We start from the raw sequence: 239,685 nt of genomic DNA on the forward strand, positions 1-239,685 counted from the left end.
AAAACGCTTTGAACTGATAGCGTAATCTATCACCCCTTAATAATAATAATAATTGGATGACTTGTATAGACTTATATATGACTTGTATTTTGTGCAAAATCACCTCAAGAGCGCTGTACAAACTTATAATACATTTCTACAGTGATGTATGTTATTACTTATCTATTTATGGGGATGATATACAGTACAATACTTACCTGGTAGGTCACTTGAGATTAACACTTAATTAACATTATCTAATTGTTTATTAGCGAAATTTAGATTCAGGATTTAGGACATAATTGGAACATTGAATATAACTGGACCTTCTCTTAGGAATGGTATATTTAATTTAAGGGTACGACAGCTTAAAAAGGTAAGTTTTTAGTTTAGACCTGAATTCTGTTGGACTTGTTATGGATCTTAGTTCCGCAGGGACTTTATTCCAAGCCTTCGGCCCAGATACTCCGAAAGCGCGATCACCAAACTTAGTATTTGGCTTGCGCTTAGATTCTATCAGTCTGCCTACAGCTGATGATGGTGCTAATCTAAGAGTTGACTGACCAATGTTTTCCGGGACGTATAGTTCAGCGATGTAGGGTGTTGCTATTTCATTGATGGATTTAAACACCATCCAGCACAGTTTGTACTGGATTCTTTCAGAGCACTTGAGCCAGTAAAGATTACGAAGGTGTTCTGAAATGTGCGAATATTTTGAAACCCCGGTTATGAGCCGTGCTGCTGCATTAAACACTGATTGAAGTTTGTCAATTTGATATTTTGGAAGGTTGGCATAAATGCTGTGGCAGTAATCGAGACGTGAGACTACGTAAAAGTTGATAAGTAGTTTTGTTGCTTCTGTAGGAAGGTTTCTTCGGACAGACTTGAGTTGTCTTAGGTGAAAAAAACCGGTGCTTACAGTCCTATTTATTTGACTTTTAAACGAAAAGTCTGAATCTAAATTGACACCGAGAAGTTTGACTGTTGTTTTTGGGATGATATCGCTACCGGAAATAGTAATAGGTGAATCGTCTATGAAATTTTGACGTTTGTTTGTGGCTGCCCACAGAAACTCAGTCTTAGATGGATTGAGCTTCGGCTTGTTTGAAGACATCCAACGAGTTATTGCTTCTAGACATTCAGTTATACGGATCTTGAGACTATTGATTTAATTTGGAGTGCAGTAAAAATAAAATTGCTGATCGTCAGCGTAGTAGTGAGACAAGAGATCAAATGACTCGATTATTTTGGCAACATCATTTGTAAAAAGGATGAAGAGAAGTGGACCCAAAACGGATCCCTGGGGTACCCCTGAAGAAAGTGTTGCGAAGTTGGATAATTTATTTCCAACCCTCACGGCTGGTAAGCGATTAGATAAATAGGATACCAGCCAATTTTTAATGTCGGAATTCAAACCAAATGTTTCCTCTAATCTCCTAATGAGGAATTCATGATCAATCGTGTCAAACGCTGCACTCATGTCTAGGAGTAAGATAAGGGATAACTTACCTGACTCTACGGCAAGAGTTATGTCTGATAGCATACGAAGTAGTCCGGTTTCAATTGAGTGGAACTTTCTGTACGCAGATTGACGTTTTGCGAATAATTTATTTGAATTCAAGTGACTGGTTATTTGTGCGGCATCAATTTTCTCCAGGATTTTTTAAATAAATGGTAAGTTTGAAACGGGTCGATAATTACCTAAGTTATCGGCATCTAGTTGTAATTTTTTTAGTATTGGTGTAACTACAGCTGACTTGAGTGGTTCAAGAAAGTCACCCTTGCTCAGTGATTTATTAAAAACGTGAACTAGGAATGGAGCTAAAACAGTAGAACATTGTTTTAATAACCATGTCGGTAAAGGATCAAGACTGCACTGTTTATTAGGCGAGCTTGAAATAATTTTTATTACTTCTTCCAGCGTTGTGGGTTTGAAGAAAGACATAATTCCTTTAGAATTTAAAGTGAATATTGGCGGAGGGGTGTGAGATGCGGAAGCACGAATGGATTCAATTTTTTCCCGAAAAAAAATTGAGAAGGCTTCCGGGGTAATATCTACTTACGTTGAAACAGTGACTTCAGAAATTACAGTCTTTATTGAGTTCCAAGGACGTCGCGGGTTAGTTCGCTCAGAGTTAATCTTTTCTTTCCAATACTCTGATCTTTTGGAATTTATTTTACTCGGATACTGTTTTTGAGCAAGGATCCACTTGTCTCTTGTAGTTATCAAAGAGTTTTTCCTATAATATATCTAATTTCCGCATAAGTCTCTTCTGGTTTCGACATTCATCGTCAAACCAGCCGTCAAACTTTCGAACTTTCCGTGTTTTTGATGATGTCGGGGCATATTTATTTAACAGACACGAAAGTGTTTTATTATGTCTTGACAAGTTCGGTAGGGGTCTTTGTTTCCCAAAAATTGGGTGTACATAAGAGAGAGGTCTGTAACTCTTCCAGAAAATTACTAAAGCTTAATTTACGCCATTCCCTTGATACAATTGTTCTATATGGTACTTTAGGTGAGTTAAAATCAATATCAGTGCAAACAAGCCGATGGTCTGACAGTCCTATATCACGAATATCTGCTGAAAGCGGTGGATCACTGTTCTTTTCGAATTCTTGAATACTAGTTTAGAAGAACTAAGTGTAAAAACAGACATCACTAACGATTTTAAAGTTAACTCTGTTTCCATTAGACAGTTCCATTTGGTAAACAATAAAATATTATTTTATAATTATAACTAGCTGTACCCCGCCACGCGTTACTGTGGTTCAGTCAGTCTGTGTGTTTAGATCAGAGGTTCCCAAACTTTTTTTGTGTCGTAGACCCCTTGCCATGTTTTTCTGTTTTTGGTAGACCCCCTACTTACCTGATATTGATTTTTTGTAAATTTCTAACTGTAGTGAAGTTTAGTGTTAAAAACTTAAAGTAAAAACACATGTTCAATTTTGTACATTTATTAATTGAATTTAAATTAAAACTACACAAAATAAAATTTTGTATCTGTTATATAAAATAAACGTAACATAAAATAAACTAAGCAATAAGTAAATGTTTTTAGTGGGAAGGATGAACCTGATGCTTTAATAATAAATTATCAACATCTGACGTCAATTTTGTAAGGTTTAATCTTTTCTAAGTCTCCTCGGCTAATGATGTCCAGTCTGTTTCTTTTTTTCGTTAGGAGATTGGTAACAGCGCTGAACCCCCTTTCCACTAAGTATGACGATGGAAAGGAAATTAAACATTTCCTCGCTATATTCCATAATACGGGATAAGTAACGGGTATGTTTTTTTGCAGCCAGAAGTGCTGATATCCGTGCTTAAACTGAACCTTAAGTTCTTCGTTTGTACTTATTTCAGTCAGTTCCTCTTGTTTTATGACATTCGTTTCTTCTATGTCACCATATGGGTTAATTATCCACGGTGGTATTATAATAGTCAAAACATCCTCAAACCTAGTTTCAAAATCTGAATAGAGGGCATTTAAATGTTGAACGTAGGTTGAAACGTCGTCTTCCTGGCAGTTTGTCTGTGACAAATTGGGGAACTGGGAAAATTCGCCCCGTCCAATATTTTGCTTCATTAGTTTAACTCTGGCAAGAAACTCTGATAAGATGGACTTTGTTTTAATCAAATTTAGACTGTCGCCTTGTAACTGCAAATTAACCATATTAAATTTTGTAAACAAATCTGTTAAATAGGCGATGTCTGTTTTCCACTTCATTAAATTGTCTTTTAAAATTTTATCTTTAGTATCCATAAATTCTAAAATAGTCTCAAAAAGTGCAAAAAATCTTGTCAAACATAAGCCTTTCGACAGCCAGCGTACTTCAGTGTGAAGGAGTATTTGATGAAAGTGTTCGTCATTTTCTTCACACAACTGCGCAAATAACCGCGTATTCAACGCGTTGCTTCGGATTCGGTTTACTGCATCAATGACTAATTGAAGAGATTCATGTAATCTAACACTCAAATTTTTAACAACTAAATGTTGTCGATGGATGACACAATATGTTGTAACACCCCTGGCACATTTTGTTTTAAATAGCTTATAAATCCACGATAACGTCCAACCATGGCAGGTGCTCCATCTGTAGCTATTGACATTATATTTGATAAAGGGATTGCTTTTTCAATGAAGTAATCCTTCAAAACATGAAATATTGATTCACCTTTAGTGTCGGTTGTCAAAGTTCTTGCGAAGAACAGTTCTTCGTAGATTTCTTGATTCATAATAAAACGAACATATGCCAATAATAATGCTTCATTACCAGGTAAAGTTGACTCGTCCAGTTGTATAGAGAAATGGGTCGTTTGCAAATAATTACACAAGAACCTTTCAATATCAGAACTCATTTCATCAATACGTCTTTCAACAGTATTGTTGCTTAAGGGAATTCTTTTAATGATATCAGGTGCAGGTTTGTGTAAAACAGTTTTTAAAACCTCTTCAACGGCTGGCCAAATTAACTTCTCTCCGATAGTATGCGGTTTTTCAGATTTTGCTATAAGTAGCGAGATATTGTAAGACGCCCGCAAACCATCATCGTTTCTTTGTGACGTCGAAGCGAACATTCTGTCCAGCGTAGGTCTCTTCTGAAGTTTATCTTTGAGTGTTTGAAAGTATTTCAAATCTTTATCTGTTTTATCAGGGTGACATCTTCTCAAATGATCCTGAAGCTTAGATGGTTTCATAGCGTCATTGCCCAAAACTTTGTTGCATAAAAGGCACATAGGCAATTGTTTGTCCGACAATGATGGAATAAAGCCAAGCTTCAAATAATTAACACTGTACTGTCTACATTTCTTTTTAGATTCGAACATGGCATCAATCATCTGTGTGCAAAATTAATCTATTTAAATAAGACATAAAGTCCAGCAGCTGTATATTAAAAAATCAAAGTCAAATTTAAATTGTATGATCTTAGATTTTATGGCAGGCATAGGCGTACAGCCATTATAAATTAATGTGAGAAGGGGAATGTTATGAATGTTACCTAAGGTCTTGGTATGATGGAACTTTAAGGAAATTTGAAAGTAACATGACAAAAAATGTTAAAATAAAATATTATACAACGAAAAATAATAACAATTTTTTATGCGATTTATCTCTACGTACATTCGACTGTCATGTGTAAAAGTTCACTGATTCCACTTTAGCAATAATACAAAACTTAAATTTTAATAAAGAGAAGTATGTACCTACAGTTCAATATCCATAATCCGAACCTCCGTAATCCGAACGTTCCAGTAATCCGAACTGGCCCACAGTGTAACGACCAATGGACAAAAGTACAATTTTTTTACTTTTTTGTGAAGTTATTTGGTAAGATATATGTATTTATAAAAGAATAATAAATACCTAGCAAGGTCATAAATAAGTAAATATTGACACACATAAATATTTATTTATGTGACCGGCCAAAATATGTAGTTTAATTCCAAAATATATTTTTTTAATATGTTTCCTATATGTAAACATTTAAATTCTATGAAAAAAAAACAAAGAAATGAGAGTGTGTATTGGAAATTCTTCAAAAAACACGCAGCTGTACAGTTTTGGATTTCTTATTTTCTTAATTTATCTTTCAAAGTGGTAACATATTGTGTGTTAATAATAAAATACATACGTAATATGTATGTACAATTATCTTTTCTTAGATTTTTCCGAAAACATTCCATAATCCGAACTTTTCGGTAATTAGTTCGGATTACGGAGATTGCACTGTAATTATAATACCGATTGCTAAAACTTTGAAAAAGAAACTATTGAGGAGTACTCGTATAATTTTGCATTATTTGAATATTAAACTACTAATAACTGAAGTCATGATCGGCGTAATTTATCTATCTTTGCTAAGTACGAGTACAAAACTAAAATTTAATAAAAAATAATGTACTTACTTTTCTCCGGCACTCTCAAACAAAATAACACTGATTCACTATAATTTGTGTGATATAATAATAATTGTGTGTATAATCTACCAGTTTATATTTTTTTAAATATTTTCTTAGCACTTTCCTTTTCAAGATTCAGGAAACGAATAAACGTATTTGTCTCACATTCGTATTTATAGAGTGACGAATTGAACAAGTCAGTGCAAGTTCGCGAAGCTCTGAGACAAAAATTGACAAGAATTTTTACTGCGCGTATGCTTGTAACAAGATGATACTGGTATATCATTATGTGCAGGTTTTTACAAGTTCAAAATGTATTGCAACCACAAAGTGAATGCCTACATCCTACAACTTACACAATTTTATAAACATATATAATTTTTTTTTTACTTCATAGGTACTTTTATAAATAATGTATATGTCTTAATATTATAAGATAGTATAATGTAAGTAAATAGGTACTATCAGTGTATGTTGAGATCCACTATCGTGGACCCCCATTTTCATTTCATGGACCCCCAATTTTTTTTTATTATCGTAGACCCCTTGCAGGTTGTCATAGACCTCTGGGGGTCGATATAGACCACTTTGGGAATCACTGGTTTAGATAGAGAAACAATAGCGCGTGTTGCTTTTACCTGTCACATCAAAAGTTGTAAGTTTGTCAGTATTTACCTGCTGACAAACTACAAATTAGTTTAGTAGGTTTTAAATGTTAAAAAAATGTAATACAATTTTAACCCATCTTTTTTTACAGACCAGTGCGACGATTGTAACGCCAAATACGTCCAATGCCCAGAGCCGTGCCCTCTCACCTGTGTCACCATGAAAAACCACACGTTTGTTCCTTGTCGTAAGAAATGCAAGGATTACGGTTGCGAGTGCATGCCCGGGTTCATAAGGAAGGACGGCTCCGAAAACGCCAAATGCATCGAAGCGAAACATTGCCGTGAGAATTTTAATCGAGATTGTATCCAAATTTATAAAACTTTATTTATTAACAAATTCTAATTGATCCATATATAAGTAATACAACTAAAGGTGGGGAAGAAGATTCTTTATTATAAGGATGTTAAGGGTTAAAGGTTACCAACGCAACCAAGAACCCAACTGTGCTCACTATTGTATACACCGTCTGCATCATAGACAGTCTTGCCCCAAGGTTAGTGTACGAGACAGTTATTCGTCTTGTACAGATACTGTATACAATAGGGTGCTGGACACAACTTGTCACGAAATCAGCCTCAGAGAGCGTGGTGAAAATTGGAGTGAAGCTACGTCAAAGTACAGAGAAGAATTGATTTCTAAATCTGACTTGACACATGAATTTACTACTTAGGAAAAAACTGAATTTATTACGTATTAAAACACTTAGATTTGTCAATTGGAGACTTTTGGTTTTGGTTTTTCAGAAGAGTTGATTCCTTTACAGAGGTGGATGTTGCACTGACTTGACATTGAATTTGGCCCTACTTTTTAGGGCAAACTCGAATTGGGTCTTCCCTGTTGGGAACCTCCTCCTTCATGGGGAGTGAATTCAGTTAGGTATTTTTCCTGCCGGGGAAAATTCAACGATATGGGGCCATACCTTTAAATATTTCAGTTCAACTAACCTAAACCGATGCCCCAAATCTCGTTTATTTATTTTACAATAAAATATACAGTTTTACATATTGGCTGTGATGTTTGACATTTTTGGATTGAACATTTTTTCAAAGTGCAGAAAATACAGTTAGGTGTAAGTTCTCAGGTTATTATTTTAGCGTATAGTCATTTTTTAGTGTTGATATTTATTTCTTCGCCATAAGTATGACCAATTTACCGTAATTTCGTCCGACGTTATCAGAAATGGTAATTTAGAACTCGTAATTATGCGATTTATTTCCACTTGCCTGTAATTGGCTGAAGGTTTCGGCCATTGAAATTACTAATTGCATCCGGTGAACAGTGGAGGGGAGACAACGTAAATACTGCGGTAGTTCCTTGGCGGTGGTCATTTTCTCGTCTGGTGGCTCCGGGTGAAGAGTTAGATGTTTCTTTTGATTTGTTTTAGGTTCTGTTATTACATCAGCATGTAATTAACTTTATTAATTACATGTGTCGTATTGTTTGATAAAGTTAACTTAATTAAAAGATATTTTATGTGTCGGCAACACGGTAACTGAAGATATCGGTGTGTTTTACATATTTCCGAGCGTTATTTCCAACTTTATACGAATTCACACACAGACTGACTGAACGCTTTTACAAATCACTCAGACTTAGTAAAAAAAAATCATACGAGACATAGGACAATACAATGCACCGAGCGACTTGACATTCAGATACACACACAGACTACTCAAACACATCCTCATGGACCATGACCATATCTGGTCCGAACCAGACTCAGACGCGGACGAATAAGCAGCAAGCAGTAGGTATTTCCTAAACTCCCGACTTCCTTCCTAAATATATAATGTTTATATATCTATTTATATAATATTTTATAATGTGTATGTATATGTATATTTATTCTCTATCTTCCCATACTTATGGGAAGATAGAGAATAAACAATAAATATTATATATACTTATATATTAACATAAAAACAGACATACACACCTCAAAATGCAGGACATCATATACCGATGTTACTGAAGGCCGCATATGTTTCAAGTTGACTATCGGCCGCTCCTTCCTGGGTAAGGTTTTTTGCGGTTTCCCTTGCTCCAACAGGCAAATGCGGAAGGATTCCCACAATAGGACGCAGCCGAATTTCCCCCCCGATCCCAACACAACACAAACAGACACATGTGTAGTATATGGCCGCCGTCGGTCGCTGGTTGATGCTGATGCTGGAAAAAACATGCAATTTTAGTAGGGTTTTTAGGTAACAAATTTTTTCCCTACCGAGAAAATACAAGGCCTCTAAGTCTATAAAAGCCAGTTAATATTTGAAACACCCATATGAGGTAAAAATTGTGAGGCGCATATATGACGCCGTTCTATTTGTATAAAGAACATTAACTTTAAATTCAGTAAATTTAAATGATTCACCACTTCATGGAATATAAGAATCAAGAAAATATTGTCAGGTTATTCGTATACCGGGAATATTTGTCTTTCAAAAAAGTAAAAAAAAAAAAAATATATATATATATATATATATATATATATATATATATATACTTTTGCCGTGCGGCGACACCTTGCCGCATAAACTTCTTGTTTGATATGAAAGTAAAATTTTAGTTTTCTTACTCATTCTACAAGCAATTCTTGAATTGCATTATCACTGATTATTAAATTAAATCCCGCATAACGGGCCGGATCGGGAGAATTTGATTGAGAAAGACCCTGTAAGCTCTCTAGCTGGATTCTCTCGACTAATTCATATGTCCGATTCATGCGTCACTTGTGGATCCCAGATTCCTACTCAACCCTCTTACCCTTTTCCTTCACATAACTTCACCTCCTTCCTTTTTCTCAATAATAACATAGAATAATATCGCTTACAACATTCCTTCTGATTCCAGCTGCACCAGTTTGCGGCAATAACGAAGTGTTGAACAACTGCCCCGGCTACTGCATGGAAACGTTTGGAAACGACCATTGTGACCCCTACATGGAGGGTTGGGTTGTGGCCTGCTCACCCCCTCCTGATAACTACCATTGCGAGCCAAACTGCGAGTGCGATGAAGCGTATGTTAGGATCAAACCCTACGACGGGGAATGTGTATCTGCTGATCTCTGTATGTAATCGCTATTAAGTTGTAATTCCATATTAATTGCTATTCCGTATTTAAATTATTGCTATAACAAACTAATGCTAAAACAATTTGAAATATGCTGTTATTCAGGATGTCTCAGGATTTTAATTATCGATTTGTTTTGAGACGATAAGTACATTTTTTATTTCAAATAAGCTCGGGAATCGCGGGTTGAAATCTGTCGGGTACATACGTACTTGCTTCTCCAGAAAATGTACCTGCTCCTACAAGGTAAAACTGCGGGATTACGGTTCTACTTAGGGACTTCAAAATTAACGAATTTTTCGCTGTCATCCGAGTGAACTGAAATCGCAGCTAAAGAAAAAGTCAATAATTTAAGGTTAAGGACAATTACTTATGTTTAACTAGAACCGGAATCACACGTAGTTAACGTAATAGTCATTAATTTAAAGATTAAGGATAATTCCTTAAATTCTGTGAAACAACCTGTCCATCTTAGCAATAGAAATAAAATCATTGCCTTAGCCAAGCATCAGAATAGGAATCACCTTCCCATAAACAACGGAGTTCCCCAGAGATCAATATTAGATCTACTACTAAGCTTAGTGTTTCTCCAATCTATATAAATTATGTAGGTATATATCATAGTATTATGAAATATCTCATCTTGGATGGAGAAATCGTCATCGTGTTTTTCAAATATTTCGAGAGTGGTTAGTTCTCTCCGTATCAACCACTCAGGATCGTTACTCGAAATTTCTTTAACTTTGTTTAGTGACCAGATATGAATAGCTAGGTGTTTCCCAACCATCGTCTACCCCCATCTCTTCCCCCTCCCCCATCCCTTTAGTTTCACAACCTGCACCAAATGGAAATGACATAGTCCAACCGACTTCCGGCAGTTGGGACTTTAGCGAGGTATACACAAGTTGAGAAGTTTGTAAATGTCACTACAAAAACATAATATATTATCTTTTATTTCTTTCCTCAGGTTGTAATGATCCTAATGCAATAGTTCAACACTGTCCAGTGCCATGCCCCAGGACCTGCGATTCCCCTAATGTGTCTGAAGATTGCTATGTTGACTGCCCGCTGAGGCAATGTGTCTGTAAACCCGACTATGTTTTAGGGCCAAACAATAAGTGCATTCTTCTTGAACAGTGTGGTGAGGAACTATTTTTACGAGAATATGAATGAAATAAGGTGTCTTTTTTCTGATATTGATTACTGAAATTTGATATTCGCAATGTCGCTCCAGCCCATTGGTCATTATCCAATCAATGTTTTTGTTTACCTACCTGTTAGTCTTTGAACCTTTATCATAATGATTTTTATAGTTTCCTACGCTTTGACAAAATTGCCTACAATATTCTTATAGTATACGAGCTGAAACCACCAAAACATGGCAGCGCAGATGCTAAACCAATAGCTGTCACAACACTGTCTCTATTCATAAATTAATAAAATTATGTTATAATATGAAGTTAACACACAAAAATATTCTTTATTCTATGAGTTAACATGTTTGCAAAGTTCTAGTGTATTATTTCCTTAAAACAAAAAATTTCAAATCATCAAACATACACGCGACATTTGCAATACCGAATAGTAAAACACATTTACAATCAGTAATACATACCTACGTATTGTGGTCTTTTTATAAATATATGTTAAATATGAAACTAAATAAACATGCAATATTTTCACTAATATAGTTAGGTAAATTAATGAGATATGACAGATGTCAAATAATGTCCGCACGGAGAAAACTTACTAACATAAAATACTAGTAATTTATTTAAAAACTGGTCAAATTATTTGTTTTCTTGTCAAAACAGAGATCCTAACAAAGTATCAGTGAAAAGCGAATGTTTTATGAGGACGGCGGAACACGTGTCCATTCAAATACTGATATTGATATTGCCGCATTCCGTCATGCTATTTATTTTAACATGATAATTTTTCTCCGTGCGCCATGTTAAACTACCAAAATAACGTCCCTTTATCATCTCGAATAGACAAACCGGATGAAAAAAGTACGGTGTAAAACGGGTATTAGGCGCTGGGCAATTCGGACTATAAAGGTGTTTTTAGTACCGGATGACTAATTATTGCTTATAATTATTTGTTACCTACCTACCACGTGTTTTCCGAAATCGCAAAATCGTCAATCACATTCCAGCTTTACTAACTTGATCCGATTTTATAATAAGTGTATAATAATTTGATAGAATGACCAGAGGCGGATTTGCAGTCTTAGCCGCCCTAGGCCCCAGACCATGTAGCCGCCCCTTTCTCAGTACCCATCATAGGTGTGGCGAGGGCGGCTGCGGGGCGTGGGGGCGCGCTGTGTGCTGTGTGTGAACACGCTCTTGCATATCGCTATTTCGTACGTAGAATATTTAGGTACTTAGGAAGAAATTTCTTGTTATCATCTGTGTCTTTTTTGTCACGATTGGCCGCCCCTAATATCTGGCCGCCCTAGGCCCGGGCCTACACAGGCCTAAGGGCAAATCCGCCACTGAGAATGACATTTTTACAGCTTAATGCAGTGTAGTTCTATACAAAGCTTCGAATAAGCAAACACACTCAAGAATATTAAAAAAAAACCCACTTGGTAAACGAGTTTTTGGCAAGCTACCTTATTCAAGCACCACAGAGTTAATAAAGGTATACAAGGCTTCTTTATTGTGACGAATATGAATAGAATTATGTAAATATGTTGAAGAAAAATAAATAAATGCATTCAAAAATTATAAAAAATGTGTTTTTATTTGAATGTTGAGTAGGTATATAAATATGTACTAGAAAGAAGAAATAGGTATATAGGAATGTAGAGGCGGATTTGTTAGCAAACGAAGCATGTGTGAATGGAAACATATATTGTTTCCGGACGCTAGATGCTGAAGATTAGGTACTGCCAAAAGAGAAATTTGAAATGTGAAATTAAACGATAATTTCGTGACTATGTCTAACAATAAAAGAGTATGATATACATAGAAAGCTCCAAAAGGAACCGTTTAACTGAAGTTACTCTGAAAAGTTCGGAAATAATGGTAATAATATTGTGTTTGATAGGATAATTATTAATTATTATAAGTACCTACTAGTCCCACGCAGAGATCGTATGCATGTCGACGATCGTCCTAAAAGCCGTCCATACAAATCTTCCTTCACAATGAAAAAAACAGAAGATACTTGAATGTCGAATAAATATTCCTATAGACATTTCGCGAACATAATGTTTATTTCGAATAAATAATTGTACGTAACCAAATACCCTATAATATGAATAATAGGTCCAACTCCATCGAACTAGTGGCAATCGCTGGCAATATAAACATCGGTAGCCGCTAAAGGCGCTAGTGTATCATATAGACTTATACATTCCTTTCAATGGCGGCAAAATGAATTTATTCTTGGTGGTGGTGTTTTGCGCTTTCTAATTTGAATTTCGATCAATATTAACAAAAACACTTCAGGTCATTTTTAGTAAATCGTTGACGGGTTAGTTGGTAAAATATAATACGAGTTCGTTAAATCCTAGCAAATAAAATTTTCTTGAAAATAATTGAACAAAATGTGTGATTAAATCGCTCAAAATTAAACTCCCTTTCAACTTCAAAATTATCATTTATATACTCATATACTCACTTGTATATAATATTTAATACTATATGTACTATTCTTTCGGTATATCAATTTTGAATCGAATATTTGCATGGAATTTATAATTTATAATAACTTACATACGGAAACCAGACTTATAAAAATATCAGATAGAATAATTAAAATTATTTTATTCATAATTATTAAACCTCTAATTGACAGCCCTTAATTATTAGCATTCATTTATATGAATGTACCTGCCAGACTATGTCGAACCAAAAACACTTTTAATGATAGAACGTCCAAACCCTTGTCCTGCCGGAAGGAGCTTCCGGAAGGACAATTCGACGAGTGTGCGTCCTGCCAGCAGTACGCAATTTTTTGCGGTTTTTGTATGAATATAAGAGGCTGTCCTTCTAGCAGTACTCGACTTTTATGCATGTTAAAAATAGGCAGAGGTGACAAACTTTCTGTATTTTATTTAATAAAATTAGATATGGGCGCTTATTAACATAACAGGGTAGAAAATAAACAAGAAAATGAAAAAAAAAACGAAAGTGAAAATTGTATTTATTTTGAGAAAATTAAAAAAAGGTATAATAAAATAAGACATGGGCGCTTATTAATATAACAGGGTAGAAAATAAACAAGAAAATGAAGAAAAAAAAACGTAAGTGAAAATTGTATTTACTTTGAGAAAATTAAAAAAAGGATTATGCTGGAATTCCATTCGCGATATGGTAGGTGAAGCAGTTTCTTCCTGTCTGTGGAGAGCATAAAACACATCGCGGACCACATGTCTTGCAAAAAAAGCTCGCCTTCTGCTGTTTTTTGTTGACTCTGGAGCAAACTATACATTTGCGTTGAACTCTCTTTCTGTCATCTGATTTTGACAGGGCCTCAAGAATGTGTTCTCCGCTGTGAGCGATGTTCTCGTGTGGTGGCGGCTCATTCTCTTGTAGGTTATCATCGTCATTAATAGTTAGAGCTAATACCAGGTTGGTAGTAAACCACCTGTGAGACACCTGATCATGTTCGGAGCGAAAGAAATTATTAAAAACCAAATACGCATTCGTTTCTATAATGCCCAGAACTGAGGCATATATTCTATGTTCCCATTTTTGTGTGCCCCAAGCTTTCTCCAATGCCAATCCATCCTGCCTAATGTGATTGTGAATATCGATAGCCGCAGCCCCGTCAAAATATTGCTGGACTAATTTAGGCCGATCGACTTCTCGGTAAAATAAATTTCCTTCATCGTCCCACCTTCTTTTGCGTGATGGCAGGCCAGGCAGTGTCGTTTCGCAAGTGGCTACAAATGTATGAATCTTTTTGTCTCTCCAGGCACAGGCAGTGAGCTGCACAGAGTCTTTTTCTGCTGTACTCACAACAGATGCCCCCTTATGCGTAGGACACTGAGCTGCCATCTCAGACACAGGATAGAAACTATGTGCTGTCTTTACCAGTCCAATAAAATACAATCCAACTTTGAATAACTCCACAGCTGTTTTGACTGAAGCAAACCAAGAGTCACCAACTATAACTCTGCCAGAACCATACCATGGCTCTGTCAATCTCAAAGTAGTTGCAGTTCCTGCGCCAAATTCTCTTTGCCATTTCTTCGTACTCATTGCTTCTTTGCCCTCATTAATTTCCATTCTGATCATAATGTTTGTGTCACTATCACACGCTGTTTTTACTTCACAACCGACTCCTTTTGGTTTTCTTTTAATCTTCATAACTGCTGGCATTCCGTTTTTGAAGTACGCACCCCTTCCATACCAGGCGAACATGGATTCATCTACAGTTATTTTTGACCCAGGATGGATGGTATCTTTTAGTTTATCATTCACCATCGTTACTAATGTTCTAGTGTTACGCCATTTATCAGAAAAATCAAGGTCTGAGGATTGTGTGAAGCGCAATGCCATGAGAATGATCTCAAATCTTTGGCGGCTCATACCAAATCTTTGTCCAAAATTTGCAGGGGGATATATTCCATCAGAGGTGGTATTCCAATAGGATCGTCGATCTGGAAGTTCTTGAAGAGTCATAGCATATAATATGCCAAAAACAGTTAATAATTCCTTCTCGTTCAACAGTTTTTGTCTTGCTGGAAACGAATAGTTGGTGCAATGGACTATGTAACTAAGCTTCTCTCTCGGAAATATCATGAAAAATGCATCCTTGATACTTCGTGCGGGCCCCAATGGTACTAGCAAGGTAGCTTTGAAATAGCCTTGTTGTCGTTGATCGACACGTATTGCTTCATGAAAAGTCCAGGTAACACCCTTTGCAACTGTTGTATTTCGAGCAGAATTTACGTTGCTTGTACTTGAATTCGGATGTACTGAAATACTTGTCTCGTCATCTTCGCTCGAAGAAGAAGAACCCGATTCAGACGATGCTGAAAAAAAATCCATTATTAGTGATCAACAGACGCAAAGGGGTGTAGGTACTCAATATATTTAAACTTAAAATTATTTTCCAAATAAATATAAGCAATAATTATTAGCCAGAAACACCCATACAAATTGAAAAAATCTTCCGAGAAGAAATAATAACCGCCGACGCGTCGCGACGGTACTCACACCCTCCTGATTTCCGGTCAGGTGATCGATCCATTGAGCTACGCCGGCCTATCTCCTGTCCCGTCAAATTATTCAATATGTATTAGAAATATTTCGTTCAACAACTATTGCTTATTTTATTATTTCACCTAAGAACAACATACTTTATTATAGTAGGGAAGGCAATTTTACTTGCTAAATTCCCCACTAGATAGCGTCGCGACAAATTATGTCTACATTTTATTGGTGAATACTTAGAATTGTCAAATATTATTATTTTTCGTCGTCGGCAGTTATTATATCTTCTCGGAAGATTTTTTCAATTTGTATGGGTGTTTCTGGCTAATAATTATTGCTTATAATAATTTGTAATCCTTTGTGATATGCATAAAAACCTTGTCTTATAAACATTAATAAAGTTTATCAGTTAAAAAATAATAAAAATATTTTTAATACACACACACCCAGGCACAGACACACAGGCAAGCACGCGCCCACACACACAGACACGCAAATACATACGCATACATACCCATACAAGTCAAACTTAGCAAAGTTAATTTATGTTGTGCCTGTCAAAAAAAAATTGTCAATCACGTAAATAATGGAAACGAACAAGCAACCTCCAAGTACTATTTTTTCTATGGGAATATACTAGGCTTACTATAAACGTAAGCCTATGAATAAAATAAGAAAGTTTGTACTTACAATGTTCTTCATTTGTATTTGCTTCCACTAAATTGTCATTTTCGGTTTCAGCAATTAGAACTCCAACGGGCACGGTTGATATTTTTTTGTCAATTTCCCAATATACCCTTGCATAATTGTTTTCTAACTTTTTTACAGTGCCCCAACAATAACTAATGTCGTAATTATCACCAAAATGTTTGCGACTCCATGTGTTTAGGCCATCATTTTCGTCGAAATACGTGGCTTTGACGCGAACGCGGACCCCACGTCTTATACTCGCCGCCATTTTGGCCAGACTGATCGCAGAAATACGATTCAAAAACTCGCTGAATCAGAAAGAGACGCACTATGCAATGCAGTTAACGGCATCCTGCTAGCAGGCCTACAAAGCCGCATATAAACAAAAAACTTACGTCCTACCGGTAGTACGTAAAGTCCTGCTGGCAGGACGCTGGACGTTCTATCATTAAATGTAACAATAACCTTAATATTAACTACTCTATTTATTCATCAATTCCAAGAATTCATCACTTGCAAACAAACGCTGTCAACTTAAAAAGGGAACTAACTTCATATCGATTTGCTCGTTATTAACTTTTATCATTTCATGTCTTTTTTTTTAATCTTGTCTTTGTTTTTAACACACATATTAATAACTGTATGCATGTACGAACATACTTGATTTATAAATTGTTATTTTTTGTTGTGTTAAAAATAAAAAAATACACCTTCTGTTGGCACTGTTTATGCAGTTAAGGCGGCGATACACATGCCTGTAAAATGGAACAGAAGCTTGCATGCAAGTTGCGTCCTTGCATGCCTGTATTTGCAAGACGTATACACATGCCAGTCACTAGACAGTACGTGTCTCAAATCACTCTGAGACTGAGTAGTCTCAAGCTTTTTGGCAATGGAAAACATTCGAAGTGAATTAAATATCATCGTATTGCAATTGGCAGTACTATGTGTACTGCCAATTGTATTGTAATGTCTACTGGCATGCCCGTACCTGTCGCGACGTTCACACATGCCGGTTTCATAGCCCCCCTCGTCCCCTCCCTCAACTTGCATGCCAGTAAATCAAATGTTGTGCAATCTACTTGCAAGGCACTCTAAGGTACAGGCATGCAAGTTAGCGTATACACATGATAGTAGCTGGCATGTGCAAGGAGCTTGCATGCAAGTGTGCCAGCTACAGGCATGTGTATTCCCGGCTTAAATCATGTAAAATATTTATCATGTAAAATCCCATCGGGGTGTTTAAAATAATAAATAAATAAAATCCCCCAGATCTGGGGATTTCTCCCCAGGCATACAATAAGTGACTGGTGGTCAGTTATGGTCTTTAGATCTTTAAGTAGTATTGGGTATGCAGAATCTTATTTGAAAGATTCCTCCTTTATACATTAACTCCACACAGGAGGCCTATGTCATCTTTGGGGATGCTGTATGGAGGGCATTTTTAGGAGAGGAAGAAGTGAACATGAGTCTTGAAGACTCTCATGTTCATGAGACTCAAGACTCACGAGACTCGGAGTATCTTCCATCGAAATACCGGTAAAAAAGGACAGCATTCGCACCTGACGTCTGTGCTCCAAAGATTTTTTATTAATAGACACTTGGAAGATATTAATACATTGACTCACCATACTAGGTAACTGCCTGTTTCGTGGTGACCAATACATTAGACGTATTTTGAATAAAAGGTAAAGAATTTTGGCCTTACTATTAAACGTGTTTTAAAACCTACACAACTGATAACCAACCCTATTAATTTAATTGAGTAAATGGAAGTTTATCAGCTGCACAAAATCTAAAACACGCCCATTTAGTAAGGGGGGTAAAATATAAACATTAGGAATAGATGTAGTTTTTAATTGACGTTTTAATTTCTATTTTGTTAGGATATCAATCCGTTTGTAAGGCTAGAGAATGATATATATATATAGGGTATCTTAACAAACGGATTTCAATCTTTAGAGCACAGGCGTCAGGTGATAATGCTGTCCCTGTTCTACCGGTATTTCAATGGAAGATGCTCCGAGGTACTAGCGCCATTGATCCCTTCGGCACCGGTGCAAAGTCGGGAAACATGCAAAACGCGCTTCCAACATTTGTACACGGTTTATTAGAATGGGTCTTAATATACTATTTATTATTTTAAAGGAATACATTGTGAAATAACACAAATGTATCTGTTGATATTTACTTGTGCAAGCCGGAATTTGAACCCGATTTCTTACAGATATCAAAAAATATATAACATTCTTACAGTTTAAAAACTAAATAATATATTTTTTTAATGTGAATACCGCACAAGAGTCCCAACTGCTCTCAACCTCTTCTAACCGTCTGGAGCCAGAGATACTATGGCTTTCAATTGGGGTATGTTGTGAGGCTGAAGGAAATATTATATTTTAAATACGAGTTAAGCCATTTCAAGTAACACTTCAATGGTGGTCTTACAACAGGGCGATAATGAGAGTATATTCCAATCCAATTCCAATTAGTCGTTGCGAACTGTTATTTGTACGTTGGCCATCTGCAGTCATGATTGGAAACGATAACAAGTAACCTTTAGATAAAATCTTTATCGATCAATTGTACTAGATAGAATACGAAAGTCGTTCAACAGCTTGGTTCTTGGTTCAACAGCTCGGCCGTAGAACGGATTGTCAGATTACGTGTTTCCCTCTTTCAACATAGGTCTCTTCAATACTCGTGTTCACTCTTTTCTCTCCTAAAAAAATACACTCTACGCAGCATCCCCAAAGGTGACAGGCCCCGAGGGAATTTATTTTTATCTTATGTGCTTATGAAACCCTTTCAAATTCGTAGACATTCACATCATGATAATAATATTACGATCATTACGTTGCTATTTGCAAGTAAATAATAAACATTAGTGAAAACACTGGTTTAGCCCATTTTTTACGAATGCAGTACTTACCTACCGAAATGTTGCCACCCCCCTCCACACACTGATAAAAATATGCCCCTCTCCTGACCTACTGCTCCCGCTGAACTCCGAGCGATTAAATCGATTCTTTTGATGTTTCGATCACGTAAATGTTTCGAACCTGCCCATCACTACTATTGAGTGATTTATTTATTGTGGCACCCCTGTACCCTGTATTCAGAACTGTCATGCCAAAAAGTGAAAGCATATCTGTGGTGAAAACATTCAAAATACATATTTTGTAGTGAACATGATTTACAAAAGCTGTTGGTTTAAGTTTTCAGTGGAACATTAATTTTAAAAAAATAATTTTAATATACCCGCAAATTTGTTGGCAAAATGTAGCCAGATAAGTTCTTCTTTATTCATTAAAAACAACCATTTAATACCGTCATTCGTATAATATTTACATTATCTGAGTACAATTATTATACCATTGGAGGTTGTCATGAATATTTGAATCGATGGATGATTTGAACAACTTTGTTCCTTCGATACTTCACGCCCGAAGTGAAAGAAAGCGGCCTTCAAACTCTTCAAATTTGGTAATAAATTTTATATCCTCGAATCACTTCAGACATTTTAAATTCGTAAAAATACCTTTACCATTTATATTTGTTTCAGAGTATTGACAAGAAAAAGCTGCTTTCGTTGCGAAAAGATGCGTCGAATGTCTCAACTTTGGTATTAATTGCATTTTATTATAGTTACTTTAAATATAATGTTTTGATATCTATTGAAAAACAAATGTTTCGTACTTTCTCCTACCTACATTCATCTATCTTCCTATCTCATAATACTCGGTAAACTTTTAGGATCGCAGGCTACGGTGCGAATATTTGTTTTTGACACTTTGATTTAACTTAACTAGGTAATATAAAAGATAACGGTAAATATTCGGTAAATATTAGGCTCTTCAAAAAAACAACACTTGATTCCAACTTAAATATCTAATGGGTACAACTATTTAAATCAGGGAGGGGTATAAGTATAAACATGTACAAAATAAGATTTTAGGGTGTTAGTTTGGGTTATTTTAATAATTTATATGTATATCCTAACTTTCAAACTTTAACTTTTTAACTTTGATTGAGAAAAAATGGAATTTTAATGCATCTTTTACCATCTCCCACGACAAATACTTATTTCTTGATTGTTATCTTGATATAATTTTTTTGCATATTAAGCGTGCAGCGGAATTTGACAAGTTTATCCTATTTTGAATGAAAAAATTGGAACTTTATTGCACCTTTTATAATTTCCCCTGACATAAATAATTGTTTCTTGAAGTAATTAAGTTGAAAAAAGAGTTATAAATGATTTGCGCTTATTAAAAAGTAAGTGGAGTACAGAAATTGTACCATTTTTTTTTTTATATTATTTTCTTGGGGTTTCAGTTATCATGAAAAGTCATTCTTCATAGTAATCTTCTCTCTAAATAAAAATGTTCATTTCTTCAAAATCTTAAATATCACAAACTTCTTCAATGACATAACGCTGAATTCGAATACGCATGTGTTTTATACCTATATTATACAGATGTCACCTGTGACAGGTAAAAACATGTTTTTTTTAAACAGTCCAATCAGCTGGATTTTTTTTTTAATTTCGCTATCTCTTGGATGTAAAAGTAAAACATTCTATTGTTTCTCTACAGGCACAGGTAGACTGAGCCACAGCAATGCGTAGCGGGGTACATCTAGTTTCCAATATAATAGTAATTTGTCTGTACATATTGCTAAAATAGCGAAGCTGTAGAATTCCGCCTCATGTGCGCAATTTAAAAAAAAACACTTTGTTTCAATGTAATTACTACTAGAAACGACTATTTAAGTTGGGGGAGATGTAAAATATCCACAAAATAGGTTTTTAGGTCGCTAGTTTGGGTTATTTTAATATTTTATGCATATTTCCTAACCTTCATACATAACTTAGACAAAAAATAGAACTTTAATACCTCTTTTACCAACTCCCCTGACATCAATAGTTGTTTCTTGTAGCAATTAAGTTTTTGCATATTAAGCGGTATTCGGCAACTTTATTGCTAAAATTATGATTTTTTCGTCTAACTTAAATTCAACTGCTTAAAAATTATTTTAATGCTTTTATCTTTTTAAATTGGTTTAATTTAAAAAGAAATAAATTGCTATCTGTTTGTCCTTTTTATATAACATTAACTTAGCTTAATCACCATTTGAATGGTAGGAATGCACTCAAATAAATTGCCATCTTAACAATATATAATTATAATTTATGAATAAATAAATTTATCAAAACAAACTCTATTCTGTCATTAATCCAATATTTTAACTCTGTTAACTGAACTTAAAATTAATGTAATGGAATTCTTCATTGTTTTTCAGAGTTCGGTTTCCATCCAGCCAACAAGAGAACCCCTTCAAACATTGCCCAACAACATAATCCATACAAAATGCATAGAAAACTTTAAATTTATTAAAGCTATAAACAACTTAAATGATTACCATACAAAGTTATTGAATAGTGTAGAAAATCCCACTATTCCCATGTCTTCCAAAAAGACAAAATCTGTATCAAAAATTAAAAATACCACGCCAAAACGTTTAGTTAAACCGAAAAACACACTGTTAAATTATTTCAGAACTCCTTCTCAAAGAATAGATTCTCTGGATCCAGAGTTAAAAAACAAAATTGAAGAAATGCAATTGAGGCATGAAGTTAAATCTCAACCATTGAATACAATTCTGCCCATATTCGATTTGTGTGACGACCAAAACTCAGATATGGATGATTCCTTAACCAAAACATCTGATCAAGAAAAATCGGAATTGAAGGAAAATATTCTCAAACCTAGCCAAGAATCTCCGGTAGGTAAAAAAATTTATCCAAATCTACGGAGTAGAAATATTATACCCCAAGTTAAGAAAATTAATGCTGACAAACAGCTTTCTCTAGTTTTTTCGGGATCCAAAGGCAAACCGAAAAAGAAATGTCCATACTACAAAGTCGTCAAAGGTAAAAGTTAATGTTTTATTATAGATAACTCATAAGAATGAAAATTCAGCACCCTTTTAAAAAGTGATATAAAGTCGTGAAAAGTAATGAAACAAAAACTAGGTTAAACAGGTTTGGTTTACATGTTAGTTTTTTTTCATCTCTTTTAACTACTTTATCACGTTTTAAAGGTGTGTTGAGTTTTCATGAAACCAATTCATTCGTACCTGGCAATAATAACAACATTCTGACCTTAATATAATCAATTTGTTATAGATACACCATTTGCAGTTGATGCTTTTTCTTATGGCGAGATTCCTGATATATCTGTATATTTCCTCACACATTTTCACTCTGATCACTATATGGGACTAAACAAGTCATTCAACAAACCCATTTACTGCACTAAAATAACAGGTAAAACCAACCCAACCATATCATCCACTCGTTGAAATCATCCACTAACTTTATTTTGTTTTGTTTCTAACCTTCTTTAACCTTTGGAAACCTTTAAGTGACAAGAATTTTTTCCCGATGACAAACCATTCATGCTCTGTTGGCAATGAAATTTCGCCCTAGCTAGAATTTTTTGATATGCGATTTAAACCTGTATATGCCATGAGAAAGTGCATAAATTTTTTTAACAGAATCGCTTGTACTTGAAACACTGTAGTTATTTTTTGATATCCCTCAAAAATGGTCTGGTTTTCCAAAGGTTAAGTAGATTTTTTTTAACGAAGTCATCAATTACTTTAAACCCAACTAAATAATAAATCTATCATTCTAAGCATAAAGAGCACAAGTCAAAAATGACAACTTTTCAGGAGAGCGATTTCAAATTTATAAACTGTGAGTACTTTTTATTGGGTGATTGAGTAAAAAATGCCTATTTTTAATTGAAATATATATTTGAGATTTTTTATTTTAACACTACGTGGAGATATTGTCCCAGACATTGAAATAATCTAAAATTTTATTTTTTTTGTGAAAAAAATAGTAACAAAGCGTCAATGTTGACACTTTGTTACTATGTTAAATTTAAAATTAATGATATCTCACTGTTCTATTATTATAATGTTTTGTCTCACTCTATGATATGTATTACGAGCACACCCATTGTATTTTAGATTAGTTAAATTTTGAACCCTGAAGACGCTTCTACCAAGCGAAACCGGTCGGTCTTAATAAAATTTACAATAATTCAAGGTTTTTAATCAAAGTGTTTAATTTTTATTTAATATTATGTCAAACCACAATGTGACTGCTTTTTACAAAAATATGATATCATTAATATCACAGTTTATTTGTATGTTCGTCGATATTATGCGTTTCAGGTGATCTCTGTCAGCAGAAATTGTATGTGAAATTGAATATAATAAACATATTGGAAGTTGGCAAGACTGTGGACATATGCGGCATTAAAGTCACAACTGTAGATGCCAATCAGTAAGTATCTCTTTAATATAGTTGTACTCCAAGATTTACCACCTCCTTCCACTCTCTTTACTCTCTAACTTGTCAACTGCTAGACTCTATTTTGTATTACCAAACTTGGATTTCTTGAAGGGAAGAATGTATGTATATAAATATAATGTGTATTGCAATAACCTCATTATTTATTTTTCTTATTCTCAGCAGCCTTTATCATATATATTCATCTTTTAATATTTTCTTCCTTTATTGTGTCGCATGTAAATTTGTTCTAGTGGGGGTTGAGTAGTACCCACTTGGAAATAGAAAGTGCACTCTAAGGATGGGTGGTTTCAGAGAATTTGAACAATTCATCGAATTTCAAAGTTGATTTTCAAGTTCTGTGAAGGTTCTATTCAAGTTCTGTTATTATTTAAGTTTTGTAAAACAACTAGCCAATAATGATATAATAACAGAACATGAATAGAACCTTCACAAATTTCACGGAACCCGAAATCGCCGAAATCGTTTGTTTCATAGAATTTGAACAATTCTATGAAACAAACCATCCTTAAACTACACACTAATAGTGATTTCCATTAGGCTCTATATTATTCTCCTTTTAGAGCCTGAACCTATTTCAGGACGAACCATTTATCTTTCACATTTAATTTTGAGTGAAAATCTAAACCTAAAAATTCTTTCTTTAAACGTTTATAATATTAATGTTGTGTTGTTACAGCTGCCCTGGGTCCGTAATGCTTGTGTTTAGTTTGCCTTGTGGTAGGAATATTTTACACTGCGGCGATTTTAGAGCAACGCCATTGATGGAATCTTACCCCGTATTTTGGAACAAGGAAATTCATACCGTTTATCTTGATACCACGTAAGTTTAAGCTCCCTTGAGGTGACATTTTGCAAAAAATAGCACTGTTGAAACTGGTCAAGTATTACTATGGTTAGGAACATATTGAAGGTCCCAAAGAACAATGTTGGATGTGCAAGTTTGTAGTTTTGCAGTAGAGCTGTTTAAAGTTTAGTTTCTCCATTTTTACTGTTTTTGATAATATATTTCTCCAATTAAATAAATAGGGGTTAATGCAAAATATCAAACAACACTATATTTCTTGATCTCAAAAACAGTAAAAGTGCAGAAACGAAACTTTAAACGGCTTTACTGTAAAACTACAAATTTGCACATCCAACATTGTTCTTCTGGACCTTCAATATTATTATTCTAAAAGCAGTGACGTTACAACAAGACCTAGCAGTTATCATATCACAAGACTTGAAATGGGAATCGCATATCTCTGGGATTGTCAAAACAGCAAATTAAATAACATATTTAATCAGAAAAGCTTTCCTTGACCTAACACCGGTTAAAATATACAAAACATAAGTGTGACCTCTCCTGAAATACGCTTTCCAAATATGCAGTCCATATTTTGCGAAAGATATAGATACATAGTTTTAAATTTTAAAAAGAAAGACAAACATTCCCTGGTTACAAATATCCTGACAATATTTGAAAATGTCCTACTACCACCACAGTGAGCAGAAAGTGTTGCTTGGGTTGTGGTGGAGGACTTTGGAAATTGAACACATTACGCCTGGGTGGGACCCAAACGCGATGTCAACTCAGCCACCGACCGGTCAGTACAGGAAGATTTCATAAAATACCAAGAATTTTGAAAGACCGCCAATATGAAGATAGACTCAAGGAACTAAGATACCAATGTTAAAAGAATCACGAGAAAGGGGTGATTTGATTAAGACTTTCAAAATTTTATCGGGGTATTATATTTACCTTGGCATCCAAGAAATCTTCACCATCAACAAAAACATAAATCTCCGTGGACAGTCAAAATAAATTAATTAAACACCTTTTGCATCCAATCCTAGGAAACTTCCTTGCAAATAGAGTAGTGGATGCATAGAACAAACTTCCACAACATATCATCGATTTTACTAATATAAAAAAACAGCTCGAATGGATTTTTATTTGAAGAGAAAAACGGATTAACCACAGACATAGGAATTAATAGACGAGAAGATAATGGCGAGGGGTAAAATCAACTGTTGAAGAACGAAGGGAGTAAGGCTGACTGTGATTCGTCAATAAATCAATTTGACAGTAAATAGGCATCTCGCATTATAATATCACCATTTAGTTCTTAAAAGTAAAATCTGCTTTTGAATGAATAGACATTTCTACATGGGAGCGCAAATTACTCGCCACGTTATGAACTAATTTGCGAAGTCCAAATTCGGCAAAGTAAGGCAGCTTCTATTTTCAGAGTCGTAGTTAGTTTCAGAGTATTTAGTTAAGACACTTTTACAAATGTCTCATAATTTACTTACCCCAGTAAACAACGATGAGCACACTTGAGAATCGCTACATTGTGATGTGATAGTATATGTTTCTAAAACTGATACATATAATACGGTGTGAATAAGCTTAAAATAAAGTAAAATAATGCTTACTTATGGAATGTAATACGACAATTGGGTTTATTCTCTTTTTCACATCTATTTTTACAAGTTTTCATATCACAAGTCAACATTTTGCCGTGTTATTTCGTAAAATGAACCGATGATGCCTCGACCATAGTTCGCACAAGAATGATGACGTCACATTTTCAAATTTCACTTGAGGCCATATGCGAGCCCAGCCGGCTCAATGGAACCGGTATGGGGAGTGGGGATAATACGCTTTTAATCACTTAGGGCAGGTCTACTAATATTCATATGTCTATGGGATTAACTTATTTTAAATTTGAAAAAACTCAATTACTGTTAAGGGGGGGCTAGGGTTAATTCGCACGAAAAAAGGCATTTTTTTGTAAATTTTTTGTGACAACACAGTTAAAATTTCTTTATTAAATCTAATAGGACAGTAAAGTATGACATTTTAAGAATGTTGTATAAAATTTTCACGGAGAAATATTAAAATACACGGCAATGGCAGCAATTATTCGGACGTGTCTCAAAAAAAAGTAGAATGGCGGTGCCCCTCATAACTCGGTGCTGGGTCATTTGAAATCAAAAAATCAAAGTTCATTCGTTAGATAATAGTTTTTCCCAGGTAACGCTGGGAGGGTTTTTCGAAATTTTAATTTTTCACTTTTTTGGAACACTTTGAAGGGAAAAACGCTATTTTTAGTGAAAAAAATCGGCTAATTTGTTATTGTAAAATAATAATTATTAACAAATTTGAAAAAAACTCTCCAGCGTTACCTCGTAAATTATGTACAAAAATAGTTTTCAAAATTTCAAAAGGATCAGTGCAGTAGTTTTGAAGTTATGACGGTCACCGACTTTTAAAACGTGAGTTGTGGGAAAAACGCTATAAAGTTTTGAACACTAAAAAATCTGGTATTAAACGTTTATAAGCAAATTTTATTGGCTTACCTCACACTGAATCATCAATGCCAGGTCCATAAAGGATGTTGCTATCATCCATGATGTCTAAAGCACCTTTTTGCTCCTGTCTACGACGAATCCTGCCTTCTTTAGTTTGTTTCTCAGCTTCCTGCTCTGCTCGGCTTATACGTATGGTCAGGTAGGGATTAAAATCCGACAGGTATAAAAATACTCGTAACTTCGTCAATTTTGCTCCAATAAACTTGAAATTTGAACACAATATTCTTAACATATTAAGCATTTATTTAAAAAATAAATAAAAAAAATTCAAAAAAAAAAATTTAAAACCCTAGCCTTTACCTTAAGCTTATTGTGAAATTAGATATGAGAGCATCCGCAGAATGCTTCCTGCTCATTATATAATAAGAATAAGAATGGTACTCCCTGCTTGCCTCTGAACAACTTTGAAATCCTTTTGTATTATTTCAGATACTGTAATCCACGCTTTAAATTTCCAACACAGAGTGAAAGCATCAATCAAGCATTGTATATTCTTAAATTCCTAGCCTTTTTAAAAATTTAAAACCTTACCCTTTACCTTAAGCTTATTGTGAAATTAGATATGAGAGCATCCGCAGAATGCTTCCTGCTCATTATATAATAAGAATAAGAATGGTACTCCCTGCTTGCCTCTGAACAACTTTGAAATCCTTTTGTATTATTTCAGATACTGTAATCCACGCTTTAAATTTCCAACACAGAGTGAAAGCATCAATCAAGCATTGTATATTCTTAAACTTAAGCAACAGAAAATGATAGAATCTGGCACTCCATTTTCACAGTTGCTTATTGTATCCGGAACATACACCATTGGTAAGATTCTTTTTATATTTTTAGAGTCGAATTACAATTCTCCGTGTTCATTTAATATGCTCAATTATTACACTTATCACATCATGTCCACAACACGTTACTCTCTCAAACATTTTTCTAACCTCTTTCTTCACTATATGTAGGTATTCATTTTCCCTCCAAGCATAAATAAACCCAAATCTTTGGTTTTTGTTTACAACTTTTATAAATAGAACACATTCAAATATTATGTTAACGAAAGTATTACAAGGGAACCTACCCCAATTTCATTAGGTAGGTACCATATTGTAAAGTCCCCACTTCAGAGGAAAATAGCCATAAATTTAATATTAAAGGAATCTTTTATTTTGATGATTTATGTTGGCTGTCACCATCAGAGGGGTGAGTCTGTGTCTTTTGTGTTAGCTAGCGCAGTTTTAATCAACATTAAATGATTCGCTTGTAACATTCATAACAGACTCACCCCTATGTAAGTTTCATGTGACTGATTTAAAGCTACAGACTCAACCCCCAGGGCAGATATTTTGAATATTTGTAGGTTTATTCAGAGTAATATTAATGTTGCAATATGACTCGACAACTATCAAGACAATTATTTGTTTCTTTTTAGGCAAAGAAAACTTCTTCTTGGGAATTGCAAAAGAACTGAATATAGATGTATGGGCGTCCACGGAAAAGAACCGAATTTTGAAGGTTGCCTTGGGGCAAAGTTTTACAAACAAACCTGCTCAGAGTTGTCAGCTGCACGTTTTACCAATGGGGCAGCTACATTATCGTGTAAACATTGATTATTTATTTACAGGGTGTCCCAAAAAATAGTGTCAAGCGGAAGTCCAGAGGTAGAACACGAAAAAAATCATACTCAAAAACTAAAAAAATCGCAGAACATACCTGGGGGTAATTTGAGTACTAGGGTCTGGACTTCCGCTTGACACTATTTTTTGGGACAACCTGTATATCATTGCACCTTATGACACCTGATGAGTCATTTTATTTTATTTGAAATAATATTGCAAATAAATGTTATTATTTTTATTACTTGTCTGATTTCAATGTGCTTTTTTTTCAGTTTCTCAACGACTATTTGAAGAATATGGGTAATCAATTTACGGAGATTTTGGCATTTAAGCCGACTGGGTGGGTTTCATCAAAAGGGAGTGTTACCCAGCAAGGAAATGTTACTATTCATGGTGAGTTTTTTTAACCTTTTCTTCAGATTGCCCTAAATTTAAAAGTCAACAATATGTGTACATTTTAGGGCCCGTTCCCACTTCCGTTTTCAAATCGGAGGCGGGTCCCGTTTTAAAAACGGATGGCCAATGGCCCTGTTCACACTTCCGTTTTAAAAACGGATGGCCAATGGCCCTGTTCACACTTCCGTTTTAAAAACGGATGGCCAATGGCCCTGTTCACACTTCCGTTTTAAAAACGGACCATACTCTACGAAAAAAAATAATTGTCGATTCAACAAAAACATGTTATTTGCTCATTCTTCAGTAATGGTGCGCAATGGACGACGATGAAGCTCCTGTTGTCATGTTGTACTTATTAAAAAGAAGGAAAAAAGTGAAAAGAAAATTTTGAGTACACCCAATCATAGCCGAATGATTTTCTGTAGGAATTTTCCAAGTGTTAATTGGTGAGTTGAGAAGTGATGAACTAAAGTTCTTAAATTATTTTAGAATAATAATGATTGGATTATTTATATAGCGCCGTTTTCACCATGAAAAATCACCTCAAGGGCGCTTAATGGCTTAAGAGAATGTCTATCACTTCCTTTAACCATCTACTGGAATGAGTTTCAGAGAGCTTAACATATCAAAATACAAAATTGAGAAAGTGCATTTGTTCTGAAGAAAGGCTATCGATATTTTAAAGTAAGAAAACAATAACAACTCAAATATTTTTTATTATGTGTTTATTAAACTAATACGCTCTTCCGTGCATCTCATTAAAGCTTTAAAATTTAAAAAAAGTAAACTTAAAAAAATAAAAATAAAAATTTTGGTATAAAAAACTTGTGTACACCAAGTGTTTTGTTTTTATTTAGTTAAAGATAAAATATTACCATACTCTTTCTTCGACCAGTGGTATTAAATTTTCGGGATTTATTTCCTTATCCATTATTGTAGTTTTGATTTATTTACTTAACAAAATAACCAAATACAAGCACGCAGCGTGCCTGCTTCCTTGCGACTGGGAGCGGGCGGGGAGGGGTCGGGGTGTGGCGGGGACTCTGCCGGAACGACTGGACGACAAGTGTGAACAGCTCCATACAACACTATGAGCGAGCGTGTTCCGACACGATTTGAAAACGGACGCGCTGCGCTGGCGATCCATCCGACAAAAAATGTCGGATCCGTTTTCAAATCGTGTCGGACAAGTGTGAACAGCTCCATACATCCACTACAGCCACTAGGGCATCCGTTTTGAAAACGGGACCCGCCTCCGTTTTTAAAACGGAAGTGGGAACAGGCCCTTAGTAGGAAACATAAAGAGAATTTTACGAATATAATATAGAAGTCTTTCTCTGATGGAAAACTTTTCATTAAAATATATGACACGCAAGTGAACTGAAGGTAGGAAAATTCGTATTCTTATGTAAAAATAATTTACTTTTGATTGTATAATATTGTCTTCCAGAAATGATTTTTAATAAACTCTTTGGGAATAATGTATTGTAAATGTTATTATTTTTTTATATATTATCACTTCAGTAAAATAAGAATAAAAATATTAACTGAAGAGTTGGTGATTTCTGAATGCGAATGAGGTAAAAAGGATGTGCCAAAAGAGTTATGTTGTGTTCCATCTAGCGATGAGTCATTCATGAGCGAGCTGTACAATTTGAGCTAGCTCTTTTTGATGAGCCATATTCGTATGACTCCCAGTAAATCGAACGATAACTCAATTCTTATTATTAATTTTTTTTTAAAGAAAGATAAACCTTCCCGGGTTACGAATAACCCGACAATATTTGAAAATCTCCTACTACAAGCACATTAACCTGAAAATGTTGCTTGTGCTGTGATGAAGGACTTAGCTAGCCGAGGAATCGAACACACTACGGCTGGGTGAGATACAATCGCGATGTCAACTCAGCCATCGACCAGTCATGAATTGAACGGTTACTCTGTTTATCAGGAGATATTTTAGAAAAATAGCCCCATTAAAATTATCGAAGTATTAATTGGAACCAAAAGTCGTACAATTCATACGCTGGGAGTTGGGAGCCATATCGTGGAAGCCGTAACGAGAGAGTCGTACAGCGGGACCTATATTGAGCAAGTAGTATCGGGCGAGTACAGTATTCTTATAAGCTCCGAGCTCGCGGCTCCTGTTCAATTGAGCCTTTGTTTAATTATGTCGACTCTTTGAGCCGTGCGAAAATATTAAGCTGGTACCGTGGCTTCTGCTCTAAATAAACATCGCTAGTTCCATCCTCTGTCAACCTCTGCGGAAAATAGTTGTTAAAAAGTGTTTTTTTTTTTCATTATAGGTATTCCGTACAGCGAGCACTCTAGTTTTTCAGAACTACAGAGGTTTACGAACTTCCTAAAGCCAAAATTAATCATTCCAACAGTTCCTGGAAGTGGGGGCCGCGATGTGTTTCAGGTAAATTGAACAGTAATTATATTATTATCAATTGAATATTTTGTTGAAATTAAATAAATTAAGGTAGGTACCTATCGACCTTCTATTTCAATATTTGCTTCAGTACCTATGTAGAACCATTTTTAGAATATGAAAGTAAACAAATGAGTGTTAATAATTTAAGGTAGAAACACACTGGGTCAACGTACGTTACGTAAGCAACGCATTAGGATACCTGGAATAACTACAATACATACATTTTCTATGGAAATAGATGCTTTAGAAACACACTTGTCACACGCAATGCAAACCCATACTCCATCGCTGCGCCGATCTGTGCTGTCCAGATCGGCATGGGACATGTTAAGATGGAGGGGGTGGCATCACACCTCTAACGAGTTAATTTCACATCTATGAGTGGTTTTATCTATGCATCTACTGTTACGATTGGTATATCTATGGTTGTTCGTTTCAACAGTTGGCTTAGTAAAATAATAAACTAAGTAAATCGTCCTCAAATTCGCTCTGAATCGCAAGACAAGACAAAGCCATGAATTGTGTCATAAAACACATAAACATAACCTAAGAAATAAATTTAAAATCAAATGACGTGCTTGTGCGCCACGTACAGAAAGTAAAGACCACGTGTCACGTGGTCACACGCCTTGCGTGTATAGAACCAGTGTGCAGGTTGAACTGGGAACGTAGTAATGCGTGTATCGTGTACCTCGACCCAGTGTGTTTCTACCTTAATACTTTGACACATATTGTTTGGCAGCACCGTCAAAGATGGCTGGAGGGAATGGACCAAGGTTCGTAGAGAACGTATTTAACAAGGTTAGCTCATCCAGGGGGTTGAGCGGTGATTGGCTAGAAAGTCGTTTCATAGCTAGAAGCCCATTTTCCACTGGGAGATTTGAATTCACTACAATACAAGTGGCGTTAAGCGACTCAGAATGCATTTGCAATGATTTATTTATAATACGTTGGTAATAGTATACATATTACACTAAAACTAATGTTCGGAATAAAAGAAAAAAAATCCCTGTATTATTTTCAGTGTTACTTATGCATTGAAGATGTAGAATCGAGGTTATTTATTAGCGCCTTATACATTATCAATTTGGGAGGCTTATATTTCTTATTGGATAACCAACACATCTGCCATAGGTCATCCCAAGTGATTCGCTACGTTGGTGATTTAGCAGGGGTGCCCGGGTTCATCGGGTGATATGTGTTCAGGATGCGCCTGCCCACCAGCTATGTGGTGTGCCGAATCGGGAGAGGCTGGTTTGGGAAGACCCTTTGACCTCTCCAACTGGTCTCTCCCAACTGGTGACCCATCGTCTTGCGTCGTAGCGGGAGAGATAGATCCTTCGTCCATCGCTCCTGGACACACTGATCGCTAGATTCCTACCCACCTCTCATGCCTTTTTCCTTTGCAGAACTTCCTCTCCTTCATTTCCTTAAAAAGAGCCTCCACAGCATCCCCAAAGATGACGTGAAAATTTTAATTTTAAGGTCTCATTTAGCAAACTATCATGATAAGGATCCAACACGGAAAGTGTTGATAGCAATTGTATTTATATAAATAGTCGCACTTGGTGGTAGATATTCTCAGATAATCATTCGCCTTGGTGAAAGTTTTGGAAGACAACAATTCGGAATCGAAGCATTGATTGAAATGGCTTTAGCGGTATTTGATGACCATGTGTGAATAACCAGGTACTACCCACCCTCCTCTTCCCTATTTCCTACCAAAATAACCCAAACTCTTTTCATCACAGCTAAATAGAATAATAAAATTTATTTATAAAACAGCATAAGTATACAGAAAAGAGCCAAATTTCAACAAGTATTTTTTTTAAAATCAACTTCACACAGGAGGCCCAGAGGAAAATAAATTCCTCTGGGCCTCTTCTCTTTGGGGTTGCTGTGCGGAGGGTGTTTTTGAGGAGATGAGAAGTTGTAGGAGGGAGGAAATTCGAAAATATTTCCACAGCCCAAGAAACGTACCGTTCTCTTGAGATAAATATTCTCAACCAAACCAATAATGTCAAGTCAAGGATTTTGGAGCTCCAGACCAGAGGTGGCTGCCAAATTAAACAGTGGTTAAAAGTATATAATGGTGATGGATTAAAAGTGTATAGTAGTATGTACAAATCAACACAAGTGTGTGTACGCAATTGCTCAAGGTTATGAATGGTTTCGAAAAGGTCGAAAGATTTAGATACCTCGGCAGTATTCTCACGGAGACTCTTGACCCAGATGTAGAGGTTAGGTGCAGAATTGAAGCAGCAAGAACTGCGTTCATTAAAATGAAATCCCTCTTCTGCAATGATAATATCAGCTTAAAACTAAGGCAGAGAATGCTAAAATGTTATGTGTGGTCGGTCTTGTTGTATGGATGTGAAACATGGACCTTGAAAGTAAATACCATGAACAGGTTAGAGGCTTTTGAAATGTGGCTTCACCGGAGAATACTCAAAGTACCATGGACCGACATGATCACCAACACAGAAATTCTCAGGCGGGCTAGAGCAGAGAGAGAACTGCTTAGATTAATAAAAATCAGGAAAATTTCATATCTGGGTCATGTACTTCGAGGGGAGAAGTATCACTTGCTCCAGTTAATTTTGAAAGGCAAGATAGAGGGTCGCAGAGGGCCTGGTAGGAGACAAATGTCTTGGCTGCGAAACATACGAGAGTGGACCGGCATTAGAAGTGTGGAGGAGCTATTCCGGGCAGCGCAAGACAAAGAGACATTTTCAAGAGTGATCGCCAACGTCGGGGGGACCTGATACGGCACATAAAGAAGATGAATGGTTTGAAGTAAAATTTTGAGGTTGTGAATTCTAGTATACCTGAAAACGGGGTGTAGTTAAGGTGAAAATACATAATATTATTATATAGAGTAAATGGTAATAACATCTATTCTAGCCACTCGAATAGTATCAAGAATACCAACATAAGAAAATGTCATCAACAGAAATTATTTTGGCTGTCATCCCATATAATCCCAAGTAACGAAAGCGAATGTTCATTTTACGTAATTAAAAATTACAATGTTAAAATTAAAAATTTCCCAAATGCAGATAGTTGCCTTTTATAGTAAATAAGGTGAATCAAAAGGTTTTATTTAAAAATAATCATATTAAGTGTGGCCAGCAATACCAAATATTTACCCTACATTTTTACTGTTAAAAAATAACATGTACAAACATAAGTGCGACGAAATTAACTTAGATCTAGGTAAAATAGTATCACATATCTATTGAAAAGTGAAAGATCATTCCTTTCGGTCTTCAACTGGTCTTCGAGTGACGTCACGGGCTTGCGAGCGGCCCAATGCATTTTTTTCTGAAAAGTGCCTGTATGAGCCTACCTTGTTACATACATTTTCAACAAGCCTTGGGAATGGACTGCAAAAAATGTTTGTTTTATGAAGTGTCAAAAGTGTTGTCCTTTTTTTAAATTTCTCAGTTGTGTTTTCCTTTTTTTAGAAATATTTCTCCTGCTGGGTAGGAGACGGGGATCCCGAATCACAGAAAAAGGTGTCCGATTATTTTAGTGTTGAAGTAAAATAGATTTAAAAAATCTCTATTTAGTATTAATTCAAATTTATGGAACCAGGAACAAACCAGATCTATCATTTGAATCTCTCTATGATTATATTGTGATAATTATTTAACCAGGGGTGGAGGTTTTCAGGCGCTCGGTTTTGGATTTTCTCCGATCCGCGCTCATTAAAAAAATCATACCTCCAAATATTAATATGGAAACATATAAACTGCTTACTGTGGTTTAAAGCCAATGAATCCAGCTGTATTTCACCGCTTATCCGGTGGTAGGTATTACAAAAATTAAATCATAAAAAATAAATTGGCCAAAAACCGTCAACCTAAATTTAGGAAGGCCTAGAAGCGATGAGACCTAAATATGGGTAGTCATTCGACTGGTTAAGTGTTTGTTAAAATTTTTATAAATATGAAGATTAGTAGATTTATCCCCTGCTATTGAAGTACCTGCGTATTTTAATTGTATCTTTACGTATTTACTGTTATATATACCAGTGTCATGATTTAATTACTAAAAAAAATCTAACATTACAAACAATGACATTATAAAAATACAAGACACGTTATATTCATACTAATCAAACAAAAAATGTCGAAAAGGATAGCGATTCAAAGAATTCGTATGTACGAATGAAATAGCTATGAATGGCCCGCTTCAGTATGTCCTCTGGACCTAGTTCAGTGAAACCTCACGCATTGTCTACTGTTACTATATTAATTCATCTAAGATTACAGAAGCTCTTTTTGCCTCTTCTGGAAAGTGGCTGAATAAGTTGTATGTATTTTCCTTTGTTTACAGCGATATACAGGGTGTCCGGAAACTCGTAGTACAAGCGGGAAACTGGTGAATCTACATCACATTTGAAGTCGATTTTGTAGTATAATTTTTTTTGATTTGAGCTTTCGTTATCGAGTAGATCGAATTAGAAGTTGATTTTTTTTTTTTTTTTTTTTTTAATCAAATTCTTATAAATTATTACTGAAGATCAAAGTACCCAACTAATTAAAACTATTTGAAAGTAAAACAAATGAAGAAACTCGGATTTTAAGCATTATTTTGAAATCACCCTTCATTTAATCCGGTGTAATCATAAAATATTTCTGCTCTGCAGGGTTAAAACATCTGTTGTTCAACCCTAAACACCAGAAAAAACTTTAACCCTAAAATAGCCAAAAAATATTTTTTTTTGGTTTTTTTTTTTTTTTTTGTGAAAATGCTCAAATCAAAAAACTTTATGTTTATTTGGGTTCCCCATGTGGTGTAGATTCTCCAGTTTCCCGCTTGTACTACGAGTTTCCGGACACCGTGTATAATATTCCATTTTTATGCCAATTTTTTTAATATAATCAGAAACAATGTTTTGAAAATTGTGTCAAATTTGGTCCAGCCGCTGATAGCTCCATTGTAACCTCTCACTCTTTCTCATAAACGAATCTTGCAACAGAATATCAGCGATATACTTATTTAAAACCGACGATAATATTAAACTTACTTTTAGATTTATATTTTTTTTATACTGGTTGTGTATTTTATGTTATTTTGTAAAAATTGTATGTAATCGTAAATAATTAGCGAATGTGTGTCTCATCACAAATTTTGTTACCATTTTTTTTATTGTGCATCTATTTTTCAGTAAAACAATAATTTAATTATAATTCAATAATTTTATGTGCCATTGAAAATAATTATAATAAAAATATATTTTATATAAATGTGACTTAATTAATTATGCACAAGAATGTGATTATGTATAACAATTATTAACTTATATATTGTTTCGTTAAAACATACATATTAGATTTTCATTGTTTTATTCCGTTTGGAAATTAGCTCCACCTGCCATCCAATCTTCAATCTCCTGCACACTGCAAATAAGAATAAAACAAAATAAAAAAATAGTCCTACAACATAGCTTGTTATCGATGTAAAGTTTGGCATTTAATAGTAGACAAAAATTGATGATCCTGCGATCGTTTGAAAGGTTTTAAATGGCAACACCAAGATGGCCATAGGAAAATGGATGTAAGTTTTAAACAGTTTTTTACTTTAATCACACATTGTTCAGAAATTAGTGGTACTTTCCGAATCAGGGCCAATCGGGGAGTGGAAACTGGGTCTCGCTTGCGGTCTGACTAACCACCGAGTTCGTTCTCAATGGGACTGAATGAAAAGCAGTTTAGCTGTCTTGGGTACACAATGATGCAAGTTCATAACCTTGAATATTTACATATTTGATTTTAGATCTCCTTTTTTGTCTTTTACATTATCTCTTGCTACTCTTCTATTTTCAGATTGCGGTGTCTATATTATTTAACTAACTATGTAAGTAATTGCAAATAATAAAAAAATAGAGTCTTCACATGTGTGATGACGGAGGAAACCATCTGTTTCCTTATAACGCCATTGGGAAAGTAGTGGGGTCCCCTCCAATGGTACTTATGTACTATGGTTCAGCCGGCGTAATATTGCAAACAAAGGAATGCTGCCCGAGAAGAAAAAAAGGTTGAGTATGGCTGCATTATAGGAATGTACTGTAAAATTCCCAAGATAGGTTTTAGATTAACCAAAGAGTTAAGACATCAGAGTCCACTAGAACCAGCACGGGGAGAACGACATCTTCTGCTAACATTACAAAAGAGACCATTAACCCATCGGCATACCTGCCGCCAAGATTGGGGGGCTGCACTTTTTTGACTAAAACTTTACCCACATACTTTTTCCATATAAAAGAATTAAAAGTGTTTAATTTGGGGAAATATGGGGTGCAATAATGCACAGTAATAATCCTTCTCAAGTATACACAGATGTCACAAATGAAAATTAGTATGCTGATGGGTTAAAAAGCTCGGTTGGGAGATTACTCCACATCCAACTTATTTATTCTCCTCAGATTTACATAAATATATCCACAAAAAAAAAACAATGTTTTATAAATATTATGAATGTCATAAGGGTGTCTTACGTTCTTGGAACGATGGTCATGTTTTCCACACCAGTAGCGGTGATCAGGACATCATCCTCAATACGGACTCCACCAAATCCACGGAAATCGGCCAGCCGCTCCTTGTTGAAGAATATGGCCATCTCTGGGTCTGCTAGAGCCTTATCCAACAGCTGAAGATTAATAGAAAAATATTAGTTAAAATTGTAAATTTAGTAAAAACACAATCTATGATAACATAGATAAAATAAACGAAGGAAGATATAGCATCGAAGCATGTCGATTGTCGCCAAGCGATGACCAAACTGCACAGTCTATCAAAGCGGCGAAACAGCCTAGTTTATTTTATGCCGTTCGGCACACCAGTTGCGGAACACTGCTTTTACAGTACAGCTTGTCAAAAAAATGAAAGGCTGTAGGATCATAACACCTAGATAGTTTAAAGAAAAAAGGTTCTAACTTTATAGTATAATAATATAATAGTCATTATAACACATTGTATGTTATGCAATACAGTATGCTTGTAAAAAGCTCACTGACCGTGTCTATGAAGTAGCACCCCGGTTCCACGGTCAGCACCATGCCAGCCTGCAGCTGGCGCGCCGTGCGGAGGCGGGAAAGAGGGCCAGTGGGCCTCTCTGGGCAGTTGGGCAGGTAGCCGCCCACATCGTGCACGTCCAGTCCTAACAGGTGGCCCAGGCCGTGGGGTTGAAGGATTCCGTGGATGCCAGCCTGGAAAATAATAATAATCATTATTTTCAATTTTCTTCATTTTTCATTCAATCGTAAATACATACGCACAAAGAAAATTATTTCTAAATGTATGTACAATATTCGATCTCATTGGATAATCACATAATCTGCACAGCCAAATTCTACTTACATGCATTTTGCTAATTTAAATGTGTGTTCATTTTTGGATTCGATTATGACAAAAATAAATAAAGTTTACTGTCAAAGAAAAGCATAACTTCATTTTTACATAACTGCATCAGTACAGTCTCAACTTTAATAACGTACCTTGATCATGAGCTCTACATCTCCCTTCAACAGTCCACCGTCTCGGAGATACTCCATCATCACACGGTTAGCCAAAAGATGCATATCGGGCCACATCACTCCCGGTTTAGCCTCCCTGAAAACATAACAATTTTATTTTACAAGCATTTTTTTATGTCATATGGATGGTAGGTATATGGGGGAACTTGTAAAGCCGCGTACTTATCAGTGAGCTGTAATCATTGCAAACACAGTAACCAGGTTCTATTGCGTACGCTATGTCCACACCACTGTAACAGTAATTTCAAACCAGTGTATCCACAGTCTTCGTTTCGAGCTTTAGCTTGTCGGACGAGGTGTCTCTCGCTTAAATAAAAACTCTGCTTCATTCACATTCATATATTTTCTAATACATTCTGACCCTTACCATGACATACATTGGTTTTGCACGCACAATAAAAAAGGAAAAAAACGCAGCAGGCTTGCTGCATGCAAAGACCCTTCCGATTGACATCCAGGAGTGCGCTGCAAACGCTCTTTGATTCGCAGTAAAAACCAACAGCTGTCAGATCACCACGACCAAACTAAGTGTTTGATTGATTTTTAAATGAGTTTCTACTAATCCATTTTTATAAAAACATTCATTTTGGGATGTAGGTGATATTGTTCGCGGTCGCACTTGTCGTTCCTGTCATTTGAGTTGTATTATATTATAATAGCTCCACTTTTAAAGCTTAATTTAACAGAACGTTCTAAAATGTCAGGTATAAAATAATTTATCGCCGTTTCGAGAGATTTTACGTAAAAATGGTAGATGCCGCCTTGGTACCATGAGTGATGCACTTTCAGACATATTATATAAACCAGAGGCGGCTCTAGGGGTCCAAAAGTGGAAGGTTACCTTAATAATCTTAGGTTGTATACCTATATCTTTATCAAAGAGAAAGAAAGGTGATAGTTTGGGGGAAAAATTAACACACTTCTGCCGGGAAAGGTAGTTCTATCCGTTCGGTCGATTAAGGCTGGAAGGTTAGTTCTACCTTTTGCGCCGGCCTCATTTCAATGGCAGAAAAGACGGAATTATTCAATGTTTTTATATGAATATTATATACCAATCTCTTTGTAGTGGTCCCAACTATATGTACATAATTATCGAATCGTAATGCAAGTCTTTTTAAAAATTTATTTTCGTGCCTTTCATTTACATCGGTATTTAAATTCCTGGAATGAGGGTTTTTATGACCTTGAAACCCGATTCGAATCTCTTTCTCCGTTCTACACCAACTCAACTCCTATGTGCAAGCGAGCGAGAGATGTCGGGCGTATGACTAAATACCGATAGGCGAACCGTAATAAACATATTACAAGGTTAATTGAGTTGCATTTCAAATAATATTCGATTTTCGTTTAGTACTTTTATAGCTTGGGTATGTTGAGTTACAATGTAGAAATTTTTATTATTTTCGAAAACATAGCGATTTAAAACAAATTGAAGAAATTCGCACGGGACCTTTATTTTCGCCTGGACTCAGCACAGCGCCAGTGCAAAAATAGCTGGCCGAAATGTGTTAAAAGTGACCAGCTGTATTTATATACAATAGTTTCTAATTTGAACGCTAAATGGCACTGAAACCGGCTATTACGAATATCAAAACTAAATTAATAATCGGGTAGGTTGATAAATGCAGTTTTTTCAAATTAATAATATTGCAGCATATTTTAGGAGGACCAAATGATCCCTATAGAAGAGCCGCCACTGATATAAACATGACATTATATTGAAAATAATACAGAAAATAGTTAGTGCATTAATGGATTGATAAAAATTGATAAAACTAAAAAGACAACCACAAATCATCCCAGATTAACATACTATATAGCGAACTCTCCCTCTTATTTACAAAGAACGCATCTAACAGAAAGAGATGTATCATTATTACATTGTACAAACTTAACACAGACCATGTTTTACGTCAGATTTGGTTCAACCAATCATGGAGCGTTTATACAGTATGGCTAATAAATTATTTTTCAAGAATTATTTATTATTCTAAGAGCAAAAATATAGAAATATATATGCGTATTCAGAATCAGTATTTTTTGGTCTACATGAACATGTTTTGCAAAATATTTTTTATTCAAATTCCTTATTATTCTTAATTGCTTATTATTATTTATTTTAGATCCACTTGTATCTCTTAAAATTCAATGTATTCACATAATCATTGTTTATTTTTAGATTTACTTGTATTTTTTTTAAATTGTTGTATTCAAATAATTACTGTTTATTTTTATCTATTTTCAGACATAATTGTTTTCTTAAAAATAAAAAAATCTATTATACAATTAATATGGGGCGTGTGGGATTGCACCAACCTAACATCTTGGAATAAAAATTATTTTTATTATCAATATTAATGTTGAATTCATGTTAATTAGTCATACACACCTGATAACTGCATCTCTTCCTGCAAGGACAGCATTGTAGATCAGCTTCTGGTCCTCGGTGAACTTTCCGTTGGCGGGGAAAGTGCAAGTTATGTCCGCTGCGTAACCTGCGTAGTTGGCTCCCATGTCGTACAGACTGAAAAATACAAAAGTCTGTATTAGAATCAGTATCTATATACCTACATACAACTACTACTTGTCGATAAAGACAAAGTCTGTATTAGAATCAGTACCTATATATGTACCTACATACAACATACCACTTGTTGTTAAAGACAAAGTCTGTATTAGAATCAGTACCTATATACTTGCATACAACATACTGTTTCTCGATAAAGACAAAGTCTGTATTAGAATCAGTACCTATATATGTACCTTCATAAAATATACTACTTGTCGATAAAGACAAAGTCTGTAATAGAATCAGTATGTACCTATATACTTACATACAACATATTACTTGTCGATAAAGACAAAGTCTGTATTAGAATCAGTACCTAAATACCTACATACAACATACCACTTGTCGATAACGACAAAGAAATTGAAGCATAAATTCATGGTTTCCACTTTGTATCAATTTTTGAGTGTGTTTACTGTAGAAGAGTTTCATCTACTCCCCTAATGATGTTTTTGTAAATTTTACTGTCTTACCAGATAATCTGTTTACTAATATATATATATTTTTTTTTTAAAGTATAGAATCTACCATTAGTCGTTTCCCCAGAACAGCTACTTACAATCAGAGAAATATACAATAAGAAAACATTTTTGTACAGTTTTTTCGTAACCATAAGTATATGCCGGCGAACAAAAGGTTAAGGATAAGGAATTGTCCTTAACCTTAAAATTATTTTTTTTGTATTAGGCAATTCACCCTAAAAAACCTTAAAATTATTAACCCCTTTTACATTAAGGCGAAGCTTAATGCTAAATCACTATTTTGATTAAACTTTATAACGAATTGGTGTATATTATGAATACCAAAAAATATGATTTAGATAAATTGAAGGTTTTTCTATCGTTTTGCTTGAGTGGAATACAAATAAAAAAATTAATTACTCAATAAAAAATAAAAATGTAAACTACTAAATAAAATATTTTTTCTATAGAAATGCATGAACGCGTAAAGGAAACTACTTTTAAAAAATACAGTTTTATAGCTAAGATTATCTGTGACAGTTTCACTTGATTAACTTTTTTTGCTTTCTTATAAAATTATTTACAAAATAAATAAAAACCAGTTTTGTCCTTGAAATCGAACGTTACTAGACTCCGTTTGTCAAGCGATTTTAATGCCTATTACCTATAATGTAAGGTATACCAAGAATATACACATTTTTGGCTTGTAGCTTCCTCTTAACTGCGATTTTAGTTCTCTTGGATGACAGTGATATTAATTTTAAGGTTTAACGACAATTCCTTATCCTTGTAAAACCGGAATCACTCCTCAGGAGTCTTGAAGGGTTGTAGCACCGCTGCTGTATGTATGTATGAATGTGTTATGTCACAAGTTTAATTCCAACCAGATGTCTCCATCCTTGACCTTCCTGGTGTTGGGTGCGGCTGCGTGCCCATAATGCAGCACGGCGGAGTTGTCTCCGGAGCCACAGATGCATGTGTAAGACACGTGGCGGCAGCCCCCCTTCTCGTAGCACCAGTGCAGGAACACGGACTCGCACTGGTACTCGTGGCGCCCTGGACGGGCGTACCTCATCACCTGGGGATTTTAAGGTTATGCGTTACTAAAGTTTTAACCTTATATACGCAACTGTTGAGTATGTGATCCATTATGCAGATGTCGCATATGTGATCTATATACAGGGTGTATCGGCACGTACCCGACAAACTTTAACCAGCTATTCCTTAGCATATTTGGAGTAAAAAATCTTATAGGCACTTTGCTGTCCGGTAACGTTTTTTTTTAATAAAAAAATTATTATTCATATTTTCACCACATGTCACCACTGTTTTATCCTTTGTCAAAGTTTGAAAACCCATCTGGCAATATTTTATTCGAATTCCGTTGAATAATGTACGTGTGTACCTATATTGGCGCGCTTTTACAATCACAACGAAATGGCACGGCACCATTCGTCTCATTTTTAACTATTATTATTTAGTGTGTATGAAAGAGCGAAGACGCTTTTCGACATACTTGCTTATAACAGCTGTTGAACACGAAAAGCAATGCCAATGACAGTGATGGAGTGTGGAAATTTTTAAATTTTTCGTTTTTAATTGAAAAAAAAATGCTACCGGACAGCAAAGTGCCCATAACATTTTTTAATCCAACTGTGCTAAGGAATAGCTGGTTAAAGTTTGTCGGGTTAGTGCCGATACACCCTGTATATGTATTATTTTCAAAGATATAGAGGTTTAATGCAAATTCTAACTAACTAACTAACCATCACGCCGTTTCCCCGCAGTCTTGGTCTTGGCACACATTCCTTTAGTCATTCACCTTCACACATCGTCTCATACATACTTTTCTATTATTCTGACTCTTGACATGGCCCGACTCAAGTATCTGATTCACTTGGTCGTGCCATGTCTTCCTCGGGCGTCCCCTTCTTCTTCTACCACAATACACTATTTTCAGTGTTTTTTTCTAAAAACTAAAGACAAATATTCCTTGGTTACAATAACCTAACAATATTTGAATTCTTCCAACTACCAAGTACCATTTTTATAAGGGGAATATCATGCTTGTGGAATGATAGGAGGAACTAGCAGAGAATCGAACCCACTACACAGGACGAGTTGTTTCGGAGAATTTGAACAATTCATCAAATTTCAACTTTAATTTTAGGGTTCTGTGAAAGTCCTATTCAAGTTCTGTTACTATATCATTGTAGGCTAGTTGCTTGACAAAACTGAAATAAAAACAGAACTTAAAAATGAACGTTGAAATTTGATGAATTGTTCAAATTCTCCGAAACAACCCGTCCTTAGTGAGAATTTTGAATAAAGATAAATTAAATACTATTGCATTTATTGGAAATAAATCCTTCGTTTTATATACTGAATCTGAAAAACAAACGTTGACATCTCGACTTCTGTTGACAGTTTGTCAAACTTTTACATCAGTTAGATAAAGTTAATCTTGTGTACATTTGGGATGCTAGCCTAACGTGACCATACATCCCATTTTTAACAGGATCATTCCATTTTTTGGAACCCTATTCCATTGTCCCGAAGGAATGCAGGCCACTCATAAGACCTTCCGACTCCTAGGCCCCAGAAAAATCAAATTTGTATATCTGTTTAAGAAAGTCTTTTAGCTCTTTAATGGGTCTCTTGGATTCAATGTCTAGAGACAGTATCTGTGACTTTGTCTCGTTTTAAGGCCAAAAAACTGGTCACCTTATGCTAGCCTCGCTATATTTTGACAGCACTATTCATTACCCTTTTCAGCTATTTTTAAACCATTCCTGATGTCAATGTTGACATATTTAAATATTGATTACATTTAATAAAATGTAAATAGAAGAAAATTTCCCAGTCAATGAGGTCTAGAAACTCTTATGATATGTTTGCTGTATGGATTATCAAGTTTTGCGGTAAATTTGATTATATGAGTGCCATCAAGCATTCCATTCTTAACTATTTATTTTTAAACCTAGGTAGAATTGTGAAGCTTTTTATGTTTGTTTTATAAAAATTCTCCTGCCCTAAAATTATTAACAATTAAAATATTAATATTTAAAATCAATATGAACTCTAATTTTGTAACTAATCTTCTTATAAATAAAAATAATGCTAAAGGATAAAATAGAAAATAAAATCATACAATTATCCATCGATTTAGTATTTTTATTATATTCTAGCCGACGTTAATACCAAATTAATATTACATAGTAAAGGAAAGTCAACAATAACATACGAACCTCCTTGTGGGCATCGGAAGAAAGCTTTACCACATAACGCATCACATTTTGTTCATGCTCGCTTTTTATCACTCTCCTGAAATGTGAAATGTACGCAAATGTAACCACAAAAGACGTAAGTAGGTAATTTAAAAATTATGAACACAAAGCTAAATGTTGATAAGAGCGTAGTGTGGCGAACCCATCGTTCAAGGAAAGGAAACATGACCTGCAATGGCCATCCCAAGCCAAAGTGTGAGTTCTCAGGCTCAGTGCTCAGGCCGAATGACACTGGGAAACAGTGCCTCTGAGATACAGGATCGCATCTCGTATTTAGACCTTACCCCAGTACTCGGGGCTCTGCTGGGGTTGACCTTCTATTTCCCTAGATACTTGTGGCACCAAAAATGGACCAATTAAATAACAAAAAAACTAAGGGCTTTTGGGGTATCTAAGGGGAGTGGGGATGAGAGCTGAGGCCACGTCGATGGACTATTTTCTTATGGGGAGTTCAGGGAACCCAAATAAAAAGGAATTTCCAATGGGAAACCCTTATCGCTAAAACGCGAGATCCATATGTGGGAAAACAGGGACCTGGAAATAAACTCAAGGCATGATGTGAAATGGGAGATTGCACAATGGACTCATGGTCTGAATGCTCATCGGAACTACTCGTATACCGTCTCCACTTTAATGATTAATAATAATAATAAATGTTGATTTAATGAAAATTTTCACAGCGAAGGAAACAGAACTTGAAAATTAACTTTGAATTTTGAAGAATTGTTAAAATTCTCTGAAACAACCCATTCTTAGGGGGTATTTCACTATGTCGGGCTAAATATCTGACTAGCTATCCGTTGGCTGGCTTTAAAGATCAGAATAACTCCGTTATTCAACGGCGACCGTTTCACAATTGTTTCGAGCTTCCAGATAGATAACACTCGAAATAGTCTGGCAACATCGCAAAATGTTTGCAGTTAGTCCATCTACTGCCACGGCTGTCATGCGTCACAGTCCGCACACCGCGAAGTGTGCATTTTTTTGGTTATGTTATGTTGATTATCAGGTCATTTTAGATAGATTCGTGTCGAATTAATACATTGTTTCTTATTTTGAACACAATCAAATAATTCAGGATGGATCATACAAGCATTCAAATTGATTCTACAAAATTCGACTCACTTCTCAGCTGTTAAACTCGGAATGTTTTGACGCCATCTTTGATTCGAGGAATAGCGCCTAACGTGAAGTTCGAGCACTGATTAGTCAAATCTAACTTTAACCCGAGCGTTAGCGTTATCCAGATATAGTGAAAACGAAAAAATGACTAATCCGCGGATAAGTGCTTGGTCAGAACATAATCAGAGATAGTGAAATACCCCCTTATACTTGTTGATTTTTTAGGGTTTTTAGTTTATGTTATTATTTCTATTTTCTCTATTGGGTAGTGGTAAACGCATTTGAATTTGAGTTGGAAGGTTGCATGTTCAATTCAAAAACAGGTTGAAGAAGTATTGGCCGTTCAAGTATTACGTAAGCAGATTTATTACAATTATTTACCCCCTCTTCCCCCTTGTCACCAAAAGTAAGCAAAGCTCTTACCCCCCCTCCCATGCTTAGGTAAAAATTGGTACCTGTATGCAATTTTCTGTTAATGTATTCTGTTTTTTAAGCGAGTACCTAAACGTATTAATTATTTGTGCGAATCCCCGAATATGTATTCGGTTTTCAAACATAGACAATGTATGGGTTGCCAATGTGTAAAAAAAAATAACTACTGCTGAGCAGTGCTGACGTAATCACTATCTCGACCCCCCCACCCCCCCATGTCATCAAAAATAAGCAAAGCAAAGACCCCCCCTGCCCCCCTATAGTGCTTACATAATACTTGAACGGCCCCTAAGTATACCTAATATTAAATATTGTGATAGGGATGTATGTTATTATTATTCGGACTTTTTAATATAGGACATAGATATTACAGTTATAGTGTTAACCAAAACAGTCATGCAAAGCTGCTACATGGCAGCTTATCTGCAGCCTGTACTATTTTTCTTAGTTTAAGAAACATAATAAATAATCTCAAATTCAAATAAAACATTAGTGACTTGCTGAAGTTTCAGTTTCGGTCAATAAATGAAAAAGTTTGAAAAAAATAAATAATATTTACAAAATAAACTCTGAACTTTAACAAAACTTTTATTTAACAGTTTATTTTAAAGTAATATTTAAGTTATTCTAGGGGCATATACACATACCCGAGTAAAGCAGAACAAGATCCGACACATCACAAATGTAGGTTTCGGCAAATTTTTAACAAAAACAAAAACGTGGTCGAAATTCGTTTATTGGCTGAAACCGAAATTTCAGTCGAGTCCATTTATAATTTGGTATATATGAAAGAATTCGGTAAATAATTCCTTTTGCTTAGCAATTTTATTGGCAAAGCTTTTATTTTGTTGATAAAAAAGCAGTTATTGAAATAATATTTTAGTTGGAAGAATCTCCTCTTCTCTTATATTAATTTAGCTTATCCTGAACAATATCTACTTTCATGAAAAAAAAAATTAAATTAGAGGTCACTTTGATATATTTAAATTGTACTTACAGCTCTGAAATTATTGGGAAAAGAAGTTCATTATCCACAACAAAGCTGAAATAAAAATAACAATAATATAAGTTGTCAGAAACATATACAACAAAATAAAAATATTTTATTCTAATTGAAATATATTGATGAGAAATGGCCTCATTTTCAAGTGTACAAATTAATGCTGAGAAGCTAAACCGATTTGAGAGGCGGGATTGAGTACCGCCGTCCCGGGAACCATTTATTGATAGGGATAACCAAAATCTCCGCCATAGGTCACACCAATTGGCTCGCTTCGTTTGGTAACTTGGCAGGGGTGCCCAGCAGACGCGGCCCGTGACTGTAATTACCAGCAGTGCATTTCACTTTTAAAATGTACCTAGTCTGTAATTTAGGTGGAGCAAATTAATGAATGGGAACACCTACTGCAATTCATTCTATCTTCTAAGTTATATTTGTAAAATAACTGATTAAATAATACAAAATTATCTCGAAAATAAAGGACACTCAATTCATCGTTGAAAATATAGCGAAACCGTTTGATTTCACCGCGAACGAGTTCCAATGTGTTAATGTTGTTGCGTTAACATTGAACATTAGTATTTCTAAGCGAATCCATTCCAAACGCATTGGATTACACATGATCAAAGTGATGCAAAATTCACTCGCCGTCAAAGCACTTCGATAATGCACGAAATGGGTTATGTATCTGCACTGCTCTAACACGTAATTTGACGTTAAGAGTGTAATCTGTCTCGCTCATGTCACCGTTTCGGCTACTTCGGGCTGTCTCGATACCGCCCGGTGCTGTTTTAGTAGTATGGTAAAAGTTGGTTCTGTGCATATCGGGGTATGCACGACCGCTTGCTCTTGCGCGGGATTTTTTTACTAGAAGATAGCTCAAATAATGACCTGACGGGAATTACGAATTTCTTACATCGATCACTGGGGCACAGATGTCGTTGTAATTTGTTATGTGGAGATTGAAGACAAGCAGTGCAATGCACAAATGCACGTACCGAGGAACCGCCTCTGGTGCCCAGGTTCATAGGGTGAGCTTTGTTTAGGTCTTGGCGGCGGATACGTCCGCTCGCCTATTGTGTGGTGGGCCGTATCGGTAGAGACTGATTGAGGAAGACCTCTCTAGCCGGACTCTCTCGATTCATCTAATTGCACCGCAGTTGTAGGAGTGGATTCATACATCCGTCACTCCTTGACACACTGTCCCCCAGCATCCCCAAAGATGATATAGCCCCTAAGGGAAATTATTTTCCTCAGGGCCTTCTGTATGAAGCTAATGTTAAAAAAAATTGGGAGAGTAACTACAGTAGAAGAAGTGCTGGGAAATAAATAATAAAAATAATGTTTTATTATCTTCCTTTTTTGTAACAAATAGAGATAATGATATCCTCACTGGGATCTCCCGCGCTGAGGATTTAGTTTACATACTATTCAAATTTAGACGTATGGATAATATGAAGTAATCAAAGATATTAGAAGAACGAGATGTGCTATGCGCAGTTCGTACTGAGTTGAATTGTTTTGCCGAGTGTCGCCGGTTTTGTTCACCAATACTACTGCACACCTTCGCTTGCGCTAAGGTATCCGCACTAATACATAGAACAGATTTCTGTGCGTACACGTCCCGATACCGTTCAAAGTACCCTAATTAGGTAGTACTCCGGCTACGGTCCGGCGGCCAACATAGCATATCTCGTTCTTCTAATATCTTTGGAAGTAATTATAAATATACTACATAGTGGTTTTTCTGAAATAATATACATATTATACGTGCTGCTTTTTTGTGCAGTTGAGTGCTTTCAGATCTAGTTAGTAAATAGAGTTATTCAGGGTGTATCGGCACGTACTGGACAAACTTTAACCAGCTTTTCCTTAGCACATTTGGAGTAAAAAATGTTATGGACACTGTCCGGTAACATTTTTTTTCAATTAAAAACAAAAAATTATAAAAAAATCCGCACTCCCTCACTGTCATTGGCATTGTTTCTCGTGTTCAACAGCTGTTATTAGCAAGTGTGTCAAAAAGCGTCTTCGCTCTTTCATACACACTAAATAAAAATGAGACGAATGGTGCCATGACATTTCGTTGTGATTGTAAAAGCGCGCCAATGTAGGTACGTACGTATATTATTCAACGAAACTCGAATAAAATATTGCCAGATGGGTTTTCAAACTGTGACAAAGGATAAAACAGTGGTGACATGTGGTGAAAATATGAATGATAAATTTTTATTAAAAAAAATGGTACCGGACAGCAAAGTGCCCATAACATTTTTTACTCCAAATGTGCTAAGGAATAGCTGGTTAAAGTTTGTCGGGTACGTGCCGATACACCCTGTATAATATAATTACGCACAATGTTTCAATTCCACTCTAGAAATATTTTTTTAATCAATTTTAATATGACTGTTATATGTTAATGGTGTATGAAAAATATGTTAATATTACTGGTAAGTGGCTGAGTTGATATTGCGTCTGGTCCCACCCTGGCATTGTGAGTTCAATTCCTCGGCTGGCTAAGTCCTCCATTACGACATATTTTCCGCTTACTGTGATGGTAGCGGGAGATTTAAAAATATTTCCGGATTATTGGTAACCAGGGAACGTTTGCCTATTTTAAAAAATATATGTTTTTCTGGACTTCGTCGGGTAATGAACCCGCAACCAGGGAATATTGGCGGTTGGGTTATTCTTAGAATTTAAAGAAAAGTTACTTACTCCTCAATGCCTTTAAAGGTAGCTTCCTTTGCAACCAAATCACTGTCAGAGTTGACTCCATTCTGAAAATATTTATATCATTCATTATTTAATAACTTAATGTTGATTAAATTGTCAAATATAGACTTAAACTTCTAAACTGTAAAAAGAAGCTATCTACCAATGTCAGTAACCTTTTTGGAGTTTTCTTCTTCAGGATTTCAGCAATCTGAAAATAACAAATAAAAATACTGATTGGACATATTTCGAAATACGGATATTAATTTTCATATTTAAAAAAAAATCGATACGTAAGTTTCTAGTAGGTTTTTATGAATTTTACTTTATAACTATATTCAAATGTAATAAAAGGAGAAAACCAAATAATTAATGCGTGTAATGTAGCCAAATTAAAACAAATGAGAATGCAATGTTTCGTTGGATTTAATGGTATTTCCCAACAGAAAATTCTGAAAAAAGTGATATTTCAAATAATGGTCTTGACCAATCCGAAAAATCAACCCCAACTCTTGAAAATGCGTCTTTATTATTTCAAGAAAACGTTATTTATGTCTATTTAGTTTTATGTAAAATGGAATGAATTGAAGATGTTATTAAGAAATAATAATACAAATAATCATCTGAAAAAAATATCATTCATAATGATTTAGTACATTCCGAAGTCGCCAGACGGCCAGACCTATGAAACGTCACTTAATATTATGCCGGGCGTTAGGCGGTAGGTACCTACCGAGACCAAGTCGTAGTTTCAGTAGGTACCTTCCCTAGTATGAAGTATAAACATTAGGGTAGGTATCCACTTCTTGAAGCGGGGTAGGGGGAATGTGGGGCAATATCGACCGGCCGCCCTTGGAAAGGGGGGATCGGGGTCCTATTGATCGGGCGCTAACCCACCCACCCCTGGCCGGGGTTTTATATAACTGGCCCGTTACTGTTGAGTGAGGTAAGCTCGGTTCACGGCACGCTTACCCGACATCCCCACCTCCCCAACCCCCGCCGGCGTGGCGGAGAGAAATTATTTACAACCAAGTTCATGAAAGCGCTATTTCCATCACCTGACTACTGGAAATAATATTTAAAATCGATGTTCTTAGACAATAGTTTTATTATAGTGTCTACTAGCTTCCGTGCCTGGTTTAGCCCATTTTTATTTCAAAGATATATTGTACCCTAGTATGATATCGTACAATAATGGGTGATATACATCGATTATTTGTTCGATGGTGATGGGAATCGTTTATTTTGAATTTCGTATAAGTTTTTCTTCAGTACCAGCATTAATAATAATAATAATAATAATAAGAAAAATTTATAGCGCTGTTATTCTGAAAAATCAGCTCAAGCGCGGTCGACAAGTAACGTTTCATAGGCTCTATCTAATTTTATTATTTACAAACAGATATAGACTTACCTGGCAGGCCACGTCAGACATTTTTTTGTTTTTATAAAGCTTTAGCTTGGAGAAGGTACGACTTAACACGCATAGGACACTATATTAAATATATTTGACATTTTACCCCCTATTATTACATTTATTAGAGGATTAGTGGCAAAAGCAGAGTTGATATTTATTTTAATTGTTCAATTTTAGGACCGGACAATTTTAATGAAGTTTAGTACCCGAACTATTCCGTATTTTGTTCTAGTCACATCGTACAATCAAATTCTATGAATGTAATATTGTTTTTATCTCCTACAAATAATACCTACCTACTTAGATCGTGTGAGATTATAGAAGGTTAATCACTATGAAAATAAAAAAAGTTCCTCAATAAAGTCGTCTTGTCGAAATGTTTGATCAAATGCTTCGTACGAGATTTCAGGAGAAAATAACATGAATAAAATAAATAGGCATTTTTTCGCACTTTCGAAATTTTGTTAATAAGGCAGTAAATTCTCGAAGTGTTCATTTTTTTAGATGATTATCGCACAAGAGTCCCTACTACTACCAACCATCTGGAGCCAGTGAGACTATTGAATATTGTGGGGAGGGGAAGGAGATGAAGAAGATGAAGGTGGGAGAGTACCTGGCTACTCAGATTTGGTCACCAAACACTGCTAAAGCCATTTCAAGCAACGTTTCAATTCTGAATGGTGCTCTTACACCAGGGCGATACTGAGAATATCTTCAACTCTAGAACGTGCCGCAAGTATACTTTATATTATTTTAAATGAATAAATTGTGAAACAACACAAATTAATCACATAAAATTTACTTGCGCATGACAAGATTTAAACCCGCGACCTTCGGCTTGCTAGTCGAGAGTCTTACCTCTCATCAGACCTTAAAAGCATTGAAAATACATCGTGCTAGATTTTAAGAAAATAAATTATAAGGAAAAGTGATGTTTCCTTAATAGTTTGAGGGTTTTTAATATCCTCGAACTATCTATCGATTTCAAAGCAATGCAGATGCTTTGTATACACTGACATCTCGTTAGAAGAAATATTAAAAAATGAAAATTCCCTCAATAAGGTACCAAGGCACATTCTCAAACTTTCGACCTTAAAAGCAATGCAAATACTAACACAAAATTTGCGGCGTGTAAAACAAAATTTGAGTAAAAAAACCTGTACTTATTATTTATTTCCACGATTTAAACAAACATCATCTGTGTGTCTGAAATAAGGAAAATGAGTGACTTTCAAAGTTCAAACTATCATTTATTTTTCTGTCATCATTCGTTATTTTCATGTTAAATTCATTTTCCACGTCATAATTTAGACTGGTTAACAACATAATTTTATTAAAAAACTTTCATTGTGATAATAGATAAGCGAACGTCAAAACAATAACAAATTTCTAAATTAGGTATCGTACATTGGGAACACGAGTGTAACGATGATATTTTAGTCGTGGGCTATTTATAAATTACTCTGAGTAAAATGAATATAGCTAATTTATTAATAATCTCTTCAAATTATTGTTAAGGCGATGCACTACGTCGTGTAATATTTTCAATCGAGTCGCTATCAATAACACCCATTACGTAGATGGCGATAAGGTTTAAATTCCCGCTTAACACCATCCGCCTGTTTTGATTTATGCAAGAAAAAAAACATGGCCAAAAAGTGCCTTTCATTTTATGGATGTTCAGGCATAAATATTTATTTTTTTTCCGATAATTTTATAAATAACATAATTTCCCACATTATACAATAAAATCATAACCGAAAATGGGTTCGTAAGTAGGAGATTTTGAACTTTAAAGCAGTTTTCATAGGCCTTATACATTATTTTTTTCTGGCCTTATAAAAAGACTTATCTAAAAAATACTCGATTATTTCAAAGGCCAAGATGTATTCTACTCGCAGTATTTAATTAAAGCATCTGAAACATTTCTAGGCGACCAAATTTTCAAACCAAAAACACATGATTTTGCATTACTACGTAGTGCATCGCCTTAATACGGTTAAAAACGGTATTGCAGACATTACTAATTAATTAACAGGTTTCCTGATACACTTTTAGAAAATGTAATTTAAAAATACGTAACATACTAAAAGAATTATCAGGAAACCTGTCGATTCATTCGTCAAAGGCCTGCAATCCCGATTTTAACTGGATTACCAATAATTCTAAGATATTTTTTATACGTGAAAATTCAGACGGCGTATGTTTGAACTCGCAAAACTAGAAAAGTAGTAGACCGATATCACTGAAAATTACAAAGTTTGTTCTTATTAGTTCCAGGAGTGTTTAGATATTAGTTTGAAAGGTAGAAAAAGTCGGGGACGCCCAAGGAATACTTAACGCAATATCTCTGCGCTGGAATGAGATACGGAGTCGAATTAAAATCGATGTAATGTAGTTTTTTTAACAGCACCATTGTGGTATACAGTAGTGAATGGTGGAAGAAGTCGGAGATGCCTGAGAAAGACATTGACAATAGCGTTTTGAAGTCATGCAGGGTAACTCCGTGGCAACCTCTCTCCATCTCCATGTAAAGTGGTGGTTAGGAATTCCAACGGTTCCCCCATCACTCTAGCGAAGAGAGAGCCGTAAAGCACTTGCCTCGTCCACGTAAAAGACCTCCTCCACGGCGTAGAGCGTCTTGAAGTCCTGCAGGGTTAGCAGGGCGCCCATCCACACGGCGTAGTCAGCCGGAAGGCGGGGTACAAAGAGCGTGGCCGCCCCGGACCCGCCCTGCACTGCCAGGAAGCATCCTGGCTCGCGCACTCCACAGGACCAAGTGAAGAAGGATTCCTGGGGAAACAGAAAAGATATGTTATTAATAATTGATTGTTCATTGCTAATGGACTAATTTTTCACTTGAAGATCGATGATATTTTTTAAAAGAAAGAAAAAAAAACTTCCTGGGCTACGCATAACCTGACGACAATATTTGAAAATCTCCTACTACCATCACAGTAAGCGGACAATGTTTCTCGTGTCGTGATGGAGGATTTAGCTAGCCAAGCAATTGAACTCACGACACCTGAGTGGGAACAGTGGAAACCGGACGCGATGGCAACTCAGCCACTGACCGGTCAATGATATGAGCTGAGTGACTCTAAACACCGTTATTACCATCTCAAGAATTCAGTACTAATGTACAGTACTTATTGTCAAATTTACAGTACTTATTGTCAAATTTACAGTACTTATTGTCAAATTTACAATGCATATTTTCGGATTTATAAATAAGAAATTCCAGTCAATTAAAAAAAATACTGCTGAAAGTTCACCCTCTAACTTAAATACCGGAATTTTTTTTACAAATGTCGATTTCATAGTTAAAATAATATTCAAGGTTTGCATTTTAGGTTGGCCCGCTAAAACGATCAAATTTGACAGGGGTGTGCGTGACGTCATACTTCGGTTTTATCGGTTAACAGTAAGGTCAATCCCTCTCGGTCCATAATTTGTATGCCACAGTGGTAACCCGTGAGCGAGTCTACGCAGCGCAACTTGGCACAAAAAATGACAAAGGGATGCCTACTTGTGTTTAATAATAAATTATTTAATTTTAAATTTAATTCTGGTTATTTGATTTGATTCCAACTTTATTTCACTTGCACATTCCATATCCCTGTAGCACGAAATATAATTTATTTGTACGGGATCCGTCACCTTGACAGCTGACAGCCGCGTGACAACGGCAGCTCCCTTATTGAATTGACCTGACACCATAACATATAATCTGTATAGGCCACGCCCAAAAAAGCTTTGATGCGTATAGCGTGACATTATATTTTCACATTTCATCCATAGGAGTGTTCATTGCGATAGAACGGAACAGAAGAAAGATTTTTTCTTATTGAGACTAATTAATTAACCCTTAAATGCATACTGTTCCAAAACTGCAACATACCGTTCAAACCATCTTTAACTCTTTGGTGTATACTTAATGCATGCCGTTTTAGAATTATCAAGTTCACGGTAATATATTTTATCAAGTGGCATCACCTTTTCTTTCTTTCGCGAATGTCAAATGTCACTTTTTCTTTAACAAAGTGAAGATTCTCGAAAATTGGTTGGAGGTTAGAATTACAGTTTGGTTTTGCTGTTATTATTTTGATTTTCTTAGGTAAGTAGATACAATAATACAATAATTATATGTAATAACTCGTATTTTTCCGGTACACTTATTAGTTTTGAGAATTTTTTTTAGGTTTTTTATTTTTGTTTCATACGTAAATTGTTCATATTAATTTTTATTAAATACATGGTGTTGTAAACCTGCAACAATTTTTTTTTATCAAATATCATTAAAAAATTACAAAAAAATAAAATTCTTTATATTTCCTCGCATATGCATGTAAATATCTACAAAATAATTTTTTTCCAGAAAAATTAATAAATCATGCATTTAATGGTTAAGTATCTGAAAGAAATGTATTTGATAATAAGGCTGGTTACATAATTCAAAATACTAATATCGGTTGCGGGTCTGTCTGTTTGTCTGTTAGGACTACAGTAAATACTTGCGAGTTTTTTTGTAAACTTGAGAAGGAATGCGAATAAGAGCAGACATTTATATTTTGAAACAAACCACCAACGAACTTATTTGACAGAATATAAAAAACATTGCCAGTATAGATTACTAGAAATCGAACCTGCAACCTTCCGATTCAAAGTCAAATGCGTAAACCACTTTAGACCAGGGAGGTCGTCAAGAAATTATATTCGGTACTTACCTACAATTACTAATAATTAACAGCATTTCTAAAAAACGCGGTGTAAATATTACGTGGCGCGTAAGGTCAGAACAGTAAAAACTTGACTTTTTACCATGGCGTTTAATTGGTTAAAACGGTCTTAAACCAGGCTCAAGGCCGGCTTTACCACACCAACGTTTAACGGGCGTGCAAGAATCTAATTAGTAAGATGGCAAGTATAAAGCCGTGGGGTATTACTTTTTAGCTAGTTTTAAGCTGAAAAAAGTGTGTTTAGGCAGCTTTTTGTAATTTTTAGCCTGTTTTCAGATTATAAGTAAATTTCATGTATCACAGCTATCGTAAAGGATTTTATCTGCCATTTAGACCTGGCAGATTCAATTGAAAGCATGTCGCAAATCATTTTAAAGAGGACATCTTTGAAAGTATCTGTGAACACCGATGGTATCGAAAGTTTATCGAATTAGTTTGGATTATCCGCACCCAGTCCCCTCTTACCCCACAAAAGCACAAAGATTCGGTCGCAACTAGGAATTGAACCCAGGACATCAGCCTTGCTGGAGCTTTGCTCTAAAGTAAATGCTCTCTCAGAAGAAAAATATCTCTGTTTCATATTTTTCGTTTGAGAGTTGATGTTATCTTCAATGGTTAAATATTACAATTTCTGGTTTTATTCATTGAGTTATTCCACTATCAAAATATCGAAAAACAAAATGATGCAGTAATATATTTTTTTGATCCGTCTGTATAGAACTACACAAGAAAGGTATCCATAAAATGATTTACTTGTATATTCTTAAAATTACTGCGCCACGTAAAAAACGATTTTTTAAACTAAAATACGTCTATTTTTATTAAAAGGACATTTATTTCGCATATTAACTGCTGTAATGTCATCAAATTTGAGAGAAATGCGTTTATGTCCGCATTTCCATGAATGCCACCAAAAGAAGTGGGTTAATTTACACTTCCAAGATTTTGATTCATTATTGAAAAAAAAAGTGAAATTTAAATACCTAGAATACCTAGATGTATTTAAAAGGGGAATCATTTCATTGGAAACCTTAAAAACGTGAAAGTTAATCAGCTTTTTATTATAACACGTGGTGCTAGTGAAATATGTTTACAGTTTTCTGATACAAATAATAAAATCATATGATTATTTTCCATACAAGTGATTTCATTAAAAATTTTGTTTTTTTCCTCTACGCGTGAAACGTAAATACTCGTAGAACATGGCGGTTTGTGTACAAAACTACTATCTTACTACCTACGTGTTGGTTTTTGGCGACCAAATAACAAACTTTGTTGGCAGAGAATTGTGGTTTGGTGTTTATAATTTCCTGCCATATAATTATGTTTGTGGATAGCATACAACGTTATAATATTGGCGGTAGGAAATACATTCCAATCTAACCGCAGTGGATTTATCCATATTTAAACTCTAGGAGGCATGCTATCGGTATCATACGTCGATAAGATCCGACTCGCACTTGTTTTCTTTATTTATTTGTCACAACATAGGCAATATAACATAGACTAATACATCAATGCAATATAAGCATACTGGTTAGAGGCTAGCACGTTGAACTCACTTTAAACAAAGATGGGGACTAGTTTTGTTTTACATACCTACCTAATTACACAGTACAGGCAGGATGCCAAAGTTAATAAAAGGGCGCGAATGCTTATAATATTAGACAAGTACCTACTGCCCTATGTATCAAATAACAATATAAATAATAAGCTTAGAAATGAGTAAATTAATAATTGGGTAGGTACCTACTTGTACTTTTTGTAGATTTTTCTCTATTTTTTAATGTGTTCCATTTACAAATAGTGCGAAACAAACGCAATGCATGACATGAATTTATTATTGGAGGGAAAACAGTAGTTACGTAGAAAGTTAATTGTGTTGTGGAAATAATGTGATAAGCGTAATTATTGATGTTTATAAACAGGAAAGATATATAATACCTACGTGGAATATAGAATTAATATGTTTATTTAAAGACCAGTGTATTGGTATTGTTTTGTCACGCAATAAAATAATATTATGTAAATACCTATTGATAGTGAACAATGAATGGCTTGTTATCATGATTTCGCTTTCTTTGTGAACAAATTTGAAAGGAAACTGATACACGCGAACTGAAGTGAAGTTTATTGAGAAAGTCCTTCATGACATATATATCGAAGCATGAAATCATTTGGTTTTGAATCGTAATTATTTATATAAATGCATAACTGTGAACTCAATGGAAAAAAGGTAGGACCAATTCATATAATATATTGAACGATTATGACAAAAAATTTCTAATTATTATTATTATTACCTATTTCAATTACGTTTTTGTTGTAGCATGCAAACAGCTTTTTCAGCCATTATTGACCGCACGGCATGAAATTAAAGGAAAATTTTAAATAAAGTGGAATTTTGGAAGGTCACTTAGACATTTCTACGAGCGCCTATGCAAAGGAAATGGAAAACCATACAGTTCTCTTCTCTCATAGAACACACTTCTGGCTTCACCAATATACATACGATTTTTTTCTGCTATTATTAGTAGGTATACGTATTTGATTTACTTGATAGTGCCACGTCTTATATTACTCGTTTGCATAGATGTGTAAAATGTGAAATAGTTTTAAGAAATTATCTCAAACGCAAAATACCTACTTTCAAAATGCATTGAAAACAGAAAATACTTTCTCCGGTCAAACAATGAAAGAGTAAAAAATAACAGACTTCCATTAAAACAATTATTGAATTTTTAAACAATTTTGTCATTTAATAATGTACATCAAAGTAGAACAACTTCTGGAATAAATTTCCTAAGTACGAACTTATTTCGATTCTCCAAACAAATCATAGTCACAGCATTTATTTTGCCAGGGAGCGACTTGAAAGACAAAAATATCTCTCGTAGCGAGAATGAGAACCGACTAATATACATGGCCTATGAAAAAATATATGAGTTGACATTATAGGAAGAATGTTGTAATATGCAATAAAATGGAAAATGCATTGATAAAAGCCTTTAAAACAAAAATGGAGATGGGTGAAAAATAACATTTAAAATGCAGAATGGAAAATACCCATTTTGCATTTCCATTTGAATGAATTTATTTGAAATAAAGCAGATCTCTGTTCTTGTGACATTCCTTTCTCTGTCTAACCGTCCAACCTAATTTTTGAAAAATTTCTTTCTGAAATCTGTGATTAATTTTTTTTCTTTGCTTTGTTGCCTTTTTCATGACCTGACTCAAGTATTAAATTCAATTGATCGCCCTGGTCCCAGTCTTCCTGGGACGTCCCCAACTTACAATAAAATGTTACTCCTTCCTGTCATTATGGACGATCTTCCACCTACTTAATAATAATGTTCACCATGCTTTGTCCATTTGACTCCCGGTCAGGTTATAAGGGGAATCTGCAAAATCAGAGTAGCGAAAACTTTGGTACGCGAATCACTATTTAAATATTTAGATATGTTGGATATTAGATGTAATCGGTGTTGGATAAAAATCGGCCTTCGGCGCATTGCCAATTCTTTTCTAGTATATAAAAACCCCATGAAGGTATAAAATCTTTCAATCTCAACCCTTTACTAATTTTAATTTCAAGTATATTTTTGTATCTAACAACGTAATGTAAAATTTGATCGAAACAATTTTATAGTTCAACGCAAACAAAAGCTTTTGATTTGAAAAAAGAAAAATTATTAAGGCACGTTTTTGCTACCCTGCCACAGACGTTGTCATTTTTTTTTTCCTTTTTCCTACTATTCCCCCGATTGTGATGATTTTTGACTCCTCATTTACTAATTCATCCATCTACGAGTACTTCACACACGTGCCGTTTACTTATTTACGCTACGGCCGTTAATATTCCCATTTTATTTTAGTGATTTGCTAGAGCAAATTGAACCGTAGGTCTGTCCAATACACAAGGGCCGCGCGTCGCATAGTTTTGTGCATTGCTTCTTCACTTACATCGCATTAATATTTCTACTTTATTTTAGGGTATTGTCCCGTCTATAATATATATAGGGCAATAAGTATTTTTAGATAAAGTTTGGGGACCCCTTTCTAATTCACAATACAAAGCACACACGAGGACGGGATGCCCCATACCGAGCTCTGGTACTGAAATACATACTCGGTACGGCTAATATCCTAACACACGCGGCCATGTTTCACTTCAAATATAACCCAACCAACACACTTCGCTGGATACATTCTACGTCATAATGTGTGACTATTGTTTTGTCTGCTGTCTCGCACCTATTCCATACACCGCTGGTATATATTTGACGGCTGGTGCTGGTATAAGGGGGACAACCATAAAATAATAAGAGATGCAGTAAAGGAGTAAGAGGGAGAATCTCCACTCATATTTCACCATCCTCTTGATAGCTTATTTATAGGATACCGTATATTAATAAATAAACAAATAAATACGCGCAATTGGTAGAATATTCGGCTAACTTATCCGAAATATGATTGTAGCTGATAAGCCAATAGTAGTACATTTTAATACTTATAGTCAGTGGAATGTTATTGTTGCCAAATTTAAACGTACTGCCCAGCTGTACTTTTAGGTTAAATAACTGTAGTATTTATTTTGTGGGTTTATATTTTCGATATTCAAGTTCAAATTTATTTTTAATTATTTACTATAAATTAAAGCTGAACATCTCAGCAATAAACATTGTTGATGAAATAAACATTGTTTATAGGTTTGTGTACCGATTTTATGAGTATATCATTTACACAGGAGGGGTTCGATACTGCAAATTTTCAAATTTCTATGTGGGTTATATCAACTAATTCGAGCTAAAAGGTCGTAAGTAACAAATCGCCACTTTTCAGGAGAACGGAAATTATTCAATTCAGGAAAAAAATCGTCTCTTGCTAAGTTGCAATTTGCCACTTACGCCGCCATTACCTTTCGTCTTGGTACAGTCGATAAACACAATAATATCTTATGTACAAGTATATAAAGAACAGTACTGAAGCGAGTGTTTTGGCTAATGAATTATTTTCGCTCGACTAATTATAGTCTGACCGGAAAACTCTATTCGTATGGCGACATTTTGGCAGACGTCATTGGTCATCAGACCTCAGACATAAGCCGCCCGTGTGCTCTTACTTACAACTCCCTAATAGCTGGTAGTCAACATTCATTGTGGACATAAAACTATTGTCAAACTGTTGATTTAAATAGAAACAATACAAGGTCCGACAAACGCATTCATATTATTATGACGACGTTGAGTTAGTTATATTCATGACCTCCGTGCGATAGAGCAATAGGCTCCTTAGCTCTAGAGTCTGGCCAAAGATTTCAGATTGTAGGGGAAGCATAAAATATATGAAATGTAGGTAACCTACTCGTATGTGCAGAGGCGTGCATTCCTAGACACATAGGCTTGACTACAATGCTTACCTTACCGTATGCATATAAAAAAATATGAATACTAAAATATTAATATTATTGCAAAAATCAGTGAACACTTTCAAAAATACGCACGAAGTAGGCATCGATACGAACCGCGCGTGACATACCGACCGCATCACTATAAGGTGTCAAAGGCAGAAACTAAGTATACCAAATGACTTACATATTTATGTACGTCATTTTCAAGTGCTGACTGTACAAAACATGCACTCATTGTGTGTGTGTGTGTCAGCATTCAACGGACGGTTCGTTTACGTTTATTCCGAAAAGGGCCGTGCCTTTGGGTAAAAATATATCGTCATTGCAAAAACGTAGCATCCAGTGCCATCCAAATATAATAGTATACAAAATCATTGGTGCCATTTATGAATATTAGTACAATTCTAACGAGATAATGAGTATTATATTGGCTTTTTTGTCTTAATTTAACTATTTTTAGGGGAAAAACAACGAAAATTTTATATATCCAGTAAATGGATTTTAATTACGCATAAATCAAGCGGTTATTTGGACATTTGACTAGTATCTTTTTTTACATATCAATTAACCTGTCAACCGGGCGGGACGTATACATACGTCAAACGTAAACAGTATCGGGTACGGGTAGGACGTATAAATACGCCCTTGAAATATATGTTGCGCCCTGGAACGAGCGGGACGTATATTTCCGAACATATCACACGGAAATTGAGTTTTTAATTTTTTATATTTTATTTTTCTAAACTCAATGTTTCTCTTTTATCTGTGTGCTTTTATTTATTGTTCTGTAATTATAACCTTTTTTATATTTTTTGTAATCTTTATGATTGTTTGTAAATATTCAATTTTTTTAATTCGATGTTTTCACTTTTTTTGATGCATAAATAAAAAATAAATAAAAATAAAATTAACGTCCACCGGGCGTGACGTATTGATACGTCCTAGTGAAGGAGTTCGCGCCCGTTATATGCTGCGTAATTTGAAACTGAACTCCCCGGCTAACAGGTTAATTAGCTGTTTTTCATACTGCCTACCCTGATTAAAACACAATGCACACCACTGCCTATATAGAATTCACATACAGACTTTACATAAATAAAATAGTATTTCTTCTACCACCTGTCGTCGCGTATATGAATCGTGTCAACGTGTATATGAATCATTATACACGTTGAGAAATTCGTTCTATAAGCGGTAAACTGGTAAATCTACAGCATATAGACAAACAAACCCTTTCTTTACGATTCAACATTCCGATTTTTCTCTCTTATTTCGGCATTTAAGGTTTAAACAAATTTCGGAGCTGGGTCAAATAAGTAAGGGTAAAGTACTGGGTAAGATATTAACCCCTTAGCGAGTTTTTTTTTCAAATTTGAACTAAAAAAATCAGAATTTCGCACTCGATTTCCATCGAAAATTTTGATTCATTAACCATTTTTTTGGCTTTTTATCGTTCAGTTGTGCAGGTTGATTCACTTTTTACGTCCATTGGGATTTTATTAAACATAGAAGATACAAGATAAGTAAATGTTCGTTGGCCGTATTTATTCGTAATTTTTGGATTTATTAGTACGCCTGCGACAGACCACGCTATATTCCCGTGGCTTGGCCTGATTCAGCATATCGCTCGCTATACGCCATTGGGATTGGATATGCTGATATATAGCCATGATATATAGCGCCAAGCGTATAGCGTAATCTGTCAACCCCATAAATCTTGTGTATTGTGTTTGCTCTACTTTTAAAGCCCAGCTACACTACTCGCGAAGTTGATCGAAGTTGACCGAATACGATAGTGTGGGCACGAACTTCACTTCGCTTCGGGCAACTTCGCTTCGCTTCGCCCGATTTCCGATTGTTGTCGGTAAATGCGCCCGAGTCAAAGGACTCGAAGCGTTACTCGCGAAATTGCACGAGTGCATAGACATATGAATATTAGTAGACCTGCCCTAAGTGATTAAAAGCGTATTATCCCCACTCCCCATACCGGTTCCATTGAGCCGGCTGGGCTCGCATATGGCCTCAAGTGAAATTTGAAAACGTGACGTCATCATTCTTGTGCGAACTATGGTCGAGGCATCATCGGTTCATTTTACGAAATAAAACGGCAAAATGTTGACTTGTGATATGAAAACTTGTAAAAATAGATGTGAAAAAGAGAATAAACCCAATTGTCGTATTACATTCCATAAGTAAGCATTATTTTACTTTATTTTAAGCTTATTCACACCGTATTATATGGATCAGTTTTAGAAACATATACTATCACATCACAATGTAGCGATTCTCAAGTGTGCTCATCGTTGTTTACTGGGGTAAGTAAATTATGAGACATTTGTAAAAGTGTCTTAACTAAATACTCTGAAACTAACTAAAACTCTGAAAATAGAAGCTGCCTTACTTTGCCGAATTTGGACTTCGCAAATTAGTTCATAACGTGGCGAGTAATTTGCGCTCCCATGTAGAAATGTCTATTCATTCAAAAGCAGATTTTACTTTTAAGAACTAAATGGTGATATTATAATGCGAGATGCCTATTTACTGTCAGATTGATTTATTGACGAATCACAGTCAGCCTTACTCCCTTCGTTCTTCAACAGTTGATTTTACCCCTCGCCATTATCTTCTCGTCTATTAATTCCTATGTCTGTGCACGAGTGTGTGGGCACGCACTTCGAACTTCGGCTAACTTCGTCGAGGACTTCGTCGAAGCGTCGAAGCGAGTAGTGTAGCTGACACTTTACTGTATACATGGGATCCGACAATAGGTTTTGGCATACAATTTTAAATCATAATATTCATCGAACAGGTAATATATTAACTGACTCATGTAATAATCTTATGTATTTACTTTGTGCATAAATACTTTTGCTTACCAAAAGCTTAGTCATGTAGTTTTGGATGGTTTGAATTGTTTGAATGTAATCCTCATTTGTCTTGCACGAATTTCCCCAAGACAATACAAAATAAATAAAACCTTTATTGACCTACAAATTCCAGGTAGAAAGGGCTGTCAAAATTTTACGACACCTATATATGTTTACTGCTTCAGGAAATTGATATTTTTTAGTTGATTATTTTATTCATAAATATTAAAAACTATTCCCTTTTCTGTAACATATAACACAGGTACCTATCTACTCTTGTTCCGTTTGATAGCATTTTATTTTTACATTTATCACATCTTGACGTTGTAATAGCTATAAATATCGAACAGTGCATAGATAGTTACGTATATTGTTGTTTTTAATTATTTGTTGTTAAGAATTTCGCGCGCCAGTGCTTAAGCCATTACTCCACAGAGGCCGTCAAGCATACAAAAAGGTTACAAACACTAAACCTCTTTTATCTGTAGGACCCCGTACATAATCTGAAGTTTTCACCTAATTCGCAAAGATAAGGTAAAATAACACATACAGATTGTGTTTCGCGTGTTTTAGATATATCGCCGACCATGTTGTTTTTATTTTGTATCAACTAAACACATGAATTATTTGTGAACCTTTGAGCGAGTATTTTGATAATCGAAAACTGTTTCGATTTAATAATGATGCTCGATGGTATGTGTATTGTGTAGAGTAGAGCCTGGAAGTTGGAAGGATCAAGTTCGAACCGAATTAACTTTCCCCTCAAATAACAAGGAGAAAACTTATTGCTTTGAAATACTATTAATTTATTAAGAATTTGTATTATTCGTTTTCCTGTTAAAAATGGGACTGTAGGCCTTTGACGAATGAATTGACAGAGTTTCTAACAAAGTATCAGTTAAAAACGAAGGTTTTATGAGGACGGCGGAACATTTGTTCATACAAATATTGATATTGATATTGACATACTAATATTGTTGCAATTCGTCATGACATTTATTAGGAAAAGAACACATGTTCTCAGTATATTCTGAATGAAGTAATCAATCTATCAAGTATCCAGTAAAATGAAAGGGCGATATGAATTGTATCATAGTGCTCTCACACAAACGAAGTTTGATCACTTTGAAATGTTGATAGGTACTGCATTAATCGCTGATTCTCGGCCCGTTTCAGCTTTTGATCAAATCGTAATCAGCTGGCAAGCATGTAAACTTTCACTATTTTCTGACTAAAATAGACAATTCGGAAATATTTTGATATTTAATTAATCGACGTCTGCAATATTTTCTTGTCAAAACGATGCGACAGCAAAATTTATATTGATTTTTTGTGTCTAACATAACTACGAGGCGGATTTATGATCTAAAAGCAATAATGACATCGAAATAGTGCTGATTTTTATCACAGATACTCGTTGAGGGATCACGTATCGTATCGAATTCGATTATTTTTTATTGTTTATTCCAGATATGAGAAGGGTGGTGCAATCGCACGAGTTCCATACAATGAATGGAATATTAATTTACTTTTTGGTTTTTAAATAGGGGCATAGATAGTTATATCTTGATACAATTCTTATACATGGTGTGGTAAAATAACGGTTTTAAAGGGCTATTAAAAAGAACTGCAAAACTTACGGTAATGGAGTTTATTTAATTTTATTCGGTATATCATGCAGTTTTATGCATCAAGTCGTGAAGATGACATCAGAAAGATGGTGGCCCCTAGCAACAATATTTTGATGAAGGTGATTTCTGAAGTTTTCGGCCGCATTTTGGCACATCTCGACGGGTATAGCAGCGATTACCTCTCGAATTCAATCCTTGAGTTCTTCCAAGATGTGAGGCCGATCATTGAAAACATTTTCCTTCAGGTAGCCCCACAGGAAAAGTCACAAATTGCAGCCGGAAAACCAGCTGGGTTGCGATGAAAGAACGGCCATTTTAAAGAAACGTGCAGACCGCAAAGCACCGGTATTGTCCGGACCAAACCACGGTAACGACTTAAGGCGATGCACTATGTCGTGTAATATTTTAAATTGAGCCACTATCAATAATAACCCTTACGTAGATGGCGATAAGGTTTAAATTCCCGCTTAACACCATCCGCCTGTTTTGATTTATACAAGAAAAAAACATGGCCAAAAAGTGCCTTTTATTTTATTTTGTGGATGTTCAGGCATAAATATTTAATTTTTTTTCGATCATTTTATAAATAACTTAATTTGCCACATTATACAATAAAATCATAACCGAAAATGGGTTCGTAAGTAGGAGATTTTGAACTTTAAAGCAGTTTTCATAGGCCTTATAAATTATTTTTTTTCTGGGCTTATAAAAAGACTTGTGTAAAAAATACTCGATAATTTCAAAGGCCAAGATGTATTATACTCGCGGTATTTATTTAAAGCACCTGAAACATTTCTAGGCGACCAAATTTTCAAACCAAAAACACATGATTTTGCATTACTACGTTGGCATCGCCTTAAAACGGCACGACCCTCCCGACACATTGAGACCCCTCCCAGGTTCCTACCCTCTCCACGCGAGATGTACCGTCCCTTCTACACTGCACTGCAACATCAGTTTTGCTGCACCCTGTACATATATTATTTTTAAAACATTTATTAAATTTAAATCCATCACATATTTTCTTTTTAATTTGTTTATATTTTCTTTTGTAAGTTGCAAAATATGTTTATTGCTACGTACGTCAACAAGTAAAAATAAAAATATTTATCCGAAAAAACTTAAATTGATTATTTAGAAATGGATATCGATTACGCCCATCACTACAGTAAGACTACCTACACCTCTGACGTTCATCGAACAAAGAGAATGTTGTCTTAAAGTACAAAAAAATTGCGATCCGCGACGTGGGCAATTTTTAGCCCAGCTATTTGCAGTGTGTATGTCACAGCGCTGTGGCTGTAGGTATGTCTATATGAATGTAGGTAACGCGAATCGGCAAATACACAACTCTCTAGAATAAATTGGGGCAGTCACGTTGTCATGTGTCACATTGGAGTGCGAAATGCATAACAAATTGTAATCGAAAACAATAACACGTTTTTTTTATAAACTGTTGTTCGAAACACGACGATGAAAACTACCTCCTTCTATGTCAACAAGTAGAAAAACAAATAAGGAATATATTATCAAAATATTAGGCAAACAACTGTTTGTTGTTTACTTGTTTCTGAAGCAGTAATAACTGAAATAAATTAACGTGAAATTTGTACAATTTTTCCTGTTATGAAATTTCCACACGGACTTTGATTATTTGATATTACTTTAACAGTCCAAAAATAAGGTTTATTATTCAATCCAAAGGAAAAAGAGTTGAGGAAGCAGAAACTGCCAACGAAATGTGAGCTCTGACTTTGTAAAATTTGCACAGCTTAACTCTGATCTAGAGTTAACTTTTTAGATCAATAATGCAACTGTTATTAACTGGCAAAGTCATTTCCATAAAGTGATAAAATGTAAAAATATTTTTAACATGCAAAATAAATTTAGTTACTTAAATACAACTGTCGAACCTGTATATATTTTTAATTCCTTATTTAGTCAAAATTTGGTTTTTACTATGTCCCATTTCTACATGCGATGAAAAAAAATTTGATTTCGCAACTAATTTTAAGTGTGTAAGATTAATTTTGTGGTTTCTGAGATAGCTAATAATAATAATATCAAAAAAATTATACAATAATACATTTGCGGAAACTTTGACTAGCCAAGTAGGAATGGATCCTGTTTTAGCCAGTCAAATTGACAAATTTAGTAAATATAATTTCATATTACATTGTTTAATTATGGAACATATTATTTTATAGAAGGAAAAAAGTGTTGAGATTGAATTCCTGTTAGAAGTTTTAGTTAAATATACAATTTTGTACTTATAAGCATAAGCGCAAAAGAAAAAATAATATCTTAAAATATACTAGCTATATAATAACATAATATATCTTTGGAAAACGTTCAAATTTTACGTAAATTTCGACCAAAATCTGGTATAGATTCCGTTAGTTCCATTTAGTGAAACATTTATTTATATTTTTGGGGTTTTATATATTTTTAGGAATAGTTAAAATTATAACCAATCATACATCACTGTGTACAGCTTTTTATTATTTGTACATAACTGAACTGCCCCAGCAACAATCTTTTGTATTTATTAAGTGATAAATTGAAATTTTATTAAGTGTCGGAAATCAGGCGAAACCGGCTATCAAAACTGGTACTTAGATAATAGCCAATATTTTCGTATGTCACCAATGCAATGAGGAATTCAAGACTAATTTATTTGCATTTTTAACCTCTGTCATCGCGTGGTAAGGTCACGGGTTCAAATCCTTACGTACGCACGTAAATTTTATTTGTGTAATTTCACAAATTAATAATTAAAAATAATATATAGCATATTTGCGACACGGCCCAGAGTGGCATGTACTATCAGTATCGCCCTGGTGTAAGACCACCATTCAGAGTTGAAATGTTGCTTGAAATGGCTTTAACCGTGTTTTGTGAATAGATCGAATAGTCAGGTATTTCTCCAACTTCCCCTCGCCACTAACTTCAACCACCAATGCCATAGTCTCACTGGCTTCTGTCGGTTGCGAGCAGTTGGGTTGGTTTTCCTGAGCGGTATTCACATTAAAAAAAAATAAACGAAAAACTTTTAGTTTTGCGGATAAAATTTTCCGTTTCCGGGACGTAAGCTGAAGGTTGCATTTATTTATCACCGAAATAATATTTATTTATTCTTGCTAAGAATTTTATATTAAAATATTAATGTTAAGATATCTATAGAACATGAGATAAATTTCTCATGTTCTATAGATATCTTAACATTAAAATATTAATGTTAAGATATCTATAGAACATGAGATAAATTTCTCATGTTCTATAGATATCTTAACATTAAAATATTAATGTTAAGATATCTATAGAACATGAGATAAATTTCTCATGTTCTATAGATATCTTAACATTAAAATATTAATGTTAAGATATCTATAGAACATGAGATAAATTTCTCATGTTCTATAGATATCTTAACATTAAAATATTAATGTTAAGATATCTATAGAACATGAGATAAATTTCTCATGTTCTATAGATATCTTAACATTAAAATATTAATGTTAAGATATCTATAGAACATGAGATAAATTTCAATAATTTAAATAGAAAATAAACACGTTAGATCGTTTGACTTGCGGAAAGATTAAAAATATTAAAACGTATTTATGTATATTTGATGTCTGCTAACAGGCCTCCGCAAATAACTATGTATAGATATATTAAATATTAAATACCACGCTATTAAAGCATTCAACAGCATTGAAACAAAAATTGAGGAAAATAAAAATAAATTCAAACACAAAATAAAAAAATGGATTAAAGAACAAAAAAGACAATACTACCAAAATTCTATAACATAAAAGAATAAAACATATACACGCAACACAAAAAAATATATAAAACACGCAACACGCACAAACACATAAATCAATATAAATGCCGATTTCCATTCTCTTTTAATATTTTTCTTTTAGTGTGATAATTATATTTTAATTTTTAATCTTTATTTTTAGTTTAAATTTATCTTTATTTTAATGTTGTTTTTTTTTTTAATGTATAAATTCTTATATTATAAAATGGAGGCCTCAGCACGGGTAAACAACCCAGTGAGGCCAACATTACTGAATTAGAATATGAAATATTGTAAAATAATGTATCAACAATAAAAAAATATATATAAAGTTACCTACGCACAGTAAATACCCGGTCTACTTAACATGAGACGCACACACAAGTGGAAAAAAAAGACATTTTACAAGCTTCCAAACAGTTCTGTTAATCTACGGAAAAAAACACACGCGTGTTTATAAATTCTCACTGCAGGTGTTAATTATTTCGTTGGTATAACAAACAATAAAAATAGATTTATGTTTAGTTTCGTCAATCTAAAGTGAGCGAACGTATGGGTTAAGTTAAAATCTGAGGTAAGCATTTTTTTTTTCATTGAGCGTTCGCTCAACTCTATAAATATACTGTAAAAGCAAACTTTATCTGAAATCTGTTTTTTGAAGCAGAAAACACATATGAAATTTGAACAGCTTTTACTGTCAATAATTTATTTTCGCGATGACTTTTCCATCATGTGCAATGGAGAGTTAAAAATAATTGATAAGAATATTTTAACATGACGGCATTAGTCGCAAGGGTTTTGTGATTCGATCTAAATAGCCAGGTAGGCACATAATGTGTCCCAAATTTCCTCTTTCCTAACTTCATCCCCTCGCCACTTACTTTAATCTGACAACATATACCAAATCAGAGATGCCATAGTCCCACTATATCCGGACCGTTGGTACTCTTGTGGGTTGATGACATAAAAAAGTTGTTTAAAAATTGTAAAAATTAATTTTAGTAAAACTAAAAAGTATATTATTACGTCTATCAATTAAATAGTAGATTTGTTCAACTGCGCGAAATTTAGTTAAAAGAAGGCTATAACATACCTCGTAAATGTCCCGAAAGAAACCATTCATCTGTTCTGAATGCAATTACTAATGTTATTCAAATTGACCCTGGTAATAAATTACATCTTTGCGATTCTTTCAAGGATAAAGAAACCATCCTGTCACTTCGAATGCAATCAACAATTTTCTCAAAATTTGTTTTGACAGCATCGCCATTCCATTGTAAGAATATTATGTACTAAATACACAATTTGGCTGTCCTGAAACGGGAATCCTTCCCAGTTGGACAGACAAAGGTTAATTTTAGTTTTGTATTGTTTGTAATTTATTATTTTTTAAATAAAATAAATAAATATTAATGTCGGCTTTTATTATTCTGTTGCATGTGTTCTATTTTATAATTTCTTTAACAATTTTTACATCTTTAATAATGTTCCACTAAATTATTTATAAATGCCAGTGGGTGGGGAGTTTTGTTTTTATACAAATCTACAGTTTTATTACAAATAGAAAAATTTGCACAGTTGGCTTTCAAAATAAGAGGAAGGTCACTGTCTATATGAGATTTAAAAAAAAACCTCTCCTATCCCTTTTACCACCGCTCAAAGCAGAATTTTGATGCTTCGTGATTTACATAATATTGCACACTTCTGTCTACATCGGATTTTGAAAAACTTTGCGTAAAGCCCGGGCACTGCCGGGGACTTAAACTAGTAAATAATACATTATTCTTTCACAATATTAGTTCATTTCAAAATAAATCTATTATCGTAAAAATTTAACACATGCAGCATGTTTCGTGTTATAGTGATTTATTTTTGGGATATTATGCCGTGTTACACTACTTCCTTCTTTAGCCAAAGTTTTGCACCTGCCCTGATGATGGACAATGAAATGTTGTTCGAAACCTTGCCTAAAGAAGGAAGTAGCAAAACACGGCATAATACCCAAAAATTAAATCAATATGATACTTTTGGCCGTGAAAATCTCAAATTATACCTTTTATCGTGTATCCATTATACTTCAAAGGTGCGATATTGTAAATATATGCATAGATAATACACACATGCGAACACATTATAGGAACAGTGTGCAAATTATTAAAACATTATAAGTGTGTGAGTTGCTTAACGTTCACCAACATTAGTTCAGCCTGTCCAAGGACGTCTCGAACCGAGATACAATCTGGCAATTTGTAATGGTACGTATAAATTTGCGAACAGAAACGCGAACCGAAACGCGAGCCGAGTCACGAATTACGGGAAAGCGTTTCGCGCGATTGCTTCGTTGCTTCCCATAAGTTGAGGTTCAGCTGGGCATGCAGTTCGGCTCGCGTATTTATACGTAGCATTATAATCTAATTCGTTATTGCTGTGAGTAAACATTGCAGAAAGTCGACTTGATTCAGCATGACGTGGCCGGTACGAGTGTGGTACTGGTACGGGTATATTGTTATTATGAACGTGAACATGTGGTTGGCCACACGGCGCTGTTGGCCATGTGGCTATGTTTCCATGTGACCACCAGGTACGGATTGCCGGAAAATTTCAGAAGGGCCAAAAAGTGACAAAAATAACTTAATATTTTTTTAATATATTTAATTTTTTTTTCCTAATTATTCTACTACTCCATAAGGTGAGCTCCAGAAGCTCGTGTTTATGGGAGGAGCAAATATTATACAAAATGAAAATAATGCTTATAAGGTGAAGTGTGAACAGTATTCAAAGTCTTATTAAAAAACTACAAACGTAATTCAACAAACAAATTAACATAATTCAACACAGAGGGAATTTAATTCTATCGAGGGAACTGAATATAAAACTTTGAACTATTGCGATTTGAAATAAAACCGACGTTGACCAATGTTCTCTAAATAGTATGAAACAAAGTCGCTATATATATATATATTACTAGCTGACGTGTATCCCATATATATATAAATATATTTTTTTAATTATATTTATTCAATAAAAAAATTACAATGTGTGATATACATATATATTTCACTAGTAATAAGATAAAAGATATTATGATATGATTAATATTTATTATTTTCCAATGTTCTCCCATAATAAGCAATTGCTTGTGTGTATCGGATGAGGTATTATTTGTTTAGTTTCTTAGATTTTGATTTAATATTTTAAATTTTGGTTTTTCATTTATTTATTTACGTTTTTTTATTTCGTTTAGGTTTTCAGTATATTTTTTTAATTGTGTTTTGAATTCTTTGAAACCATCATTTGGTGATCTTATATTTTCTGGCAATTTATTGAAGAAATTTGTTCCTAAGTATTTGTAGTTTTGCTGACCCAAAGTTTTTTTACAAATCGGAATTGGTAACATGTATTTTTGCCTGAGATTTGCTGTGTTTTTGAATGGTACGGTTTTGTTTAGGATATCGTCTTTGTAAACTTGTAAGGTTGCGTGATACAGGAAAAGAGTATTTAATTTTCTGACTTTAAATTCTTTGAAAATGAGTTCAGATGAAGATAAAAATGATTTCTTTAATATTATTTTAATTATTAGTTTATATATAAAAAGCCTGCGAATTTTTGTGCTCGCAAAACTCAAAAATTTCAAAATTTGTTCTTATTAGTGTCAGAATTAGTCAGTGCCAGATCAATACCATACAATTCCGGCCATAAAAAATCATTAATCATCTCTCGATAGCGCAATCCATTCACCGTAACTGTTGCTCCAGCCTCATTTTCGAAAAAGTAAGGTTCAATGCCTCCGTCGGACCATAAACTGAACCAAACAGTCACACGTTGAGGATATAGAGGCTTTTCAACAATAACTCTTGGGTTTTCCGAGCCCCAGATGCGACAATTTTGCTTGTTGACGAAGCCACCGAGGTGGAAATGGGCCTCATCACTCGAGATGATTTGCATTTGATTCACTCAAGTGAATTTTAATAATTTCAATGCGTTGTTGAAGCGTGTATCGTTCCATTTTTATTAACGGCGTAGTTTCTAATTGTCAAATGTCAAAAAATTACAGCAAAAGTAACATGTACCGAAATAGCGGGCTATTCAAAATAACACCTCTTATTGGAAAACTGTGTAGTTTTTTAACAGTAACATTGTGGTATATAGTAGTGAATGGTGAAAGAATTCGGAGACGCCCGAGAAAGACATTAGCAATAGCGAAGAATTCTGAGGGGCCACTAGTTTATTACAAAGACATTTCATATCCTAGACGCAGGCTTATGAAATTCAAGAAAGCATTTAAACCAAAGTAAACAAATAAAAAATAACTTACTTTCAGAATTTCTATTTTTGATACTGACGATTCGTGGCTGAATTCCATTATAATGATATTATGTTGAAATAATTATAAATTGTGTTTCCATTTATGAGCGTTAGGTACCGGTTTCAGAGTATTCGTTCGGTTTCTTTCAATTGTGCAGTCGGTGACATTTTCAATTTCAAATAAACAAATACAAAAGATTATTACTGAGGCAGTTCAGTTATGTATAATTTTTACTATTTCTATGTAAGGGCCCCCAAAAAGGGCGTTAATAAATAATACATAAAACAACACATGTGTTTTTCCTGTAAAACTAATATCGACCATGTACAATCTGTGCAAAATTCATTGGTTAAATTATTAGCTGAAAAAAATGTATACAAAGAAAGGAATAATATTCCATCTCATCATCAGAATCTCAAAATTCTTTCAGTGAGAGCAATTCTGTGATAGAAAATTACATTTCATAAATAACCCCTTATATATATAAACAGGCTAGAACACAATCATAATACTCGTTTTAACTTTAATGAAGGACTTATTGTACCTAAGCAAACAAATAAATATGGACAAAGAACATTAAACTATATGATTCCCAGTTGTTTTAAAATGTTACCTGCTGAAATTAAAAACTGTGCCCAAAACAAACAATTCGTGAACTTACTGAAGACTTGGCTTACTGCAAGAATTAATTTGTATTAGATTACAATGATATATTATTCTAAAGACTTTTAAAATTGTTATTTATGTTTTTCATAATTTTTTTTGGTATATTTTTGTAAAATTTTTAATTTTTGTTTTATACATTTAACACCCAACACAAAAGGTGGGTAATAGAGTATCTAATTACCAAATACACCACTGGCCTTATCAGGTTATGTTAAGACGAATTCTCAATACTACATCGACGTAGTCAATAACCACGTGCCCTCCCAACTACAGAGCAGCAGGACACCACGTTATCAATTTAATAATAATAATATAATGTTTGATATCAGACAGGAAAACGCCATGCGTGATTGTTGCGGATTGCCTTATTATTGACGTCGGACGTGATAAGGGATCGTCAACCTACTGGTCAAGCGCCGCGCAATGCTCGTATTCAATTTATTATATTTTTACCTACCGGAACGCCGTTCCAGTTCATGAAATTCACGCACCGTTCCTGCTTGTGATTTATTAAAAAATACCGCTTTGATACCTACCTAAGTAACAAATATCGTTGCTGAAGAAATAAATATTAAAGTTCAACTGAAAACATAGCCTGCGGCGCAATAATATAGCTGTGTACAACGGCAATAAGAAGCAAATAATACACATTTGACTACCTATCAGATTTAATAAAATGAATGTTAATCCGTGATTAGATTTTTTTTTATATATTTGTAAAAATCAATATTTTCCTAGTTTACTAGCCGGTTTCGCCCAAAATTTGACACTTTAATATCGAAATCTTTCTTTGTATTGAAAAATTGAATAAAAAATTTACTCGCCAAAAACAATAATTTTTTTGAAATATCTTTTAAAACTTAATTTTTTATTGATTTGACAAAGGATTGACCCTTCCTCCTCGGGGACTGGAGTCAACTGTGCTAACAACCTCGCCAAATGCCAATCGGGTAGAACCAACATTTATTTCGTATATTAACTGCTGTAATGTCATCCAATTTCAAAGAAATGCGTATAACATGTCCGCGTATGTGTACGCGATTGCCACAGTTGGTAGAATGCATTGTCATCGACAACAAGTCTATCTGCCAAGTATCAGCTCGATCGGATACCGGGAAGTGGGTTAATTTCCGCTTCCAATTGTTTTATTCAATCTTTCTCGAAAACTAAAGGGAAATTCAAATAGATTTATTTAAAAATACGGGACAAACAATTTGGCACCTTGTAGTTAAAATGATATTTCAAAGCTCTATTGGAAAAGACTTGCTGAAAAGAGAGCTGAAAATAGTCCCGTGGATTTTAAATTCTGTACAGAAAAAACTTTAGCATATACGAGTATATTTCTGCTTTATAGTATTTTTACAGTACCTATAGATATTACTTTATGAAGAGCCCAAACGTATGGCATACTAAAATCCTTGCAGTTCTTTTTTTTTAAAATGATATGTAGGTAAGGGGTAATACCAAAAACGTTGGGATTTCTATCTGTAGCGCCTACTCAGTGGCGGATCCAGGGGGGGGGTCACGGTGGTCATGACCCCCCCCCCCTGGGCTGGGGCCCAGGGGGGGGGGGTCATGACTACCTAGGTCCTGGGCCCATCCAGGACCTAGGTGGACCACTAATTAAAATTGTTAAACATAATGTTTTTATATATTTTTTGTCACAATATAAATTTTATTTAAGTACTTTCAATATTTAATTAATTTAATATAATACTTTGTTTGACGGCAAACGCATTATTCGGGAACGAACGCATCGAAAATTCGAATGTTACCGCGTCACCGCGCACCGCCACCGGCGCGCGCTTCGGCCGCCACCTTTCATATTATTATGACACATTTCGTGTAACCACGTGTGACGCTTGCGCGCGCTTTGTTTCGACTAACGTCTAGCGTCTAGCAAAACCTAACCTCAATCGGAACGACTAAACTTTATTAATAAAGTGTTTACTTTTATTTGTTTACTAAGTTAAAAAAAATAAGTTCCAATATAAGTAATAGTGTTCTTAAAAATTGTTGCTGCAAATTCAATTCATTACAAGAAATGGTAAGTAATCTAATCAGTTTTTTCATTATGCCAGTGTATGTGTGTTTAAACTCAAATGTTATTTGTTAATGTTCTAAGGCTGGGGTTAGACTCGTAAGTTTTTTTCCTGTAAATCGCTCTTGAAGGCGAGTTTGGCCAAATTCCCAATGTAAACGACACCAAAAGTCACTTAACGTAATTTTAGTAAGTTACAGAACTTATTCTTTCGGAAGTTTTTTGACAGGTCTGGACAGGTCTAACGCGCCCGCGCAAATTACCAGCCTTCCTATACTTCCTAAAGCAATTCTTAAGGCGAGACACAACCTCGTTCATCGAGGTTTTGCCCCAGCCCAAGGCTAACATTTTAATTTATTTCGGCGAAATTATAATTGAATTTAAAAAAAATAAAATTATGCCGCACGAGGGATGCAAGTTATTTATATTTTAGATTAATAAAACAATACCTTACAATTAATATATTTTACGTTCAACGATTTTAAAACTTTATAACCCGTGTATAACTATAAAGTTAGCGGACTTAGCGGTAAGTACCAGATTTTATTTTTCTAGATGATGAATTAATAACTTCGGAAGTGGACACATTTTTAATATTTGTAACAAATTCTTCAGAATCAATTAAAATGAAGGCTAAAAGTGTGGATAGATTTTTTTACTAAGATTACGAAAACTTTAGTAATTTTTTTTAGAAATGCATAGTATTATTTTTAATGATAGATTTTGAATGATTTACATGAAAATGTTCCGTCTCCGATTATGTTCCCTTAATTTTGTAAAATTCCACACTGATTATTTTTTTTATACGGCAACACTTTGATATCCGGCGAATTTTTGAATTTGACGTTTAACGTTCACTGGATTTATTGTTTGTTCTCTGCGAACTTAACCACTTGACCTTTGATTTGACTTTTTGCATGAGTAGGTGGTTTGGTTTCTAATCAAGTTTCTTTTTATTAATATATGTAGCTGGGAGCAGTTCCTTGATAATGTCTAATACTGATATTTGTTTGCCGGGTTTGAACCCGCGATCTCCGGATCGCTAGCTGGCAGCCTTTCCCCTCTACCATGGAGGCCGTCGAAATTTTACTTTTTGTTTTAAAATAATATATATTGTATTCGTTTTAATTATGCTCTTTTTGGAATAAATTCAGCATAGGTAGATGCAAGTTATTTATTTTCACCGTTTTTTTTAAGTCTATGTATCCATAAATTGATGTATCTAATGTAGAATATTTTCATTTGAGAAATTTTAGGTTGACGAATATAATGCTTAAATTCAGTATTGGTAGATCAGAGTTAATATTTTATAAGAATATATGTAGCTGTGAGCTGTTCCTTGAAAATGTCTAATACTGAGATTTGTTTGCCGGGGTTCGAACCCGCGATATCTATTGTATTTGTTTTAATTATGCTCTTTTAGGATAAATTCAGAATAGCTAGATGCAAGTTATTTATTTTAACCTTTTTTAAGTGTATGTATCCATAAATTGATGCATCTATTGTAGAATATATTTAAACCTAGCTGTGAGTTGTTCCATCATCATTTCTAATATTGAGATTGGTTTGTTGATTTGTTTCCAAAAAATTTATTTGTAAATAAATTTTACAAAAATTTTAGATGTGGAAATTTGATAAAGTGTATGTAAATTTGATAAAAGTACATATACCTAGTTTTGTAAAAGAACGTATTAGTTACATTTTGTTAATATATATACATAAGGGTGTCCCAGGACATAAGGAAGATTTTTTTTTCATGAATTTAAATATGCATACCCTCTTATTTTATTCCATTTGATCCCAATAACTCATATAATAAATATTATTTTGATTAAACACCGGCAACCCGTGCCGACTTGATGCCAAACATATGGTACAGTTTTAATATGGAAGGATTTTCAACTTTAATTTTTGTCGGATAAATAAAATTTAAAAATGCACAAATGTTCAATTATGTAGTATTTTATATTTGTAAATGGTTTATTGATTAAATTTTTTCTTCATAGTTTGTTTTTTACAGTCAGGATAAATCTTCCGATGTTCCTGAATGCATCGTAACAAAAAATATTTTTGTTCCTCTTCGACCGTGAGATTAAGCCATGAAAATCTTACATTAAATTAACAGTTCTTTCAGCTGTATCATTCACTACCCTCAGCGGCGACACCTTCTTTCTGACTTCTTGATACGAAGCATTATTTGACCACATCGTAGGGAATTCGTTAAGAAAAGTGGCATCTGTTTTCAGACGATCAAACAAATACTTGCTCTTGACTGAAATGAAGTCGTAAATATTTTTCTCTGAAACTATTTGTCACTAAATTATAATATGAACAAAAACCTCAATACAAAACATAATTTAAACTACTTAATAAACTTACCATACAATTTACCATCAAGATCTTCCTTCGATGGGATGTAACGTTTGTCATGGGTTGATAAATTATTATTTTTGATATTTCGAGCATTTTTATTTTAGTTGTTTGATCCACAGCGTCGTCAAACAGCGATAAAATAGATCCTTCATCGGTCAAATACCATAACTGCTTAATGAACAGAAATAAAGCTGCCATTGAGATGTTTTCATCAATTTTTTCTTAAGCCTTCATCGATTTCAAAAAGCACAAGTCCTGGTAAGGTGCTTTAACTGCTATAATACATTGTAACCATGGCTTGACATAGGATGTTACTATGAACAGGCAAACGTATAAAAGTGCCGCCTTATCCTTACCGGTAATTTTAAATTGCGCACAAATTATTGATATTTTCAAGGAATAAAGCGCCTTTGCCATCCATCGAGCACCTGGAGCAGAATCTTAAATTTTCTCGCTGTATCTCCTCCTAAAACTATCACATAGAGCTCTAAAAACTCTCAATAGTCATCTCTAAGTATTTTTGTTGTCAGTGCAGTACGGTAAAAGTCAAGCAAATCATCGGTTTCGGAAGCGGTTAGGTGCAATGTGAGATTTTCTCTGTAGCACTGAATTTTATCGGGATCAACATTTTTACAGTTATCTCGAAACTTTTTGAAGAGTGGTATGTCAGGGCTTGTAGTCACTTGACTGATTTTTACTTCAAACACAGCTTTTAATACCAACTATGGCTATATTTGGTATATATTGACAGTTAAATTCAATTTCCGGATATTGTAGAACAATACTTCAAGAACTTGTTCATTAGATGGCAGTTTAGAACCCGATATTTGGTGTTTTACGACTCCTTTTAAAAATATATTCTTTTTAGAAGTGAGTAAATCTAACAACATCTTGCCTGAACAAGTGATTTTCGTTTACTAACAAAATAGCAAGTTACTACAAGCTCATCAACACGTTTGCTCGCTGGCTTCTTAATGTACAAGTGCTGACATCTTTCGATGCAAGTCGGCACGGGTTGCAGTTGTCCAAAGTAAACGAAATTTTTTTTATAAGCGTTTTGTCATTATTAAAACAAAATTAGAGGGTATGCGTTCAAAAATAACAACTTTAATTTTTTTGGGACACCCTAATATACATATTATATTTAACTTAATCAAGTTTCTTTTTATTAATATTTATATGTACCTATTAATAATTCACTTTCAGAATATTTTTGTTTGGATTGTAAATAAATAAAATCAATTCAAATTTTATAAATATTTACTTTTATTAGCGTTCCCCATAGTTTGAGGATTGTCGATAATATTGACTACGCTGCCGGCTCGGCCGCTGCTGGCAAAATAGAATGGACGGTATTCATCCACCAGGTAACGAGGTATTAACAAGCGTATGGAAGCATCGGCGAACGGAGATCTCGCTGGGCGCTTCTTACGTATTGCAAGCACCGCGTCATGGCAACAATATTTATTTCAAATTACTTGCCTCGTGCAAATCAGGCCAAAATATGACGGTGCAAGGCGCTCGGTTTTAAAATTTATAAAGCACAAGAATCGAAATATTTCCAGCGTTTATATTCCTCTTAAATATGGAAGTACAGTACTTACATTTATTAATAACATTTGCTGCACACGATTGGTCCTAAAGGAGTTCAAATTTTTAATTCATTCGGCCTCACTATTGAGAAGAGCACGCTGGAAGGCATTATTCTACTCTTCGATAGACTGGATAGACACTTCATACCTACAGTGAATATTACAGTGGAACGATTCAAATTCTTTACCAGGAAGCAAAGAAATAACGGTCAACAAGCTGTTATTATTTGTCTATTTTGTCGTGACAAGCAAAGTGTTACAATAATAATGTCGAGTCAAATTCTGCAAATGCAGAATACTACGGATATGGTTGGCGAGTGGAAACGTTTTAAGCAATCATTTCTTTTATATATGATGGCGAATAACTACAACGAGGAAAAGGAAATTCAAAAAGTTGCAAGATTCCTACACACAATACTATGTTGAAGACACACCTGACACCATGTTATATTGTGGTGAAATAAGAACACGATTAATAATTGTAATCTGTACTGTATTGGTTGACAATTGACATTACACGAGCCTACGCCGCCCGGGCTTGCGGAGCAAAAGACAATCTTAATGATATACCTAGTGTTACCATATCCAACAATACCTACTTTTTACTTGTATATATTATTATCAAAATTAAATTATAACTTCTTGTAACTGTAACTGACCGGACCTAAGTCCTCCATCACAACACAAGCAAGCATTTTCGGCTTTCTGTGGTGGTGGTAGGAGTTATTGTTGGGTTATTCGTAACCGTAACCCAGGAATGTTTGTCTTTCTTTAAAAAAAAAAAAAAAACTTGACCACGACTACGTGACCCCCCCCTGGCGCCAAAGCTGGATCCGCCCTTGCGCCTACTCAATTGACGTTTATGGAATTTCCGGCTCAACAATGAAAGGAAACAACGTCAGATGACGAATACACCGTAGGAGAACAACTATTTCATTGATGGCGAGATATCACCATATTTATGAAGTATAAAATTCTACAATTGTAGAATTATTATAAAATATAAACATGTTGTGAGCAGATTACGATGATATTTCAAACTTGATGATGTTGAGTCCAATATTTATGCGAGTCATAGCTGTTGTAAAAAATAATAAAAACACATTAAAAATCTATTATGAATCAGTGGAAGTAAATATGACTCAAACTTTGTGCAATTAATCTAAATATTATATTTTTACATTACTCATTCAGTGAGTAATCACTTTTCAAAGTAGTTTGTAATAGTTTTGGCGCGCCTAGGGTGGTAAAACTGACTATATGGAACAACGCTTCATTCGGCCAGCCTTTAGACTCGTCGGCTTTTTCCGCCCGGCCGCCAAAACTCTGTGCGGTATATTTGCTTTTACTCTCACTAAAATTGGCAATGGATCTATAATGTCGCTATCCGCGTATGTCTATTTATGCGTTTAGTTCTTTTAAGCTAAGCAAAGGATTTTGATAGGGTTTTCAATATCATTTAAAGAATTTCTTCCGAAAAGTTTACACATATAATGCATGCATCTTATATTTATATAAAGTAGAGAAAAGCCGATGTTTATACAAAACTTTACTCCAAATCTTCCCCAAACCCGAACAACGCCGGGTACACGTCAGCTAGTACCTACGTAATATATTTATTTGTGTATATTTTGATAATAATATGAGAATTGTTTTATTATAAAAAATTTAAGGACTTCGCCAGGCGTCCAATGACGGACATTTTTTTATGAAATGAATATTCACATTGATGAATTTTTAGTCAATCATACTATATTTTGACCACTAAACATAGCTAAAGTCTCTCTCCAGGGTGATACAGAGAGTATCTTTCACTCTGGACATTGATGGACCTACTGATATTGGACAAGAAAACTAGATAAAGTTTTGTACACGGTTTACTTCTCAAAACGCACAAATCTATATAAATAAAACTGTAAATGTTCGTTTGTTTAAAATGTTAAACCTCTGAAAGTTCTTCATCGATAGTTATATAGATTTATATTAAATTTTGACACAATTCGCGTATGTATAATACCTATATTATGTAGATGACACCTGCGACAGGTAAAAACATGCTTTAAAAAAACAGCGCCATCTGTAGGACGTAAAATCAATACACGCTATTGTTTTTCTATCTGCACAGACAGACTGAGCCACAGCAACGCGTGGCGTTAAACAGCTAATTAATAAATATCACTTCCTTTCAACTTAATTAAGTACTACAATAAACTTAGTACGAAGTGACGTTGCCGAAAGTTTCCGCTTCAATCTAAATACGCACACATTATTTAAATAACCCAAACTAATTTAGGCGTATATTTAGCAGTAAGCCTTACATTTATAAAAGACCTTTCCACTCCTAGTCCAATGGAATATATTGTTTACTTGCTCGAGAAATATTTCGATAAAATTGATAAATTTCACCAGAAGTAAGTTAAAACTGAGCTTACTTCCTTACACACGGAACGCCCTTTGTGTGAGTGAACCTAATGAGGTGCAAATAAACTCTTTATAATATTATGTTCTAACTTGCACAGACCCATGAAAAATCATAGGATAGTCTGAATTCTCCACAAATCAGTTCCAGTTTTAAAAATGGCAATTAAAATATTTTTGTGTAAAATATTATAGTGTAGGTAGGTACGTACTTTGTGCTTGTCTGAATTCTTCACATAATCAGTCCCAATTTTTGATAATGACACTTAAATTAAAATCAAATTTAAGTTCATTGAACCAGATTAATAATTTCATGCGGGAATAACTAACACACATCACAAACAACTGACATTAATCAATTGGTAAATTAAAATTATTGAAAACCTTGTTATATCATTTTTTTTCGCTCATTCTTAATTCTTATAAGTACAAAATTGTATATTTAACTAAAGCTTCTAACAGGAATTCAATCTCAACACTTTTTTCCTTCTATAAAATAATATGTTCTACAGGTTTTCCAATAAGAGGTGTTATTTTGAATAGCCCGCTACTTCGGTAAATGTTACTTTGAAGCTGTTATTTTTTTACATTTGACAAGTAGAAACTACGCCATTAATAAAAATGAAAAAATTATTAAAATTCACTTGAGTGAATCAAATGCAAATCATCTTGAGTGATGAGGCCCATTTCCACCTCGGTGGCTTCGTCGACAAGTAAAATTATGGCATCTGAGGCTCGGAAAACCCAAGAGTTATTGTTGAAAAGCCTCTCTACCCTCAACGTGTGACTGTTTGGTGCGATTTATGGTCCGGCGGAGTCACTGAACCTTACTTTTTCGAAAATGAGGCTGGAGCAACAGTTACGGTGAATGGATTGCGCTATCGAGAGATGATTAATGATTTTTTATGGTTGGAATTGTATGGTATTGATCTGGACAACGTTTACTTTTAACAAGACGGCGCTACGTGCCACACAAGCAACGAAACCATTGATCTTTTATGATTGAATATCAAAATAACACCTCTCATTGGAAAACCCTGTATAATTAAACAATGTAATATGAAATTATGTTATGAACTAAATTTGTCAATTTGACTGGCCTAAAACAGGATGCATTCCTAGTTGGCTAGTCAAAGTTTCCGCATATGTTTTATTGTATATTTTTTTGTGAAATACATAATTATTATAATTATTAAAATAACATTTTATGATACAATTTTATTCGCCCTAATTGGGTTTTGAACCCGCGACCTCTGGGTCTAGAGCCAGCGTCTAATATCTATGTTTGAAGGCTTGTGGAAGGAACTAAATCGTTCTAAGATGTGACGCCATGATAAATAAGACTGAAAAACAGTAAACAGTGTTCACAATAATGTTATTGACACAGACACTCTCATAGACACTGATAGGCACTCTTTTACAGATGAGATACGACAGGCCGGGAGATGACACTAGTAGTCTATTGGCTATATCCGTCCATCCATGTCCATTCATTCATTCTCGTTTATATCCTGGAACTGAGAAATGGGAACGTACTAATACTTATATAATCATATGTATGTTCTGTACCATCTTAGCTATAGTTGTGCTCTACTCTAAGTATATATTACGTACGTAGTCGCTTAGTCAGTCGCGTAATCAGCATATTTGAGACGAATGTATGGTATATGTTCACACTGTGATTTGTCAACAAGCTAGACAGGGGATTGACCCTATCTTTGAACCTAAGCTATAAAATAAAAATACTAATATCATGACATGACAGGATATCTCAAAAGTCAACGTTATCCTTTGGAGCACTTATAGACCAACTTATGACAGACCAGAGTATATCATAACATGACTTTGGCACAAAGTAATTTTCTGTTTTCGGGATAAAATGAGTGCTTGTACCTACCCTAATGTATGGTAGTGAGGCATGAACCTGGCAGAGGAAGGATGAAAGTAGACTGAATGCTGTAGAAAAGAGATCCCTGAGGCGTATGTGTGGTAAAACCACCTAAAGAAGAAAGGAGTTCAAGGAGGATAGCCGCAAATGTGAATGGTCAATCAAGTGAATCAGATAACTGAGTCGTGTCACTTAAAGAGTCAGAATAATATAAGATTATGTATGAGACGATGTATGAATGTGAATGAGGCAAGTAATATGTGCCAAGACCGAGTTGTTTGGCGGTCCGTCCTCTCTGCCTACCCCTAGTAAGTTGGTTAGTCAGTTTTACGAATTTCGTAAAAATTGACAACTTGGATCAGTTTCTCGAATACCACAGTTACAAACTTCCTTATTCCAAGATTCTTTTTTTTTATTACGTATTACGGCTGAATAGCCCTGCTATTGATCACAGTCCAAAATAAAACTAATAGTGTCTATGCTTTTGGAGAATAAAAAAAACATTTTGCCCGACTCGTGAGTTTATTATTTCTTATTAGTTAAAAATGTACCACTCTAATCTGGCAAGTTTTTTTTAAATGCTCATTTAGTGTAATTTTTAAAATGGTATAACATTTGCGATATTTTACTTTATAAAAATTGATATTACTATTTTAAAAAGAGCTTATTATGAAATAATATAAATAATTAAAAAATAAATAAAACACTTGTCAAATTAAAGTGATGGGTATTTATTTAAAAGTCAACGTTATCCTTCGGAGGACTAACAGGCCAACTCCTGATGGACCAGAATATCATAGCATGACTTACGACTTATTATGATATTCTGGTGCGTCGAGAGATGGCTTATCATCCCTCCAGGGGATAAGATTGACTTATCGGACACCCTGTATAAATAAATTATGCGAGTAAATATAATTAATACAATATGATTTTGTTTTTAGTTGCAAACAAATTGTTTTTTTCATTTAACAATAATATTATAATAATAAATAATAATAACATGGCATTAATATAGCGCAGTTTAATGTCATTTCACTTCAAGTGCGCTTTACTATAACAAACTTAAAAACGGTAATTTAGTATTAGTGGTCATGTTATTGAAATTATTCCTACAGTGTGCCTTACCCAATACAGATCTAATCATAATAATAACATTAAATATACTGTTTATACAAAGTGACGACAAAACTTAGAATAACAATAACAGCAGGACAGGACAAAACAAGAACATTAAAACTAAAACATAATATAAAGCAGGAGGCAGTTTGTACTCAGAAATGAGAATCTTCTGAGCAGACATTTTAAAAAGGTACAATAAGGAGGCAACCGAAACCAAACAATTACCGGAAGTTTTAGAATACGGCTTATTATAAAATATTGAAAAGAAGTTTAGATTTGTGAATGGTAAGATTTTTTTTTTTTAAATTTTGTTTTTAAAGCCCGTTTAAATTCAGCCAAATTCTGGAGATTAGTAAGAGCTGAGGGAAGTCTATTCCAGATGAGCGGGCCTGTTACACGAAAAGAGCCATCATAGTAAACGGATCGATTTGACCTAGAAAGTTCGATTAGACGATTACTAACATCTAGATGTGAAGACCTTAGAGTAAGCTGTCTATTGCTTTAGTTTTTTCGGACACATAGTTCCATTTGTGTTAACAACATAATACAGTTTATATTTACATCAAAGATGCATTGCAGCTAACGAGATTAAACCAAATTGTTTACAAGAAATACATTTTTCCAAATTTCAAATTTTGGAGTAAACACGATCAAGTAGAAAAAAAAACCCAATATAAACATCAATATCCAGCAACATAAACATGAATATGAGTAGCTCTTTCGTATCGTGAAATCCTATGGTTCTGCTTGTTGTGACATCTTTCCGTAGAAACCGCAATATTTCCTGAAGATTATTTATGTCTGAGTTTTTCCCTGGATATTGTGAACAGTGATCCACATCACAGATCACAGGTCGCATAGATTTTCTGTATTCTGTTTTGCGTGGTACAGGAAATGGTGGAAATGAGGTTGAACGATCTGAGAGAGACTTGTGTTTAAATATTTATACAAAACCCAGACAGTTGTGAGGTCAGGGGACAAATCTATAACTAGAAAAGACGAAGCATTCTGACATTGTTCAGTTTTGTTGACAATTTTTTGTTTTTATAAATAATGTAAACAATGTATTAAGATACTTCTCCATATATTATTAATATTATCAAATAATAGTTTATTTCGCTGTTTAATTAATTCCCCGTTCTCTTCTAAAGTCGTTTCTATTGGCAATAGGCATAATCGAAATCGAATCAACCGAATCCACAACACTGGAGTATGTTGATGTTTATAAGAATTTTACTCACGTAAGAAATGGTAACACGGAAAACTTAAAATGATCTTACCACGAAATTCGGTAGGCTTATTATTATTTGTAAAATACATGTACCTAAGTATCTTTTTGATTCAGATCAATTCGTGTTGTCACGATTCGAGGATAAACTAGAAGTTTCTGAAGAGATTCTGGAGATATCTTCATATTACAATTTGTATCGCTTTTGATGAGTAAATTTTGAAAGATAATCTTTCTTATCTATGTATCTTTTTTCTTCCTTTGTGACACATGAGGAATGTCACTGTCGTCTACATGTGTTGAATCTAACAACTCCCATCGTCTTTTCCCACCCTTTAAAGCAGAATTTTGATTATTTAACAATTTTCTACATCTAATTTCGAAAAATTATGCCTAAAACCCGGGTAACGCCGGGACCTCAGCTAGTATATAATATTATGTTAATAAACTAAAATATTTCATCGTTGTTCCTCCACCCATTATTCACGGAAAAAAATAAGTATTGCTGATTTATTAAAATCCTGTTAAAAATGGGACAGTAGGCCGTCTCCTAATAAAATTTTAGTACTTTCCGAATATGTCGAAACACGTGTTCATACACCTACATGAATGTTGAAATTCATCGAATTTCAACGTTCATTTTCGGGTTCTTTAAAGGCCTATTCAAGTTCTGTTTTTGTATCATTATAGGCTAAAGAACTGAAATAATAACAGAACTTGAAAAAATCTTTCAAAGAACTTAAAATTAACTTTGAAATTTGAAGAATTGTTCAAATTCTCTCAAACAAGCCGTTCTAAGTTTTCTCCGTGTAATAACTCACTAATCAATAAAACATCTAAACATAAATATCTGATATCCGTATCCTACCGCTAAGAGGAATATTGTAATATTTTTTCTGTTAAATCCATCACTATCGAGAAAGAGGGAGAAGTAACTACACCAGATATCAGCGGTATGGTTATCCTACGAAAAATAGCTATTAACAGTGGAACAGTACCGTCAGTACCAAGTACCAAGCAATGCAATAAGCACCACGCAAAGGCTGAAGTGCTGGAGCAGGGGCAGCATTCAGTGGGAAAGGAGAGGACACCTGAGGATGTTGACCTTGTGCCTCGTTTCATTACTTCACAGGTCTACGGTCGTTACAGTCCGCAGCTGGTGCGATGCATTCAGTCTGATGAACTTTCCTAATAATAATACAATCAACATCATGGGGGATATGCGTCATACTCGCTTGCACTGCTATTATTGTTGACTGCATCACTGTTTTAGAATTATTCAGTTGTTTGTCGGCGGATATATTGTGAAACTGAAATGTAAACAATAAACATGGACTGAATTGGTTCTTTTCTGGATCTAAGATATCTTTCTATAGACGTATTTCACCAACCTCTTGATAGCTGTACAGAGAAAAATGAGTTTTGCCAATTTATTAAGAATCTCTCCAAATTATTGGCAATCTGGGTAAAAACTGGATTGCAGGACGTACTGATAAACTTTTAAGTCATCGTATATCGAAACACGTGTTCATGCACCTGGGTTTGTCTTGATAATATATAATGATGAAATGCGAAGATGTTAGGATTTTCGTGAATCGTGATATTACATTGGTATTTTGTTAAAAGTTTTTCTGGAAACCTATCAATTCATTCATTGAGGGCCTGAAATCCCGTTTTTAACCGGATTAAGAATAATTTTAAGAGATTCTTAGGACGGATTGTTTCACAGAATTTGAACAATTCATCATTTGAACGTACTCATTTTTCTCCGTGTGTCAGAACACAATTCATAGGATAACGTATAATTTAGATGTATAAATTCAATATTTATAAGTTTAATATACGGTACTCGAACTTATAAATAGTGGCTATACATAATATATTGGATAAGTTAGTAGAGTTTTCCACCTATTTGAGTATTAATTTATTATAATGGATATTTTGACAGCTTATCTAAAGGGTGGTGAAATACCTCCTCAGACTTGCAGATTCTGCAAATAATCATTTCTAAAAATCGTCTTTTACCTATGAATAATTTAACTTTAACTTAAATAAAAAGCAGAAATTTGTCTGTTTATCTGACGCAGCCAAACATTTCTAGCGGCTTCACGAGTTTTTCTATCTGAAACATGAATTATGCTTCAAAGTATCCGCTTACTTATCATTTTTTTAGGATGGGTTGTTTCAAAAATTTTGAACAATTCATCAAATTTCAATGATGATTTTCAAGTTCTGTGAAGGTTCTATTCAAGTTCTGTTATTATATCGTTTCGGACCAGTTATTTAACAAAACTGAAATAATAGCAGAAGTTGAATAAAACCTTCACAGAGCTTGAAAATAACTTTGAAATTTGATGAATTGTTCAAATTCTGTGAAACAAACCGTCCATTGTTGGGCATGCGTGTGGTTCCTTCCGGAGCTACTTGTACCTTCGGGATCAGTTTGCGCCTAAACAGTAAATACCCTATCCCGGCCCTGGATAGATCAAATATCAAATTGCAACTTGCATAATATTGCAATTGTGTCGTGGATTATTATGTCACTGGTCTCAGGCGTAGCTTTTGACGCGGTGACAAATCCAAGTACCTCGTTGAATTGTCTTGTGTAGAACTGTAGAGTTGGGTTGCCTAATGCCCGGCGTGAACCAGCTTAGAGTATTCAGTTTCTATTTTTGTAGAGACATCAGACGGCCGTGGCGTGGCCAGTAGAAAATACACCAGAACTAAATTCTCTGAGGATCATTAGCACTGTCCGCAACAGGGTTGGCACGAGAGTTGCGATTAATTAGGAAGATTGAATTGTGCTGAATTTACGTTATCTTTCCTATAATGCCCTAAACGTAAAATGTCTCAAATTGTGTGGGAAGTGAAATAAAATTAAATGCTTTTAGGACGAACGTTTCAGCTTCTTTTTATTTAAAGTTAAAAGAAATAAACACATTTCATTTTCTTAACTTTATTTCACATAAAAAATAAAAATTTTATATTATTTTTTAGTACCTTACTTATATAAGTACAAGTACACTTTAATTTTGATTATCTCGCTGATCAGCAGACAGTTTTTTCTTAAATATATTCAATATATTTACTAATGTCAAGCTATTGGCAAGGAGATTGTATATGTGGTACACTCTCGTGGCCATGTTTCTTTTACCACTTTCAGTCTTTGCTGAATAGTTTATTACGTTGTCTTGTGTAGTGTTAATGTACTTGTGACGTTTTTTATAAATTTTGTGTTCGTGTGTATAAATCCATTTTGGATTTTGCAGATTAATAGTCATATGTTATATTCTCTCTCATATATTTTGCCCCACCAATGTCGGTTATATTCCACTGTTTATTTTGTGGAATTTCAAAACACAGATTTGACATATTTTCTATTTCTTAAATAATACATCGGTGGTCTACAAATGCAAAAAATACGTGCGCTCAAAACCGATACAAAATATAATGAAGGCCTCAGCACAGGCAAGCCACCCAGTGAGGCCAACATTACTGGAAAACTTAAAATGTAAAAAATAATAAAAAATAAAAAAAATATTTAAAAAAATAATGTGTTCACAGAGAAAAATGTGTATTGCTAATTGATTAAGAATCACTTAATCAGTAAATAATTATAATAATTAAATTATTGTAATCCGGTTGAAAACGAGAAGCCCATTTAACGAACGAATTAACAGGTTTCTTGATAAGCTTTTAGTAAATTTCGAATGTAATATCACGATGTTGGAACACGTGTTCGAACACCGCTCGTTCCCTATTTAAACCAGATTACCAATAATTTGAAGAGATTCTTAATAAATTACCAAAAGTATTTTTTCTCCGTGTGGACGCCATAAAAGCAAAGACAGGTGACCGAATTCGGCACAAACAAAAAGTGCACGAAATTTGGTCATCTGTTATATTCTCTGAATGTAAGCGTAACAAGAATAAACAAAATAATTAATTTCCTTGTAAATCGTATGTATCACATTATCACGAAATGACTTTTCGTATTTGGTTAGTATTATTGGAGTTAAATATAAATTAGCGATATAATTTGGGAATGGCATATGTGCGTGCGACTGAGGGCAGAATAATAATGTAAATATGATTAAGAGGAAGCTACAAACCAAAAATGCGTATATTCTTGGTATAACTTATATCGTGGGTAATAGGCATTAAAATCGCTTGACAAACGAGACTAGAAACGTTCGATTTCAAGGAACAAACAGGTTTTAACTTATTTTGTAAATAATTTTATAAGAAAGCAAAAAAGTTAATCAAGTGAAACTGTCACAGATAATCTTAGCTATAAACTGTATTTTTAATAAATTGTTTCTTTTATGCGTTCATATTTCTATTGAAAAAATATATTTTGTAGTAGTTTGCATTAATATTTTTTATTGAGTAATTTACTTTTTAATTTGTATTCTACTCAAGCGAGGCGATAGGAAAACCTTCAATTTAACTAAAGAATATTTTTTGGTTTTCATAATGTACACCAATTCGTTATAAAGATTAATCAAAATAGTGATTTGGCATTAAGGCGATGCCATACGTAGTAATGCAAATTCACGTGTTTTTGGTTTGAAAATTTGGTCGCCTAGAAATGTTTCAGATGCTTTAATTAAATACTGCGAGTAGAATACATCTTGGCCTTTGAAACAATCGAGTATTTTTTATATAAGTCTTTTTATAAGCCCAGAAAAAAATAATGTATAAGGCCTATGAAAATTGCTTTAAAGTTCAAAATCTCCTACTTACAAACCCATTTTCGGTTATGATTTTATTGTATAATGTGGCAAATTAAGTTATTTATAAAATGATAGAAAAAAAATTACATATTTATGCCTGAACATCCACAAAATAAAATAAAAGGCACTTTTGGGCCATGTTTTTTTCTTGCATAAATCAAAACAGGCGGGTGGTGTTAAGCGGGAATTTAAACCTTATCGCCATCTACCTTAGGGTTGTTATTGATAGCGGCTCAATTTAAAATATTACACGACGTAGTGCATCGCCTTAAGCTTCGCCTTAAGTGAACAACCATATTATTATATTTTGTAAAATATATTTTAACATACTTTGATTCTGGCACTTGGCAACCCTAAAAACAGACTAACTATTTCTCGTCTCATCCACTGTAGTTTCTACGTCACACGGTCCCATGATATCGCTCTTTACAATTATTTATCTGCTTGGTGACGAAGTTAGCTTATAGGCCTTGGAATCTTTACTACGCATGATACAAAGATACCAATGTTTATATTGCTACCTCGAAGTGTGATAAAAAAATTACATCACACCTACTACTATTTATATCAGGTTATCACGTTCATTATTTAATGGAATCGGCGGAAGTTTTGCAGTATTTTACCAATGATTGACGACATCAATATTATTTACACTGAATAAATACAAGATAGAAGAGCCTACAAGATAGATGTACCACTGACTTGGTAACTTTTGGTTCTAGCCTCGAGAGAGCCAATGAAAATACAATATTTAGCACTCGATCTGTCTTTCTCAAAGATATTAGAAGAACGAGATGTGCTATGAGCAGTTCATACTGTGTGGAATTGTTTTGCCGAGTGTCGCCGGTTTTGTTCACCAATACTACTGCACACCTTCGCTTACGCTAAGGTATCCGCACTAATACATAGAACAGATTTCTGTTCGTACACGTCCCGATAGTATTCAAAGTACCCTAATTAGGTAGTACTCCGCCTACGGTCCGGCGGCCAACATAGCATATCTCGTTCTTCTAATATCTTTGGTCTTTCTTATACAATCGTATATAGCCATTCAATTGATTGAAATAAAATTATGATGAAACTAATTTAATTATTTGAAATTTAAGTTAAATAATGATAAGGCTTTAGAATCACGAAACGCCTTCATCGCATTTCTTGGTTATTTACAAAATAACCGGGGTTTTATCGTTCTGTTTATTTATAAGCTGTGCACGGTCAAAAACACATACACCTCTCTGATTATAATATACTTTCGTATGACGCTTCGGAATCAATTATTTTAATATTATGCAACTTTGACGTTGCTTCTTGAATGTTGATGATATTTAGGAATTGGTCAAAGTGAGAAATCAGGCCCCTTGTTTACAGGGTGATTTTGTTTATTTGATGCGATATACTGGATACGGTGACCGGATAACTCATCAAAATGACAATTCAACACACCTGTAAAATGTGATATAAAGTCATGAAAATGATGAAACAAAAACCATGTTAAATGTGTTAAGGCGATGCACTACGTCGTGAAATATTTTAAATTGAGCCGCTATCGATTATAACCCTTACGTAGAAGGCGATTAACACCATCCGCCTGTTTTGATTTATGCAAGAAAAAAACATGGCCAAAAGGTGCCTTTTATTTTATGTTCAGGCATAAATATTTCATTTTTTTTCGATCATTTTACAAATAACTTAATTTGCCACATTATACAATAAAATCATGACCGAAAATGGGTTCGTAAGTAGGAGATTTTGAACTTTAAAGCAGTTTTCATAGGCCTTATACATTATTTTTTTCTGGGCTTATAAAAAAACTATAAAAATACTCGATTATTTCAAAGGCCAAGATGTATTCTACTCGCAGTATTTAATTAAAGCATCTGAAAAATTTCTAGGGAATTAAATTTTCAAACCAAAAACACATGATTTTGCATTACTACGTATGGCATCGCCTTAACTAGGTTAGGTTAACTTGATAGTTTTTTTCATCGCTTTATATCAATTTTAAAACTTAGGCTGAATCGTCATTATGTTTTGTTATCATGGAACCATTGGATACAAGGAAATAAGTAATTACATGTGTCAACATCCTACGCCTCCGTCAGGGAACATCGAACTCACGAACAGAAGGTGGAATGTTTTGTTTATGCTTTTCGTGTTAAGCGGGCCACAGATAACTGCGCACGGAGTCCACGGCCATGATTGACACGAAAGCTATGTGGCTTGATACAGCGATATGGTCACACATTAGCTGAGCTACGCCACGAAAACGTCCATTTTCAGGATGCTTTATCAAATAATAAAATAAAAACAACTCGTTCAAGCACTGGCGACGGTTTGAAGAGTGAGAAAGGCAGGAGCGGTGAACGGTGGGAGAATCGTGGCTGCCGTGAGTGCCGTGGCATTTTCTGCAGCCGTGCGCGTGGCCCTCTATGTGTTGATATGTATGGCAGCTCATAGTGAACGAAGCTAAAGCCACGTGTGAAACGCAGCCGTGTGCAGCTATCTGTGGCCCGCCTTACTGCGGTGCGACCACTAGTTTATCCAGGTTGGAATCATGAGTTAGAAGTTAATTTATTATTATTAGTTTATTCTACCAGTAACTTTCGCTAATTCTAGGAATAATAATTTTTTTTTATATTAACCACAAACAGGAAAATAATTTCCCTCAGGGCCCACGTCATCTTTGGGGATTCTGTGTGGAGGGTATTTTTAAGGAGAGGAAGTTCAGGGAAGGAAAAAAAGTATGAGGGATTGGAAGGAATCTAGGGATCAGTGTATCCAGGAGTGACGTATACATATATCCCTCCCACTACGGCGCAAGGTGATGGGTCGAGAGACCAGTTGGAGAGGTCAAAGGGTCTTCTCAAACCAGCCTCTCCCAGGCGAGGAGTAGGAGTGCCAGCGGGAAGGCGCATCCTGAACATACCTCATCCGATGAACCCGGGCACCCCTGCTAAATCACCAAACGTAGCCAACCACTTGGAGTGATATATGGCAGAGGTGTTGGTTATCCAATAAATGGTTCCCGGGGCGGCGGTACCCAAACCCGCCTCCCATATTGTAAGTAAATGAAATAATTATTCGTATTTATTGTGAATTTTAATTTCAACATTTTGCCATCTCCACTTTGGTTAAATTTATTCGTAACGTTTTCTCAAGGACTTTTTTGCTTGTAAATGTCTTACGTTTTGCATCCTTCAACGTGTATCAAGTGCCAATCACCCTGTATTGATAAATTTAACCACTAATACGCAGAAATATCCTGTTTGATTTAAAAGATTAAATAAATGTTATTTCAAAAATTAATATCAATTTATGATTGAGCCGAAAATCTACCAATAAAATATTACAATAATCCAGATGGAGTCGGATATTAATTGTACGAGTAGTATCTACCGCTGATAGCTGTGTTGTAACCTCTCGCTCTTACTCATAAACGACGACGTATCAGAGTAAGAACTTTCAAAGGAGCTCTCAGCAGCAGCTCCGAATTCTGGCACTCGTGATGAAAACAATAACATTTTTTACTTCCTACATAAATTAGCATCGCTGAAGATTTTTTCATTTGGAATATTAATTATATTATCGTTTGAATAAAGACGTGACTGGTGTTGTTGAACCTTTGCAAATAAATTGTTTTCATAACAATCTTTATACGATAGGTTATGATGTTTTGGTAGGGAGAAAAACAATGAAATTTGTTAATGTTGGTAATGCTAACATTCATATATTATGGCAATGGCATCTGCTTAAATCACCATATTTTTGCAATAAGAAGGTGGAATTATATTCAAAACGGGCACTTGTATTTTTGGCATTGTCATGTTTAAGATACCACAGATATTCTAGCACAGCACAGCACGACACAAGGAATGGTGCTGTTGAATGTTATTTCTGAAACAGTGGATGAATTTAATTCCTCTTTAAATATAGTGTAAGAAGCAGATGATTGTACTGTAATTGGATGAATAATCTGTCGTACAATAAAAAAATAAAATATATTTTTTAAGTGCAACTTATTGATACTCTACGACTATGTTTGGAAAATGTATCAATGTAAACGTGCAAACACGGTCTTGATTTCAAATTAATATATTGTATGAGATCAGGGGATATCATTTTATTCTTGTGCACATGGCTCATCTAACCTATTCTATGTCAATGGATGAAGTGTTTTGGAAAAGTCACATTCGCCAATAAAGCAAATTTGGCATAATTCGACATTTTGGTCGCGTGATTCATAATTATTTGACATTGGATAATTAATATGTTTCGCTTTCAAATTGTTCAAATAACGTTGAAAAGGAATGTCTGTCTGTCTATTGAAATTATGAGAATTTTACAAGGTGTCTGCGACTTGCTATTATTCGGAAGGTCAGGCCCGAAAAGAAATATGGCAGACATCTGAAAAAAGAATAATAATTACGAATCTAATCCGCTTTCGCGTGTTTGTAAACAGTTTTATTACAGCTTGTTTGCTTCTTGTTTAAAATGTTTCTTTGGCAATATTATTCTTATCGCTACCTCTTTTCTGGGGCACAGCAGAAGTGATAGAATAGAGGAAATAATGTACTCTTTTCTGGGGCACTGCAGAAGTGATAGAATAGAGGAAATAATGTACTCTTTTCTGGGACATTGCAGAAGTGATGGAATAGAGGAAACAATATACTCTTTTCTGGGACATTGCAGAAGTGATGGAATAGAGGAAATAATGTACTCTTTTCTGGGACATTGCAGAAGTGATGGAATAGAGGAAATAGTGTACTCTTTTCTGGGGCACTGCAGAAGTGATAGAATAAAGGAAATAATGTACTCTTTTCTGGGGCACTGCAGAAGAGATAGAATAGAGGAAATAATGCACTGTTTTTAGAGGACAGCGCATGAAAAGTCTTTGGCACAGGTTACGTCAATCCAACAATACTCTTATCAACGACTGGATAGAGCTCCCCTTGATGGCCTCTGGAGACAGGAGACCATCAAAAGGAGACCTGAGAATACAAGGAGACCTGTATATTCAGATTATACAAACCTTATTTAACTCCTTCCAGCTGTTTTATGTTCTCAAATATTTAACATGCTTTAATCCCATGGACTTTGCGCAGTTAGAACATCTCGCATGGTTATCAGTTATCACATTCAAATAAATAAAAAAAAACAAGAAAACACGTGTTTTCAGTTAGGTAATTCAAAACACTTCTCTCAAACAACGCAAGATTGATTATACAACTAACCTTGAAAAATATATAATATTAAATAACTACGCTACAGAGTCTGCAGTACATGACATTTTTATATAACTAGTAGTCTTTCTATAGTTCCTTATCTGCCACTAGATATGAAAGCCTTCCCAAAATTTTTTTTACTTAATAATAATTTGGACAAATACATCTATGTATTTGAATTTCAGATTTGTTTTCCTGAATGAAGTGGAATCTTGGAAGTGAAAATTAACCCACTTCCCGCCATCTAATTGAGCTGAAACTCAAAAGATCGACTCGTTGTCGATGGCAATGCATTCTACCAACTTTTGGTGATTTGGTGTTTAACACATACTCACGCAGTCATATACGTATTCCTCTGAAATTGGATGACTTTAAAGAAAAAATTCATAAATGTCGGTGCTAACCAAATTGGGATTTGGCTCAGTTTTTAGCGCGGTTGATTTCAGTCCTTGGAGAGGAAGGTGCAATCCATGGTGAAACCAAAAAAAAAGTATTTTTAAATACATGATAAATAAAAATTACAGTAAAAAAACATTGTCTTTGTGGGTTGATTTTTTATTAGGTGAAACACCACGATTTTCTGGCCTTGGACAGTAAAAACATCAATCGTACTTCATTCTAATTATTTATGGTTTTTGTATTTAATTTGTGGAGCCAAGCGATGGATTCGTGGAAACGTCTAAAAAGTCTGGAAACACTTTTATTACCGAAAAAGTTTTCATTTTTCGTAAACTAATAGTTCTGTGAACAGTAGATCTCGTGTCCAAAAAAGTAATCAAAACAATACCAATATTTCCTGTGAAATCATAAGATTTGTAAGTAGGTACGTAAATACCTAAACACTAAAATATGGACCATATATATTTTAAGAAACATTATTTCAATCTCAAATAAGAATTATTAATAATTTGTCCGATGAAATGTTACCATCTCAATGACAAATATTTCTTTACAAAAACTTTCTTCAGGTAACATAATATATTGATTTTTCTGATTTGGCAGCTAGAAGTAAAAACCACTATCATGCGAACTCTGGCGGGAGAAAAAGGTAATATCCAGCACCAGCCACCACCTTGAAACGGAACTGCAACGTAACATACAAATTTACAGACAGATGAAATGCCAACCGGTCGAGTTAAAACAGGACTTAAAAATTTCAATAAAATCCTATAGTAAGCTTTTTTAAATTTTTTTTTTTTTTAAATTGCCGGAAACCCGGGCGTTTATTGCAATTACATGTTTAATATAAGAAATGTGAAAGTAACCCGCCTCACTAGAAGGTTTCTATCAATATAAAGTTGTTTTAGAGGTGTTTTTCGATATCTGTCTCACTAGGATATACCTGTGTCGAGACAGACGTATTGGATACATAAATGAGTATTATTTGATACATGCATAACTATAACTAAAATATAAATTATGAAGTTGTATACATTTTAAACCGTGAAGACATAATATAAAGTGTAGGTTATCCTACAAGGATAACAATATTACAAATGAATATTTTTCCATAGGGTTATCCTACAGGGATAACAATATTACAAATGCATATGGAAAAGTTAAGATAAAATAGTTAATGAAATAATAAATGGAAGTTAATATAAGCAGTATAACCTAAGATAACAATATTTATTACATTAAATGATAGAGGTCAATTAGCATGCAGTTGGAGTACATTTGGAAAACAGAATAACTTCCATAAGTTTATAAGTAATAAAAAGGACACAAAATAAAATTAAATACATTAATAGATTTTAATTACAACTAAATCACTAGAATTTAGTACCTACTTATCAACATTAAAAATTAACAGAAATACCTAAAGGTGGTGGAAGAAATTATATTTATTTTTTATTTGAAATTATTTTTTCCGCGCTTTGTTTATACCTATTTCCAGTTCGATGAAATCTGGATTTGCTTTATTTTCAAATTTGGAACTGACTGTAGGAAAAAAATCAGAGAAGCGATAAAGTAGGTACCAAAGTTATTTTATTTTAATTGATAATTTTATACTTGAAATGGGCCTTTCTTTTGTTTAAATTTTTAATGAACCGAATTCATTTGAAAGGTTAATTTCTGCTCGTCTCTAAAATTGACTATGTTTGTTTTTGAAAGGCAAATATTATTTCGTAAATTCTACAATTATCCATATTACAATTTTTTTATTTTTTAATCAAATCAAATTCTTTTTTTTTGAGTGACACGCTTTCGAGGGGCAAAAATATCAATACTATCTACGATTAATCGACAACACCTCAAATAAAAGTCACGCTGCATAAAATAATCGTTTTATAGTAAACCCTATGGGTATTTATAAAAAGTAGGTACCTACCTGCCTATAACCCTACTACCTATACACAAACTAAAACAAGCATAGAGAAAACAAGTTGGTGGAATTCTAGCAGCTAGTTAGTTACATAAGCGTAAATCAGTCGAGAAGAAGTGCCGCCTGGAAAGTCGCTGTTCATTAAATCGCACTTAAAACATTATGTATCTGGGACTACTTTCAATAACTTTCATCGGTATTTCGCTTCCGTCTTTGCCAGTGGCGTGTAGAATAGATTTTAACCCCTGGGCAAACTCGTAAACTCAAAACAATTTATAAGCTTAGAAAATAAACCAAAAATATCTTATATCCACTCGAGTGGTTGGTGTCAGTGTGAGCACCTGTCCGGCAATCAGAAGGCTGCGGGTTCAATTCTCGTCGGCAGCATGTATTTTTTCTCGGAAGATTTTTTCAATTTTTTTAGTTGTTTCAAGCTAATATTATTGATTAAAATAATACGTTATCCTTTGTGCTATGCATTTGCCTTTTTATTATGTTACTAACAAATTGGTTTATTAGGTTGTCATACTGAACTCTATCGTACTGTATTATTCATTTCCCTATCATGGGGGCGGATAGACCCTGTTCCTGCATCCAGTCAGGTGACAGTAATCCGGTGCGGCCGTCTCACGAACCACGGGTGCCTCCCCCGGCATCGTGAGCGGGCCTGGGGAATGTTTATGCGAGCCCGGTTCCTTTCCGTCCTGCCTCGGGTGACCTGAGGCTAACTTCCTTCTCTAGGGTCTTTGGGATTATCTCCCCCCCCCATTAACATTTATTCGAGGGTACTCTCGAGAAACCGGCTAAGGGACGCAAGTGCTTGGGCTCGTTGTGGCCAGGCCCATGGCCACGTTCATTATTGCCGGGACTGCCCGGTGATAGTAAGGTAAACTGCCATACTTACACCTGTAAATATTGTTTTCTTTCTTTATTATTTTACTTTAGATGCCAAATCATCGTGCAAAAACATCTCTGATGCGTCCTTATTTTGAGTTAATATTAATATTAACATTATGTCGTACTAACAATCATGTATGCAGGTACATTGGAGGGTCTAGAATCGGTTTAAAAATAAATGTGGCTTCTTTTTACAAAAAATTAGAGTCCGATGTGAGCGGCTAAGGAGGTAAGACAATCAGTTTCCTTAAACAGCCGTTGGGGAAGGAAGTGAGAGGGATGGTTATTTGAATTCAAAATGACCATTTACCTAAATTGTGTTTCAATGTTAAATCGTTAAAAATCGTCAAAAAATTACGTTGTTTTATTTTTATTTGTATCTGTCTTATAATTAATTAAAGTAATTTTATGACCTCCTTATTTTATGCACGTGTATTTTTTATTACAAAAATTGACATATCATTGAAAAGGTTAAGAATTTGACCACAACGTATACGGACATTTTGATTGTAAATAACCTCCCCGTATCACCCACTTCGTTTGATCCATAGCTTACGGGACAATTGTATGTAGATAAATAGTATCTAATAAAATAAAATATATTATTTTTATGCCCATGATTTCATATTCCTGAAAATGAATTAGTAATTTTGGTACTTAAAAATTACTGGTAATAAGTTTTGCAACTGGCAAAAACGCTACACTGTTCAGTTCTACACTTTAGCTTTTCTTACACAAAAATTAATAATAATTTGGATAATTTGTGTCACGTTTTTTTTAAATCACTTAAAGTCTAGACAGGGCATGTAGATGGTAAAAATGACACCGAAACCAAAATTATTGGTTCCAAAAATTGGGTTACGAAAACGTTTATCAAAAATAAAATGCATTATTTCGCAAACAAAATATCACAAGAAGCATTGATTATTATATTTTGTTGGTCTGCAAGGACCAAATTTGTCTCCCAAGATATAATGCTTATAAAACGAAGCAACGGAATCAGATGGGGAGTTATATTGGTTATAAAATTACTCATAGGCGGGACGAATTATTCGACAGAATTTGTCAGACACGCCATATCTAGAGTTGATATATCGATGCGTTGTACATATGATTTACTAGACTCTATTTAAGTATGTACAAACAGATATAGAAAACAAACTTACCTGGCAGATCACTTCAGATAAACACACTTTTATCAGAAAGTTTAAGCTTGGAGAAGAGACGATTTTGCACGCAGAGGACACTGTGTATATTAAAAACAGAATGCATAATTTTATTTAATCCCTTTATAAATATATCTATTTGAATTTCAAATTTATTTTCTTGAATACATGTATGAATGAAATTGATTTTAAAGTGGAAATTAACCTACTTCCGACATCCGATCAAGCTGAAACTCGGCAAATAAACTTACTGTCGATGACGATGCATTCTATCAACTTTTGGTGGCAATCACGCATACACACGCGGACTTGAAATTGGATGACATTACTTCAGTTAATATACGAAATAATAATGTCGTCCTAACCAATTGGGATTTGGCTCAGTTGTTAGCGTGGTTGACTCCAATCACTGAGGAGGAAGGTTCAATCCTAAGTCAAACCATTTTGTTTTAAGTTTTAAATTACGTTTTAAAAGTTCACAGCAGTTAAGAGCCAGTCCCTAGGGAGGAAGACTCAATCCTCAGTATATGTATATATATTTTAAATACATATTTTAATAAAAATAAATGTATTTTAGTAAAAATAAAAAATAAATTAAGTGTTGATTTTTGCTACTGATTTTACGTTTATTAGATGATTAGTGGCAAAGAAGTTTTGATATTTGTTTTAAATATTTATATTTTTATTGAGTTATACGGAATCATCTTGAAAACCTGACCTAACCTAATATAATCCATTCAAAAAGTATAATACCCGTGTACCTATATTTTTCGTTCAATATCTAGAATGAGTTGATGTTCAAGGCTTTGGATTACAGAAATCGGCCTCCTTCGAGGCCAGGGCCTTGGACGTTCGCTAAGCCACTGGTGTATTATCAAAATAATATCCACTAATTAAATATTAAATTAGGAAAAAAAAACACTTGCAAGGGCGCAATTTTTTTTTTCCATAGCAATTTTACACATATTATTAAATAGCTTGAATATATTAACAGCCTTACTAAAAAACGTTGTGTAAATATTACGTGGCGCGTAAGGTCTGAAACTGACCGAAAAGCTTGACCTGTTACTATGGCGTTTGTTTTGTTAAAACGGTCTTAAACCAGGTTCGAGGCTTTGTCACACCGTGTAACAAGCGTGTAAGAATCTATGTTTCAACTAAGAGAATAAAAATATATTTTTGTCTGATAAAATATACACGGTTTTCCAATAAGAGGTGTTATTTTGAATAGCCCGCTATTTCGGTACATGTTACTTTTGAAGCTGTCATTTTTTGACATTTGACAAGTAGAAAATAGGCCAATAATAAAAATGGAACAATACACGCTTCCACAACGCATTGAAATTATTAAAATTCACTTGAGTGAATTGAATGAAAATCATCTTGAGTGATGAGGCCCATTTCCACCTCGGTGGCTTCGTCAATATGTAAAATTGTCGCATCTGGGGCTCGGAAAACCCAAGAGTTATTGTTGAAAAGCCTCTCTATCCTCAACGTGTGACTGTTTGGTGCGGTTTATGGACCTCAATTTTTCGAAAATTAGGCTAGAGCAACAGTTACGGTGAATGGATTGCGCTATCGAGAGATGATTAATGATTTTTTACGGCCGGAATTGGATGGTATTGATCTGGACAACGTTTACATTCAACAAGACGGCGCTACGTGCCACACAAGCAACGAAACCATTGATCTTTTACGATTGAATATCAAAATAACACCTCTTATTGGAAAACCCTGTATTTTATTACTTTATCGATAGTACGGATACAAAAAATCTTTTTTATAAATTCAGCAACAACCTTAACGTTGTTTGTCTTAAAGGTTATACCCATGAATTTACTATATCATTGAGGAAGAAGATAATACTAATAAATCTAAACGAAACATGAAACAGAACAAGACACAGAAAATAAAAAAAGATAACGGCTACAACTAGGAATCGAACCCAGGATCCCTTGCCTTACCGGGACAGGCGTTTTAAACTACTCTACCATTAGGAGCTATTTATTAAAAGTCATATTTGTCTATACCAAATAACAATTATTCAAAATTACAATTTTCGTAATAACATTTTCATTTTCAAACTGAAAGATCTTCATACAAAAAGTGAAATTATGACAAAAAAATATATTTTCAGTTACAATGGCGTATTCTTCAATCTTACCACTCTAGCTTACTGAAAAGTCACTGGTAGGTAGGTACCAGTAGCGACCTGTAAATGTTATTATGGTAGCTTGTCTGAATTATTCTTTACACAATTTAAAAATAACACTTAAATTCAAAAGTTAATAAGAACAACACCTACTGACATTTATTACATTATTTTGAAAATTTCATACTCAAGGAAATTAAACTTATATTATAAACAAAGCAAAGAGAAACAGGAAAGTATGTTTCCTCTTATTTCGGATGGGTACTTTCTACGCTGTCTAATCGTTATGCTTCGCGGACGATTTCTCGATACGCCGATTTGTATTTTAATTGTTGAAAACGGTGTTTACTTTGTTCTGCGGACGACTGATTGAAAGACAATCAAAATAATTATATAAGTTTGTCTTTAATTACAAGAAAAAGTTAAGTAGGTACTAAAAATATAAGAAATATCTCGGAAACCGTAAATGAATGTTTCAACACCGGAAAGAAAATCATCAGATAAAACTTCTCATAAATCATAAATAATGGTAAAGACAATTTTTTATGATTATTCGGTAAGTCAACTAACTGACTTTAAACACAATCAAGCCTTCTGTAAGGCAATAGGCATGGCAACATTGTATTTTTAACAGGTAATAAACAACAAAATAAATCATATTTATGTTTTCAATAACATAAGATTTTTTTTTAAATTATTTTTTTTTGTCATGAAATTGATTTTTTATTGCCTTGTTTATTATAAGTGTATTCCGCGGAAGTAGGTATAATTATGACATTTCACGTAAAAATATGAGTTTTATAATACATCAATGGTTATACAGGGTGAATCTGTCTTATACCGAGGGACGAATCACATTTAGGAAAGTGAATTCTAATCAAAACCTTGTACTGTAGTACCGTCCAGCATAAAATTTGCGCTTCTTTTCCTAAACACGCTTATTAAAAGACATAAATATATATTATTAAAATAAATACTGGAAATTCCAATAATGTCCTGTGCGTGCGAACCGTATCTACATTTCGCTGATAAACAATTAATAGTGTTAATCTCAATTTACCTACCAGGTAAGTATGGCACTGTATATTACTCCATATATATAGTTAGTAATAACATAGATCATTGTAAAAATGTATTATATACACAGCGCCCTTGAGGTGAATTTGCACAAAAACGGCGCTATATAAATCATTAAAATATTGTAATTATTAATAAGGGATGCAGTCGACTTATTTAACCAGTGATTCCCGACATTATTTGGAGTAAAAATGTAAATGAAATTTTGGTCTCCGGTGACTTTTTCAGGTTTTTTTTTTCAAAAACTTTTTTTTTTCACATTCTTCCACATGTGGTCACGGGTAACTACCCAGCCCCCCTAATATGCTCTAGTAGTCCAAATTCCTACTGATTTTATATGTTTTTTGTAGAAAAAAATGTCATAAAAATGTCACGGGATACCAAAATATCATTTACATTTTTTACTCCAAATAATGTCGGAAATCATTGGTTAAAGTAAATCGGGTACGTCCCTTAATGATATAATAAAAGATATTATGATATGAGTATATTCAGATAAAACCAGATGACACTACCTTGTATTTAATCTTAAATGTCACCTATAATAAATATGTGAATTAACTTAAATATACAGTTTCTCCGAAGATGATAACAACTTGAACAAATACCCAGTTGCGAAGAGGCAATCTGCCCCGATATCGGGCAGACCGGGCAGACGGTACGCAGCGGCATAATTTAATTATGATTATATCACCGAGCATCTCGCTAGAATACTCAGGGTCAAGCTGCTAATAGAAATATCTTTATCGATTGTGCAAGATGATGAAATCTACGATCCTAAGCCGTGTTCACACTAAGAGGAAATTCGGCGCGTGGCACGCGCTTCAACCCGGTATGGACGGCAGTGGCGAACGGGCAATGTAAACGTGCATTCTTTAAAACCTGAAAACAATTTAAAAGCTTCTACCACTATCATTTTATATAGAGAAAAATTAGTATGGCTGATTTTTTTAAATCCGCCATTTCCAAACAAACTATTATATTAGTACTAATAAATAGGACGAAATGAAAAAATAACAGAATTTTCATGAACATGTGTTCCGAAATCCCCAGAACATATTCTTGTTTTGTCGATAGTTTTTATTAACCTGCCAATTCATTCGTTTTTAACAGGAATACGAATAATTTCAGATGAAAAAAAATAGTAAAATTTTATATCGGTAAGTTTTTTCCGTTGAAGATGTTGATTGTGCAATGATGTAGCTAGGAGGGGAATCGAACCAACGACGACGGAGTGTAAACCAGACGCATTTGTCAACACAGGTAACACGTACCATACTCGTAAAAGGATTATTTAGAATGATGAAAAATTTCACCAAATAAGAGTGCCTGCCTTAGCTCCAGTTCACAGATTTAGCTCCAAATGAGAAAAATATCATTGTAATATAAGTTTGTATGGTAAATTAACCCCCACTCAAAGTCAAACATGAATACCACTAATCCATGGATTCCGCGGTTGAATACCTGAATAGAACCGCAATGTAAATCATGGGATATAAGCAGAAATTTACTAATATTGAATTTTTTTTCATTCCTGTTGCCATTTGGAACATAAATAATCAAACTTCAAGCTAATCTTTGATCCACGGTAAATATGTTTGTTTGGAGGTAAAAGAATGTGGAATTTTATCATCTTGGCACTCAACTCCACCTCTACTCAAAAAACTTCTTTAAGATCTATTCCTGTATGTATCACAATATTTCATAATTTATTTTTTCGTTTTTTTTTTATTTTTTTTATGGTGAATACCTCACAAGAGTCCCAACTGCTCCCGTCTGGAGCCAGTGAGACTATGGCATCCCCAATTGGGGGATGTTGTGAGGCTGAAGGTAAGTGGGGAAGGGAAAGAGGAAGGTGGGGAAGTACCTGGCTATTCAGATCTAGTCACTAAACACGGCTAAAGCCATTTGGAGCAACGTTTCAATTCTGAATGGTGGTCTTACACCAGGGCGATACTGGTAGTATCTTCCACTCTGGAACGTGCCGCAAATATACCATATATCATTTTAATTAATTAATTGTGAAATAACACAAATTAATCAAATAAAATTTATTTGCGCACGCCGGGTTCGAACCCGCGACCTTCGGAATGGCAGTCCAATGCGTTACCACTGGACTATGCCGGCCGTCGTTACGCTTGCAATCTATTTCTCTCTCATTTTTGCTTTGTGCAAAAACCAACAATCACAATAAGCGAAGCGTGCTGCGGTACTAAAAACAACAGCTTCGTTCACACGTGTAGGAAAGGCAGCAATGCACCTTTATTGACTCCGTGTGAACGAGGCTATAAATGCCATTTCGATGCTAGAAGCATCGGTGCGTGGGGTTAGCACGTGCCTCGAAGTGAAAATACTACACAATTATTTGTACAGAAATACTAAATCGCTAATACAATAAAGTCGGCGTGTGTTTGTAAATAAGATCCTCTGGTCTATAGGATGGTTTCTTAAAAATCTCTGCTCGATAAAATATCTCTATGTGTTAACGTACTAGTAATGGGTGCCAATTTTGGAAAATTAAAAAAAAAACACAGTTCGGGTAAAGAAATGAGCCATTATTTGGGCCACAATTCATTCCTGTATCTATCGTTGTTCTTAAGCCGATGCACTACGTCGTGTAATATTTTAAATTGAGCCGCTATCAATAACAACCCTTACGTAGATGGCGATAAGGTTTAAATTCCCGCTTAACACCATCCGCTTGTTTTGATTTATGCATGAAAAAAACATGGCCAAAAAGTGCCTTTTATTTTGTTTTGTGGATGTTCAGGCATAAATATTTTTTTTTGTACATTTTATAAATAACTTAATTTTGCCACATTATACAATAAAATCATAACCGAAAATGGGTTCGTAAGTAGGAGATTTTGAACTTTAAAGCAGTTTTCATAGGCCTTACACATTATTTTTTTCTGTGCTTATAAAAAGACTTGTCTAAAAAATACTCGATTATTTCAAAGGCCAAGATGTATTCTACTCACAGTATTTAATTAAAGCATCTGAAACATTTCTAGGCGACCAAATTTTCAAACCAAAAACACATGATTTTGCATTACTACGTTTGGCATCGCCTTAACAGAAGTGCTCGATTTGAACACGTTTTAACGTCACTTCTTGACAGTTTAGCAACTATCTTTTGGATAACTCCGGATAACTCATCAAAATGACAATTAAACACACCTATAAAAAGTGTTATAAATTTATGAAAAGTGATGAAACAAAAATTAGTTATGTATAAATATGTAACCTATTTAACCTAGTTTTGTTTCATCCCTTTTAATGACTTTATATCACCTATTAAAGTTGTGTTGAATTGTCATTTTGAGGAGTTATCATGGAACCAGTCACTATATCGCAAAATGGTAAAACTGCCCCCAAGACCTTTTATACTTGCATGTACCTCAAATTTGTAATCTTTCCGTAATATATTAGTGCATAACGCATAGTGAATAAATATTAGTGTTGTAGAGTGGTTAGTATTGAATGACTAAGGACTATGAGTTAATTGTGATCATTCTATAAAAATATCTCGTTCGCGTAGTTAGCTTGTTGGGAAAAAACCCCGAGTGCAATCTGTACGAGGATGTAGCTTGTCAGTTTATACGTTTTATCGTCACAGGAAAACAATACTTTTAATTAAATAAAACGTAATTAAACATGGCTTACATAGTTAAGGATAAATAAGAATAACATTACTGCTTACGAATGGTAATAGAATCTTCAAAGAAAAACGCGACACGAATTAATTGATGCGCTCTAATAAAAAAGTTAGTATGTAGGCAGTGAAGCACTGCTTGACTTTCTAGTGCATTTGTGCAGTAAATTCCCATAAAAAGATAAGAAAATAAAACAAACTTATATGTATTATAATTTTACCACACTTTAAATAGCGCGGTGTTCAAATTCCATTCGCAAAAATCCACCTGTCCCGAGAGCGTGTCCGAAATAGTGTTAAGTACCTCAAACAAGATTCACTACAAATTAAATGTCCTATAGACAAAACGCAAAATGTTCCGCCACCTTACAAAATGTAGTCCCAACACTTTTTCTTTGTATGTATAAATGAGGTGGTCAGGTGGTTGGTGAATTGGCAGTACATTACTACATTTCGTGTATGGGTCATTTTTTACCAGAGCCGTGAGGTGGTTAATATGTTGGCACTACATCACTAGATATCGTGTATGCGACATTTTAGTACCAGAACCGTGAGTTGGTGAAGTGAGTCGTACAACACGGGACCTTATAATATATGGGACATTTGTGGTGCATCTTGAATGAGGGACCTCAAACACTTTATATAAAATATATTACTCTCGTACAGAGATGTGCTTTATTTCAAATAAATCCATTTCAAATGGAAATGCAAAATGCAAAATGGGTATTTTCCATTTTGCATTTTAAATGCTTTTCTAAAAACAATTTTGCATTTTGCATTTTAAATGCTTTTCTCAATGCATTTTCCATTTTAAATGCTTTTTTGCAACATTCTTCCTAGTATCTCCACTCATCTTTTTTTCATAAGCCCCAAATATCAGTCGGTCCTCAACCTCGCTATGAGAGATAATTTACATTTGTCAAGTTGCTCCCTGGTAGGAGCCCTGGCAATTGAGTGATACCATTACAAAAAATACTGAACATGGAGCCATGACGCTGTAATATTAAATGTTACATAGCAATTTCTATGTTTTTACGTTGGCAACATTAGTCCCGCGCAAATTTTTTGTAGTTTCATAATCCGTAATCGTTTTCGTGGTGTTTTTGGATTTACCATCATGTAACATGTTTGTTCTACATTGATGTCCATTATTAAATGACAAAATTGTTTAAATATTCTATAATTATTTTAATTGTTTGACCTGAGAAACCATTTTGCATTTTCAATGCATTTTGAAAATAGGTATTTTGCATTTTGCATTTGAAATGCTTTTCTAAAAACCATTTTGCATTTTGCATTTTCAAATGGAAAAGTTTTGACCCATTTCCATTTTGCATTTCAAATGGTTTTGGTTACCCATTATGCACATCTCTGCTCTCGTAGTACTGTGGAAATATAATAATAAAAATCCTCAGTGGAGTCTATACAGGGGGGAGGGTTGACTGACGGTAAGCGGGGTAGGTGGTAAACGGTGAAGGGAGGGGGTGAGAGAGGCAGAGGCATATTGTGACATTTTACCTCATTTGAGGTGGAACACTCCAACACCTCATTTCAGTATTTGAGTACCTCATACAAACTCATTCTGGTATAGTTTCCTACCCAGTACTAGTCCGATATGAATTTCATCGGTGCGTTATGAATTTAGCTCTACGTTTTTTTAAAACATGGTGTATTAGAACAGAATCCAAATTCAAAACCGGGAAGTCTTGTTATTAAAAGGTACCTTCGTAAGGTTAACGAACTTATTAATCATATTTCGAATGATTAGATACCAATACTATCATGGATTAATCAACAATAATAGGTTTTTTTATAAGCTGAAAGAAAAGATTGAGTTCTATCAACTACAAATCAATTGTCTCTTCGTGAAGGACATCCAGAGTTTATAAACGCAGTGAATAATCAAGTAGACCTTTGGAGAAATAAAAAAGATCAAGGCCGGTAATTTATCACGTGTTAGCAAACGTGAACGATCGAAATGGCTTTTGCAAAAAAAATCACCTTGATTATGTAACTTATACCTAGCTTAGGTAGGTAATTGTTAACGTTATAAAAAATATGCTTCGAAGTGAATGGATAAATCTTTCAATAACATTAAATAGAAGGTGTCATGAAATTTGTAAGGCTTTAACTGTCTGGAATTTCTAGATTAACACAAATATTTTTATCTTAAATGCTTTTAAACTCGTTTTCCAACTCTCTTCTTCCTCTTTCCTTAAAAAACGTTAAACAGCGTTTTCTTAGCTTAGCCTAATGCAATGTTGGCAACCCTGGCTTCCTGTGGGACTGCAGACGTTTATCGAATGAATTGACAGATTTCCTAACAAACGGCGATGTCATCTCCTTTTTAAAATGATTTTAATAAATCAACAATACTTATTTTTATCCGTGCACCAAGGGCGATCTTTATAAAAAAACGACATAAACTTCTTTTAATTGAATCGCAAAATCGCAAACGATGCCATACGTAGTAATGCAAAATCATGTGTTTTTGGTTTTAAAATTTGGCCGCCTAGAAATGTTTCAGATACTTTAATTAAATACTACGAGTAGAATACATCTTGGCCTTTCTAGGTAATCGATTATTTTTTAGATAAGTCTTTTTATAAGCCCAGAAAAAAATAATGTATAAGGCCTATGAAAACTGCTTTAAATTTCAAAATCTCCTACTTACGAACCCATTTTCTGTTATGATTTTATTGTATAATGTGGCAAATTAAGTTATTTATAAAATGTCCAAAAAAAAATTAAATATTTATGCCTGAACATCCACAAAATAAAATAAAAGGCACTTTTTGGCCATTTTTTTTTTCTTGCATATATCAAAACAGGTGGATGGTGTTAAGCGGGAATTTAAACCTTATCGCCATCTACGTAAGGGTTGTTATTGATAGCGGCTCAATTTAAAATATTACACGACGTAGTGCATCGCCTTAAAACGTAGTTATATAAAAATAAACACATTGGATTTAATATTTGAGTCCAGAAGAATCTCATATTATTCATTTGAAAATAACTTAAGCCAGAGATGTCTAAATGCAAACTCTCCCAACATTCCTCAAAATGTCCCACTGTATCCTTGGTTGTGATTTCCGCACGATAATCATAAAAAAGAGTAAAAATGTTTTCAAGATCAAGATCAGCACACATAACAAAATACCGATTCACAACAAGGAATAAAACATTTGCTAAAGAATTTATTTATTATATTATTCTATTCAGGGTGTTAAGGGACGTACTTGACTTACTTTAACCAGTGATTCCTGACATTATTTGGAGAAAGAAATGCAAACAGTCTCCGGTTACTTTTTTTGTTTTTTTATTTTTATTTTGTTTTTCTACAAAAAAACATTAAAAATTAGTAGGAATTGGTTTTTTTTTATTGAAAAAAAAGTCACCGCAGACCTAAATTTCATTTACATTTTTACTCCAAATAATGTCAGGAATCACTGGTTAATGTAAGTCAAGTACGTCCTTTAACACTCTGTATGAGGATACCACTGGTAGCTACGTTATATCATTGTACACTCTTTTTTCTTACGCCATATGAAACGAGGCGTATAAAACCTATTCTGGTATAAATTCGAATAAAACAGAACGGTGACAACCTATGATCTGAGGTAACAACACACAACATGATAAAAAATGGGTTAGGTCAGGTTAGGTTATACATTACATACCTAATCGATTTACAAACAATACAGAACAAAGTTATTAAAAAACTCTTCAATTATAACCCGGACACTCCCACAAAAAAACTATATCAGGAAATGAAACTCTTGAAAATAAGAAAATTTTACGAATACAACATATGCCTCCTAATCTATAAAATCCAAAATGGACTTAAACACACAAACACAACATTCACAAGTACACGAACATTATACTAGGCAACATAACAAATTGTACACAAATACTGTAAGGACTGAAAGTGGCAAAAGAGGCATTGGCCACGAGGGTGTACAAATATGCAATCTCCTTCCAGATAACCTTAAAACGGAGAGTACAAATGTATTTAAAAAAAAAACTTTTTAATCTTAAGTTATCAGAATAAAATTAGAAAACTACTTGTATGTACCTATTTAAGTTAAGAAAGTGAAATGTAAAATTTCTTTTTACATAATAAATAAAATAAATAAATAAAAAGGTTAGTTAAATAAGATTAGTTGAGGTTATGTTAGGTTTGATGTTGTTTATTATGTGTTCTGTTTTGTTACGGAACCGTATAACATTCATGGTGTCTCAGCACCTGCTGGTACCCGAAATACTAACCAGCAATTCTTGAGCATTTTTGGAGTAAAAAATGTAGATGCTGAACGGTAATATATATTTTTTTCAATGTTCAAATATTTAGGTCGCCACTGATCGCATTGCCACTCGTCGCAACGGATCACGTGATATGTGCTCTATCTCCTGTGTATGGTGCTGCTGGAACGAGACGGACTTCAAACCACGTGATGAGCTAGATTGTTCACAGTGGCGACGTGTAATTGATATTGTTTTTAATAGATTTTTTTATGAAATTTGAATTATGGGAGTACTTACTAGTTAATACACTACATTTTTTTCTCATAATACGAATATATATATTCTTCTTCCAAGCTTGTAACAGAAATTGAGTGTTTACAATTGAGCTCTCATTGAAATGAGTATATTCAATAATGATTATGATGAAGAATAGTGTAACAGTCTTACCTGCCGGAACACGTATTCTACGTCAGTATCGTACAGGTGGAGTGAGTCCCCTCCTTGAAGAACTGTGATAGTATCGAAGGGTAAGCTGGTCCCAAGACGTTTCCTGTTGAGGGCAAATAGCTCCAGAGGGACATTAAGCGTTCCTGGTCCCATGGACCACCTGGAGAAGATTAAATAAACAATTAACCCACACAAATACAATTAAATTCCTACTTCAAAATTAAGTATTATAACAGACTGCGTCCATTTACTATTTGTACACTTAGTAACATACACAGTATAAAATTAAGTGATATTACAGACTGCGTCCATTTACTATTTATACACTTAGTCACATAAACAGTATCAAAATTAAGTGATATAACAGACTGCGTCCATTTACCAGTTGTACACTTAGTCACATAAACAGTATCAAAATTAAGTTATATGACAGACTGCGTCCATTTTCCAGTTGTACACTTAGTCACATAAACAGTATCAAAATTAAGTTATATAACAGACTGCGTCCATTTACCAGTTGTACACTTAGTCACATAAACAGTATCAAAATTAAGTTATATAACAGACTGCGTCCATTTACCAGTTGTACACTTAGTCACATAAACAGTATCAAAATTAAGTTATATAACAGACTGCGTCCATTTTCCAGTTGTACACTTAGTCACATAAACAGTATCAAAATTAAGTTATATAACAGACTGCGTCCATTTACCAGTTGTACACTTAGTCACATAAACAGTATCAAAATTAAGTTATATAACAGACTGCGTCCATTTTCCAGTTGTACACTTAGTCACATAAACAGTATCAAAATTAAGTTATATAACAGACTGCGTCCATTTACCAGTTGTACACTTAGTCACATAAACAGTATCAAAATTAAGTTATATAACAGACTGCGTCCATTTTCCAGTTGTACACTTAGTCACATAAACAGTATCAAAATTAAGTTATATAACAGACTGCGTCCATTTACCAGTTGTACACTTAGTCACATAAACAGTATCAAAATTAAGTTATATGACAGACTGCGTCCATTTTCCAGTTGTACACTTAGTCACATAAACAGTATCAAAAATACAATAATGCGATTTCTTTAATATCAAAACCTTTTTCATGAGATCTGCACGCAGAAAACTTACTGATATAAAATACTGTTGATTTATTAAAAATCTGGTCAAATTATTCGTTTTCCTGTTAAAAATGGGACTGCAGGCCAATGACGAATGGATTGAAAGATTTTTAACAAAGTATCAGTCAACAGCGAATGTTTTATGCGGATGGCGGAACACGTGTTCATACAAATACTGATAGTGACACTAAGATACTTATATTGTGGCATGCCGTAGCAACAATTTGACCAGATTTTCAATAAATCAACAGTATTTCATAGCAGTAAGTTTTCTGTACAGCAAATCACGTCTTCGCTCAGCGGCGCACCGCCTTTGCTTCTATCTACACGACATGCAGTTTGGTCGTAGCTCAGCTTCGACTTCTTCTTTCGTCTCTGTTATCTATGAATGGCACACGGAGAAAAATGAGTATTGCTGATTTATTAAAATCCAGTTAAAAACGAGACAGCAAGCCGCTTCCTAATAATATCTTAGTACTTTCATAATATATCGCAACATGTGTTCATACACCTGTGTTTTCTTCAAGTAGTGACAAAGTGCTAATAATCGGAATTTTTATATTCCTGATAAAAAAAATACATATTCAAGGTTTTTAATAAAATTTACCTATTATAAAGTTGGCAAAACAAAATAAAAATACATTCGTAAGTACGAATCGTTCTTTTAAATTAGTAATCTCCAAAAAAATAATCGCTAACAGTGAATGTGCATTTATGTAATTTCGATTGTCCTTCTGGTGAATTCACAGTAGGTACTTCACAGTGCAATTCCAGGAAATAAAATTATTTTTACCATTGTGTTTATTTTGGATTCGCGATGTCCCGTTATCTATTGTGACAATTAGGGTAAGGCTAGGTTAGGACCTGCGTAAAAGGATTACCGGATACTAAATTAAAATAAATGTATTTTCGGTGACTTGTGTCATTCTCAATTTGCATTCGGTAAATCAATGCGAAATTAAACCCCCTACAGATCACTCAATTCGGTAAATCAATGCGCAATTAAACCCCCTACAGATACTCAATTCGTTTGGCCCAACCGTGGTGTATCAACCGTTAAGTGTTGCATACAGATGACCCGATGGTTGGTTCGAAAACAAACAAAAAAAATGCGATCGCTCTAGTAGCATCTTTAACTATTAACACGAAAAGAAAAAGATAAACGTGGGCAAAAAAAAGGCTCATTCAGTTCAATGTAAATTTGCTCCAAACGGTTCACAAGAGCTTCATTCCTGGTACTTTCAGAGGAGGTACATCTTGCTTGTAGTTTCCAACAAGCAAGTTAAATCCTCATAAAGTATAAAAATTCCGCCATAACTCCACGTTTATTAGTCATGCATGGCATTTTATTTATTTTTATTCTTTAAATGTACGCTTTCAGACAACTGAAACTTTCAGACAACGATGGCTCCATACTCCCTAGCCAGACTGAGTAATGTTGGTTCAATGGTTCAATGGTTCAACCATGCTACAGATGTTACTACATGGTTGGACGGTTGGGTAATGAATGGTGGTTGGATGCTCTAGCAGTACAACTACTCAACGTGCCACGCACGCAGTGTCGTTTTTTTTGCGGACATTTTTTTAAATTTTATTTTTTTATGTGTATCCGCACTCAACGAGTCTCCACTGCTCCCAACCGTCTGGAGTCAGTGAGACTATCGAATCCCCAATTGAGGTATGTTCTGAGGATGAAGGTAGTGGGCCACACAACGGCCAAAGCCATTTCAAGCAACGTTTCAATTCTGAATGGTGCTACACCAGGGCGATGCTGAGAGTATCTTTTACTCTGGGACATGCCGCACACATACTACGAACTAATTAATCAAATAAAATTTACTTGCTCACGCCCGGATTTTTTCCAGCTTGACAGTCGAGAGAGAGACTTACCTCTCGACCACACAGACCGACAAAGTCTGACATGGTCTGTTTATGATTTTTGAAAATTTTATAGCATGAAGAAAAACAAAACTGGATCCTGTAAGTAAGGTTGAGGTACTGAAAATAATCTGAAACACGGACATTGTGTTATTTTGGTGATCTTTAACTAACTTGCTATAGTTATTACTTATTACATATTTTCTATATATTGGTTTCCTCGAGAACCCAGGTGGACAAACTATGTTTTAATTTAAAAAGATTTTACTCTTTATTTTAGAGACCGTAAAAATCCATAAAGTATATAAAAATAAATAACTACATAAAAATGTAGGAAAAAAATATAGTAAAAGACAACAGATGTATTACTTTTTGAAAAAAAAAACAACATTAACGATACGCTTTCAAAATCAACCAAAAACCTATCAAAATTTAAATCACTTCAAATAGAGTCATGTTTGACCTACGATTAAGTCCACTTCGGTTGCATACAAATAAAATTAACAATCAAATCACATCACGATAATCCTCAAAAAGTATTTTCAATCATAAAAAATGCTAATTTCATTATATCTTCTGTTTCGTGACGCTGAATTGTTTTAACGCTTTTTCCGCTCCAACCAATAAGGAGGCTAGGATTCAAATTTTACTGGTTTGAATCTGCGCAGTGTTGCTTTGATTTAAATCTAGCTGCCGGCGCCGTAGCGAAAACGTCATCTAATGACAGTTGACCAAAACACCGTACCGATAAAAAAACCGATGTGTCAATTCGAATTTTAGCCGGAGTTATAATTACCTCAATCTTATACGAGTGCCTGTGAATTCCTCTACCATACGAGCGCTACCAAAAGAACCATATCGTCGAACATCACAACCAACTCTTCCGTAAGTCACATTTGCGAATACCTATCTTTTTGGTTCAGCGAACAGAGCGTTAATTTACATAGGCACATACCTGCCTAGATTATAACCATTATAATCTAACCCATGTGTCGATAGTCTACGCGAATATCACACATCTTCAAAATCATCGGTTTTATGGGATGAAAACACCATGCGCCTTCACATCGCATATAATCACATGTCCAACTCAACCACAATGATACAACCGCTCAACCAAATTGAATTATTAATTTGCAGGCAGTACGCAACGTGGAAGTTTATTTCTTTAAACTCTCACACATACGAAACAATGAAAATAAAATGATAACCGGGCCTAGTTTTCATACATACCAGACTGATCGAAATAGGATCTTCTTGGGACCAGTAAACGCGAGACCCCTCAGTATGGAGGTCACACACGAGAGTGGTCGCCCAAACAGGAGCATGATTGTCTCAATTTACGAGTGTAAACCTCGTGGCCGAAAGTCTGCTAACAACACTTCTCGCTATTAATACTATTAATAGTCCAACTGTTTAAAGAACAACATAGGCCCGAGCGGAGATGGACCGTCTACTACGCACCTAACCGATTCAACTAGAGATAATGATGTGCGAAGCAACGCGCAGGAATATAACAGTCTGCAGTTTCGTTTTTAATAAGAATACGAATAATTTAACCAGATTTTTAATAAACTGGCAATATTTAATATTAGTAAGTTTTCTCCGTCTAGTTGGTAAAACTGGTCCTTTTTGTTGTTTATAGCTATAACAGATATCGTAGCAAATAGAGTCAATCAGAGTACCTACATGCACTGAGGATTGATCCCTAGGTAAATACTTTTTTTTAAATAAATACTTTCAACATCACAAACATTACAATTATAATACAGTATAGGTAATAAAATAAACATACTGTAAAACTTTTCTAATAACAGCAATAACCCTCCATGGCAATAACTATTAGAATAAATTTGGAAAATAATTAATTCCAAATGTATACATGCAATATAACGCATTACCTAATTTAGTAACTTAAATTTCTTAAACTTCCAGTAACAAACAAAAAATCTCTATAATTTCTGTATATCTTTCCTAATGTATTTATAAAAATATTAACCGTGCTAGTCTGTCTAGTCTGTTTTAAAATCTATGTACACTCTTCATTGAATTCCCTCTTATATAGTCATATTCTTATGTAAAAAAAAATCCCTTTAATTGTACAATGTTCCCGAAATAAGTTTAATTAAACTCATCGGGAATAATTTTTTTTTTCAACTTTATGTCCGGGTTAAATCTTCCCCAAAGGAAAAACTAAACCCTTCCACACACTTTTCTACTAATAATCATCTAGTCAATCCACATTATGCGAAGGACCAGTTTTACCAACTAGACGGAGAAAACTTACTTATATTAAATATTGCTAGTTTATTAAAAATGTGGTTAAATTATACTGCAAACGTGAAAACGCCTTAACAGCATACCTGCTCTAACGGATATCGCTCTTCTTTGTCTTTCATATTCTAGATGTCTTTCAGTACGTCTGTTTTGAATAGAGACATGTAAATTTCACTTACATTTTTTACACAAAGTAATGTCAGGAATCACTGGTTAAAGCAAGTAAAGTACGTCCCTTAACACCATGAATAATATATGGATAGATTAATAATATACATTTACGTGGGTATATTTTTTAAATGTTAATACACCTATAATAATTATTGTATTTGGCTAATTTATATAGCGCCGTTTTCGTGATAAATCACCTCAATCAAATATGTATGCACATATTGCTTTAAATGCACGTTAGTTCAGTTTTTATTAGGAAAAGTAAAAATCGTATTTATAATTAAATTTTCGATAAATATTAATTTCTAGAAAATTGTTGATAAATTGAGAATTTGCGCATATCTAAAAATGATTTAATCAATTGATAAAATTCATTCAATTTAATCCTGATTTACAATAGTTGGCATCAAATAATATCATTGGTGATGCTAGACGGATTATTCAATGGACAATGAAAAATTATTTAAAACAATCATAAAAATTAAATATGGCAAATAAAGTAGATTGTAATTCATAATAAGAGTTGAGTCATTGCTAAAAAGAAATTAAATTAAATATTAATAACTAGCAGGCCGTTTCTCCGAAGGAAGGGGGAAGTAGAGAGGATAGAACGGCACACAACTTTGTGTCGGCACACACACTCCTTGCATCATTCACATTCATACATTCTGAAATTCTGACTGATTAAAGCGGCCGTTTAAATATTTATATCTGTTACCTACACACAAATTTATTAAATTAAAATAACTTTTTAAAGATTAACGCTTCCATTGTAATATTTAAATTATTCATCTCCTCAAAAAGACCCTCCACACAGCATCCCAAAAGATGATATAGGCCCTGAGGGAAATTATTTTTCATAGAGCCTATACGTGGAGTTAATGTATAAAATAAATAAAGAAGGGCAGTAAGGCACAGAACTTGAACAATTCATAAAATTCAAATATATTCAAGTTCTGTGAATGTTTTATTCAAGTTCCGTGAAACATCCGAATCATAATAGAACAGAGCTAAAATAGAACTTAAACTTGAATTTTATCTTTGAAATTTGATGAATTGTTCAAGTTCTGTGAAACACCCGGCCCTTTGTATTGAAACAATAAATAATAATGCTGTATTCCATATTATAATATTTAGGGTCCACCCTGTTTTCAATAATTAATCTGAATAATTTATGTTAATACCGTGTCTAATATAAATGGTCCTGACACTGAGAATTCCAATGTAACCTCTCTTTCTGTTACATAATGTCGTTTACGACAAAGAGAGAGAGGTTACTATGGAGCTATCAGCGGAATGCCTTTGTCTGACATAAGGTGACACCTGACGCATCCTAAACCCCACCGTTTCGATATCAGAACGATTCGTTATAAAGACAATCAAAATATGATTATTTTGTGAAGTAATAAGCTGATAAGGTCATTTAGCACTTTGCCGGATGCTGATCTCTTGCGATGTTGATAACAAGCTGGTAGCATGATTACTGCAAGCAGGTTTTATTTACAAACGCATCTAGAACAAGCGAAAGATCATTTGCTTATTTTTGATTATTATATCGGCACGTATTGGCCTTCTCAGCTAGTCTGGTTTGTCTCTATTTCACTCGCCTATTCGTGTTGTATTCTATCAGTTGTACATCTTTACCTTGTAACTCGTTACCTTGTGTTATAGTCTCCCAATCTTTGTTCTCAATCAGAGTATATCGCCTTCATACCTCCTTTTTTATTGTTATCTATTCACTTAAAAACCTTTTCACATAATCATATGCTCGTCTTTTTGAATTTTCGCCTTTACTCTTGTCAACCAGTACCCTAAACACTTTTTCAAATAATTATTCACCCGTCTTTTTGGCTTATCACTAAGTCACCTATAATGGATATACACCTCATAACTAACCTCAGGTTTAATTGACGATCAGTATATTTTTGTTACCTAGCTTTACACCGGATTTACACCAGCTTGATACCTTTTTACCTACTAACCAAAAAATCATTTCCCGTGTGCATATATCCGTTTCTTTGTCTTATCACCAAGTCATCTACTAGCTTTAACTAACTTCTACTGCCTATAATATTGGCAATAAACACACTCACCATTTTCATACAAATAATCATCGACCCATATTTTCGCCTTGGCAATTATTTACCTTGTCGTCTTATCAACTTCTGACCTCTGTACCTCATATAGTCGTCTGCCCGTCACCAAGTCATCTATCCGCATTACCACACTTTTCACCTTGGTAGTTTCGCATATGTACACCTTGTCATATTATCATCTGTACGTTTTTATGCCTTGTCATCAATTAGAATTAACAAACTTGTCACTTACCCGTCAACACACCCTTTTGAAAATCGTCAACCGGTCTTTGTGCCTTATCGCTAAGTTACTAGGTACACGCTTTAAGGCGATGCCATACGTAGTAATGCAAAATCATGTGTTTTTGGTTTGAAAATTTGGTCGCCTAGAAATGTTTCAGATGCTTTAATTAAATACTGCGAGTAGAATACATCTTGGCCTTTGAAATAATCGAGTATTTTTTACACAAGTCTTTTTATAAGCCCAGAAAAAAATAATGAATAAGACCTATGAAAACTGCATTAAAGTTCAAAATCTCCTACTTACAAACCCATTTCGGTTATGATTTTATTGTATAATGTGGCAAATTAAGTTATCTATAAAATGATCGAAAAAAAATTAAATATTTATGCCTGAACATCCACAAAATAAAATAAAAGGCACTTTTTGGCCATGTTTTTTTCTTGCATAAATCAAAACAGGCGGATGGTGTTAAGCGGGAATTTAAACCTTATCGCCATCTACGTAAGGGTTGTTATTGATAGCGGCTCAATTTAAAATATTACACGACGTAGTGCATCGCCTTAACAAACTTCTCGTCTTGATAATCGTTGCTTGTCATCAACTCGCCTACAATCATTTTAACATAATCATCTACACGTAATATTGCCTTCTCATCTACCTGGTCAGATTATGGACTTTTCACCTTAAAAGGTTGTCACCATATCACCCAATACCTTTTCCTAACCCTTATCGTAATTGTTTTTTGTATTTTTTGTTACCTATTTCAACATCCGTATTGTTAATTCTTCTTTGTTGTTGCACCCTTCTCCTTGTTTGCCGATTTTCCATAATTCATTTTATACCTCACTTCCTCTTCCCAATTTTCTTCCCCTACCTTCAACTTCACAACCTAGACTCACTGGCTCCAGATAGTTGGGGATAGGCGGGACTATTGTGCGGTATTCACATAAAAAATAAAATAAAAATTACCTGTCTATTTACTTACACTTACCCCCATTTCCTCTATTCGCATAGTAATAGTAAGAGAGATTTAGGAATGATAAAATGTTATTTCACAATTTAATCAATTTTTCTAATCAATGTAATCATTTTTTTCTATTTATTTTCGGCAACAGATAAGCCCTCCATATTGGATTTTTCATTCAGCATACTTACTAGTAAAGTCAGCAAAATAGCGATGTGTTTATTAAATAGTGCGGGCGGCGTGTAAAACCGCCAATTTACAAAATTGTGAGGAGTCTGATGAAAACTGATTTGAAGAAGTTCTTAGGAAGGAGATCGGCAGTTACGCTAATCTGGATACTCGCATTCCAATGATTAAATATTGTTAAAATCTCAAAGGCAGAATTAATAGATAATAAGAAACACATTTAAAGCAAAACCTCCAATCTACAAAATCTTTATTTTTTTTGGAAAGACAATACACTGATTTGGTGAAGCAGGCAAATCAGTTGTCGCACAAATTCTTTAGTTTAATGTTGTTTAAGGACATCGAATATGCAATAAGGAATACATTTCAAGCAAAATCTCCGATCCACAAAATCGTGCTTGTTTGGGAGAGACAAAAAACTGATTTTATAGAAGTTCTTAGTCGGCAGATGTGCGGTTACTCTAATGGCCAAGGGATATCTAATAGGCAATAAGGAACGTATTTCAACCAAAATCTCCAATCTACAAAATCGTACTTGTTCAGGAGAAACAAAAAACTGATTTAGTTAAAAGTTCTTAGCCGGTAGATCTGCTGTTACTCTAATCGCTAAGGGACATCCAATGGGCAATAAGGAACATATTTCAACTAAAATCTCCAATCTATAAAATCGTGCTTGTTCAGGAGAAACAATAAAGCTGATTTAGTTATGTTATTTCAAATCCATAGCTAACAGACGTCCAATAGGCAATAGGGGACGTATTTAACATATTGAGATTAATCCAATAAGGAATACATAAATAAACTCTCATTTTACTCGAAATTGGCGGTTTTGCACACCCACCGACTATATTCTAAAGGGAATCTATATCTTTATTTATATTCGAGTAGCATTATTTATGAATAATACGTGGTATGTGCATTAGGTAAAACATATAAATAATACAGACAGTCATTTAAAGTTATTCTACATATGGGCCTCTAAACCAAAGGCAGCAAAGATTCGACATAGATCCGTAATGGAATTGTTGTGACAATATGACCCACGACACCATTATCTCAAAGTCGTACGCTTATAAGATTAATATTTGTTTATAAAGTTAGTAAAACAAGCTCGATAAAATAATAGTAAAACAACAACTCACTTCGAATTGACTCCAGCGGTAGCGGCCATCTTGCTTAATCTTCAGGCGTTCGAAGTTCAAACGTTCTAATAACTGCGAATTCTGATAGGCACAACAATGAAAATAGAGCGGGAAATGTTGTAGACCTCCGGTGTAGGTACCACTCGATCTTGCCACGAGAGCAGGTCAACTGAACAAAGTCACCGACTGGCAGGTCATGGGCTGCAACAAACGAGAGAAAATAATCAAAATAATATGTAATAATATCGATAACGAGCACTTTTTATCAGTAACCGCAACCCGCAGCGCTATCCATCGGACTCGATATCTTTAAATTATTTTTATAGCCACTGAATACAAGGAGAACGGGACACAACAGACAACATAATCTATAAAAATGATATGTTTAGTTTGTAGAACACTTTGATAACTGAGTTTTATTATTATTAATGACACTAAATAGAGTCAATCAGGGTAAGTGCAATGACAGGGTACAATGGATAATGGATTATCGTATATTTTTAATTATTTTACTTTTTTATTTACTCCTTTTATACGCCCGTGGGGATTTTACATTGGGTACATTGAAATGTTTAGATTTTGTTTACATAAGGTTTATAAGCAATTATTGCAAAAAAAACATTTATTACGTTACGGTTTACAAATGGATTAAATTTAAAAAAAAATAATAATTATAAACTGAATTTTTCAGAAACAATGTCTTGAAGTAAAAAATGTTTAAACATACAATTTGTTACATTAAAGATGTCGATATCATTGGTTCATTTGCTAAACTGTATAGGTGAGGAAGTGGCGACTTCGCTACAAAATTTGTTTGTGAACATATGAATATTTAATACGTAAATTATAATATAGAAATCAAATAAGGTATTCATACACCTTTGGAATAATAAAACTCTAACCACTAACCTCTAACTGGCCAATCTATGATTCATGTAGGCGATACATTACGCTATACGTATCATGCCTTGGCATATTTTAGCGTATCGCTCGCCATCAGAGATGCGCAAAATGGGTACCCATAACCATTTGAAATGCAAAATGGAAATGGGTCAAAACTTTTCCATTTGAAAATGCAAAATGCAAAATGGGTTTTAGAAAAGCATTTCAAATGCAAAATGCAAAATACCTATTTTCAAAATGCATTGAAAATGCAAAATGGTTTCTCAGGTCAAACAATTAAAATAATGATAGAATTTTTAAACAATTTTGTCATTTAATAATGGATATTAATGTAAAACTAACATATTACATGATGGTAAATCCATAAACACCACGACTACAGATTATGAATCCACAAAAACTTTGCGCGGGACTAATGTTGCCAACGTAAAAACATAGAAACTGCTATCTAACATTTAATATTACAGCATCATGGCCCCATGTTCAGTATTTTTTGTAATGGTATCACTCAATTGCCAGGGCTCCTACCAGGGAGCAAGCCAGGGAGGTTGAGGAACGACTGATATTTGGGGCTTATGAAAACAAGATGAGTGGAGATAGTAGGAAGAATGTTGCAAAAAAGCATTTAAAATAGAAAATGCATTGAGAAAAGCATTTAAAATGCAAAATGGAAAATACCCATTTTGCATTTTGCATTTCCATTTGAAATGGATTTATTTGAAATAAAGCACATCTCTGCACTGCCAATGGGAATGTGTGGGGAGCGATATGCTGAAATAGCCAAACCACGCAAATATAGCGCGCTTATAGCGTGGTCTGTCACAGACTTCAATCGGAGATTTGAATTATAAATAGGAATAATTCGGAAATGCAGCTTGAGAATTCTTTCACTAGAATTGAGGGCCGTCAAAGGTGGAATTTAATATTAAAAAAACAATAATAAAAATTAAATAAATGATAAGATATACTCCGTCGTAAGACGTTGTCATAAAAAAGTCAGATACGAAATATAAATAATTATTATAATTTGATGAAAATAAAACACTTTGAAATAATTGGTTTTGAAACATGTCGATTATTTTGACTAAATAGTTGTGGACATAAAGTTTTTTTCATTTTCATTAAATTAAAATGGCAGTACAACGTGAATTTTCGATTATTAAACACGCTATTCTAATGAAATGTAACTGTTACTGTGGTACATAAAAAGAAAGAATATTAATTTAAAAAAATTTAAGTTTCAACTAACACATGCTTAATGCCCCTCTACACGGTTCAACTTTACATTCAACTCAACCAGATTGATAGAACCGCTTAACCAAATTAGTATTATTTAAGTATTAGTTTTCCTTCATCAAATTTGCTTTAGGTTAAACGCAACGCTCGTTGTATTCCACGTGTTCACAGATGGCGTTAATTAATTAATTTTGTTTAAATACGCTTTTGTAAGGTATTGCTTTACAGTATTAAGACAAATTATTTGTTTGCGCCCTCATATACGCAATATGAATATGAATAAATAGTTTTGTTCGTTTAAAGACTTAATTCTTAATCCTTTCTTAAGTGGTACATAAAAAATAGAATATTAATTTAAAAAAATTAAGTTCAGAACCAACACATGCTTAATGCCCCTCTACACGGTTCAACTTTACATTCAACTCAACCAGATTGATTCAACCGCTTAGCCAAATTAGTATTATTTAAGCATTAGTTTTCCTTCATCAACAAATAGAAACCAATACAAACAAAGCTATGTTAACTTTGAAATACTGCTAATGTTATTCATTTCACTAATGTGGCGTTTTAACAAAACTATTGTTACATGAAGAATATATTAACTAATTTGCCTAAGATTTTATCTTGCGACACGTTACTGTTCATCTTTACCTGCATCCGAGGTAGATTCCCTGGTATATGAGTATAACTAACAACTACTTCATTGGAAGAATCAGGTACTTATTCGCAATTATTATGATCACCCGAAGGTTAATTTAAAATCTCGCGCAGCTTCAACCTTGTGCTAGCTTCTCTGCAGGTTCTAATTGAATAAACATTGTAGGCGAAGATGGCCTACTTCCTAAATACTAAATTGGCAATGTTACGTTTTACGTTTCAATAAAATACTACTAGTTAATGCTGTACAAAATTACGTGCAGAATTACTACATATCTGATTATATATTGTCTTTAAAATACGGGGTTCTTTTCAACTTACAAGATTTTCGAAACATTTTGGAAATATGATCATCGAAGAAGAAAAAAATATTAAGAAATCTAAACGAAACATGAAACAGAACAAGTCACAGAAAATAAAAAGATAATGGTAGAAAATGGGAATCGAACCCAGGATCATTGTCATGGGCAGTGGCGGTTTTCTCTAAAGTGCGTTTGTGCGGCGAACCCCCATTAAAAATATGAGAAAATAAAACATCCTTGTTTTATAATAATATAAGCACATTATAGATAGCACGCTATTAAAATTTCGCCTTCAAAACCCGCGCCACCGAAAAATACGATGCCTATTCCAAATTTGTGCGAGTTAAAATCCGCGCCAAACTCTCCATACAAAATAATCTTAGCCGGTACAGACCCTATGACGGTGATATATACAAAATTTGGTCTTTCTTTGCAAAAATAAGACAAATTGTGTGCGCCGAACACGCGTTGTGATATCACGTGACCTCCGAACATTGACGAATGTAACCGAAGAAACCCGAGAACTTCGCGGCCGACGTTTAACCTTTGAACCATAGGGATGCAAGTTAAGTGTTATTTTTTTATGTTATATTATGGTATTTAACTTTGTAGTCATTTTTGTACATATTTTTGTTTTCTTGTTTCTGCATTTCTCCAACCGTTTGCTTATGGCATTTGTAAATCTACTACCTATTTTTAAATTTATTTCGTGCCACCTTTATTTGTTTTTTTGATGTTTTAAAATATCTATTATATATTCTACGAAATTATTCTTCTCTAAAAAACAATAATAATTAGCAACGTACCTACATTGAGTGCTATAAAAACATTAAACAATTTAATTCCTATAAAACTTTTCTCATTATCTAATAATTGTGTCTAGGTAAAGTGATTTAAAAACAATAATATGTAGGTACCCCTCCCACTAACTTTATTTAAGTTGTGTGACTGCTGCCGTATTCGACTATTTGACGAAGGACAACAGTAAGTAAATTTTAATTAGATATGTTTATCTTCTCTTAAATTTCTGAACCCCCTGTTAAAAAAACCACGAACCGCCACTGGTCATGGGACAACGCCTCAATCCATAGATTAGATTTAGATTTTCTGTTTCTACAATTAAGTTCGAACCACGAAATTCTGTCTTTTTAATAATGGCATTATACCTAGCTCTCTCATTAAAAATTTAGGCGTATTAGATCTGTCAAAGAATTGTATAAATGCAAAAATCAGCCATTTTAAATACATGTAGGATTACAAAAGATTTTTTAAATAATTATATTGAGGGATCAGTAGGATTTATAGGTCCTGTTAGGAGTTCTACCGAGCCCAACCCTCTGATATGAAAATATCTGGAGTCGGTGAATTATTTTCCCATTTGATCTCTGGTGAGTTGACGTGTTGTTCTTGTATTGTTTTGTATTTATTATGCTTATATAATGCACTGTATAATGTGGATTGACTAGATGATCATTTGTGGAAAAGTGTGTAGAAGGATTTAGTTGTTTTCCTGTGGGGAAATTTAACCCGGTCATAAAGTCGGAAAAAATAGCTTATTATTTTGAGCGTCTGATTCAAAACTTTGATGAAAGACGACTTAAGTTTTGCGTTAGACCCTTTTACTAAACAGAACTAGATCAAATTTTGCTCATTAGTCTGATCATTGAAAAATCTAATATTACGTTTCAAGAAACCTACAATTACCTCAAAAGGGAAGAAAAACAATATAATAATGATAATAATAAAAAGTGTTTTATTATTTTTTTTTTGCAACAAATATATACAGGGTTTTACATTATCTAATAATTGTGTCTAGGTAAAGTGATTTAAAAACAATAATATGTAGGTACCCCTCCCACTAACTTTATTTAAGTTGTGTGACTGCTGCCGTATTCGACTATTTGACGAAGGACAACAGTAAGTAAATTTTAATTAGATATGTTTATCTTCTCTTAAATTTCTGAACCCCCTGTTAAAAAAACCACGAACCGCCACTGGTCATGGGACAACGCCTCAATCCATAGATTAGATTTAGATTTTCTGTTTCTACAATTAAGTTCGAACCACGAAATTCTGTCTTTTTAATAATGGCATTATACCTAGCTCTCTCATTAAAAATTTAGGCGTATTAGATCTGTCAAAGAATTGTATAAATGCAAAAATCAGCCATTTTAAATACATGTAGGATTACAAAAGATTTTTTAAATAATTATATTGAGGGATCAGTAGGATTTATAGGTCCTGTTAGGAGTTCTACCGAGCCCAACCCTCTGATATGAAAATATCTGGAGTCGGTGAATTATTTTCCCATTTGATCTCTGGTGAGTTGACGTGTTGTTCTTGTATTGTTTTGTATTTATTATGCTTATATAATGCACTGTATAATGTGGATTGACTAGATGATCATTTGTGGAAAAGTGTGTAGAAGGATTTAGTTGTTTTCCTGTGGGGAAATTTAACCCGGTCATAAAGTCGGAAAAAATAGCTTATTATTTTGAGCGTCTGATTCAAAACTTTGATGAAAGACGACTTAAGTTTTGCGTTAGACCCTTTTACTAAACAGAACTAGATCAAATTTTGCTCATTAGTCTGATCATTGAAAAATCTAATATTACGTTTCAAGAAACCTACAATTACCTCAAAAGGGAAGAAAAACAATATAATAATGATAATAATAAAAAGTGTTTTATTATTTTTTTTTTGCAACAAATATATACAGGGTTTTCCAATAAGAGGTGTTATTTTGAATAGCTCGCTTTTTCGGTAGATGTTACTTTTGAAGCTGTCATTTTTTGACATTTGACAAGTAGAAACTACGCCATTAATAAAAATGGAACGATACACGCTTCAAAAACGCATTGAAATAATTAAAATTCACTTGACTGAATCAAATGCAAATCATCTTGAGTGATGAGACCCATTTCCACCTCGGTGGCTTCGTCAACAAGCAAAATTTTCGCATCTGGGGCTCGGAAAACCCAAGAGTTATTGTTGAAACGCCTCTCTATCCTCAACGTGTGACTGTTTGGTGCGGTTTATGGTCCGGCGGAGTCATTGTACCTTACTTTTTCGAAAATGAAGCTGGAGCAACAGTTACGGAGAATGGATTGCGCTATCGTGAGATGATTAATGATTTTTTATGGCCGGAATTGGATGATATTGATTTGGACAACGTTTACTTTCAACAAGACGGCGCTACGTGCCACACAAGCAACGAAACCATTGCTCTTTTACGATTGAACATCAAAATAACACCTCTTATTGGGAAATCCTGTATAATGTTTTCCTCACTTGGATCTCCCGTGCTGGGGAACTCATTTACAAATTATTAAAATTTAGTAGTATTAATAATATAAAGTAATTATAAACAGTTTTGCTTTCTGAAATAATTATGTATGCTTTGTTCAGTTTCAATCTGTATTTGGTGTCAGTATATTATCTATTTCTAATATCCAGCTTTTTATTTGAGATTTAAATGTTAAAATTATGTTGTGAATGTTGAATGAGAGTAGGATTTATTGAAGAGTTTAGTACCATAGTATCGGAATATTTTTTGCCCAAATGTTGTATTTGTAGTTGCTTCTTGGATATGGTTTTGACCCTGAGATCTAGTGTTTCTAATATGTGTGTTAGTTGTTATTTCTTGTACTCTGTATTTATGAATGTAAAAGAGTATTGTTTTAGAATAGAGTTGTTTAAATGATTTGCTGTTAAGTATGTTGAAGATTTCGTCAGTGCTAGTTCTTACAGATACTATATTATATTATATTCACACAGGGTGAAAACTTACTGATATAAAATACTGCTGATTTATCAAAAATCTGGTAATATTTATTTATTTTTATAAGTACAAAACAGGCATAGTGCCCAAAAATTTACATACATGGATGTTTAAATACATAATAATAACAAAATGATAATAACAAAAATAGTAACAAAATGAATAAGCTAAATATGCAGAAGTAAATAACAAATGAGAATGGGTAAAAGGTAAATACAAATATGTTCATAAACGATTTGTTATTATCACACCTGTACTGGTGAGACACTGATTAGGTAGGTACAATGTTGCTTCTCTTTAAATAAAGGGCTTTATCACAATATCAGCTTAATATGATTAAAAGTAATAGGTTTTTTTTAAGTGTTTAAATTGGTCATTAGAAATGTCTATTTCATTATTAGAGCCATGTATAATGTTATAATTTCTCAATGTTCGCGGTACAGGGGAAAAATATCCTGTATTTTTGTGGTAGGCTTTAATATAGAAAATGTCTTTCATCCTTCTAGTTGATTTTCTTGATGGTATATTAATGTTTATTTGGGATAAAATGTTTGGTGTATCAACTGATGCATGTATAATTTTGTGTAGAAGCAGTATGTCAGAGAGTTTACCTCTGACCGTCAGTGAGTGTTGTTTATAGTGCAAAATTCGGTCATTATATGTTCCAAATTGACCAGATAAACCTTCACGATAAGCAATTACACGGGTTAGTTTCCGTTAGTTAGTTTAATATTATTCGTATTCCAGTTAAAAACGGGACTGCGGGCCTTTAACGAATGAATTGACAGATTTACTAACAAACTACCAGTAAAACGCTAGTAAAACGATTTTTTTTCTATAAATCGATTTTTTGTATGAAGATTTTCATGAAATTTCAGTTAAACCAGATTTCCTGAAAATCTTCGTACAAAAAATCAATTTTTCGAAAAAAATAAAAAATAGTTTTCAGCTACAACAACATCAATAACACCATTTTTGTAATATTAGCACTCTAGTAACCCAACAGTCACGAGCCGCCACTGGTTATGAGAACGGCGGAGCACTAATTGTTAAAAATACAAATATTGTGGCATTTAAATATGATTTAAGATTTTCACGGCCAAAAGTATTTTTGTTATTTGTTTTTGGGGTGTTATGCCGTGTTGCGCTAACTCCTTCTTTAGCCACCGTCTCGGACAGCATTGCAGTGTCCATCATCAGGGCAGATGTGTTATTTTAATAATATTAATGCTGTCCAAAACGTTGGCTAAAGAAGGAGTTAGCGCAACACGGCATAACACCCCAAAAATAAATAACAAAAATTGTGGCATTTCGTCATTATATTTATCAGAAAAGAACACCTGAATGAACACGTGAACAGGAGTGCTAATAATAAAATTGTTATTTTAAGGTTAGTGCTAAGTATTTTAGGATGATCCAGAGTCCAATTCATAAATTTGCTATCCATCGTTGGGCAAATAAATAATACAATTCGGACAGATCGAAAGCACAATAGGTATACAATATTAATTATCATTATCATGAAAAATGTTTGACATTGCTATCAAGAAAGATCAAGTACGTGATTCTCACGTCCTATCTAAATGGCCAAAACATTTTTTTTCTATTCAAGGTGACAGATAAACACCGCAAATATTCATAATCATAATATATTTGCGCACACAAAACCATAGCTTTTAGGTCGATGTTTGCAAACCTTATCATTTCGGGATAGTTATAATAAATAATATTTTCAAATTATATATCAAAAAATATTTGAAAATTACTTCTAAAAGGCAATTCTGAATTCGAGTCTCGGTCGAAACCTAATCTTTATTTCTTTTCTGAATGTTTTTGAATAGAATTAAAATTTGAAGAAAAAGATAATACTAATAAATTTAAACGAAACACGAAACAAAACACAGAAAAATAATAGATAACGGTCTCCAAAAATTCCAAAAAAAAGGAACGAAAAAAAAAAGTTGGTTCCCGTAAGACAGAGATCCAGGGTTGGATTCCCAGTTGAGACCGTTATCTTTTTATTTTTCTGTGTCTTGTTCTGTTTCATGGTTCATTTAGATTTAATAGTATTATCTTCATCTTCAATGATATATTACATTGGTGGGTATAATCTTTAAAAGTTGTTACAATGTACTGGTTTTATTCTTACATTTTTGCATTTTTCTAATTTGTAAATATAATTAGTTGATATCATGTGTATACTAGTTGATATCATGGTAAACTAGTTGATATCATTTGTATACTAGTTGATATCATGTGTATACTAGTTGATATCATGGTATACTAGTTGATATCATGTGTATACTAGTTGATATCATGGTATACTAGTTGATATCATGTGTACACTAGTTGATATCACGTGTATACTAGTTGATACCATGTGTACACTATTTGATATCACGTGTATACTAGTTGATATCATGTGTATACTAGTTGATATCATGAACTAGTTGAAGTCTTGTTTTAACTCGACCGTTTGATTTTTACCCTGTATGTTAATTTTTTTAGTGTTTTTTTCCGTTTCAAGGTGGTAGCCGTGTTACATAATACCCTTTTATCCCGCCAGAGTTCGCGTGAGATATTTATTTCCATTTTTATATTTTGAAGGTAAAGTCAATAACATATTTAACAAATTATTAAAGTAGGTAGGTACTACTTGAGTTACTTATTTATTGGAACTTACATTAAATATAAACTAAGCTCTTTAATTTGTATGTCGAAAAAGAGAATCTTCCTAGTTGGACAGTCAAAGTTTCCTCACACATGAAAATAAATTATGCATTAAAAAAATAAATTTAAAAATTATATAAATGAAAGGTTAGTCGATTTTTTATTTTGATTTTGATTGCTTCGTTCCTTTTCCATAGTTCGTGGCTCGGTTCGCAGACATTTTCTCGTGTTTATACCAGCATAAGATGTTATAAATAAAAGATTACAATTCAATTGAATTTTTATTTTAATTTGACATCAACGTTACATATCAATTTCCCTATAAATACGAGTGTATTACTTAATACCACAGGATTAGATGCAAAATACATTCTTGGAAATAATACAATCTAAATATTTTAAATGGTGTGTATTATAAATTATTGTAAGTTAAACATTTATCATTTTATTTGGGACTTATCCGGTAGAGATACGTTTGAAATTGTATATAAATACTTAATAGAGAATTAATAACACTTTTTTTAATATTAGGTACTGCTGTTTCGTTTATCCTTGCATTAATCGGTCTGTCTAAATATCTTATTGTAATAATAATGACATGATTTGGTATTATTAGTATCTACCATTGTGACGACAGTTCTTCATTGTCATTTCGCAATAAACCATGTAGAATTATGGGGCTGACAGATAGATTACGCTAAACGCATCATGGCTTATGTGTGTATGGCAAGCGATATGCTGAAATCGGCCAATCCACAAGAATATAGCACGCTTATAGCGTGGTCCGTCACAGGCTTTATAGAATAATGAACATAATATTGAAATAAATAAAAATTGCGACCATGAGATTATTTAAATTACATTTTGTCTTAATATTCCTGGTTTTTAACAAGATTGCCAATAATTCGAAAAGATTCTGAATAATTTTGCAATACTCAATTTTCTCCGTGTGGGATTTACAGAGTGGGGCAAAAGTAATCACCCTATTTGAAAACGCTATAAATTTTACAAATGGCACCAAATGTCAATTCAATTTTGACATTTGTAAAGTAAACAAACGCAGAATACAGATCAACAAGACATGTGGGGCAAAATTATGCATTGCTTCAGTAGGATATGCATTATTTCTGGCTACACAACAATGAAACAATCACAGTATACAGGATGGGGCGAAAGTAATCACCCTATTGAAAAACGCTATAACTTTTGCAAATAGCGCCAAACGTTAATTTGGTTTTTACATTTGTGAAGTAAATAAACGCAGAATATAAATCGACAAGACATAATCGGTTTACTCCGCAAGAACGCGGAATAACAAGCAGTATCAAAGTTTATCATTAAAAAAAATTACAGCAAAAGAACATCGGGTGATTACTTTTGCCCCACCCTGTAGTAGGAAGACGATGCATCATATCATGATTTCAAAACATGGGGCATAAGTCGATTGGTCAAGGGGTCAGGGGTAGTCAGCGGCGTGAAAAAAATAGTATGTTAGATAAATACCAAATGAGAGTAGTTTAATTTATCTTATATAACAAATAATACAAAGAAATTACAATACTTTTTTTGAAAAAAATATATACAGAGTGTATCGGCACGTACCCGACAAACTTTAACCAGCTATTCCTTAGCACATTTGGAGTAAAAAATGTTATGGACGCTTTGCTGTCCGGTAACATTTTTTTTTTAATAAAAAAATTACTATTCATATTTTCACCACTGTTTTATCCTTTGTCTTTGGTTTTAAAGTTTTAAAACCCGTCTGGCAATATTTTGTTCGAGTTTCGTTGAATAATGTACGTACGTACCTACGTTGGCGCGCTTTTACAATCACAACGAAATGGCACGGCACCATTCGTCTCATTTTTAACTATTATTATTTAGTGTGTACGAAAGAGCGAGGACACTTTTTGACACACTTGCTAATAACAGCTGTTGAACACGAGAAACAAGGCAAATGACAGTGACGGAGTGTGGATTTTTTATTTATTTTTTGTTTTTAATGTAAAAAAAATGTTACCGGACAGCAAAGCGCCCATAACATTTTTTACTCCAACTGTGCTGAGGAATAGCTGGTTAAAGTTTGTCGGGTACTTGCCGATACACCCTGTATATATTTTAGACCAATAAAGTTATTGCCATTTTCGATAGACTATGTTTGACTATGCCGGTGACCAGTGAAATTCAAAAACCACTCAACAGGCATAAAAAACTAGTGCCTGATCGAAGGATTTAAAAAAAATTAAAACTTCAATTTTTAATAAACAGTAAACTAGAACTTTTTCCTTGAAAATCAGCGAGAAAATTATCAGAGCCCGCCATTTTGTTTATTTTCAACCATAAAAAAAACTTCGACCAGGCACTAGATTATCTATTAGACTAATGTTTTTATTTTATTTTATTTTAGACTAACCAGTAAAATGAAATGATGGCCACAGCAAAGCCAACCCATAACTTGGTCAAAATAAATACATATACTTTTTTTAATTTGTGTCAAGTAAAATTAAAACATAATATAAGAACTTTGGATTATTTGTTTTATAAAATAAATTAAACTACTTTCAATTTATAAAAAATATATATACTTACTCATTTTTTCACGCCGCTGGGTAGTCAACCTGACCTAACCTAACCTAATAAAACTTTGATAAGCTAACATTTTTTACGGCAATTTCTTGCCGTCAAGATTTCCGTATTGTCGTGCAAGATTGTCATGTATTGCTTATTCTTGTCGAAGTACTGCCGGTGTATTCGCTCGGCTACCATATTGCGACAATATTGCCGAGCCATTTTTTTTCCTTTTCACTCTGTTACATACGTATACCTTGAGGTTATTTTGCACAAAAACGGCGCTATACAAATCATCCAAATATTATTATTATCGTTATTTATATGCGCGTCTGTGGTCACCATCGATCCGCTTCCAAATCTGTTGCCAAATTTCTAACGCCATTAATATTAGTAAACACCTTCGCGTCTTGCTTCCAAGTTTGTTATTCTATTGTTATTCTTTGTTCTCTTGTCATCGCTTTGTATATACTGTACAATTTTGTGTTATATTGTTTAATCTGTATTGGGTAAGGCGCAACGTAGGCGTAATTTTAAGACTATGACCACTAATACTGAATTATGATTTTTAAGTTTGTTATAGTTAAGGCGAAGTTTAATGCCCAATCACTATTTTGATTAATCTTTAATCAATCTTTTGGTGAACATTATGAATACCAAAAAATATGCTTTAGATAAATTGAAGGATTTCCTATCGCTTCGCTTGAGTAGAATACAAATAAAAAATAAATTACTCAATAAAAAATATAAATGTAAACTACTAAAAAAAATTTTTTTTTCAATATAAATGTATGAAGGCATAAAGGAAACAACTTTAAAAAAATACAGTATTATAGCTAAGATTGTCTGTGACAGTTTCACTTGATTAACTTTTTTGCTTTATTATAAATTTATTTGGAAAATAAATAAAAACCATTTTTTGCTTGAAATCAAACGTTTCTAGACTCCGTTTGTCAAGCGATTTTAATGCCTATTACTTACAATATAAGGTATACCGAGAATATACACATTTTTGGCTTGTAGCTTCCTCTTAAGCGCACTTGAAGTGAAATAACACAAAACTGCGCTATGTAAATGTTATATTATTATTATTTGATAAAGTTAGTTATTGGAAGAGATCGTTATTGTGCTTTGAATTTGTCTCATACATTACAATAATATTGACGGCCAACAACTTGCTCGACAAGACTATTGAGGCAATAATGAGCAAATTTCTCTTGTTTGTTTACCAGCACCTTTATAGTTGTTCTATCTTGAGGTCTATAAAGTGAAGACTATCCTACAACAATTCAAAGACGTCGATATTTACTTTTTCGAGCTATAATTCTATTCATAATCTATTTCATTAGTCAGAAGTAATTGGAGTTAATTCACCTATTTGGTCCCCTTTATTTAAGTTCACTCCAATAATATGAAAACTTGTCATTCATTGCACACATCAACTATATAACTAATAAGGCTTTAAAGATGCTTGACTTCGATTGCAGAACTTTAACTGATTTTAAGTCCATAGATTGTATGAGAACCCTCTATATTTCATTAGTCAGAAGTCAATTGGAGTATAATTCACCTATTTGGTCCCGTTTTATAAAGTTCACTTCAATAATATAGAAAGAGTTCAGCACAAATCTCTTAAGTAAGTTGATTTTAAGCTCAGAATTCCTACTGATTACATTAATTATGTCAGTTTGATGAATCAATTGCATCTAATAACACTATCTGACAAGACAATTATTTCAGACCTGGTTGTGTTACACAGAGTCATTAACAACTTAATTGATAGTCCTGCCATCGTTGCCACTATTAAATTTCATGTCCCGACTAAGAATACAAGACAAAATATAACATTCTTCTGCAATACATACATGACCAACTATCAGACTCACTCACTGACCAATATGATTCATTATCTGGGCAAAAAGTATGGGGGTGCTATTGATTTATTTATTGATTCCATTTATAGAATTAAGCATAATCTATACCAACACTTTGTCGAATCCTAGAAATTAGAGTAGCGTTGGTAAATTAGTTTTAATGTGTTGTCATATATGTAGTGTTCATATTTAGTTTTTTTTTAATTTAGTGTTCTCTTTTTTTTCATTATTTCTTAATATTTTCTCATTATACTTGTAATGACAATTATACAATTGTGTTTTTTTTTATCTACTTTACAATGGATTACATCTAGTTACTGTCAGTATCTCCTATATAATACAGATATTCTCCTATGTACACTGCATCATGTATCACTTTTATGTAAAAGCCTTTTTAGGCGTATATATAAATAAATAATATTCAATTTCTCCTCGCCATAATGGAAGTTAGTAAAAACAACATCTTGACAAGTCTAATGTTCGTGCTCTTTGTGCAAATTTTCATCATTGGAACTTTTCATGATACCGATCTTCGTTCTTATCTCATTATATAAGCAGGTAAGTACTATTTCGTTAGATTTTCCATACCTATCCACGAGATGAATAATAAACCATATTGAGCATGCGCAGTGACGTAACGCGCGTTACCTAAGCACTACAGACAGAAAACAGCGCGAAACTAAATAAAGAAAGTACCTACGCGACACGAGACAAAACTTTCAAAATCGACCGCCATTTTTACTCCACGTACAATGTACAATGTGTTGGGTTTCACAATATGGATTCATTATCATTAGATAATTTGATACTTCACACTGCAGATAAAAGATAACTCTGTCTTTATATAATGTTTCAGGTATTACTAGCAGTTATTACCCGACATCGCCATGTTCTTTCAAAATTTTTTCATAATGGACAATGATTGTAAAAAAAATATGGAACTAAGAATTTGGCGTATTGCCTTTTTGTTTGACAATTAAATGGATATTTTAAAGCCCCAAAGCTGCATGCACTGACGTTGCAATGAGAAAAGAATATAGACATGGAAATTCCAGACAAACTAAATACCAATGTTATGAAGCCAGGTGTTAAGCTGTTTCTTATGGACACATTGTCTTCTGTGTAGTTCTGATGCAATAAGTATAACCCAAATATTCACAAATCTCACAGTAAAAATAATACGTTTATAACAATAGGGTGTCAGTTTGTTTTTAAAGTCATCAATTTTCCCCAAAGGAAACCTTCTCGCACGTTCGACTCCAGGTCTCCTTTGTCTTAGTCTACTTCTGATACGAAACGCCGATAGAATTTCGCATAGTATTTGTTCCGCTGGTAATAATAATAATTAATAATATATTATATAATACCGTCCGAGTAAACATTTTGGCACAATCAAGTTTTAAAAATAATTCACCAAAGTTTGGTAATTAAACATAACTTGATTGATTGCCGTAATGTAGTACCATATTATGAATACGAACAGATTCATTTTTAGAAAATGAATTATGTAAAATATATTATGATATAACTATACTAACAGATCGAACGATTAGTCATAATAGACCCGATATAGTTTTACATGACAAAATTTAAAAAAATAACAAAAATTTTCAAAAATCTGTTTCTGAAAAAACAAGAAAATACACAGATTTAGGAAATGAGATTAAAAGAATTTGGCATTCTCAGACTATAAAAATATTACCATTTGTTATTTCGGCTACTGGCATTATACCTAGTTCTCTCATTCAAAATTTAGGCGTATTAGATCTGTCAAAGAATTTATATAAGTATAAAATGCAAAAATAAATAATTTTAAATACATGCAGGTTTATGAAAGATTTTTTACATATTTATATTGAGGGATCAGTACGATTTATAGGTCCAGTTAGGAGTTCTACCGAGCCGAACCCTCTGATATGAAAATATCTGGAGTCGGTGAATTATTTTCCCATTTGATCTCTGGTGAGTTGACGTGTTGTTCTTGTATTGTTTTGTATTTATTATGCTTATATAATGTACTTGCATAATGTGGATTGACTAAATGATCATTTATGGAAAAGTGTGTGGAAGGGTTTAGTTTTTCCTATGGGGAAAAATTAAACAGGGCATAAAGTCGAAAAAAAAAATCAAAACATGGCATTTATATAACGAAGTTTAGTGTCATATCCCTTCAAGTGCGCTTAGCTATAACAAACTTAAAAACGGTAATTTAGTATTAGTGGTCATGTTCTTAAAATTATTTCTACATTGTGCCTTACCCAATGATGGGTAACATGAATGCATACCCATGCTACTTCACTTGGGATAATTCTATTTATTCTAAGTACAACTGGAATTCGATGCCAAGCGCTTCGACAATGGAGGGCCCCACAAAGTCACAAAATGAGACTCCGATAAACCGTTTCAAAAATTCGTTTCGACAGACTGGACCCCACAACAATAACATCTCTTGCCATCGATCGTTCAAGTGTGGTGTGGGTATGGGTGAGATGATACAAGCAAGTTAATAATTATAATTACTAATACGTTTTGACATAATAAATAATAGTCATAGTGAACGTTACAAACTTCATTTAATGCAGTAGAAACGAGATCAACTGGAAACAAATCATAATATTCGCAAAGTAGGTCACCTACAAGTATCATAATAACAAGAGACTCACGTACAACTGACGACATTTCTCTACAGACTGGTAGGTTAGTTTTCGGTTACCAACCATTTAACAAACAGCTATTCTTGTAGACCTAATTCATCCATTTATTGCTGACAAAATAGTTCACGGTGTTATGCAAGAGTGAAATAAACAAAGGGAGAGTTGGTTATTAAATCCACAATAATAATGGACGCCTTTGATGTAGTAGTTTCAAAATAATTATTCATACAGTACTATTCACAATCCTTCCATGCCGTGGGTCACACATTGGGGCCAAGGTTTGCAATCTATTCTGCACTCACATAAAAGGAGCCATCATTTGAGTACTCCATCCAAAAGATCACAAAGCCACGCAAATCTTTTTATGAAGTGGAGGCGTTCATACTTTTATACTACTGCAGCAAATAATTATCATTAGAGCGCTCTGTTCAAAACAAAACATACTAGCGGCCTTACAATGACGATACGGTCGCAAAACACAACACTGTGGTAATTTTTCGAAGTGAACAATTTAGGTAATTTTCAGTGCGCTTAACAGTCCGCGCTGACTTATCATGGTTGTTTTAATTAACCACAACGCGGAGAATAAAGGCTTTGGTCTGCGATTTCCGTTAGAATTCTTATGCCGACGCGGCAGCCTCCGCTTGACTGCACTCAGTGGAACGAAGGACGGTGGGCAGTTTCAAATCTCCGCACAAAAAGATACAGATCAAATCAACGAAGACTGATGTTTAACATGTGGTTCTAGGGATTGAAGAGGCCTAGTTTGCTAAGTGCCAATTGTGCTGGATTCTGTGAGAGATATTCTCTGAGGCTTTGCAGAGTTCAAGTAACTCCCAGATAGGGTTACCAGATGCAAAAATGAAAAAGGAGGAAAACTTTTGAAATCTATTGGGATAGCAGACATTTCAAAATAAGATGTAAAATCTTTAGTTTAACTCTTGGTGGCTTTTAGTGATCTTACTAATAAAAGAAACCATCAAATCTCTTTAGGTCATCAGTCCACTTCAACTGAGGATGACTACCTACTTGTTTTTTTTTCCAACCAATGACGACATCCAGTGATAACGGAATTTCAACAGTAGATATCTATTAATCTTTCTACTTGACCAGCATAGATCATAATCCCACTTGAGTGTATAGACTGTACTGGTAATGGCCAACTAGTAGCAAGACGGAATAGTTCACTGATTAATCTTTTTTATCTTACAAAGAGATATTTCCACTTCTCGTCGCTATTTCTAAGGGTCTTTGCAGGTGGCCATCTTTATTTCAATATTTCTGCTGAGAGTTCATATTTGCGAGTACCAATGATATTTTGCACTTCGTCAAGAAAGGTACTTAGTTAAGAAACAGAGGAAGACATTTTAACTCAAGAAACTGGATAAGTTCTCTATATTGATGCCAACCCTCCGATCAGCATCCTCATAGGTAGACAGACTCCCAGTACCTATTCGCAATCCTAATAGGTACCAATTTCAGAGACGGGGCTTTTGTAGCAGTTGGCCCAATAACTTAGAACAAACTCTCTTCACGTTTGCGACAGATTGAAAGCTCATCAAAGACCTTTTCAAATTATCTTATTCGGAACAATGACCGCATTTCTTCGATTATATTATTATTTTTCCTTGACTACCCACTTTAATGTTGTAACAATTTACTATTCGTAATTTTTTTGCAATATTTTTTATACCTTACCACTGACCGCACGACGGTAAACATAACAATACGTATTTTCAATTGTAAATAAGTATATTAATCGTATATCTCTATTTTTAAGATAGTTGTAAGTCAGTTATGTTATAGAAGTATTGTGTAAATACCCACTCGGCCATAAAAATATGTATGGTTTTAAGCAACGATATAAATACAAAGACGCGTTATGTTCATACTAATCGAACAAAAAATATGGCGCTTTCTCATTTCTAGATCACCAGTTTGTCCATTGGACCCAGTTCAGTGCAACCACGCGCGTTTACCCAGTAACCTATCTTCCCTTTAAATTTATGAAACTAGTTTAAGTCTTAGTTGTAAGACACCAGTTAGAATTATTAATCTTAGTTATAAGCCACAAGTAATAAATCGAAGATATAAGTCTAATTAAATGTGTAAATTAAGTTGTAAGGCGCCTTCGAGGTGATTTTCTCACAAAAACGGTGTTATAAAATGATGCAAATATTATTATTATATAGATGTGGCAGCCCTACGCACAGGTTACTTTCAAACCACAAGCCATAGCTGTGCAGACTTCGAGTCGCCAAACCTTGCGAACCAAAACCAAGTAGATTCGAGGTGGGTTACTGGTAATTATATAGTTATGTTGTATAGTTTCTACTCTTTAGCACAAATAACAACAGACCATCGAAAGTTGTTATTAAACTTATACATAAAAATCAACCATATAAAGTGTTGAAATTGTACTACTCTTAGTTGTATATTTTTATAAATTTTTATATTGCCTTCCACTATACTGAATCCAATTACCCTTGAAAAGTGTGCCCCAAAACATTGGTTGAACTCCTGGCGTGGAGGACAGTATATAATTTCTGTAAATAAACAATGTTTAGATGAAATTTAAAAAAAAAATCTTTACATATTCTTAAAAGCGTCCACAAGAGAACTCAAAAAATCTTCAAAATAACAATGAACATCCTATTTACTTCAAAATGACAATGGACATCCTATTTACCTAATTACTATTATTATTAGTTTACATCAGCACCACAGGGTATATGTCATCTTTTGAAATGCTGTGTGGGGGTCTTTTCATGGAAAGGAAGAAGAGGAAGTCCTGGGATGGTGAAAGGTTATCGCTGTCATTTGGAGAATTTCTTCCGAAAGTTTTATATATACATATACATACTCGGTCGGTGGCCGAGTTGACATCGCGTTTGGATCCCACCCAGGCGTAGTGTGTTCAATTCCTCGGCTGGCTAAGTTCTCCATCACAACACAAGCAACATTTTCGGCTTACTGGGGTGGTAGTAGGAGATTTTCAAATATTGTCAGGTTATTCGTAACCCGGGAATGTTTGTCTTTCTTTTTTAAAAATGAATTAAAAAAAATACATGCATATTATATATTTAGAAAGTAGAGAAAAGTCGATGTTTGTCATAGAATTGAAAACTACAAAACTTACAAATGTCACGGACTGTGAAAACGTTTAGAAAAGTTGGATAAACAGTCGAGAATTAAATAAATAAAGAAACGAAAGAACAATATTGCGCCATGGCAAATATTACGTGTGATCGAGATTTTCTACACGTGATGAAAGAGGCAGTTAGCTGATCTCAGATTGTTGATTGAATTGAGAGATTTTTACTTTCCGTAGGTTTCACAAATCTCTCTTGTCAACGATTGTGGCTCGATATTTCTTATTAGAAACTTATTTGATTAACAACACAACTTTTATCGCCAATCATAGAAGTACAGTATCTACCTGCACTTATTTTATTATTTATACGCAGGTAGGTTGACCGTGTAGAGCAAATATTCTGGTTCAATATCTGGTATTTCTCCATTGTTCCTTCAATTTAGAATGTTGATTGTACATGTTGCGTACCTGTAATCAATTTGCAATAATTTAAGCTTGAATTAAGTCATTGAAAAAAATTATTTCCAGTTACCATTTCGATATTTGCATAGGTTAAATGAAATTTTATACTCTGCTTATCATGCTGGTTTAAAACAGCCAATAATTTTGTTTGAAGAAATGGCCACATATCTACCTACTTAATGGATCTTACAGTTTGCTAATAGTTGACTGTTTGTTGAGTCGTTTTCGGCATACAAATTAATCCAAACCGTAGGTGAAAACTTACTGATGTGAAATATTGTTCATTTATTAAAATTTGGTCAAATAATTCGTTTTCCTGTTAAAAACGGGACTAGAGGCCAATAACGACTGATTCGACCAATTTCATCAGTAAAGCACGAATATCCACTGGACCTAATTTGGCCACATCATAACCAATTTGTAAACTCCCGCGAGCTTACCTGTCAAAAATGTAGGCAATTTGCAGAGATATTTAAAAATATTTATTAAAATTATTTCGTTAGCTCCTACGCGTTGGAATCTTCGATTTCATAAAGCTAACTTAGTAGTTTCACACTCTAACTAAAGATGTCTCTGAGAAATTTCCGAGAGCTCAAGGCTGAAACTACAGCAGAACGCTCTAGTGGATATGTTATAAGGAATTCGGAACACGTGTTCTTCAAAATAATAATATTTTCGCATCTCGTCCATTGTATTTATTCGGAAAAGGCCACCTGATATATTCTGAATGACTGATAATTTATTGGTAAATGGTCATTTAGTCACATTTTTAAAAGTATCTTGATTCTTAAAAAGCCGTACTCATTTTTCTCCGTGCACACTGTAAACCGGACAAAATATCGTCGAAAAACAATTGTTTGTTGTTTACTGCGAATATTATTCCAAGAAAATCAAAATAACTAAAATTATGTAAATCTAAAAAAAGTTTAACTATCAAATCACTCATAAGCGAAAAAAAACATTTTGAAACAAATCCAGACTGAAGTTAGTAAGTAAGTAAGTTTTTCATTTCCTCCAGCTATATACTCAACATACTCATAGCTCCAAATCGATTGACATTTTGTACTTGATACATTGTAAATGATGTTCTGTAAACGATTCTGCAAAAAAATAATAAAATTTGTGAAAAACATAAATAATTATATAGATATCATCTTTCGTGCAAAAGTCAATGCTTTTTTAAAGTGTATTTGTCAATTCATTAACAGCTCATTTTTAGAGCCGGTCGACTTCACAATATCAGAAAGATGGCAGGTGTTTTCCACGTGCTTCGTTATAATTCGTAGCTACGCAGCAGAGTTTATTAACCCTTGAAATACGGAAGTCTCCAAACTGTTGGCACAATAAAATAAATTACATCATTGTCTCCAACGTTAAAGGCGACAACCAAATCAACAACTAATCCGTTATGCGACGAAGTAAAACTTTGTCAATAAACAATAAAAGAGTCCACGCTGTCTGATGTTGACGACGAAGTCATTGGACAGAGCAATAATAAGATCTGATGTTTGGATAGAATTAAAACTTTGTCAATAAACAAAATAAAGAGTCCACGCTGTCTGATGTTGACGACCAATTTATTGGATACAGCCAGTGGCGTACACAAAGTTTTTAATCAGAATAGGCAGCACGAAAAACAGCAAATTCATTGAAATTATATAAAAACTTACCACCGACAACCCCTTTTCGTGCAAGTTATCACTAGAATGACTGAGCTGCTAGTGGTAGATTGCCAAAATTACTACAACTATTCGAATAACCGCATCATTTATGCATATTACAGATCAATTACTGGATAAGTAAAATATCCATATTTTTACCCTAAATAAACAGACAATAAATAGTATGAAAGAAAGCCAACTTTGCCAACACTATATATATACATATATGTGTATATTTTTTAAATTAACTATTATTAAATATAAATTAAATCAGTTAATTCCCAGTCTTGCTCACTAGGTAGACTATCTTCATTTTAATTTTAATTTTTTTATATAATAAAAATTTGGCATTCTCAGACTATAAAAATATTACCATTCGTTATTTCGGCTACTGGCATTATACCTAGCTCTCTAATTAAAAATTTAGGAGTATTAGATCTATCAAAAAATTTATATATAAAGATGCAAAAGTCGGTCATTTTGAATACATGTAGGATAACAAAAGATTTTTTAAATATTTATGTTGAGGGATCAGTAGGATTTATAGGCCCTGTTAGAAGTTCTACCGAGCCGAACCCTCTGATATGAAAATATCTGGAGACGGTGAATTTTTTTCCCATTTGATATCTGGTGAATTGACGTGTTGTTGTTCTTGTATTGTTTTGTATTTATTTTACTTATATAATGCACTTACATAGTGTTGATTGACTAGCTGATCATTTGTGGAAAAGTGAGTGGAAGGGTTTAGTTTTTCCTATGGGGAAGATTTAACCCGGACAACAAAATCGGAAGCATAAAAAAAAAAAAAAATATGTATAAATATTAATTACTGTAAGTATTTTTTGGTTTTTGTTATTGTTACAGGTGCTTCGGCATTTAAGGCCATTTTCAAATTGAAAATGGCCTTGAAAGCCGAAACAGCTGTAACAATACAAAAACCAAAAAAAATACTTGCAGAACTTGATAATTATACTATGAAATTTGATTTTAATTAAATTTAAAAAAGCAATTAAATGGAGTTCTACGAATTAAACACAAAAACAATAAATAAACAATCTTCATGTTTATTATTCATAGCACAAAGGATAACAAATTATTTGGTATTCATGTTTGTCGATTGTAGGTTGTTTTGGTGTTACTTTCTTTATTATTTCCTCATCTTCATGTTAGACATATTTTGAGGTCATTTTTTGACCTTTTTATATTTCTTACATGATGTTTTTAATTTAATTTGGAACGGAATAATATCATTTTGTACCGTGGAAATTGTTTTTTTTTTCTGGCCAAAAGATGTATTTAATTTTGGGATGTTCACTATAGACGTTCGTCCTTATAGTGTAGGTAAGTAAGGTACTCATTTTTATCCTTTAAATTTCAGCAGAGCATTTTTTGTAGAGTTTTATAATACGGAAAACATTCAAATTAAAAAAAATTCTATTGATTATTTTGAGTATTATTTTTTGTGTTTTAACGAGCTGCTTCGTGTGTTTGAGGCGGATCCCCAAACAATAGTCGATATTTTATATTATATCTATAGATCTTCATTATTAGGCATTCATTAGGCATCAAGAGGCATGCGTTTGAGGCGGATCCCCATCCAATAGTCGATATTTTATATTATATCTATAGATCTTCATTATTAGGCATTCATTAGGCATCAAGAGGCATGCGTTTGAGGCGGATCCCCATCCAATAGTCGATATTTTATATTATATCGATAGATCTTCATTATTAGGCCTTCATTAGGCATCAATAGTTCTCACTGTTTTTACTGGATTTAGCAGGGGCGGTACATTACTATTTGTACCCAAAGGGCTCAGTCTTTTTCGGCACTAACACAAACGAATCGTCCTTTGAATACGCATTGCACACGTCATAATTTACGATCATTTTCCGTGAACACTTGAATATAACGTACTGTAGATATCATTTTGCATGCTTAGTTCCTACCTTTAATATCTTGGGCGCTGCGATTTGTGTTGGTACTTCAGCCGTATTTAAAAAAATGTAGATATTTCTTGCAATAATTTCAGAATTTGAAAATTATTTACATTTGTGTGTGAGTAAGGTAGGGTAGGCAATGCGTATATGCCTGTATGGAATACACACCTCTGGTTACAAAATACTAAGAAGATGCTTGGACGGTTTGGCAGTCGCGTAGCTTAGAAGATCATAGTCCTATCGCTAAAGCAAAACGAGAATAATTACTTTTTATTATACGATTTTCTAGAATTAATTGGGCACATAAACATGATAAACATCATCGTATGTGATTTCTATAATTTGGGCAATTTGTTCAAGGATTGATCAATGTTCATTGATCAATATTACATTATAATGACGTCATTACAAATAATAAGGTAGTTAGTAATAAGTAAAGGTTCATTAACAGGCTCGTGATGGGAAAATTAGCAAGGTTTTTTTATAATGGACATAATTTGTAGTTTTAATGCATTACTAATGGCATCCGTCAATACGTAGCTAAACATTGGAAGTGGAAATTAACCCACGTCCAGACATCCGAACGAGTTGAAACTCGGCAAATAGACTCGTTGTCGATGACAATGCATTCTATTGTTGGTAGCAATCACGTAAACACACGCGGAGATATACGCATTTCATTATAATTTCGGTCTTATCCAATCGGGATTTGGCTCTTTTGGTAGACTTGTCGACTCCAGTTCCTGGATAGGAAAGTTTAATCCGCAGCCAAACCACTTTTTGTCGTTGTTTATCTTTAGAAGACATTTGACAATAGATGTATTATAATTTTTTTTTAAATACATTTTTACGGATTGATTAAAAAAATATATATGTATGTAGTTGATACGGTCATATCATAATTATGATTATGAAATTAAAAGATCATGTAAAGTAAAGATTTTTCATATGGGTGACGAAATAGTTTGCATTATAATAATAACAGAGCATTTATATAGTGCAGTTTAATGTCAGTTCACTTCAAGTGCGCTTTATTGTAGTGGTTATGCTCTTAAAATTATTCATATGAGGATCGGTATGAAAAAAACCTCGTGTATTATTCTAATTTCATTTTTATTCAATTTCTAATTTCAATCCATTCCCATTTTTTTTTAAATATTTTCCGAATTTATGTCCGGGTTAAATCTTCCCCACAGGAAAAACTAAACCCTTCCACACACTTTTCCACAAATTATCATCTAGTCAATCCACATTATGTAAGTGCATAAATAAATACAAAACAATACAAGAACAACATGTCAACTCACCAGAGATCAAATGGGAAAATAATTCACCGACTCCAGATATTTTCATATCGGAGGGTTCGGCTCGGTAGAATTCCTAACTGGACCTGTAAATCCTACTGATCCCTCAATATAAATATTTAATAAATCTTACGTAATCCTACATGTATTTAAAATGACTGATTTTTGAATTTTTATGTATAAATTCTTTGACAGATCTAATACGCCTAAATTTTGAATGAGAGAGCTAGGTATAATGCCAGTAGCCGAAATAACAAATGAAAATATTTTTTATAGTCTGAGAATGCCAAATTCATTTCCTAAATCTGTGTATTTTCTTATTTTTTCAGAAACAGATTTTTGAATATTACAGCAATTTGGAATAGCGACATCAATGATGAAGTTATTTTTTTAATTTTTTTCATGTAAAACTATATCGGGTCTATTATGACTAATCGTTCGGTCTGTTAGTATAGTTTTATCATAATATATTCTATATTCGTATTTCCATTCTTCACTCTATTATTATTTCCATTCTTATTCCGATTCTTATTTTCATTCTGTTTCCCAATATTATTCACATCCTCATTCCCAGTTTCCATCTTCGTCATCTCTTGTTGTGAATTATTTGCCCCCGTTGAAAGTAATAAATGAATTTGTTACACGATAATGTTGAAGGGTAAGCTACAATCCAAAAATGCTTATATTCTTGGTATGCCTTATATCACGAATACAGGTAATAGGAATTAAAATTGCTCGACAAACGGAGTCTAGAAACGCTCGATTTCAAGCACAAAAGTTTTAATATAATCTAAAGTGTTAATATATAAGTATAAATAATCTTAGCTATAATATTGTATTTTTTTAAGTTGTTTCTTTTATGCATTCATACATGAAATATATTTTTTAGTAGTTAACATTTATATTTTCATTTTGTAATTTATTTTTTATTTGTATTCTACTCAAGGGAAACGATAGGAAAACCTTTAAATCATCTAATGCATATTTTTAGTGTTTATAATGTAAGTCCATTCGTTATAAAGATTAATCGAAAATAGTAATTTAGCATTCAGCATGCCCAGGGTCGGGATTTTGCAAACGCGGCACTGCATAATATGCAATATTCATGCGAAATTCACTGATAATCAGAGTCTTTTTTTGTTTCAGCCGTGCCTTTACGGCGTTGAAACATTTATTACCTATATTTGTACCTATTTTCCATAATATTATTATAATTCGAACTCTTAGTCATGTGGAAAACAATAGTCCGATTTGCCAAGCTCGGTGATGAAATATAACAAGTGGAGGAAGGATTGCGTAATGGGTGGGCGGGTTTAAGCACAGAAAAGAGGTTGGCCATATCTAGTTTGTACCTATTTATTTACAGTAGATTCTCGATTTTATAAACTCAGATGTTGAAAATTATCCTCAACAGATTTCCCGGATAACCCAAATAAAAAAAAAAAAACGAAATTCTTTTTGCAACTTTTCAACATATTAAACTTTGCGAATACATCCGTATTCTGACGGCATTCGTAGTCAAGGGTAAGGCTCTCGACTAGCAATCCGAAGGTTGCGGGTTCAAATCCCAGCGTTCGCTAGTAAATTTTATTTGATTAATTTCTCAATTTATTTTTTATTCACGTTCCAGAGTGGAAGATGCTCTAAGTATCGCCCTGATGTAAGACCACCATTCAGAATTGAAACGTTGCTTGACATGGCTTTAGCCGTATTTGGTGACCAGATCTGAATAGCCAGATACTTCTCCATCTCCTTCTCCTCCACACAACCTTCAGCCTCACAACATACCCCAATTGGGGATGCGATAGTCTCACTGGCTCCAAAAGGTTGGGAGCAGTTCAGATCTATATGAATATATGTATGTCTTTTAAGCCATAAGGTTTTTCACTCAAGTTCCTTACATATTTGTAAGAAGCACTCAAGTTTGCGTACACTACTACAAATTTAATTATGGAGGTAGGTTCAAAAGATATACATTGTTTATTTTGCAATAATATTATATATATATATATATATACATTGGTTTTGATTTTTACGGTACCTACCTGGTAGGGTTCCTGCAATAGTAGCTAGCGTTATGAATAAAACCGTTTACAGCATGATTATAACATATTTTTCTTAAAACATTTGCTCAAGCAACGATCGTTGTCGGCATTTCTTACCTGTCCCAATAACAACGATTAATCGTGGCCTGGCGTCCAGAAGGTTAAGCCGTTTCCCGATTTAACCAAAACCGATAAATCGAACGTCTACTGTATAGTGAGAATATGAGTCTATTGTAGTGTATAATTACGATAATATAATATGTACGTCTATTATAAGACATAATGTTGCCAGAAGATATTAAAGACAAAGGCCTTCCAGTGCGGAGGCCACAAACTGGCTGACATTGTACCATAAACACAAAACATAGAAAATCATTCGTCATAATAGCGTTCAGCGCAAACGGAGCAATTCAATAAGTGCCTACCTTCAATCGGATTCATTGCCATCGAGGTTCTAGGCTCAAAGGCGAAATCGAGAGGTTAGCAGTGTTTGGTGACCAGATCTGAACAGCCAAATACTTCCCCACCTTCACACTCTCCTCCCTTCCCCATTATATTCAGCCTCACAACATTGGGATCCTAGAAAGCCTCAACTCATCATCCGAATTGCAGGACAACTTGCAGGATAGCCTGCTGGGGTTCTGCAAATTTGATGGTGCGTTGGCAAATCCGACAGCTGAATTATTATTATTCCCTTGTCGGGCCATCGGAATAATAATAAATAATTGAAGAAGAAGATACTACTAATAAATTGAAACGAAACATCAAACAGAACAACATACAAACTAACGGTCTCAACTGGGAATCGAACCCAGCCCCTAATCGCTCGGCCATTGGAACCTAATTAAATTTATGTCGTTTTTGTCGGTCACACATTTCAAATTCAGAATAGGGAATTCTCGTGCATTTTGTAAATAATTTATTTCAATAAAGATAATTATTTTGTTATGTGCCTTTTTTTTCTTTTTTTTTAAATGCATTTTCAATTTTTTGTAGTTGTTTTAAAAATTGCGTGCTATTTCGGCTCTGAAAACGGTCATGCGCCATTTTGACCGCTACGTCACAAGTGCTACGTCACACCTTTGCCGCTGCCGCCGCCATCGGTTTGCAGGATCTACTCGGGCCGGTCAACAGTGACGTCATCGTTCGCCCTTGAACGCTTGATCAATCACCGGGTGTTTTTAGCTGCATTGAAATATTTCGTTCGCGCCTGTTTTTAAAATCATTATAACTTTAATAAATGATTTTTGAAAATTATAAAAACTATGTATTCTTGTGTCTGAAGTGTTTCTACATGTGAATAATTAATAATAAGTGATTTTTTGGTGTGAAGAGAATTCCCTATTCAGAATACTATTTAAACTAATTTTTCCCATATATTTGGCTGTTATCTTTTTGAATGATTAAAAAGGTGTAAATAATTTGTTTTTAATCTAGATACTGTCTCCGATAGATAATAATTCGGTTGGCGGTCTGCAAGTTGTTCTGCAAATCGGATGGTGAGTATAGGGCTTTAGGTCTCACTGGCTCCAGACGGTTGGGAACAGTTCTGTATTCTGTCTTGTTCTGTATTCAAATTAAAAAGTATAATTTATAATTCAACGAAAATCAATACCAATTTTCAAATAGGTAGGTTCTTGATTTCAAAGGCACATATGGTTCGCGCAATTAGAGTTGACTCAAACGACGCAAACTCAGAATTGCGTACGGAGAAAACTCACTGATATAACATATTACTAATTTATTAAAAATCTGGTCAAATTATTCGTACTCCAGTTAAAAGCGGGACTGCAGGCCTTTAACGAATGAAGTAACAGATTTACTAACAAAGAATAAGTAAAACGCAAATGTTTTATGAGGACGGCGTAACACGTGTTCATAAAAATACTATTACTGTCGCATTTCTTCATTATATTTATCAGGAAAAGCACAGATGCATGAAGACGTGTTCCAATATATTCTGAATGGACTCATATTTTAGTAGGAAATGGATTGCCATCAGGCTTTTAACATGATTTCAATAATTTATTATAAGCATTAATTACTCGCCATATACATAAAAATTGAAAATATCTCCCGAGTAAAAATAAATGCCGCTGACGGGAATTGAACCCGCACCTTCTGATGTCCAGTCAGATGCTCTGGACCACTGAGCTACGTCGGCTTATTCCCAACCCGCCAAATATAATAATTCAATATGTACAAGGACTATCGAAGGAGTACAGTCGCGAAATTTTGTAACAAGTAAATCAATAAATATAGTTTACATTAATAACTCGCCCACCTGGGCGATCCATTCCATCCAATATGGAAACTCAAGAAATTATTAAAAACATTAAAGAATTAATAAACAAGATCACTTCAGTGAAAGACTCAAAAATAAAATTAACACTGGAACAGAACATTATATCACTGGAAGAAAAAATTCAACATGAACTAATAAACCTACAAAAAAAGATTATAGAATTACAAGAAACTAATATTAAAAACAATCATCACTACGCACAGAAACTAGAAGAAATTCATAATAATAACAAAAGGTCATATGCAAATGTATTAGGTGACAATAAAAACTTCGTGAATACAAGTGCACACATCCCAGAACAGAAGCACGCCATCATAATTACATCTAAAAACACCTTGAAGGCCGAAGATATAAAAATAAAAATTCAAAAAAACATTAATTTAACTAAAATAAAAGTTGGAGTAAATGGAGTAAAAAAAATCGGAGAGCAAAAATTACTGATTTCATGTCAAAAAAAAGAAGATGCAGAAAAGTTAACCGAAGAAATTAATAAGGTAATTGGAAAAGAAATATTGGCCGAAGAAATTAAAAAAAAGAAACCGTGTTTAATGTTGAAAAGACTGCAATGCCAATTGACTGAAGAGGAAATAATAGAAGGGATTGTACAACAAAATGAAGGATTAACCCTGGAAGACAAAAACAACATCAAGCTTATCAAAGAATTAAAAAACAAATACAATGAAGGAAAAGAAAACGACACCACTAACTACATTATTGAAACAACCGGTAAATTAAGAAAAACGCTACTAGAAAAAAACAAAATAAACATCAAATTCCAAAGAGTATACATAGAAGACTGTAACCCGCTTACTCAATGCTACCACTGCCTTAAGTTCGGCCACACAGCGCAAAGATGTCTCGCCAGGACGCAGCCCCCCATTTGCCCTCACTGCACAAAGGAGCACATTCTGTCTAAATGTGAAAATAAAGAACAACCTCCAACATGCAACAATTGCTGTGTTCAAAACAAAAGATTTAATATGAATTATTCTACAGAACACAGAGTTGATAGCATGAAATGTCTCTATCGGCAAAAAATGCTTCAACTAGCTAGAGAGCGCATCGACTATGAATAATACGGTAAATTTCATTTCTTTAAACTCTAATCTAAAACTTTAAAAATGAATGATTTTTTATGTAACGCATTAGATAAAAAAATGTATATTGAAGAAAATTTATGTCAATCTATGAAAGATTTTAACTTAATTTGCACTGAAAAAGGATTTACCCTATTTCATATAAATATTAGAAGTTTAGAACGAAACATGGATGAATTAGTTATAACATTAAAAGAATTAAATTTTTTCCCGGGCCTGATTGTCTTAACAGAGACACACTCTGCAGGCGAAATCAATTACACTATTCCAGGCTACACATACCATGCGACAATAAACAAAATAAACAAAAACTCAGGTATCGGATTATTTATTTCTAACCAGTATAATGTTCTCAATATTAAAGAAATAATTAATGTTAGTAATGTTAACATATTAAATATAGAATTTAAAGACGAAAATAAATATTACAACATTATTGCTATTTATCGCACGCATAAATCGATAGTACCTCAATTTATAGATGAATTAAAAAATATTTTGTTAAATTTTAGAAATAAAAATACCATTATTGTTGGAGATATGAATTTAAATATCGCAAACGACTATTCTAGTAAAGATAAAGACACATATCTAAATATGTTAGCAGAACTCAATTATTTATCGTGCATAAATTCTTATACTAGAAATGTTGAAGGTCAACGCCCCTCATGCTTAGATCACATTTTTACAAATATTCCTGATATCAAAAATATAAAATCAGCTGTCATTCATACATCTATCACTGATCATTATTCATGTATTTTTAACTATAAATCAAGCAATCCAACTTTGCCATTATTTAAACAAAATAATTACTCAAAAAAAGTACTTAATATGGATACATTAAAACACCAATTAGAATCAGAAAATTGGAATAAATTATTACAATGTAATGATGTCAATATATGTTGTAAAATGTTTGAAGAAAAAATATCTAAATGCATAAATGACTCGACAAATAATAATATAATAACCAAATCCAAAGTGTCGAACTTGAAACCTATAAAACCATGGATTACTCATGGTTTAGTAGTATCTGTACGACATAAGCAAGCTCTTTACAAATTAAGTACTCAACAACCAAATAATAAAAATTTACTAAATCATTTTAAGGCATATAAAAACAAACTTTCATATATTATAAAAAACACAAAACAAAAGTATTATAAACAAAAGTTGAATCAGGCTGAAAATGATAGTAAAAGAGTGTGGACAGTTATAAATGAAATAATTGACAAGAAAAAAAACAAGAATAACGACATCGCTACTATATTTCATGACAACATGAAAACATGTTGTAAAGAAAATCCCTCAAAAGCTGCAAACATATTTAACACCTTCTTTGCGAACGTAGGGGAAAATCTTGCCAATCTCATTCATACTGACCCAAATATAACATTTCCAGACTGTAGTATTGATACTGACAATAATATAGCAACATTCCAAGTCACCACAGAGAACGAAATAATATCAATTATAAACGGTATGCAAGGAGGTTCTGCCCCGGGTTTTGATGGAATAACAGTTAATATTTTAAAAAATATTAAAAATCAAATTTCTAAACCGTTAAAACACATAATAAATGTAAGTTTCCAAAGCGGAGTGTTTCCATCAATCTACAAACAAACTACCATTACTCCAATATTTAAATCTGGTAACCCAGAAGAAGTTAGCAATTACCGACCCATATCAGTAATCTCGAACATAGCGAAAATTTTTGAAAAGATAGTTAAAAAAAGGATAAACCAATTTGTAAAATGTAATAAATTAATTAATGAAAATCAGTTCGGTTTTATGGAAGGTAGAAGCACTCAGGATGCAATTGCAAAATTAACTAGTCTTGTTCATAATTCATTAGATAAATCATTAAAATGCATTGGAATCTTCATAGATCTTAAAAAAGCTTTTGATAGCATATCACACGACAAACTTATAAGTAAATTAAGAAACATTGGATTAAGTGGTACAGCTATAGAATGGATAAAAAGCTACCTTTTCAAACGCCCTCAAGTCGTAAAAATCAACGATGTACTTAGTCAACAAAAAACAAGTCACTTCGGCATACCTCAAGGTACAGTCCTGGGACCGTTACTGTTTATTATTTATGTAAATGACATATTCAATCAAAGATTAAATGGAAAAATAATATCTTATGCTGATGACACTGTCATAATAATTGAAGGTACTGATTGGAATAATGTTAATAACTTAGCAAATACTGATATTAATATACTGAAAAATTGGTTCGATAAAAACCTCCTCTCATTAAATACTGAAAAAACAAAATGTATCCCATTCTCTATCAACAAATTTAAATCAATACCAGAATTAAAAATTATAATACATCAACTTAAATGTAACAGAACTAATTGCAATCAAGAATGTTCTATACTTAGTCTAACTTCTGAAATTAAATATCTTGGTATATATATAGATCAACATTTTAAATGGAAAAAACAAATTTGTGAACTTGTAAAAAGAATTAGAAAATGTATTTATATATTTATAAGACTTAGAAATATTCTTAGACTAGAAAACCTAAAAAGAGTGTACTATGCAATTGTACAATCTATATTACAATATGGTATTATTGGCTGGGGAGGAACTTATAACAATATATTAAATCCACTTAAAATAGTTCAAAGATTGATAATTAAAGTAATATTGAAAAAACCATCCAAATTTTCTACTGAGATTCTCTTTTCAATATTCAATGTTCCCACAATAGACAATATATATAAAAAATATTCAATTCTACAAATTTATAAAGAAATACAGTTAAATAACTTACAATTCAACTCATCAGCAAGATATCAAAAAACTATCAAAATCCCAAAACTTAATACAAAGCACACACAAAATACCTATCTCTATCTAGGTATAACATATTTTAACATCCTTCCATTATATCTAAAAAATATTGAAGATATTCAGGAATTTAAAATAAAATTAAAAAATTACCTAAAACTACTATAAAAGTCCATATCTTACTCTTATTATTATTTCCTTCAAATCTTGAAACTGTATTATTGATAAATCTTGCCTATTTCTTACTTATCCCTTTGGTTTTGCAAATATATTATTTACTTACTTACATGATTCCATATAATTGAGCTAGGATTCACTCACCAAACACAAGAGCCTCGTCTCTTTATGGTGAGGAAAAGCTATTATTATTTACCTTGATAACACTGTATAATATGTATAATTGTATATTTATTGTAAAAAACATACAAATATTAAATAAAAAAAAATAAAAAATAAAAAAAAACTTCAATCGACAATTAGGTACTGCTTATTAATTTTTTTCACCTGTAAACAACCATATTTATTTTTGTAAGAAAGGCTTTGTTAGTGCTGAATTTCCCCCTAGATGGCGTCGAGATATATTATATCTACAATTGGTGAAATATTTTGCCTTTGAAATTTTGAAATATTTTAATGATAAACTAATGTTTATAAGACAAGGTTTTTATGCATAGCACAAAAGATAACAAATTATTATAAGCATTAATGTATATATGTATAAGTAATTAATGCTTATAATAATTTGTTATCCTTTGTGCTTTGCATAAAAATATTAGTTTATCATTAAAAAATAAGGATTTCAATAAATCAGCCATTCTCATTTTTCTCCCTGTGTGTATTGGTGCATCTGTAGGTATTCACTTTCGACAGTGGTGTCCTTGCCAAACATCACTGAGAAACAGCCTTCTGCTTTGCTTACGCCAACTTACTTATATTAGCTAGAAATAGACACCAAGTGTATATAAGAATCGAATTTGAATATTCAAAAAATGTCAGTATGTTTTTTAATGAAAAAAGATTTTTATAAATAATTGATTGTTTTTTTTGAAACATGCCGTGTGCAATAAATGCATTTGTGTGAGTAGGTACTGTGTTCGCATCAACATTCAAGGTTCAATATAAAGCCGCTTACTCAATATTCCGGAGTTTGATAAACATAATATGATAATAATATAAATTTGATAACAAACTTGTATTAGGTAAATACCAACAATTCGAGTAATCTACTGTAATCTGGGGAGTTAAGAATACCTACTACAACTTCACAATGTTCTGCAAATACAAAATAATGGCAATATCAACAACTCTGGCCTCTAGAGGCGCTAGCGTAGCATATTGACTGACATTTCTTTCAATGGTGGCAAATTTTATTAGTACTTGTTGGCGGTGTTTTGCGCTTCCCGATTTGTATTTTGATAAATATTGATTAAAAAAATACATGAAAATGACCCAAAAAGTAGGTTTTCTGTGTGCAGATTGCAGATGTAATAATTACAAACAACAAAATCAAGTAGTTTTTCGGGATGCCAAAAAATGATTAACAATTTTAACAGCTTAGTTAAAATTGTGGGAATTTAATTGCATTGATCCACTCAAAATAAAGAGCATACAGGGTTTTTCAATAAGAGGTGATTTTGATATTCAATCGTAAAAAATCAATGGTTTCGTTGCTTGTGTGTTACGTAGCGCCGTCTTGTTGAAAGTAAACGTTGTCCAGATCAATACCATCCAATTCCGGCCATAAAAAATGATTAATCATCTCTCGATATCGCAATCCATTCACCGTAACTGTTGCTCCAGCCTCATTTCGAAAAAGTAAGGTCCAATGACTCCGCCGGACAATAAACCGCACCAAACAGTCACACGTTGAGGATAGAGAGGCTTTTCAACAATAACTCTTGGGTTTTCCGAGCCCCAGATGCGACAATTTTGCTTGTTGACGAAGCCACCGAGGTTGAAATGGGCCTCGTCACTCAAGAGGATTTGCATTTGATTCACTCAAGTGAATTTTAATAATTTCAATGCGTTGTTGAAGCGTGTATCGTTCCATTTTTATTAATGGCGTAGTTTCTACTTTTCAAATGTAAAAAATGACAGCTTCAAAAATAACATCTACCGAAATAGTGGGCTATTCAAAATAACACCTCTTATTGGAAAACCCTGTATTTCACATTAAATCCAGTAAAATTTATGTTAAGTAGGAAATAGGGTATTTGCTTAAATTTGCTACAACTTCCAACACGTATCAGATGTATATTTAAACCCTAGTTTTCAGACACTATTTATTATTACTATATATTACTATCTAAAACTTACTATATGTACTTCCCATGCTAAACGGGACAAATGTTTTGGTTTAGTTTAAGTATATCGTCTATCTTTCTTTGGTTTGTGGAACGAAAAAACAAACCGAACCTTACCTAACGTTACCAACGGCCATGTTCTTGATAGCCTAAGATCACGCCATAAAAAAATGTATGAAGGTACCTACCGCTGCAAGTTTCGTATAAGTCTTTCCAGATTACCGGGCAATACCGCATTAGCCCAGATAATGTATGCTTCGGCAAGGCAAGGTCTCCAGCGTGCAAATTGCTTGGGTAAACTAAACTACTGAATAAAACGCCAATTATTTCCACGTTTTAGGACTCGAGGTAAACATTCGTGATTTTAGAGCGGTCGAATGTTAAATTACAAAAATTAGCATAGAATAAGCAAAGGTTGAACGGCCACTGGTTATGGGTTCTATATTAGTTAATTATCGTTAATTTTTTTATATATTATCGTTAGCAACATGACGTTAACCGCCATCCTTGATGTTTGGGATTAAGTCTTGATCTTATAAATATTAAGATTAAATTCGAAGTAAAATCTAATAGGTGGGTACTTCTTACATCCACGGTCCACAGTTTACATGGCAGACATTTTGGTATTATAGTTTCTCATCTATGAAATTATTTGAATGGCTGTCAATTCTTTGGTCTGAACTAACTGTTTGCATCGTGGATGGCTGTCAATAACAAGATCATAAAACTAGGATAGCTCCGCAGGTCAGGACAGGACAAGTAACGATAGTAGAAGATAGTCTACCACCAAAGGTGCTTCTTTATAATTAGCCTGCAGGACGAAGGAGTGATGAGAGAATTACACTCTGTGACTAGATGTTATGGTCGCATCCAGGGTTATAAGTTATAAAGAACTAAGAAAGATATAACAAGATACCAGCTGCAGGAGTGGTTAGGACTCTCCAAGGGTAGTAGTTGACCTCTAGGGCTCGGGGTTAAGTTAAAAATTAACCTCTATATGAATCTGGATAACTAGAATTTTGTTAAGAACCTTTCGTGAATAGGTTAACAAAATAGTCAGTTTTACTGTTTTGTGACACGCGTCAAAGGAAAGTCGCCAATCTATATTATATAAGTGACGTTTAAAATGTCAACGGTCATTGCAGTTCGTCAAAAGTTGATGCGCTCTGTTTATTGGCGTTTTCTGATAGGCACAAGTTCTCGATATCGGGATATAAAAAAGTGCATTGGATCTCCAGTGAGTATACTTGTTAGCAACGTTGCCATAAGTTAACTTCTTATATATCTAAGGATACGGTGATCGGTGATAAGTTTAGGTGTTCTAACCTTCCGTCCTGCAGTTTTTTTTTTCAAAGAAGCCCCTTTAATGGTCAACTATCTTCCAACCTCGCTACTTGCTACATGTCCTGCTCAGTGAAGCCGAACCAGTTTTATGAATGTCTTTCTTATTAGTAACAAAGTAACAAAAAGTATGTCTAGACACCTATACTATAAAAGCGTTAAGAATATCAACCTTGTACCTACTTCTTGATCTAGAAAATAGCGAAAACCGTAAAAAAAATTACGACATGCCCCTGAGTTGGCACCAGTTGTTATAAAATAATAATAATAATACTTGGATGACTTGTATAGCGCCGTTTTTGTGCAAAAACACCTCAAGGGCGCTGTTATAACAATAATATAAATACATTTTAAATATTAATCTGTGAATGTAAAAATTGTTTATTTTTGTTCTAACCTTACCTATCTGAGTTGACGACAATGTTATAAAATCAGAGATGTGCAAAATGGGTACCCAAAACCATTTGAAATGCAAAATGGAAATGGGTCAAAACTTTTCCATTTGAAAATGCAAAATGGTTTTTAGAAAAGCATTTCAAATGCAAAATTCAAAATACCTATTTTCAAAATGCATTGAAAATGCAAAATGGTTTCTCAGGTCAAACAATTAAAATAATTATAGAATTTTTAAACAATTTTGTCATTTAATAATGGATATCAATGTAGAAAAAACATATTACATGATGGTAAATCTAAAAACACCACGACTACATATTATGAAACCACAAAAAATTTGCGCGGGACTAATTTTGCCAACGTAAAACATAGAAAGTGCTATTTAACATATAATATTACGGCGTCATGGCCCCATGTTCAGTAGGTATTTTTTGTAATGGTACCTATCACTCAATTGCCAGGGCTCCTACCAGGGAGCAACTTGACAAATGTAAATTATCTCTCTGGTTTATTTATGTATCTCTCATAGCGAGGTTGAGGGTCCGACTGATATTTGGGGCTAATGAAAAAAAGATGAGTGGAGATGGTAGGAAGAATGTTGCAAAAAAGCATTTAAAATGGAAAATGCATTGAGAAAAGCATTTAAAATGCAAAATGCAAAATGGTTTTTAGAAAAGCATTTAAAATGCAAAATGGAAAATACCCATTTTGCATTTCCATTTGAAATGGATTTATTTGAAATAAAGCACATCTCTGTATAAAATACATACGAGTATATCTAAGTATTTGGTATGACTTAACGTGACAATATATAAGACATTGATGTTATATAAACTTTCAGTAATGAATGGATGCAAATCTCGGAAGCCGAAATTAATCCACTTCCCGACATTCAATCGAACTGAAACTCGGCACATAGACTCGTTGTCGATGAAAATGCATTCTATCAAATTTGGTGGCAACCACGGACACGCATGCGCATACACTCACGCATTTCATTACAGCAGTTAATATACAGGGTGTATCGGCACGTACCCGACAAACTTTAACCAGCTATTCCTTAGCACATTTGGAGTAAAAAATGTTATGGGCACTTTGCTGTCCGGTAGCATTTTTTCAATTAAAAACAAAAAAAATTAAAAATTACCACACTACATCACTCTCATTGGCATTGCTTTTCGTGTTCAACAGCTGTTATAAGCAAGTATGTCGAAAAGCGTCTCCGCTCTTTCGCACACACTAAATAATAATAGTTAAAAATGAGACGAATGGTGCCGTGCCATTTCGTTGTGATTGTAAAAGCGCGCCAATATAGGTACACACGTACATTATTCAACGGAATTCGAATAAAATATTGCCAGATTGGTTTTAAAACTTTGACAAAGGATAAAACAGTGGTGACATGTGGTGAAAATATGAATAGTAAATTTTTTATTAAAAAAAAAAAGTTACCGGACAGCAAAGTGCACATAAGATTTTTTACACCAAATATGCTAAGGAATAGCTGGTTAAAGTTTGTCAGGTACGTGCCGATACACCCTGTATGCAAAAATGTCGCTCTTATCCAATCGGGATTTGGCTCGGTCGATAGAGTTGTCGTCTAGTCAAACCAAAAAAAAATAAATAATAATATTGAGTGATTAAATATAGTAACTATATTGTATATTTTTATTAGATGTCGTAATTGTGGTTTTCAGTTGGATGTCAAATTATTTAGAAATTAATTATTGTGCCTATATCATCTTCAGAAAAGCCTACACGAATCTAACAGGATTCTGGAATGAATCTACTTTATTAGGAACAGCTTGGCATAATATTCTCCAAATTTATTAAAATAGTATTTTTTTCAATAATTTCGGCAAATACGTATTTTACTGCAAAACAACCTAGAAATGATATCAAATGGAATTATTTTTTCTCATTTACTATGGCAACACCAAGCTACTCACGCTGTCTTTGAAATTTGTTCTTCACTTGCAAATTTTTTCACATTCGAGTTTGACAATTCATTACGAACATCAACGGAAAACAACAAAACTGATTTTAATTTATAATTTTAGTTTGTGGATTGTATTTTGTTTTATTTTCATGTAACATACACCTTTTTATTCATCTAATCGTATGATATGATATATGTGATGTTAAATGTCAGATTCTACCTTTAATAAGGCTTCTCCATGGTGGTTTTCCGAAAAATTTCTTGTAAAATATGAGAGGACGGACCGCCAAACAACTCTGTCTTGGCACACACTTCTTGCCTCATTCACATTCATACATCGTCTCATACATACTCTTCTATTATTCTGACTCTTGACATGGCCCGACTCAAGTATGTGATTCACTTGGTCGTGCCATGTCTTCCTCGGGCGTCCCCGACTTCTGCTACCATTCACATTTGCATCGTATATTCTCCTTGCTCTCCTTTCTGCGCTCATTCCCTCTACATGCCCAAACCATCTAAGCGTCCCTTTCTTGATCTTACTCATTACGCTTAGATCAGCCTTGCACTGTTTGCTGATCTCCACATTTCTCACACGATCGTACATGGTTTTACCACACATACGCCTCAGGGATCTCATTTCTACAGCATTCAGTAGACTGAATGTAGACTTTCATCCTTTCTCTGGCAGTTCCATGCCTCACTTCCGTGCATCAGGGTAGGTACCAGCACTTCATTGTGGACTGCTAGCTTGAACATATTACTGCTATATTTATAGTAAATATTATTATCGAATGATTACAATAATTACTTGAACAGTTATCTGAAATCATCATGCATCGTATTTACAGTTTTTTTCGTAGAACCATTTAACACATAATAAGATAATGATATCTAGGTACATGATCTACCTTCTACGTGAACAGTTTTACGAATTTATAAAATAACCGATTACCATCGTTTTTCATAGATAATAATTTCTGTAAGTAGGTACTACCGTTTCTAGAACAATTTTAAATTTACAGTCTGAAATTTAATAGTAGACAAATATTGATAATGCTGCGACCGTTTACATTTTTTTAAATGGCAATACCAAGATGACTCATAGCAAAATGAATGTATGTTTAAAAAAGCACAATGGTCCAAGAGCATATTTTTGTACATTAACAAACGGTGTTCAATAATTAGTGGTATTTTCCTAAAGGAGATAAATCTAGATCATAATATTTTAAGACAATTTAAAGTTTAATCTTTTTTATTACTAAACGATTCACAAAGATAGATTTTTTCGTGTTTCGGAAATATATTTATCAGAATAGGCATTTTATTAGGCGTTAAATCACAATAAAATATAATGTAATTCACGGATAAAAATTATAAATTTTAAAAAATCTTTAAAAATCGAATGCGAATACATTTAAATGTGAAGCACAAATTTCAAAGACAAAGTGGGTAGCTTGGTGTTGCCACAGCAATGAAAAAAAATAATACCAGTTGAATAAATTTCTGGAACATAAATAAGCCAAGCTGTACATAAATTCCGTTAGAACGTGTTTTATAACTAGCCAGGTGATTATAATAAATTGTTGTTCTCATCCTCCCCTATTGTGTAATCTCGCTTCCCCACGCTACATAAACTTTAGACTTTAGGGTGAGATAAAAATACAGGTTCTGTCCCAGGAACTCATGTGAAATATGAAGGTATTTCCGTATTTTAACATTTTTTTGAAACTTTACATAACCTCGTAAAGTTAAATCTAAATATGTATCTGTAGAACTGTAGATGGACCTAATATGGTAGAGTAGCATCCCTGGTAGATTTGCGTAGGTCAATGTGCTTATAGTATTTATACATATATATATATATATATATATATATATATATATTGTCCTCTTCCCGTATTATGTTGATCCAGTAAGAAGTTGTTAGACTAAGTTGATCCACCTTTAACACCATATAACTTGGCTATTATGGAATACATCTGAATGAATTGACAACAGTGGTACAATAATTATCAATGTTGCCAGTTTGCCAGAAAAACCATTTGATATACTGTTAATAAAATTTTCAAATTTTGTATGGAAATCGGATGCATAATTTATGTTGATCTACCCAAATTGGCATACTTATGTTGATCTCATATATATTGATCTATTCCCGTAGTATGTTGATCCAGGTAAGAAGTTATTAGACAAAGTTGATCTGTGTCCCTATATATGGTTTTACTAAATGAACCAATCAAGGGGCAATCGGTGGACTGTTCATCACAAGGTTTTATGTGATTCCGTAATCTTTTGTGATATTGAACTCAAAGTATAAGTCTCTAGAGTCGAATATCGCATGAAATGACTGTGAAATGGTACCGTTTCAAATCAAAATGACGTGTGTTGCTTGAATTGTTTATAAGAAATGTATGCGTATTTAGATCGAAACGAAAATTTCGCAAAAACAAATCCATAAAAAAATCATAACTTAGCAGGGGTACACGGGTTCATAGGGTGAGGTTTGTCTAGGTCCTGGCGGCGGATGCGTTTTCCCATCTACTGCGTGGCGGGCCGGATCGAAATAAACTGGTTGAGGGATACCTTTCGACCACAAAAATCCAAAATGGCGGCAAAAGGAATAATGTTATGTAGGAAATTTTGAACCTGTATCTTTTACCATCTCTCCTGATTACGCTTCGTGACTTAGTAGGGGAGGCCGGGTTCTTGGTTATAATGGGTAATTAATGGATGGTTGGACGCGGTTGGAGCTAACTAAAAACTGTCCAAAGAAGCGAAGCTAGCAGTCCACAATGGAGTGCTGGTACCTACCCTAATATATGGAAATGAGGCATGGAATTGGCAGAAGAAGGCTGAAAGTAGACAGAATATGATGCCATGCCTCACTTCCATATATTAGGGTAGGTACCAGCACTCCATTGTGGACTGCTAGCTTCTTTGGACAGTTTTTTGCTATCTCCAACCGCGTTCAATCATCCATTGATTACCCATTTTAAATAATTACCCATTATAATCAAGAACCCGGCCACCCCTACTAAGTCACGAAGCGTAATCAGGAGAGGTGGTAAGAAGTTCAAAATATACCATATAACATTATTCCTTTTGCCGCCATTTTAGATTTTTATGGCCAAAAGGTATCCCTCAACCAGTCTCTTTCGATCCGGCAAGTCCACAATGGAGTGCTGGTACCTACCCTAATATGTGGAAGTGAGCATGAAACTGGCAGAAGAAGGCTGAAAGTAGACTGAATACTGTAGAAATGAGATCCCTGAGGCATATGTGCGGTAAAATCATGTATGACGAAATGTGCGTATGCTGTGTCTATTCTAGGGGTATTTTATTAGAGCCTGTTTATATATGAACGGGTCGTTTCTCCAACTCGTTTTATCGTAAGTCGGCTCGCATGTGGAACGAGCTATCGGCATCTGTTTTTCCTCCTCCATATAATCCGGGCCTCTTTAAGACCCGCATTAATAAATTCATTCCTACAGACCCTACCTTAACCCGCCCCATAACGCTGCCCAACTGGGTGGCGACATAGTTTCTCTGTATTTAACGTGTAAAGACAGGGGCGCTCTAGTGAGATGTGTCACATAAAAAAGTCATACCTCCGAATTTGAATATGGAGACATACAAAATGATCTATATTATAAGTTATAACCAATGAATTCACACAATTTTTATCGATTATCACTTTTTATTAGGATTTAAAAAAAATCGTAAACTTTATAATCACATAACTCTTGAAAAGAAAGTCCCAATGATTGGCATAAATCATTCAAATCGAATAAACATTATTTTTTAAATATTAATATTCTGTTTAAATTATTGTCACATCTTACCGGAAATCGTTATATTTTAAAGTTCTCTAAATAAAATTAAATCTTCTTATTTAAAAGAATTATCTCACATTTAATATTATTTAAACAATATGACCGGAAGTCGGCATCTTTCAGTGGAATATACTAAAAAAACACCACAAGGTGGTTACAAATGCAATTATATTTAATCAATTTTTTCGATTATATTTTATGTGAAGAATTTTTCACAGAGGCCCAATGAATATTAATGAAATACAATGAAATCACTTGCTTCATCGGTAGAGGAGACCAAAGCCAATTGAACCAATTTGACTTTAACATTTTCTACGTCTTGCATATAAAGTTTACGAAAAAAATACTTATAATCAACGTCAGACAATTTAACTGCCCACCAAATTCGTATATGATTTTTTTTCAATCTCATATAAATTAAGCTATATTCTCATAAACCAATTGAGTGAAATGCTGCAATGACCCCGACCCCGGGGTTAGTATTAGTTTAATTTAGTTAGGATTAGTTTAAACTTACTCTTCAAAATTTCATTTTTTTTTAAAGTAATACACTATATATCCTCAAGAAAATCTGTTTAATCACGAACCGTAACTACTTGATGTAATAAAAAAAGAAAAACAAATATATGTTAATATCATAGTTTGCTTTAATCTCGATAAAAACAGAAGAAGAAAAAGTTTTTTTTTATGAATGAGATAAAACTTTACCCCAAACAACGTGTAAATATATTAATTAAAATCAAAATATAAACTTCACATTAGGAAAGAGGACAACGAACAAATAATTACATTGACTAAGTGTTACGGACGGACATGCACTTGAGCAAGACTTGGGAGCTGTACTCACAGAAACTTTAAAAAAACTTGGGTTTATTTGTAGTACGGGGTCAATTATTATTATTATTATTATGTAATGAGCAGGCAGCATTCTGCTGATGCGCTCATATCTGATTTTACAACAAGTTTGACAGTAATTGAGTTGTACTGGTATAATTATCCCCCGAAAACATTAAAACGGAAACAATATAAACTACTTTTTAAAAAGAAAGACATACATTCCCGGGTTTCGAATAACCTGGCAATATTTGAAAATCTCCTACTACCACCACAGTCAGCTGAAAATGTTGCTTGTGTTGTGATGGAGGACTTAGCCAGCCCAGGAATTGAACACACTACGCCGCGCCTGGGTGGGACCCAAACGCGATGTCAACTCGGCCACCGACCGGTCTAAAATATGACAGAGATCGCTCCAGTGGATAAGTAATAAAACGTAGTTTATAGGCAGTTTATAAAAAAAAAATTGTCTAAAGAAACAGATACATTTTTAAAACAGTAATAAATAAAGTACATTCTGGAATCGTTAATAAGTCGTTTTGAAATATTTAGCCGTGTTAAGTAATCAATAGTATCCGGAAACGCGGTGGCAAAACGTGGAATTCCATAGCCGTTTTTAATTTATTAAAAATATTTATAAAATCAAAGACAAAACAATTAAATGTATTCTAATCAGGGTGTCGTTATAACAAAAGAACGCCGGCATGGATATATCGCGGCGCGGGCGGCCACGCAGCTGCATTATCTTAACAACGAAGTTTAGGTCTGATCAAATTCACAATAAAGTATTATTTTTTAACGAAATTAGTTTTAATACAGAGAATATCCAAATAAACCTTTTTTGTGTATAAAAACATATCGGCTTCTTTGTCTGGATGTGGTGTGATTTGATTTGTATTTTTTTATGAAACATTATTATGAAGCATCGAAGAATTATCAATATTTAAATAAAAAAATATTGAAGTGTTTTACGCTATCCTCTAGCTGGTATTAGTATAACATGCAGGTGTTCGGTTCTAGACAAACTGTGAAAAAAATCAGCTTCTCATTGGGTGGTCATGTAAAATGAGTGTTATTCATTGATGTATTAATGTCACATGTTAGTCTGCTATTGTTACAATAATATTGAAATTTTGCCATTTTGCCGTGCTAAAAACACTTTATTCAACTTCTCGAAATTAGCTGTAGATTTTTAGTTTTGAATACCACACCAGAGTCCCAACTGCTCCCGTCTGGAGCCAGTGAGACTATGGCATCCTCAATTGGGGTTGTTGTGAGACTGAAGATATTGTGAACCTCGAAGGAGATGAGGAAGTTGGGAGAGTACTTGGCTCTTCAGATCTGGTTGCCAAACACTAATTGTAAAATAGTACAAATTAATTTTAGTAAAATTTATTTGAGCCCGCGACCTTCGGATTGCTAGTCGATAGCCTTACCCCTCGATAACGGAGGCCGTCATTTAGGAACGTTTTAAATTATGTTTTACATTTGAAAGTAGACGTTTATTACAATTTGGGAGGAGGGTATGTGCACCGCCGCCCCGGGAACCATTTATTGGATAACCTACACTTCTGCCATAGGTCTCCCCAAGTTGTTGGATATGTTTGGTGACTTATCAGGTGTGCCCGAGTTTATGGGGTGAGGTATGTGAGGGGCTTGGCGGCGGATGCGCCTGCCTAATAACTGCGTGGTGGGCCGGATCGATTAGTCCTCTTTCAACGCATCGCCTTGCAGTAGGAGAGTTGGATTCTTATGTATATCACTCAATCACACTGAACCCCAGATTACTACCCACCCATCATACCTATTTACTTCCCAGAACCCACTCTCCTTCCTTTCCTTCAAAATTCCCCCAACACAGCATTCACAAAGATGACATAGGCCCTGAGGGTTACGATTTTCCTCAGGGCCTCCTGAGTGGATATGTTGTAAAAAATATAAGAAATAAACAACAATCTCGCTAAACGTTGACGGTGACCTATGGTAGGGGTGTTGGTTATCTAATAAATGGTTCCCGGGGCGGCGGTACACATAATTGTAATAGTTCTCGAGGGCTCTGATGTACAGACATTATGGCTCTTGTTGATTGACGAACATATACTAAAAAATCGTTGGTTGGAATCGTAGCTTGAAATGACTTTAGCCATGTTTAGTAATAAACAAATTAGAATAGATTTTTTAGCAATCATAATTTAAAATTTGTAAAATTTAATTCTCACCAATCTAATCGCCGCAATTTTAATAGGCACATATTATGGATATTACGCTTTGTTTCAACTTAATCATTACAAGAAACTTACGTCGGGAGAGATGGTAAAAGATACATTAAAATAAAATTTTATTCAATCAAAGTTCAAAATTTCTCTTTTAAAATGACCCAGACAAACCTCACCCTATGAACCCGAGCACCCCTGCTAAGTCACGAAACGTAGTAAATGATGTATTAAATTTACAATTTTTGTTTAATCAAGTTCAAAAGATTTTTTTAGCATGGATTTGACGTTTGCGAAAGTTCCATTTCAATATAAATACTCGTGAGGCAGTCTATCCTCTGTAAGTATAAAGTCATTTTCATAGAATATGGATGTACTAACAGGATCTAAAAAGTACGACAACGCGCGCGAAATTGGCGGTTAAGTTACAACGCATGCAAGCCGTCAAGTTTGTCAGAAATATATAGATCAACAAAATAAATCGTGTAAAATGTATATGCGACCGAAAAATGGGCGTGGCTTACAGCTAAATCTCGATGACACAAGTTGATCTGTAGGGATTTACATATGTATGCCAGCTTGGGTAATGGATCAACATATCCGGGGTGGATCAACAAATGCAAACGGATCAACAAATACCTGGCGTACCGTCGCGCGAGATCAACATAGTACGAGAGGGGATAAATATATATATATATATATATATAAATCCCGCTACCGATGTGGCGACCTTTCACTTCGCATCCTTTTGACTACCACCACTTATGGTAGGTTTAGAAACAAAAACGCTGTGAATGTTCACTTATATATAGTTATAGAATAAAGTGATCGTAACAGAATTTGCCAGAAATCGTGTTTTAAGGGTATTCATATTTTTGCAAGGTACATACATTTTAGAGTCTTTTGGACACCCTCTCATATTGCTGCCCTTTTGGTAACCGCATATATCTTACGAATATCACAGTACATTACGTTTTTAATAAGGCGTCCGTTCATTACGAACATTTAACGACTTCCATATATTCCCGTATGCCATACGTTTATATTACAATGCTTTCAGAATCCTTTTAATTTGGTCTTGATTTGGCAACGGTGTATATCCTATGTATATAACGATACGCTGTCATTTAAAAGACGAGTCCATACAAACAAACGTTAATTTGACGACGTAATACATTAATTTAATTTGCTTGTCTAGGATGATGCTCGCTTCCTGAACAGTCGCGAGTTAGAATCCTACCCACGACTGCAGGTTTTATCCTATTATCCACTACACAAACACTTAGCTTAGTGTTGAAATAGTCGAAAATTGAATGCGTTCGTGTATAACTTTACGTGCTTTCTTTTTTTTTAAATGTCATAATTTTCCGCTTAGTGCCGCTTATACTTCACTACAAATTTAATTTTAAAAGAATAGCATTCCGAAAATTCAAAATGGTGGACGATTTTATGATACATTTTATGTTAGAAATAAGAGAAAATAACGTTATTATCTCTTTTCACGTCTGTCAAAATTAACTATCGATTTTGGCTTGTATTTTAACGAACTGCTTTGGATCTAGCGTTATGTTTGTCACCAATAAGTATTCTGACTTAGTAGCTGCCTTTCTACGATGGACGACAATGGTTTATTTCTTAAAAGAAAGATAATCATTCTCGGATTTCAAAAAACCTATCACTATTTAAAAATCTCCTACTACCGTCATTATAAGCGGCAGATGATGGTTGCTTATTCAGTGATAGAGGACTTAGCCAGCCGACGAAACCACCCAGTCAAAACTGGGTGGGAACAAATGGTATTAGCCAAATGAATTGAATTCACTGACAGTAAAACCGTAAGGTTGGTAGAAAAGTAATTATTTTTCTATGCTTAGAAACAACAGCGAAATTTTGCCAAATTTCATAGTTAGCGGCGGTTATCTCAAGTCAGGTCTCCATCGACAAAGTGTTTTCAAAACATCCGACAAAAATAAAAACATTGGGACAGGGCCACTTTTCGAAATAATTGCATAAAGCCGGGCAAGGCCGGGTCATCAGCTTTATATCTATCTACATGCATAATATATTAAGATGTTTGGTTTGGCTTTTTATACAAATCTACAGTTTTATTCCGATGTTGATGAAATTTTGCATACTTGACGATAAGAATAAAATAAAAATTACTACCTCCATCCGAATTCTAAAAATTGTGTGTAAAACCCGGCTAATCTAATATAAATATGTTTCAAAATTTTATTTTAAAATCTGGGAACCCTTTTAAAATTAGTCTCGCGATAAAGGCAAGATAATCTCTCTGTATATCTAAACAACACAAAATCCTCATTAGTAAACTAATTATTTTCTCAACTTGTTTGGCGAACAATAAACTTATCACCGTAAATAAACAAGTTATTATTTAGATGCGTTGGATAAAATTATCACGGAATGGTCATATTATTATTAATTTGATTGATCCCTCTTATATTTATTGGAATCTGTTTCTCCGAAGCTAACAACAACTGACACTAGCGCCCTATCAAATGTTTGTTGGGCGATTGCAATTTTTTCTGATTTTAGATAAAACAATTTTGTTCACTGACATTAGTAATTAACACGAATATTATGTACCCATTTTATGACTCTATTCTACTATTCTAACAAGAAAAAGAGTTGAGTTAGTTTAATGGAAATTTCATAAATAATTGATTAAGTAAATGGACCATCGTCCATATTACATCTACTGTCAATAATCAAATGTTTTGTTTTCATTTAGTACATAATTTTTGTTTTAATTTTCGGCAATTAATCATATTATGATGGTCCGATTCTCTGAAAGGAACCCGCTTGCACAGCGCGGGTGTAAACTGTGCAACCTAAAGTTTAAGTTTAGACTTACGGATTTCAATACTTTTGTTTGTGTGAAAGCACTATGAAATAATACATGATTTTACTTCAATGACAAGCCATAGATTATTAAAATAAATGTAATGATTACATAATATAAGTACTACAATAATATCCTGTTATTATCATATAACGTCATTCGATGTGAATTATGCTGACAAATAATAATATCTTTTGCATTTATTTTGAAAAAGAAGTTATCCATCTGTTATAAAGTTGGCCATCTTCCTAATATATTTATATCTGTCGCATGATTATTAGCTTTTCTTTAATTTTTTTGTGGTCTCGTGCTCAAAAAATTGATTTATTTATTTATTATGTGTAATAACACTTTTTTATAATAATATATAAAAATCACTGAGGATACGTGTTCTAAGAATAGCTGGAATGCTTATAATAATTTTTCTATCATCATAAATAACATGAATCTTCGTAGACTCTACCGGCTACTCAGATGTCAACTTGCCACTTAAACAATATTGCATTATTATATCTATCTTTTACGTATCATATTTTATCTTATATGTACTTCTTTTACACAGTTATTATTCTATTATGTACTTTACACTTGTCATACTACTATGCACAACTTACCTATAATAACGTATCTAAATTTGTAAAAGACTTTTTTGTGTGACATTTAAAAAAAAACAACATAAGATGAAATAAATGGTCTGTCTATGAAAAAATATTAATGTCACGTGATATTTTAAGATATAATAAACGAATAATCCTGCCATAAGCTAGTTGTAATTTCAACAAGTCCTGGGGCAAGTGACTTGCTAATTCATCAGTTATGCTAATCCTGAAAATCCTCGAAGGGTGTCGTTGTAAGGATATGCCATAGTATCACCATACCATAGGAAAGAGTAAAGACTGTACATGGGTCTTAAAGAGGGCCAAGATGCATGAAGGAGGAAAAACAGAGGCCGGCAAATCATTCCACAATTACTAAATTAATGTATTGATCAATAGATATATACACAATGCAATTTGCATACGTAAAATATTTCTCATGTATAACAATAAACACATTAGGGAATACAGGTAGGTATACGAACCAAGTTTTAAGGTTATTTAGAGTAATTAAATATATATATATATATATATTGTTTTTGCAATATTATTCAATAGAATAAGCTACTTACGGTAAAAAAAACTTCCAAGTGTAACCGCAGCCTTACAATAATTGCTTATAATAATTTGTAATCCTTTGTGCTATGCATAAACCTTACCTTATAAACATTAAGTTAATTCAAAAGAAAATTAATAACCTCTCCGTTTGCTGTCTTATTTTAATTTTTGTTTGTTGTATTTTTTATCTAATATAGTTTTATTTTTATTATTACTAACTTTATTTTGTTTTAAAACTTTCTGTGATGTTAAAATTGTACTACCTACATGTAAAACCCCTCAGGGCGTTAAATAAGTAAAAAAAAATAAATTAAAAAGAATTTCACGATTAACCATGGTTTACCGAGATTAACCAAGGTCAAACATGGGGCAGGACCACAATGATATAGCCCAGGAGACACGCTTGTACACCCACTTCCAGTTATATTATTTTGTTCTTCTACTTTTTACGTCTATCAGTACATTTTTTAATTGAATACCACACAAGAGTCTCAATCGCTCCCGTCTGGAGTCAGTGAGACTATGGCCTATCCCCAATTGGGGAATGTTGTGAGACTGAAGGTAGGTGAGGGGAATGAGACGAGGAAGAGGAAGGTGGGGAAGTACCAAGATATTCAGTTCTGGTCACCAAACACGGCTAAAGCCATTCCAAGCTAGCTTAATATTCTGAATAGTGGTGTTACACCAGGGCGATACTGAGAGTATCTTGCATTATGGAACGTGCCGCAAGTATACTATATATTATATTTAATTAAATTGTGAAATAACACCAAATAATCAAATAAAATTTATTTGCACATGCCGGAATTTGAGCCCGCGTCCTTCGGATTGCTTGTCGAGAGCCTTACCCCTCGACCACGGAGGCCTTCGAAGTAATAATGAAAAAATCTGGTCATGAAAAAAAAACATTCCTAGACCTTTTACCATTATTTGTCCAAACTTGGAGTTTTTTCTACAAAATTGGCCCGTCTAAATTGAGCTATATAAAGTAAATGCTGCTTCGATCAGCAAAATTATATTATGAGATTCATCTGTCGTCTTGATCGGTGAATTCAAAAGGATAACAATCAAATAACTTTTTTTTTACAAATCGTTTATTAAAAAGTTGACTTGGTTAAATATACACACGAGGTAGGTAACAAAAACAATATAAAAAGGACACTCGTGGTGAATTAGTTGACCTATGAATAAATACAAATACAATTAATGTAACACTTTTCGTGTTACGTTAAGTCAATAAAGTAGCACTCAATAAAGTAACACTTTTAATAAAATCTTCTATTAAAAATAATTATAGTAGGTAAGTGTACAGAACAATTTAAAAAAACATATTAAAAACCCTCGTGCAATTTGTGGTCGGTTTGGTCATTCGATTTACGGTGCTACATCTATAAATTGGCGAACAAGGAGGGGGCTGCCATCTAAGACATAACGTTAGTAGGTGTGCGTTATTTCATGTTTACTCCACCGCCAACTTATACTTAAAGCACTGTTATTAAAATTATTCGTCAATATATTAATATGGAAACATATAAACTGCTTACTGCGATTTAAAGCCAATGAATCCACCTAAATTTCCCCGTTTATCCTATATTTTCAGGTTCTATAAGTACTAAGTAGTACTACTAAGATGTTTTGCAAACACGCCATATTTGTATGCAAAAAAATTCTGGAGTGTTTAAAACAAATTTAAAAATTAAATAAACATACCAAGTACTGCTTATTTAAACAAACATCTGACACCTTGATTAAGAATAGGTAGATAAAACAATTAAAAAAATAGATTTAATAAAAAAACTCTTCACTCGTAAAGAATAAAAAGATGACGTATGAAAACATCTAACATGTGACACTTTTAATAAAACTTCGCCAAAATATAATTATTACGACAGGAAATTATCAACAGAGGTTCTAAGAAAATATAAATTTCGTAGGATCTTAAAACTACATTACAAATTCAAGAAAGTGACATGAACAACATTGACATATTTTTTTTCGGCAAAGGCAATATAATTTCGGATATTTTATAACGGTTAGGATAGTTAGGCCTCAATTAGCACTGTAGCACTTGAAAATAAGCACCCTTGCAAATATTATTAGTAAGGTTCGAGTAGGGGTCATAAAGACTGACAGCAAGCAAGAGAGGGCTTTATTGCTCTCCGAACTTCAAATGGACAATGAGGTAGTTAGTATAACTTGTCGGTGAATGCGTTCAAACACAACACTCAAATAAAATTTTACAAGGTAACATTACTTTAAAAAATCCTAGTAGATAAATTATTTTATTTCAGAGATCGTACTTTATTTGTGCACATGTGAGGGAATAATATAATGTTTTATGCTATGTAATTTTCAAAACAGAAATTCCGGGAAAGTATATCTTATGACTAAATAAATTGGTATAGGAAATGTCGCATTCTGGAAGCAAAAAGGTCCATTAAAAATAAATAGGTAGACATCTAAAACATTTAAAAAATGTATATGTACATATCACTCATAATGATTAAGATGTTGACTTATGAATACATGTGACACTTTTATTATAACAAAAATATTAATATTATAATAGGCAAGTACATATCAAAAACAACTCAAATAACTCATAACTCGTGACGGCAAAGAGTCGTTTCAGACTTAGCTATAAGTATAGTGGGATGACCTATTTTAGTAGCCATTTTAGTGATCTTCTCATTGGGAATATATGGCGAGTGATATACTGAAATAGGCCATCTACTATATTTATAACTAAGTCTGAAACGCTTACACATTTACAAACATGAACGCGCGCCGAACCACGAATTATGGGAAAGGAACGCAGCAACCACAAGCATCGTTTTTTTCCATAATTCGTGGCTCGCTCACCGTAATTCCCACCAGTTTGAACGCACCCTGATGAACACAAATCGTTTACTAAAAATAAATTAACATCCCTGAATAAGCATACAAATTACTGCCTTTTTAAACAAACATCTTGTAAGTTGATTAAAAATAGGTAGGTATCAAAAACCTTTAAAACATATAAGTAAAAAAAACTTATCACTCATATTGAATGAGAAATGATCTATAAAAAACATGTAACACTTTTAAAAAAATATATTTTGCAAGTAATGTCAAAAATAAATAAAAAAATCTTATTACTCGAATCATGACGAATACAAATCGCTTATTAAAAATAAAGCATGTAATTAAATTAGGTTCATCCCTAAATATGTGTGCTTACTAATTACTTAGTAGGTATCTAAAATAATTAAAATGAAATACTTATCACTCACCCTTAATTCACAGTGAATAAGATGGCATACAAAAACATGTACTTATTACGTTTAAAAGCCAATTAAAAAAATGATAGTATATACCTATTTACGTAGGTATCTGAAACAATTAATATTTAAAAAAACGTACGTGCCACACGAATTTTAATGAACACTTCATTTTTTGGAATATGCGTTTTGTATGAACACTTTTATCTTTAACCATTCTTTATTAGACAATAGGTCTGGATACTGCTCCTTCAAGGTTTCACACTCGTGTTTTTTTGGTGGAATACGTTCTTGGATGTGTGTTCTAAAAAATTGCAAAACAGTTTTCTTTTGTTCAGGAGTCCACGGCACTAAATTACGTTTTTTTATATGTTTTCTCGCGACTGTCTGATTAGGATTTAAAATTTTTTTATGTGGTTGTGATGCATTTGATGTGGTCGGTTCTGGTTCACCGTCAGCTTCGTATTCAATAACTTCTTCAATATCTACATTTTCGCCGACGACCTCATCATCTAAATTAAGATTGATCTCATCAAGACTTTTACCCTTGTAGGCATCTGCCTTGCCATCTTCCATCAGGATGAGCAATTTTGAGATCTTAGCTGTCTGAAAAATGTCATCGGGCAATCGGTAAGACTTCCTGTGGATTCCACTAGTATGGCCCATAAAGTTAGCGAGCTGTTCAATGTCATTATCGCTCATATTGAAAATTTGCGTTAAAGTTGCCAGATGTTTTCTCAGCCTGATTGAGGAAATTGCCTTTGGGTTCTTAGCCCCACAGAGTTTGGCATGTTTCTCAATTACTTTGTAACCACAAATCGTAGTATTACAATTCGGTTTGGCAAATAGAAACAGATTGTTTTCCTCAACATATTTATATCTTAGCACGTTCAAAATAATAATGTCATTTTGAACATCAGACGAAAATAAAACAGGAACTCCTCTTCCTCTTTTCCCACGGATCACGACGCGTTTGAAGGTTTTGATCAGAATTTTCTCAGTTACAGAAGTAACTCTGTCAAACTCTTCGTATTTGTTCTGACAACTTTCGGCACTCATATAAGTATCCAAGAGCAGACGTTGCAGTTCTCCTGGACGACGTCGGTTTAACAGCAGAACTCGACAATATATTGTTTCCAACAAATCTATATACGCCATAACATCATATTCGATTTCAAACAATTTAACAGTTGCTTTTTTGGCGGTTTTGCAAAGATGGTCTTTCAGTAACTTAAGGTCACTCGCAAGAGGAACTATGGTTATTTTATTCCACTTCCTCAAATTCAGATCATCTGCTGCCTGAGAAGAGACGTCAAACTTCCAATTAGCTTCAATGATTTGAATCAAAGTTTTCAGATCAGCTTCAATGTTAGCAGTCTCAATTCCTCTTTGCAATTTTAATGTTTGCATAATTGCTAAATTGCAACATTGCTTTATAGACGTGCTAATATTCATTGCAAAAGTCGGGCTCAAGTATTTTTCTTCCTTTTCATCGTATTTTGAACAGTTTTTTGTGGCATTCACTATCACATCATAACACTGGGGTTTTAATGCATGGGACAAATCTGTTATGCTCGGTTCGATTTTTTTAATTTCGAGAAGTAGTTTTCCGAGTTCTCTCATTTTCCGAGAAACCACGTTAATGAAGTGTTTTTCACGGTGAATTTTTAAATACTGCGAGCCAAAAGCGCAAATCAAGCTGTCTTTTTTAGAAATGAGAGATATCCGATCTGCTCTCATACGAGGAAAAACCAATTCTTTTAGTTTGGGATCAATTTTTAAATTTCTTATTAAAAGATTTTGAGCCTCGGCCTGGGTAAACTTATCGTCACTATTGTCGCATACTTTTCGATGTTTCCACAGTTGTTTCCTCGAATAGAATCCCAAGCATTTGGGGCACGGCAAATAATCAATAGATGAGGTATGCTGTTTTTTTTTCATGGGTTTCGTGCATTCTTGGGAATTTTGTACAAAATTTCCCTTTTTACGCAATCCGGTAAGTAGAACTTTTCTTTCCTTGCTATGTTTTTGTGTTGATAGGATTTTTTGAACTTCACATTCTATCTCGTGGTTTCTGAAAACATGCCTTGAAAAATTATTTACATTCTTTTCACAATAAAAACAGAAGTCTGGCAGTCGAATTCTTTTTTTCGTTATTTCTTTATCATTTTTCTTCTTTGATTTGGTCAATACGTCGACGTTTTGTGGGAACGATGTACATGGAGCAGTGTCCGAAGAAATGTTTTCAATATTATTATAATTAATTGGCGAGCTAGCTCTTGTCTCACACATCCCGCTGTCTGGAACCTTTGAAATGTGTGTAGATTTTGGTATAAAATCATTAACGCTGTTGTCAATAGTCGTATCCCCATCATCACCGCCAGAAGTGAACTCCTGTAAATAAGAATTTACATTTTAGACAATTCAGTCAAATAGTTCAATTGTATTTGACCATAAAAAAAGATTGGAAATAAGTATTATAAATGAATGCACATACCTCAGAGTATCTGGTTTCTTCGTCAGAGGGCTGGTATGACTCCGAAGAATCTTGGTATGGCTAAAATAGAAAACAGCGATAAGTATTTACACATTTACAGAAAATAACATATTATCGTATCTTGGTTTACATCAAACCATAAAAAAATATTAACATTTATTATTTGGTAGTAAGTGTGGTTTGTAAGTATATTTACCTCATTTACTAAAGAGTGTTCTTCAGTTGTGAAGCTTCCATCTTCGTAATTATTTGCAGTTTCTGGTTCTAAAATTAAAACAGAAAAGTTAATGGCCCCATCGAGAGTAAATAACATAAATATTTTTGAATGTAGTTGTAACTTGGTGGTAAATCATTATATTAAATAATATTACTTTGTTAACCACTTTTTAATCATTATTGCCAATCGATTTCAGAAACATCGTTCCTTCTTCAGGGCAAAGTAAAAATATAAATTACAAATTCCAAAATAAAAAATTCCAATATCCTAGATACCACCCGTGTAAATACCATCCGTTCACCTATTATTATTTTTTTTCAAAATGTCAAAATATAAGATGCATGTTTACTTTGCCCTGAAGAAGGAACGGTGTTTCTGAAACCGGTTGGTGACCCAAATTTTTTTTTTCTTAAATTAGCATTTTTTACAGTATTAGTGCGACTTTTGCTTTTATATTTCCAACATATATTCTCCATACACTCCTTACTTCGTTCATTCGCTCTACATGTCCTAACCATCTGAGCGTATCTATAATTAATCTTACTCATTACGCTTACGCCTTGATTGTCAAATAATATATAATTTTCATGAATTTGTAAGTTGTTTTTTCACTACTTCAATGTAGGTACTGTTTTGTTTCTATAATGTAAATAAAGTAGAAATTTGTTTGGTAATTATTTTGTTAGAGATGTTTGGAATTATACGTGTGTAAATTAAATGATATATTACAACGAATCTTCCAATCACTGAATTGAAAGGTGCTTTCAATCTATTATGTAAGTACAGGTAGGTACCTACATCTAATTATTTGTTTTAATTTTAAAAAAAAAACTAGAACCTAAATCCTACGAAAGAAGCTGGACAAGGCTAATTTTTAAAGAGTTTGGAGTGCTATCATTAGAAGAAAAAATATTTGGGAGATCTTCTTTACAAAATTTCCCAATAAATCAAAAAAAATAAAAATGCCGTGAAATATATTTATAAGCAAGTACTTACGTCTTTTTTGAACGAGTTCCATAATTTTTTCAATTCTTTTGCTCCGCTTCATTGTTTCGGCAGTAATAAACACTTTATTGTAGAAGTACACTCAAAATACACTCTTCGCACAGAAGTCAACACTTGGTAAACGATCGAACACAACTAAATTTAAAGAAGCAAAACATTCGAGGCATGCAGCAAAACCCTTAGAGTAATAAAAACCCTTAGAATAATAATAATGAGCGGCCGCGACTCTAACGGTATAGGTTTTGGAAATACGTCCATTTCTGCACAGAATCGAGGGTTTTTTTCAGGTATTTTGGGGCTCCAGACCGGACGTGGCTGCCAAATTTAACTTTGGGGTTTAGATTTTTATGGGGTCAGCAGTTGTGTACCATTAAAATATCTGCAGGCCCTGTACAGTTAGCCCAGATTCTGAGAGGCTCCCGTTGAAGGAGACTAGATTTTCCTTTCGATCCCTTTTAGACGTAATCAGACATGATAGGGGCTTTGAAACATTAAATCCGATGAGGTTATTCTTACCCCATCAGTAAACACACTCGCCGTTGGAGTTTGTGTTCCCTTCGGGGGCTTGTCAAACAAAAATCTACCATGAACTGTTTTGTCATCCGCGTAGTAATGAATTGGTGAACATGGCAAAAGATCAATGATTTGCAACTAAACAAAGTAGTAAAGGGGTGTTATGCTGTAAAAATATAATTGTATATTACAAAGAAATTAAAACCAACCAGCTATGATTAAAGGAGGGGGGGGGGGTAAATTAACGGTACTCATGGTGAGGCACTCTTCACTCGATGATTTTCTAAGTAAATCGGTTTTTACCGAAAATATTAATAAAACACCAAAACATCATGCAAATAAGAATACTCTAGGGGTAAATAAAATCATATAAATAAGTCGCCTTCGTGTGGCGTAACTGAAGTTTTATAAGTACTTGAACCCCGAAACAGCTGTCACACTAATAAATACAAAAATATTTGCAAAACTCAGTTAGGTATCTGTTCTTTCCGGAATGCGACAATTCCTTTTCCAAATAGTTTTTGTCATAAGAATTATATTTATTGGTCATTTCTTTTTTAAAAGTAGCATAAAAACATATATTATTTCACAAATAATTTCATAGCCTTATATTGTAAAGTACAGTAATATTTTTGGCCTGGTATATTTTTAAACACGGTGTCTTACAACTATATTATGAAATTCTAAATTAATGTTGCATTGTAAATTTTATGTTTAGGACTTATTTTTAAGTGTTAGGTAATAAGCTTAACTACCTACTGAAACCCTTATCTATTGTCTATCTCAAGTAGGGAAAGAAATAAATCTCCAACATTATATGGCAGCTTAAAATGAGAAGTGTCCCACCCGCTATATCACCGTCCGAACCATAATAAAATTAAATTTGCATTTTCCGAAAAAAATATTTACATTGCTCACGTCATGTTCAATATCTTCTATATTATTATTTCTGTTTTACTCTGTACCCACTTATATTGTACCTACTTTTAATTTTCAACTTATTATTTTTTTATTTGTTTGTTATTTAAATTTATTTAGGAAACTTATAGTCGTACAGTGAAATATAACAATAAACATGAATATGTTATAGACCAATTAAATTCCATGAAATGTTAAAGAAGTACATAATATTATAAATAGATACAGTTTTTGTATGGTTATAGGTACTAATTGAAAATAATAAAAAAAACTACGGAATTAATAGTATAATTTTCCCAAAAGTAAAAGTATTTTTAGCTATTAATTATTAATTTAGTGAGTTGCAATTTATTTGATTTTAAGTTGAAAATCTCGTAAGGTATTATAATTTTCACAGATACGTCCTATTAAAAAGTTTTGCGTGTATTTGGATTTACAGTGAGGTATTCTAAATAAATCGTTCGATCTGGTGTTTTGTTTGGGGCAACGAAATGCAATCTTTTATCAAACAGATATGATGAATCAACATGACAGTTCACGATTTTGTAAAAGAATAAAGCATCATAGATTTTTCTGCGTTTATATAAAGCGATAGGGTCAAACCGATGATCACTAAAGCGATACGATAGGTGTTTTATAAATTTGTTTTGGATATTTTCGATTCCAAATGACTGCGGCGAACTCAAGATGTGACCTTACATATGACATATATAACACAATTCACTATCCAAACTACTGGAAAAAACTATGAAAAAAAGATTGCTCGCATACCTTGATAAACACAAACTGATCTCAAACAGCCAATTCGGGTTTCAAGCGAAAATGGGAACAGAAGACGCCTTATCGGAACTAACTACTTACATAGTCAAAAACTTATGATGGCGGGTCAAAGGTGGTAGGGGCTTTTTTAGACCTAGCAAAAGCTTTCGACACCATCTCACATAAATTACTACAACAAAAACTCAAAAATATCGGCATAACCGGTCCACCACTAAATGGTTCATCAACTACATTGAAAATAGACAACAAATAGTAAAAATCAATAAACACGAAAGTGACAAGGTAGGTAACAGGTATGGAGTACCGCAAAGCAGCGTCTTGGGACTTTTTCTCATCTACATAAATAGTCTAACTGAGATAAACCTTGGAAAAATAGAGTACAAAGTAATCAGTTACGCAGATGACACTGTAATTTTATTCAAAGCACAATCATGGGAAAATGTCTACAAAAACACAGAAGCAGGGATGACTGAAATAAATAAATGGCTAATGAATAATCTTCTTACACTCAACATTTCTAAAACAAAATACTTGACTTTTAGTAAAACAAAAGCTGGTCAGCCAGATAGTCGCCCACAATTCCATCTTCACCCCTGCACCAATACTTCTACAAATAACACACGCTGTACTTGTGACAAAATAGATTATGCGGATAATATCAAATATCTCGGCTTAACTGTTGACCATAATCTAAAATGGGATTTCCAAATTAACCCAATAACAAAAAAATCCGGAAACTATCATACATCTTCAAAACAAAAACAATACAAAAAAACGCAATATTTTATGTCATTAAATCAGCTAAAAAATATATACTTTGCACTTTGTCAAAGTATTCTAATGTATGGTATTTCAGTATGGGGAGTAGCAGCAGACACTCATCTCAAATCCCTTAAAATTAATCATAAATCAATAATTCGAATTATGTTTAGAAAGCCTTATAAACATCCGACAGAACAGCTAATGATTGAAAATAACTTATTTGACATAAATAAACTGTTCATAAAGAAGATCATCTACAAAAACTGCATAAAAAAATTACCGAATCACATAACTCACTAGCAAAACACGAGAGCAATTACACACAAACAATTACAAGTACCGTATATCAAATCGAATTTCGCTAAAAGACATGAATCTTACCTGGCTCCTCACATATTCAACATGTTCCTAACCCAAACTAAAACTTACGTCTTACCAAATAATTTGAATTGGGTGTTCAAAAGATTTGTAAACTGGTTGATGGTAAAACAAAGAACAGATATTAGAAATATTCTAAACATCTAATGCATTTTACAAACCATACTGCACACAAATTCTAAGAAAATTACAAAATTTTACAATTAATTATAATTCGAAATACTCATTTCATATTTTTATACATAATTTTTCAACACATATAGTACTACACTTATTTTTCTATTTTTATATTACTCATTTTTTTACTCCAATTTTTTCTTATTATTTTTTATTTTACTATTTTTTACTAAACGTTTGGTTTATATATAAATTGTTAATTACCAGCCTCAGAACAGACTATGTCTAGTGAGGAGGGTAATGAAAAAAAAACATCTGTACAGAACCAACCTTAAATAAACGCCCGGGTTGCCGGCACTGAAACTGATAATTAGGGTGTGTGCTACGGGGAAAGGCTTTGCTATGCTTATAATAAAGACCATTTCTTTATAAGCTTTTTCTAAAATATTTTCAATATGATCCTTAAATAACTAATTTTAGAATGTAGTATTAATCCAAGAGATCTGATTGTTTCTACCCGTTGAAGGGGTACAAGGTTCAATTTGTAAGTATAATTAATTGGATGTTTTTTACGTGAAAAGGTAATAACATTACATTTGTTTATGTTTGGAAATAGTTGATTGTTTTCGCAATATTGTTCAATTTTGTTAATGTCTTCTTGTAACTGGTTGCAGTCATCTACGGAGTCAATGCATTTATATAATTTCATGTCATCTACGTAAAATAAGAAACAAGAATGACTAATATTACGTTCCATGTCATTTATATGTAAATTAAACAAGTGTTATGTTCTAAATTATATACACTTAATATTGTGATTCTGAAAAAGTATCCTTGTAAACGTGTATTCATGTAAAAGCCTTCAAGGCGTCAATTAATAAGTAAATAAATAAATATAAAACTATTTTGTAAAGGGTAGTTATTTAAGTACAGTGGAACCTCTCATAACGAGACTAATTCGTTCCAGAATTTTACTCGTTATGTGAAACACTCGTTGCGAAATAATTTTTCCCATATAAAACAATTTAAAATACAACAAGGCGTTCCATGCCGAAAAAATAATCAATTTTTATATTTTTAACATTTATTCAAATAAAATTACATACTAATAAATTGTTAATGAGCCTTACCCTTAGGAGTACAACCTGGAATGCGATTTTGATTTACAAAAACAATAAAAAGATCGAAAAAACTAGTTTATTACTTGTGACTTTATGACAAATAATTGCAGTACAACCCTAATATGCTATTTCTATTTATGAATTAATAATAAGAATTTTGTTTTCCGCCGACTTGTCAATGTAACGGTTTTGTTTATTTTTGTTTGTATGATCATTGTGTATTTTACTTTAAATCTGAGATACTTGCAAGTATAGCCAGGAGCATTCAGAAAGGTGATTGCATTGTGAAGACAGTTGTTAGGTACAGGCGTACCTATTGTTTAGTATTATTGGAGACGCCATGTGAGACTTTGTAGAGAAATTGAAATTAGATTTTTTTTAAATTAGATTTTAATAAAATGAATAAAAAGAAGATGATACCATGAAATTAAAATGCTGTAATTTAAGTCAGAATGTCATTACTAATAATAACATATAAAAATAATGGACTGGAGTTCCTTATGGTTGTTTGTTTAATGTTCACCAGTTAATTGTTTTCTTATTTGTATATTTTTCTGCAATGTTATAAAGGGAAAGGAAGGTCTGGGAAGAAAAGGGTATGAGGAGTGTGTGGTAAACTAGGGATCACAGTGGACAGTAGTGATGGTTGGTATGAACCCAACCCACCCATTGCGGTGCAAGGCGATGAGCCGGGAGAATCCGGCAGGAGAGGTCACCCCAAATGTCCCCGAACGCTGTTGCTGGGTCCGCTTCGGTCACGAACCGGCACAACAGTTGCCCAACTAGTTGATGGGGCAGGCAGCACACCCTCAGTCGTCAGTCTGAGGGTCAGGCCCCGGCATTACCGTGCGGCCCTGACCGCGGTAACCGGTTGTAAACGGTCATCGCACCCACCACCAAGACCTGGGCAAACATTACCCCATGAAAACGGACACACCTGCTAAGTCACGAAACGTAGCCAACCACTTGGTGTGGCCTATGTCAGGGATGTTGGTCATTAAATGGTTTCCAGGGAAGTGCTATCCATACCCACATTCTAAATTTCTATTTGTGCTTTTTAACTTCTATTTAGAACGAGTTGCTTTCATTGTATCGACAGTAATCAATACTGTATGTAGACAAGACACTAAAATGATTGGTCGCCAAATAAACTCTAAAACGTACAGACGTCAATACTCGGTATTAAATTGAAAATAGATACATTTGAAATAGTAAGACATTCGAGACCACTGGCAAAACATGTGCTGCAACGTCGCAAATAACCAGCCACCGCGAGTTGAAACGAACCGGCAACATTGTACCCTTCACGGTCACCACTTCAGGCTAAACGTGAAATGCAGAATACGTCGTTTCGGGTCGCCACTAACGGCTAGGAATAAAACGCAGAATACGTCGAACACGGTCGCCATTTTAGTCTAGTTATGAAATGTCGTCACTTCAGGCTAGATATGAAATGCAGAATACGTCGTACCCGGTCGCCACTAAAGGCTTGTTGTGAAATTAATAATTCGTCATACCCAGTCGCCACTAAAGGCCAGGAATGAAATGCGGAATACGTGGCTGTGTATATCACCTAGCGCCAAGCTGCCTCGCGACAGACTCCGGAACTTAAATATTCGAAAACTTGCACTCCCAGCCCAATTTGGCGACCAGGACTAATTTCGCTGAGATGCTTGTAACGACATCTATTATTGAACTGTGTAAAAATTTTGAGAAAACAAAGTGGCGACCGTATATCGGTCGCCAAATGTCGGTGGTCGCCACTTTAAATGCATATTTGCCCATGCTGGTCGCCAAATAGGCGGTGTGATATATATATATATATATATATATATATATATATATATATATATATATATATATATATATATATATATATATATTTAAAGAGGATACAGTATTACAGTTCGTTTGGAATAAAATATTCTCATTAAATTACGTTACACAGATATGTATAACTGGCGCAGACCCGTGAAAAATCACGTGATAGTCGGCGGTTCCAATTTTGAAAATAAAAACCGAAATTAATTTCTGTTAAAAATATTACATTTTATAATAAGGGTGGGTACTTTACCTCTGGTCTGGATTCTCTAAACAAACACTTCCTGAACAACAGAAATTAATATTTTTTCAACAATATGTGGTTTTAGGTTTAAATATTATGATTCTTCGGGTGTCCTTCCATTTTGCATAACTATGAAAAATACATCATAGTCAATTTTTTTTATTATTTATGATACGGACATATATGTGATAATAAATTACCAAAAATATGTACAAACATAGCAGAGAGGACGACTGCCATGCAACTTGGTCTTGGCGCACACTCCTTGCCTCATTCACATTTATACATCGTCTCTTACTTACTCTTCTATTATTCTGACTCTTGACATGGCCCTACTCAAGTATTTGGTTCACTTGATCGTGCCACGTCTTCCTCGTTATATATTCTCCTTACATTCCTTTCTTAGTTCATTCGATCCACATGACCAAAACGTCTAAGCGTCCCTTTCTTAATCTTACTGACGACGCTCACATCAGCCTTGCATTCTTTGCGAATCTCACACGATAGTAAATGATTTTACAACACATGCGCCTCAGGGATCTCATTTCTACGGCATTTAGTCTACACTGATTCTTCCTCTGCTAGTTCCATGGCTCACTGCTATACATAATTTATGTTATGGCTAACTGCTATACATAATATCTGTTATGGCTCACTGCTATACATAATTTCTCTTATGGCTAACTGCTATACATAATATCTGTTATGGCTCACTGCTATACATAATTTCTGTTATGGCTAACTGCTATACATAATATCTGTTATGGCTCACTGCTACACATAATTTATCTTATGGCTAACTGCTATACATAATATCTGTTATGGCTCACTGCTATACATAATTTCTGTTATGGCTAACTGCTATACATAATATCTGTTGTGGCTAAATACTATACGTAATATCTGTTGTGGCTCACTGCTACACATAATTTATGTTATGGCTAACTGCTACACATAATATCTGTTATGGCTCACTGCTATACATAATTTCTGTTATGGCTAACTGCTACACATAATATCTGTTATGGCTCACTGCTATACATAATTTCTGTTATGGCTAACTGCTACACATAATATCTGTTATGGCTCACTGCTATACATAATTTATGTTATGGCTAACTGCTATACATAATATCTGTTATGGCTAACTGCTATACCTACATAATATCTGTTATGGCTAACTGCTATACATAATATCTGTTGTGGCTAAATACTATACGTAATATCTGTTGTGGCTAACTGCTATACATAATATCTGTTATGGCTAACTGCTATACATAATTTCTGTTATGGCTAACTGCTATACATAATATCTGTTATGGCTAACTGCTATACATAATTTCTGTTATGGCTAACTGCTATACATAATATCTGTTATGGCTAACTGCTATACATAATTTCTGTTATGGCTAACTGCTATAAATAATATCTGTTATGGCTCACTGCTATACATAATTTATGTTATGGCTAACTGCCACACATAATATCTGTTATGGCTCACTGCTATACATAGTTTATGTTATGGCTAACTGCTATACATAATATCTGTTATGGCTAACTGCTATACATAATATCTGTTATGGCTAACTGCTATACATAATATCTGTTGTGGCTAAATACTATACGTAATATCTGTTGTGGCTAACTGCTATACATAATATCTGTTGTTAAAAATAAGCCCAGATAAATGTTATATGTGAATATTTTAGTCCAAATTGAACCGCATGTTTTACCCTAACCTAACAATATATTTCAAAATTCACAGTGGTCCATATTCAGAATGTCCACAATCACATAATATATTTTCCAATTGATAAAAGTGGGAAATAAATACATATATTATAAATACATGTTATTTAGAACTGATTTTGTTTTGTTTGTAGCTGGCAATGTTATGTGACTTATTTGTTTATGGCCATTCTATTATCTGTCATTCGTTGTCATTCAGCGTAATCGACAACTTTACAATATCGGATCGATAGGCATAAATACCGACGATTTCATACCTATTTCCCGAGCACAATCGCGCTGAATGATAAACAGACCGATGTTGATAACGCAATAGATCTGAATCGATATTCGATTGCGCATGAATTGACATTCCTAAACATTAGACGGCTACGTAAAGGTTAAAAATACTAACAATTTGTCGAACTGAAATATTAACTTCAGTATACATTGCCAGTTCACGTGTACTTTTTGACACTAAAAATGAAGTTAATTAGTTCATGAGGTCATTAGTCATTAGTCATTACTAACAACTTTTGTTTCTCGATGCCGGAACGGAATCAATCGATCGCGTATATGATTTCTTTCAGTTCTGAGAGCTTAGTTAGTTCACCACCATTCATTAATTTTGCATAACGAACGACATTATCATTGTGTATATTAACAGCTTATCCGAAACTTTGGAGGCGGGGCTAGAATAGTATTCTGACCGTGCTCACAAATATCGCTAACTGACCATATATGACGGATTTCGTCAATAATGCATTGACATGGGGCTTTATCGATTGTCCGTTCTAGACCTCCAGGGAGTATAACTCCAATCCCAATTTGGAACCGAATAAAATACACGAAAATCTCCATGATTTGTGACGCCACATATTCACCCATATGTTACAAGTGGCATGAGGCAATTGCTGGACGTGGTGCAAATGAAATCGATTCAGGTTTATAGATTCGCAAAAACATTGAAGTCATCGACCACAAGTCCCTGGACACTCTCATATGGAGGTAGTGATCACGCAGTCATTTAGAAAAATAAGTTCTCATATCGACCGTCCATATGATTGGTATCAACTGGTGAAGTCATGACTGTGGCAATCGTTTCTAGGTTATTGGAATGACAAAAGATGTTAATGTTTCTATTTTTACTTAAAGGATCACTCTTTCCACAAAAACGAGATTCAGAATGATTGCCATTTAAATTTTCTCATTCCTTATTACACGCTGAACTCAAGAAAGGGGGATTCTGTCAAAGGTCGTACACATTCTAGACACTTGGTACCGGCAGCAAGAAAACATTGTAAAATGGAATGATGGACTGTTTGAACCATTCTACTTAAAAAGAATAGTGATTCGGCCAGGGAGGATTTTTGTCTCTAGTACTATTTAACGTATATATGGATGATCTCACTCACAGACTAAATAGTGCTGGGGTAGGCTGCTGACCGAGGTTGATGACAAAAAAATGTGTAGAGTTTGCACTAGAGACCAACATACTGTAGAACCCAAAAACACAGCACTGTTGGTTATCAGATACGGACAAGGTCCGAAAAGCATTCCACAAGCTTTCCTGAACGGCGAGCTTCTAAAAGTAATAGAGGAAACAAAGTATCTAGGCCACATCGTCATTAGCAGTCTGACGACGATGACATCGAAGGGCAAAGAATAGCGCTCAGCATAAAGTCCAATATGTTCAGTAGAAGGTTCCGGCTTGGCAGCACACACGTGTGTATACGTGTATAAAAAGAATGTTATTCCTAACATTTTGTACGTCCTTTTATACGTGCGAGCTCTGGTTCAACTAGAAGAGCAGCATGGAAAGGCTTACGCGTGCAGTATAATAACGACTACCTATGATGTTCGGCCTTCCCATATACTGCAGTGCTTTCAACATGCTCACAGAAGGGCGAGTACTGGGGTTTGCAACCATCATAAGAGTACAGGTAGCAGGTTTAAGGGAGAGGACAAACAACTCCAAAATTTCATTATCGTGGAATCCCGCCAGAGTCACGACCCAATAATAATATATGGATGATTTATATAGCGCCGTGTTTGTGCAAAATCACCTAAAGGGCGCTGTACAAATATATAATACATTTCTTCAATGATCTACTAACTATATATACCCAAGCATCGCAGCACATAGGAGAAAGTTGTTGGGCCCGTCAATCTAATGTTTAACGTCTTTAACCCTTTCACACCCTCATTATTGTTTCCACACATATAAAATATGTAATGCTTGATAATACCTCAGAAAATTATTTGAAAATTTTTGGCAATTATTTTTTTTTTGTTTTTAGAAATTTTTCTATGTTAATTTGGATTAACATTGGGCGTCAGAGGGTATTTTTTAAATAGTAACATAAAATAAACATAACACAAAAGTAATACAAATAACTGTTTCATGTCAAAAATGCACATTGACAATGTAGAGATAATCTCTAAGGTACAAACAAATAACATTTTAATTAAAATTCATTCAAAAATAAAGAAATAATCTAGGATAATAAATCTTTAAAAATTCGCCATACTAGTCGAAAACATGTCCGTCACTTCCAGGGTTAATTTGAATGAACATTGAAATTCATTTTCAATATTCTGGGAAATGACTGTGATCAATGAATTGAACTGATGTTATTATTATAGAACACATCTTAATGCGTTAAAATATTTGTAATTCGAGTATAAAATATTGATATCTCACCTTAAATTAAGTAATCAATGACGGCAAAAATTCCATGAAACTCACAATCAGCAGATGTCAAAATATTTATCGTTGTTGTGGCGGGAATAAGGAATTCAACCGAGCGGAAAAAAACGACGCCACAGAAAAGACTACAAACTATAAGAAAACGAAAACATGGCTTTTCTAAATCGCTACCCTTACGGTAAAAAGCTTCACAAAGTTCATGTTAATTTGAATTAACACTGGGGCTGAAAGGGTTAAAAAATAAAAATCAATTGTTAGTTTCTACTATTGAATATAATCGTTATATTGCTGTAATATTTCTGTATTATTATTGTATATGTTTTACGGAATGTGTGGGATTGCACAAACCTACCTACATTCTAGAATAAACTCGTTATTATTGTCATTAATAGCATTAAGATTTCTGGTTCCAGTAAGACAAAAACTTGGGAAATATTTGATTTTAATATGTATTTAATGACGAAGAGCTTTGTCTTTTAAAAGACGCAATGTTACAGATTTACCAGAGATGTTTTCGAAATAATTTCAAACCACCCTTTCCCAATAAGTGTTAACAAGAAAAGGGATTTAATGTCAATGGTGGATTTAATGACATTATTTGGGTTTATTAAGGGTATATTTCCACCTCCCCCCATCCCCACTGTCACCCATCCCCACTCCTGGATGTAAAGCCTATTATATTGATTACCATCAGTCCTAAATTTCGGTCGGTCCCACCCACCAGAACCAGACGAAAATATCACCCCCTCCCCTCGGAATATCTTACCCTCCTCCTGTCTGGACCAAATTGTACAGTTTGTAAAGCGCCGTTTTCATGAAAATCACATCCACGGCGCTGAATCAAAGGCACTTTTTGGCAATGTTATTTTCTTGCATAAATCAAAACAGGCGGATAGTGTTAAGCGGGAATTTAAACCTTATCGCCATCTACGTAAGGGTTATTATTGATAGCGGCTCAATTTAAAATATTACACGACGTAGTGCATCGCCTTAAAACCAACATATTCCAACAATATTTTATGCTCATACCAACTCGACGTAGGAGTTTTTCTAAGATTCTATGTAATATTTGAGGATGCTATGCAAGGAGTATTTTTAAGGCGAGGCCTTCCTCTCCTGGGTTTTATAGATATCCATGTCTTACGAGGAAGGAAATAACAGCCAGCTAATCCGTTGACAGACGAGCTGTTGAGTACAGGTAGAAGTTGTTAAAACGACAAACTGTTTTCATTCGTAAATTGTCAACTGTGTAAAAATTATGCTCGGCACGTGTTCGCGTTTGGCGTACCTCCCGACTATTCTAGTTTCTCATAGTTTCGGAGCACCTTGCATTGAGATACCTGTATAACTAACACAACATTCCCAACTAGCGTTACCAACATTTAGTTCGTATAAGAGAATACAATGATGCAATGACATTACATTGGGAGAATCTATCAGAAGAAATTTCAGGTTTTTTGCATAAGAGTCAAGGGTTTTGTCAGGTACCTAGTGGGTTCAAACCAAAGATGGCGGAATATATAAAATCTGCAAATAATTATAATTGGTATTATTATAGCTAATAATCTGAATCCCTAGCTACAATGGGCATGCTCAATTATTAAATACAAAACAATAAAAAGATAAAGCGCATTTTACCTTGAAGCTATAAACATGTGTGTTTGTCACATCTTTAAACAGGTCAATGTACTATAAATACAAGTACTACACATTTGTTATTGTTATTGTATGTTTTTATATTTCAAAAATAGCTAATAGATAGGTACCTATAATCGTAAATCATATCTAACAAGGTTCGATTTCCTAAAAGGTTTAAAAAAAATAAGTACCTAACTACGTTTCATTGTTTATTTTAGGGCTGACTCGAGCATAAATAATCGTTGACTCATTACCGACATTAGATTACAGTTAGGTAAGTACCTGATACCTTTTTAAAGCAACTGAATATAGAACGATGGGCGATATTGAAACAGGGCCATCACAAAATGCTTTTATTTTGGTTTAAACTTTTCTGCATGGGGCGGTACTTCTTGAACAAAGGAACAATAGGAAGGTATACGAGTAGGTACCTGTGACAGCTGCAGATATTGTTGAGATCGTAAACACTAGTCAGTGGGCATCTTGGGTTGAAGTTTTCAAAAGATTTTAACGAAGGAAGATCACATAATATACTTTGAAACGACAAATGCACGCCTAATTTTATGTGTTTAGTCTAGAGATTTCCAACGTAGGCAATATGGCCCACCAGTGGGCGATTTAAGTCGCTTGTGCGGCGATCAAGAGTTAAAGGTGCTTTGGTGGGCGATTTTATATTATTTTGGGAGATAGGCTTTTTTGTGCATTTACTTTATTGTAAATACTGGATAATTCAGTGGGTTAGATTTTTAAAATATGTTGAATAGGATAAATTCTTCAGTTTTTAAATGATTTGTAACATTCCGATTAGTTATCCATCTTGTTACATGCCGTAATAAAATTATTATTTTCCTTCGTTGGTAACCGAATAAAGAATAACACAAGAAGTGCCTTGTGGGCGTATTTCGTGATCCAAAGATTAGTCCAATTTGGACCTACATTTCGTATAAAACTGTGTTTCACCATGAGTACGAAATTCAAATGGGATGGCTATATACAATTTCAGGCAAGTGTAACAGAAACAGATCGGGTGCTGAATGGTCTAGAACCAAAAGGTACTAAGTCAGTGGCACATTTGTTTCCATTCAAATTTGTATTGAAGGCACTTCTAGTTTTCTTTTTTATACAATGGTTAGTAAAGACCTTTCGACTAATAACCAGGGCCGGCCAATGCGTCAAGTAGCCAAGGCACTGAAAATACAGCGCCCTTGAGGTTTTTACTAGCGCCAGGCGCCGTTTGATAACCTCCTAAACTCCCATACGGAGAAAACTTACTGATATAAAATATGGATAATTAATGAAAAATCTCTCGTTTCTAAATTCATATTCCTGTTAAAAACGGGACTGCAGGCCCTTATCGAATGAATTGATAGGTTTCATATTATTTTTTTTATAAAAAAATGGATGATTAACGCTACGTCGGATCAAGTGTACAAACAAATCATTATATTAACAGGGCAAACACAGTTGCATGAAAAAGACCCGCTGTACCATTTTTGACAGGATTTTAATAAATCATCAATACTTATTTTTCTCCGTGTACTTCCACGTAACCTACGTTAATATTTTGTTAAAACATTAGCAAGTAGGTACCTACTTGAAATTATTACAATGAATACAAATAATTATAATTCGATGACCCTATCAAATGTAGGTAGGTACATACCTGTTTAATGAATACTGCGCATTCAAAGTAATTATTGCGTTAACCGTTCAAAACAATCGTCATCCTAATAATACAAGTGATGACTATGACTAAGTGATGACTTGGAACTGACGACACGTGACACAATTTATCATTTATGAAAGTCAACGACTCAATAATATTTACGTTATTATTTCTAGTCAATATTATGATTTCTAATAGTAATAAGTAGGTATGTCTGATAAGCAAATGTGGCAAAAATATATTATTATGCGAGTTGTTTGGCAGATTTCTGGTAAAGATTATTACAGTTACGTGTTTATGTAAATTAATGTAATTCGTTGGCAAAGTTTATATGAATAATAAACACGCCTGGTGTGCTTCGTACCAAATAACTTGCCACGTTAGCTGAGAACGTTTTAAATCAGGCAACATGCAATTCTGATGCATGTTTGCGCAAAGTTTTAGTATTATGTACGTAGGTACTTACCTACTTCTATCAACACAACAACCAATGGCAATAACGTCATGTTTAAGCCTGTCACAGACCATGCTATATTTTTGCATTCCCATTGGTAAGTGTATGGCGAACGATATCGTGAAACCAAGCCATGATGCGTAGGTATAGCGTAATGTGCTGCCTACTTAAAAGAAATTCGCACAAAGCATTTACTTTGTGGCTTGCCATAATTTACAATATAAACACATAAATTTGTTACTTACCAATTTATTTTAAGGCGAAGCTTAATGCTAAATTGGTGTACATTATGAATACCAAAAAATATGATTTAGATAAATTAAAGGTTTTCCTATCGTTCGCTTGATTAGAAAACAAATAAAATAACAAATTACTCAATAAAAAAATATAAATGTAAACTACTAAGAAAAATATTTTTTCAATAGAAATGTATGAACGCGTAATGGAAACAACTTTTAAAAAATACAGTATTTTAGCTAAGATTATTTGTGACAGTTTCATTTGATTAACTTTTTTGCTTTCTTATAAAATTATTTACAAAATAAATAAAAACCAGTTTTGTGCTTGAAATCGAACGTTTCTAGACTCCGTTTGTCAAGCGATTTTAATGCCTATTACCTACAATATAAGGTATACCAAGAATATACACATTTTTCGCTTGTAGCTTCCTCTTAACATAACTCTACCGGTTTCAGAAGCGCCCTTCCTTCATTATGAGAATACATACTAGAAATATGTTCAAACAAACTGTTTTAAAACAAATGTATGTGTTTATACATGTTAAGTCAGTGATATTGTGATTATCAAACCAGTCATCATTTTGGCAATAAGTTAATAATATTCATTTACTGCTCAAAAGTAAGGGCGTATAAAATGGGGAGTGGAGGGACTCAAACCCCTCCCCCATCTGCCTCAGGGTTCTATATTTCATCAAAATGAAAATTCAACACACCTTTAAAAGTTAGTTAGTCATTAAAAGTGATGAAACAAAAACTAGGTTTAATGGTTACCTGTGCAACCTATTTAAGCCCAGCTACACTACTCGCGAAGTTGATCGAAGTTGACCTAATACGATAGTGTGGGCACGAACTTCGCTTCGCTTCGGGCATCTTCACTTCGCTTCGCCTTCGCTTCCGATTGTTGTCGGTAAATGCGCCCGAGTCAAAGGACTCGAAGTTCGAACACGAAGTGTCTGCCCACACTACTCGGTTCACTTCAGTTCGCTTCGAGACGTCGTGTTTGGTGGTTGTGCGTGCGCAGAGTCATAGTGACTATACGTAATAAAATATGGCTTCTACACTGTGGTCACAGGACCTAATTTTTTTGTTCCTAGAAACACTCCAATCCGAGGCGGTTATTTGGGACCCAATTGAAAGGGACCATAAAGATAACTAACTAACCATCACGCCGTTTCCCCGCAGGGGTAGGCAGAGAGGACGGACCGCCAAACAACTCGGTCTTGGCACACACTACTTGCCTCATTCACATTCATACATCGTCTCATACATACTCTTCTATTATTCTGACTCTTGACATGGCCCGACTCGAGTATCTGATTCACTTGATCGTGCCATGTCTTCCTCGGGCGTCCCCGACTTCTGCTACCATTCACATTTGCATCATATATACTCCTTTTTTTTTATAGTGAATAGCTCACAAGAGTCCCAACTGCTCCCGTCTGGAGCCAGTGAGACTATGGCATCCCCAATTGGGGGATGTTGTGAGGCTGAAGGTAAGTGGGGAAGGGAAAGAGGAAGGTGGGGAAGTACCTGGCTATTCATATCTAGTCACTAAACACGGCTAAAGCCATTTGGAGCAACGTTTCAATTCTGAATGGTGGTCTTACACCAGGGCGATACTGGTAGTATCTTCCACTCTGGAACGTGCCGCAAATATACTATATATTATTTTAATTAATTAATTGTGAAATAACACAAATTAATCAAATAAAATTTATTTGCGCACGCCGGGTTCGAACCCGCGACCTTCGGAATGGCAGTCCAATGCGTTACCACTGGACTATGCCGGCCGTCACACTCCTATCTTCGCTCATTCGCTCTACATGCCCAAACCATCTAAGCGTCCCTTTCTTAATCTTACTCATTACGCTTAGGTACATCAGCCTTGCACTCTTTGCGGATCTCCACATTCCTCACACGATCAAACATGGTTTTACCACACATACGCCCTTGAGGTGATTTTTCACAAAAACGGCACTTTACAAATTATCCAATTATTATTATTATTATTATTATACGCCTCAGGGATCTCATTTCAACAGCATTTAATCTACTTTCATCCTTTATTTGCTACTTGAACGTCCATGTTGCCTACTGCACGGACTCCGAGAGACTGAGCTACTCGCGAAGTTGCACGAGTGTGTGGGCACGCACTTCGGACGGCTAACTTCGTCGAGGACTTCGTCGAAGCGCCGAAGCGAGTAGTGTAGCGGCCGCTTTATAAAGCTGCATCACCGAACGCATAGATATATTGCACAATATACAGTTTTTTTCCTTGCTTGTTTTTTCCCTGTAGGCAATCTTACGCATTTCGTGTTTTCCTTAATAAGTATCTTCGACAAAATGCTGTTATCTAATTATGTATGTATATACATAAAGCACGATAGTTTTCTGTTCTACCGTCCTTATTTTGTGTTTTCCTTAATAAGTATCTTTGACAACATGCGGTTATCTAATTATGTATATATATATACATAAAGCACGATAGTTTTCTGTTCTACCGTCCTTATTTTGTGTTTTCCTTAATAAGTATCTTTGACAACATGCTGTTATCTAATTATGTATATATATACATAAAGCAAGATAGTTTTCTGTTCTACCGTCCTTTTTTTCATAATATCAAAAAAAGTTAAATGTAGAATAACCTGAGAGACTAAATATTTTTGGGTAAATACATACCTACACATGACATTTAATGTTTTAAAAAAAACAATATATCTCTGATTTACAACATTTAGAACATTTAGTTCTATGTTTCGATAAACAATACATATACTAGATAACATTATTATACTACGTCGATGCCTAGGAATGTATCATAAATTGTTTGTAAATTTAAACCATCAATTTGTTTATTAAAAACTAGGCTGATGTTGTGCAATTCCCCAATTACAAGGGTATAACTTTGTCACGTTCCGAATTATTTGAACTGACAGCATATTCCTGACCTGATCTATCTGGACAAATCATAGGAACTTTGAGTATAATGTGGATACATAAGAGTGGAGTGAAATAACCTAACATTGTTCTTTGGTTCTTTGCACAGCGTCGAAAGGTGGGGCGAAACGTAAAAAGTGAAGATTTTGAACTATAAGAGTGATATAATCAAATTTTTCATTTCAAATAAAGCGGAGTCCTGTCTTACATAATTGCAAGTCTATCCACGCCTGTGGACTTAGGTACTTTTACAATATTATTATGATATGATGTGTTTATAGGACTTTGCTACCTGGTTTAGTCTCGCAACATCTGCCCAGGCTTTGTAAGACACCCTTCTAACCGATTGCGTAAAGGTCGACAAATTTAGCTTTCACAACAATATCTTTTACAGCAGCTGGTCCAGTTTCTTCACCACCTAGGATTCTCGCTGCAGAGTCTTCATCTTCGTGTCACCTGTTCCTGTTCTTCATTTTACTTAACTTTATTTTTGTAATATAACTGTAAAGCGCCGCAGAGGTGATATCTTACAAAAGCGGCACTACACAAATTGTCCAATAAATCAATTCATTAATATATTTTAAGACAACTTATAGGTTTGGACATCTGCCATTGCACTTCAAGCGGCAAGACTTTTGACTAAGAAACTGATTCAAGAAATGTTATCAAAATAATGAGGTAGCATGACTAAGCGTAAATAAGCAACAATCGAAAACATATGATAACAATAATGCTATTTCGCAGCATCGTCATCAGCTATCGGAAAGTTCACGGAACCAAATCCAAGTCCAGATTCTAAATTCGGAGATGGCGCTTTCGGAGTGCGCGATCATTAATCTTATAACAGACCACCAAATGAACTAAGATTGATAACAGATTTCAGGTCGTAGCAATAAACATTCATAAAACAGTTGAAAGGTTCCATGATAACTCCTCAAAATGACAATTCAACACACCTTTAAAAAAAGATATAAAGTCATTAAAAGTGATGAAACAAAAACTAGGTTAAATAGTTACATATGTAATCTATTATCTATCTATTCAGTTCTTTATACCACGGAAGCCGTCAAAGGCTGTTGTTAGCCCAATAACTTAGGAAACTCTGCTAAATATTATGAAAATAATGAACCTAATATCTAAATATTATAAAACATATATTTGTGCGCTTAGTTATTCTATACTACCCAACGGATTTTGATAAGGTTTTCACTATCATTTAGAGAATTTATTTTGGTAGGTCGATGTTTTGTAATCAAGACGTAAAAAAATATTTTAGGGCGCTTACATTGCTAACGCTGGCTAAACCTTATGAGATACATCAAAATAATCTACTACGGAATTGTATATACAGGTGTATCGGCACGTACCCGACAAACTTTAACCAGCTATTCCTTAGCACATTTGGAGTAAAAAATGCTATGGGCACTTTGCTGTCCGGTAACATTTTTTTTAATAAAAAATTTATTATTCATATTTTCACCACATGTCACCAATGTTTTATCCTTTGTCAAAGTTTGAAAACCCATCTGGCAATATTTTGTTCGAGTTTCGTTGAATAATGTACGTACGTACCTACGTTGGCGCGCTTTTACAATCACAACGAAATGGCACGGCACCATTCGTCTCATTTTTAACAATTATTATTTATTGTGTACGAAAGAGCCAGGACACTTTTTGACACACTTGCTAATAACAGCTGTTGAACGCGAGAAACAATGCAAATGACAGTGACGGAGTGTGGATTTTTTTATTTATTTTTTGTTTTTAATGGAAAAAAATGTTACCGGGCAGCAAAGCGCCCATAACATTTTTTACTCCAAATGTGCTGAGGAATATCTGGTTAAAGTTTGTCGGGTACTTGCTGATACACCTGTATTGAAAAAACCTACATAAAAGTTGGTGATGGTGTATGTCTATCTCCTAAGGATAATCCCCAGCATCGCCGGGTACACGTCAGCTAGTAATATACATGAACATGTATTATAGTGTTTATCGTGTAACAGGTCAACAGTAGGGCGCACTTAATATTTTGTACAGGGTCAGCAGCTGGGCACAGTTATATTTTTAAAAGGGGTGCTGTGAGCCAAATAACTTCGAGAAACTGTGCTATACATAATGAGATTAATCAGTGATGAAGTCCGCATTTCTAAATCAAAGTCATCAGCAACAGAAGTGTGCCTCGCATCAGAGTAAAGTCCAAACAGTATTCAAGAGCTAGAAGCGAACGGCGCAGGTCAAAACAACGGCTATCCGTAACGGTGAAGATTTGTACCATCCATCGCATCAATCTGTTACAGACTGATACTGACTGTTTGTTTGTTCTGTTACAAACATACACTGCTCAGATCGACAAACTCAACTTTATAGTCTATGGTATCACTACTTCCACCGCAAATATTAATATAATAAATAAATACCCACACTTCTATAAAAATTATAAGCATCATCAATCATATAAAATACTATTTTTTGTTGTGGATCTGTCTGTAATTGTAACTTTGGTCCTATGAACTAGTCTTTTTTTTTAAATATAAGTGTCATTAGTACCTACCTATAAAATGTATAATAATGATTTTAATTCATTACTTGAAATATGTTTTATCTCGTAAAATTACTATCTAACAAGGCGAATAAAGGAGCTGATTTTTCCGGATGACTTGGTTGGTTTTTTTATACACTTATTTAGTTTGGATATATTCGATGCTGTTTATAGAAGCGTTTTCATGGTTCGGGGATATTGGGAAAACCCGTATAAAAGGATTCCAAGAGCCACCCCCACCCCTAACCACCCCATTCACGCCGAAAACGGTCTCGTCTTCGACGATCAGGACAAATCAGAGGCGTTCGCTGACAGTCTTGAAAATCAATTCAGCCCCAGCTTCAAACACGCCGATCTAGATCACATTGCAAATGTCAACCGCAAAATCAATAATGTTTTAAATAATCTCCCCAATACAAACATACATTTTACTACCCCAGCCGAGGTTATCCGCGCTATAAAAAGCCGGAAAAATAAAAAAGCCCCCGGCCCCGACGGCGTCACAAACATCGCTCTTAAAGCCCTCCCCCAAAAAGGAATACTAGCGATAGTAAATCTCATCAATACAGCCCTCAGACTGCGCTATTTCCCGAAAAGCTGGAAACACGCGCACGTCATTCTCATCCCAAAACCGGGAAAAGACCCCCTCCTATGCGAAAATCACCGTCCAATCAGCCTTCTATCAAATATTGGTAAAATCTACGAACAGATCCTTTTGACACGGCTCCTCAAGCACATTGACGAGGTTTCAACATTACCTGAAGAGCAACACGGCTTTAGATCAAATCACTCCACCCTCCATCAACTCCTCAGAGTCTCCGAAATCATTATCGGAGGCTTCAATACCAAGCGATCAACTGGCGCCATTTTCCTGGACATAGCCAAAGCTTTCGATAAAGTATGGATAAACGGCCTGCTTCTCAAACTCCACGAAACAGGCATCGATCCCCAACTACTCGGTGCCTTCAAATCATTTCTACGCCATCGTACTTTTCAAGTAAAATACGGTGGCGCTCTCTCAAAAAAACGTTTCATGACAGCAGGGGTCCCGCAGGGCTCTCTGCTTTCTCCAATCCTCTTCAATGTCTACACTCACGACATCCCCCTCTCTGAAAACTCAAATTCTCACAAAGCTCTGTACGCAGATGACACCACAGTTATGGTTAGATACTGTTCACCCAGGATGATTACTTACCGACTACAAAAAAACATAGATTTACTCCAAGATTGGTACGATAAATGGCGTATAGACGTGAATCCCTCAAAGAGCGTGGCCGTCTTTTTCTCTCGTAGAAAGGGCGGCCGCGCCCCGCGAGAGGAAATAACGATGTACGGCCAGACTATACCATGGCAAAAATCGGCCAAATATCTTGGAGTTACACTTGACAGACGACTCACATGGACAAAACACATAAATATCACTCTACAAAAAGCTAAAAACACATCCAACGCCCTTTACCCGTTGCTACACTCAAACTCAAAAACTTCCATACAAAACAAACTACTCATCTACAAAACACAAATACGCCCCATCATGTCATACGCTTCACCCATTTGGGGCACAGGAAACACAAAACGTCTTGCCACATTCCAGAATGTCACACTTAGAAGATATACCAAAAGCCCTTGGTTTGTCCGAAATAGCATTATTAATTCAGGCACGAAAATCCCCCCATTTAAAACACATGTGGTAGAATTAGCCAAATCATTCTATGCGAAACTTCCTATGCACACAAACCCGAGCATAGCATGTCTCGGGCGCTCAAGTCCCGACGACAAACCCACCTATCCATTCCCAGTCTCTATTACCTTCCCCCCTTGATGAGTGGACTCAAATAAAAAATAAATTGCAACCAGATATACAAAAAATATAGTATAAATTTTACAAACACATTAATTTAAAATAATATATAAAAATCATAATAAAAAAATCTTTTACAAAAAAAAATATATATAAATAAATTTTTAAAAATACCTACAGACAAAAAAAAAAAAAATACAAAAAAATATAGTATTTCAGTCCTATAAGTTGCTATAGGCAGCCCACTCATCGGGTAGAAAAAAACCATCCCCCAGGTACTTTACACCCTCAGTTCACGAGACATGGAGAAAATATTCCCCGAAACTCGTAATTGCACAATAGATACCAATGAGATAAGTACGAAAGTATGTATTTACGACTTCGGAATCTCGATATAGGTAATTGGGAAACTTTCGTCATTTTTGTAAGATTCGTCAAATCCTATTAAGGCGATGCACTACGTCGTGTAATATTTTTAATGGAGCCGCTATCAATAACACCTCTTACGTAGATGGCGATAAGATTTACCGCCTGTTTTGATTTATGCGAGAAAAAAACATGGCCAAAAAGTGCCTTTTATTTTATTTTGTGGATTTTCAGGCATAAATATTTAATTTTTTTCCGATCATTTTATAAATAACTTAATTTTCCACATTATACAATAAAATCATAACCGAAAATGGGTTCGTAAGTAGGAGATTTTGAACTTTAAAGCAGTTTTCATAGGCCTTATACATTATTTTTTTCTGGGCTTATAAAAAGACTTATCTAAAAAATACTCGATTATTTCAAAGGCCAAGATGTATTCAACTCGCAGTATTTAATTAAAGCATCTGAAACATTTCTAGGCGACCAAATTTTCAAACCAAAAACACATGATTTTGCATTACTATGTAGTACATCGCCGTAACTGTGAGTTTAAAAAAACAAAACGATATACCTACGTACTTGTACTTACTGCCCACTACTACCTAAATACACAATTTGCTTCGCTGCAAGATTCGAATAAAGACTGTCATAATATGAGCAGAGCAATTCGCTACGGAGTTCGTAAAACTACGGTGGGTTTTTGCATAAATCGGCAAATGACATTTCCAAAATACTCGGAAAGTAACATGAGTAAACGGTATCTCAATACGTGTGTCTGCAAAGCCAAGCCCACGATCATTTCTGGGAAATATCATTCGTTATTATGAGAACCAAATGCAACGGATTTAATCGTTGAAATTCCTTCATAAAATGCTTATTGCTGATTATACAATGGAAATTTCTAGAAGAATGCTGTTTTGATTATGAACGATAAAACACACATTGGATGATGTAAATTCAGTAGCTGTTAAATTATGTCAGGACAAAAGTTAGAAGTTAGATTTTCGCGAAAGTGTTTAGTTATATACGAGAAAAATTCGAGGATGCCTATGTACATGCACGATCAGTTACATCAAATAGATACTTGATAACTAGCAGGTTTGAAAGGGAGATACGTAAATACGAATGATAGAGGGAGCGCGCTAATATTAAACAAACGATAATAATTAAGCGAAAATGGTGAAAATATTTAATAAAACACGACTCGTTTCAAATAGAGCCAAAATCTCTCTACAAATGCTTTCTTTGTGAATTTTTTTTATCGAGAGAATTTCATATAATTAACGTTTCGGCGTAACAAATGTATAGATATTATCTTAAAAAATAACATATATTTTTTAAAACTTAAAGAGTTAACGAGAAACTTGTTATAAATCAGTAAGAGTCTGTACAACAGAAAAGTATTTACGAGATGATTTATGTAAAATCAAGGAGTATGAGCTAATGGCGGTTCATCCTATCCTACCTGCTTACTTCTGTGTTTAAATGGCGTGATGCTAATAGTTTTGTCCGTACAAAAACTCAATTCTTTCATAATATTGACATTTTTTCGGATTCACTGCCCAAATTCAAACGTTGCATCATGTCAATAATTTAAACTATGCAATGCGCATACATACAGACACACACACACACACACCCTTACACACACACACACACACACCCTCACACAAACACTCATACATAAACTACACACATCACCTTGTAATTAATGAATAAATATAGGTACCACTTTGCAGACATTACAAGGAAACATATCATAGGTACCCAACATGTAATATCTGATTCCTGTATATTATTGCATCTCTGTAAATCATGTACTGTTTGTTTCTATAATATAAAATTGAATTAAAAAATAAAATATGGACAAAACTACTAATTAATATTCAGGTTGCGTATGGACGGACGCAAACAATTAATTCGTCTTAATACTTGGAGTGTATTTTCACAAAGTAAGTAGCGCCGTCTATAAACGCGTAGATTATAACGAACTTTACGTTTAACCTTAAGACCCAGGTAAGGAAAGGGAGACTTCGGTACTAAAATGATAATTCTTTGAATGAGAAAAGAGGCGCCATCAAAATGAGACAAGTCTACGTTTGTTATTGTGTTTTTTTAGTACCAATGCGCTTTGTATTTTTGAACAATGAGAAATGCAAAAAATCCGGAATGCATTCAAAATGGAAGAATCCCAGTTTTGGGGAAAGAATTTCTGAGAATAACATTTATTTTGGGTACGTATGCCCCACAGAGCTGCTATCTACGACGGTTGTAAACATTTCAAAAATGTAAACAATAACACGCAGGTACCCGGGCATGTTGTGAAATGGTTAGGTACCTACCTACCCACCGCGTTTCTCAGCCATCCGGTATGTTTTGTGTACCTTTATAAACTGCAACGTTGCCAAACGATCCAGACAGATAAATAATTTCGAAACATCCAACGTTGTATCCAAACGTTCAAATTTTTTACATTATTTTAAACAGTCAATTTACTAAATGTTGTCAAAACGGTTATTAACAGTTATTTATACGTATATTTAAAGAACTAGAGCTAATTATACTCAGGTCTTGACATGGATCTTGTCGTGCTTTGAAAGATTTCTTATAGTAGGTCATTGAGAAACAACTATGTAGGTACCCACGTAAGCACATACTAATGTGTAATCATTGCAGATACTTTAATGTGTGTAATTTTCAATTATGTAGCTTTTGTTTGTTGATGTTTCTACAATTTGGAATCAATTACGTATTGTGAAACCAACTAGGTGTGTTATATCGAAGAAGTTTGTTGACAAAGCAAACTACTTATCAATTTGAAGAATTACTGTTATCTCAGATCACAGGTAGGCCCTATCTTATGGCCTTCTTAGAATATTTACCAATCTCATGTTACGTGAATTTAGTCGCTGCCATTTTCAATACAAATAAAGGTTTGCCAGTATGGCGTCTACAACCTGCCCAGGTAGCTACTTTATCAACAGTGATAATGATTATCGTTGTAATGATCAACAATAATCATAAGACGTAGATGCAATTCAAGGAAACATAAAAAAGATAATAAGCAAAGGGTTAATAATAATTAATCTACCAATTATTACCGACACGCATATTTTTGTTTTTTGGGCGGCAAAATTATTTTGTTTTGCGAAAATCGGTTACTTTTTACATTATTTTGTCAGCGGATATTGGCGCTTAGTTCGTTGGTGAAATCTTTTTTTTATTGACGGCTTCCAAGAACTGCAGAGCTGAAAGGGACGCTAAATGCTAATAATGATTATTTTAGTTTTTAAATTTGGTAGTTATTTCTGAAAAACCATGTTTTTCGTAAATGACTACCTTGCATTTTGCAATGTGTACCGTCTGCTAAGTAAGCCAATAGTGGGAAATATTGTTGGATAATTTGATAACTGTACTTCCATAAATTTAGTCATTTAGACCGACCGGGTTCTTGTTCCAAGTCCATATTTTTTCATGATTTCAGATAAACTGCTATCTCTGTCGACTGAACGATGGAAATTTCTAGTCATATAATATTATTTAAGATGAAATAATGATTGAGTCATACTATTCATAAACACAACATAATATTTAAGTAGAGGATATCCTTGTATTTTGCTACGTTATCTGTTGTTTTGTAGGTACTATGAACAGGAAAATTCTGATGTAATCTACAGTTTGTGGTCTTATTTTCCATACAAAATAGGTAGATCTATATTATTATATCTGGGCTCGGAGGTTAATATACCGCATGTCCATATTTTATATATTTGTATTGACTTATTGGTATATTCCGAATCGGATCGTTCAATTCTACATATTAGCATACTAAGGCAAGTCGATTATCAACGGAAAAGGAAAAAAAACCATTGGTGTACTATCGCATGTTCACTTTTGGTTTGGATATATAGAATCCCAAGTCGCAATTTCTGATAAAAAGGAAACCTTTTAGGAAAAAATTTAACCAAGTACAAGGATTAGATAACCCTCTTTACATGGATGCCAACAATATTTATATGGCTTCTTTAAAAATATTCCTATCACAGGTATTTTTGGTTTGTTTTTATTAGCACTTGTGTTTTAAATGTATAGCCTTAGGACGGGTTGTTTCGGAGAATTTGAACAATTCATCAAATTTCAACGTTCATTTTCAAGTTCCGTTTTATTTCAGTTTTGTCAAGCAACTAGCCTACAATGATATAATAACAGAACTTGAATAGGACTTTCACAGAACCCGAAAATTAACGTTGAAATTTGATGAATTGTTCAAATTTTCCGAAACAACCCGTCCTTAATAACTTACTGCAAGTATTGTCATTGGACTTGCGATGTTAAAATTTATATAGGCAATAAAAAAAATCACAATTTTTGTTTAGAAATATGCTAAACAATCTTTTTATATTTTTTTAGAGAAAGACTAACATTCCCGGGTTACGAGTAATATTTGAAAATCTACTACTACCACCACAGTAAGCTGAAAATGTACCCTGTGCTGTGGTGGAGGACTTATCCAGCCGAGGAATTGAATACACTACGCCTGGGTGACCCAAACGCGATGCCAACTCAGCCACTGACCGGTCGCTACTTTTTCTTCGATATTTTTTACACTAAAAAAAACCAACAATGATGATAATCCTCCTCTCTTGTATGCGATAGTTTAGCTCTGAGCCATAGATATATCAACGGTTATTTATGCCTATTTCAAAGAGGAATTGCATTAATTGTGACTGATGAATTCTCTTGAAAAACTTTCATTTCGTTAGTCATGGAATTTGTTTCGTGACATTCTCTTGTATCGATACGCAATGTTATTGTTGCAGATTTAAACAGGATATAAAAATAAACAACAACACAAGTGATAATTTTGTATCTTGCGATTCATTCTTGTGTGAAAACTTTCATTTTGTTGAGTCATGGAGTTTGTTTTGTGACATTCTCTTGTGTATTGATATGCAATGTTATTGTTGTAGATTGAATCGGGATATAAACATAAATAATAACACAAGAAATCGTTTGAATTTTTTAATATTTATATCACTTTAATTTGTTTATAATCACAAATCATAACTCACATAATACATTGCTAGGAATACGTTGAATAGAATGCATTAAAACATGCAGTCGATACAACGCTCCCGATTCGCCTGTAACAGGCTGCCTATTCTAGTTAACCTTAAAGGTAATGGACGTTACAAAACAATCAAGTTGATAAATCAAATGAAACAATCATCAGAAACACACTCCCCACAAATTAAACTAAACATTATATTATATAAACAAGAGTGCTTCGCCAACTATAATTGATTTACAGTTAGTGTGTGAGATTGATGATTGTTTTCGTAGTTAAATGCTGTGCATTCAGAATGTTGTCGTTCATAGTTTGTTTATCTAATGAACAAGAACAAATAAAGAATGAAGTTGTACCGAAGTGAAGTAGGTCGATCAAGCCACGTAAACTACCTACTAGTAGTCTGTCCGTCTGTTGTGGCTAATGTGTTGGTGCTGAGCCGAGAGGCTGATGTAACAACTGTACTAGCCACTACCAGGGAACTCGCCGCCATGTTTCTCTAGGAACATCAATATCCTAACAAAACAGTCACTGACTACTGACTCACCAGTTTGTGACGAAACTTTTATTTTGTTATTCAAATCAAACTTTGGATAAGAAATCGGGCGGCGGCGGAAGATTCGATCCCCTCCGCTTAAATAAATAATAATAGTAACAAAAGTAAAACGTTTGCTTCGAAATAATTTACTAATACTATGTTTTAAAGAAATTATACATATAAGCGTAATGTTTAATCTTTATAGTTTTTTTTACTCTGTGCTTACGACAAAGTCGTTATTATTATTGTTAATTCTACGCTTACTTACTAGAGACATGAAAATATTTGACTAAAAGAGTTATTTTTTACACATTATCACTCGTTAACGCTGCTGCGTGTAAATAAGTACACACGCAGAACTGTTTCCTGTAGCATAATGTTTTATTTATTGATTTAACTACTCAGGTATTAATAGAAATATATCACTCCGCCATCTTGCCCTCGGTGCGTCACGAGCTCCGTCCCGCTCGCACTCGTATACACCTCATAATACACGCAATTAGCACTCTTCTTGCGAAATGTTCTCCAATTCTCCCAATGTTCACAACCAACACAACAGAGAACAGAGCGATCACCGATCACCTGACCGAGAAACGATTATTTCACAACAAACAAACACTTTCACCGGCCCGTCCATCGGGCAGAGTGCAGTCAGAGATTAGACCCCCACGGGGTAGTTAAGAAGGGGCACCTCGTCCTCATCGTCGTAGAAGAAGCGCTGCTTGGGCCCCAGTCCTTCCTGCAGGCGGCGCACGGCTTCGGCCACCAGCGAGTTGGACTGCAGCAGCTGCTGGAGCATCTCGTAGGGGTCTTCCAGGGGGGACGAGGCAGTGGGGGCGGGTGGCTCGGGCCTGCGGGCCGGCCTGCTGTAGGGAGACGGCCTCTGCGCCTGCGTCCGCACTGGCTTGGCCTTGAGCCGCAGATTCTCCTTTATTTCCGACACCAGCTCTTCCACATCGCGAGCTAGGTAATCGGTTTGTAAGTCACTGGCCACCAAACACGAATCCCGCTTACTAGGCATCACAACAGACTCAATATTCCTTGTATGTGGTAGACGGCGGACGAACTCCGGCCGCGACGATGTCTCAAATGGAACTGAATGTGAATGGCGGACCGGCGGATTGTTTTGGTCTGGCTGCGCATGCGCGGGACAGGCAGTACTGGTACTAGCGGCTGGCGGCTGTGTGTACAAACACAGCTCGTAAACAAACACTGCTTCCGTCATCCGCTCCACTTGCCCGCAGAGAGACGTGAGACAGAGAGAGACGCATGCAACCGACAATACTATACAGCGACGGCCGTTGACAGCTCTGCTCTGCTCTGACTTGGCTCGGCTCTGCTCTGCACTACTCTGCAGTCGTGAGAAACCAGATAAGCGGAAAATTTACACTACGAGCTTTATCGAAAACTCTTCTATCGGCAAACATATTATCTGCAAATAATCATATACCTACCTACACACCTATTCTTGCAAATTCCCATTAAAATTCTTGTTTTATGATCCGAAAACTCTAACAATACGTTATTTCTTGTTACTCATGGGATAATTTACTAACGGCGTTTTATTTTTAAGTTTTGAAAAGCCGAGCGATATTATAATATACATAAATATAATAACCACTGAATGAGTAATATTGCATGATTCAACAAAGCTATTGTTGCCTACCTCTGATATATTTTGTAAAAACTTCATTAATATTGACACGAGTTCAATGTTTATATTCTAGAACAAAACGTAAACAAAGCATCACCGCTTGGTTAGCACTTATCGCAACAGTTCTAATTAAACCACCGCCATCTTTATTTTATCATAAAACGCATTACTTATTGATATTATTGTTGTGATGGTTTGAAGGCCAAACCGCATTGAACACGTGTCGGGTAAAGACATGACAGGTGTTTTATTATTTCACGAACATTGTGTCAGTACACTTGACAATTAATGTATGTATGTATCCATCACACGTAATTTTTGGCATTTTCTTTCCAAATATCCAATGAGTGTCATACAGCATATTTTACTTATTCAAATAATTTTTATTCTTGGAAGCAGTCCGAATTTTTTAAATTTAGAACAATACCCTGATTCACTCCTTCCACTCCTCAAAAAACCTTTCACCCAGCATCCCCGAAGATGTCAAAGACCCTGGGGCAAATTATTTTTCTTAGGGCCTCCGTATAGTTTAATTAAAAAAAAATAAAACAAACAAAAAAATGTCATTTCATTAAAATTAATTAGGTACCTACTTCTCGTAATTTGTAAGAGACCTCGCGATAGAAATGATTAAAATCTGTATTTTTTTCAAAATAATGTACTCACTGATTTTCGTGGTTTTGTTTTAATAATGTTTAGTATTCGTTTATTTACGCCCCAACGTACCTATTGATATATATTTATGTATTTATCGTTAGACAAAATTCAATTAGTTATTCATAGTGCATCTCGCTTTTCGACTTTCCAAACCAAACTGTATGTTATCGGACGTGCGGAAAGAACGCTATTGTGATAATCATTTCGTTTCGACGTTGCGGTGACAAAGTAATCAGAATCACTATAATCAGTATAATCGTAATCAGTAATCACGAAACAAAATATATTTAAAATAATGTTGACGCAAAAAAAAGTTTCAGTTATACGTGAGTATAGAAGCAACACAAATTCTGCGAAACCATAGACAGTTGTAGAAAAACATTATTGTCTTTACTTTTAATCTTTCGATGACATTTGCCGATATATTTTCGTAAATAAAATCTTACCGATTTTGAGGTTACGCGGTCCGGAGCACTTCTTTCAGCACTTTATATAAATTACTACAATGTATAGTTCATAAACGTTAACTTGAATATCAAAACAAAATGTTTCAAAGGCTTTTTTCTTCCATAAATGGAAAACAGACGATGGTAAGTCCTATACGCTTTCTCTTTCAAAATGCTACTATGTTCATGGTATTATCATTATTTGATACGTAGAGATGACATGTAGGTACGTCGTATTATTATTGTTTTCGAGATAGCGAAATTTGCACTTGTTCTAATTCGATGGCTCTTTCAAAAAATAATATATTTTTAATTTATAAGTACAATATTCTCATTCACGCGTGTGTATTACGTAATTTAATAGTTGTTTCTTGTAGTAATTAAGTTAAAACAAAGTGTAAAATCCATAATCTGTGCCTATTAAAAGTGCGGCGGTTAGGTAAATATTTACCACGCCTTCATACTCTAGAATACCTAAATACTAATAAAAAATTAATACAGTTGCAAGGAATCCAAAGAAGATGGAAGGGAACAACAGGGGGCGTGGGCTCAAAGCCGATGGTGGTAGAAAATGACCTGGCCGTATCCCTGAGGACACACTTCCCCAATGCTTCTTTCATCCAGGTCAACGATGTGTCTGGAGGATGTGGTGCCATGTTTGAGGTGACTAGAGTGAAAAATCTCAAATAACTCATAAATACATATAACTGCCAATGATATGAGTTATGGACTTGCAAAACCCACTCTGGAAATTTTTGGAAATCTGGAGACAGTCACGAAAAAGTGTTTGGAATACATTTAATATATTTAAAAACATACTTTCAATGTTTACTTTCAGTGAATTTTAAATATTTTTTTGTCTTTCTTTTAACAAGCAGAAATTATAGAGCAGGTTTTGCAACTCCACGACCCATATCACGGGGTAATTATTACAACTAGGTAACTCCAAAATCAGCTTCTTTGAGATGCACACAAAACCATAACTTTATTTCCTCTCCCTCTATGTACTTAAAATATGTGTTTGTGGCATGCGTAGGAATGCCTTACATTAGCTACCCAAATGTGGGTAGCTGTCGGTAGGTGATTTTTATGAATTAAGTAGAATTTATTTTGAACTTCCCACAATCGGCTAATAGTGTTTCCAGAGTGGAAGATACTACCAGTATCGCCCTGGTGTAAGACCACCATTCAGAATTGAAACGTTGCTCCAAATGGCTTTAGCCGTGTTTAGTGACTAGATCTGAATAGCCAGGTACTTCCCCACCTTCCTCTTTCCCTTCCCCACTTACCTTCAGCCTCACAACATCCCCCAATTGGGGATGCCATAGTCTCACTGGCTCCAGACGGGAGCAGTTGGGACTCTTGTGAGGTATTCACTATAAAAAAAAAAAAAAATATGATAAATCACTAGCTTGATGAAGCTTCTATCGAACACCAAAAGATGTCACTAATGTTCCTGTCATGGAAAATTCTACATAATGTTTTGTATCATATAGGTGGCATGTAAATGTCACTTTAAATTGTTTTCTAAAAATTGAACATTTGTTTACATGTTAAAAATGACATATTTATATGTCTGTGACTATAGACATTTCTATTAGACCGTAGACATTCAATGATGCAAGTTGGGGCAATTTCGGAAACTAACATACAGAAGTATTTTAATTAATTCTTTTGATGATAATAATTGAACCCTTTTTTCATGTTCCAGGTATCCGTAGAATCAACAGACTTCAAAGGTCTACCGATAGTAAAGCAACACCGTCTTGTTACAGCAGCGCTAAAAGAACAAATTAAAGACATGCACGGAATCAGAATACAGACCACAGTTCCTAAATGACTTCCTCAAGATGAAACCAGAATGGTGGTTTCTAACTGTGATGCTTCATATCCCCTGCAATGAGCTGTTTTTTACATTACAACCTGTCTAGTTCAAATTATTTATACTTATTTTATTTCAGGTAAAAATAACCATAAAAAATGAAATTTAAGAACATTATAAAAACTCCGTTTCTCAAAATTTGTTTAATAATTTGAACACTTATTTTTCTTTCTTCAAAAGCGATTAGAGAAAAAAAAAATTTAATATTAATTAGACAGCATGTTTTAAGAATATGAAATTATGTTGTGAGGTTGTGCTAGAATAGAAAATTATAAGCATACTTGTGTTTTATTTAAGCTTTTCCACAAGCCTCCTTTTACAAAATTTGAAGCATGGATTTCAAATAAATTTCCATCTCAGGAAAAATCAAGCAATGGGTGTGGAAAAAACTTTAAAAGTATTGGAAACATCTAAAAGTACTGTATGGATGCCATTTATCCAATATCTTTGCAAAGAATCAGGTAAAGTGTCATGGGTCATGGAGTACAAGGGAACGAAAGAAGGAATCCACCTGCGAAAAATATCCACATTGAGTTGTGTAGGATAAATCGAAGAGTATTGAATTTTTTTACTGGTTTTCTTTTGTGTATTCAATAATGTCATCATTGAACTTTTAACAAACAATTTACTTTTAAAAATATTCTACTGTGTAATTATTATTACGCGTGACAGTTGTTCTGATGAAGGCATTATCAAACGGGACAAATTTTTTTATTTACGAAAATTTACCCATACTATTATTTTTCTTTTAAAATACTGGTTTGATATCTGATGGAAAGTTTTTTATGCCCTTTTGAGAAAAATTAGCGAAATATAAGATTCTACGCCACCGGTGAGGTTGATTATTATATTTTTACTTGTCGATAATTTGTCACGAAAAGCCAAAAACATTAATAGCAGAGTCATCGTCAATAAAAGTCCGATACTTAGGTTGTTCCCTTTTGACAAGAGCACTCTCTTCCCAATCCTCCACTGGACCTCAGTCCATATTTTGCAACCCACTTTAAAAGCATAAGATTGTTTATAACAAATGTTACATACTTGTAGATTTTGAGTTTAGTGGAGTATTATACTGCCCTGAAGAAGCAACATTTATAACAGATGTTACATATTTGTAGATTTTGAGTTTAGTGGAGTATTATACTTCCCTGAAGAAGCAACATTAAAAAAAAATTAACTGGACACGGGAGGCCCTAATGAAAAATTGTCATCTTGGATGCTGTGTGGAGGGTCCTTTTAGAGAGAGGAAGTTCTGGGAAGGAAAAAGGTATGAGGGGTGGGTAGGAATCTGGGGGTCATTGTGTCCAGGAGTGACGGACGTATGCATGAATCCATCCCCCCCACTTCGGTGCAAGGCGATGGGTCGAGAGAGAGAGTCCGGCTAGAGAAGTCAAAAGATCTCCCCCGACGAGTTTCTCCCGATTTGACCCCATCACGTAGTAAGTTGGCAAACTCATCAGCCGCCAAGACCTAAACAAACCTTACCCCATTCAGCATTAGATATAAAAAATAAAAGTGGTGTTTACAAAGTTATTATTTAATTTTAAATTACAATGTCACATCACAAAGTGTCTGCTTCATAAGAAAAAAATGCTTCTTTTATGTAATATTCACATTGTTAATTTTTCTCATTAATCAACATTACTAGGAGGGGTTTAATAATACACAATGCTTACTTTGAAAGTCCTGATTATATGTTTTTCTGACCAATAATAAAGCTGAATATTTCTACCATATTATTTATCAATAAATTCATTCTAAAATAATCGGTTGAATTTATTATGAAAAGTACCTATTTTCAGGATTCATAAAAATATTCCATCTTTAGTTACTTCTCTCTGTCTTCTAAGCACACAATCCCAGTATTTTGCGTAAAATGTTGGTGTACCTGGTTTCGCATTCAAATTTCAAACGGCCTCCAACCGTTTTACTGACTTTTGTTTGTGTCAGTTTGTACTCATGTCTGCGCATGATTTTGAAGAAGTGGAATAGTATTTCCATATTTTAACGTATTTTATTGAAACAAAACAAACGAGCGATCTAATTGAATTGTCAAATAAAGTTATGTGCTATTAATAATTTTAAATATAGAGATACATTTTCTAAATTTTCAACTATGGATTCGTTAAGTAAACTTCCAAAAGTCAAACAAGTTTGGCAACCAGCTAGAAGTAATTTATTGAGAAGCATTCCGGGCCTAGGCGATCTAGCATCAGCGAAAGAATCATTACCGGTTATGAAGAGACCTCAAACCAATTTACGGAGAAGTAAGTCCTTTTCGGAACTTCAAATACGAAAGCCGATATCGGATAGAAACGGGATGGTGTTGCATCCAATGCTTCCGAAAGGAGATATGGTAAAGTCCAGCGGATTCTTAGCGCATAGTAGAGATTTGGCGAAATCTAACGGGTTTTTAAATCAAAATAAAGAGAATAAACCCTTTGTCAGGAATACCACAACTGCTGTTAAACGAGCTGGTGCGCCTATTGTTCCAAATGTAGCCGCGAAGCTTCCACGGAATGCCAATGTATCTGCCAACAGTTCAAAACCCGCTGCGGTAGCGAAGCCGGCAGCTGTAAACAAGAAGATACCGCTTTATGACTATAAGGCTCGCTTTAATGATCTACTCGAGAAGCATAAACCGATGAAGGAGGAGTACTTAGAGTTGAAGAGGACCCGTGATACTGTTGAAGAGGAACTGGAAGAGATGAGAACGCAGTGGGAGAGTTATGCAATCACACTAGAAGAGTACAAAAAGAATTCCGAAGTTGACAGAAGTAAAATTAACCAACTGACCAATGATAATGGTCAATTGTTAACTAAATACGAACTAGTTCTCAAAGAAAATGAAGAATTGAAAGCCCGACTTGGTGAAATAACTTCTGAATTATTTTATTCAAAGCAGACTCATGAAGAAACAACGAGGAAACTTAATAACAGTGAGGAGGTCAATAGACAACAAGAACAGGTATGATTAAATTACTTTTGGTTGGAGAGTTAATGGTAGTTACATAGGGATGGTGAGATTCATATCTATTCAATAGCATCCAGCGGTCACATCATGCATGATTGATTTGCCCCAGAGGTGCTGGTAGAGTGTCACTTTTCAAAAATGTGCTCCACAGTTTCAACCTATCTACTTTCACAAAATAGTCCTTGAGTCCTAGATTTGTGTATTATATTCACATTAACTGTTTAATGTTTCTTATCAAGATTTTAAATGGCAAATAATGAACTAGTTGTTTAACGTTTTAGCTGATAGCGAAACAGGCGGCCGATGTTGAGGAGTTGGAGGAGTCCACCCAGAAACTACACTGGGAGAGACGCAGCCTACACAACAAGCTACAGGACATGAAAGGTAGAATCCTTTTCTTTAATTATAAAGAAATACTGGTAAAGTTTCTTTACTCCGCCTATGCTCCGTCCAAGTGGTAATTAAAACATTTAGTAGTATTTGTATGCACTGGCGCCATGTTGACAGAGCTCCTTAGTAGTAAGTAATTAGTAGCGTTTTAGTTGGCTGAAATGGGATTTATTCTATCTTTACGGGTGACTAGCTCCCCACACCTCTGCCGGCGCATGCATACTTGTAGTGGAGTGAGGCTACGGTCCGTGTGCACTTCTTTGCGCATCGTGTGAAGTGAGGGAATTTTACTTACTCTTAACGCAATAATTTGAGTCCATTTAAAAAATATATTTATTTATTAACGGACATCGTCCAAACTACAAAATAATAACACAAATAAAGTAAAATGAAAAATACCGGAGTAGACAAAGGTACATGAAAGCAAAGACATATGGTAGATATAATACAAGAAAATAAAGTGACAAGTCGAATCAAGTCAAGAATACGCTGTGGGTCAGGACCACGGGACACTTATAATATTCCGTCACTTGTTTAGCGACTGGCAAAAATCATTCAGACTTATCCCAAAAAAGTTAAGGTTTTGACTTGAGTTGACCAGTCTACACATTCTGGACAATGGTGAATAATATCCATAATTTGTCGAATGATGGTTGAGGAAGAGCAGTTCATTATTTCTGAGTCTTTGCGAGGGGATATTGAAGGGAATGAGTTGCAGTAGAGTAGGTGAATCAATAATACCATTTATAATTTTGAAGAAGCAAACGAGGTCATTTCTTTCCCGACGGACTTCCAAAGGAGATAGGTTTAGAGTTAGTTCAATTTCATCATATGAGTATTTGCCTTTTTCTAAACCTAGCCTCCTAGCAATCCCTCTTAAGAACCGATGTTGAACAGATTCAATGTGTCGAATGTGGACAGCATAAAAAGGAGACCAAATAACACAAGCATATTCAAGATGGGGGCGAAATTATTTATTATTTAGCAGTTTACCGTGGGTAGTACTGGGTAGTAGAAATGGGAAGATTCATTCACAATAATGAATCAATTCAGTCTTATTCCCCTGGTCAAGTGAACTAATTCATTTAATTCCTTGATTCGACACTTCATTTTGATTTTGTACCTAGATTGCTCACATTAGGAACCTTAAAGAAAGGAATAATGAAGCATTTTTTCGCATTCAAATAAATGTGTTCGTTTTGAAAAAAACATTTTAAATAAACACACAAAAAATATCAAATATAGGGATTTATTTTGTACATTGCAGAAGTACATTTATAACTTTACTTAGTAAACCTGTATTTGTAAGCTTTACACCTTATAGCACAGAGTTCTTAAAGCGAGGAGACATTTGGAGTAACTTAAGTAAAAAAAGATATGTCGCTCCACAAAATAAACATGTTACAAACTTTTTAATAAATATGTTATTTTACGAACAAAAATAAAAAGTAATTTTACAAGTCACTAATAAAATCGTTGAAATGTCTGCCGCAAAGGACACGGAAGGCGCAGGGCGCTGGACCTGGAGAGGAATAGTCGGATGTTTATTTTTTAACTGCCATTTCCCATGCAGCCTGTTCCAGCGCTCTAAATTGTGGAGCAATGCATCCCTCCATCTACTTCAGAAAACTGACACCAAAGTTCGCTCCTTTTTCTGGAAGAGATAGATCTTGGCTATTCAATATGTTGCTTTTTCCTATAAAAAACGAAGGTAAAACATCATTAAACGATACCAAAAATAAAAAGCCCCACTCGATTTTTCTTTTTTTGCATAGAAATGCTGGCAAACTGAATCCCAGAATAAAAATTATTATTATCTTTCTTCCTAAAACTATCTACATATTTACTACAAAAAGTAGGTACCTTAAGATAACCTTTACATAAAAAATATATTATTTTAGGGGCAATGAGATACATTCTTAAAGCAATTATAAGAACTATATTATTATTATCCCACTTTTGTATATCCGACCCGGTCACCTGGAATAAGCTTCAACAACATATATATTATATTTATTTATTTTAATGTTTGTAGGTACTTACCTCAATGGTAATGTTAAATCCATGCGCCAAGTAAAAACTGATTGAAAGTCTGAAATTGAGTGACATACAATTCAGTACAAAAATACAGAAATCAAAACAAATTACTTGTTATCATCACACACAATTCGACAGTCAACTGATCTCGTTTTACGTCTACAAGTAGGCAGGTACATAAAAAACATACTTATAAGAACAATATCGTAAACATTGTTTTGTTTCTAAGCGTATTGCATAATTTTCGCATGTGGAAGGAAGAAAAATACAGGAGATACTTTCACTTTTTTACTAGGATTCAGATTCCAAAGTAGAAAGTTTTCATTAAGCGGACTAGGTACTAAATCGAAGGTTTAGCCACGTGGGGACTAACGACGAACCGATTGACAGCTGGCATAGTGCAATGAATTAGGAACTTCTGACTAGTAAGTATGTTGTGTCATCTGCGACATTAATGACTTGCGTTCTTGCAGACGGTGCGGACAGACCTGTAACTAGTAAGGAAAGGGACTCGTTAACGAATAGGGAATTGGGAACTCTGTCTCGAGTGTCACTATGTCTCTCTTCTGTTTCACTTATTCCCTGAGATTGAGCGCTTGTCCGGACAGACTCGGTACATGGGACATAGGATTTGTATCTACAACGCGTGACGTCACAACAGAATACGGAATAAATTCATTAATTCCTTGACTGGGGACTCGATGAAAAGAGTCTTTTGGATTACGTGATTTAGTGCGACAGGGCACAGTACATATAAACTTAGCGGCGCGTCGCCATAGTACCGTAATAATATTTAATTAGATTTCTATGAAACACTATAATATTTAAATAATTTAAAGTGCACATCATTGCCTTATTATCATGAAATAATTAACTGTAAAATATATAGAAAAAAATGCCAATGATAAGGAATGAAGATTCAATTCCTTTTGAAAATGAGAATAAGATCGAGTGTGTTACAAAATTGAATTAATTCAATCAATTTTGCCCACCTCTACTGCGTTTTTAGCTAACGCAAGTAAGGCTCGTCAAAGTTAGCGATGTATTTTACGCAGTTTGAATTTGCCTGCAGTTTGCCTCGGAGATCGGTCGTGTTTTTGAGCTGCTTATTTCGTTTTTACTATATTGTTTTCATATGAATGCATCGTTTTATTAAAAAAAATATATTTAAAAATTAATTATAAAAAAATTATTTCATATCGTATCAATTTGAATTTGAAAACTTTTTTTCAAATAAGATTCCAAATGGGGAGTGATAGTGAATATGAAGATATTGATAATGAAAATGAAAATATTGATACAGAACATTCCGAAAATGATTCCTCTTGGCCAATTTCGAGTTCCGCATCAGAAGAAGTACATCCCAGCCGGCCTCTCGAATTAGATAAATGGACAGAGATCGATATCCAAGCAGACATACCAGTATCATCAGCCCCATTTGAATTTATAGAAGTATCATTTTTTCACAACACTTTTTATTAAGAGGTTAAGAAATTACAGTAATTTTTTTCATCAATGTCAACTAAAACTGTCTAACTAAATTAAGGGTATTTTTAATTATTTTTTTTTAATATCAAAATTCATACTAAAATTAGTTTTTAATGTTAGAATTTGTTTATTTCCGCCAAAATATCGCAGGACATCCACACGGTATTATCCATATACCTATGTATCTCAGAGTCTAACACGTTGCCGCAGTTCGACATGTGCTCGCCAGCGTGGTTAACCCGTTGCTTTTATGTAAATTTGAATTATTCATTTTTACAAAAATGTTAATTTTGGGAATAGGTGATTTTGGTTGCGGTCGCGCTGTCATTTGAGTTGTATCATGTGCTAATAACTTCAATTTTATCGGTTTAAATTTAACAAAATCTTCTAAAATGTCAGGAGATAATGCTAATTATTATCCCTTCCAAAGTTTTCACGCAAAAAATGGTAGATGCCTTAAGCGACCTGTTTACTGACATATTATTATATAAAATGACAATATTGAGGTGTTTTAAAATAATTTTTTGTATATACACTTATGAAGATCACAGTTACAACCATCGATAAATCTAAAAAGACATCCACAAATCATCTTAGAACCTCAGATCATCATACAAAACTACACAACACCAAAACTGAATAGCAACCTCTCCCTCTTTTTGCAAAGTACGCCATGTAACAGAAAGAGATGTTTAGTTATTACGTTGTACACGGATTACATTGGACGTCAAATTTCGTTTGACCAATCATGGAGCGTCACACAGTATAGCTTTTAAATCACATTTTAAGAACAATTTATTAATTCTGAGAGTACAAATATAGAAAAATTATATATGTATGTTCAGAATCTGTGTTTTTTGTCTAGATGTTTTTTGTTCTACATCAGAGGTCCCCAAACGTTTTTGTCCCGTAAGCCACGTCCCGATTTTTTCTGTTTTGGGTAGACCCCTGCTTTCATGTAACCACAAAAAAGTGACATTCCCAAAAAATGTGGACCCCCATTTACTGCACCCTCAATTTTTTTCTCTTTTGACCATGGACTGCAGGGAATGGGAATGACTGGTCTACATGAAAATATTTTTCAAAATAATTTTTACTCAAATTCATTATTCTTGTAAATTGGTATTTTTTTTAAATGTTATTTGATATTTGCACTCGCCATACTAAGAATATACATGTATTGTGACTGAGAGAAGTAAAGACAGTAGTGTTTACTATTAAATTTTCCCAGGTTTATAATCTCTCGAGTAATATTTACAAAATAAATGCCTTTATCCATGGAGATTTGCGGGTATTCAGGCTTGGATTTTGCCACGCTCATTCAAAAAATCGTACCTCCGAATATCAATATCTATCATACAAACTGCCTACTGTGGTTTAAAGCCAATGAATCCACCTATATTTCACTGTGTATCCCATATTTGTTAGTTTTGTAAATTAGCTGTTTGAGGATTTAGAAATAAATAGGAAATCTTATATATAAATAAAAATGTAAATGTTCGTTTGTTCAAAATCTTAAATCTCTGAAATTTCTTCAATAATCTCTACGAAATTTTTACATAACGTTTCATTTGAATAGGCGTGTGTTTCCATATACCAAAATTATTTAGATGTCATCTGTGACAGGTAAAAAAAGGCTTAAAAAAAAACAACGCCATCTGTTGGACATAAAAGCAAAAAACTATTGTTTATCTGTATGAAATGTATTTATATATTTATAAGACTTAGAAATATTCTTAGACTGGAAAACCTAAAAAGAGTGTACTATGCGACTGTTCAATCTATATTACAATATGGTATTATTGGTTGGGGAGGAACATATAATAAAATTTTGAACCCACTTAAAGTAGTTCAAAGATTGGTAATCAAAGTAATTTTGAAAAAACCATCAAAATTTTCTACCGAAATTCTTTTTACAATTTTCAAAGTACCTACAGTAGACAAAATGTATCAAAAATATTCAATACTTCAAATTTACAAAGAAATGCAGTCAAATACTCATAACTTGCAATTCAATACATCAGCAAGATACCAGAAAACTATTAAAATCCCAAAATTTAACACTAAGCTCATTCAAAATACCTATCTTTATCTAGGCATAATTTATTTTAATAACCTTCCATTGAATTTAAAAAATATCGAAAATATTCAGGAATTTCACCTTAAATTAAAAAATTACCTTAAACTATTATAAGTCCAAAATACGTTTACTACTTACATCTAGAAGTAATATTGTTTAAATCTTGTGTTGTTTCTTTATAAATTATTTACCTTAATACTAACATGTACATAATTGAACTAGATTTCCCTCACCAAACACAAGAGCATTATCTCTTTATGGTGAGGAAAGGCTACTTTAATTTCTATTGTTTTATATCTTTTTTTATCCTGTATACTTATCTGTGTAAATATATATTTTTTCAAATATTAAATAAAAAAATAAAAAATAAAAAAATCTATCTGCACAGACAGACGGAGCCACAGCTACGCGTGGCGGGGCACAGCTAGTTTAGAAATAAATTCGAAAAAATCGTTTACCTATATTTGGGCAGCCATTGCTGAGCGATGAGACCTAAATATACCCGTAGCCATTGTTCGACTGGATAACCAATAACTTCAAGTAGTTAGGTTTCTTATATTGCATGCTCACAATTATGAGAGTTGTTTTAAGTAAGATGAATGCTCCTGGATATAATTTTAAAAATATGTATCCACACACCGTCAAGACCAACACGACGTACTGAATTTTTTTTCATTTGCCCGCATGCAGAACTAACCTTAGGATAAATTCCCAATTCCCCGTAAATGTGTGCAATGTAACATAAGCATCTCTTGTCCCCATCCTATATTCTTGTTCTCTTTATCTTATTTTTTATTGTTTAATAATGTAAAATAAAACACCTGTCTCTAACCAATATTAACACAACTTTAAAAAAAAATTAACCTTTTTTTAAAATCTTATTTAGGTTTGTTTTACAAAAAGCTGTTTGTTTCATAGAAATAAATAATAAATAATCTATGCAAATATCTTGCATGATAAATAAAGGTTAACCTATTAGATTTTAATATATTTTTTTAATTTCGTTTGTTTGATTTTATCTCATTAAAATCTGATGTGATTGAATGTTTTCAGGCAACATCCGCGTGATTTGCCGCGTGCGCCCCGCGCTGGCTGCGGGCAAGCCCGTGGCGGCCATGAGCTTCCCCGACGCCTGTACCATCGAGCTGGAGCGCTTCGAGCCTGGCAACCGCCGCCTCGCCAAGCACGACTTCAAGGTGGGTCACTAACATCATAAACCTATTATGTTCTACCGTAAAAAGCCAATAGTTGTCTATATTCTTTTTGAATCATTGCCTCATTGCTGAAGATTGTGACCTCTACTTCAATTGCCTTATGAACCAGACTACTCCACTCCTCATGGTCTTGCAACGCATGGTGAAATGTGGAAGCTGACATTCCTTATTCCTTTGATATTTGATCACTCCAATGGTTCGGTGATATGTTGTAGGCAGACAGTTTTTTGTAATTTTTATTAGTTTCTATTTAAGGCGATGCACTACGTTGTGTAATATTTTAAATCGAGCCGTTATCAATAACACTCCTTACGTAGATGGCGATAAGGTTTAAATTCCAGCTTAACCTGTCCGGTGGTGAGTTTCTGGAAAGAAAACGGTCCCGCTGGAGGGAGTTTTTTTAACAATCAAAATATAGAGAAAAATAAATGCCACCTCGTAGAGTATAAAAAAATAATAAAAAAATCCTTATTAACTAGCACGAAAAAGTAAATACTAAGCTATTTAGAAGGAAAAAATAAAAACAATTTTGCATAAATCGCCAACCATCGAAATCGGAGCAGATTTTTGTTTTTACTTAATAAAAATCAGATTCACTTACCACAATTTTAATGATGCCAAGGGGATCAAGGGGGGAAGAACAACTTTTTTCACACACTTACATATACGTATTATTATTTACACTATTGTATTTTCATTATAAAAAATCAACATAGGTACACAATGTATATGCAGTCAATAATTACGATAACAAAAACACTAATCTAATTATTATGTACACTATCTTAGGAATAAAATTGTCTTCACTAACTAATACTGCTTTTTCGTATGGTAGTCTTCGAAACATGGATATACGCAAAATGCAAGATTGCAGTCGGTGCACATATATTTCGTGTCACTTCTTTTTTGAGCTCAAACTGCTGTATGTCTACACACATGGCGTTGTCGTTGAGTTCGCTTTCCTTGGGCTGCAGTTTCTGGTACAAAACGGAGAAAATGTTTTCCTAAACGGCGAGTTGGTTGATCCACTACTCTCCTTCCTCCAGAAGATGCCGGCCTTGGCGTGTGATATATTTCGATCATTTGAGACACTAAGTTTTCCCGGAATTCGTTAAATGATAAAACCTTTTGCGTTTTCAAACGATGCAAAAAGAAAGCATTTAGTGTTCCAATGTCTATCAATCTGAAGAAAATTTTCTTATACCATTTCAGAGACTTCCTGAAACTGCTTGCGAAGCCCAATATGCGGTCCACTTTGTCAACAGCTCCCATATTCTTGGTATAATCTAAAACTACCTCTGGTTTTTATTTTATTTTCCCCCGTGGGGAAGTCAATTTTATCAGTAACAATCATTGCATCTGTATGTATGTTACCAAGCATAAGTACATCCCTTTTATTGTGCCATTTCAGCGCCATGAGATTGTTCGAATTCAAAGGCTTCATTTCAGTTAGTTGAATCGATTTCATGAATAATGGGCGTAAACTTACCCTGATCCCATTTACGATGATCAACTTTTCTCTTTTTGGATGTTGAACAACTAGGGAGAGTTTCATCCTCATCAGATGTATCAGATTCGTCGGATGAGCTATCCGAAGGTATTGGCAAATCATGAAGATCCTCGTAAACCTCTTCATCTTCACTTTCGATTAAAATATCAGCAATGTCTTGTTCATTCAAAGGGTTAACCATTTTTTATAAAAGTAAAATATTTAAATTGAACAAGTTATCAATACGAATCACAAAGTCAAATCACAGTAAAACACTGTCCAAATTATTAATAACCTAAAATAATAAAATGTCAATGATAATAACGAATAATATTTCAAATAGTTCACAGCACTCAGATTCACTATTGAATTTTGTTCAAACTGTCAAAAACTGTATTCAAACTGAAAACAAACACTGTCGGTACAATATATGTAATAAATATTCACATCCAAACACGTGAGGTAATTTTTAATGCAAGATGATTAGGTTATTCAGTGTAAAAACAAACAAAAACCACAAATTTCACTTCACAAAAGACGTCGCTCGCAATAAAAATGTTGTTTACCACCGACTACCAGACGGTGACGTCACGAAATATTTTAATTGTTAATAACTCCGTTGGTAATGTACCTAAATCGCTAAAAACTTTTGCAAGTTATGACAAATTGTCCCTAGATGGCAGTAACTATCGGTTTTCCGGATGAAATTCAATTATTAATTAATTTTAGGCGCAACCGTACGGGTACGGTCATACTCCTTACGAGGAATTTTTTTCTCACCGTACCTGTACGGTCATACCACCGGAAAGGTTAACACCATCCGCCTGTTTTGATTTATGCAAGAAAAAAACATAGCCAAAAAGTGCCTTTTATTTTATTTTGTGGATGTTCAGGCATAAATATTTATTTATTTTCCGATCATTTTATCAATAACTTAATTTGCCACATTATACAATAAAATCATCAAATCAACCGAAAATGGGTTCTTAAGTAGGAGATTTTGAACTTTAAAGCAGTTTTCATGGGCCTTTACATTAGTTTTTTCTGGGCTTATAAAAATACTTATCTACAAAATACTCGATTATTTCAAAGGCCAAGATGTATTCTACTCGCCGTATTTAATTAAAGCATCTGAAATATTTCTAGGCGACCAAATTTTCAAACCAAAAACACATGATTTTGCATTACTACATATGGCATCGCCTTAAGCAAATGTTGTATGTGATTATAACATAAGTGATAATTACAGTAAGTTATATTATTTATAAATCATATTAAGGAATATGTAGGTATAAAAGCAAAAGCGGTGAGACTAATGTTGCAGTGTTCACACAGTCCTCCTTACTAGGGTCTAATTTAAAAAAATATATATTTTAGTATATAGAACCTACAAAGCGATGTATGAATGTGAATGAGGCAAGGAGTGTGTGCCAAAACCGAGTTGTTTGGATGTCCTTTGCCATGTGTTGACTTTAATTTCAAATATATTATTTCCTGTAATTTTTTTGTTTGATTTGATAGGGCATTATATAGTTTCGCATCATGAAATTTATTATTTCTCTTTCCAAAAGATGTGTTCAAACTGGGAATAACCAGAATATTTTGACTTATTGGCCTGGTTTAGTGTTTATGTTTGGCAGTGTAGTATTCAGATGTTTTTTTAAAAGTTAAAATTTTTTAATAGTTGATGGCCTCTTTTCTATGCCTAGCTCTGACAGAATGAATAAATTAATGTGCCTGGTTATCCAAGGAATCCTGAACATCCTTCTCCAGCAGCACATTTCACAAACAATTATTCGTTAAGTGTTGTGTTAAAATCATCATGTCTTTATCTATGTGTTACATCCACAGTTTGACCGAGTGTTTGGTCCGTCCAGCAACCAGGAAGACGTGTGGGAAGAGGTGTCCTGCCTTGTGCAAAGTGCCCTCGATGGATACAATGTCTGCATATTTGCATATGGACAGACTGGATCAGGTATGCATACTTTATAATTAAAGCAAATTCAATGTATTATGAATATAATGGTTTTGATTTAATAATAATAATAATACACAAATAATGGTTTTGATTTCTATGCATGAATCCAATAATTTTAAAGCATGTACTTGTTATATTATTGATGTATGTCAAGCTTATATATTTTTAGTTTATGAAGAAATAATAAATATTGAAATACCCCACATAGATGAACTCTTTTATGTGCTATCCTATTCCAAGTCAGGGCTAAACTTTAAAAAGTTGAAAGCGGTCCCCAATGTATGTTGCTTTGATTCCAGGAAAAACATTCACAATGGAAGGTTCAGGAACAGAGCCTGGAGTCATCCCCAGAAGCTGCACCATGCTGTTCCAGTCCATCAAGCAACTCTCCAAGTCAGGGTATGTTTTGCCTTTGTATTGTTCAATCGAATTGATATCAACATTATTTTTCCAATCCTTCCAAATTGTCTCTTCAATTTTCTTTTACATTTATTATAAATCAAAAGTTTGTGTTTAATGTTTTTTCGAATTCTGAACATAATATTTGCGGAAATAACGAGAGTTTTGCTAAAAACACATGGTTTTGGAGTTGCTGGATATGCTTTTCAGGTATAGATATTAGCCATAGAATAAAGAACAAAATTAGAAATGCCTTCCATACAAATTTGCACGGAAACAAATGTGCTACTGACTTAGTACCTTTTGGTTATAGTTTAATATTTTAGCACGCTGTCTGTCTCTATTACACTTGCCTGAAATATATTTATATCTTGGTGAAACACAGTTTTGTATGGAAATATAGGCCCAAATTGGGCTTATATTTGGATCACAAAACATGCCCACATGGCACTTCTTGTGTTATTCTTTATTCTATGATATTAACTATACCTAAAGCAGAAAATCTGTTTGTATTTCTAACTAAAAACTCTTGATCGATAAACTTTGGTGTCATGAAATTTGTATCTGGAATTTCTTGGTCGGTACAGCAATTTATATTTTGCAACATCATTTGCATTGTGAGCCAAATAATATTTTGCACAGTAGCGACGCCCCCATTGGACTAAGTTTGTACATCTGTAAATTTAATGCTCTTAAATTATATAATGACTGTTTCCAAAAGATGTAGGCAGTAAGAAAACATCTAGAGATAATAAATTATAGTATGTGAGAAAATTTATAAGCAATTCATGAATGTGTTATTTATTGTAATGAGCCCTTTTTTGTAGTTGGGAGTACACGGCCCATGCCTCCTTCCTGGAGATCTACAACGAGCAGCTGTACGACCTGCTGCAGCCTTCCAGAGACCCTCGGGAACTGGACATCCGCATGGTGGACGCTAAGGGCTCTGATGTCTATGTTACCAATCTGACTGAACAGGTAAATGCCCGCTTATTATTAACAGCAGCTTTCTGGTTCCATTGTTTGGTCAGTTAATATCATTCCATGTCTAGAAGAGATCATCATCATTTCTACAACACCTTCCCAATCATCAAGGATGCTGTGTTTGCCTTTACATCATCCAATCACCTTTGTCTAATCCTCAACACTCCTTCGTTTAACAGGCCTCATATTATGGTAACTACCCATGCTCGAAGGTTTTACGTTCATTCAAGCATGTCTCAACTCGTTGATGCTCGATACTTTCTGTTTGACATTGAGCAGTTGGCTTGATGCAAAAGAGATTTAACTGAGCGTTTTGGTGGTATATCTATAGCAGGGTACTCACTAAGTGTACGAACACAAAGAACGCGTGTTTCGGCTTTCAGATTAGCCGGCGAGTAAGCGGCCGACCGGCGCAGGCGCGCCGACAAGAATGCTTGTATCTAAACGTATGAGAACGCACATAGTGAAGGCAGGTTCAGATTTGTGTCCGCGCGCTGGCGCGCCGAGAAGCTTTACCGGAATGAATTCTTAATTCCGGCTCGCCGGATCGGCCGGTTAGTGAAGCTTGTTTTGGAAGCTAGTGTCAAAACATAAACAAGTCCTGTCAAAATGAGCGACTTGCTAATTGCTGCTGTTTTTAACAAATCGCCGATCTGGGATAAAAGAAACCGTTTACATAGCAACAGAAATGTTGTCGACAAGTGCTGAAAAGAAATCAGTAAGGATATGAATGAAAACGGTACGAACAAAAGTACGAACTGAGAAAATTTTATAATAACCTCAAATGTCACGAGTGAAATAAGGTATTGTTAGCAATAATAAAACGCTAAGTAAATTGTTATGATGAAATATTATATTGTCTTCACGGTTTATTACAATAATAACATCCAATATTCAGTAAGGTTATATCGCGCATTGCACAGTTCCAAGTCTCAGCCGCTTGCAATCCTTGCTCGTCCCGCGGTTGGCCGCTAGGTGGCGGTGGAGTCGCTCCCGCCTTCAACCAGTAGCGCCTCTGCCGGCCATACTGTGAACCACTCGCGAAGTGTAGATGCCTGATTGGCTGACAGTGATGAGAGTGGCGCCTCTGGCGGCCAATTGGTGAACTAAACACTGTGGCGGCAGTATTTGAATGCGGTGCTAACAGTATATTTAAAAATCTTTCTTCGTCCGCCTTAAGCTCACTAAACAAGTGATGATATTCACCATGACTTTTTCTACTACTATAAATTGGATGAATACCAATTTTTTTTATTTCTTAATTTCAAGAAAGAATTCTACAAAAGTAAAAAAACTTCTTCCGACGAGGTTGACATTTTGTTAAAACTGTCAGCTGCTATCAGGCTACCGCGCAAATGGCGCGGATTTTACCGGCGTTCTATGTGTCCACAACTCGGCGCCTATCTTCTCCGGCGGACTCAGGCACTGAGTGCTGGTAATCTGAAAGCCGAAACACGCGTTCTTTGTGTTCGTACACTAAGAGTGTAGCATGTAACGTATCTGATACTGTATCAATCTGCAAGTGGGTACGGCTCGTCCACGGTAACCGCGTATCCAGCTATGACCTCCTGGATCCGCCTTTAGTGCTCGCAGTGTGCTCGCAGTGAAACCGCCGTCGGCGGGTCGCTGCGAGCACACTGCGCTCAACCCGCGAGCGGTTCGCAGTAGGCTCGTGCCTACGTATTCACTTGATACAGTATCAGATACGTTACATGTTACACGGTTAGGTGAGTACCCTGCTTATTGCGTCTTGTGTCGAGCTGCTTGAGCTTGTGGATGCAACGACAAGCATAGAAGTCAACATGTTCGATCGAGCCAAACGTGTGTACATAGCTTGAAGACTTATTATTGAGTAATCTCTTTGGTGGTCGGGATTTTTCCATCCTTGCTACGTGCTCTGCCCAATGAATACTCTCAGTGTTGTAAATCTAATTATTTACGGCTGTCGAAATAATTGGCTCACGTTGTTCCTCGTCTGCCTGACACCATTGTCTTGTATGGGTCTTTCTCTTCAAGATATCCAATACATTGTGTTAGGGTCCATCATTCTGTGCTGTAAATTACATAGTAGTGATATGACTGTTTGAATGTTCTATAGGGTTTGGAGTTGGTAGAGAGGTTTGAAAAGTCTTTGGAGACTGTGATAGTATCTTTTAGCCAGGGCGATTCTTCTGCTAATGGCTTGACTAATGCCATTTGGTCGTTTTCCGAGCCACATAAATATTTCATCCGGCTTTGAACAGATCCCATCATATGTCTCTAGTTTTTCCAATATCCCTACTAAAATTTTCATGAAACTAACCAAACCTTTAAATTCCAGGAAGTCCACACTGCCGAGGACTTGCTCCGACTCGTCGCCCGCGCTCAGCTGCATCGCCAGACGGCCGCTACGGCTGGCAATGAGCGCTCCTCCCGCTCGCACTCCGTCGCCAGGATCCGCATCTGTGGCAAGCATGCCGGACGGGAGTTGCAGCTGGCGGCGCGTCTGTGCCTAGTGGATCTGGCGGGCAGTGAGAGCGCCAAGCTGACGCAAAGGATCAAGGAGACCAAGAATATTAATAGAAGTCTGTCGGAACTTGGACAGGTGGGTCTTCTTTTTTTTTGCACTTTGACAATAAAAAAAATGTGCAGGTATTTAAGTTATTATTGAAAAAAAAATTTAAAAAAATGGACTGCAGTTCCTCATTGTTAATTTTAAATGGGATGTATGTAATACCTGTCTACTGTATATGGTATATGAAATTTGTCCAACTTTTACTGTCAGAAATTTATAGTTCAACGAAATTATTTTCAGCTCATCATTGTCATCATGTACTAAGGAACTTTGGCATACCCATTTAACTGTAAAAAACTAAATATAGCATTATTGTTGTATTGAGATTACTTGGATGAAACTGAAATCTTGCCCGTTTCACCTAGCTCTTCAACAATATTTAAAAAGGAAGAGTTTACACAGGAAGCAAAAAAACTTTTAATAAATGATTGCTCTTTTTAAGCTGCCATGAACCATAGTATAAATATTTTATGTTGAATTTATTTATTTCAGGTCATTCTAGCCCTCCAACAGAAGCAAGAACACATCCCCTTCCGGAACAGCAAATTAACCCGGCTGCTGGAGCCGCAGCTGGGCGGAGCGGCCAAGGCCTTGCTGGTGGCGGCCGCCGCTCCGTACGAGGACTGCTCACACGAGTCGCTGAGCACGCTCCGCTTTGCCACGCAAGTTGGTCACTGTTCCACGGCAACCGCAAGGAGAAACATCGCTCTGGCCAACCCCACGGCCGCCCCCGTGCAAACCCCTAATAAGCACTGATTGATTGATTTGTAGTGAAATGTCACGACTGGATTGATTGATTTTATTGACTCATGGTGAAATGTCACAACTAAATTGTTTGATTGATTTGTTCATGATGAATCATGACCGGATTGATTTATTGATTCACGATGATTAAGTCTACCCCCGCACATATGCCAAATAAGTACTGCTTGATTGATTTGTTCATGACGAATCACGACTGGATTGATTGATTCATTTGCATTGATTAACCAGTGGAATGCTGATGGGTCTGTAAAGAACATGCAAGCATTCTAATATTTTCCTTTTTAGAATAATTTCTGATGCAATTTTGAATTTGATGAAATGTATGAAAAACAAAATCGGCATCGCTTGGGCTAGTAACTTTAGATTCCACTTTTGATTTTTATGAATGGCGCTTCTCTGAAGACTTAAAAAATATTTTTAATAATCACTGGTTGATTGATTTATTCATGAAGAATCACCACTGGATTGATTGATTCGTTCACAACGTTTAATGTCAACTGGATTGTTTGAGTCATTCATGATGAAATCACAATTGGATTGATAAAGTGAATTTTCACAATTCGATTGATTAGTGTTGAGTCCTATAAAATTATTTGGCGAAGCAACAAACTCTGGCCTGGGAATGTTATAACCAAGCCCTTCACAATCAATGTGTTAAAACAATGTCACTGCGGAATGCTGTATGACTTTTTTTAAAAGGATTTCAACAGTGCACCCATTTGATCAAATTGCTAAGAGAGTAGGAAAGTACCACCTGAAAACGGGTGCTAATTTCACAAATGAAAATTTAGCATATCTTTTATAATATAAAAAAAACAAAAAAATAACGTTATGAATTTGACTTTTTTTTGTTTGTGACCAAGTTGACCAGCGATTCCTGACCAGGGGGTATAACTCCGACCGAAAATTGGAACCGTGAATATTGTGAAGTCATAATGTTGCCTAACTATATCCATCAATGAAAAACTCTGAAAGTCTATGGAATAAACTTTCAGAATTTTTCATTGGTGTATAGTATAATAAGTAGGCTCCGAATGAGAATAATTGTACTGTCTATATATTGGCATATCTATGGTTTTTTAGGACCAATTTGTTTCATACAAAAACCCTGAAGATATTGATCTATTGAGTGGTTTATGTATGTTCCTGACATTATTTGGAGTAAAAAATGTAAGTTAAATTCTGTCCTCCGGTAAAATTTTTGATATATTAAAAAAAAAAATCACTCAGCCAAGTAACTGCCTAAACCCTTATCCCGACCTGTCCAATTCCCACTGATTTTAATAGTTAAAAAAATAAGTTTAAAAATAGTCATCGATTCATTTTTGCTCCAAACAATGCCAAAGTAAAGGAATCACTGCTTTAAGTAATTCAAGTATGTCCCTGGAAACCATGTTTTTTTTTTTTTTTTTTTAAGAATTTTCTAAGGATTAATCTTTTCGGAAAGACTGTAAAAATAATTTTCACAGCTCCATTTTTGTGAAAAATCACCTTGAGTGCGTAGTTAAATCTCTTACTGTAGTATTGTATTTTTTCTATTCTTGTAAAATATGTGCCCCGCTTTGTAAATTATTTACCCTTACTTAATTATGATTATCTGACTAAGTTCAAATTTTTTTTATGTAGAAACGTTTTCAGTTGTAACTTTGAAGTTTTCTTAAATTTACCCAATTTTCTGAAGCCATCTTGAAACATGTTTTTTTTTTAATAAGTTTTCCATCGTAGATATGTAGATAGATTATTTTTTAAATTTGTTTTGTTAAATGCCATATATTCCTGTGTCTTCAAATAACCTAAATTAAAAAATAATATATTTCCTGCCGTTTATGATTTGACTTATATTTTGTGTGTAGGCCATTTAACATTTTAGTATTATGTTATTTAATTAAATATTTTTAGATTTACGAACATAGTAAATTTGCTATATGAATAAAAGTTTTCAAATAATAAGAGTTTTGTATTTAATTTATTCTGTTTGTTCACTGATTTATGTAATGTTTTATTGTGGCTCCAGTCTGTGCTGATAGAGAAACAATAGGCCCGCGTTGCTTTTACGTCCAACAGATGGCGATGTTTTTTAAAAAAGCATTTTTTTACCTGTCAGGTGACATCTATATAATATATCGAGTCATGAAACTACTTAACAGGAGGCTTGTCGCTGATCAGATGCTCCTTTACAAAATTATTACCTTAAAAGTTGACTGCCCGAAGTTGGTAAACAAAATAAATGTCCACGCACCGCTTCGATATAGCAGACAGAAAACCCTTTTCTATATTGACAAATGCAACACCAACTTCAATCAAAATTGAACCTGCATTTGGTATAACAAAAAACTTGCAAATACAGACCTACGAGGGAACATTTTTAAGTTCGCGGAATGGGGGGTAAGGAGTGGAAAATAAAATCCAAATTTATTTTTCCTTTTCAATATATTCACTAGCTACCCTAATACATTTTTCGGATCTTTCAATTAAGGCGTCTTAACAAGCGGACGAGAATTCAAATTTCGTTAAAAGGCGGTCTCGCGATCGGACGTTTTTTTAGAACGAGACAGAAATACCGCATTCATTCCACTGCCACCCGAACACCTGCGCGGCTGACGAAAACTACAGCATGGTTCCGATGAAATAACAATTATTGTTGTAGCTTTCTTCCTAATAAGTAGTTACATACAATTTGTAAATTATACGTCGGAGTGCGTAAACATAAATAAATACAAATGCAGTGCGTTTACATGGTAGATATAAAAAATTTCAAATATTTGTTTGATTTGATTTTTTTAAATTTATTTTACATAGGTTTTCCAAAAGTGAGTAAAAATCTTTTGTTTTACATATTTATTTGTTTGTCCGAAAGGTATTACCGGTAAGTTTTATTTCTAATACTTATCTTTAAAGTATTACTTGATTTGATACGTATGACATTGAAAAGAGGGTTTATTCCTTACAACTGAAGTAGTATATATATATTAAAACTAGGTTTTATTTCCAACTATTTTCTACGGTACCTACCTACATATGTAGTTATGCGATTGCATAATATTGTATCGCTTTCATGTATTTGTTTTCATAGTTAACGGAGCGACCTGACTCGTCTAATTTTCGAAAAGTTATTAAATTCACCAGGTAAATTTCGATTGAAAAATCATAGGTTAGTATGTCAAAAATAACCTCGCCTTTTTTCCTAAAACAAGAAACTCAATTCACAATATGACATTATGAAACTGACAAAAATTAACACAAAAAATATTAAATATGTTGAATTATACCAATGTAATAGTGAATTGGACAATAAAATAGAAATTATGAACAATAAAATGATTTGAATCGCACATCACGAATCAAAATTCATTTCGTTCGTGGCACTTTTTGACCACCAATCACAAACAGTTTCACGTACTTTGGCATAAGTTTTAACATAATATATACATGAAACATCGATGACAGACATAAACTTCTGATAGTCCATAGTTGATTCTTTTCCCTGGAAATTAAACAACACAAAATTATCGCCAAATGTTATAAAAATATGTGCTTATTCTGACTGATTCTTTCGAACGACCCTGTAGCATATAAGTACGTACAATGTACACGGATAATTAAATATCACTAACCTTTGTTTTTTTTTAAAATATATCTCCCACGTACGTTTTTGATATCGTAATTTGTGTTTTCTAATAAAAATTTTGTTCCAAGGGTATTTTCCTCCCCATTTTTAAGCGAGGAATTTCTTTAAAATGTTATTAACTAGACCGGCGTGAATCACACGTCCGCTTGCCGCCCGGTCGCGGCGGAGAATGACAAAATTTTGTCTTGTGCCGAGTTAATAAAAATGCACAAACGCGAATCGAAATTAATTACTATTATATACTTAAGAATATATTTTTTGGTCATAAATTATTTCTAATGTTTCAATAATGTCTTGGTAAATTATTTTTGTAAAAAAATCTGAACTATACCAATTTGTAAGACCATAAATAAATAGTCAAATTGAGGGATTTTCGTCATAAAACGCGTGTTCGGATTTATTTATTAGTAATTTTATTTGAAATAAAAACAAAATTCTTATACATACATATGATAGATAATTTATTGATTGTTTATACTGTATTATTATATGATTTGAAATATCTGTTGTATAATACAAATTCTCCTTTGAAAATGCAACAAATCTGCGCAACGTCCAACTGTAACACTTTATTATGATATGAAAATAATATTATTTTTCAAAATTTAACATCTTGCTTTACTAGATAAAATAACGATCTTTCAAAATCAATTTGTGTTTTTTTCTAGAAAAGTGTGCATGCGTCTAAAACTGGCCTCAAAAATGCCAAATTTCAGGTCAAGTCTACCTATTTCGTATATATGTTTGATATAATTTATTGGCGAGTATTTTACAACCAGTTCTGTATTTATGAAATATTTTGTAGTCAGAGATAGAGTTGCTCACTTTGAAATTTGGCCAGATTTTTTTGTTTTTTGTTAAGTGTTTTAAGTCACTATTAAACCATTTTGGAAATTTTGATGACTTCATTTGGGTTGAGGGTACATATTTTTTGATAGCCATGTTGATGATGGAGAAAGAAGATTCTAGATTATGATTGACATTTGTGTTTTTGTCTAAAAAATACCAGTCTGCACTTTCTAAGTTTTATTATCATCAGTGGATTATCTGCTTTTGCAAAGTTGTATGAATAATTAGGAACAGTGTTACAGTTAGTATTATTTTAAGGGATTTGATGTGAAATATATTCTTTATTTTATTTATTTAGCACCTATTAACTATGTACATATTTGTTGGTTTAGATTGATAAAAATAAATTATAATAATTAATTATATTTGTGCAGTAAGGAATAATTAATATTATAAAATATAATTAATTATTTATTATTAAGGTGATTCACTTATGTCGTGTAATTTTTGGAATCAGGCCGCTAACTATAACAATTTTTATATAGATGGCGGTAATGTTTAAAATCCCGCTTAACACCAGCTACCTGTTTTGATTTGTGCAAAAAAATATCCAAAAGTGTGTTTTATTTTATTTTGCGAAGTTCAGACATAAATATTTATTTATTCAAGGCATTTTTTACCAACCTAATTTTTTTGGGCTTATAAAAGTTTTATCAAAAAAATGCACGATTATTTCAAAGGCCAAGGACTCTACTCGCAGCATTTAATTAGAGAATCTAAAATATTTCGAAGCGACCAAATTTTCAAAACAAATATGATTTTGCATTACTTCGTAGTGCTTCGCCTTAATTCTATTCAACTTTAACTAACCTGTCAACATTGAGGTATATAGATATAGTCTATATTCCTATCATAATAAACGTAAAATGTTGTTCCCGTGCAGGAAGTTGGAAGGGTGGTGTGGCGGCTGTCGATGTCGCCCAAATCCTTCCGACCGTGAAAGCCCACTGCGCCACCGCCCGTCACATTTGGGTAACTGGCGTGCCGACTTTGAGTGTTCCTTGAGTTTTTAACATTGAAAAGCCAATTTACAGAACTACTGGATATGGTAAAACCCTATTTACCAATGGAAGGTTATAACCATTGCTTGTAATTTGATAATGCGCTGTATTATTTGTGTAATAATGAATAATATTTAGCAGACCTTTGCATTTATGTGTTATAATATGCAGTTCTGACCTGTGAACCGGGAAAGAAATAAAAGAGCATCGCACGATTTATACTTATATTTAAATAGTACAATATAATTAACATAGCGATTTCTTTGTAAGAAATTAATCCCAAGTTAATGAATACACAGTATAATATATATGTTAACATGACTTGTGATGCACATAAAGATTAAGGTATAACACGACATTAACAGATAAATGCTAATATTGCAAACATTTCAAATACATACATACATACTTTTATTCAAATAATACTACGTTAAACTATCTGTCAGTTTATAACTGGCCAAAATAGCAAAATAAGACTGATTGTTGACAATTTTGCATGCTTTCGTACATTTAGATTTACCCATGGTACATAATATTGGTAATATATTTCACTAAGATAGGTTTAAGGGTCTTGTTTTATTTCAAATTGAATGTTCTCATGATGTTGAGTTATTTCAAACTATTTGGTCAATAATTTATTAGATATTCTTTTCCAACCTACTTGGTAGTAATATTATTTTTGTAAAGATGCTTTTATGACAATCATCTTTGCATTATCTAAAATAATTAATTTAAAAAGTTGTTTCGGAGATTCTAAGAGAATGATCTTAATGTTTACAATTTCCACAATTCATGCATTTAATCAATTTTATTTTATTTACAATTAAATTTTCTATTACCGTGACCAATTATCATTATTTATTTCAATTTGAGGAAAGTTGAGATTTAGAATTTACAAGTTTTTTGAAAATAAAAGTTTCCCTAAATGCGCGTAAAATAAAATAACCTACAATATTATTACAAAAAGCCAACAGATTTAGAGTGCTTTGTGTGAAGATATATTCTTCATTTAGCCGCGTGGTATTTATGTTATATTAATGTTATTTCGTACTTAGTTGTGCTCTGCTAGGTTTTACCTTAAAAGTATTTAATTTATGTATGATAATTATATAATATTAATTCATGATGTGGTAAATAGGCAGTGACAAATTAATTATTACTGTGTTTAGAAGAAATCTCAGTTTTTAAAACTATGCATTCAAACAGGATTTATAAATAATTCTATCTCTTTGGTTTTAAGAATGTAATATTTCAACTGAAATCCGGAATATTGTTATTATTTTAATAGTTCCATTATTATCACAAAATAGTTATTTAAAAAGGGTGCTACCACAGACATGCACATTTTAAAAC

At 34.1% G+C, this 239,685-nt stretch overlaps 5 protein-coding genes across 9 annotated transcripts; 3 read left to right on the top strand and 2 right to left on the bottom strand.

Moving 5' to 3' along the window:
- Positions 1 to 19,616: 19,616 nt before the first annotated feature.
- Positions 19,617 to 36,134, top strand: LOC149415546 (DNA cross-link repair 1A protein-like). Of its 3 annotated transcripts, none has more exons than XM_089642718.1 (11): positions 19,617 to 19,968; positions 20,048 to 20,107; positions 21,787 to 22,417; positions 22,673 to 22,813; positions 23,731 to 23,842; positions 24,549 to 24,692; positions 27,897 to 28,042; positions 28,653 to 28,819; positions 29,112 to 29,232; positions 31,542 to 31,657; positions 35,140 to 36,134. In XM_089642718.1, the coding sequence occupies exons 1-11, from the start codon at positions 19,888 to 19,890 to the stop codon at positions 35,221 to 35,223; spliced, it is 1,803 nt and encodes a 600-aa protein (XP_089498844.1). In that variant the 5' UTR covers positions 19,617 to 19,887; the 3' UTR covers positions 35,224 to 36,134. The 3 variants fall into 3 exon arrangements, with proteins under 3 accessions (XP_089498844.1, XP_089498845.1, XP_089498846.1); XM_089642719.1 differs by having other exon boundaries at positions 21,787 to 22,273; XM_089642720.1 differs by having other exon boundaries at positions 21,787 to 22,269.
- A 757-nt stretch (positions 36,135 to 36,891) lies between these two features.
- Positions 36,892 to 212,761, bottom strand: Dip-C (dipeptidase C). 2 transcript variants are annotated; one of them, XM_089642722.1, is made up of 14 exons: positions 212,621 to 212,761; positions 124,303 to 124,503; positions 114,234 to 114,393; positions 54,820 to 55,011; positions 50,965 to 51,012; positions 50,805 to 50,866; positions 48,084 to 48,128; positions 45,494 to 45,569; positions 43,130 to 43,323; positions 41,605 to 41,739; positions 39,177 to 39,291; positions 38,697 to 38,888; positions 38,178 to 38,329; positions 36,892 to 37,080 (listed from the first exon to the last, which is right to left on the bottom strand). In XM_089642722.1, the coding sequence occupies exons 2-14, from the start codon at positions 124,329 to 124,331 to the stop codon at positions 37,026 to 37,028; spliced, it is 1,455 nt and encodes a 484-aa protein (XP_089498848.1). In that variant the 5' UTR covers positions 124,332 to 124,503; positions 212,621 to 212,761; the 3' UTR covers positions 36,892 to 37,025. The 2 variants fall into 2 exon arrangements, with proteins under 2 accessions (XP_089498848.1, XP_089498847.1); XM_089642721.1 differs by lacking the exons at positions 124,303 to 124,503; positions 212,621 to 212,761 and adding an exon at positions 118,477 to 118,714.
- On the bottom strand, positions 209,266 to 211,207 carry LOC149415548 (uncharacterized). The gene has a single exon (XM_089642723.1). It carries the CDS (start codon positions 211,086 to 211,088, stop codon positions 210,522 to 210,524), a length of 567 nt encoding a protein of 188 aa, XP_089498849.1. The 5' UTR covers positions 211,089 to 211,207; the 3' UTR covers positions 209,266 to 210,521.
- LOC149415549 (bolA-like protein 3) lies at positions 212,556 to 214,774 on the top strand. Of its 2 annotated transcripts, none has more exons than XM_089642725.1 (3): positions 212,556 to 212,764; positions 213,122 to 213,283; positions 214,332 to 214,774. In XM_089642725.1, exons 1-3 carry the CDS (start codon positions 212,720 to 212,722, stop codon positions 214,458 to 214,460), a joined length of 336 nt encoding a protein of 111 aa, XP_089498851.1. In that variant the 5' UTR covers positions 212,556 to 212,719; the 3' UTR covers positions 214,461 to 214,774. The 2 variants fall into 2 exon arrangements, with proteins under 2 accessions (XP_089498851.1, XP_089498852.1); XM_089642726.1 differs by lacking the exon at positions 212,556 to 212,764 and adding an exon at positions 212,829 to 212,846.
- Positions 214,775 to 216,610: 1,836 nt separating this feature from the next.
- On the top strand, positions 216,611 to 234,724 carry LOC149415550 (protein claret segregational-like). The gene is made up of 8 exons (XM_089642450.1): positions 216,611 to 217,470; positions 217,758 to 217,860; positions 224,525 to 224,667; positions 228,026 to 228,149; positions 228,452 to 228,551; positions 229,379 to 229,529; positions 231,856 to 232,119; positions 232,582 to 234,724. The coding sequence occupies exons 1-8, from the start codon at positions 216,619 to 216,621 to the stop codon at positions 232,843 to 232,845; spliced, it is 2,001 nt and encodes a 666-aa protein (XP_089498576.1). The 5' UTR covers positions 216,611 to 216,618; the 3' UTR covers positions 232,846 to 234,724.
- Positions 234,725 to 239,685: the final 4,961 nt, after the last annotated feature.

The sequence above is a fragment of the Hesperophylax consimilis genome, chromosome 18, assembly GCF_061612785.1.
Source record: "Hesperophylax consimilis isolate HC1 chromosome 18, BYU_Hcon_1.0, whole genome shotgun sequence".
In the NCBI taxonomy this organism is placed as follows: Eukaryota; Metazoa; Arthropoda; class Insecta; order Trichoptera; family Limnephilidae; genus Hesperophylax; species Hesperophylax consimilis.

Excerpts from the sequence above, each read along its gene's own strand:
- LOC149415546 (XM_089642718.1), top strand. The coding sequence starts at position 19,888 with ATGGATGATTTGAACAACTTTGTTCCTTCGATACTTCACGCCCGAAGT. Across the intron at positions 19,969-20,047 it reads CTTCAAACTCTTCAAATTTG|AGTATTGACAAGAAAAAGCT; the intron begins GTAATAAATTTT and ends TATTTGTTTCAG. Across the intron at positions 31,658-35,139 it reads GGGGCCGCGATGTGTTTCAG|AAATATTTCTCCTGCTGGGT; the intron begins GTAAATTGAACA and ends TCCTTTTTTTAG.
- Dip-C (XM_089642721.1), bottom strand. The coding sequence starts at position 118,571 with ATGCTCCTGTTTGGGCGACCACTCTCGTGTGTGACCTCCATACTGAGG. Across the intron at positions 38,889-39,176 it reads ATGTAGAGCTCATGATCAAG|GCTGGCATCCACGGAATCCT; the intron begins GTACGTTATTAA and ends ATTATTTTCCAG. Across the intron at positions 38,330-38,696 it reads GGTGCTACTTCATAGACACG|CTGTTGGATAAGGCTCTAGC; the intron begins GTCAGTGAGCTT and ends ATTAATCTTCAG.
- LOC149415548 (XM_089642723.1), bottom strand. The coding sequence starts at position 211,088 with ATGACGGAAGCAGTGTTTGTTTACGAGCTGTGTTTGTACACACAGCCG.
- LOC149415549 (XM_089642725.1), top strand. The coding sequence starts at position 212,720 with ATGTTTCAAAGGCTTTTTTCTTCCATAAATGGAAAACAGACGATG. Across the intron at positions 212,765-213,121 it reads TAAATGGAAAACAGACGATG|TTGCAAGGAATCCAAAGAAG; the intron begins GTAAGTCCTATA and ends AAATTAATACAG. Across the intron at positions 213,284-214,331 it reads GATGTGGTGCCATGTTTGAG|GTATCCGTAGAATCAACAGA; the intron begins GTGACTAGAGTG and ends TTCATGTTCCAG.
- LOC149415550 (XM_089642450.1), top strand. The coding sequence starts at position 216,619 with ATGGATTCGTTAAGTAAACTTCCAAAAGTCAAACAAGTTTGGCAACCA. Across the intron at positions 228,552-229,378 it reads AAGCAACTCTCCAAGTCAGG|TTGGGAGTACACGGCCCATG; the intron begins GTATGTTTTGCC and ends CCTTTTTTGTAG. Across the intron at positions 232,120-232,581 it reads GTCTGTCGGAACTTGGACAG|GTCATTCTAGCCCTCCAACA; the intron begins GTGGGTCTTCTT and ends TATTTATTTCAG.